This window comes from Pituophis catenifer, unplaced genomic scaffold (assembly GCF_029215685.1).
Source record: "Pituophis catenifer annectens isolate HBS135680 unplaced genomic scaffold, rPitCat1.0.hap2 SCAF_1, whole genome shotgun sequence".
Lineage (NCBI taxonomy): Eukaryota > Metazoa > Chordata > Lepidosauria > Squamata > Colubridae > Pituophis > Pituophis catenifer.
The window spans coordinates 207,927,492-208,148,821 of record NW_027256881.1 but is presented as its reverse complement, the minus strand read 5'-3'; the positions used below and the strand labels follow the sequence as shown (position 1 = coordinate 208,148,821).

At 36.5% G+C, this 221,330-nt stretch overlaps 1 protein-coding gene across 21 annotated transcripts; it reads right to left on the bottom strand.

The window, feature by feature from the left end:
- Positions 1–2,249: 2,249 nt before the first annotated feature.
- On the bottom strand, positions 2,250–212,529 carry NEB (nebulin). Of its 21 annotated transcripts, none has more exons than XM_070944263.1 (194): positions 212,439–212,529; positions 211,581–211,682; positions 210,287–210,350; positions 205,710–205,748; positions 202,421–202,714; positions 199,632–199,739; positions 198,796–198,900; positions 196,684–196,788; positions 196,477–196,581; positions 195,192–195,296; positions 192,350–192,451; positions 192,099–192,206; positions 190,754–190,870; positions 188,834–188,935; positions 188,637–188,744; positions 188,457–188,561; positions 185,623–185,721; positions 183,609–183,713; positions 182,378–182,485; positions 182,165–182,278; positions 181,588–181,689; positions 181,392–181,499; positions 181,207–181,311; positions 180,773–180,871; positions 180,259–180,363; positions 179,187–179,294; positions 178,974–179,087; positions 177,809–177,910; positions 177,613–177,720; positions 177,428–177,532; positions 176,987–177,085; positions 175,020–175,124; positions 173,538–173,645; positions 173,331–173,444; positions 171,946–172,047; positions 171,750–171,857; positions 171,555–171,659; positions 170,802–170,900; positions 169,324–169,425; positions 168,178–168,285; positions 167,964–168,077; positions 167,103–167,300; positions 165,464–165,571; positions 163,192–163,290; positions 162,866–162,970; positions 162,665–162,772; positions 159,945–160,256; positions 159,575–159,781; positions 157,700–157,804; positions 157,179–157,286; positions 156,191–156,502; positions 154,008–154,214; positions 153,477–153,581; positions 153,065–153,172; positions 152,408–152,719; positions 151,354–151,560; positions 150,039–150,143; positions 149,779–149,886; positions 147,793–148,104; positions 146,712–146,918; positions 145,083–145,187; positions 143,637–143,744; positions 143,108–143,419; positions 140,241–140,447; positions 137,395–137,499; positions 136,343–136,450; positions 135,736–136,047; positions 134,682–134,885; positions 133,889–133,993; positions 133,691–133,798; positions 130,737–131,048; positions 130,303–130,506; positions 128,933–129,037; positions 128,735–128,842; positions 127,858–128,169; positions 126,171–126,374; positions 124,610–124,714; positions 123,566–123,673; positions 122,613–122,924; positions 121,871–122,074; positions 121,244–121,348; positions 120,900–121,007; positions 118,921–119,232; positions 118,207–118,410; positions 117,105–117,209; positions 116,745–116,852; positions 114,266–114,577; positions 112,906–113,109; positions 111,895–111,999; positions 111,633–111,740; positions 110,614–110,925; positions 108,962–109,165; positions 107,311–107,415; positions 106,823–106,930; positions 106,223–106,534; positions 105,289–105,492; positions 105,047–105,151; positions 103,539–103,646; positions 102,635–102,946; positions 101,579–101,782; positions 101,336–101,440; positions 101,014–101,121; positions 99,869–100,180; positions 98,813–99,016; positions 98,570–98,674; positions 98,248–98,355; positions 97,103–97,414; positions 96,146–96,349; positions 95,922–96,026; positions 93,855–93,962; positions 93,077–93,388; positions 92,078–92,281; positions 91,854–91,958; positions 91,144–91,251; positions 90,240–90,551; positions 89,283–89,486; positions 89,059–89,163; positions 88,561–88,665; positions 86,881–87,192; positions 86,050–86,154; positions 84,734–84,832; positions 83,038–83,139; positions 80,824–80,931; positions 80,236–80,547; positions 79,542–79,646; positions 79,354–79,458; positions 78,717–78,821; positions 76,913–77,020; positions 76,709–76,822; positions 75,213–75,410; positions 73,942–74,046; positions 72,511–72,615; positions 72,307–72,411; positions 70,758–70,865; positions 70,563–70,676; positions 69,979–70,176; positions 67,787–67,891; positions 67,357–67,461; positions 65,804–65,911; positions 64,306–64,413; positions 63,397–63,504; positions 61,638–61,742; positions 61,436–61,540; positions 60,238–60,336; positions 59,616–59,726; positions 58,026–58,130; positions 56,830–56,934; positions 56,540–56,644; positions 55,826–55,930; positions 54,639–54,743; positions 53,994–54,098; positions 52,698–52,802; positions 51,111–51,215; positions 50,465–50,569; positions 47,947–48,051; positions 46,847–46,954; positions 46,521–46,625; positions 45,599–45,703; positions 45,368–45,472; positions 44,477–44,581; positions 44,267–44,377; positions 43,510–43,620; positions 41,697–41,798; positions 41,462–41,566; positions 36,281–36,391; positions 34,763–34,867; positions 33,838–33,942; positions 31,913–32,017; positions 30,808–30,918; positions 30,271–30,381; positions 27,903–28,016; positions 27,688–27,792; positions 25,967–26,071; positions 24,589–24,693; positions 22,768–22,860; positions 21,894–21,986; positions 18,895–18,987; positions 18,366–18,458; positions 16,899–16,991; positions 14,241–14,333; positions 13,675–13,767; positions 13,157–13,249; positions 12,647–12,739; positions 12,132–12,224; positions 11,603–11,695; positions 11,105–11,197; positions 8,628–8,720; positions 8,227–8,319; positions 6,423–6,530; positions 5,835–6,024; positions 5,236–5,328; positions 4,875–5,024; positions 3,444–3,553; positions 2,250–2,947 (listed from the first exon to the last, which is right to left on the bottom strand). In XM_070944263.1, the coding sequence occupies exons 3-194, from the start codon at positions 210,320–210,322 to the stop codon at positions 2,774–2,776; spliced, it is 26,610 nt and encodes an 8,869-aa protein (XP_070800364.1). In that variant the 5' UTR covers positions 210,323–210,350; positions 211,581–211,682; positions 212,439–212,529; the 3' UTR covers positions 2,250–2,773. The 21 variants fall into 21 exon arrangements, with proteins under 21 accessions (XP_070800364.1, XP_070798920.1, XP_070799087.1 ...); XM_070942819.1 differs by lacking the exon at positions 50,465–50,569 and adding an exon at positions 39,703–39,801; XM_070942986.1 differs by lacking the exon at positions 51,111–51,215 and adding an exon at positions 39,703–39,801.
- Between the last annotated feature and the right edge of the window lie 8,801 nt (positions 212,530–221,330).

Sequence of the window (221,330 nt, the reverse complement as noted above, 5' to 3'; positions counted from 1 at the left end):
CTTCAGTTGTTATTGCTTCCCATTTGTTTGACATCACAGGATAAGTTGGATTGGATATCAAAAATTGTGTCAATCCAGCACTCTTGTTTATTTAAATTTTAATTTTCTTATTATCATATAATCTCACCTTGTTTTCTACCATTTGTAACATCTCTATCTATGCTCATCGTTCATAAATATTTATGGCAACCGTCATATGATGGTTATAAATTAGACCCAACAAGCCCTTAAAAATATAAGGGAAAATTTAGTTTCCATTTAATTTACTGACCTGAAATAATCGTTGCTTTTTGCTTGCCCCTTTTAATCCCTCTCTATTCAGTTATTTTGTTACCGCAAGTATATTTTCCTTCTTAAGGAAGATAAAGCTAAGAGAAATTGATACATGAGGATTGTGCCCATCAATCATGGTGAGGAGAAACTGCTACAAATGAAATACAGTCATTGTGAAGTATACTGTATTACCCTCAATGCTAATCAAGGATCAGAAGCTTGACAATGAGAAGTAATCACAGAACAAAAATAAGGTGTGTTGGTTGAAAAGAACTGAATATAACAGCAGCAGCTGGTGGTCTTCAGATGATAAAAGAGGTGGTCTACCAGGGAGACTGGGAAAATTGCTGAACCACTTACCTTGAAGGAATGAGGCCAAGATCTGGGGAGAAAGCTAAAATTACTGTTGTTCTCAGGAAAGCAGGAAAATCTTACTATAGTGAATTGGACTTTGATTCTGAAAAAGCAACCCAAGAATTTCCGATGAAGTAGATTGTAGATTAAGGAAGGACGCCCCCATTGTTTAAAATGTCAGTGTGAAAAGTATGAACATTCTGCCAGATTCCAATTTATAGTCTGTTTCTATCTTTTTGAGGCCTGAAATCTTAATATATGCGGGTTCAGCAATCTCTTGTTCAATTATGCAATTAAAGTGTCATTTTTTTCAAACTGATCTCTTGGAAGTCTGCATCAGAGTTCAACCTCCCAGGATTCCCTGTTGCAGATTTCAAAACGACCATTAGTTAACCAAGAGATTGCTGAATTCAACATATGTTAAAAAGTTAAACAATGGATTTTTAACATTACAATGATAAATGGAAAAGTTATTTCTGTCTCCTGTGTTGTCTGCATCTGGGTAATCAACCTGTCTTCATCACACTGCCCACAACCCAGTTTTAATCCAGCATCAGTTTAGTTTTGCATCTGATGAAGGGAGATGCAGCTCCTAAATCTTACAGCTTTTAATAAAATTATGTAAATGGGGAAACATTCTTCCAGTCTCCTAGAAGAATTGCAGCCACTGTTTCAAGGTGCAGTGTTGTTATTATACTGGTGATACCCAATTGCAATATGTCCTCCTGAACTAAACCCATGATACAAAGTCTTATCCTGTTATCTGGAGGCTGTTGGGGTGTGAGTGAAGTGAAACAGGTTTAACCCAAGCAAGATGCAACTTGCCTACTAAGCATCTCTCTCCAGCATTCTCTCTTCACAGGGAACCACTGCTAATGGGCAGGTCTATCACATGCAGGTCTTCCTGGACCCATAGCTACTGCTAGAAGGGCAGGTGGAAGGCTTGGTCAGTAGGGCTTTTACCCAGCTTTAGGGGATGCGCTAGCTGTGGCTATATCTAGAATGGAAGATTTCAGAAGAGCAAAGTATCTCATGTGCATGGATCATACATGTATTAATATCCTCTTGAAAGCTACAATAGGTGCAAATGAGTGGCCTCCAGATGCAGGCCCTGCATTGGTTACTCACAGCTTCTGGCTGCAATTTAAAGCCTTATGAAGCCATATATGATTTGGACAACGGTATTTATTGGGCAACCTCCAGCCAGAAATTTCCTGCTTCATATGTACATGTGGTTAATATTGTTGGTTCCCTAGTTTTATGAAGTAAGGGAGGCTGAGGTCAGGAGGAAGTGTTGAAATTTCTGTAATGTCTCATGTGCTATGGGATAACCCTTGGACTTGCTCCCGATTTGCTCCCGACTTGCTCCCGATTTTCAGAAGATGGTAAAGATGGGGATGCTTTGGCAAGCTTCTGGAGATCGATGGGTGAACACACTCAAGTTCATGGGCTACATGTTAGCATCAAATACTTTTAGAATTAATTTGCATTTTGAATTTTTTTTAGTATTAATATTATCGATGTTTTATCACTACTTTGGATAATTTTATTGTACTGTTGTAGTCACAACAGCAAGGACTCTGAGAAGCAAATAAGTAAATAAAATGAAATACAGCACATAATAGATTTGCGGAAACATGACATTTATTAGTCACTAATTTGAGAGGAAATTAACAGCACTGCGACCCAAGAACACGCAGATTAACAATGCATGCATCACATCAGCATTCTCTAAGTAGAGCAGAAGAGAGGCTTTCCACTTTTAACTAGTTTAAGGTGGTGTATACTAGAAACAGACATGGATACATCCGGCTGTGTTTAGACTATCGTGTGTGATCACTGCATCTCTTGGAAAAACCACATAAACCAATACAATTCAATGATTCGTGAAAATAAACTGAATCGTACAAATTCAGCTGAATTAAAAGAGGGATGACGTACTGAATTTCAAGTACCCAAAACTCTCTTTTAAACACCTAGTCAAACTAGGATGGATAATGTTTCCTGAAAGTTTTAGATGCCAGACAATTCTTCACATGTATCAAGAGAGAGAAAATAAGGCATTTTTGGCGACTTCTTATGAATTGTACTGAACTGATGTGGCATAAAGGGCTTTCTTATTGTCCATGTCAATGTGAGTCTCCGTTTAAACTCCTTCTACGTAGTTGGCTGGAAGCATGCCTGTTTTGCCTGTTCTTTGCACAGTTCCATACATCCATCCTTCATCGATGGCTTGGACGTTGACAATTGCATCACCATCTTTGAAAGAGACTTCATCAGCATCCGATGCTGTGTAGTCATACATAGCACGATAAGTCTTCTATTGTGATCATATTAGGGAGAAAAATAATATCCACATGTTACTAGCATAAACACAAGAGTACAGGGAACAATCAATTCAACACTTTTGTGAAGCTTTGAATATAAAGACCTCCCTCCCAAACACATTAATAATATACCTCAGTCCCTCAAGTGAATAAATATTCATTCCAAAGATGACCATTCATTCAGACATATGAAGGTTCTATTTTACTCCCAAGAAATGGCAACCCTTCCACACAGGGCAGGCAATGATGAGTTAATGTTAAAGTATAATCTAACATAATCCAAGTTTCCTTCCCATTACAATTTGCCACCATGACCTTATATGTAAGCATGTAAGGAGCAAACCTTGATGTCATGAATCAGGTTCAACCATTCTGATGAGGTCATTGGCTTGTGGAGGACTCACCTGTACATAGGCTCAATTCAGAAATACCCTCTGCCTGCAGAAAACACCATTTTTATAGATACTTTTGTTGGATAGTTTTACTTACCCCTGCAGTGGATGGATGAGAGGGGATGGAAGATATTGTAGTCTGTTGAGTCGCAACAGAAGATGATCTTTGTTGTGGCAGCTCTACAGTTTTGGCATGTTTGTAATCCACTAATGAAGGAAATGAAGTTGAAATATATCAGAAGAAGCAAAAAAAACCAAAAAACACTCCAGTGTGTTTTCAAAATACATGTTTAAATGGTGCTTGAATACTGGGTATGTTTTTCAAATTTTGTTAGTGGTTGAAGCTATACATTAATATAGCACTGATGTATGTATTGTTAGAACATCTCTCTGTAAAAAAAATTGTAAAAGAATATTGCCCACAGAGATGGTACTAACATTTTTTTTTCTTTTTGGCATAAAAGGGTGTTGCTACTTTTTAGTACTTTTTCCAGGTTGAAAAGAATCACTCTGGTATTGTACATTAAATAAATTGTGGCATTTATATGTTGCATTCCCAAGAAGGTGTTATCATGCTATAACCAACCCTTATGTAGGTATAAAAATAATGTGTGGCTGTTATAGTAGCTAGTGTTGATACTACAGCAGCCAAAATATTGCATTATTCTTAGTCTTCCCATTCTGCTTTATCCATGCTCAATTGTTTTGAACAATGAATTACAAGTTTTGTATGACATTCCACTTGATGATAATTTTTCAAGACTGGCAAAAAATATGTAGTTTTCCTTCCAGTTCCATCTTTTCTATCATTTTTTTAACACATAAAATAAATCTTGAGTTTTGGCACTAACAATGCTCTTCTGGCCTTTCTATCAAACTGCAGGGAAGCTGATTAAATTCTAAATAGATGGCTCATGAGGAGAGTAAGCAAATGGAAGCCAAAAGGGAAAAAAAGGAATTTATGATTTATGTTTTTGATGATTAGATAGGATAGGTTATAAAAAGAAGAGAGTCGTGAGGTAACTTTGACAGAGAAGTTAAAATATGACCATAGTGAAAAAGATTGGAAGCCACTTCTTTATATTTTTCTTTATACTATTTTCTTCTTTCTATATTTCTTCTTTTTTTTCCTTTCTACACTTTTAGCTTTTTTTTTCTCCCTCCTTTTTCGTTCTATTTTAGTTTCTATTAGTTTTTATTTGTTAAATTTTTCAGATACACACAAATTATGCCACCAATTTCCCGTATAAGGTGACTCTGGGCAGTTTACAAGTTATAAAATAAGTAGAAGAATAATTAAAATATTAAAATATTAATCAATCGGTCAGAATAGAGCTGGAAGGGACCTTGGAGGTCTTCTAGTCCAACCTTCACTACACTTCACCACACTTCACAGGTTAAGGTTTTAAAACTGTATTGAAACCAAAACTAAGAGTTGGGTAGAATAGGATTTTTTACTCCGTCAGCTACCTCCAGTAGTTAGTGGCTCCCTCATATATATTTGATGGGAAATTATTTATGTTTTTACCTGTTGCAGTTGTAGGAAAGAAGCCTCCATTGCTGTAATATGACAAATGCTGATCGGCGGCCTCTGAATGCTCAGATTTTTCATCCCCGCCACTGAGACTGACAGCACTGGCGGAACGTGAATGCTCTCGGCTACGTCGCTTGGCTTGAACTGGGAGCCAGAGGTGAAGAAATAATAGTGAGGGGGAACACTGTGGTTTCTTACTTAGCAGGAAAGTAAGATATGTTAAATTCCTAACATAAAGCTGCATTTTGAGAGAGCTAAAACAATAAGCTGCCACTTTGTGTTTCATCCATAATGAAGCTCAAATATTCTTTTCTATTGGTACGATGCTCACAATTTCACAAATAGCACAACATACCTGCCAGCAAGTGCAAGCTTCTCGACTGAATGTTATCTTCTGCTGGGTCATAGTCAAAGACTGATCCAGGATTGGTTCGCCAAACACGAAGGCCTGAAGAAACGTAGGATGAGAGTGGGATGTTGTTTTGTGTTATTGCAGTTTGACTTTGCAATCAAACAGTCAAGATATAAGTAAATGAATGCTTGTCGTTTTTACAAGCCACATTTAGAAAACTAGTTTAGTAGTTATGCTTGAAATGTGGTTTGACTGAGAAACAACAAAGCTGTTGTTATCCTCTGTAAACATAACAAACAATTATGGTTAGATGATCTAAGATACTTTCCTAACAATTGAATCTGGAATAGACCATTAACTCAATAGACCTCAATATAAACTCGCTGTTGTGCAGAATAAAGTCTGCATGCTATGAAGAATGGATTTTACAAGCAGATTTGGTTTAGACATAGCTTAGTACAGGTAAACTCTCAAGATAAATCAACTTTTTTTAAAAAAACATATTTAGTAAAATTAATTCTCTGCCACGTATCTTGACACAATGCATTATAGTTTTGTATGCTTCATTTAGGAAAATCCATACAATATAAGATAAGATATACCTGTTAGGTTATTCAGTTCTTGATCCTGACCTATTCGTTTCTGCTCCATTTCTACAACTCTTCTCTGAATGCCCCTATAGTTAATGTCACTGAAGTCTTGCATATTCTTCTTTACACGTTCTGTTATGGGATCTGTGACAACAGGTGTGAAACTACCTTTGGTCTTTTCAAAATCTTCATGGTATTTCACCTGGAATTTTTTTAAAAAAAATACAAATTCATTCCAGATAGTCATATTTGAGATAGCTTACCTGGTAAGAATTAGTAGTGGAGTACAAGACTCATAATTTTCAGCCTCTAATAACTAGGAATTATTTCCCCAATAATTGATTTTCCTGATTAAATAAGGCATCCATAGTATTTTTTGCTTGAAAGGCATCAGGTTGGGGAAAGTTATTTTAAATAAGTGCTTAATATCTGCTTACCCACTGAAATTATGAAAAGTTTATATAGTAAGTTGTCCAAACTCCACAAGCCAATTTTAGTTTCTGCTTTGGATGTTACATTTGAATTATTGTATCTTAAAATATGTTACTGTTGATAGTTTGCTTGGGCTGTTTCTTGGCTTTCATAGAAAGCAGTACTCACTGTGGAAATGTGCCGCTGTGTCTCCCGAACACGCCTCATTTCAGGGGTATCGAAGACAAAAGGTGCTTTACCTTGTACTTGCTTCCGGAAGCTATCTGAATAGAGGATCTGACAACATTAGAGAGTTTGAATTAATGTTACTAGCCATTAGTGAACAGATTTTTAAAAGATGCTTCATTTAGAAGTTGTAAGGAATCAAGAAATGCCAAATATGAAAACAAGCTTAGAGGCATATCAGAAACATTTATTCTTTACTAACTCTTGATCTTAAAAAGTTATTGGGCGTGTAATATTGTTTTTTTTTTTAAAAAAATCTATACAATCTCTTAACCCAGTGGTCCCCAACCCCCGGTCCGCGGACCGGTGCCGGGCCGTGGAGTACCTGGCACCGGGCCGCGCAGTGGCCGGGGGACATGAACGCTGCAGCGCAAAGGCTCCTGGGCCGTGCGCAAAAGCTCCTGGGCTGTGCGCAAAAGCTCCTGGGCCGTGCGCAAAGGCTCCAGGGAAGAGAGCCCCGCGCAGGTACACACGTGTGGCCCAAAGTCCCCACCCCTGTGCGCGCTCAGCGGGCCACGGTAAAATTATCAAAGGCTGATTGGTCCGCGGCGATAAAAAGGTTGGGGACCACTGTCTTAACCTACTCAACCTGAAGGGTTCTAAGGAGATAGCTTTCAAAACCACAGCAACAGAACACAGAACTGTTTTGCATTGTCTCTGATTCTTCGTTGTGGTTTTTCTGCATGGCTAATAGAAGGTTCTAAGACCTTCTGCTTATAAACGTGGCCTATTTCCAACATGGTGCAATAAAACAGCCCGTCTTAATCCCAGGCACTCAAATCAACCGTATGCCATTCCAAGAAAAAGTGCTAGCTTTAGATTTTGGTTGCTCCAAAGGCAATGGTGCTTCTATCATAATTTGGCAGCCCCCTAAAGCACTTGGTTCAAACTCTTTGCATGCAAACCTGAAGCACAAGTGATACACTTAAGGCAAGGGTGGTCTCACTTGCTCCTAGACTGGGAAAAAATGTAAGGAAGGGAGACCCTATAGCAGATAGAAACCAACTCTGTGATTAGTACTCATAAGGCTCAAAAGGGGAGAACAGATCATGAAGTCCAGGATTGGACTTCTGAGAATGATTAAAATCACAGAAAGCCAATGTTGGTGCCCGAAGTAGCTCCACCATCATCTCAATGGGGCTCAAATGCCTTTGTGTGTTTACACAAAAGACATGTGTACCTTGACGTCTACAATTGTGTTGACTTCCTTCCTTCCTTCCTTCCTTCCTTCCTTCCTTCCTTCCTTCCTTCCTTCCTTCCTTCCTTCCTTCCTTCCTTCCTTCCTTCTTTTTAGGTCTTACATTATTGGACATAAAATAGTTAAAAATATTTGTAAAGAACTGCTTCAAGGCACTCTGAGGAAATCTTAAAACTTATATTTAGATTAATGCAGGCTTGGGTTTTTTTTTAAAGCCTAAAATGCAAAGATCATTTTGATCCATGTAACATGAACAATATAAAGGCTATTTATCTTTTTTTTTTAAGTCTAGCTCTTTACTGAAGACAGTGGCAATTTAAAGTCCTTAAGCCATGCTTAAGCAGAAATATTGCACCATTAAAAACCAGATCATATGCTTAGATAATATATTAGTTTCTAAATACCAACATAAATCTATAACACTAATGCAGTTATTAGTCTGGATTCTGGAAATATTTTGAACATTATAGAATATATATATATATATATATGTAAACAGTAAGTATATATAAAGTATATAAAATATAAATTGGTTGTTCTTGAAAATACCGAGCTAATGTTTTCTTGATTGCGTTTGGCCCTCTCCATCTCTGGAGTGATCGAAGTTGGGGTTCCTTTTCCCAGGCTCTCTTTGTACAAAACCTACACAACATACAATAAAGTGTTGAAAAATCAAAGATTAGATGCTTGTTTGTGAGCAATTTTGTTAAGCTGGATTACTATGAAGTAAGAGTGCAATCACTACAGTACATGGGTAGACACATAACCCAGGAAACAAAATGGTTAAAAAGTTACAGGGTGAAATAAAAACAAGAAGAAGAACAAAAATGACAATAAAAGGAGTGTTGTGTTTAAAAAATATAAAATGAATAGGATTGAGCTATATTAGATGCAGGACAAGATTGATCAAATTTGTTATTTTAAGTTACTTCTTTTTTTTTTTCCAATACCAAGCTAATGTTTTCTTGATTGCGTTTGGCTCTTTCCATCTCAGGAGTAACTGGTGTTGGGGTTGCCTGCCCCAAATTTTCTTTGTAGAGAACCTGAAGATTGTAAAAGTATCCAAAAATCACACAATCACCAAAAAAGTCACCAAAAAAAATATCACAAAAATATAATTCAAATAAAATATCTAGCTGTTATTTCTTTTGCAAAAAAAAAAAAAAAAAGTGCTTGAAGGCTTTTTCTGAAAAGAATACAAATAAAAATATAAAAATAATGATAAAAAGTTCATGATGTCCAAGGTAAACTTGATAAAAATGAAATGTCATTTGAGATATGGTTATTTTTTTTCTCTATTTCACACAAGTTAGGAAAACATATACTTCATTGATCACAGTTACATGGTTTTAGGTTCTTATGAAACCAAAGACATTTAATAAAACTGAAATATGAACGCAAGACAAAGAGGTGCTTGAATCAAACCTCACTTATTTGTTAAAGAGATCTCTGCAATATATGAAAAAATATTCTATGAGAAATCACAAAGAGAAATTGTAGTATATTTTGGTGTAAATTAATAAAGGCAACATTCAAGTAGCAGCATTTAGAAGGAAAAATTAAGGTGAGATGATTAATACAGAAAATATTATTTTAAAGATAAGGATTCTATCCAGTTAGCAAGATCCATTACATTGTGCAATGGTTCTTTTCAGTGAAGTCTTTATGGTTAAAATAATGGTCCAATATTAGTTATCTTACTAACAAAATAATAATCAAATAACTTCTGTTGCCTATCAATTGCTTGCTCAGTGAAAACCATGCAACAGGAAGTTATCTTGAGATGTTTTTCTCATAGGAAATGGACTAAAGGCACAGTGTATAGTTCTCCATACCAACTCACATAGATCTTTTCATTCTAATTCCTGTACATACTTCTGATCACATCATACTCCTACCGATATTAAGGTTCTATGGAGTCCTTGGTGCTCTGTGAGCTTGGATGTCTTGTTTGCAGATGTCTCATTATTCAACTAGCTAACATCATCAGTGCTAGTTTGCTCTCTGTTTATATACCGTAGCTTGCCCTGCCAGTGTATTACCAAGCAAAAAACCATACCCCCACCAACACTGGCAGAGCAAGCTACAGTATATAAACAGAGAACAAACATCACACCCACTAGCACTGATGATGTTACCTAGTTGGGTAATGAAACATCAGCAAGCAAACAGCCAAGCTCAGAAACCACCAAGGACTCCACCAATAGTGGGTTTCACTTACTTTTGCTACTGGTTCGGAACTGTGAGCACCTGCTCATGTATGGTGCTTCTGCGCATGCGCAGAACCTTCTGTGCATGCACAGTGTCCATGATGACATCCAGGCGGGTGGGCAGAGCTTGCCGCCGCCACTACCGATTCGCCCGAACTGGGACGAACCGGGAGCAACCCACCACTGGACTCCACAGTATAATCTTGATCTACATAGATTCTCTTCTATTGGTACATTAAGGTTCTATTTATTTTTAGATTGGGTATGATATAATTTCTCTGCAAACCTCACTGCACCATGCTAAAAAAATTGAAGAGCATGAACAATAAGCCCGCTAAAGAAGAATACACTGAAATCCATCATTACTGCCAGGCCCCAAGAACCAAGAATAACATGTGGAGTTACTTCTGAATGGTTTCCTCTATTCTTCTATATATACAGAAACCTTCTGTCTTCCCCTATAGACAGAAATCTGCTAGACTAAAGCAAGTATTTGCATAACTACACTAGGGAGGAGACATTTAACTCTCTTCCTGCTGAGCAAACTTTCCAGCTATGCTGCCTCTTTGCCCTCAGGAAAGCAGCCCATCCATCCTGGAATTCAGACTTATAACCCATCACATTCAGACCCATCACAATTATAATTTATACAGAACAATGAACTGATAGTCTAAGTTATTTCAGAATTATTTTTTCCTAAATGTTGTTATCAACAAGATCTCATTCATTACATCAGTTCCAGAACAAAATTCTGATTATGCTGTGTTTTCTCTGCTGTGCAATTTTATATAACCAGCAGCTGAGGTGCATATAGAAATGTTAACCATGTGTTTTTTGACTTGGCCTTTCATTATCCCCAAAAGGGATAGCTTATATTTTAAGGTTAGGTCATTGTTCGTGAATTATTCTGCCTCTTACAAAACAGTTATTTGCATAAACCTCTTCTCAAGAACAAGTTATTTGGACCAGAAATCATAGCATGTAGTAATATCTGGATAGAGTCCTATTGCCATGGTTGCTAGTTTATGAAAATTCTTCAAAATCTGATGGTTGAATATTACTATTAATATCAGAGGTATCTTATGAGTAGAAGGTAAGTGATCAATACATCAGTATTTTACTTCAAGGATATTTTTAGATACAAAAGGCAACATTTCTGAAGTTTTGTTAGCATGTTATATTTTATTATATCAAAAATATTTTTGTTTTTAAAGTACCGAGCTAATGAACTCTTGATTGCGCTTCGCTCTCTCCATGTCAGGAGTGATAGGTATCGGAGTACCTTTCCCCAAACCCTCTTTGTACAAAACCTACAAGGTAAAAAACGGGTGTCCAGTAACCATAGAATAGCAACAACCAAAATTATCTTTCAAGAGTTTACAATGTTAATGCCAGGAGCACACCAGCTTTCAGTATAGAAACTGTTGAATTGTGTCAGAACAGAGACCTTCAGTCAACAACCAAATAGAAAACAATCTAGTAGGATAAGGAAGCTGATAGACAGCACACGTCAATCAAGCACTCTGCTGAAGAAAGTAGTAGCTCAGATCTTTTTGGGAATATGTTAAAGTTAAGTTGCAGAAAGAGTTCAAAAGGTAAATGGTTTAGGCCAAGAGGCAAAAATGGGAGCTATAGTTTAGTTAGAAAACACAAAGCTCTAACACATTTAATATTATTTTAAACCATTCATTCCTTTGCCTCTTTCTTTTAAATACCGAGCTAATATGTTCTTGATTGCGTTTGACTCTCTCCATCTCTGGAGTGACAGGGGTAGGAGTTCCTTTCCCTATGTCCTCTTTGTACATCACCTACAGGATATAAAAAAGGTAATCTAGTAATTACAAAACAGCAACGTTCATCAAAAGATGTTAATAACTTATGGTGTTAATACTTGGATCACACCAACTTCCAGGGAAGCTTGCTAGCTATTGATTTCAGGGTCATCTGGAACAGAGACCGTTAATCAACACCCACACAAGAAAATGTTCTAGTAGGATAAGAAAGATAGAAAAGCTGAAAGGAAGGTAAAAACACCGGGTATGCTGAAAAATAAACATAATTAATCAATTCTTAGTAGCAGTAACAGTAGTAGAGTAGTAGACGACTTAGGTTGAAGAAGGAATTCCAAAGGTCAGAACCTTGTTTTAAGGGTAAAATTGAGACTCCAACAGTTAGAAAGCACAGATCATTCACACAACAACTTATTTTCAAAATATTAGGTATAATTTCTCTTCTTTTGAATACCGAGCTAATGTGTTCTTGATTGCGTCTGATTCTCTCTATCTCAGGAGTGACAGGTATAGGGGTACCTTTTCCCAGTCCCTCTTTGTATAAGACCTGAAGGATACAAAAGAGTATCCAGCAATTATGAAACAGCAAGGATCAGAAAACATATTAATAGCCAGCGTGGTTAATATTTCTATTGCACCAGCTTCCAGTGAAGCCAGCTGGCTGTTGATTTCAGAGTCATCTGAAGCAGAGAACTTGAATCAACACCCATAAGAGGAGAAAAAAAACTGATAAGAAAGATGAAAACGCAAAAACAAAAGGGGAGGAAATTCTGTGTTTGTTAAAAAAAAAGAAGAAGAAGTGAGCAAATCTTAGTAGCATAAGTAGACCTGATCGGGAGAAGGAATTTCAAAGATAGGAGGCTTGTAATAGGCGAAAAGGCATTATTGATAGTTAGAAAGTAAGATCATTAACACATCAATCTACAGTATTTCAAAGAAATCCAGTTAATGTTTTCTTTTTCTGAATACCGAGCTAATGTGTTCTTGATTGCGTTTAACTCTCTCCATCTCTGGAGTGACAGGTGTAGGGGTTCCTTTCCCTACATCTTCTTTGTATGCAACCTATAGAATACAAAAAAGAAAGGTATCCAATAATTACAAAACAGCAATGTTCATGAAAAATATTAATCGTTTATGGTGTTAATACTTGGATCACGCCAGCTTCCAATGAAGCTAGCTGGCTGTTGATTTCATTGTCATCTGGAATGGAACAGAGACCTGTAATCAACACCCACAAGAAAAAATAATCTGGTAGCATAAGAAAGACGGAAAAGCTTTAAAAATGTGAAATTATCTATGTTTTGGAAAGTAGTGAGTCAAGTCTTAGTAGGAATAGCAAACGTAGCTTGAAGAAAAGATTCCAAGGGTGGGGGATTGTTGTAAAGGGTGTATTGGCAGTACTGATAGTTAGAAAGCAAGGTCATTAACACATCAACTTTTTTAAAGAATTCAGGTCAATTTTTTTCTTCTTTTGAATACCGAGCTAATGTATTCTTGATTGCATTTAACTCTTTCCATCTCAGGAGTGATGGGTACAGAAGTTCCTTTCCCTATGTCCTCTTTGTACAACACCTACAGGATATAAAAAAAGGTAATCTGGTAATTACAAAACAGTAACGTTCATCAAAAGATGTTAATAGCTTTTGGTGTTAATACTTGGATCACACCAACTTCCAGGGAAGATAGCTGGCTGTTGATTTCCCTCTGTTAGTTGGAGCAGAGATTTTTTAAATCAACAACCATGGAAGAAAATTATGTAGTTGGATAAGAAAGGCAGAAAGGGGTAGGTGGGTGGAGAGGATTCTAAGTGTGTTGAATATTAAAAATTATGAGTCAACTCTTAGTAGTACACCTAAGTTGAAGAAAGAATTCCAAGGAAAGGAGGTGTTTTCTGGGAGATGAATCGGCACTACTGATAGTTAGAAAGGGAAGTCATTAACACATCAACTCATTTCAAAGAATTCAAAGAATTCTTTTTTTCTTCTTCTTTCCAATACCGAGCTAATGTGTTCTTGATTGCGTTTGACTCTCTCCATCTCTGGAGTGACAGAAGTTGGGGTTGCTTTCCCTACATTCTCTTTGTACAACACCTGTGGGATAGAAGAGCAGCCAAGTAAGCCAGCAATAATTAAAATGGAAGGATTTTGTTACTGATGCTTTACAAAGAAGTTGATCGAGAAGTGGAAACATCTGGCTGGATGATGGTATCATAATAAGTTTTCTTTTCAAAAAGCAGGAACTAGTATTCTTTACATATAGTGTCATCCTTTGAAGGCGCATTTTGGATCTTTGTATAATATTCACAGAAGATCGAACATACCAGTGATAGGAAAATAGAGTATTATATTTTGGCAATAATTTGGAGGCAAGGTATTGAATAGCAGGAAAGGTTTAAAAGTCTTCAAAATGATGCTATCCTAAGTTGAACAACAAAGAGCAAAGTTTCATAGAAAGCACAATGAAAACATTAACAAGATGGAACTGGGATTGGGAAAAACTATCTTTTTTAAAAAAAAAAGAAAAAAAAGAAGAGAGAATTAAAATGCCAGTTTCCTAGAAGTACCGAGCTAATGATTTCTTGGTTGTGTTTGACTCTCTCCATCTCAGGAGTGACAGGAGTCGGGGTGCCTGTCCCTAGATTTTCTTTGTATAGGACCTGCATGGTAAAAGAAGGTGGGACAAAAGAAAAATAAGAATGAAAAACAAAGGTCACTTCAAATATGCCAAGAATGTTGGTCTTCAATCTCCTGGGAATGAGTCCTATTTCCAAGTCCTATTTCCACAATATTCTTTCTGTGGTTTCTTGCTTTTGTCTACCCTGCCAGCAAATCACAATGTTAAATACACTAGGAATGTTTAAGTCATCCAAGATTATGAGAAGATGTAAGAATTTGGCTTTTTAGCAATAGCAATAGCACTTAGATTTATGTACCGCTTCATAGTGCTTTGCAGCCCCCTCTAAGTGGTTTACAAAGTTAGCATACTGCCCCCAACAATCTGGTCCTCATTTTACCAACCTTGGAAGGATGGAAGGCTGAGTCAACCTTGAGCCTGTCAGGATTGAACTGCTGACAGTCGGCAGAATTGGCTTGCAGTACTGCATTCTAACTACTGCGCCAGCACGGCTCTTATGTTTTGATTAAGCTCAATAAGTATTTTAAGGTACCTACTGGGTGGATCCCGGCCATGCAACTAACAAAACCATTAAAGATTATGAATGAATGAATAGTAAATATTAACATATTTAAATGGATTTTATGTGTGGGATTCATACAGGTACTTCAAAATTTTATTGTCCCTTTAGGTTTTTCTCTATGCAGTAATTTTTATTTTTAACTATACATGGCACATTACAGCATAGTTTGTGGTTGGGAGTCACTCACTCATCATCCTATATTTTTTGGAGGCTCTGCACTGTGATGTGTTCAGAAAGGTCAAAACACACAAGATGGCAACCGTGATGGCATGATCCAAGCCCCGCCCTTTTTGTATATGGTTCCACCCATATATAAAGTGTAAAGAGGTGAGGCTTCAGTCATGATGCTGCAGCCATTATCTTGACTGTTTTGATATTTCCACCACAACCACCACCGTCACCCCTCCCTGGATGAACTTGCTCTAAGACAGAAAAGATTGGTCGAAGATGTTGGAAACTGTTAAGATTTTGAACATCAGAATGCAGTCTTGTAAAATGGCCCGATAATCCTCCCAAATGCCCAAACTATCATAAGATATCAGTAATATTACTCAAGAGTTTTTTCCATGAGATCTTTTATATTAGAATCGCTTTTCAGACTGTGCATATAAATTTAATAAATGAATAAATAAATAGTTTTAAAAATAATTTGGTTGGGGAAGGGCTTTGCTTTAGAGAGTAAGCAATGCTGCAACTGTAGAACTGTGGTGTAAAGATCACCCATTCAATATTTTGGAAACATCGAACTATATACCATGTTGGTTAAATCAAGGTTTCTTTTTGCTATGCTAAAATAATACAATAGTCTCCAACAGAACTGAGCAAAGAAACCACTGCAAAAGATATCATAAGGTTACTGGTTTGGCAGAAATAGGACATACAGCGATCTTAAAGTGATGGAAGAGAGATTCAGCTACGAATCATTATAAAAAATGATTCCAATATTTTATTCTGAGCATGCCCATATTGTTTGCATTCTTTTTTCATTTCTAAACTTCATCTGAAAAAGCACTGTACACCCTCATCCATCCAATTGGAGATTTAGACCATATTCTTTTTACAATTTAAGTTATGCTAAATAAATGATTTTTAAAAAGAATCACAGGAGTTAAAAAAGAAAAGCATAGTCAGGATTGTATTCCAGATGGTTAACATTATTCCAGGGACAGCAAAAAAGTTAACAATATTCCAGACTATTAGAATACAAAATAGTGAACAAAATAAATTCATTGGAAAATTAACTATATTGATAGATTCAATATTATTTTGATCAGTGAATTATATATAGCAGCTAATCAAGATTCAAATGACAATTTAAATGAGGTGAAAAGGGAACTTTGTGTTATTTGAAGTACAAAGCTGAACTTTTACTGAACATCTTTGAGTTGAACTACATTTTTGAAAAGATATAGCATAATTTGGCCCATGATTCTTTAAGACTATTCCTTAAAACCTGGCTGACACTGTCACAAAATCATAAATGTAAACTGCCTACACAAAGGTTCTTTTTCCAAAAGGCACCTGGACTTTCTTGATTTTTTCCCTCTTAAAAGCACTTAATCTCTCATCCAAGAAGCTCCTTCAGCATTAATTAAGTAATGCAATTTCATCCAATGAAATAAACTTTACATTGGATCCAAAGTTCCATTGTAAGCCCCATTTATTATAAGAAGATTTGGTAGACTTAAGTTTAAAATTTGCTTTTTCAATAAAAACCCACCAAATTAATTTTATTTAATTTTGGCTGGATTGTAGCCTAAATTTATGGATCCAAAATTTTGTTGTTATTTTGATCTCCTTCTCACACTTTTCACAGGAACTATCAATATGAGTTGGGAATACATATACCACCATTAAAGAAATAAAAATCAAATTTAAAAAAGGTCAGTAATTGAATGATTCAATTACTAAAACAAAGGGTTTTTTAATGAGTATTTTATGTTACTCAGAATGAGTAATATCAAGGTTTGTAATAATTAATTCCATTTTAATAAAGTTAAAGGGCATTTTTAAGTACAAAAATACCGAGCTACAGATTTCTTGATTGCGTCTGACTCTCTCCAACTCTGGAGTAACAGTTGTTGGAGTTCCAGAACCTAAATTCTCTTTGTATAATACCTGTGTAAGAAGAAATATATACGTAAAAAAAAAAAAATCAGCACAGAAAAACAATCCGGTGCAATTTTCTTTATGAAATAAGTTTTCTTCTTGAAGTCTACAGAAATTTGAAAATCCTCTTAAAAAATAAATCCTATCTTAAATCTAAAAAAGGATTCCTATTGCTAAATTGGATATGAAAGCCCACCCAAGATTTTAACTTAATTGCATTCAAATAATTTGCTGTGGCTATAATCTTAGGAATACTTTCAACCCTCTGTAGTTTCTTTTCATTCTTCCTTATGAAGGACAGAAGAAGAAGAGAACACCCAACCAGAACTCGTTTTGGGTTGATCAGACTATGTCTTCTCTGATGTAGTCTTGGAATATGAGGACCTCTTTTTGGAGGTGAGTTGTGATCTGTGGTCGTATGACTACTCATAGGCAATATAATCCCCATCGCCAAACACACAGACACTTTTATTTGCCTACATCCTTGACAGCTTAAATATATTTGGAACTGAATTATCTTGCTTGCCAAGTTCAAGGATTCACATGTTTTTATGAATAAGGGACAAAAAGGTAGCCTTCTTAGAATCCGTAGCTTGGTCTTGATTCTTCAGCCTCATGTTCTCCGGTATAAATGAATAAATAAATAAATGAAAGCTATAAACAACTACTCCATGGAGTACTACATGGAGATGGAGTTACTACAAAAGTGATAGCTATGCTATTCCTTCTCTGGAGTGAGACAGGATTGAAGGAGTGAGAAAGGATTTGGAAGTGACAGGATAGATAAAAAAAAATACTGGAATCCAGTGGAATAATTATCCCAATTTAATTGCAGTAAGGGGTCATTGGCACATGTTTGCATTTAAATATGTGCATGTACATATGGACTTTTGTACCGGAGTTTGGAACTTGGAAGACTATAATTGTGCTCTTGTTTTCATGTCCAGAATAACAAATTACCTCAAAGCTTCATTAACAAAAATAAAGATTAGCAATAAAAAGAACATTTTACAATAGTTGTTGAGACTCATTAGTTAGGATCAACGTGTTATTCTAACTTTGCATTGCACCAACACGTGGATGCCAAAAGCTATTAGAGGGATTTCCTGTTATAAGGGTTGAATATATTTGTGTAAGGCAAATCATATTGTTTTATTTGAGGAGGGGAAGGAAGCTAGGAAAGAAGTATGGTGAAAAGAAGAAGTTAAAAAAATCACTGCAAAACAAAACTAATTAGTGCTTTAATTGTCCACGTCTCATGATGGGATTAAAATGAAGAGGAAGAGATTGTCAAGATCTCATGGAGGGTTTAAAATTAAAAGGAAAGTTAGCACAAGATCATGGCAGTTAAAATTATGTATCAATAAATATTTTGAGCTATACCGAGCTAATGTTCTCCTGATTACGTCTGACCCGTTCCATTTCTGGCGTAACAGGAGTTGCCATTCCTGTGCCCACCTGTTCTTTGTAAGACACCTGTGAGGGTACAATAAAGTATCCACAAAAAACCCCAACAAAGAAGTGCAATAACCAGAACTGAATTTCAACTGGTAGTAGGTAGTAACAGTGCATGGTTAAATCCTACGGTTGGACTAGTGCCACAAAGAAAAAAGGCTAAAAGAAAGAAATAGAATATTATTCATTAAATATGTGAATGACATCGCAGGTTAAGGAAAGCATATGGAAGGGAAACACTATGTTAATTTTATGGGAGCAAATTGTTTATTATATTTTGTTTTATTTTTTTTTTAAACTTATTTTATGATGCATAAAGTTTTTCATTAGTTAAAAGTTAGGAAGGGAGATGAGTCACAAAAATCGTAGAAAATAGAGTAGGATAGTTAGAGATTATTTTTTTAAAAAAAGAAAAATTATGAGTTGTTAAAATAGATTTGATTTTATTGAGAAATACCGAGCTAATGTGATCTTGATTGCGTCTGACTCTCTCTATTTCTGGAGTACTTGATATTGCAGTTCCTTGCCCTGCATTCTCTTTGTACATTACCTGCAGAATACAAACACCCACCAACGTGAGAAATTGGATAACTGCTAAGAAAACATTAGGGCGCAATGCAAATGTTGATTAACACACTTATTTCATATATAAATGTAGACACACCCACATGCCCAGTTGCACTGTGAGAAATGTTTCCACTCTCTTTTGAAAACACTTCATGTTCAGAAAAGAATGATATAAATGGAAATACTGTAGTTTTTAATACAGGAAGTCCAGTTTGGTGTAGTGGTTAAGACATCCATTTAGAAACTGTAGTAGATGACCAGGTGGAGCCCAAAGGTGGAATCACAAGCATCATTGGTTTGGAATCGCTGCACTCCCAAATGAGACCTAAATCCAACCACCTGTGAATTCCATTGACTCTTATTTAGTGCCAATTTGCCTTCACCATTAGATCAGATTCTTGTGTATAGTTAATAACATTGAAGTGCTTTGAACTAAACTCCTGTTCCTAGAAACTTGCGCCTGACAGAAACTGGGAGACTGGGAATTCTAGTCATGCGTTAGGCACTAAGCCAGCAGGACTTTGGACCAATCACTTTGTCTCAGTCCTAGAAAGGAGGTAATGGCAAACCACATCCAAAACCTTGCCAAGAAAACTGCAAGGATTAGTCCAAGCAGTCTCCAAAATCTGAACATGACTAAATGGAAAAAAAGGTTCTTGGTTAGTAATTGTCTCGTTTAGTGGCTGGTCATAGTTACGACTGTGATGAAAATATAACCTTGTGACCAGTCCTCATATTTACAACCTTTGCAGGTCTGTAAAGTCAAGGAAAGCTGAAATAAAATAGTAAAATCATGTTTCACTTAGTGACAGCTTTACTTAACACACGGTCCCAGTTGTAGTTGCTAAATGAGAACGATCTGTATTCCATTGAACATTTTGTTTAAAACTCTTTCATGGGTCTCCTGCTGGAGAGAAGGCTTGGAACTATAAAATTCCCTTTAATTTTTTTTTTTATTTGAGAAACCCATATCTGGAAAGTTCCTTTTGAATCAGATTTGAATCACCTGAATTAATAAAAACTCTGTTTCAACTTTAAAAACATCCTTTAACATAATATCAGGCCAAGTTTTAAAAAAAGAACTATGTACGTTCAAGATTTAAACATAATATCAAACTGGTCTCACACATTTTTACTTTCTTAAAAAAATGAAAACAAAAAAGGAGAGAGAAAAGTCCTTCCGTTTTTTTTTTAAATTAAAAGTCCTGCATTTCACTCCTTTAAAAAGATGCTTACTTCCTCACATAGAAAAATTATAATTAGAATAAAGTATTCAGTCAGTTGAAAAAAAATCCAAAAACAAATAACGTAAACCTGAAGTTAGAACATGAAATATGTAATGCACAGGTCTGGCGGAACCAGATTTTGCAAAAACATATTTTAAAACTAATTCATTGGTGAAAAGCTTAGTCCAACGGATGGGGAAGGGGTGGGCGGGCAAAAAATTCAAGATGCTGGCTGTGATCATACAACTGGAATCCATTAGAGTTGAGTGATACAATAAATTTAAATTGATCCTTGGTAAGGACCTGATAGGTGAGAAAAATGCCAAATTCAGCCTAAACAACAGGCTGACTGTACGACCAACTGTAATAATAATAATAATAATTTAAAAAACTGAAGTGTGCGCCATGTATCTTGACTTTTCTGATCCCTCCACTGCAAAGCGGACAGTATAGAAAACGAGAAAGGAGAAGACAATACCTATGGGTGAAATTTTATGGTTTCTTCAGCAATGTTACATTGTTACTAACTAAACAGCCCTCAAATGAAGGAAGATTCATGGCTAGCCATAATTGCCTTATTTTCCAGGCAAATCTGTGGCACAATATTGTACTTATTATTACCCTACACTTCTAATAACCACCCTAATGGCTTATACCATCCCCTGGGCTGCAACCCCCTACTGGGCCATGGCCTATTCACAACTGGGTCATGTGAGTGGCAGGCATGTGTGCTGCCCCGCCACTTGTGTGAGTCGAGCTGCATGCACTCATGTGCTCCGGGCCACTGCTCATGCAGCCCGGTCCCCTCTCCTCCTCTCAGCCAGGTTACCAAGCCGCAAAGATTGGGGACCACTGATTTAGACTACCCAATGTATGTCCAATTAAGATTTGGTTGCATATGTACCGTCAAGTTGTTTCCAGCTCCTTGTGACCATATAAATAGATTTTTCTCCATGTAATTTGGTTTGATTACCTGACAGAATAAGCTAGAAAATTAAGTTCCGTTAAGGGTGGTGAAGTATTTAGAATTTCTAACTCTCAAATCTTTAATCCCTAACCTCAGATTTCAAGAGGTACATTGCAAAAGCTAATTTGAAGCCTGGAATCAGATCACCCCAACAAATAAATAAGCAAGCTAAATTGCATATTTCACAAACTAAGGAAACAGATATGAATAAACATTGATGTAATTGTATTAGGATTGTGCCCAGTTATCTCTGAGTATATCCAAAAACCTGTCAAACATACTGACTAAACATCCCTGTTTATAGGCAGTCAAAGCCACTGGTCTTAGGCAAATGGCAAGTTCTAGAGTAGCTTTATAGGAAGCACTTCATCAATTACTTTTGTCATTATATTTTTAATTCCATCCCATCCATCCCCATTTGTATTTTTCTACCTGAGAAACCAACTTATGGCTCATCCTCATCAGCTCAGCATTAATGCATTTAAATTCTCCTTTCAAGGTTTGTATACAAAAGTTAGCAAAGCAAATGGAACTTTAAGATGGGATACAATGAGAAGAGAACGTCCATTAAAAATACAGGAGATGATGTTAGTATATGTTAACAAGAGGAATAAACAGCAGCTTAGCAGGGTGAACAGCAGCATGTCATACTTGGCCAGCTCATTATCAAAAGAGAAAGAAAATTTTAGGCACTACCGAGCTGATGTGTTTCTGGGTCTCCTTGACCCGTTTTACTTCAGGAAGGTCAGAAATGGGAGTTCCTTTTCCAATGTGCTCCTTGTACTTAATCTACAAAGTTGCATTCAGAAGAAAGACCAAAAAAACTGATGTCATGTACAGGAGACTTACATATCCATCTCATCTCACTTTCAAGAACAGAGAAACAATTGTCACTGAAGGTTTTTATAGTTGTGGAACTTAAAGGCTTAATATGCACTCTACTGCAAAATCTCTTATCAGAAGAAAGTTAGGAGACAACACTCAAGTAAATATAGATAATTAAACAGAAGTCCTTTTCCTGGGTTGAAGAAATTCTCACACTAGAAGCAATTTGATTTATTCATAACTATGAAATTATTTTATTTTTAACATGTAAAACAACTTTTTTCTTACCTGAATGTAACCCAGATAGTTTCAAATAAGCTAGTTGCAAAATTCTATGAACTGTATAACCCCAGATTGGGAACGAGTGCCATAGTAAAAATGATTTACCTCATAGGTAGGGAACTCATAGTTGTCCAACCATGGTTGGATCCATGATTAATCCAATTAGTCCCTTCAAACATGAAACATTATACATGCAATGGAGTCACCGGAGCAAGTAAGAATTATGGATCGGATCCAGTTTCTCCAAATTTAACTTCATTGGTTTTGCTGAATATACTCTTCAGTACAGCAAAAATTATTCTTTCAACGTGTATTTTTCCCTTTCACTTCCAATCTAATTATATTTTAATTCCATTCAACACTAAGTCTAATATTAGCATAAATGACACTCAATTTTATAAGTTAAAACAGCAAGAATGTGTGTGGTTTTTTTTTTAAAAAAAATCATTTTGATGTTTTTTACCGTGCTAATGGCATCTGTGGTTTTTCTAATTCTCTGTGTCTCTGGTGTTTTTTCAATTGCTGTTCCTGTTCCAATGATATCTTTGTATAAAACCTAAAGCAAAACAAGATCAAGCATAGAAAGACATAGTCAGTTCTGCAGCAGCACCACAAATCACCAGAACATTTATTTCAATAAAAAATAGAAATAGCATCACAATATCTATTTCAATAAATAAATAATCATACCCAATCTCATTTGTGTGTCAAGTGTACTATTGATGCTTGTATGGAGAAACCACTTAGTGTTTATAATTTCAAGCAATATAAGAGGAAAGAAATCAGACCAGTAAAAACAAGGATATGAGGATATACCTCTTTAACCTTTAAGGTAAGAATCTTAGCTTTTATAGCCTGAAAACGAAGACATTCATTTGCAAACACATGAGCAAAATATAAATTCTATTCACAGTTATGCCAAATGAAGCTCTGCAGATTTTTTCTGATATTTAATAACAGCTCTTTTTAAAAAAAATATTTGTTCATTATCTAGTTTTCTAAGGCTGAGGTAGGCAAGGATTTCATAGGATCTTCAAGCTTCAGACTTCAGGTATTGAAAATAAATCATGAAGTTTTTAACAGAGAACTACCTCTCTTGGTCAAATACTTCAGTTAATAAAGACATAAAGTTACTTTGGTTAATAAAGACATCACAAAATGACGATAGTTACCCCTTGGAGCCCTTTGAGAGTTTTAGTTTCTAGAATAAACTAAAAATATTTATTCATGCCATTCCTGGATTAGCTGCTCAAAGAAAACACATGAAGCTTACAACTTTGGAACCCATAAAGGTTCATCAAGATATACGGAGATATGTCAAAATATTATTGCCGTGTATCAGTGGTGGGTTGCTACTGGTTTGCCCCGGATCGGGTGAACTTGTAGCGGTGGCGGTAGGAGGCTCTGCCCACCCACTCGGATGTCTCTGCGCACACGCAGAAGCTTCTGCACATGTGCAGAAGTGTCACAAGCGCATGTGAGCAATGCCCGCAAGAAAACCAGTAGGACCGAAACTGAAACCCACTACTGCCATGCATGTTGTACTGAAGTTATTGCATTATTTTTTAAAAATGTTAAAAGAAATAGAGTATAAGGCAGAAGTTGGCAACATGTGGCTCTTCTGACTTCATTATAAAACCCAGCATCCATTTCCATTGCCTAACCTAGCAGAGGCTGCTGGCAGTTGTAGTTCAGCAACAAGGTGATTGTTACTGGAAAGTGATTGGTTTCCCATTCCTGATGGGCAACTACAATTCCTTTTAAAACGAAAGTGGCATTAACCCTTTTTCCCCACCCTATCACTTTGTTACATAAAAGTTGAACATCCAACCATTCTAAAAATGGATGTAACAGCTACATCTTTTTACTCTGAAATTCCAGTGTGGGAAGATGGTGGTTTCAACTGTCCATCCCTGATATATTTTGCTAAAAACATATATGTTTGTGGATCAGATCTTTATGTCATATTACACTGTAAACAATGAGTGGGTTAAAATCCCTTATCACTAACTCAGGGCTAAGTTCTGGATCCAAATATGGCTCTTTTGAATTAGGAGGGAGGGAGGGAGGGAGGGAGGGAGGGAGGGAGGAAGGAAGGAAGGAAGGAAGGAAGGAAGGAAGGAAGGAAGGAAGGAAGGAAGGAAGGAAGGAAGGAAGGGTTTTCAGTTGTGCATACCTGGATTCTTAATTGTCTATTGTCAAGAGATTTTATTGGTATTAGTGAAAAGATTGAAATGTGTTAGCCAACTGGGGACCAATAACTTGCTAAATAATATAAACTTACCGAGCTGAAATTTTTCTGGTTTTCTTTAACTCGTAATATTTCTGGTGTTTCATTTACAACGGTGACCTTTCCTTTACTGTCCTGCAGATCATGTTGATACTGAAGCTGTTAAGAGAATACATGTTTTTCGATGCATTAATCTCAAAACAGATTTCCGCTTGGCCTGTTACCAGTACAGGCCACTCATTGCTCCCTGAGGGCAAGAACAGGTGACATCTTCCACTTCCCACTCTCAGCTCTCTGCCCCCTGCCCTGCACATAAGTTTCCCAGCTTTCATTCAAAGCTGCTGTTTTCCATCCTGAGCCTTCTGAAGTCCTTGAGAGCAGATGGCTTCCAGAGCTTTATTCCACTTCAGGAGCAGCCCAGCTCTGATTGGCTTCAGTGCCTAGCACATCCCTGCCCTCCAGTGTCTCGCATCTGTCTTGTGCAGCCATTTTGCTGGGAATAATCCCACAAAGGAAAGAGCAGGCACTGGTAGAGTGGTCCACTGAGAACCAGCCCGGGAGCCCTGCCTTCCTTGGCGCAGATAAGAAGGTCAAAAAGCAGAGGAAAGACCAGTCTGGCCATAATCTCCGGACTGAATACAAGCCCAACCCCATTGTCAACCCAATGTAATCTGGATTGGAATTTCTGAACTTTATTTAAGAAACAGACTGAGAGACAAAAATTTATCACTGCTGGGCAGAATTGGCCCAGGAAGAGCTCAGTCCTCTTGCTTCCAGACTGACTTTTTAAAATGTCAGTAAAAGCAATGGGACTTAGATTTATATACCGTTTCATAGTACTTTATAGTGTCATAGAACTGTCGAAGATATATAAGAAATATATTTACGGCAGCATGAACAAAGGTCACTCAAAATTTAGTATCAAATGTAGTCAAATATTGGTAAGCTATTAAGTATTCTGCATTCATGAATTCATGAGTTATTTGACAAATTCTATTAAGTTATTTGTAACTAAGCCCTCCAATCTCAGTTGGACTTGTTTTCAAAATAACCGAGAAAGGCTCAATTATTATGGGAAAATTTTAAATTTCTTGCTCAGCAAAGCAGTAATCAAGAATGTATCTTAGAGAGAATGGTAAATATGGTATCTCTGAAAAATACCTGGAATCTGTGTCCTTTTTCTTTACCTACATGATCAGCATCACTGACAATTGTGAGCATGGGACTTTGTCATCATGGTCAGAATAGCATCAGACATGCTTCTAGTAAGGTATGAGCAACCTATTTCAAACTCAAAGCAGGTGGCTAAGGCTCAAAACATTTCAGATCCCTAATGTTTTCCATCCTCTAGGCTTAATATCTAATATAAGAAAGGAAAATTGCATTTCAGGGGGAGCATGTCGGAATTCTATGAGTATGCTAAAATACATACCATGCTAAAATTCTTTTGATTTTCTCGGACCCGCTGATTTTCTGGAGTCTCTAGCACAGAGACATAGTATGGCATGGTTTTCTCTGCATCCTCTTTATACTTTTTCTGTTACATAGGTTAAAAAAGAAAGAAAATGTACTATTGCAGTAACAAAACAAATACCCATGCAGAGAGACATTTTTTGTTTGTTTGTTTGTTATTTTGGGACAATAGCAAAGTCACCACAGAAATAAAACAAACTCTATCCAGAGTTCTCACTTGAGGCTCAAATGGCCAGGGTCACATTGTCATACTTTGGACATACTATGAGAAGCTGAGAAAGTTGAAGGGAAAAAGAAGACAGGGACAATAAGAAGCAAGGTGGAGGAATAATCTACACTGGTGACAAAATGCACTATTGGAAGTCCTGAAGTTCAGGTTAGGAACAAATCATCGTGGAGAATATCTATTTACGTAGTCATTAAGAGTCACCACCAACCTGATGGCACATAATCAATCAATTAGTCAATTTGGTGTCTAAGGCAGAAATGCTTTAAAAATAAGAGCAGATACACGATAAGCATTGTATACAGGTATAATAAGGACATTCGTTAGAAGGTTTAATGGCTCGGGCTCGCACTTTCTAGATTGCATCTGTCAAACGTGATCTAGTCCATAGATCAAGCAAACTAAATAATGTTTTTTTTAAGAAAATACTTGGAAAGTATTACCTTCTAAAAGGAGAAGCCAAAACTACCTGTTAACTATAGAAGCAAGGACATTCCGGTCACAGATTTTATGACTTAAGTATTCATTTGAGAAGTGTAGACTGGGCCAAAAGGGTTGGTTGTCAGAAGTGGATTTTAAAAAATGGGGGAAGTTGAGAGCCACAGATAGTAAGATGTAATGTCATCAAATAGCCCATGTTTGGATTTGGGGATGGAAGGAAAATAATGGATTTTGGAAGATTGGGTTTTTATTTTACTTTTTTAGGGAGTTGTTAAGCACTAAAGAAGAATAAAACTCATTTACCAAATGCATTTCTGCTAAAAAAAAAAAAGTGAGAAATCGTACTTTTGATTCTTGGCAGTTGACTGAGAAATTCAGCTATACTCTAAAGCAGGGGTGTCAAACTCACGGCTTCACATTGTCATCATGTGATGTATTGCAACTTTTTCCCCCTTCGTTAAACTGGGGGTGGGCGTGGCCAGTGCATGAAGCATCCAGCCCGCGGGCTGCAAGTTTAACACCCCTGCTCTAAAGGCACAAAAAGAGATTTTAGGGGCATGTGATCTGTGGTTGCCATCCCCTGCTTTGAAATCTATATGAATTTTCCCTTTAATTACTATTAGTTTTGTTCTATATTGAAATGGTTGCAAAAATGAAAGCAGAGTCACTAGTGAAAGTGAAAATCAGAGCAAAATGTCCAACAGTGTAGAGTACCTCACAGTTATTGGAAGGATTTACAGTGCACTCTCAAGGTCACACAGATTTGGCTAGGTGGCTCAGTGGCTAGGACGCCGAGCTTGTCAATCAGAAAGGTCGGCAGTTCAGTGGTTCAAATCCCTAGTATAGGTCTCCTGCGTGAGCAGGGAGTTGGACTAGATGACCTCCAAGTCCCTTCCAACTCTGTTACTATTACAGACAGGGCCCTATTTCAGATGGTCTCTGTATCACATTATTTATCAGGCTGGTTAAGCCTGGAAGTTGGAGTTCACCTCCATCTGCACAGCCATCCTTACCTTACTGGAAAAGTTCTTCACATGATGTGCATGGATGATTTCTGGAGTGTCAACAACCGTGGTATAATTGGCTTTTTCCATTTCCGCAGAGTGCTTATATTTAAGCTGTTGAGAGAAACATTTCAGGGGAAATATTCAGAATAAGTAATTTATAGATGTAGCTTTTTGTTGATTTAATACAGCAGGAAATTAAATGATGTTCATTAATCACTAACTTCACTAGCAATATCTGTAGCATTCTTTGCCCTCATATAATCAGGTGTCTCCAATGAAAGGTCTGTTAGTCCCCTTCCTTTGATTTCCATCTCCAGAGCTTTCCTGTATTCTTTCTGTGGATAAAGACAGATATAAAAATATATCAAACAGCTTGTTCCCAAATGAAATTCACCCCAATCCTCCAAAGGTTACCTTGATATGTAACCTGCTCATGTAAATGTACAATGGAAGGAAGATCAATCTATTTTATAGAAGAAACATTTAATCTTGCAATGTGATATGAAATCTGACTAGTTATGCTTTTTATAGATCTCAAAATTAATCAGGCCATTAATCTGAAAAAGGTAAATATAATAACTAGCCAATCTTTTCCTTTCTGCTTAATGTTCCATCATTATAATTCCCAAGAAAATAATCCAAAGTATGCAGGATCAATTCAAAACCAATGGTTAAATGTACTATTGACCCCATTTTCTATTTTTTTATTATTTTAAAATAATTTTAAAATGCATAATGTAATTGCAGTGAAAATCATCTGGTTCCTATTTTAATATGACTGTGTAATTCATAGATCCATCCATGAATAGTCCTGTGATGTACCAATTAGAGAAAATGCCATGCCAAAAAAATGCATAAATTTGAGGAAATTGTACACAGATTTTTAAAAAAGATGGGCTTTAAAATGTGTGGAAGAATGTTATCTTCATCATCCTGCTAGAATTTATATCCAGATCATTGCTTATTTGCTACATGAACAGCTGTTATCGGAGCCAAAAGCAGGTGGTTGTTGTGTCTTTTGATTGTTTGGGAGAGCTTGTTTGTTATCTGCCTCATGGTGCCCTCAGGAAATTCTGACACATTTTTTGTCTCCTTAATGTGTCACTGTTGGCAGCTGCAAAGAATAAGGTGATGGCTGTTCTCCTTGAGGTTACAGAAGATGTTAACTGTTGTTAATGATATTGTTGGTACTAAACATTTCAAAATGGATTTGGCTGAAAACAGAGTATTTTAGTTGCAAGATCATGGAGGTTTAGTGGGACAAGGAGGACTATCCATAATCAATTAATTAAACCTCTTTGGAATGTCATTCTTGATGGGCTACAGAGAAAGGCCAGTTGGTTCACTATGTATGGTTAACTGGACTTTTAAAAAAGTACCCAGCTTTTCTGGATTTTACCAAGGAAATTCGACAATGGGGGGGGAGAGATTAAAAATGTGAGAACTATTGCTCATGAGAAGAATCTTCAATATCTTTTTGGGTTTCAGTCATCTTTGCTTTCAACTTATCAAATGTTACTCAGAAATAATTTATAAAGGAAGTTCAAAGAACAACTCTTGAAGTGGCTTTTTTTTCTTCAAGAAATCATCACTACAATTCTGGGAATTGACTATTGATTATGATGATTTTCCATTTGAGTGGTATAAAAATTAGATTGGATTTTTGTCTCCTATTTTATGAGGAGTCTGTAATAAAACTTTTTCATGCAAATCCCTGCCTTTAAATTTTTATGAAACAAATATCAAGTTTATTCCGAAACCAGGCAATCTGTTCCCATTCTAGAACTATTTCCTTAATAAATGTGGATGGTAGGTTTTATGAGCTTCTTTATGAGCAAATTACAGAATACAGCTCGGGCTGGGTATAAACAGGGCCATTAAACTTCTGACAATATTGGTTTTTCAATAGATGTTCTTCCTTTAACTCAAACGACTCAGCATCCACCAACTATAATCACTTTGGGGAGTAAGAAAGCCTTCATGTGGTCTCTTGGTAGTTTTTGGTGTGGGTTTTGATTTTTATGTCTCCACAAAGTTTTTATAGTTTGGATATAATTTATTAATGTTTAAATCACAGTTGATTATTAATAGAATGCTTCCCTTTCCCTTGGTTAAATCTCTATCAAAATGCTTTCTTTTCTTTTTAATTTTGCTTTAGAACTGCTGGCCTCATAATCAGAAATTCTAAAGTTATCAATAAATTACAAAAGGAGGAGCAAAATAATATTATTTGTCAATATTTGAATTTGTCTTTTTTGACAAGAGAAATTAAAGAAGACATTTAAAATATCTGTTTCTTGGAGTTTTTACAAGTTCTTTCTTGTAGTATAACTTACTTATTTCCTTTCCCTATCAGTTTTGTGTTGATCCTTAATATTGTTATATGCATTTTTATACTTTTATTAGTTTGTGTAATTTAAAATAATCCAAATACTTAGAAACTAAAATTGAAAAATGTCCTTCCTCTGTCTGAATATATGCTGGACACAAAACTTTGAAATGGACAGACCAGTACTAAACATTTTAATACTCCATAGAAATCTACCTTCCAGATTCCTAAACTTTATTCCACCTAGTGATATGCCTTACCTCATTCAAAATATAGGTTGCATTCTTTGCTCTAAGTAAATCTGGTGTCTCTTCTAGAATTGTTAGACCTTTGCCTTTTACACCTTCTTCTAAATCTCTCCTGTATTCTTTCTAGAGGGTAGAAAACAAGAAAATAAATCAAAAGAGATAAGTAAGAAGGAGTCAAAGAGAGGAAAAATATAAAGGAGAACAAAAAGAGTTAGGAAATAATTCCTAGACTAAATAGTTGTTCTTGCCTTCCAAACACGCAAATCTTGTTACGCTAACTCTACCTAAAATTCACACAAAATAAATAATGAATAATGAGACAATTCTCATTGGTTCCATCAATATAACAAATTTTAAAAAGGTAAAGAAAATAAACTAGGCATCACTATCAGTTAAATCATGCTTATAATTAAAGTTAAAATTAAGGGGGGAAATCAAAAATTAACTTGTAAACTTAAAATTAAAGTTTAAGCATGGCAAAGACAACAGTGAAGAGTCTACTTTGGGGAACATAATTTCCATTGCAGAAGTCAGAAGAGTAGTTGGTACCTCGCTTGCTATTTTAGTGGCATATCTGACATGCAGTAAAGATGGTGTAACCTCCAAACCGGTAAGATTCCGGCCCTTAATGGATTCTTCAAAATCTTTCTTATATTCTTTCTAATAGGAGTTGGAAAAAGAAGGGAGATGAAAGAAGGAAAGAAAGAAAGGGGAAAAATAGAATTAATTTTGGCATTGTAAAAATAATTTCCAGGCATTTTAAATAGATGTTAGTTATGGATCCAATTTTGTTTTTGTGCCATTTGGGAGAGGTTTAATGCTTTTCATTGTCCTAACCTATGATAAATTAATATTTTATGTACTTGAAAGCAATAATACCTACATCTGGCCTCTAGACAAGCAAACTTTCTACATTGTAGTATCTGGGGAGCAGGCTGTACAAAAAGGACAGAATGATAATTGGTCAGTAGTGGTTTTAGCAATCCAGTGCCAACAAAATGTGTGATATGACATGTCCAGACTCCAGTGGTTCTCAGTCAATATGCTTGGGATGATGGGAGTTCTGATCTAACACACTAGATAATATTAGAAAATACCAGGTAAAGAAATCTGTTCTAGTTAGAATGCTTGGTCCAAGGAAGTTTTTAAAAAAATGAGTACTGGTAACTCCATAGATCATGCATTTGGATATTATATTTCCTTTGAATGAAAACAATTGGCAGATTTAATAGATTCAAACATGACCCTCAAGTTTCACCTTGCATAAATTTGACATTGGAATGAACATATTCCAATAATTCAACTGTATCTTGAAATACCTATGAAAGGGTATGAAAGGGGTAAAATTGAATAGAGGCAACAATATACAGTCTAGAAGCCCAGCAAAGGAGCAACTGATTCTCAAAACAAAACAATGGGAATAAAATTGTATAGATGTAGTTTGAGGATGGGGAATGGGCAGAGGGGCTGGGCTTTTATTTGGCACCCATAAAATAAGCTGTGATGGTCATTTAATCAGTGAACAGAAAAATATAATCATTCTGTTACAAAAATACCTTCAGAATACATTTATGATTTAAACTGACTAGAAACAGTACAACCACAATTCAGTGTCTCGCTGATGTTTTCTAATATCTGATTAGTAACCTCCTACCTCACTCTGCATCTGTTGGGCTTCCTTAGCAGTGATATATGTAGGTGTTTCAAAGTCCAGCATGGGTTTTCCTCTTTCCTTTTCATATTTTTCCTTGTATTTCACCTGCCAAGAAGGTGGCATGTGTTATCCCACAGTAGCAGATTAAAAAGACACATACAGAATGTCACATCGTTCACTCAACCCTAATCCCGGATGAACAAAATACAATTGTTGTGCTCATATAACATGCTATGTCAAAATGAATTTATTATTTTATTGATAAATATATTAGCCACATCAGTCAAGGTGACTCTAACCGGTGAACAAAAGCAACAGCCACAACCAATAGAATTGCACATAAATATTTAGGCACCACTGATTAAACATTATTTCAATGAACCTGTTTCAATGAATCTGGTAGTGAATAAGACTGCATTGTTCAAAGTCAAGCACATCTTTCTGTGAAGTTGAATGGATCCGTGTCTTTTATGACCAGTTTACATATTCAAAAAATGGAAGTAATGACTTTGCCAGGTGAAACAGTTTGCATACTCTTACAGTCAGCAGTTTGTAAAGCCTTCTTTGGCAAATAAACAGCTTTTCAAATGTTTCTTGCCATTAACTGAAAACATCTATTGTTGCTTTACTCTACTTTTCTTTGCAAGAAGTATTATAGCTCAAAAATGTTCTTAGGTCTCGTCTCATGCACTGCATGTTTAAAATCTTTCCACAGACTTTCAGTTAAATTCAGCTTTGAGATCTGTGAAGAACACTCCAAAACCTTCATGTTTCTTCCTATAAACACTTTATTGTTGATTATGCTTTGTTGCTTTGTTAATTATTTGATCTCCTTTCTGAATATGGGACATTGGTTTTTATTATATGTGGTTCAATCCAATCTTCCTTCATCCGCACAATGTTTCCTTAGCTACTAGTGAAAGGGTGGGTTCTACTTACCTTTACTACTGGTTTGCAGCGGGGCCGCGTGCTTGCGAGCTTGCCTGCGTGCGCGCGTGCTTGCCCGCATGCTCTTCTGCACATGCGCAGAAGCTTCTGCACATGCGCAGAAGCGTTTTGATGACATCAGGGTCAGTGGGCGGAGCCTCCCACCAGTTTTACTACCGGTTCTATAGAACCGGTGCGAACTGGGAGCAACCCACCACTGTACTAGTGCCACCCAATCCCGAAGCATAATAGATATCTTCAACTTTAGTGACCTAGTGGATACATTTAAAATTTTGAGATCACTTCTTACAAAGTAGTCCTCATGGGAAACATTGACAGTTACAAAACATCTCCTGTAGCTGTCCTCATGATGTTGTCCACTACATAGCTTACTTTTAGCATTCTCTTAGGCAAGTAGTCACATTTTCAAACAAAGTACCATTCTACAGCCTTTCACTGTTTGTATTTTCCAAGCATATATTTTGGGTATGTAAGGGATCCAGAAGTATCTTGGAAATAAATCTGATGTTTACGACTATGGTTTGTTTTACATTATGGCACCTTTAAAATCTAATAAAATCAGGTGGACATGGAGCCTGCTGGAAGTGGTTTGTTTGTTTGTTTGTTTGTTTGTTAAATGTAGGCACTGTCCACCTCACTGCAGTATCTAAATGATTGTGGGCCTAGTGTTATGAGGCACTTTGGTATCTCATATTAGAAATCCAGAAATAACTGGCTGGCTGCACATATATTATTTAGGTTTCTGGCTTATTAAGAAATACAGAAGCATTGTATTGCCCAGAATAAAACTTGACAAGGTTTCCAGGGTAGTTCCCAATTCCCATCGATGAGCCAAACATATCAAATCTACACCTGCATACTTAATATACCAACGTCTATAGAACTCTGAAGAACATGTTTTGGATGAGAATACAGACACAGTGGCATGTGGCAGTTGTATTATAAACATAAGTGTGTGAAACACTTAACTGACTTACTATGCTCTGAAGTTCTGAGGCCTCCTTTAGATGGAGCTGTTCAAGGTTATCTGGAATTACGTGGTAGTGACCTTTATTCCTCTCGTACTGCTTCTTGTACTGGTACTAAAGGGAAGGCGTCAAAAACCACCTCAATAGTTAAAAAATATATCCTAACCAGAGCAGCTTTTCTAGATCACCTTACAAAAAACATATCAGTAGTCAAATGAGACATCAGAAATGAAATGTAAAAGAAATATATAAAAGAGAAGAAGAAAGAAAAATATGAGGCAAAAAGGGACAAAACAGGGGAAAAAAGAAGAAGAAAAGAATCAAAGAAATGTGATGCAGTGAATAAGTGATGCTGTTAAAATGGAACGATGCCCCTTGGTTTTTGCTTAAGAATATAAAACGGGATTAGCTGATATTACTCAAGGGTGATTTAGTTCAGCATTTTGTGTCACAAAATGGCTGACTATACGCATCGACCAAGTCCACAAGCAGAATTTATTATAGCAAGAAGATCAAAGTTCAGACAAAAGCAAACTATGTCTGAAAATGGTTTTAAAAGTTAAAGAATTATTGTTTCAAAATAGTAGCTGTGGGTTAAAAAATATATAAAAAGTTAATAAAATAATACCTGTTAGTAAAAACATGAATTATAAAAGTAAAAAAAAAAACACTATTAAAATTTAGTTAGATGTTTAACATTATTAGTGGTTCTGTTTTAAAAGTAACAGAAAAAGCTCTAAAGATTTGAGGTATTAATGTTGCTAGTCAACATGGGGGATAGTCATCAGGCAGGAGATAAGAGATCACTACCAGGTGATTTCCTAGGAACAGTCAAGGAGGAGGAAAGATGTTGCAGAGGTTGTTAGCTGATATTATCTTAGAAAGGCAAGGAAAGGTTAAACTGAATGTATCTCAGTTTAGCTAACAGGCTTACAGTGCTGGCAAGGTGGCTGGTGTTCAAAACATGATTCATCGCAAGAGATTCAGACATATCAGTCACCGGCTTGTGAAGTTTCTTCAGATCTGCCTTATATTTAACCTATTGATAAAACAAAGGAAAACGTCAACCACCTTGTCACGGGAGTACATAAAGCAGGCTTATAAATGGAATACATTTCAATTGTTGTATTACAGCTTGTGCAATGAGCTACTGTCTATGGAGATTTTCAGTCATTCAGATCATAGTGGTTCCAAAGGTGCTGGTGGCCTGCGGAACTGGCAGCAGAGTCGGACAGTGAGGAGGTTGGGGAGGAACATGGGTCAGTCCTGGAGTCTGGGGAAGGCTTGGATGAGGGCTCTGCATCGGAGGCAGAGAAAAGGCCATTTAGGAGGTACATGCTGCCTCCGGAGCCTCCAGAGTCAGACCTCAGCGAGGCAGACGAACAGGGAGAGCCTGTTCCCAATGCGCGCATGTGCAGAGCTGCCAGAAGGCTAGAACAGTTAAAACAAAAGGGACGACTCAGGAGTAGGGCTTGGAGATGATTGGCCCCTCGCATAAGACTTAAAAGAGGAGCAAAGGCACATGGGCCTTTGCAGGAAGCAACGTTGTTAATTCTGTTCAATTTAAAGTCTGAAGCTCTGTTTGATTCTGGACTCCATGTGGCTTTGCCAATTAGGTCTTTGGCAGTGTTTCAAGGGAGATAAAGGTGGGTGATTATCAGCCTTATCCCGAAGAACTCTTTACAACTATGTGGGACTCATCTGTGAATGAACAGAATTCACAACTGTTGCAATAAAAGAGGTTTTTGGGACTACTCGTGTGTTTTACTGACTCAGGAAACCAAGTCAGAACAGGTGCTTTTTCAAAAGTCAACTGGATTTTCTTGTGTTTTTTTTTCTATTCTCATCTAAGAAGCTTCTTCAGTTCAACTGTGGTCATAAGTCGAAGGCTATCGGCACACCTCAATGTACAACCACAATGCAACCGAAAACTTCAGTTGCTAAGCAAGACAGTTGTTAAGTGAGTTTTGCCCCATTTTACAACTTTCTTGCCACAATCATTAAGTGAATCACTGCAGTTGTTAAGTTAGTAACACGGTTCTAAAGTGAATTTGGCTTTCCCATTTACTTTGCTTGTCAGAAAGCCACAAAAGGTGATCACAGGACTCCGGGACATTGCGGGAATTATAAATACAGTTGTCAAGCATCCGAATTTTTGACATGTGATTGTGACCATAGGGATACAGCAGTGGTCATGTGAAAACAGTCATAAGTCACTTTTTTCAATGCCATTGTAACTTAGAACAGTCACCAAATGAATGGTTGTAAGTCAAGGATTACCTGTATTGTTGGAGTTTTTAAACTGTTTGTTTTCACCTGCGCTTGGTCTGTTTACCATTTTTATTTTCCCTGCAAATACTACAAGGTTCTAGCAAACCTCTCTCAAAGGAATCTAGATCTGGTGTCTGGGTTCTCCTCACCATTCAAAGAAAAGCTAATGAACCAGACTTACCTCACTTGCAATGTGGTGAGCATCTTTCAAGGACTTGTAGATCTTGCTCTCCTTCATATCGTATTGAGGCTTCTTTCCTTTTTCTTTATCGAACTTTTCTTTGTACTTGATCTGAGTCCGAGAAAACACACACACACACATATATTTTAAAAAGGGTCCTGAACTTTAACATTTCTGGCACCAAGAAGGGAGAAGAGAAAGCACCTATCCACAATCAGGTGTTCAAAAGAAATCTGATTGCAAGCAAGCAGATCAAAGGATGCATCACATAGGAACTACTTCGAAACAAAAGAGACCATTGGAAAGATCAAGATTTTTCAGTAGTAAGATTGTTACATGCTACATTTCACAGGGCGACATTTCTTCTTTCATTCAGTGGTTTATTTCAGCTCCACAAACCAAAAGGTATCAAATTTATCCATTGCAAATATATATATATATATATATATTTATATATGGACAAGATGCTTGAGAAAGTGAGATGAAGCACAACTTCCGTTGTGTTCTTATAGCAAGGGCTTTCCCCAACCTTCAGTTGAGTGGCACAGTATTTCATATATCCCTTCACTCCCAGACAGCATGGCTACTGGAATGAGGCAAACAACAATCTGGCATATATTCAGTCCTCAGAACAGGAAAGGTGGTATTATACAATTCTGTTACTCTACCACCACATACCACAAAAACATGATAAATGGCCATAAACTTATTTATGTAAAAGCCAAACCTGTAGAATCCATGGTACACTCTGTGCATCTTCAGTGCTAAAAGGGAGTGCGGTTTGCTCTCTGTTTATATACATTAGTCAGCATTTCCCTTCTAACGCCTAGCTGGGTAATGAAATGTCTGCAAGCTCAGAGAGCACCAAATATTCTCTTCTATTGGTAAAGCTAGACTTTTAAAGTGTTTATGTCTTGCTTTTACTTTGAAAATATCAAAGAGCATTTTACATCAGATTACGGTAAATAATTATCAATAAAATAAGATAATAGCTTTCCTAAGATTTCTCATATGGAAAGTCATTATTTAACATCTACCCTACTACCCCACCAAGAAAGTTTGCACCTCGTGTAGTTGATGCCCAAATTATTGTTCTTAAGAGAAGTGATAGCCTTTTAAAGTGTTTTTAAAAAGCAACTGAAAATAAAAGAGCCTTGATAGTACAGTGGTTACGCACCCTGTTATTAACACAGCTGCCTGCAATTTACTGCTGGTTTGAATCTCTCCAAGGCTCAAGGTTGAATCAGCCTTCCATCCTTTCTAAGGTAGGTGAAATGAGGACCCAGTTTGTGGGGGCAATAAGCTGACTTAACGCATTGTAAGCCGCCCTGAGTCTCCGGAGAAGGGCGGCATATAAATCAAATTAAAAAAAAAAAAGTTCTGCTGAGATGCTTTTCTTATTAAATTTAAAATAATCTATCTGAACCCACTGATGGATAGTCTGCTTCTAATCATGTAAATAATTCAGCAAGCTTGCTTTCATTCCAATATGATTATATTCAACTCAGCTTTTTTTTTAGTGGAACTTGCATATTGCATTTATATTACATAATATTGTACTTACATTCAATAATATAACTTTCTAGATAAACAAGGTTCCTAAATGTTTTAGTACTATTATTATTAAACAAAGTCATAAAAGAGAGGAAATATATTCGCTGTTTAGTAGACAAAAAGTCACAAATTATAAACATAAAGGCATTATCTGGCTACAACTAAGGATATTTTCACTTTATTTAGACTATAGAGTTTAAATAGGAAGTAAATGGACAATACTCTTAAAAGATGGGCATAACTGTGTGCAAGAGCTGATGGAGATAACTGATGAAAGGAATTGATCATGCTAGGAAGTAACACACATCACTGTAAAGAAATAAATGCAGTCTATCATCAGAAAAATCAAAGATGCTATAGTGCACTTTCAACTCACATTCCATGATTCTTTATTTATAAAATATGGATATGTTCTTATCCATGCAACTCTGTATCCATCATGCTGGATAGTTTCATTTTTAAACTAGACTGATAAAAATTCTGGGGACATTCAGTTGATATCCTTCTCGTTAGATTTCCTTGAGAAACATACACCGAATCATATATGAACTGATGCATTTGAGAGGAACAATGACGTTTTCACAATGACAGATCTGACACATGACTAAGGAAAACTTTTAACTACATCCAGTGTTATGTATGTGGATTTCCAATTCTATGTTTTCTATTGGCAAATGGACAACACAGGATAAAGACAAACAACAATAACAACAGCATAAGAAATGACATGCAGATTAACCATAACAGTGATGGAACTGGTGACATGATAGACAGTATAGATGACAAATAACCTCTTGAAAGATTTTATGTTGAACTTCTGCACAGTCAGAAGTATAGAAACATTCACACAAACAAATGATGTATCATTATGAACATCTATAAATCTGACAAGAGTATTGGATTTTTTTTTTCAAGAAAAGATTGTTAGTCCCATTAACTTTCCAAGAGTTTAAAGTTGCTTTTTCTTCAATAAAAGACTAAATAGAACAGCTTAATAAGTGGAAGAGTTTATTATTACAAAGATAAGATGGCTTATCACCTTTCTGTACAAAGAACTGATTTTTGTCACAAGCACAGAAGAATGTCTGTGACTGCATGCAACATAAAGAAAGAAAAGCAAGAAAGGAAATATCTCCCTTTTTTTCTTATGTCCAAAAGTCCTCTCCAATGTATGTCCTTCCTAAGATTTAGGCCTACAATTCCCATCATCCTTTACCACTGGCCATGCTGGCTGGGGCTGATAGTACTTGGAAGCCACCTCAATGGAAGGAGCCAATTTGAAGAAGGCAGATAGTAAGAGAGTCTTTCTTATGAGGGGGTGAGGAAAATAAACAGGAAACACTTGACATCAAGTAGCAGCAACTAGAAATTAGTCAAGATCCAGTTCTGGCTTCATTTTCCAGAAGTCTTTCTTCAAAATGTTCAATGTTCAATGTTTTGTATAGCCTGGCTGGTTGAAGACAATAAAGTGAGATCACTATTGGGAATGCTTGCTCATTGTCTCAGTTCAGCCTCTATAGTGAATGACCATTTTTTTATGTGTTTTACTGTGTGTGTTTTAGTTTAGTGTGCAACAACATTCATTAAACCAGGCTTGCATTTTAAATGCACTAACTGCACCTTCTAAAATTATTAGATTTGAACAAATATTCAATCTCCATTTCAACACTGAACTCTCAGGAGCAATTTTATATAAGAAAGAAAAGGGAGATTTTTTTTAAAAAAAAATTAAACTACATGAGATTTTCATTTAAAAAAAAAGAGCATCCCATTGGCAATCCAGGCTCAATTTTATGTGCCAAGAACATTTTGCAAAATTCATAAAATGGAAAAAGCTGAAAAGGACAGGCACTTTAAATCCTTCTTACATGACTACTTAGGGTATTAGCTTTTTTAAAATGCCTCATCCAGGGTGTATCATACGATGCTGCCCCATGTCCCCTCAAGTATCCTTTAATGTATTTGACCTACAAAGCATAGCAAGATAGTAAGATTAGGTTAGCCAACCTGCAATGACACAAAGCAAAGAGCTAAAACAGAAATGCAGGCATCATCCATTCCTTCTCTTGATGGAGATGTCTCATAGGATAGAAGCAGCATGATTTGAAAGCTCATCACTTGTTCAAAGTTTGATGGAGGACAAACAGGTTGATGTTAATTAGTAACAACACTAAAATATAAGGTACCCAAATTATTGAAAATAAAACATTTATATAAGCAGTAAATCACAGTTTCAGCAAAGTAGAAATATCCAAGTATTATGCTAGAGTTACGTTTTCAAGCAAATATCTTGTCAGAAATCCCAAATACACAGGGAATGGAAATAAGACAAACACATTAAAATATTTATTGCAAAAAAATGTGGAGCTGGTAATTATTGTTTTAAAATCCTGTACTGGTAATATATGGCATACCAAATTTACTTAACAGAAAATTGGGGGTGTAATAATTACCTCTAAATGGGTAGTACAGTATGTTTGTGGGTCATGTATTCATTGAGAATAGAAAATACAGTTGACAATGAATGAAGGAGCTGCTTCTTGGTGAATTTAACTCTTTTCTAATATCTAAATCAGTGTTCCTCAAGCTTGGTGACTTTAAGATGGCTGATTGAGAAATTCTGGGAGTTGAAATCCGGACATCTTTAAGCCTATTAAAATCTATTTTATAAATAAGTATGTACTTTGCTGGCTATTCATTTTAATTAGGTAGTATTCAATTTTTTGGTCTAGATTAAATTGTAACTTCCATCAGATGTGTAAATGTACACACAAACATATGTATGTGTATATCTTGTATATGTATTTGCATACACATATTTGATAATAAGGGAAATTGCCATTATGCTTTGTTTGTGTTTGTATTTTTATTTATTTTTTATTTCTAGAGAGTTATCTCAAATCCAGAAGCGTGGTATAACTATGGTACTTTCTGAAACAACAGTCATATGAAAACCATAGATGAGAGTTTTGTAAAAGGGAATAATATTTTATCAATAAAAATGGCTTCATACTCACTTCTGTAGGACTTCCTTCGCTTCCAATTAGTTTATGGACAAATTTTAAGTTGGAAACTCACCCTTTGTTCAATGTTTTGCTTTAGAAATTTTAATACAGCAAATCTAATTTTTAAACCGCTAATAAAATTTTCCTGCAATGTTTCTAAACATTTAAAATGCACTGCAAATTTAAAATTGGATGTCTGCCCAAAATGAATACTGAAGTAGCTTTACTCTTTACCATTCAGTACATATTCATCTGAACAGGAACAATTCATTTTAAATAATTCACTTTAAAGGTAAAATCGTCACTGTGCTAGTCAAGCCTTCTGAAATTAGGATCCAAATTTCTTCTGTACATTCAGTGTTACTCTTTGGAAGCTCATATTAAGCACAGGATTAATCAAAGATTAAGGACGGCCCATGCATGCCCAGGATGTCTACAACACAGAACTAACCTTTTTATGTATGAAAAGCTGAATTCACATGCTATACACAGTGACAGGATTCTTTAACCCAGAGTCAGCTCTACTGATTACTTTAGGTATCAACATTACTTCCAAGAGATTGTGGAAATCCTGTGTCACTTGCTCCTATTGTTGTAACTTATTTGCTTTGATTGTTCATACCTGGCTGGTTAGTTTGGACACTTCTTTGGCAAGTTCAATATCTGGACGTCCAAGCATGGTGACTCCTACTCCAGCATCTTTGCGACCTTTGCCTTTGTATTCAATCTAAGATCAAGCCAGACATTTGAAACACCAATAAATGTTGTATTCTACATACAAAAATGAAAGCAATTTTACTTATATGTGTATTATATAAGCAACAAGTTATGAAGCAGTTACATTGATTTGCACTCACATCGCTGACTAAATGGGAGACTTGTGTGGCCTTCATAATATCGGGTCGATCTGCCACAGTGGTATAGTGGAGCTGTGATTTGGCATCTTTTTTATATTCGACCTACAGTAGGTGAAAAGAAGAGGCAGATCAACGATAAACACAATATTTTTTAACTAGAGGAGAAAATTTTTTAAAAAACTATTTTTTAACTAGAAAAGAAAAGACAACAGAAGGATGAAAATCAGCTAATATTTTGCCATTGGTTTGCTCTGGGCGGGATGAAATCACCATTTATATATGGATGCTTAGCAAAAAAGAGAATGGGGAAATGGAGAGGGGGGATGCGAATGTAGTCATCTATGGAAACTGTCATGTGCATGGAGACCCTTACGCCCAACCCAGTTCAATAAGGGTGGAGATCTTGTGAGGCATGATTACATCTGCTCTGGGGTTTCTTTTTCCCCACAGCCATTTGCTTCTGCCAAAGAAGGAAGAGTGATGCCATAGGAAAAGTCATTGGAGAGAGGCAATTTTCTTGTCGCTTCCATACACACATTATCTCAGGAGCCTTCACAATTGCAGTCCCTTCTTCTCATGTCTAAAACTATGTATTTGCTTTTGATTGGATGAGCAGTTAATGCTTCCCCTCTGACTCTGCTCAGCAAAATCTCCCAGAATGTTTAGAAAGCAGAGCTACTAGTAGAATAGTGGGAAATTCAGCTCTGGTCCAGGATGATGTAATGGCTGGTGTTTAGGAAAGCTTCTGGGATAGGATAAAGGCTAGAGGTAGAACTAACTTTTGAGACATAAACTAGGCTTTTCATCTGCAGAATATAATTTCACACATTTATGCTTTAAAATGGAATTATAAAGAAACTCAAAGTAGATTGAAAGAAGTTTTTTTTTACATCTATCGTGCTTGAAATATACCTAAAATTATTAGGGCAGTATATATTTTAAAAGCCATGCCGTTCATGCCCAAATCTTTCTTTAAAATGTTAAAGTAAGTTAATCACTTACTTTCAAATTAATTATATGGGGCCTTAAGCACTCTGGAATTAAACAAATCTTTCCAGGAAGTGAGAATCCAAATTATCGTGATATCCATCAGAACCTTATCAAATACATGTAATAATGAAACCAAGGTAAGCTTTAACCTCCAAAGCTGAATGCACTTTGAGGAGGAGTGGTAATTATACTGCTCCCTCTTCAAGGGAGAGGGGCAGTTCAGAAATGTAAAAAATAAATAAATAACAAAGTCATTTTTCTAGCAATTAGCATAATGATTATTACTATCGCTACACATATTTCTATGTTTTTCCTTAGATCTCCTTTCATTTTACCACTGCAGTGGCAACCAGCTAAAGTAGGTTGGTTTGCAAAGGAGACTGATAGTGAGGGGTCCTTGGTGCTCTCTGGTTGGTTGTTTCCTTGCAAATGTTTCGTTACCCAAACTAGCACTGATGATATTACCTAGTTTGGGTAACAAAACGTGTGAAAACAAAGCAAAGCAAAGCAAAGCAAAGCAAAGCAAAGCAAAGCAAAGCAAAGCAAAGCAAAGAAAAGAAAAGAAAAGAAAAGAAAAGAAAAGAAAAGAAAAGAAAAGAAAAGAAAAGAAAAGAAAACCCAAGCTCAGAGACTACCAGGGATCCTTCGTTTCAACTCTGAGCTCCAAATACTTTCCTTTATTGGAGACTGTCACACTCATTTATATATCCTGGTTAAATCATGATATCTTAATTCCAAATATTAACAATACACTGAAATGGTCCTGCATCCAATAACAGATCGCATTTTATTTGTTAAGGAAGAAAGTGCAGAAATAACTTACAATACTCTGTTTCTTTGCCACATCCATGGCGTGCTTCACATCAGGAGGTTCCACCATGATGGAATAATCTGACTTGCCTTTTTGTTTTTGAAATTTCTTTTTATAATTTGTCTGTTTGGGATAGAAAGTTATGCTTATTATTAGTCTCCACTGAAAATCTGTTGATGTTTAAAATAGGAAAGGCAGATTAAAAACACTGCTATCTGGAAAAAAGGATGTGTGAATGTATGCTTGTACTATAATAAGTTTTATCTCTTTAGTTCTGCTGTAATTTTCCTTTATATTCTCAAACTCTTTGCATTATTGATTGGATTCAAAGGGCAGCCATATTACTCAATTGGCAGATAATAATAAAGTCAGTAGCATCAATTATACATGCAACACCACATCTGTTCTTAATTCCTAGTCATCCTGTGATTTAACTTTCTTCTCACCCTCATTTCTATCTTCTTTCTAAATTTTCAAGGTACTTAAAATTATTTTATTGTGTTCATAATCAAGTTTTTAAATCATGGAAGTTCAAATGAGAGGAACACTTTCCAGATTTTTCAACAATTGCAAGTACACATCCGACAACATGTTAAGCCTTTGTAGATTCTGAATATCTGAACAGTTGAAAGAACTGTTAAGTGATAAACAGTACCCTTCAGAAAACACTGTTATAATTTACAGCGGAGAAATTATAGTTTCACTTACAAACACAGAAACAGCAAATGGACATCTGCAATGTGGATAAAGTGATGCAGAAGTAGCTTACCTCACTAACATTACTGGTGACTTTTTTGACATGAACAGTATCCCGTGTTTCTGGCAATTTTGTGAAAGAACCATGTGGGAGGTGTTTCTTCACATGCTCTTTGTATTTGTTCTGTTTATCAAAAGACAAACAAAAGAAGTCACTTATCTTTAGGAAGAAGATATTCTGAAGCCAAATAATTGCAAAATAAAAAATGAAAAAGTCAGTTACCTCAGACACAAGAGAGCTAACCAACTTGGCAAGAAGGATCTGGGGAGTGTCTGGAATAGGAAGGATGCTTCCCCGTTCCTTGTTGTGCTTCTCTTTATATTTTAACTGAGAAGTTAAAAAAGGGGGAAACATGTTTTCAAGCAACAATCATCAACAGGATTCCACAAATGAGATTATCAACAGTGAGTATGTTGTTTTCTTCTCTTAGCTATTAAAAACCCAGGATCGAGAAATCTTATACGGAAGCTTAAGCAACTATAAGATGTTTCTGAAATCAAAACATAACCTTGAAGAATTCTTGACCTAATAGATCTTAAGAAAAGGATGTGATACAACATTAATCTTACAAAATCTTTGTTTAAACATGATGCAGGCATTCATCTAGACCAGGGTTCCCCAAATGGTCAATATTGACCCCCAAGGATTGATGGGACTATTTAAGGTATAAGTGGCTGGGGATCAAAAAGGGATCAGCAAATGTCTGGAGGTCAATAAAAGATGTAAAATCAATTGGGGTCAGTTAGTCTTTTGGGGACAGTATAAAACTTACGTCAATCCTGAAGATAAGGTGGCCAGCAGTGAGATAGTATTAACTAGGGTTGGATGTCAACCAGAGAGAGGACTTGAGCTGTTTCTATTATTATTGTGTGTATGGGTTATCTAGTTAGATTCAAGCCTAAAACTGGTGGAAACAATAATTCAGTTCCTAACCAAGGATCTAAGAATTATTAAAGTAGCATCTAGGAATATAGGCAGTTCCTTATTTGTAAACCTTATTTACAAATCATTATTTGTAAATACTGCAAACACATTTGATTACATTTATGTTTTGTTTCTGTTTGGCAAGAATGGTCAAAATCTTTTCCATAGAAAAGATTTTAAAATACTTACATCACTTGCCAAGATTGCATTCTGCAATGCCAACACTGTGTTTTTGTCATCTGTTACAGACAACTTGCATCCTTTGAGGTATTCTCGGTCAAGCTTGTATTCGTACTGCAAAGAAAGAAAGAATAATAGTAACAATAACAAAAAATGAAAAGTGTCTAGTTTACCCTAAATAGCAACAAACTGTCTTATTCCATCAGGGGAAAAAGTAAGTTTCCTTTCTCAATTGCTTACATCACTCTGTTGCAAGGATGTCTTAGCAGCTTGGATAAAGTCAGGTCTATCCATGGTCCAGTGCCAGTGAGCTTTGGTTGCTTCATATTTCTTCTTGTAATCCAGCTATTTAATAAGAAATATAAACATATAATCAAAGTGTTCTTACAAAACTGGCATTTTAAAAAGAATTTTAAAAGGTTATTATAGTTTGCTGAATAGTTAATCCATCAGCAAATCAACAGACATGATTAATAAGAATATTAGTCTGGGACAGATGTAAACTCCATAGAAGAGTGATGTGTCTATGTCATGGTGTAATTGGGCAAATCACCCATCTATGTCTAAAAGTCATCCAAGTTAGCATCATATAGATTTAATGAACCATTTTTATGATGTTACAAGGTTGATGGGAAAGGTGCTCAGTTCTCTCTTTAGGAGGACACAAAAGCTAGTTGCCAGGATTCTATTTATTAAATGATGGTATTTTCATTCCATACTCATATCTTCTGGGTTGCATAAGGTTCTCCAAGAAAGTTGGATCCTGAGAATCTGTACTGCCTCCCTTTCTCTATGAAGCATTTTATTCAACAAGATGGTGTGAGCCCATTCTCATACTTCTGAAAATACCATGAGGAACATGAATACTTTCATTCTGGATTTTTATTAAACTATGACAAGTGGGTTCTTCAAATGTTCAAGAGAGTGGGAATTGGAAATCCTGCTTTCCTAGTTTCCTTTGAAAGCCTTAGTCACCAATGATAACATTTAGATGGGAAAGAAAGAGAGAGAGAGAGAGAGAGAGGGAGGGAAGGAGGGAGGGAGGGAGGGAAGGAAGGAAGGAAGGAAGGAAGGAAGGAAGGAAAAGAAAGAAAGAAAGAAAGAAAGAAAGAAAGAAAGAAAGAAAGAAAGAAAGAAAGAAAGAAAGAAAGAAAGAACTTACATTGCTGTTCACTTTGTAAGCCTGCTTAGCAGCTTTAATGTGAACTGAATCTGGTATCACATTGCAGTGAGATTTGTTCTGCTCATAGAGTTCTTTGTATTTCAGCTGTTGGAAAAGCAGAAGATGAATGATTTATAAGGAAAGACAGAACCAAAGCTATCCCGAAAGCTTTATTCATGTACTTATGCTAGGCTGGATTGCAGACAACTATTTAAGGCTGGCTGTATATTTACAACAACATAACCTAAATCCAAAGCATATCAATAAATAATCTTACACATGAGGGGCACTTCATTAGAAGGATACAATTGTAAAAAATTACTTACTTCACTTATTCTGTCCATGACCTTCCGTACGTGGAGAATCATGGGAGTATCGTGAATGCTGGTATATCCCTTTGGTTTGGCTTTCTGGAATTCCAGTTTATAAAGTATCTAACATTAAAAAAAAGAAAGGAAGTTAGCACATGTAATCAATACATACATATACATATATATATATATATTAAAAAACACTTCCATTAGAAAGTCGCACCCAAAATGTCCAACCCCTCTTCATTCCCTAGTTATCTCCTATTGGATATCATGACTGGCTTGAAAAATGCAACTACCAAGTCCAGTCCAAGAAAAACAAGTGACATGTCCACTACCCTCATCTAGACCTGTCTGAATAAGACATACAAATGTTGCATCTACAATCACAACAATATTAAAATTGGCTTATTTGATCTCCTGTATTTGAACAATCAGTCAATGAAACAATCATTTGCATACACAGAACATACATAGGTCAAAATGAAGAAAGTGGGTGATAGCATGCTAACCGAACATCCTATGCTATATCTTAGCTATCAGACATGAATGATTGCAGTTGATGGCACTCTCTTAATTATCCAACTTAAAGTCTTCTTGAGGGCATATGTAGAGAAAATTGCCTATATTTTCAGCACACGCACACATATATAAAGGACAACAAAAACAAAAGCATGACACTTTAATTAGCTTTTGGCATCGGATTTTGTATCATTCAAGTGTGGGTCTGTTACCAGTCAGTGAACATAGTATACTTGATGATATAGTTTAACGTTTGGTGTGTTTGACAAGTGGGTTTGATCTCAAATCCATTTAATTAGGAAGGTTACTGACTAGTCACTATTTCTCAGTCCGAGAAGTTGGAAGTATGGAAACAAAACTGAGGGGAAGCCAAGAACTCAAGAAACACCGAGTTTCTTGAAGATATGTGACCCATATCTTCTCCAGAACACACCAAAAACCCAAAAACCCATCATTGATTTATCTTTAAACTTACCATTTAATTTGAGAATTTTCAGTCAGAGAGCCACTACTGATTCATTTCCTATCTCTCCCAAAATAACAATACTAAAAAAAGTTGCTTGACACCACTTCTTTCAAATCTCAGCACTTACATCACTGATTAGCTTGTTGACTTTGGTAGTCCTCAGATGTTCTGGAGTATCCACAATACTTGTAAATTTGTCCTTCTGCTTTTCATACAGCCTTTTGTACTTGTACTGTAAAAGGAAAAACAAATAACAGTGATATGGAATGGCAGCAACAAAAACACCGCCAATACACCTTTTCAAAAGGGAGCTAGAATTAGCCTGCTCGCTATCAACAGCTGCATAGAGGTCAACTGAAACTGTCTATGTGGGGAGCAAAGCCCACACAACGGAAATGTCAGTTAGGTGGCTTTTGGTTATGCTGAATTCAAAGGAAGCCAACGAGATGCAAAAAAAAACTGCAGAGCACACATTCAAGCCACCTCTCAGCCATGTAACTTTGGAGTGACTACTGTGAATCATCATCTCTAACCCTCCCACCACCTTGATATGGGAATGGATATGAGATAATCCCATATATCCTTCCTGGGACAGGATGTGAACATGATAAATAAAAGAAGTAAATTAGTAGGTTTTCACCCAAGCAGATGAAAACATGGACTGTGCTTGGACGGATCTCTTAAAATGAATAACCAGCGTAGGTAAGTTGCACCTTTTAGAAAGTAAATTTAAGAATTTGTTAAATACTGATTTATTCATTTTATAGTGTTTCCCTTCTGTTGTAATCTACACAGACTCTGGGCTGTACATAAGAGTGTGAATGAATTCAGGATCACTGAATCCACAAAAATTAGAAGTGGTTTTTAACCAATTAGGAATTACAACTATATATTAAGTAAAAACAATACTGGTATTGAACTTCCTAAATCAATTTATGTTTTTATTTTAAAACATCAAATTAATTGCAAATCCAATTTATAATTACCAACTTCGTAATTATAGCAGAAAGGAAAATACTGAAACTATTAATTGTACAGATACTTTAAATATATATAAATATATTATTTATTTCGAGCAGTAGACATAGATATTATTATAGATCCTTATAAATTATTTTATGCAGCTGAAAATCTTGGGGAACCTTCTATTTAGTTATACACAGAATACCAGGACCTTAAAAGTGGTATAAAGACAAGAGTGAAAACATAATCATTTTTGTTTATGCATTATGATGAAAAAAACAACAACAAACGCATGCACAAAGATACAAATTCATGCACAAAGAATCACACATATACAAAACAATGACAGTGTATACTAAGAGATTACTGACGTATCAATGCCATAAATAAAGCATGTATGTAGACTAGATGCAGGGAGACTATATTTAATTCTGAGATTAGTTAACATTCCAAATCTAAAACTATTTACATGTAAAAAAACCCAACCTATTAATTTTAGGGCAAGTTAATAATTTGGCATCATAATATCATAATATTACTTTTATTCAGAAGTAAGTCAATTTAGATTATTGTAGCGTAATCTAGATTTAGATAAAATGGATATTCTGTTCACCAATAGCAATGCTGCTTTACTTCCAAACATGTTTTGTTTGTGAGTTCAAGCTTTGGCGTTTAAATGTGAGCAGGCAGACTTAATCTTCAGGTAGCTGAACATGACAGTATAGATCATGAATGACTAATATCTCACTTTAGAATTGGACTTATGAAAAACTGGAGGACTGAATTATGAAATCCTAAACATGAATGTCATTCTTGGATTGTCAATCCCTTGGATGCAGCTATGCCAGTTTGAACTTGTTTAGAGAATGAAGGTGATGTTTGTATTAGAACAGGTGAACAATAACTGTCATGTGCACAATGGAGAATCTATGTTGGCCACATTTTTCTTTCCCAACATTTAACAAAAACTGAGAAGGGTTTCCAAATAAAGAACAATAATTTCTGGGACTAGTGTCTTCCCCCAAAAGAAGAATAAATATCCTAGTTGGTACAATGTAAGTTGTCCTGATGAAGGTAAAAAGCAGGAGAACAAACATAAATTGCATCTATTTGCAGGGAATGAATGATCTAAAATAGCAATAATATAGCTAACTTTACAGAAGGATATGTTTGCTAGCCACATGTCCATCATGATGATGGACATGGAAGAGGAGACCTAAAAAATATTGGATATTTCCTCCTACTCATACCTGTATCTGCTGCAGCCGGGTGCAGCTTTGAGCTGTGTGCAGAAAGAGAGAGACACATAGTAGTTTTCTGCCATTCATTGTCTTGCTGGTTGTAAAGAATTTGCTCTAATATGTAGCAAATAATGGCAACATTCAAAATCAACTCCACTCTTTTAATGAAGAGTTTTATGTTTATTGGACAAAGCCTTCTTCAGTCAATTCACCATATTCTGTGTGTTGTACAGAGGTTTAATGTCTACCATGGGGCTATTATATATATGGATTTTTAATTACTTCATATTTAATTAATAGGAAGGATTTTTAATCCTTCAATATTTACTATTGTCACATCAACACTATCAATCCACTATAACTGCTGCTACTACTACCACTACTACATCAACTACTACTACTACTACCACCACCATCACTACTATTACTGCAAAGCATTACCTGACTCCACTGATATGTGTTGTACAATGCTGTCAGCATATCTGGTCGCAGAATTTCATTACATCCCCGTTGAAGGAACAACTTGGCACTAGACTTATATTTATTCTGTTCATGCAGACAGCAACGAAGCACAAAAAAAGAAGACTTGTGAAGACAACAAAAAGAGCTCTAGATCCCAGATAGTGAAATTTAGGCCTTTGAAATACTCCTGGGTTCTCAAAAATTGCACCAATGAATGGCATTTGCCGTAGGCTGCATCAGAATAATGTCATAACTGAATAACTGGACACCGGACAACAAAAAAGTTATCCCCACACCCAGGGCTCCCCTTTTAATAATAAGAACATAGGAGTAAAACCAGACATTTCTTTTTTCAATTGAAATGTAGTAGAGAAATCATCCTCATTCATTGGGGCATAGTTTATGAGAACACAGAGTATGGACAGGCTCACTCAAAAAGCTATTGAGCAATTTTGGGTGGCAACGTACAGATAGTTTTCAATACAAGAAAGGCATAACATTTTGAATATCCCGGATCACACCTGTTACATCGCGGACTAGCGACACTTTAGACATGTAAAAATGGACATCCACAAATGACAGCAGCCACATTTTGGATGCCTTGATCAACTTTGGCCAACAGTACCTGACTGCTTAACTCTCCTCCCCATTTGGCCAGCAAGGTTTTAGGGTCATCCACCACAAAGGAATACTTATCCTTCTTCTTCTCGTACTCTGATTTGTACAATTTCTGCTCAAAGCAGCACCAGGAAGTAACACATGGAGAGGCATAAATGTTAACAGCAATGTGTCAACTATGCAAAACTTTTTAAAGTTACTCATTAAATCAATTCAATCATTCAGAAAATAGAGAAGGCCCCTACTCCCCTCCTTCCCAAAAATAGTTATACATACATTTAAAACACAACATAATCTTATAAATTTAAACAGAACAGTGCTAGGCTGCTCTAATCAGAAAGCAGCCTGAACAATGGCTTATTTCCAGCTTCAGAAAGAATAGGATGTCAGTGTTAAAGATACAGAATGAAAACTTCAGAGTTGGCAGCATGTCTTTTAACTCTTCAAGCTAATCAAAATATTAAATTCAACTGCATTATGACTATATATACTGTATATATGCATTTCAAAATATATAAATGCTTGTCATATAGGTCCAAATTAATAGCCTGGACTTAACCCATTAAGGACACATAGCAAAATATAGAACGTATTTAACTAAGAGCAGAATTTGGCATACTACAGCACCAATTAATTTTGCTGGTCTGAATGAGATTGACTTGAAATATACTTACTTCACAGCTGCAAATGTAGAAAAATTAACTTGATTTATATATGAAGTAGAAGAAGATTTATGTATTCAGCAGAAATAAAGTGTCCCTAAAACACAGATGTATCTCGGGAACAGGGGGAATTCTCATTTTTTTGTGTTAAACATGCATTATTACTGGAGTTTATAAAATCATTTTCTATTCCTTATATGCTTAATATTTTCCTGATTTATTCAAACATTATTTTATATCAGGCATGAGAACATTTAGCTTGTGGTTGGGTATTCACATCTTCAAAGCTGACTTCTTAGGGAGATCCTACTACTGTTCCCAAATTTCTTAACTCTCTTCTTTCCTTCCACACATCCAATTCTCTTTAAGTTGCATCTTAATATAAACTAGTTAGTTTTCTATGATTGGATTTACTTATACTTTTATAAAATGAAATAGGGCATTAGATCACAAAGAAAATTCAAGCTCTTTTCATACCAAATCTCGTACGTCCAGGATTTCTTTAAAGAAAATTCATTGTGAGTTTTTCACGCACCTTCTTAACCCTATTCTATACATGTGACACCTGCAGTTCCAAAGACATAATCAAGGAATCCTGAAGATATTATTCCACCTAAGCTCTCTAGATATTGATATTTACCCCTAAATCTTTTTAGAACACTAGTCCCTTTCATAAAACCTTTAGTCAACTTCTAACCCAGTCAGATCTCTTTACGGGTGGTTATAGCACCACCACTCTTAGTTAACTTACGAATTAGTTAATTCATTCAGGTTTGTTTGTTTTTTAAGTTTCTCAGCCAATTAATCTTCCTCCATGTTTCCTGACCTAGTTAAGCATGTTGAGAGTACAAAGCAATTTAATGTGCTGAGGAAGATTTAGTGGAATTGTTGCGGGCAATTCCTATATTACAAGAGTCTTTTAATCTACTTACCGCATCCATCAACCGAGTAGCATATTTAAAATGTCTGTTAATTGGAGTGTCAGCAACGTACTTGAACTTGGATTTTGTCTTTTCAAATGTTTCCTTGTACTTATACTATTGAAAACAAATATACAACAGTTATAAAGATACGATTAAAAGAATCAAAAGTCAGTATCAGACACTGATCAAATATAAATGCGTGAAATATTGCAGCCTTCTCACAATTACTAATGAAAATGAGACATCAGTAAATGATTCCTTGAATGTTTCCAGCCTGGGAAACCTGTTAGTCTGCTGCATCCCAAAACAGAACTGTGATATATTTTTATTTACTTATTTATCAGATTTATAGATTCCCTGATTCCACCATGATTTGGGTGGCTCACAGAAAACTGTTATTTCTTTATTAAATTGATATCCCATCCTTCCTCCAGAAATTCAAGATATTGACCTTGCTGTCTTTCCTCCAATTTTCTCCCACAACAAAAATCTTGTGAGATAAGTTGGGCTGATTGTGTCTACCCCAAAGTCAGCAAATGAGTCTCTGTGATTGAGGATGGATTTGAACATGGGTGTCCGAAGTCACAGTCCAACATTTTAACTGTTAAACTATGTAAAATGCAACACATTTATTTCAAGCAGTCCTTGACTTACAACCATTCATTAAGCGACCATTCAAAGTTACAACGGCACTGAAAAAAATTATTTGCAACCAGACCTTGCACCTATGACTGTTGCAGCATTTCCACCGTCTCGTGATTAGAATGAAAGTTCTTGGCAACCAATTTACAACAGTTGCAACATCCCAAGCTCACGTGATAGCCATTTGTGGCTTTCCCAGCTGGCTTCACACAAGCAAAGTCAATGGGGGAGGGTAGAGTCACTTAACAACTCCAATGATTTATCTAACAACCATGGCAAAAAGGGCTGTAGAATTGGGTGCAAGTCACTTAACAACTATCTTGCATAGCAACAGAAATTCTGATCCCTATTGTGGTTGTAACTCAAGGATTACCTGCATGACACGGATCTTGATTTATTTATCCAACTGATTCAATCGTATGATCAGCAGAACCTGAATATGACACAGTATTGTAGAAACTGGTAAAATTTTATGTTGCTAAAAAAAATCTGTTAGGCAAACCTATGCAGGTTGACTAGAAAGAAAATTATTAAATTGATGTCTAAATAATGTACCAAAGGTCTTTCCCTTTGTGTATGCAGAATCCTGCCCCTATCAAACTAAATCAGATCATAAAGAAACAACCTCTTGCAACTTCGAACAGGAACAAATAATGCACGTACTGGACTATACAGAGCTTTATTCTTTCCTGCGAGGACAAGATCAGGAGTATCCCATGCGTAGCATCCTATGCCTTTGAGCCATGTTAAATCTTCCTTATATTTAACCTGCAAAAACAAAGTAGTAAGAGAAAATTTAACTATATGAAATAATATCAGAAGTCACAAGAAGTCACCATAAACTCTTAATTTAACCAACTAATTAAATTGTTTAACTCTGTTTAGCAGATTTCAGGTAGAAGAGGTATATTTTTCATTTGGCACATAAGCTGAATCTATGCAAAAGTCCTCTTGGCAATTCTTTGAGTGATAGCTGTAAACCTAAAATAACCTCCTATGGAAAGTCCTTTAAATATCTACATCTGCTCAGTTCTGGCAGAGTAGAGCTACACTTTATCATGGAGCTTAGAAATTTTGACAGATTTTAAATTCTGAGATCATAAACAAAATGCAGTCAAAAGTCCACTGGTAACCCTATAAATCTTGAGTTCACTTTGCAGGTGGTATTATGACTGCTAAGCTCTCCAGCATATGAGCAAAAATAGAAAACCATGCACTTTTGAATTGCATCATAAATTAACCACCCTGGAGTTTCTCAAGGCTTATTTATGTGCAAGATGCAAGTAGTCAACATAAATTAATACTCACAGTACTAACTGCATCAGTGACTGCACGATGGTGGTAGTGTTCTGGCCGGTCTGGGATAGATCTCCAAAATCCTAATTCGCTCATGTACTTTTCTTTATATTTCACCTAAAAAAAAAAAAAAGAATTTGCAAACAATGAATAAATAATATTAAATTAACAAAAAAACACAGATTGTATATGTGTTTTCTCACAAGAAAGCCCCACTAAATGCAATGGGACCTGCAAAAATTGAACTGCTTTATGTAGGCAATCCAGACTAAGAAAAATATGCACTGAATGGAGATACCAGGATGTGGAACAACTCACTTCTGCTGCTTGAAATTCTTTTCTGCCAGCAAAACTGAACTAGAAGGTGGGGCTTCATACAAATGAAGCATTGTATAATACCAAATCCATACCCTAACCAGACTGGGGGGGATATCTGCAATGCCATCACAAAATTAAGACAAGGATACACAGTGCTAAATAACTTCCAATACAGTTGTTGTTATTCAGTCACTAAGTTGTACCTGACTCTTCGTGAACCCATGGACCATAGCATGCCAGGCTCCCCTGTCCTCGTTGTCTCCCAGAGTTTGACCAAATCCATGTTCATTACATTAATGACACTATCTAACCATCTCATCTGCTGCCGCCCCCTTCTCCTTTTGCCTTCAATCTTTCCAAGGAGTCCTCTCTTCACATTTGATGGCCAAAGTATTTTGAGCTTCAGTTTCAGTATCTGTCCTTCCAAAGGACAGGCAGGGTTGATTTTCTTTAGGATTGACTTATTTAATTGTCTCATTGATCCCAAGAGTCTTTCCCAACACCACAATTTTAGAACATCAATTCTTTGGCACTCAGCCTTCCTTACAGCGCAACTCTCACAGAAATACATTACTACTGGGAAAACCATGGCTTTGTCAATATGGACCTTTGTTGGCAAGGTGATGTCACTGCTTTTTAATGTCTTATCTAGGCTCTGATGCAGTATTCTAAATCTAATGGAAGCGCCCCAAACCCCAATTTGATGTAATGATCCCTAATGACAACTGAATTTGCCTGTAGCTGGGTGGGTAGGTGAGATAGGGAACAATTGGACCCCTTTAAAAACATGGTCGTGTAAAATGGATGTTTTTGAGTTAAATGGAGATTGAGAATGTTTTATAGTCAGGCGGAATTGCATGTTTAAGAAGCCATATACTTACTTTGCTGATATCATCAGTGACCTTGCGGTGATAGACAATATCTAAGGCATCCTTTACAGTGTGGTATTTACCCTTTGCTCGCTCAAATGTTTCTTTGTAACGCAGCTGATTTAAAAAAAAAACCAGAAGACATTTGTTTGAAATGTATTTCTATATCATTAATGAGATAGTCCTGAATTATATCTTCAAATGTGGGACAAATCAGACATTATCTTCACTTGTTTAGCTTTTGCACAGACAAAAATAATACTATTATTGTAATAATAATAACACAATATTATCCAATTATATTCTGACAGCTTAATTTTCTGTATATTTTCTGTAGTTTTCTATGCAAATGCAAATGCTCCTTCCCTTCCACTTTACACAATACTTTTGTTTACTTCATTCTTTTTTTTTTAGACAAAGGGATAGATAGATAGATAGATAGATAGATAGATAGATAGATAGATAGATAGATAGATGATAGACAGATATCCAATTATAAACCAAATGTACATTCTAAATAATCCTGGTTTTCTGCAAAAAATCAATTCATCTCTATTCAGGTAATTATTATTTCATCTGCTGAATAATTTTTGTATTAATTTAATATTTCATTATGAAAGCCATGTAATAAGAATTGATTATCTCCAATTATCCCCCTATAACAATATTTATAGCATGAAAACACATATTATCTAAAAAATTGTTTCTTTTTTCTCATACACTTACATCACTGGCATTCAGATAAGCCTTCTTAGCTCTGATGAGGATTGGTGTATCTGGGACTGTTACGTATTTATCCTTTAGTTTATCGTAGAGTGATCTGTATTTTTTCTAAAGAAACAGAAGTGGGAAAGGAGGAGAAGTATGATTAACATTGAGACTTGTGCTCTATAGGGGCTAAAGTATAAAAGTGGGACCTTGAGTATCGCAGTGAGCTCGGCCTGAAAGCTTGCTCTTTAGGAGAACCAGATGTTTATCCATCTCATCAAGACAACCCAAATGGTTGCAACTTTTACCTCACTGGCAAAGTCCTTCACATGCTTAGCAAGTTTTAAGGCAGGGGTCTGATCTCCAGCATGGTGATGTGGTCTTTCCTTGGTGGCGAGTTCAACATACAAGTACTGTAGAAAAATAAAAAGTTGTTACAGATCAGAGAGGTGCTGCAATTAGAACTATAGGTGTATATAGCATAGTTCAGAATGTGAGAAAAGTATACAAGATGATGGAGGAGGAGGAGGAGGAGGAGGGGGAGGGGAGGGGGAGGGGAGGAGGAGGAAATATTGGGCATAAGCTTTTGCAAGAGAAAGAATGTAACAATAGAAGACAAATCAGAGCTGGGTTAGAATTAAGACAAAGAGAATTCTTGGAGGTGGAAAAGACCTGAAGATTCCACTAAGCTGACTCAATAATTACAAGCACAGGAAACCATTTGTTACTGTAATTTGCACAATTACAAAGCACATAACAATGGCAGGAGAAGAGCTCTTAATATATCCTTTCCGATGAGCTGAGTATCACAGTTACTTGGCAGGAATTCCAACAACACAGATTTATAAAAGGAAAGTTGCCTGCAGGTTCCTGGCTAAGGGGGAGGAGGAGGGGGGAATGTCTTATTACTTGGAAAAACACCCCAGAGTTATATGTGTGCTTGACAGAGTTTCCATTAAATTACATGGGACGGTGGGAGGTTTATGAGACTACACTACTTTCTTTTATTGTCACGATTAAGTTAGCTGAGGAAAAACCCTTAAATCCATGCTATTAATATGGAGAGAGTCAATCATTGCATAATACTGTTTTCATGCTTTTAATTTTTTCTCTTTAATTTTTTTTTCTTTAGCTTCTTTTTTTAAAAAAGTTACAAATAGTGGTGTTATCAATATTATGCAGCGTTTAATTAAGTCTACTATGTATTTCTTAAGTTGCCATAATGAACAGCTCCGTACCTTTGATTAATTAATGAAACAATTAATTTCAAAATTGATCATTGTAAATATCTTGTTTATTTGCCCTATTTTGTTCTTTTTCTTCTATGAATCTTTCTATTTTTTTTCTTCTTTTATGCAGTTATTTATCCTGTTCCTTTAAATATTTTAATAAACAATCAAAAATATGAAGGAAGATGGCACAATGTTCCTCAACACTACAAAATTAAATGTAATTAGAAAATGTTACACAATTCTTTCATACCTGCAGCTGCACATGTACATACCTGGCTCTGCAGTTTTTGTCCCCTTTTGGCCCTCTTGAAATCTGGTGTATCAAGGATTGATGTGTACTTAGTCTTTTGCTCTTTACCTGCAGCTCTGTATACAATCTGGAAAGGATTATATGGATACGATACTGTGAGAACAACCCCAAACATTTAATCATGCCCATCATTAAAGAAACACAAAGTAACTCCTTAAAGCAGTTGATTTGGGCTAAAAGGTAGAACATTTAACTCATTATTGAAAACCCTTTTTTCCTGGAATGAAGCCTTGCTCAATATTTCTGTCTAAAGTTATCAAAATAATTTAACTATTTTTCACCTTCATTTTTGGGGCAGGATATTATTGGAAATGTCTTGCACTAACCTCGCTTGCGCCATTGACTACAATAGAAAGAAGATCCTTTAGCCCAAAGATATTGTGCAGCACTTACTTGAGAACAGTATGGAACAGTAGCTGTTTTCCTTCATCCTTGAACTTGGCTTATAAGAACTAACTTCAAAGCAAATGACCTAAGATTCCTTGACTTTTGGAAGCATGTGTCTGTTATAACCAATCTTTGGTTTTAATTTGGTCAAAATTGGGTTGATTGATTTATAAGTTCATAACTTCCCAATAATAACAATCAAAGCCTATTATGGAAAAGGAGGAGCGGTCTGAGGAAATGATGGTCTGATTGTCTATGCTATTTGTTTGTCATTGAGCATGAGTTTGCTCTTCTAGAAGACCCTTGATTATTGTCCCTTCAGTAAGCTGGTGGTTTTTTTTCCCCCTGCAGTTGCCCTACTCATAGATTCCTTGTAGAACCAACAGTTAATCTGATGGGTTTGTTTCTGCTCTTGTTCTTATTCCCCTAGTCTTCTATTCTCCCCTGCTATGAAAAGTATTCAGGTTTGTTGGCACTTCTTCCCAATCTAAACTACAATGTATGCGGTTTGTTATGCTAAAAGCCAGATTGCATCAGATCCCCCTTACATCAGGGATGTCAAACTGGTGGCCTGCAGGCCAGATGTGTCATGTGCAAGCCACACCCACCTCATCTCCACAATGGCAAAAAAAAAAAGTCGCAATACATCACGTGAGGTCACATGATGCGATCAAGTTTGACATCCGTGACATACAGTATATCTACCCAAAAAAGGTGTAGAATTTTCTTCACTTTGCAAAGTTACCAAGTAGTCCCACCATCAATTCTATTTCACATTTGTTACTGGTATCAATAGAATTATATCTCTTGACTGTATTTTTTATTGGCAGTTGTCTGCCACAGTGAATGTCCAACCTTCTTCTGTCGGTTCCTTAGAAAGCAACTACCCTGTTTCCCCCAAAATAAGACATCCTCCGATAATAAGCCCAATTGGGCTTTTGAGCACATGGCAATAAGGCCAAGCGCTTATTTCAGGGTTCCAAAAAAATATAAGACAGGGTCTTATTTTCAGAGAAACACGGTATGTGTTAGGCGTCAGCTTTCCTCTTGAATTTAAAGGGCTTTTCATTGTGGGAAAACTAAAACTAAATTGCCTACAGTTGTGTCTGGTGAGATGGGCAGCAAACAAATTTGATAGATAAATAAATAAATACATTGAACTCACCTCACTAAGGTGGGTCTTTAGCTCCTGGTCTTTTCTATAAACAGGGGTATCCAGAACCACAGAGTATTTGTCTTGCATTTTCTTTGCAGCATCAGTGTACACATAATGAGACTGGAAAGAAAAATAGATTTAAAACATTAGCCCCACAAAATTAAGTAAGAAAGTGAAGATTAAAAGAAAGCTAAGATAGGAAGACTCCCTAGCTTCAATGGAATGTCAGTCTCAGCATTAGTGTAATACAGATTCATGTTGTCTTTTAATAACAGTAACAGAGTTGGAAGGGACCTTGGAGTCATCTAGTCCAACCCCCTGCTTACGTAGGAGACCAATACTAGGGATTTGAACCGCCGAACTGCCGAACATTCTGATTGACAAGCTCAGTGTCTTAGCCACTGAGCTACCTAGTCAGGCTATGTTTTAAATATATTTATATTATGGGTTTATTCATAAGCCATTTATTATGGAGGTTAAAGTGGCATATATGCTTGATTAATTAATTGATTGATCTTATATGCCACTTTAAAAATATTAAATCTTGCTTTATAGTGAGTTTTATCTTTTAACTAAGGATCAGAAAATAAATACATCTAGCATTGATGGTTGTGGGGGGGAAATGACATACCCAGAGTTTGCGTAAATGCCGCGAACGGACCATATCTGGAGTATCATACAGGAAGCAGCCGATACCTTTGAGCCATTGTAGATCACTTTTGTATTTAATCTGTCAAATAGAGACATTGGTTGAATATATAGCTCTTCCACATCAGAATTTATGTATATTTTGCATAAATCAATAATCTGAACTGGTCTGGAATGCTGGGAAATCACAAAGCCATTCTATTGGAATATTTGTCTAATGCAGGGATGGGAAAACTATAATTTTCCACATGTTGCTTGATTCCATTCTGAACAACCCCAGCCAGCATAGCCAAGACTGATGAGCATTGTAATCCAAAATCTTGAAATCCACAGGTTTCCACAGGAGTATCCAAAACAGCTGCAGTTGATATAATAAACTAACCCTGCTCCATATTTATTTATTTATTTAAGAAAAATTTTATGGTCACCCACTCATTCTCAGTAACTCTGGGTGGCTTACAACCAGGGGTGAAATGCTACCGGTTCAGATGAACCAGTAGCGATGGCAGCACAAGGCTCCACCCACCCGCCTGGTCGTCGTTACTTCCTGGCGCATGCACTTCTGACCCGGTCAGTAGATTTCACCCCTGCTTACAACAATAAAAAAAACTCAATAAACAATAAAAACAATACCCTCCCCCAGGCCCGCTGGCAACAACAATCAAACAAACAAGCCACTTGATGGGCTTCATCCCACTCTGAGTTCCCCAGGCCCGTTGGCAAAATCAGGTCTTCAGGGCCTTTCAAACGAGTGTCAAAGTGGAGACCAATCTAATCTCTGCAGGGATGATGTTCCAAGAGGAGAGAGCCACCACAGAGATGGCCCTTCTTCTAGATTCCACTAGATGTACCTTCTTAGAAGAGGGAACCCACAATATTCCCCGCCTCCTCGCTCTGCTGGGTCAGGTAGATGTAACCGGGAAAAGATGGTTCTTTAGATAACCTGGTTCCATGCCATGTAGGGTTTTAAAAGTGACAACTAGTACCTTGAATTGCACCCAGAAGCATATATATGTTCCATTTATTGGGTGTAATGCGTTTTGATAAATTCTTTTTAGGGAAGAAAACCATTAATACAAAAAAAATATTTTGATATTACCATAGGCCTCAATATTTGTTGCAACCCATCTATATGTATTCACAGAAATTTATTCTAAAGATTGAAAACAAGTCCTGCTTACATCACTTGTAATTTCTCCGACATAGCGGTTGTGTACAGTTTGTGGAGTAAATGGTAAGGAAATCAAATGTCCTTGCATCTTGAAGAAATCAGTCTTGTAGATAAGCTAAAATAAAGAGAGGAGAAGAAGAAGTTTGTCCCCTCCCAGCAAAATCAAACACAACACAAATTGTGCATCTAATATAAAAATAAAATATGCCTACATCACTGAAAGCTTCTTGGTTTATTTTCACTTGGCGATTGTGTGGAGTATCAGGTGTAGTATGAATTTTATCTTTATTTTTGTGATACACCTCCCGATACATTCTCTGTAAGAAAAGAAAAAGGATTAAACAAAAAATTAAAATTAAACCTTAATCTATTTTGCCCAGTATTTCCTTAAAAAACACTTATTCCGGTCCTTTGAATAGATAGAACCAACCCATGAATGCTAAATAGTAAACACATGAGTTAGTTATGCCACTTAAATTAGCACAGGTAGTCCTTGACTTACAACAGTTCATTTAGTGACTGTCCAAAGTTACAACGGCACTGAAAAAAGTAACTTATGACCTTTTTTCACAGTTACAACTGTTGCAGCATTCCCATGGTCACGTGATTTACATTTGGATGCTTAACAACTGGCTCATATTTATCACAGTTGCAATGTCCTGGAGTCATATAATCAACTTCTGAGATCTTCCTACAAGCAAAATCAATGGGGAAGCAAGATTCACTTAACAACCATGTTATTAACTTAACAACTGCAGTGATTCACTTGACAACTGTGGCAAGAAAGGTCATATAATGGAGCAAAATTCACTTAACAAATGTTCCATACAGAAATTTGGGGCTCAGTTGTGGTTGTAAGTCGAGGAGTATCTGTATTAAAAATAATAGAATACACATGGAGCTCCATGCTCAAAACAGTTGCTTTACAGCAAGCAACAGTTTGAGAGAAAGCAGTTTATCATTCCTATTTTGTACTTTCTTACTTGGAGTACTCTGGCCTTTTCAGGTGTACCGGTAATTTATTATTTTCTTTCATTTTTTAAAAAATTACCGTCCTATTTTAACGCTCAGATTCCATTTCTGCTACATATGTAAATGATCAAAAAGTTGTCTTGACTGTTATTTTCGTCAGGTTACCTTTCTATGAGATGGAAATTTTGTGACTGGACATGATCTCCATACAGCCAGTTTGTGAATGGACACACTCTCCATCGTGCCCCTCCTCCCCCAAAAATCTATAATACATTCCCAACCGTGGTGGGTTTCAAAATTTTTTACTACCGGTTCTGTGGGTGTGGCTTGGTGGGTGTGGCATGGCTTCGTGGGCGTGACAGGGAAAGGATACTGTAAAATCTCCATTCCCACTCCACTCCAGGGGAAGGATACTGTAAAATCTCCATTCCGTCCCCAGTCCAGGGCAAGGTTACTGCAAAATCCCCATTTCTTCCCAATCAGCTGGGATAGGGAGGCAGAGAATAGATGGGGGCAGGGCCAGTCAGAATTTTCTACCGATTCTCCAAACTACTCAAAATTTCTACTACCGGTTCTCCAGAACTGGTCAGAACCTGCTGAAACCCACCTCTGATTCCCAACCATTCAGGTAAACCTAAAACATTTACTACCTCAGTCAATGTTTTAATGCTGATGGAGAAAAGAAGCAAAGCATTAACCTTCTTACTATTTTGTAGCCATGCAGGTTTTATGCACAAATACAGTTCTTCGTTGCAAAATATTATAACTGTGAGCTTTTCAAAATTATTGATTAGAATACACAATTTAAAACCATTAATATTTCTAGCAGTCACATTTATCCGCTTTATCTAAAATGAGTTCATAAACATTATAGAAAAGTGCACCATTTTTTAATGTAAGATTCCTACGTAAGATTCTAACAGTGATCACAAATAGTTTTATAAAACCAAGTACTGTAATATAGCAATGTTGGTTTTATGAAATGAATTAATTATTTACCTCATTAAGGATTTTATTGACTTTCCTTGTATGTACAAATGGAACAGCTTTGGGCCCAAAATTGTAACCAGTGCCCTTGATGTGTTCAAAAATTTCTTTATATTTTATCTGAAAAACAAATTCATACATAGACTTCAGATTCAGGTGCCTTTAATAAATAAAAACCATTGCAGCAGAACCCAAAAACCAAATGAATTAAGTATTATATATAATGAAACCAATATTTCATGTAAACATATAATTAAAAGACCCCATATTGCAGTTATGCAATGTTTGTCTATCTCAATACCTCCCTTAATCTATTTGAATATTTTAATGAAACCTCTGATTTTATTATTTTTGTTTTTATTTGTTTCTTTTACAATTATCTGACTCAATTGAAAGAAGAAATCAATAAAGAAAGATGCTTGGAATTACATTTTAGAAATATATGTACATTTAGAGCAGAAAGAAAATTATATGAGAGATTTTTAAAACAATTGTGATTTTTTTTTCATGTATTTTGCAGTAAGATAAAGTTTTTCATCTTATCCTAAATATAAAGTCATACAAATCTTATAGTGATACAGTAGCTTTGCTATAGAGAGGTTCTCACATGAGCAGAAAATCTCTTGCATAAATGAGAGGATTTTTCCAATATAACACAAATTTTCTATAGCTAACAAAAGGCTAGAGGTATGTGGCTGTTAGCAATAAGATATCTGTTGCATATTGTTTTGCATGCTATCTCATGCTAACTCATGTCTAAAAACTATTTCTGTACTCTTAAGCATGAATAAGCATAAGGATTGCATTATGGAATTTTTTGGGTGCTACTGGTATATGTCTTGTTTAATATTACTCTGACAGTATTTCTCTCTTTTTGTCTCTCTCTATCTGGAACTAAAAATTAATTAAACAGTTACTTACATCACTGCCAATATAGTAGGCATGTTTAGCATGCTTGAAACCAGGGGTATCTGGTGGGAGTTTGTATCCAGTGGGAAGGGCATGCAAGCCAGCATTCCGGTAGAGAGGCTGCCAAAAACAAATGAATAAATGAATAAAAATTGAAATGTATAATAATATGCAAAACCCTTTAAAGCAATAGTTGGTAAACTTCAAACTTGTAGAGTCAACTTTGGGTATGCTCTAGCACTGTACAAGCAGAAGTCATACCAGGCTCCACCCACACTCATTTTTTTTCCCAGAACTTCTTCACAGCCTCAATTTGGTAGATTGAAAATATACATCAAGAAATGCAATCCTAGCTACTTTTAATTGCAGTACTCAATGGTAATAACATTTCAACAAGGGAAGTGGTGATCTCCTCTTGATAGGATATGTTCAAGCAGAGGCACGCAAATCTGATAGGGATACAGTTGAATTTAGATTTTCCACTAAGAAAGGGCTGGATTAGATGGCCTAATTAGCCCCCTTTCTACTCTATGATTCCACAGTCTGCTAAATTTAGGATTATGGTCAGAAAAAGGTGAGTGTGCTGAACTCTGCACCCTGCTGGCCTTGGTTGAACTTCAGAAACCTAAGGATTAGGGATAAAGGTAAAGGTTCCCCTCACACATATATGGTAGTCGTTCCCGACTCTAGGGGGCAGTGCTCATCTCCGTTTCAAAGCGGAAGAGCCAGTGCTGTCCGAAGACATCTCTGTGGTCATGTGGCCGGCATGACTAAACGCCAAAGGCACACGGAACGCTGTTACCTTCCCACCAAAGATGGTCCCTATTTTTCTACTTGTATTTTTTATGTGTTTTCGAACTGCTACATTGGCATAAGCTGGGACAAGTAACAGGAGCTAACCCCGTTAACGCGGCACTAGGGATTCAAATCGCTAAACTGCCGACCTTTCCATCAACAAGCTCAGCGTCTTAGCCACTGAACCACCGCATCCTTCAAGGATTAGGGATAGATCTGGTTAATATTAGATAGACAGACATCCCCACCCCGAAAATCTCATGTCTGTAACTTAGAATAGGAACAGCATTCTGAGAGAGAAAGTAGCAAACCCCGTTCTGTTTTATTGCAAGAAAACAAAACATTTCCACAAATTATCATCATGAGTTTGGAGAGTGCACTTTTTATTAGCAATCTCACTTCCCAAAAAGGTAGCCAAAATTGCACCACTAATGAAGAGAGATATCAACACACTTTAAAGTTTTATACCATATATGAAAAGCTTTTGCAGGAATGAGAAGACACCCCCGACCAACCAGCTGGGTGCTTGTATGGCTCACTACAACCCTGCCTGTCTTGAACATCTCCTTCTTATTGTTTTATATTTGATACTGTATTATTTGTATATTATTATTGCTGCTATTCTTCTGCAGCTTCATGACCTCAAATTTCATCAAACCCCTTTCCTCCCTTTTTTTAAAAAATTGTCATCAAGAGCCAACATCCAAGAACTTACTTCGCTCTGTATCTTGTAAGCCCGATTTGCCCGCTCCAGATCCACTGTCTTATTTGTTGGTGTATATTTCCCTTTGATATGATGCACGTAGTTATGGCGGTAAACAGCCTAAAAATTGACAAAACAAAATAAGCTATGTTGAATATTAGTAAAAGCTTCCTCATTGTTTTAGTTTTTAAATGCTAGTTAGATATCAATCAGATCTAGAAAGAGCAAAAGTAGAGTTTCAAAGGAAAATCCTAACGCTGGAGAGGGGCTCTGAAAAAAAGAATCTACCCCTCCCTCCTTCCCTCCCTCCCTCCTTCCCTCCTTCCCTTCCTTCCTTCCTTCTTGCATCTGATCTACAGTGGTGTAGATGGTGCAGAAATATAGTAATTAGGAAGTAGTGTGAAAAAAAGATGATGGAAAGGAAGTATCTTTACTTTGCTATAGTTTTGTTAAGAATTATAACTAGAATCACTGCATGTCAGGGGTGGGATCCTATGGTTGAACAACCAATTCGCTGAGTGTGCACGTGCGCAGTTTCCATAAAATTGAACTTCCGCATTGAAAACAAGGAAAGGAGCAAGGAAAACAGCTAAGGAGGGCCAATTCAATCTGCCGCCCCTGATCAGCTGGGCTTCAGAAGCAGAAATAAAGGTCAGTATAACCCAGGGGTGGGGGTGGGGGGGCAGCTCACTTTCACAGCAACAGAGAACCGGTTCGCTCTCAGCAGGAAGTGGGAACCACTGGTTCAGGAGAACCAATTCGAACTGGTAGAATCCTACCCCTGCTGCATGCAGTTACGGTGATTGAATAAATATTGATGACACAACATTACTTTGCTGGAAAGTCATCAGATATGGACTATTCAAGCACTTGCTGAAGAATAAAGAGAAAAAATCCCAGTCCTATTGATTTATTTATAAAATTTCTAACTTGCGGCAATCTAAAAAGCTTTTGGTAGCTTACATAGAACATCGCAGAACAAATTAAAACATCCATGGTAACAAATAAAACCACACCAGAACTTCATATGTAACAGCAATAAATGTAGTAACCAACCTAAAACATAGAGTAAAAACAAGAACTCTTTTATTTTATGATATAGATATCTGTTCAATCAGGGCTAAATGAACTGAAAAATAAAATGTTCCTGTGCATCTAATGTGTGACTTAGATGTAAAAGCAGGAATAGGGGGAAAAAATTCTTCTGTGGCTGTAGTTTAAAAAAACTACAAAGCTGAAGCTGTGCAATGACTTGCATTGGGGGGAAATCAATCCCCATTCAATTTCTGCAGTATTTGTGAACATGCTCTATTTGGTTGATAAAATTGCAAAGAAATGGAACTAGATCAGTCTGAAAGCAATTTCTGGTTTTAAGACTGAAATGGAAAGATGACCCATTCCTGAACTATTTCCACCTGCAGATTTGAACTGTTTCTTCAATTGCTGCTGATTGGCTGGTGGACGTAGTACTAGTAAGCCATGCTAAGCGTGTTAGCAAAAATCCAAGCCATGATGATTAAAGGAAAGGGGGAGAAGCTGATGGGAACAGAAATGCAAATACTCACTTCACTCAGATTCTTGCCACTGAGGACATTTTGAACATAGAGAGGTGTGTGTGTGACTACAGAATATTTGCTCTTCATTTTCTCTGCCTCCGCCTTGTATTTGAGCTGTGAGAGGGGAAAAATACATAGATAACATCTTCCTTTTTTGTCACTCTATTTTTCAAATTTAATTTATCCATTTAATAGTTTTTGTGAAAGTAGCATTCTTAAAACACATCAAGTTTTATCTGGCTTGGAGCCTCTTTTCCATGAAGAAAGGAGGCAGTGGAAAATTGCAAGCAACGATAGCTTTGGCAAGACTAAAACCATCTTGGAAAGATGGCTCATGTGCTGGGCTCCTTCCTGTTAGTTAGAAAGATATTTTTTTGCATTTGAAAATGTTTGGGTTGGTAGAAGTTTCAAGCGATCAGAAATTGCCAACCATACTTACGAGATTGCGAAGGTCATAGGCATGTTTAGCATGAAGAATTTCAGGAGTGTCCCAAACAAAACAGCCAATGCCTTTGAGCCAGTTGAGATCGTCTTTGTATACAAACTGAGATATTAAAATTAAAAGAGAAACCGAGAGAAAGAGTGAGGATTCATTCCATGCAATCTCAAGAATGCTTTATCTGTCAACTAAAGTTAACTTCCCAACTTGGGTTCAGCTCTATTTCATGTAAAATGACCTATTAATTTAATTCCGGGCCTGGAAGGAATACCACTGACAAGACTAATTTGAATGTTAATTTCATGTCTTTCTAATATCCATGCTTATCAGATCTGGTCTAAAAAGTTTTGAAAGACAAGCAGAATATAATTCAATTGAGCCTTCTTTTTATCAGCCTCTGCCATCTGAAGAAAATTTAATTAGTAAAAGCAGGAAGCTCCAAAAAGTGGAGCTTTTAAACTCAACTCCTTCCAAGGAATCTCCGTGTCTGCTGCTCTTAGGCCTTTAGTTTTCTGATGGTAGTCAGTTTCATTGACATGAGAAGAAGATGGCTGATAAGGTTCTACATTTGTAATTTTATTCCCCTTTGGCTTTTTTTTTAATCTCATGAATTTCTTTCTCTCTCAAAGTAGACCTCAATTTTTTGATTGAATATTCTAGAAATGGGGTGTCAAACCCTCATCGTCACGTTGTCACGTGACATATCACAATTTCCCCCCCTTCGCTAAACCAGGGTGGGCATGGCCAGTGCATGACACATCTGGTCCATGGGCCGTGAGTTTGACACCCCTACCCACTCTAGAGGTTGTTTTGCCACATCTTTGTTTTTCTTTTTTCGTTGACCTCTTTGATTGCCTCTTAACCAGTTTTTTATTTTGTTCTGAGAGTAATATTTATAAGGTCCATTGACGTATCACCCCAAAATGACCAACAGCAGCTGATCTTTGGTTTTTCTGCTGATGTGTGACTCTGACAGAAGAAGGTAGGAAGGTCAGGAACCCACCAGTCCCTGCCCTCAAAACAAGATGTGTAATGGCAGCAATACAAATAGCTTCATTGCTGAGATGGAGCAAAAGGCAGGCATGGAGATGCAATGAGAAAGAGCCCACAATTGTATTTTAATAGCATGGATGTTATATTAAAAATTTAGGGTAAATTATTTTTATGGAAGTTTCGTATTGATAAGTATTTGCTATAAAATAAGATCCTAAAATGTTCCATTGCAAATCAGAAAATGATGTTGGTTGTAATTTTTTGTGATGTGCATAGTTTGTCCAGGTATACATAATTTATTGTTCTTATTGTTTTAAGTTTTGTAAAATGTAAGTGACCCAGAGTTGTTCTGGGATTAGGTGGTCTTTAAATCTAGCAAAATAATAAATGGTCCTTTATATAAAATCTTACATTGTCCTTGTAAAGGTATGTGCTATACAATTCCTATATCACTTCAAAACAAAAACTGATAATAAGGAGTCTATTTTTGATGCCTAGGTTTATAGATGTTTATTTATTTTATTTATTTTTATTTATTTTATTCATATTTATATGCCGCCCTTCTCCCGAAGGACTCAGGGCGGCTCACAACAATAAAAAGACAAAACAATAAATTAATGCTAAAATAATCCAATTAAAATTCCCAACAGTTAAAACTAAAAACTCCCAGCAGATCAGGAGATTTGCTGAAAAGCCATGTCTTCAGGTCACTGCGGAAAGAGCGGAGGTCGGGGGCCGTCTGGAGCTCAGTGGGTAATTCATTCCAGAGGGTCAGTGAGGCCAAAGAGAACGCCCTCATCCTGGGCACCACCAGCCGACACTGTCTGGCCAATGGCACCCGGAGTAGGGCAGCCCTATGTGAACGCACTGGGCGATGGGAGGCCGGTAGGAGGTGATCCTGCAAGTACCCCGGGCCCATGCCATGTAGGGCTTTATAGGTAAGTACCAGCACCTTGAAGTGGATCTGAAGGACCACCGAAGGATGTTTATGGATGTTTTATAATCTAAACCAACATATGATGGTTATATATCAGTATCATACTTTCATCTTGCTTGAATTAAGTTGCAAAATTTAATTTTAATTTCGTATAGCTTACAATGTATAAAATGAAATACATGCCACCACTCATACTTTTTCTGCCTTGTGTAACGTTCGTTTAGTAGATTTCTAAGAAGGAGTTATAATATAATTGACTTACATCACTAAGTTGATTATTGACTTTTCGGGCAAGAATATTGGCATGAGGATCTGGAATACTAGCCCACTGATGGAGATGGATACGATAATCAACTTCACTGATTTTCTTCTGTGTTTTCTTAGCTGTCACAATGCCCACCATGTCTGGGGCAATATGGATTTTAGCCTTGTTCTTTTCATAGACATCTCTGTATAAACGCTAGGAAATTCAGACAGAAAATTTAGTTAATAGTACATTAACAAGCTTCTCAGCTAAATATTAATCTGAGATAATTTTCTAAGGAGTTGAATACTATGATTAGAATAAATGTGAGCAAATGCTTATTGATTTATTTGGGAATGTAATGGTGCTCTAATTATGCTAAAATAGTTTTACAAAAATAAAGTGACTAGGAATCACTGAATATCTAATATAACTACAGCAATATAATATACATATAAGCCTTGGCTGGCCTAAAATATCTTGGCAATGTAAGTCTCTCTGTAAATCCAAAAGAATCAAGGCTTGTAATTTTTGTGCTTGACTCCTCGCCACTTGGAGAAGTAGGAAATGTTTAATAATATAGTTTTTTAAAAATATCTTACATCAATGTTCAGCTTGCCAACTCTTAAGCATCTTGCAGTGTTGGGATCATCCTGGACACCTCTAGGTATAGTGTAGAGTGCTTTAAATTTATCATACTCTTCCCGATATTTCACCTAGTGGCAAAGAAAAGAAAAATAAGGAACCATGCCTTATTTCTAAAGCAGATTTATAAATGCATTGTTACGCATACTTACAATACTGGCATTATATTTCAGCTGTTTAGCACGAACAAAAGGCACAGCATCAGGAGGCAATTTATAAGTGATGGACTTGATTTTCTCCCACAGTTTCTTGTATACATTCTGAAGAAAGGAGAAACAGTTATATATATATTTGAGACAAAATCTATGAAACTGCAGTGTAGAACAGGTAGTCCTCGACTTACAACCAGATTTATATTTTAAATTTTATGTCATATAGTATACCTTATTTTAATTGTAATGCTTCTGACACGAATAAACCAATTTACAACAACCATTCACTTAGTGACCATTTAAAGTTACAATGGCACTAAAAAAGGTGACACGACCATTTTTCACACTTACAACCGTTGCAGCATTTCCCGTGGTCACGTGATCAAAATTTAAACACTTGGCAACTGGCATGTATTTATGACAGTTGCCAAGTGTCCCAGGGTCATGTGATCACCTTTTGTGAACTTCCGACAAGCAATGTCAATGGGGAAGCTAGGTCCACTTAACAACCCTGTTACTAATTTAACAACTGCAGTGACTCACTTAACAACTGTGGCAAGAAAGGTCATAAAATGGAGCAAAACTCACTTAATGACAGTCTTGCTTAACAAGAGAAATTTTGGCTCAATTGTGGTAGTAAGTCAAGAAATACTTGTAAACAGTAGCACAGGTGGCACGCGAAGCCATATCTGTTGGCACCCGAGCGTTGCCCTAGCTCAGCTCCAGCTGATTTTTGGGCCATCTGGGCCCACCGGAAGTCGGATAACGGGCCAGAAGTCGGATAACGGCCTCCGGAGGGCCTCCAGGGGTGTGGGGAAGGCTGTTTTCACCTTCCCCAGGCTCCTAGAAAGCCTCTGTAGCCTGAGGAAGCAAAAAAAGAGCCTACCTGGCCCATAGTGCCATCATGTGCCAAAAGCAGGGGGCACCCGGGGGAGTCACAGGCGCATGCACGGGGGGGCAGGGCACATTGAATTATGGGTGTGGGCACGAACGCACGCAACCCCCCCCCATGCTCCCCACGCTTTTGGCACACGACCACAAAAAGGTTAGCCATCACTGGTATAGAAGTATAGAACAAAGATTTGGATCTTCTTTAGCATTCTTGCCAATGATGGCACAAAGCAAAATTTGTCAGCAATTAACATAAAATTCCATATCAATCTTATACAGGAGGTAACCCAGAACTACATATTCCTTCACATATAACTTTATCTCCTCTTAATCTTCTTGAGTTGGTTGGAAATGAAAGGAATACCATCTCCACTCCCATCTATGATCCATCCTAGATAAGCCAGACTAAGCAGGAAGAGAAGTCAATACTAAGTAATCCTCAAATTCTGATTTTGGCTGTTATATATTGGTATAAGAAGCTACCAGAGTAGCAGTGAACCAAAATCTGTTTTCCTGCGCACAAAAAGTAATTTCAAGAGGTTTCTGGACTTGGCAGAACTTGAACTATTTTATATTCATTAGCATGCATGCTGTTTGATATACCATCTATAGTATGCTGTCATAACTCCAGAATAGCATTAAAAAGAAAAATACTCACATTACTGAAGAGGTGCTTGAGATTCTGGATCCTATCATGATCTGCTGTTTTCAGTATTGTGGTATATTTGTCCTTTGTTTTATGGTATTGTTCTTTATATTTCACCTGCAATAAAAGGGAGTTACAGTCATCCAATCTCTTCATACAAATTACAGAAAAAAGAAAATAAGGAATAAATCTAAGCAAAGAAGGAGAATGACTCACCTCACTAGCATTGTGGCCACTCTGAACGGCAGTTACATAAACTGGAGTGTCCATAACCACACCATAGTTCGGTAAATTGTCCTTCCCTTGTTTTGTGTATATCAGCTGTAAAATCAAGGCAAAAAAAGCAGTAGAGTTTAGTAATCATGTGCACAACCTATGTTCTTGAAGTCCATGTATTATGGAGTCTCTATAATGTACAGCAGTTGATAGCTTTAAAAAAAATATTGCAGAGCTATATTTCTACTAAAGCCCTTTTTGGTTTAGAAAAATTAGAAAGGTTTGCTTTGTTCCCAGAAAGTGAGACACTATCCTTGCATTTATTTATGCCTGTATTTTTTTTTTCCACAAAGGAAAGTAATTCTATAATTAAAGACGCCTTACTTAACTCGGCTATGCTCAAGCATAGCAAGCCATGACTGTAAGCAAATCATGTTGTCCTGATTCTCACAAAACATTAAATGAAATTAATCAGGCAGTAAAAGATTGGTCATTCAAATCATCCCAAAGGTGCTTTTCCAAAAGGCAACTGGACTTTCTTGGGTTTTGTTTCCTTGAAAACATTTCACATCTCTTCCAAGAAGCTTCTTCAATTCTAACTGAACAGTGAGAAATGGAAGGATTTATATTCTTTGCACTCATCTGGGTGTTAGCACTCTGTGGGTCCTTGAGGCCACTTGGGAGTTTATCTATATCCTTAGAGACACCTGAATAGAGTGCAAAATGATTCATTCTGATTCACAGCAGCTTTCCTGCATTAAAAAAGAAAGTTTCCTAACTGTGCTACATAATATTCCTCAGTCAATCTATGGTTGAGCCTTACTGGTGTGTGACTGAACTGATTAACTAAATATGCCTCCCCAGAGATATTTTTATTAGGGATTTTACCAGAAATGTATAGTAGAGAACTGAGATACTTGATTGTGAATGTTTTGACAGCGGCTAGAATTGTATTTGCTAAAAATTGGAAAGGAGAGAAGATACCTACTGATGATGAAGTTATTAAGAAAATTATGGAATGTGCTGAAATTAGTAAATTGACATTTGAAATTAGAGAACAGGAAGATAAACAATATTATTTGATATGGGATTTGTTTTACCAGTGGCTAGACAATAAAACATGGAGATGAAGTATGAAATATGAAATTAAGGTAATGACAAAATATATGAAATGTTTTCTTATGGGAATTAAGCCTTTGTTAAATAATTGTTAAATGAGAATAATAATATAAAGGGATATATAAAGTTGTTAAATAAGAGAAATTAAATAATTTGTAATTTTGGATATGGGATTTTGCACAAAAGAATTTTAACCGATTGACACACTCTCTGTGATTGTATTGAATGATGGTGTTTTTATGTTTAAAAATTAAAAAAATCAAAATAAAAAACCTAAATATGCCTCCCAAATGTAGTTCATGTTCTTCTTACTTGACTCTGAAGGTCATAGGACTTCTTGGCATGCAGGATTTGAGGAGTGTCCCACACGTAGCATCCAATTCCCTTCAGCCATGTCAAATCATCTTTGTACAGCACCTATAGTTAGAGAGAAAATAATAAAGCATAAAACTTCTCTTATCATCCCTTGCATATCATAGTGATATCTTCAATCCTCTTACTGTTTAATTCCAGGGCAAATTTTACAAAAAAAGGAACATCAAAAACATTAGGTAATGCAAATCAGAATATAAGAGCATGTGAATGTCTTTCTTAGCTTCTTCTTGATATCATTCATACTTTTTTTAAAAAAAACATTTTTTTGGTCATTATATCTGGTTACGTTATGGAGGATTTAAAGCAGAGATATAGTAGTTCTCAAAACATTGCTGAATTACAATCTGCAGCATTTCCCTATTTGGCTATTTCAATTTAGGATTTTTATCACTTTCAGTTTCAGGTAGCCTTCCGTTCCTTAGTCATCCAGGTCATCATGGTTGTCCCAAAGATGTTTTTTCAAGAGCCAACTGGACTTTCTTTGTTTTTTCTTTGAAGTTGTCTCATCCAAGAAGCTTCTTCAGCTTAGACTGGATGATGGCGAATGGAAGGATTGATATTTCTTGCAGACAGCTGGTCATTTGCATTCTTTTATGGAGTCATTGAGGCCACTTGGAGGTTTGTCTGTATCCTCAGGACTACCTGAGGCGTGCAAATGGCCTTCTTGGAACTGCTGAAAGGGCTGTGTTGTGGAGCTGTGCTTTCTGCAGTGTGTTTTTCTGCACAGAATGAACACAGGGCAGAGGAAAAAAAAAAAACATCCTGCAGAAAGCACAGCTCCACCACACAGTCTTTTCAACAGTTCCAAGAAGGCTCCACACCCATTTGCACCACTCAGGTGACCCTGAGGACACATATAAACCTCCAGGTGGTTTCAAAGACTTTCTAAAAGGATGCAAATGACCAGCTGTCTGCAAGGAATATAAATCCTTCCATTCTCCATCATCCAGTCAGAGCTGAAGAAGATTCTTGGATGAGAAGCAAAACATCTTCCAAGAAAAACAAAAAAAGTCCAGTTGCCTCCTGAAAAAGCACCTTTGGGATATCCAGTGGAAGCCCATGAAGATACCCTGCAGTTCACTTCATGGTTCTACTGTTCTATGCTAGCAGATAAAGCAAAAGCTCTGTATTACTGACACAAAGCTTGACTATCAATTGGCAATAAATGAAGCATTTCTCAGGGACCGTGAGACCAAACCATTACTTACATCACTCAGAATCTCCTGAGCCTTCCTAGCCACCACCACATCATTCTCTTCGGGGGAACAGTTCCACTGGTGCAGGTAGGTTCGGTATTCAAGGTCACTGAGGATATACTGACATTTCTTAGCCAGCACATGGTTGATCATGTCACTTGGAATATGAATGTCCGCCTTGGTGTCTTCATAATTTTTCCTGTAGGCCAACTGGAAAGCAAGACAGAAGTGGAAATTATTAGGAAAATAAAGAGGCTCTGGGCTCCATCAAAAACAGACAGCATGTAACAATCTGTTACCAAAGTCAGATTCAGAACTGTTCTGAAGAAATGAGCAACAGGGTTAGCCCAACATCAGCACACATTCGTTGTCTTCCAAGGCCTCACCCTCATCCCCAATCATCAGACATGTTTTCCTCTCTTTATATTACAGGTAGTCCTTAACTTACAACAGTTCATTTAGTGACCATTCAAAGTTATTGAAAATTGTGGCTTATGACTGGTTTTCACAGTTACAACCTTGGCAGTATCCCCATGATCATGTCACATTAAAATTCAAATGTTTGGCAACTGTTCGTATTTATGACCATTGCTGTGTCCCAAAGTCATGTCAGCCTGGCCTGACTAGGTCATTCCTGGCCAATTGTCATGACCTGGCCAAAGTCATTCAGCCTGGCCTGAATAGGTTTTATGGGTTAGTTTTTTAATTGTATAGCTAGGGGTTTAAAATTGGGGCGGCCATTTAATTTAATTTATTTTTAATTATTTTAACTTTTATATTGTATGTTTTTTAATTCTCGGCTGTTCACCGCCCTGAGTCCCTTCGGGGAGAAGGGCGGGATATAAATTTAATAAATAAATAAATAAATAAATAAATAAATAAATAAATAAATAAATAAATAAATAAATGTGGTCACCTTTTGTGACCACCTGACAAGCAAAGTCAATGGGGAAGCCAGATTCGCTTAAGAACTGGATTGCTAATTTATCAACTTAATGTCAGCTAGCCTTCTGCTTGCTGCCATAGAAAAGGGGGGAGGGATCAGTGGAGAATTTTTCATTGCAGCTTTGCAACTACGGCCTAGTTTTTGCTTATTTCTGCTAGCTCTGGTATGCAGTAGCCTCTGGTTGCCTAGCTACAAGAGGGTTGGGCTGTACAGTTTGTTTCAAATTGCTATTTTCGCGCGCTTTGCCTCAGAGCTTCCCTGGAATTTTTTGCTTTCGATTCATTCCTAGTAAAAGTACTTTTCTCTAAATCTATGTAGCTGAGGATTCCACCCCCCCTAGGAAATGGACAGAGGCAGCCCTGATAACTGCAGTGATTCACTTAATAACTGTGTCAAGAAAGGTCGTAAAATGGGACAAAATTCACTTAACAAATGTCTCACTTAACAACAGAAATTTTGGAGTCCAATTGTGGTCGTAAGTCGAGGACTACCTGTATTCAGCTTCCTTGCTATAATTCCTGGGAGAATTACCATCCAAGAAAAGCCACAAATAACTCCTTACCGCACTCCGCATTTTTTGGAAAGCAAGACAATGGAGCACACTCGGGAAGTCTTTTTTATGTTTCCCCGCCAGATAATGGCCCTTTAGCTTCTCATATATTGCTTTATATTTGAGCTGAAAAGGACGAAAAAAGAAAGTGTTAGATGTGTATTTTTTTTCAAAAAATCCCACAAAAGTAATAACCAAAAGAAAACTCATACAGACCCCGCTGTTAATATAATCGGCATGTTTGGCACCAACAATTGGGATGTAATCTGGAGGCAAAGTGTAACCATAAGCCTTCTTTGATTCCCAAGCATCCTTGTACACATACTAGAAGGAACAAAAATGGCAGATTAGATTTAATGAACTAAGTTTCAAAGAGTCAAAATGCAAGTGCCTCTAAAGCAGGGGTGGGAAACAATGGCCCTTTTATGACTTGTGGACTTCAACTCCCAGAATTCCTGAGACAGCCATGCTATCCACAAGTCATAAAGGGTCCATCCTTCCCCACCTCTGCCTTAAAACAAGAGCAGGGTCCTTTTCCCAGTTTGAAACACCAGCCTGCAATAGGAGGGATGATAATGTATAATGGGTGGGTACCCCACATTTTTTAAAAAAATCCCTGTTTTTAGTGGGAATATTATTTCTTTCTGTCTCTTCCTACTTCTGCTTTTCTCACTCTCTGATATACTATAGTTTATCTTACCGTTATGCACAGGTAGTCCTTGACTTACAACAGTTTAGTGACTGTTCAAAGTTACAATGGCACTGAAAAAAGTGATTTATGGCCTTTTTTTCACACTTACGACCGTTGCAGCATGGTCACATGATCAAAATTCAGATGCTTGGCAACTGATTCGTATTTATGACACTTGCAGTGTCCTTGGGTTATGTGATCACCTTTTGCGACCACCTGACAAGCAACGTCAATGGGGAAGCCAAATTCACTTAACAACAGCATTACTAATTTAACAACTGCAGAGGTTCACTCAACAACTGTGGCAAGAAATGTCATATAATAGGGCAAAACTTAATAAATGTCTCACTTAGCAACAGAAATTTTGGGCTCAATTGTGCTCGTAAGTCAAGGATTACCTCTATATTCGTTTTCCTTTTCCTTAGAATGGCAGGAATTTTCTACCATTATTGAAGAGGAACCCAAAAGTTGTACATAAATGAGTTCAGGAGCCACAATGGATCCAGAGTCCCAGTGTACTCTCTCCTACTTAAAAAGCAGATCTTTGTATGCCTGTAGGCAAATTCATTCTTTCATATATTTTTTTGAAGTACCGTATAATACAAAGTTTTCTTCAAAAGAAATTCCTCTGCTGAAGACTTCATCCTTGACTAAATTGATTTCATTTATTGATCTGTCAGCAACTCTGTTGTACATCTTGTTTTCTCTATCTTTGGCCTGTAGATTCTTTAGATCTATCACGATTAATAAACTATTTGAAAGACCATAGCTAGATAATCATTTAAAGAACGATATATTAAATTATTTTATTTTATTCCAATTTCATTTTAAACTGTGTTTTATTCCAATTTCATTTCAAATCGTATTTTATTTCAATTTCATTTTAAATTGCATTTTATCCAATTCCATTTTAAACTGTTTGTATCAGATTTTAGTCATAATTTGTGTCTGGAACTCTGCACTTTGATATGGCCCAAGGGCTAATCAATAAAGTAAAGTAACTAATTTGAAGAAGGAAAAGGCAGACAGCAATATATTTGCATAGTTAGCATGAACAAAATTTATTCCAGCCCATACAAAATGTATTACTTGTTGATTTTATCTAAACTGTAAATTTAAATAGTATCAATGAATAATATTTAGTACTTTAAAGTATTGTGAAAGTAATTGCTGATTCAGAATTAAGACATAGTGTGGGATGCAGGTTTCAGGGAAAAGTGAAGTTCCAACAAGTATTTGCATAAAAAATATGCTTCCCCAGATTAAATTTCTTCCTAGTAATAGAAAGAGATCTTGAATTTATATGATATGAAATACAAGATAACTTACATCGCTGTAGAGTTTTATCATCTCTCTGGAATGATTTATGGCCGGTGTGTCATCAGAACCGATGTAGTGGCCTTTTTGAAGGTTAAAGGTTTCTTTGTATTTCACCTAAACAGAAAAATGAAAGGCAAGGCAAAAATTTCAGACATCAGGTTGAGTTTAAGGCTAACTTGATAAATTGGCTGTCTAGAATGATAACTATTTTAGAGCACTATAGAGAATTTGTTCTAATTTTTAGAAGTTTATAAAGTATTATCGCTTCTTTATATGTGCATTTCTTTTCTGTATGAAAGACACTAAAGCTATAGACCAAGTCATTGCTAGGAATTTTGTCATTAACACAGACTCCACAAAGTTATTCTGGCCTCAAACATGGATTATATTTTTAAAAGCGTTGTAGAGCATTTATGTTATATATAACTGCCCTAATATTGAAAGTTTTGTTAAAAATAATATTGCATTATACAATAGTATATTAATTTAACCTTCAATCTACTGAATATTTAACACTAGATACAATGGTCAAGCAGAACAATGACAAACATATTGTATGGCATCTGAAAATAATATTCTCTCACACAGGGACACACATACTGTACATTGACACTACTGCAGCCATCCTGTTTTAAAGAATGCTTACGTCACTCTGCATGATAGAGTTTGCCTTTGCCAAAACGACATCTGGAGTGTCTTCAACGGATGTGAAATGGTCAAAATTATCAATGGCTTCCTGTGTGTAGATTCTCTGTAGAAAAACATGACATAATCATAATTATCTTCTGGGGAAAGTCTAGAATGCTGCTATGAGTGTACAAAACAATAATTTACCTTGTTTATTAATTCCTGAGCATTCTTTACTCTCCGATGATCCACTGAATCTAGTGGAATCCAACCACAGCCACGGAGCCATTCAAGATCAGATTTATAAAGGTTCTGTAAATATTAATAAATTATGATAAGTACAGTATATCTATCTCTATCTATCTATCTATCTATCTATCTATCTATCTATCTATCTATCTCTGATTTATTTTCCTAGATCTTTCTCTTAGGTATGCTTTGTTAAGGTAATGATGATTTAATAGCTGATCAGTTGCTGTAAGGCTGTAAACCGAGATAATGCAATGAGAATGAGTCAGCAGGGTTATCACTTTAAGAGGCTGTCTATATAGGGGTGGCCATGTGAAGGCGTCTCTCTCTCCTCATGTTCTATCTCCATTGTAGCTCTCCATGTATTTCTCTCCATATATGCTTCCTGTTATAGTTGAAGATTGATTGATTGATTGCCTGGCTTTGCTTAGCACGTGTAAACCACTGTTTGAAAGATCTCTGTGTACTATATTTTGCTCCTGGGTTGTCTCAAACTAGCAGTCACACTGTGCACACTCTGACATGCTTTCATATCTAGCTTGTAAAAAAAATTAACTTCGGTAAAACTGGAGTTGGGAGGCTATAACTATAACAAATCTGAATAAATAATAAAAAGATAAAAATTAATAATATTAATAATATTATTACTTACATCACTTTGAAGATCATAGGCTTTCTTTGCCTGGATACAGTCATTTTGGTCAGGGTGACACGTCCATTCATGAAGGTAAAGACGATATGGAATGTCACTGACAAGGTGCTGGCAGTCTCTGGCTGCAATCACCGAGCGTATATCTGGGGGTATGTGAACGTGGGACTTTGTTTTGTGATAGGATTCTTTGTATAACCTATCATTCTGAATCTTGCCAGCATGCTCAAACCACACCAGTTTTGGATCCTCTCTCATATTATTGACCCCAACATAGTGGCCTCTTTGGATGACGTAATCCGCCTTATATTTTAGCTAAAAAGGAGAAAACACATAAGTGTCAATATCAGCCTTGAATCTTTTCTTCTTCTAACTTGTGAAGTATGGTACTTTTTACTGTCCTCAGTTTCTGGAAAGATTAAGAAAAATGCGGGTGCAATTGCATAATGTACAAAGAGAATGGGTCCCTGAAATGATAAACTTGACTGGGTCATTGCGATGAGAAATTGGATAGGTTTTGCAATATTACGAAGGATGAGCATGGCAAATATTTGAAATCTGTGAGATTTTTGAAAGGTAGAAAGATTTTACCTCACTTTGGACGTTATCAGAATGCTTGGCATGACGAAGTGGCACGCTGTCAGGAGGCAAACTGTAGCCAGTAGCTTTATGTTTCTCCCAGCTGTCCTTGTACAGATGCTGCAAAAAAAAGAGCAGTAAGAAGTTAATATTTTCTGAAACACTACAATTGTTTCTAGTTCTATCAAAAACGCACCCAGATTAAACTTCAGATTAAAAAAATAACTGTTTAAGCAATTTGTTCCATATCTTGGAAATGTTTCCCTTGGGCCCTTTTTTCATAAATTCACTGTTTATTGTCTTTTCAAAATATTTAAACTGTATTTCAATATTTCAAATATAACTAATTATTAAAAAAACTGCCATATTCAGAGATACACAAGTGATCAATCTCAGCACTATCATGATTAATTGATAGCCTATTAATTAATAGATAATCTATTAATTAATAGAGCCTGGTGGCACAGCAGACTTAATACCTGTTATTAACATTCAGCTGCTTGCAATTACTGCAGGTTCGAATCTCCCCAGGCTCAAGTTGACTCAGCCTTCCATCCTTTCTAAGGTAGGTAAATTGAGGACCCAGTTTGTGGGGGCAAAAAGCTGACTTTGTATAAATATACAAAAGTATGAAGGCTATTGTTTAACGCATTGTAAGCCGCTCTGAATCTCCGGAGAAGGGCGGCATATAAATCAATTTTTTTTAAAAAAATAGTGAATCTACAGGATTTCAGTTGGAGGTCTTTCTCTGGAGATTCCAGAGACTAGGTCCAGAACCTTACAAATACACACACACACACACACACACACACCTGTGTTGAGTCACTGAACTATAGCTCTTTCCCTTTGAAGTTCTCTGTCAGTGTAGCTTGGTTATATATGGCAACCTTCAAAACAATATCTAGAGTGCTCCCCTTACTGAGGTTATTTAGGAGAGACTGAGCATACTATAGATCTGGGTTTGGATCAAGGAGTTCATCTTGAAGGCTCACAAGGTCCTCTCTAACTCTGATTCTGTGTTTGTAGGTGCAGTATTATACTGATGTAGTCACAGAGAAATGTTCATGTTTTACTTGTTTACAGTGGCCATGAGTTTGTTTCTGTGTTCAATTAAAAGTGGAACATCCACTCCTATTGGAACACGCTTGCAGATAAGATCATCTCCAGAACTTAAGTTCCCTCACATAAATGAACAGCTATCCAGAATTTTTCTCAGTGGTAGTAAACAGAATTATGAAACAACTTCTCCAGAAGCATGGCATTGAATCATGATTAATTCCTTAAAGAAATGGAACACTAAAATGGGACTGGTTAAAGAGAAACTTGGGGAAAACAGTAGATGGTTTTGATTCTGTCGTTATATTTGAGGGTCCTTAACAATCACTTAAAAATGATTAATTGTCTTATTTGGCCTGGAGCTGACATCTGTGCATAGTTACTGTTACTGTAATCACAAAGTTTGCAAAAATACAGAAAACTTTCTCTACACACTGAAGAGCCCAGTGAAAATTGAGTTGATTTAAGGGGAAGAAATGCTGAATAAATAAATGGGGAAGAAGGTAAGAAACTTGCAGGGGGAGAAAAGGAATGGAATTCTGAACAGGGATCACTGCAACATTGTGTTGCAGCTTTTGAGTTAAAAGAACTGTGTGAACTACCGAGTAACCAGATAGTAGTATGAGCATATATGAGAATATACAAAAGGTTGCATAAATAAAGAGAAAAAAGTGTGGGGGTATACAAATGGAAGCAACTAAAACAGTCCAGTGAATGGGTCAATAGTGATAAGTAAATTTGTTTTGCAGTCAATGGAGTAGAAAACTGTGGGAAAGGAAGATAAAATAGAAATCTCTTGAAATCAGCTCTGACTGGGTAGAACCCCCAGCAAGAGGCCTGTACATTTATATCCTTATTTTCCTTGACTATAGTTTTTCACTAACTATCCCATCAGGACCAGGGGTGGGTTCCATTTACCTTTACTACCAGTTCGCAACGGGATCGCACATGGACACTCGCTTCGCTCATGCACACTCTTCTGCGCATGCGCAAATCACCAATGATGATGTCGTGCCAGGTGGGCGTACCCTCCTGCCAGTTTTACTACCGGTTCTATAGAACCAGACAGAACCGGGAGCACCCACCACTGATCAGGACTCATGATTTAAAGATATAAAATTATAAGCCAAATTTTCTATTTACTATTGTTCCTGGGAGGAAACAACATACCTCATTAAGAATCCTAGCTGCTTTTTTAACTGCTTGCAACCGAGGTGTATCTGTTAGTGTATAAATGTCCTTGATGCTGTTCCATTCCTGGTGGTATTTAACCTGGAAACAAATAAAGTTAACAATAGAGTTATTATAGATCTGTTACAGATGTACAAATTGCATCTTAAACAGACCATCTGATGCTCTCCAAATGTTTTGGCTTTCAGTTCACACCAGCCTCATCCAACATAGCACTGGAAGGTAGTCTCCAGATATCTGGAACAAATCCAACTGACTCCATTTCTGATTTTTATTCGTGTATTTATGGATACTGATCTGCCTTCATTTTTGTGAATAAGAAAAATAAGAATCGACATGCAGAGAACAAAAATATAACCCCTAACTCAAAAACACACACAGTGTGCACTTATTTGCATAATACATGCCTTTCTGTAAAAAGAAAAATGGAGAAACAGAAAAGCTTATTGGCTAGATCAGAGTTAGGGTGCATTAAATTCAGCCTCTTTAACCTGTTAGAAGCTGTCGTGGTTGGCTTGCCAACCCTACTCTGCAAATCCCTGATTATTCTTACCGGGATATGTAAATAAAGTTAGTGTCTGCTGAATTAATCCATTAATCTTATGCACTTCACAAGAGAAAAAGAAGCACATGGATTTAGTCTTGCCTTCCAGACATTATGTATTTCTTTTTTTACTTTATTCATTATTTAATGAAATCGTTTATGTAACTGGTGGATTGATTTATTATTTGATCTCATAATTTAATTATTTATTAGGCAAAATAACAGTTTGGTGTAGTAGATAGTTTGGTGCAAGTCTAGAAAGCAGGAACCTAAGACAGGGGCGGGTTTCAAAACCAGTCGCTACCGGTTCGCTCGTAGCACATGTGCGCTTGTGTGTGCACGTGACACTTCTGCAAATGTGCAGAAGCATCCGGGCAGGTGGGCGGAGCCTTCCACCATCGCCGCTGCTACCGGTTTGCCCAATCCGGCAACCTACCATTGGCCTGAGAGCTGTAGTCCCACCCTTAGGCATGAAAGGCAACAGAGTGACTTTGGGCCAAACACCATGAGATTGTGAGTTCTAGTTCCGCCTTAGTCATGCAACCTGGCTGGCTGACTTTGATCTCTCTCTCTCAGCCCAACTCACCTCACAGGGTTGCTGTTATTGTGGTGGAAAGAGTATTAAATATGTTCTCTGCCTTCAGTTATTTATAAAATAATACAGGCAAGATAAACAGTTAATAATGAATAAAATGAATAAAATCAAAGCAGTTGCTGTGGGGAGGGGAAGGTTTGGAAGCATCTTTTCAAAGCAATCCTGTCAGCCCAATCATGAGGTTTTTGGGCCTATTCTAATCCCCCACAGTGCAACATGGCTGAGAAGAATCAATATTTCGCACTAGAACACAAAGGAGGCATTCCTTAGTTTGCTTTATAAAGGATTTACTGATGGTAGAAGTCAGTAGGATTAAAGTTTAAAGAATGCTGTACAGGAAAATAATTGACGTAGTTGTGAAAATGTCATTTTCCTACTGCCACAGTTCACAAGGTTCATTAAGGTGGATGAGCTCTGCTGGAGTTATCAAGATCCATAGTGATTTGTTCACAATATATTGTTTCCTTTTCCAAGATTTATTCCCTTTATCCTAGGAGATAAATGTAACTGGACTGAAACAAAAACTCAATACTTACATCGCTTAGTATTTCTCCACCTTGTTTGGCTGTGATATAATCAACCCTGTCAGCCACCGGAGTAAATGGCAGTTTATCAGCTTTGGTACGATATAACCTCTATAAAAAGAGAAAGGAATACAGAGGTAAGGCAAATAACAAAAATAAATAGTCATGCAAGAAAGAAAGACAGGAGGAGAATACAGGTAGTCCTCAAGTTACGACCACAACTGGGCCCAAAGTTTATGTTGCTAAGTGAGAAATTTGTTAAGTGAGTTTTACCGCATTTTATGACTTTTCCTGCCACATTTGTTAAGTGAATCATTGCAGTTCTTGAATTAGTAACACGGTTGTTAAGTGAATCTGGTTTCCCCATTGACTTTACTTGTTTGAAGGTCGCAAAAAGGGATCACATGACTCTGGGATACTGCAACCGCCATAAATGTGAGTCAGTTGTCAAGCATCCAAATGTAAAACAGGTGACCATGTGGATAAGTGTGAAAAATGGTCATGTCCCTTTTTTCAGTGCCATTGTAACTTTGAATAGTCACTAAATGAGTTGCTGTAAGTAGAGGACTAAGTGTATATTCATCTGAATTGACAGGTATTATTTTTGCTTTTGCTTTTTTAATAACTCTTCTGGATTATGCTAAAAAACAGCAATGCTATTGCTGTTCAGTTTGGATCCTTAATCTGAAAAAGTATTATTATTAAATAATTTAAATAATCAAATTAATAATTAAATATCTAATTAATAGTAATATTTATTGTTTTAATATTTTATCTGGTTGCTTTTATTGGGTTGTAAAGCTACTTAGAGTCACCTCTAGGTAAAATGGGCAGTGTATAAATCTAATAAATCCAATAAATAAATATTAAAGTGGATTAAATTAACCTATCTATTCGTTTTGAGCAGTACAACATGGATATTGTATATCACATTAAATCAAAATCTGTTTTTTTAGCTTTGATTTAACACTGTGTATGAAATTAGCCAACGATAATGTATCTGATAAACCACAGTAAAATAAACCATAGCTTATTATTTAAAGGTTTTTAGATTATTATTTAGAGAGTTTTTCTTTTTTGTTTTTCTTTTTGTTTGTTTTGTTTTTATTGATGTTGTGCGCTACCAAGAATGCTGTTTCTTAAGATGGGCAGACACATACATCTAATAAATAAATAAAAATCACTCAGTGGATACTCAGTCCATAAGCAAGCACGAAGGAGAAACAGTTTTACATGAACTAAAGGCTGCACTGTGAAAAAGCCACATTTTTATAAATGGGTTTTTCTGTGTGAAACAAGGAAGATCTTTGTAGGAGGAAACCTCTTACCTCGTTAATAAGGGCCTGAGCATGTTTGACATGGTTGACAGAGACAGAATCACTTGGCATCCAGCCAATTCCTCGTAGCCATTCTAGGTCGGATTTATAGACAGCCTGCATAGACCAAAAAAAAAAAAGAAGTTGAGACTTATTTACACTTTGTCCAGGAGGCAATTTCTCATTCATTTTGACTGAAAGATAAAAATTGCCCTTCTTTTCTCACAGAGAAGAGCAAATGAATTAGGCACAGCATATAAGGAAAAGGTATTATATCGTTACAATTTTGATGCTGTTTTAACTTAATCACTTTCTAGTTTCTTACCATAGTTTAAGAATAGAATAGAATAGAATAGAATAGAATAGAATAGAATAGAATAGAATAGAATAGAATAGAATTCTTTATTGGCCAAGTGTGATTGGACACACAAGGAATTTGTCTTTGGTGCATAAGCTCTCAGTGTACATAAAAAAGACAAGATATGTTCAAGATATAAATATTTTTTTCACATTCACATTTATATCTGGTATCATATTTTACTGGAGACCTAAAATGCATATTTATTTGAAATTAATGATGTCCATTTACATAGTTGCATCTGTGGGATTCTGACTGGAAAATGTAATTTTCATTAAAATAGTTATCTGGATGTTATGATTCCTATAATAAATATCATGTTTATAGAAGCGGGTTGATTTATACAAAGATGGCTTATAATAATTGAAGCAACACAAGAACTTCAATTTTGAACAGCAAATAGTAATAATCAGCCAAAAGCCAAGGGAAAATGTAAAAAACAATAGTCAAAATATAATAGTACAAGCAATGAACTTTCTACTCACATCACTCTGTAACTCATAGGCTTTCTTGGCTTGGATGACATCATTCTGGTCAGGCAAACATATCCATTCATGGAGGTACCGGCGATAATCAATGTCACTAACCAGTTTCTGACATTTCTTGGCCAGCAAGATGGACAGCATGTCCACTGGACTATTGAACTTGGTTTTAAACTTCTCAAAATGTTTCTTGTATTCCCTCTGACTCTGCAATTTGGCTACGCGCATCGCCAGCACTAGTTTGGGATCATCATAAATATTCCGGAATCCAACGTAGTGTCCCACTTGCTTACGGTAACCTTCTTTGTACTTGTACTAATTTTAAAGAAAGATACAAATAAAATTTCCATCTGTAATATCATAAATTGTAAAGGAATTGCATGAGAGAGCCTTGTTGCAATATCTAGGATGTCAAACTCGTGGCCCGTGGGCCAGATGCGTCATGCGCTGGCCACTCCTACCAAAGGGGAAAAAATTCATGATACATCACATGATGACAACATGATGCTGCAAGTTTGATACTCCTGCTCTAGAACAATACCCCCCAGAAATTTGTGTGGCTCCCACATGGATGTTTCAGATACCAACCCTGCTACAACATATAATATTTCCCGGTTCTGTGCAGCAGCACTCAAAAGTCATTGGATAATGATCTGTGTTTGGGTCTTAACTTTATAAGCTACATTTAATGACTTATTAATGACATATTATATTGCTTTAGAACTTAATATAGTCTTCCAGTACTTTTATGCTCCCCTACACCCATGTAATATTTACCCCTCCTTTTAGATTCTTGCTTTATATATGTATGTATGTATGTATGTATGTATGTATGTATGTATGTATGTATTAATTTATCTTTTATATCTTCTAGCTTTTAATAATTTTGTTCTCTCAGGTGCTGGGGAACTGATAGCTGTGGAGCCTCCTTCTATTATAGTTGGTTTATAGTTGCTGTTTGTTTCTAACCAAGATGCATTTCTAACCAACTGCAATCTTTTATTCTAAATTGGGGAACCTTTGGTTAGAATAAATCCTATTTAGTATCAGCATGGTAAAACATCTGGCCAACCTTGTACCAAGGAAGTTCCAGGTAGTAGGCTAGACTGGAATGTCAAAAGGCATCTGGGAAGACAGAACTGGCAAATGGCTTCTGTAATATTGCCTAGAATTGATTGATTTGTCGATTGATTGTTTAAACATATATGCCGCCAAGCGATTTATAGTTGGTTTTCTTTCTATTTTGTGCAAATGCTGATAGCAATTTAGGTCACCCTGTAGTCACCCAGAATGAAGATGAACTTAGAAAGTTTTAAGTATCTTTCAGACATATTGACTGGTAGGACTTTTATCAGAATAAACATACTGTGGACTACAATGCTAATCTAAACATCCAGTAAATGTATATAACTTCATGTGCCAGAGCTGTTGCTTGCAGAGTTTATTCACAATAGTTGAATTATGCTTGCAATCTCTTATCTTGTAGTGAACTGAGATATATAAATATTTGTTTGCATATATATATATATATATATATATATATATATATATATATATATATATTTATATTTATATTTATATTTATATTTATATATATATCTCCACCATTTACCCTGATGAAGGTCTAGAGTTCACACATACACAAACACACTGAAGATAAGAACATACAGTGATTATACTTACATCACTGGCAATTTGTCTTGAGGCTTTGGCTGTTCTGATTGGAATTGCGTCTAACCTGTAATCAATGTATTTCTTTACATCGTCCCAAGCGTCCCTATAGAGTTTCTGAAAAAAACAAAACAAAACAAAAAACCAATTCATTAAAACCCAACAAAATTTTCAATATGTTTTTGCCATATCTGCTTGCTTTGGAAAGTTTCCCTGTTAAGAACAGCTTCTCCCCAAAGATACATTCATCACCAACCTTACTTGCCTTTCAGAAGGTCACAAAGACTTGGCTCTTTCCCCGTGCATGGAGGCCAGGAAGTTACTATGGGAGATCTGGCATGAATGCATGTTGTAGGTGTTTTACATTTTTGATAAGAGAGCCTCAACCTATATTCTGCCATTCTTGTTTTATTGTTAATATCTACATTGTATTTTGACTGCTCAGAATGTCATCTGAAAGATGACTAGCTGTTTAAATTGATTACAAAATAACAAATAAAATTATCTTACATGGCTAACATTCACAGCATTCATCCTGGAGAGCACAACTTGAGGGGTATCGAGAGGAATATTAATCTGTGCCTTCTCTTTATCCCACGCTTCACGATACAGGTTCTAAGAAAGGGAGAAAGGAAAGGAAATTTTCAATTGCTTTGTAAAAATCCTTCTAATTTTTTAATGGCCACTGTATTTCAGCCACATTACACAGAGGTAGTGACTACATTTCAGTTTACCTCACTGATCTGTTGTGCATTGACCTTAGCCAGGACAACCGGGGGAGGGTCAGGTATACTGGTAAATTTCAGTGCATCTGGGCGTAGTTTGTACAACCTCTCATTTATGAGATCTTGAGCCCTTTTCACTCTGACCACATCCACAGAGCCTTCCGGCATCCATCCAATCCCACGGAGCCATTCCAGATCAGATTTATACAAGTTCTATGAGACAATGGATCACAAAAGAAAAATAAAATGATTAAGCTCATATTTTTAGCAAATATTTCATGTGGTAAATAGAATTAATAGGATATTGGAAAGTCCTGATTAAAATGGTTCAATTATTTTTAAATGGATTAATTGTCTTTATGAAACAAAACAATCAAAATAGATAACGGAACAAAAATACCAAAAATTCAAACAGAATGTACACCAAACATTCTAGACAACTCTTTCTGAAGCAACTGAAGTACAATTATACAATACCCTAAATTCAAAAGAAGTTAATTTAGTGCAACTTATGCCAGCAAATTTAATAAGGTTATTAGAATGTGCCAATTGGTTGTTCAAAGGCTTTTTAGAGTTATCTACACTTTGGGAAGCCAAAGCTCATTGAAAATTCTTATTTCTGTGATCAATATTTAAAAATATTTCCACCATCACAGTATGGTGTTGTAATATGGCGTGCAAAGGCTACACTCAATGAAGACTTCAGTGGAGGAACAATGTCTCTAGTGTCCTTCTGACATATGTAATCAAGGAAATAAAAGTAGAATTAAGATAATTTTCATGAGCACCTTCTAAAACTTACATTCTTCAGATATGGGGATTAGTGTGGCAGGAAGAAACTTATGTGGGTCAGGATAATGGAAGCTGAAGTGCAAAGCATCTGTTCTACAGCTATGCACTTCAAGGTCTCTTTTGTTGTGTGCCTGACCATAACGCATCTATGTAATCTTGTACTGGTGTACTTACATCGCTCTGAAGTTCATACGCTTTCTTTGCTTGAATCACATCGTTCTGATCCGGCAGGCAAGACCACTGGTGCAGATAATGATGGTAATCAATGTCACTGGCTAAAGCCTGCCCTTGTTTGGCTGCCTGGATAGCCACCATTTCGTAAGGGATGGTTATATGGGCTTTTGAACTGTGGTATGCTTTCTTATAGAGACGGTCATTTTGCATCTTCATTACTCGAGCAGCCCATGAAAGTTTAGGATCCTCCTTGACTGATGCGGTTCCAATGTAATGACCTTTCTGTCTCTCATAAGTTTCTTTGTATTTATACTGAAGAGAAAAGCAAAGTAAAGAACAATTGAAATGGGTAGGATGATGCAGTTTGTGAAAATTAGTATTTTAACAACTGGAGGACCTTGAATGAAGGAACAGGTAGATTTCATTATGAAGAATTTTCCATTCAATAGATTTTGAATGCATGTGTCTTTGGAATGTTGTTTTGTAGGTTAGGCATCAACATGATATTATATTGTATAATAAACCATTATAAAACAATATTTAAAATAGTGATTTTCCCTTTGAAAATAATAGCTTAAAGTGACATATTTAGTAAATGGAGAATGCTTTTTGAATAAAATATTCCCTTTCAAACCAAACTTTATATACATTAAATGTTTCATAGTTATCTGACTGGCACTTCCAAGTAAAAATGATTTTCATTTATTTTAAACTCATGTCTACAGCAATTAATATGAAAAATAATTGTGTAAGAATATCAAAACTGCTGCGGTGTGCCTTGTATGATATGAAGTTTACATAGAAATTTAAGTTTAAATAAAGTTGCACACTTTGCTAGGTGGGTGATATGAAAATATTCAGTGGTATCAGCAACTACTATATATTTAAACAATAGGCCTCATACCTCACTGGCAATTTCTCTGGAAGATTTCGCATGCTTGAATGAAAGAGCATCCACTTTAAAGTCATAGCCTTTTGCTTTGGCATCATCCCAGGCTCCAGTATAATGTTTCTGCAATTTTACATGTATAATTTTCAATATAATCAGAAAATGAAGGATGAAAATAAACTATAGACAGTTCTCAATTAAACATACAGTTTTATGGGCCTATATTAGATATATGTACCACTATGATTAACTTACTTAGCTCCCAGGGACAACTGAGATGTGGCACTACTGAAGAGTAAAGTATGAAAAATATAAATTCAGAATGAGCAATGGACAAGTATTGCATAAATGCAATGGAAATGGTGAAATTCAGGCTAGGCAATCACATTTGGAGCTTGTTTGTCCAAAATGATTTGCTTATTTATGGCTGTTATAGTAGTATGTCCATTGTACAATGTTTTGTAGTTATATCAATTTAGCCACAAAATTTGGGATGCCTACTTAACAAAAGAAAATTAAAAACCAATATTGGTCAAGAAGGCATAAAGTTTTTAGGCAGAGCCTTGTACTTCCAAAAGGGATGGTTGGGAAAGTGTGTCCAAATCAACATGTAATACTTTTATATTTTTAACAGAAACTAACAGGAGAGTATAACTAAGACAATGTAATAAAGGAATAGTAATATGCTTAACAAAAGAATGCATCCAGTTAGTTAATTATCTTACATTGCTAACATTCACAGCATTCATCTTGGAGAGCAGCATTGATGGGGTATCGAGAGGAATATTAATCTGTGCCTTCTCTTTATCCCATGCTTCACGATACAGGTTCTAAGAAAGGAAGGAAGGAAAGACAATTTTCAATTGCTTTAGGAAAATCCTTCTAATTTTTTAAAGGCCGCTGTATTTCAGCCACATTACACAGAGGTAGTGACTACATTTCAGTTTACCTCACTGATCTGTTGTGCATTGACCTTAGCCAGGACAACCGGGGGAGGGTCAGGTATACTGGTAAATTTCAGTGCATCTGGGCGTAGTTTGTACAACCTCTCATTTATGAGATCTTGAGCCCTTTTCACTCTGACCACATCCACAGAGCCTTCCGGCATCCATCCAATCCCACGGAGCCATTCCAGATCAGATTTATACAAATTCTATAAGACAATGGGTAAATAATAATAATAATAAAATGATTAAGTTTACATTTTTAGCAAATATTTTTATCTGGTAAGTAGAATTAACAGGATATCAGAAAGTCCTGATTAATATGGTTGAATTATTTTAAATGGATTGAAACAACAAAAATGCAAGACAGTCAAATTAGATATTGGAACAAAGATACCAAAAAATTCAAATGTGCTAATAATCTTGATTAAGTAGGTAGCAAACGTATTCAGTCATAGCATAATACACCAGTGATTCTGAATAACTCTTCCTGAATAAATTAATATAAATTCATAAAACTCCCTAAATTCAAGAGTTCAGTGCAACATAAATAAGGAAATTTTAAAAAGATATTAGACTCTGCCCAATTGATTTGTCCTAAATTTCTTCTTTGATCACTTTAGAAAGTGAAGCCACATTTAAAATTCTTATCCCTGTGATAAACATTAAAAAAAAAATCATCAATCACAGTATGGTGTTGTAATATGGCGTGCAAAGGCTAGCTACACTCAATGAAGACTTCAGTGGAGGAACAATGTCTCTAGTGTCCTTCTGACATATGTAATCAAGGAAATAAAAGTAGAATTAAGATAATTTTCAAGAGCACCTTCTAAAACTTACATTCTTCAGATATGGGGATTAATCTGGCAGGGAGAAAGTTATGTGGGTCGGGATAATGGAAGCTGAAGTGCAAAGCATCTGTTCTACAGCTATGCACTTCAAGATCTCTTTTGTTGTGTGCCTGACCATAATGCATCTATGTAATCTTGTACTGGTGTACTTACATCGCTCTGAAGTTCATACGCTTTCTTTGCTTGAATCACATCGTTCTGATCCGGCAGGCAAGACCACTGGTGCAGATAATGATGGTAATCAATGTCACTGGCTAAAGCCTGCCCTTGTTTGGCTGCCTGGATAGCCACCATTTCGTAAGGGATGGTTATATGGGCTTTTGAACTGTGGTATGCTTTCTTATAGAGACGGTCATTTTGCATCTTCATTACTCGAGCAGCCCATGAAAGTTTAGGATCCTCCTTGACTGATGGGGTTCCAATGTAATGACCTTTCTGTCTCTCGTAAGTTTCTTTGTATTTATACTGAAGAGGAAAGTACAGAAAAGAGCGATGATTAGGGTTAGGCAACAACATATTATATAGTTTATTAAACCATTATAAAACAATATTTTAAAATTGTGATTTTTCCCTTTAAAAGGATGGCTTAAAATAACATATTTAATAAATGCAAAGTACTTTGTGAATAAAAGATTCCCTTTCAAATCAAACATGATATAAATTAAATATTTCATAGTTATCTGACTGTCAGTTCCAAGTAAAAAATTGTTTTCATTTGTTTTAAAATATTATTTCTACAGCAACCAATAAGAAAAATAATGGTGTAAAAACATCAAAACTCTACAGTAGGATACCTTGTATCTGGTTGAATCAATATAAAGTTTATATTGATAAATATAATAAATAAATTCCACATTTTTGCCAGATGGCTGATGTGAAAATATTCAGTGGTATCAGCAGCTACTGTATATTTAAACAATAGGCCTCATACCTCACTGGCAATTTCTCTGGAAGATTTTGCATGCTTGAATGAAAGAGCGTCAATTTTAAAGTCATAGCCTTTTGCTTTGGCTTCATCCCAGGCTCCGGTATAATGTTTCTGCAATTAAAACACATACACAATTTTCAAGGCTGGAAGAAAATAAACTACAGATATCCCTCAATTAAACATGAAGCCGTAGGCTCAGAAATAAATCTCATTATATTTATTGGACTGTCCTTCAGAAGACATCTGTAGACAAATGCAATGCAATATGTGAAAAATTTGATTTTTCAGAATAAATAATGGGATGGACACTGCATAAATTCAGTATATATTTGCATGCATATTTATGCATGCACACATGTTAAATAACTTATAACAATTTTATTTGTTTAATATCAATACTATGAATTTATATTAATAGACCAAGTGGAATTTATTATGAATTGGTAATAATGTAACTATGCAAGAAGGGGAAACCTAACACTTAAAGTAACAAAACTCTATTCCAAAATACTATGATTTTTTATACTCTAAGAATATCTTGTTCTTTTTAGTAGATCTCTCAGCCAAAGTTACAAAACAAAAACATCTCCCTTCTGCCATCTCAAAATCCTCTCAATGGCTTCAGAAACCATTGATCATGGTATCCTCCCAGGATGACAGACAAGTTTGGGAGAAGAAAGATGCTGTGGGTTTCATTTTTCCATGGCTGATTTCAGATGGGGAGATGTCCAGCCCTAGACCTCTGCTGTTCTGTTTTTTTCTACACTTCTAATTAACGTCTACATCAGACCACTGGATGATTTTACCCATTGGCACAAGTTGAGGTTTTATCAATGGGATGAAGACACTGAATTGTACATCTCTGTCCCGTGCCATGCAAGTGATGCTATTGAAGTACTTTCCCAGTGCCTGGTGATTTGCAGACTGGAAGGGGAGGAACTGGCTTGACTAAATCATAACACACCTGAATAGCTGTAGATGTTATGTCCACCCATATCTCGTAAATTTTCCATTGTTGTATCTAAATGGGAGAATATTTCCCAAGGCAGAGTAGATGCACAATGTTGGAATTCTTCAGGGTACACAGATTCTGCTCAAAGAGCAGGTGGCTGCTATGGCCCGAATCGCCTTTGCACAAGTACATCTTGTGTGCCAGTTGCACCCATCCCTAGATTTGTCATTCACGACTTACTCACCTCCCAATTAGATTATAGAAATGCGCTCTGCATAGGGCTGCCTTTGAAAAGAAATCTAATGCTCCTGAATATGGTGGTACATACAGCACTGGGAGACTCATATAAATATACTTATACAGAGGTGGGCGTCATACACTGTAACAACCAGTTCGCCCAGCACTGGAAATGTGAGTGCGTGCGAGTGCAGCGTCAAAAAACACGGCAATTCACTCATTCGCGCCATCCGCACATGTGTGCAATCTCAACAAACACAGCAATTTGCTTGCGTGCAGCATCAAAAACACTGTGATATAGAATGGGATTGCGCCCAGGCCCAAACCGTTCCGAACCAACCACTGCACTTATATAATACCACTGCTACATTAACTACACTGGTTGCCAGAAGGCTTCTGGGAGCAATGCCAGTTATTGTTGCCATTAACCCTTTATGTTGCTAAGGACCAAATTACTTGTGGGATAGTCTGTCTCTGGTGGTATCTACCTATCCCACCAAATCTGGCTCTGAGCATATTCTGGGCCCTTTTGTGAGGCAATATCTGATAGGACCTAGGAAGAACTCAGGAAGCATGACTTCCCTGTTAAGAACAGCTTCTCCCCAAAGATACATTCAACGCCAATCTTACTTGCCTTTCAGAAGGTCACAAAAACTTGGCTCTTTCCCCCGTGCATGGGGGCCAGGAGGTTACTATGGGAGATCTGGCATGAATGCATGTTGTAGGTGTTTTACATTTTTGATGAGAGAATCTCAACCTATATTCTGCCATTCTTGTTTTATTGTTAATATCTACATTGTATTTTGACTGCTCAGAATGTCATCTGAAAGATGACTAGCTGTTTAAATTTGATTATAAACTAACAAATAAAATTATCTTACATGGCTAACATTCACAGCATTCATCCTGGAGAGCACAACTTGAGGGGTATCGAGAGGAATATTAATCTGTGCCTTCTCTTTATCCCACGCTTCACGATACAGGTTCTAAGAAAGGGAGAAAGGAAAGGAAATTTTCAATTGCTTTGTAAAAATCCTTCTAATTTTTTAATGGCCACTGTATTTCAGCCACATTACACAGAGGTAGTGACTACATTTCAGTTTACCTCACTGATCTGTTGTGCATTGACCTTAGCCAGGACAACCGGGGGAGGGTCAGGTATACTGGTAAATTTCAGTGCATCTGGGCGTAGTTTGTACAACCTCTCATTTATGAGATCTTGAGCCCTTTTCACTCTGACCACATCCACAGAGCCTTCCGGCATCCATCCAATCCCACGGAGCCATTCCAGATCAGATTTATACAAGTTCTATGAGACAATGGATCACAAAAGAAAAATAAAATGATTAAGCTCATATTTTTAGCAAATATTTCATGTGGTAAATAGAATTAATAGGATATTGGAAAGTCCTGACTACTGTGGTTCAATTATTTTTAAATGGATTAATTGTCTTTATGAAACAAAACAATCAAAATAGATAACGGAACAAAAATACCAAAAATTCAAACAGAATGTACACCAAACATTCTAGACAACTCTTTCTGAAGCAACTGAAGTACAATTATACAATACCCTAAATTCAAAAGAAGTTAATTTAGTGCAACTTATGCCAGCAAATTTAAAAAGGTTATTAGAATGTGCCAATTGGTTGTTCAAAGGCTTTTTAGAGTTATCTACACTTTGGGAAGCTAAAGCTCATTGAAAATTCTTATTTCTGTGATCAATATTTAAAAATATTTCCACCATCACAATATGGTGTTGTGATATGGCGTGCAAAGGCTACACTCAATGAAGACTTCAGTGAAGGAACAATGTCTCTAGTGTCCTTCTGACATATGTAATCAAGGAAATAAAAGTAGAATTAAGATAATTTTCATGAGCACCTTCTAAAACTTACATTCTTCAGATATGGGGATTAGTGTGGCAGGGAGAAAGTTATGTGGATCAGGATAATGGAAGCTGAAGTGCAAAGCATCTGTTCTACAGCTATGCACTTCAAGGTCTCTTTTGTTGTGCGCCTGACCATAATGCATCTATGTAATCTTGTACTGGTGTACTTACATCGCTCTGAAGTTCATATGCTTTCTTTGCTTGAATCACATCGTTCTGATCCGGCAGGCAAGACCACTGGTGCAGATAATGATGGTAATCAATGTCACTGGCTAAAGCCTGCCCTTGTTTGGCTGCCTGGATAGCCACCATTTCGTAAGGGATGGTTATATTGGCTTTTGAACTGTGGTATGCTTTCTTATAGAGACGGTCATTTTGCATCTTCATTACTCGAGCAGCCCATGAAAGTTTAGGATCCTCCTTGACTGATGGGGTTCCAATGTAATGACCTTTCTGTCTCTCGTAAGTTTCTTTGTATTTATACTGAAGAGAAAAGCAAAGTAAAGAACAATTGAAATGGGTAGGATGATGCACTTTGTGAAAATTAGTATTTTAACAACTCCTATTCCAGCAGGCCAGCCTGGCCTAATTTTTCCCCTTCTTTTTAATTTTTAAACTCAAATTTTAATTTGTTTTAAATCATTGGGAGTTTTAAATTGTCTCGGGCAAAAATTATTTAATTAGGTTTTAATCATGTTTTAACTTTCGTATTTATGTGTTTTATTTCGTGCCTGTTCACCGCCCTGAGTCCTTCGGGAGTAGGGCGGTATACAAATTTAATAAAATGAAATGAAAATGAAAATGGAGGACCTTGAATGAAGGAACAGGTAGATTTCATTATGAAGACGTTTCCATTCAATAGATTTTGAATGCATGTTTCTTTGGAATGTTGTTTTGTAGGTTAGGCATCAACATGATATTATATTGTATAATAAACCATTTTAAAACAATTTTAAAATAGTGATTTTCCCTTTGAAAATGATAGCTTAAAGTGACATATTTAGTAAATGGAGAATGTTTTTTGAATAAAATATTCCCTTTCAAACCAAACTTTATATACATTAAATGTTTCATAGTTATCTGACTGGCACTTCCAAGTAAAAATGATTTTCATTTATTTTAAACTCATGTCTATAGCAATCAATATGAAAAATAATTCTGTAAGAATATCAAAACTGCTGCGGTGTGCCTTGTATGATATGAAGTTTACGTAGAAATTTAAGTTTAAATAAAGTTGCACACTTTGCTAGGTGGGTGATATGAAAATATTCAGTGGTATCAGCAACTACTATATATTTAAACAATAAGCCTCATACCTCACTGGCAATTTCTCTGGAAGATTTCGCATGCTTGAATGAAAGAGCATCAACTTTAAAGTCATAGCCTTTGGCTTTGGCATCATCCCAGGCTCCAGTATAATGTTTCTGCAATGAAAACACATAGACAATTTTCAAGGCTGGAAGAAAATAAACTACAGATATCCCTCAATTAAACATGAAACCCTATGCTCAGAAATAAATCTCATTATATTTATTGGACTGTCCTTCAGAAGACATCTGTAGACAAATGCAGAGTTTCATCTGATAGACAAACAGCCGTTTAAATTTGATTATAAACTAACAAATAAAATTATCTTACATGGCTAACATTCACAGCATTCATCTTGGAGAGCAGAATTTCAGGGGTATCAAGAGGAATATTAATCTGTGCCTTCTCATTATCCCACACTTCACGATATAGTTTCTAAGAAAGTGAAGAAAAGACAGACAACTTTAATTGCTATGTGAAAATCCCTTTAATTTTTCAAAGGTCACCGTATCTCAGTCACACACACTTATCATTTCACATATAACACAGAGGTAATGACTACATTCAGTTTACCTCACTGATCTGTTGTGCATTGACCTTAGCCAGGACAACTGGAGGTGGATCAGCTATACTGGTAAATTTCAGTGCATCTGGGCGTAGCTTGTACAATCTGTCATTCACAAGATCTTGAGCCCTTTTCACTCTGACCACATCCACAGAGCCTTCTGGCATCCAGCCAATCCCACGGAGCCATTCCAGATCAGCTTTATACAAATTCTATGAGACAATGGGTCACAAAAGATAAATAATATGATTAAGCTCATATTTTTAACAAATATTCTTACATAGTAAATAGATAGTTATATAGCATATGGTTTATAGGATGTCAGAAAGTCCTGACTAAAGTCGTTCAATTAATGAAACAACAAAATTGAAAGAAAATCAAACTAGATAATGGAACAAAGATATCAGAAAATTTAAATCTGTTAATCATCTTGATTAAATAGACAGAAAGGTTATTAAGGCATTGAATGTATTCCAATCTGTCTAGACAACTCTAATTCCATTGAAGTGCATTCCTACAATGCCTTAAATCAAAACAGATCAAAACTTAAGCAAGTTTAAAAAGGATATTAGACTTTGCCCAATTGTTTGTTCAAAAGTTTCTGGTATGTATGAATAGTTTGGGAAGCCAAAGCAGATCTGATATATATGTATACTTTGGGAATTCTCAACAACTTTTTTATATCGTGGTGACCAAAACTGGATGCAGTATTCCAAGTATGGCCTTACCAAGGCATTATAAAGTAGTACTAGCACTTTACGTTATCTTGATTCTATCCCTCTGTTAATGCGGCCTAGCGCTGCATTGGCTTTTTTGGTGGCTGCAGCACATTGCTGGCTCATATTTAAGTGGTTGTCCGCTAGGACTCCGAGATCCTTATCACAGTTACTGCTATTGAGTCAATTCTATACCTGTTCACTTTACCTAAGTGTAAAACCTTACTTTTCTCAGCATTGAACTTTATTTTTTTTAGTTAGGGCCCAGTGTTCAAGGCTGCTGAGATCATTCTGGATCTTGAGTCTATCATCTGGGGTGTTGGCTATTCCTGCCAGAAGTGTACTTACATCGCTCTGAAGTTCATACGCTTTCTTTGCTTGGATCACATCGTTCTGATCCGGCAGGCAAGACCACTGGTGCAGATAATGATGGTAATCAATGTCACTGGCTAAAGCCTGCCCTTGTTTGGCTGCCTGGATAGCCACCATTTCGTAAGGGATGGTTATATTGGCTTTTGAACTGTGGTATGCTTTCTTATAGAGACGGTCATTTTGCATCTTCATTACTCGAGCAGCCCATGAAAGTTTAGGATCCTCCTTGACTGATGGGGTTCCAATGTAATGACCTTTCTGTCTCTCGTAAGTTTCTTTGTATTTATACTGAAGAGAAAAGCAAAGTAAAGAACAATTGAAATGGGTAGGATGATGCACTTTGTGAAAATTAGTATTTTAACAACTCCTATTCCAGCAGGCCAGCCTGGCCTAATTTTTCCCCTTCTTTTTAATTTTTAAACTCAAATTTTAATTTGTTTTAAATCATTGGGAGTTTTAAATTGTCTCGGGCAAAAATTATTTAATTAGGTTTTAATCATGTTTTAACTTTCGTATTTATGTGTTTTATTTCGTGCCTGTTCACCGCCCTGAGTCCTTCGGGAGTAGGGCGGTATACAAATTTAATAAAATGAAATGAAAATGAAAATGGAGGACCTTGAATGAAGGAACAGGTAGATTTCATTATGAAGACGTTTCCATTCAATAGATTTTGAATGCATGTTTCTTTGGAATGTTGTTTTGTAGGTTAGGCATCAACATGATATTATATTGTATAATAAACCATTTTAAAACAATTTTAAAATAGTGATTTTCCCTTTGAAAATGATAGCTTAAAGTGACATATTTAGTAAATGGAGAATGTTTTTTGAATAAAATATTCCCTTTCAAACCAAACTTTATATACATTAAATGTTTCATAGTTATCTGACTGGCACTTCCAAGTAAAAATGATTTTCATTTATTTTAAACTCATGTCTATAGCAATCAATATGAAAAATAATTCTGTAAGAATATCAAAACTGCTGCGGTGTGCCTTGTATGATATGAAGTTTACGTAGAAATTTAAGTTTAAATAAAGTTGCACACTTTGCTAGGTGGGTGATATGAAAATATTCAGTGGTATCAGCAACTACTATATATTTAAACAATAAGCCTCATACCTCACTGGCAATTTCTCTGGAAGATTTCGCATGCTTGAATGAAAGAGCATCAACTTTAAAGTCATAGCCTTTGGCTTTGGCATCATCCCAGGCTCCAGTATAATGTTTCTGCAATGAAAACACATAGACAATTTTCAAGGCTGGAAGAAAATAAACTACAGATATCCCTCAATTAAACATGAAACCCTATGCTCAGAAATAAATCTCATTATATTTATTGGACTGTCCTTCAGAAGACATCTGTAGACAAATGCAGAGTTTCATCTGATAGACAAACAGCCGTTTAAATTTGATTATAAACTAACAAATAAAATTATCTTACATGGCTAACATTCACAGCATTCATCTTGGAGAGCAGAATTTCAGGGGTATCAAGAGGAATATTAATCTGTGCCTTCTCATTATCCCACACTTCACGATATAGTTTCTAAGAAAGTGAAGAAAAGACAGACAACTTTAATTGCTATGTGAAAATCCCTTTAATTTTTCAAAGGTCACCGTATCTCAGTCACACACACTTATCATTTCACATATAACACAGAGGTAATGACTACATTCAGTTTACCTCACTGATCTGTTGTGCATTGACCTTAGCCAGGACAACTGGAGGTGGATCAGCTATACTGGTAAATTTCAGTGCATCTGGGCGTAGCTTGTACAATCTGTCATTCACAAGATCTTGAGCCCTTTTCACTCTGACCACATCCACAGAGCCTTCTGGCATCCAGCCAATCCCACGGAGCCATTCCAGATCAGCTTTATACAAATTCTATGAGACAATGGGTCACAAAAGATAAATAATATGATTAAGCTCATATTTTTAACAAATATTCTTACATAGTAAATAGATAGTTATATAGCATATGGTTTATAGGATGTCAGAAAGTCCTGACTAAAGTCGTTCAATTAATGAAACAACAAAATTGAAAGAAAATCAAACTAGATAATGGAACAAAGATATCAGAAAATTTAAATCTGTTAATCATCTTGATTAAATAGACAGAAAGGTTATTAAGGCATTGAATGTATTCCAATCTGTCTAGACAACTCTAATTCCATTGAAGTGCATTCCTACAATGCCTTAAATCAAAACAGATCAAAACTTAAGCAAGTTTAAAAAGGATATTAGACTTTGCCCAATTGTTTGTTCAAAAGTTTCTGGTATGTATGAATAGTTTGGGAAGCCAAAGCAGATCTGATATATATGTATACTTTGGGAATTCTCAACAACTTTTTTATATCGCGGTGACCAAAACTGGATGCAGTATTCCAAGTATGGCCTTACCAAGGCATTATAAAGTAGTACTAGCACTTTACGTTATCTTGATTCTATCCCTCTGTTAATGCAGCCTAGCGCTGCATTGGCTTTTTTGGTGGCTGCAGCACATTGCTGGCTCATATTTAAGTGGTTGTCCGCTAGGACTCCGAGATCCTTATCACAGTTACTGCTATTGAGTCAATTCTATACCTGTTCACTTTACCTAAGTGTAAAACCTTACTTTTCTCAGCATTGAACTTCATTTTTTTTAGTTAGGGCCCAGTGTTCAAGGCTGCCGAGATCATTCTGGATCTTGAGTCTATCATCTGGGGTGTTGGCTATTCCTGCCAGAAGTGTACTTACATCGCTCTGAAGTTCATACGCTTTCTTTGCTTGGATCACATCGTTCTGATCCGGCAGGCAAGACCACTGGTGCAGATAATGATGGTAATCAATATCGCTGGCTAAAGCCTGCCCTTGTTTGGCTGCCTGGATAGCCACCATTTCGTAAGGGATGGTTATCTTGGCTTTTGAACTGTGGTATGCTTTCTTATAGAGACGGTCATTTTGCATCTTCATTACTCGAGCAGCCCATGAAAGTTTAGGATCCTCCTTGACTGATGGGGTTCCAATGTAATGACCTTTCTGTCTCTCATAAGTTTCTTTGTATTTATACTGAAGAGAAAAGCAAAGAACAATTGAAATGATTAGGATGATGCCTGCAGTGTGAAAATTGGTGTTTTAATGATTCAGGGACTTTGAATGAATGAACAGGTCGATTTCATCATTAATAAGTAACCATTCAATAATATTTGAACACATCAGAATTTAGGAATGTTGTTTTGTAAGTGAACATCAACCATATATAATATAGTTTAATAACCGAATGTAAAGTAAATATACTAAAACAGTGATTTCCCCTTTTTAAAATGGCAGGAGAAAGTAATATTGAATTCAAAACTTTAGGGCAAAAAATATTCCTTTTACTTAAATATCTCACCTGTTATCTGTTTGGCAGTTTAGGATGAAATAAAAAAATAAATAAAAAGCTTGAATTAAAGCTGATATTAAAATCTCAAATTTTGAAATAAGTAAATATAAAAAAAAATGGAGGATGCATGCAAAAATATAATATCCTTGAAGAACAGCAACTGGTTGAATCTATATGTGTTTCAGATGAAGATATCTAGTAGCATACCCTGCCATCTGTTTGATATGAAATGATACGGTAATTTTAGATGCAACATTTAAATAACAGAGTTCATACCTCACTGGCAATTTCTCTGGAAGACTTTGCATGCTTGAATGAAAGCGCATCCACTTTAAAGTCATAACCTTTTGCTTTGGCTTCATCCCAGGCTCCAGTATAATGTTTCTGCAATTAAAAAATAAGCACAAATTTCATTATAGTCAAAAAAATACTAAATGAATTACAGGAGACTACAGATATTCCTCAAATAGATATGCAATTCCTATGCACATCTAGTCAGAAATAAGCCAGTGGACAAAAGATGGTGGAAATCCGTGCCTTCTTAGAACACAATTAATTGGCACAATATATGATAATGTTATGTTATGTATAGAGGATTGTATGTTTGTTAGTATAATTTACTGGGTTAGGGATTTTCTGTCTTTCACTGTGAGTTAATGAGATGTATTGTGTTGGGGGGGATGCACTAAGGGAGGCTCAGCCAATCTCATTGTATACATGTTGTGCAATGAATTGAATTGAATTGAATTAATTTGATCTGAACCACATAAAGAACTTTTTCAGCATCCAGCAAAGTTAAAACAACTAATTCCAACATAGCATGCTGTGGTGTCCAAAAAAGCCATTACCAAATTTACTATAACGATGGTTGTGCCAATTTATTTTTTACCTTCCTAAGAGATTTCTCCCATTTTAATTATATTTCAAAAAAATAATAATTTACTGTTCAATTACAAATGTTCCCAAGTCATATAAACTCAGTGTAAAAATAATAAAACTAATAATTCATTGATTCTACTTCATTTTGTAATTGACCATCGCTGGCCTGAATTACAGATATAAAATGTCATTGTTTTGTTGTTTCAACAAATACGACAATATTTCCTAATGTTAAGTCCTTCTTTCTTTCTTGATTCCCAATAGATCCTTCTTTCTTTCTTGATTCCCAATAGATAAGATTAGTGTATTTCAAGGAATATTCAAAGAGATCCGAAAGTAGATTTAATTTAACCTTAGCTGCGATAAATACTTGTCATGAATCCTCTCTGTGATTTCTCTCTAATCCTCTCTATTAAAAACTTAGTATATGGATCTCCTTTTTCTTCAATCATTTGTTTCCTTTTTTGCTATCTTTATTTTATTCCTATGTTATTTTCTTCTATATAATTATGCACGTTTGAGCATGTGCATGTACGTGTATATACCTATATTATGTTGTTATTGCAGTGATTTGTATTTTATTTTAAAATATTTTTAAATCATCACACTACATGGCCTATTTGCATTTTATTTAAAACTATTGTTTCAAATCATACTACATGATCTGTCAAATTCATAATAGGACAATTTTATAATTCTATATATGCTTCTTTGGTTCCTGAGATTGAAGTATCAGTTTAATTGTTGTTCTAAAAATAAAAATATAGAATAGACATGCAACTTATAACTCGAACACCTTTATGTTTTTAAGAGCAATTAACAAGTAGGGCAATATATTTAGGACAATGTAAAAAAGGAATATTGATATTCTTAACAGGATTTATACAATTAGTTAATTATCTTACATGGCTAACATTCACAGCATTCATCTTGGAGAGCAGTATTTCAGGGGTATCGAGAGGAATATTAATCTGTGCCTTCTCATTATCCCACGCTTCACGATACAGGTGCTAAGAAAGGGAGGAAGGAAAGACAATTTTAATTGCTGGGTGAAATTCCTTTTAATTTTTCAAAGTTCACTGTATCTCAGCCACACACCGTTATCATTTCACATATAACACAGAGGTAGTGACTACATTCAGTTTACCTCACTGATCTGTTGAGCATTGACCTTAGCCAGGAGGACTGGAGGTGGATCAGGTATACTGGTAAATTTCAGTGCATCTGGGCGTTGTTTGTACAACCTGTCATTCACAAGATCTTGAGCCTTCTTCACTCTGACCACATCCACAGAGCCTTCTGGCATCCATCCAATCCCACGGAGCCATTCCAGATCTGACTTGTAAAGATTCTACAAAGAAACCCATCAGTCTATTAAGATACTACTACTACTTACTAAAAACACCACTGAGGCTTCTCTACTCAAAATTAATGTATAATTATTCTTATCTCTTCACAGAGCCATTCAGTTGACATAAATGTGATGTCATATACGTATTTATTTAGTTTTTATTTATTGAAGATTTATACTATTGTCTATTTTATCTATCGTAAGATAACATGGGTGGCTTACAAACAATAACAAAACATAAAAGGCATAAAAAGTTTCCTCATACTAGCTTGTGAGGATACTTGAAAAATGCATTCCTCTTGATCCTCTTTTTAAGCCGCATTGTTTTTATAAGAGTCAATTACAAGAAATTGTACTTTTTATAAAGTAACTCTGCTTATGATAACTGTATTCAGTGCAGAGCAGCACAGATATAACACAGATTTACCTATTTTTTATACCAAAATATGATTAAAATTTAAAACAAATTGTCAATAAACAGGAATAAAAAAAAATTATAATTCTATGCAAATAATTCTCTATATATGGATAGCCAGCTCTGTTCTATTTAACATGCAATCACAAATGGGATTTGATTTTTTTTTTTTTTAATGATGATGATGGCTGCAGAATGTATGCAGGGCTTGGGTTACTATAGATGCAACCATAATAATTCACCAAATGTAGTATGAGACAAAATAAGCTAAGAGGCAAAAAACTATAATGCAAGATGTAGTAACTTTCTACTCACATCGCTCTGTAGGTCATAGGCTTTCTTGGCTTGGATGACATCATTCTGGTCAGGCAAACATATCCACTCATGGAGATAGCGGCGATAATCAATGTCACTAACCAGCTTCTGACATTTTTTGGCCAACAAGATGGATAGCATGTCCACTGGACTATTGAACTTGGTTTTAAACTTCTCAAAATATTTCTTGTACTCCCTTTCACTCTGCAGTTTTGCTACATGCATTGCCAACACTAGTTTGGGATCATCATGGATATCCCGGCATCCAATATGATGTCCCACTTGCCTACGGTAACCTTCTTTGTACTTGTACTAATGAGGAAACATAAACAAAACATCAGTTTTATAAATTACGCATAATCTAATTACTAAAATTACATTCCAACACTTCAACACTATACACTGCATTGTGCCCTCTTTTTATATAGTTACAATCTGCCAACAGCCAATACCTAATGAATGAACTGTAAGCAATTAAACTGACAGGTATGATTTGATTGCCAGGATTCTATATGATCCTTATAAAAGGTATGGACAAAATATTAATTATTTATTTTACAGAAGATGAAATTGGAAATGCCAAAGAATAGCAGACGATACCTCACTAGCAATATCCCTAGAAGACTTGGCATGCTGGATTTCAATAGCATCCAATCTTAAATCATGACCTTTCTTCTTCATCTCCTCCAATCCAAGTTGATAATGTTTCTGTGAAGGAAAATAAATAATACATATTCCAGTTCAAGGCATGTCATATTTATAAAAATATGTAACTTTTCTTTATATATTATATCATATCATATCATACCGTAGTACATTATGATCTGCAAATCTGCAGATCTGCAGATATGATCTGCATTATGGCTGCAAACAATGGTAAATTTATGGGATTGTTATGATAGGGAAAAGCTTTTCAGGTTACTCTTAAAAATTGCTTACAAAGGTACTCTCACATTATCAAATTTGTATTTATATAATTGTAACTTTGGAGAGTATTATAAACTGTCAAAGAAGAGTCATCCTCAGAAGAGGAAGAAACATAAGGAGAGATCATGGAAACATTAATATTTAATTTTTTAATTTCTTACTTTACTGTAGTTCACAGAATTTGCTTTGGACAGAACAATCTCAGGAATGTCAAGTGGAAGCGTGTACTGTGTTTTTTCGTTATCCCAAACTTCACGATATAAAGCCTGAAGGGAGAAAAACATATTTATCATAGGTTAATGATAACATATTGTAGGATATATTTCACTGACAAAAATATTCTCATTTGAAGTTGGACACATGGACCTTCAAATCATTTTACAATTAGGGTTACACTCAACTATTTGGCTTCAAGACCAAAATAAGCTCTGCAAAAGAATTGATATTTCATAGGAAGGTAGAACGGAAAGCAATGGGTCCAAATTACCACAGGTGTAAGAGACCTTGACAATGCTACACTGGCAGTGAGCAACCAATTTGGCTTCATCTTACCTGCAATAAATTTCCCTATCTAGCTAAACAATATCTATGAAATATCTGCAGAGTTCTGGCCAAAAAAAACAATAAATATATCACAACTTAGCTGTGTGATATATTTATTGCCAAGTCCTGGTGAAGAAAGCCTGCTAAAACTATCAGTAATTGAATGGAATTTAGGTAGACTTACATCTGACTCCAAATCTGAAGCAAAAGATAAATCCTTGTAAGTCCATCATTTTAAACCATGGGAAAAGATCCCATACAGGTAGTGCTCAATTTACAATTAGTCACTTCGCAACCATACAAAGTTCTGACAGACCTACCTGGGGGTTAGTTATGACTTGGATTCGAGGTTTTGATGGTTGCCCATGGGCACTTGGCAGGCCACATTTATAGTCCTTTGCAGTATCCTATAGTCATGTGACTATACATCACATGACTACCATCATGTGATGGTAAACTGGCATTTACTTTCATTTTTTGCCAAAACCAACCCCATAGAGAACCATTGGTTCACTTAACGACTGTGTTGCTCATTCAACAACTGCCGCAAAAGGGATTGGCCACGTGATCTTTATGACTGTCACAATTTACAATTGTAATGGGCAGGTTCCATTATGGTCATAACTCAAACACTACTACTATATGCATCTTAGCTCCTATTCCCATTGTCTAAGAATTAAGCCTTCGCTTAGATTAAAATTGAGTCAGTTTCTTCAGTGTAAGTTCTAAAGAAATAGACAATATTTCTATGAGCAGTATGGAAGACGAGTTGTGGGTATATGGAAAATCAGAACAATGATTTTAATTTTAAAAAACCCTTAATGTTTGCTTTTTCTCACATATCTTTCTACCATACTGAAATGAGAATGCATGGAAAATATAAGTCTTATAGTTTTATAAAAAACAAAGCAAACCTCCAAAACCTAAAAGAAAAAAATTTCCCTTCCTTTGCAATCCCTAATCTTCCTAAAACATTTTCCATTTAATGTTTAAAAGGATGTACAATTACAACTAAAGCTGGAGCAAGTTGGGAGTTAAAGTGTTCAGATTTTTTTTTCCCCCAAATAAGGCTTGTTTTCAATGACAATATTTTTCACGGGGAACACTAATCCTTCTACATCCATCTAGCAAAGTATCAATCAACAAAATTGAAGCTTTTGTACTTTTTTCCAGTGTTCATTGACATCCTAGAAATGTATCTCACTTCAGTGAATGCTGATTTTAAATAGAAAGATGTGGCCCCCAGTAACAATGACAAATACTACTCACCCCACTCTGCATCAAAGCATTGGCCTTAGCCAGGACAACTTCCGGGGAATCAACAATAGCTGTGAATTTCAGAGAATCTGGTCGCTGCCGGTACAATCTTTCACACACCAGATCCTGGGCATTCTTCACTCGTTTGACTTCCACAGAGCCTTCTGGTAGCCAGCCAATTCCACGTAGCCATTCCAAGTCTGCCTTATACACATTCTGTAAAAAAAAACAACAAAATCAAGCATTTCCTAGGCGGAACAGAAGTTCTGGGCTAATCTAAGTAATGTAAATTCATCAGGGTAATGAATGCCTTGATCAACCTCTCCAACTTCTTTTCCAGTAAAGATATTCATATTTATTTCATCAGAGATCATTCCCACTGAAATAAAGGGCAACTCCCATAATAAAAATAAACATTGACAAAATTACTATCAGTCGATTACAAAAGGTGGGATTTCTTGAAACAGCCTATATCCTTAGCATCATCAAACAGCAGAATCTACCTATCCCAGGTCTTCGAGAAGGATTTGATAGATGTATAAAAATGCTAAATTCAGTCTAAACATCTGGCTGACGGTATGACCAACCACAATAAAACATTTGCCTATCCCAAGTCCCTGGAAAGGGCTTGACATGTGGACAAAAATACTAAATCCAATATAAACACCTGGTTGACTATGCAACCAGCATAATATATATGCTGTTGTCTGAATCCCACCAACTACGGACAGTTTCCTGTATGCCACTGAAACACCTGGAAGCAGATTCTACTACTAATGGCACAGGTGATATATTATTCCACTAACGTAAAAATAGCACATAATTTTCAAAGAGCCCCAGGGGGCTTAAAAGAGAACCAAGAGACACTTTGGTGTGATAGTTTAAGGCTCCAGGCTAGAAACCAGGAAACCATCAGTTCTAGTTCTTGTACTTGACCACAAAGCCAGCTGAGTGACTTTGGGCCAGTTCTTAGGAAGTGGGCAAGGACAAATCACTCCCAAAGAACCTTGCCTAGAAAACTGTATAACTGCCTAATCCAGGCAGTCGTCAGGAGTTAAAAATTGACTTGAAGGCACAGGTGCGCGCGCACCCACACATATATGGTTTACTTCCAAACAAATTCATAGATTTGCAAATAACAGTACAATGTAGCTTATTCTAGAGTTGGGAGATAAATTGCATTCAGGGATTTCCTATGAGAAATTTCTCAATCTTGTTGGAAGTTATACTATTATCCATTTTGTCAGCTGCTCTCCATTCTCAGGAAGAAATTAATTTTTGCATGCCTTTCACATGTTCTTTCACTAAACAATAGTCTTACTCAGACATATGTCACCTTGCTGTGCCCAGGGGTAGGGCGTTCTCTGTGGGTGCTCCCACCCTCTGGAATGAATTACCTACTGAGCTCCGGACGGCTCCTGATCTCCGCTCCTTCCGTCGGGACTTGAAAACTTGGCTTTTCAAACAAATAGGCTGAGACTGATTCCGGGCTTTATTATTTACTACTAATTAATTATTTGGATTAAATTATGATTTTATTGTACTTGTTTCTTAACTTGTGTTCGCCACCCTGAGTCCTTCGGGAAAATGGCAGCATATAAATACATGTAATAAATAAATAAATAAATAAATAAATATGCATTTTACATTTGAACTATACGTACATCACTCTGGAGTTCGTATGCTTTCTTTGCTTGAATAATATCATTCTGGTCTGGCAGGCAAGTCCATTCATGCAAATGTTTGCGATAGTCCACCTCACTAACCAACTTCTGACAATTCTTAGCATCTAAGATTGATAGCATGTCAACAGGACAATGGATATTTGCTTTACATTGTTCAAAGTTCTTCTTGTATTCCAGATCACTCCGAATCTTGCCTGCATGGGCAAACCATACCAACTTGGGATCATCTTCCATTTTTTGAACCCCAACATAATGCCCTTTTTGCTTTTCATGTGCTTCTTTGTATTTATACTGTAACAGAGAACAATACATTTTGGAATGAATATAAATGTTACTAGGAAAGCTAACAATGATTCAACTACTAAAGTGATAAAAATCAAGAGAAGGAGGGAAATTTGGATTCAATTTTCTTCAAAATCTCATATTGAATCAACTTTGACTAATATTTTGGGGACATTTGAATATCATTGTAAAATATAATAAAAATCCCTTTGTACCATGGTATCAGAAGAAGGGTTCTTAATACACATTTTTCTACAACAGTTTTTGAGTGAGGGTGAAAAAAAGCCAATATTTGCCTGATACACAAAATGATTCCAATGACAAAAATCAAATAGGGAAAGTAGATTTCTTCATTTTCCAGACTTCTTTTTATTTACCAGAAGGGAACCCTAAATGAGCATTTAAAGCATTGAGCTAAGAAACTGTGCTGTGTGTTAGCACAGTTCTTATTATGAAAAAATTATTCCATGTTATTTGAACTGGGACAAATAATACATCGTAATGTTAAAAATCAATAGATGTTTATTTTAAATTAATCTCCCTATGTTCTTGCCATCTATAGCCAATAAACATATAACCTTGTTATATATCATTCTGGGTCAGTCTAATTAACTTTTCTAAAGGTCACCTGTCTATTCTATTAATTTTTTTTTATTTCTGTGGTTTCTTTTTTTAAAAAAATAGGGAAGTTACTGGATAGGAAAGCATTTGCTCACATCACTAGCAATATCCCGTGAAGCTTTTGCCGCTTTAATTGGAATAGCATCGGTTCTCAGGTCATAACCTTTCATCTTAGTATCTTCCCATCCTTGGACATAAAGTTTCTGTAGAAGATGTGATAAAAAGATACCTGACTGTAAAATCAGTTGTAGCATCTAGAGTTTAAAATCAATTTGTTCAAACATTCATATTAGTTCTTGTAAAGTGAAAACAACCCTCCAAATTATTAAATATCCAACAATGTTAACATTGTCTTACATGGCTGATATTTGCAGAATTTGCCTTGGCCAGCAGAATTTCTGGGGTATCTGGCATAACATTGATTTTAATTTTATCAGTATCCCATGCTTCAGTGTATAATCGCTGTGAAGGAATAAGGGAAAAAAAAGATTTGATTTTTGCCTACAGAAAATATGAATCGAAATAGAACGTGAGACTATAACATTAGAAAAATTCATATTCATTAAAAATGTTATCTAAAATTTGTAATGAAACTCAATGAGGGAAATTTCCATATGTACCATATGATAAACTATATTTTACAGACATTATTACACTTTTTTTTCTAGTTCGGATTTTCTGGCTGAACATGTTTAAAAGAACACTTGCGTTCAAGATCCGAAAACTCAACTTTATCAAAAAAAGTCAACAAAGAGCATCTTAATTCTTAATTCTTTTGGACCTGAGACAAAGCACATGTGCTCAAAAACTTAGAAAAAATGCAGATAGATTTCCAATACATCAAAGCAGCATCCAAATCAAAACTTGGTAGAAACTCCTTAAGATACTTTGATTCATATGCCAAAAATTGCCACAGAGATTAGTGGATTTTGTGGTTCATTGCATGTACAATTCCATGATTTCAGCTCATTTTTCATGGGGCAGCAATCCCTTCTTTGTCTTTACATTCCTATGCCATGCTACTGTTTTTTTTTCTCTTAGCTACAATATTCTGTACTATTAGTTTTTCAATACAATCAATAGTCACACTGGCTGGAAATTATGAGACCTGTAATCTGACTGGTTTGAAAGTCCAATTTCTGAACTAACAAAGTAGTTCATTGATCCACCAATGATCAGTGATGGAGAGCTTTCCTTCCCTACGTATATTCAAGCAGAAACTAGAAGGACATCAGTGAAGGATGGTTTTATTTGGATTTTGGCTCCGAGCAGGCTAAATACATCCTAAATTTAGCATGTGATCATTCCATTTCCTAAGCAAATTATTGTCTGTTATGGAAGATTAGTTACTTTGTTCAGAAAACCTACCTTGCTCATTATCTCAGCATTATGCTTTGCTAATTCTACATCCCAGGCATCTGTGATACAGGTAAATTTCATTTGATTAGGTGGTTGCCGATATTTATTTTCACTTAGGATTTCTCCAGCTCTCTTGACATGTTCAACATTCAGTGAACCAAGAGGCACCCAGCCAATGCCTTTCAGCCATTCTAGATCTGACTTGTAAAGAGCCTGAAACATAAATAGCAATAAACTATTTAGATAAGTCAACAAACATGCATTACAACAACTTTGGAGAAAAAAAACATTTCTGGCTAATTGAATTATGAATTTGATTTTAAAAACTTCAGGTGAAAATGATCTATGATGCTGAAATTCACCTAAAAGTGACTCAATTGATTTTCAGCAGCTTTACATGTTATAAAATATAAACAGGCATCATGATATGCATATTTAAGGAATAATGATGACAGCCAAAACCATATTAAGTGTAATGTTGCAGTTAATTATCCATTTAGGGTAAATGTAATGAATAAATATTAAAAAATGAAATAATAATGTTGAGAGGAAGAATCTCAACTCCTCTTTAATATGTTTATTTGTTGTTGTTGTTTTCAATCCCAAGTAAAACCCAAAAGCTATTCATACTTTAAAATTCATGTGAACTGTATAAAACAGTTACCCCGGTACAAAGTTACATTATGAAAAATCTGCACAATGCATATAATGTGCAAAACATTTTTAAAAATCCTTGCAAAAACTATTAGGCATAAAATATTCTATTACATTGTGCATAGAACCACATATAAATTTTAGTCCAAAGTTATTTTTTAAAACACCGAAGTGAATATGATAACAGAGAAATGAAAATTAAGAAACCATGGGATTATGAAATTGACACATCTGTGAACTACCAGTGAGAAATAATAAGAAATTAAACATACCTAATAAGATGAGAAAGGGGAAAAAATTGCAAAGCCTATTTTACTTCTGATTTTCGGGAGGGGGGGAATATTGTCTAAACTGAAACAGTATGAATTGAAATTCAGACTGTGATACATGAGTCATTAGAGTGGGTAGTATAAAGAGGAAAACTTCCTCAGTATTTGAATATATCTGTTAGCTGACAGAATGATTTTCCTAAAAAGGACACACGGACAAGTCCTTCCCACACGTAGCATCCTGTATTCCATATCAGCCTATTTCAGATACTCAAGGAATTATTTGGAACTGCAAGGGCAGGGTAAGGCAGCGTTCTTGGGAGAGAAGGAAAGCTTCAAATATTTTCCCACTCTCTCCTGCACACATGACTTTTTAATGAATCACAGACCAATCTCAGTAGAAGAATACCAATGCATCCATTTTACATTTTCCACATCATACTTACATCACTCTGCAGATCATAAGCTTTCCTAGCTTGGATGACATCATTCTGATCTGGTAGACATGTCCACTGGTGCAAGTAATTGCGATAATCAATATCGCTGACCAGTTTCTGACAATTCTTGGCCCCCAAGATTGACAGCATATCCACAGGACTTGTATATTTGGTCTTCAGTTTCTCAAAGACTTTCTTATATTCTCTCTCACTCTGCATCTTGGCTACATTTATAGAATGCAATATTTTAGGATCATCTTCCACACTACGAGCTCCAATGTGATGGCCCAGTTGCTTGCGATAACCTTCTTTGTACTTGTACTGAAATGTACACAAATATTTGAGTTGCCAACACAGAAAAGTACTTGTTCTGAAATTGTTCAGTAATTCAAAAGGAAATCATCATTTTAAAAGTAAATCTTTAAATCTTTAAAAACATAAATCTTTTTTGTGAACTTATAACAAAATATTAGGAAAAATGGATTCACTCACCCAATTTTATGTCATAGTTAAAGACTGATATATTTTAAATGGGATTTTTAATCCCCATTATCTGTTTTTTTTTTTTAAATATCTCCTTCTGTTTTTGAAGTCAATATACTAGATTACATTTATAATCAAGGTTTCATATGTGGAGGGGTTTTTTTGTCATCTTATGCTAGCTACGCCTCTCCATATGTCATCCTTAGTGAAGCGTGCAAACCAGCATCTGCATTTCCTGCATCGGATAAGGAGAGCACACCTTTCTCCTTCTGTTCTGTCCACTTTTTACAGAGGCACGATTGAGAGCGTTTTAATAAACTGTTTGGTTTGGCATCACTGTTTGGTTTGGTGGCTGTAGAGAGAAAGTCCATTCAGAGAGTGGAAAGGACAGCCAAGAAGATTATAGGAAGCTCACTTCCCGTTATTCAGGATACTGCTTATAAGTGCCTTGTGCTTAGAGCTCAAAGCATTGTTAGAGACTCCCACACACCCACTTCACGAACTGTTTCTGTTGTTCCCTTCTGGGAGGAGGTTTCACAGTATTTCTAGCAGGACTACCAGATTCTGTAACACCTTTGTTCCCTATGCCATCCGTCTGGTAAACTTGCAGAATTCATTTTTCTCCCCATGTACATGTATACATCCGAACTAGACTGTGTTGTTTCTCTGTGTCATATAATATATGTGGGTATATGCATAATTTTGCATTTATTTATTTATTTATTTATTTATTTATTTATTTATTTATTTATTTGTTCATGTTTTGTAGTGTATATTGGAGATCCTTTGAGAGCTGTATGCAACGAAATTTCATGTTAATATATGCCAATTACATTCAAAGTGACCATAAAGTTATTCTAAGACTATCTATTAATGATTTTCCTTATCAAATTTGAAATTTGTATTTGGCATGTAAAATCCTTTTCTATCTATAGTTCACTGAATTCATAGGTTTAAAACAGGGATGTCAAACTGGATTTCTTCGAGGGCCAGATCAGCATTGTATTTCATTGCAGGGGGGGAGCGGGAGGGAGAAAGGATGGACGCCTCTTGTAGCACTTTGCCAGACAAAATGGGGCATGGGGGGGTTGCGTGTGGCCCCCTCGTGCCTCGTTTTCAGCCTCCCCAGCCTCCAGCAGCACTCTGCTGGCAAAAAATGGGTCGCACAGAGGCTCCGTGGTAGAGTGCTGCAGGAGGCTGTAGAGGCCCAAAATGGGCTGTGAAGGGGGGGGTCACATGTGCCCCCCCGCAGCCTATTTTGGCTGGCAGAGGCACTGTGGGCCGGTCCTTTGATATTTCCAGGCCAGCCCCGTAGGCCAGATTTAAGCACCCCAGGCCTTGAGTTTGACATCCCAGGTTTAAAATAACAACTTTAGATAATTTAAGATTTTAGTCCTACTATGTGGAGTATTTAAATTTTCCTCCTCCACACCAATTAAAATGTGCAGATAAATGTCCACAAAATTAAAAGGCTTTTTCATTCTGCGCCATTGAAGCAATGGTCACGTGAACCAGAAATCCAGATACACCCTGGATTTGGAAATCTATGCTACAGTAATTCTTCTAAATTTGTTGTCTAGATTTACAGCTGCCCACATATCAAATTATTACCTATCTCTCTTCTCAAGTTTATTCTCTGCTACCTGTACAACAGCTGAGATTTTTCTGGAATTATTTTGCAAAACTTGCTTACTCACAGTATGTATTTATTTATTACAAGCTATTTTATTCTGCTTTAGTCATTTTGACTCAAAGCAGCTTACAAGCAGGGACATAATTCCTCAGTGCCGCTAAAAAGAGCTACAACTGTTCATTCTGATTTTGCAATTCACAGTATGAATTCTTTCCCATAAACTCTCAGACAGATCTGCTTGGGGATATTTGAAGTATTTCCTGTAATAATTTCTATGTTCAGTAGGATATAAAGTCATTTGGGACTTGCTGATTTGCAAAACATTTCCTTTTAAAAAATCAGTACTATTTATGGAGACAAGTAGCCACTTACATCACTGGCAATAGCTCTGGAAGCCTTGGCCGCTTGAATTGGGATGGCATCAAGACGCAGGTCATAGCCATCTTTTTTTGCTTCCTCCATGGCCAGTCGGTACAATTTCTGTAAAAAAAGAAGAAAATGTTAGTTTCAGTGCTACAAACAGAAGTAAATAAAACATTCTATACCTTAGCAAAAATATGATTCTTGATTGTTCTATACTGTATAGATGGAAGTTCTTCAGTGCAACTCAGGAACTGAATCTTCACAAAACTCAACTAGGACCCCAGACCTTGTAGGAAATGTTGCCATTACCTGCAAATCCTTGAAGGAGACTCAGTTCTTCTAGTGGCTTTTACTAGTTCGTATACTCACCTGGCTATAGTTTAATTTATTGAACTTTGCTAGGACGATTTCTGGCGTATCAGGCATGACATGGATTGTGCATTTATCAGTATCCCAAGCTTCAGTATACAGCCTCTGCAGAACAGAATCAGAAAGAGAGTTAGCACAAAGTGGTGGCTGTTTATGAATAGTCCTCCATTCATCTGGCTCTTGTAGCATAGACACTGCCTTCTGAGATCAAATTAAAAATCTGGTGAGCAGGAAAGACACTACTCAGAGCAAAGTGTAAGATATTAATGTTTAGGACTCATATTCCAGAGGAAAATCCAGATTCAAAATGTAGTTCAGTCAGGGCTGTGTGTGAAGCTTGACATTTTACTTCAGCTTTATCCTTCTTTTAGATTTGTTAGATAAAACAGGTGTCAATCCCACTTTGTTCCAAATCCCCGGCTTCTTACAACTCATCAGATTTGTAAATATAACTCCTAAAAGTACCAGCTGGGAATTATGGAAATTTTCATTCAAGCAAATGTAGAAGGCATCAATTTATGGAAATAGAGTTTAAAGTTCTGTGCAGCAGAAATCTATGTGAAAGTCATAACAGTTTGTGGATGGTATATGATATAAACAGTATTTATCTAGCAAGAATTAGTATCTTAAGGGCCACATTATTTCATTTAAAAAGTTATAGGATATCTCAAATATGTATATGCATAAAGAGATGGATAGCATATAATACTAATACTAATACTAATACTAATACTAATACTAATACTAATACTAATACTAATAGACTGAGTTTTATATTTAATGAATAAAAGAGATAATAATAATAATTACATGGAAATCACTGGGACTTTAAAAAAGCTTTAAATTAATTCTAACCTTTTGAATTTTATTTGGAATCACCAAATATCTTGCAATAACTAATAAGATAAGGTTGTTTTATTAACTGAAAGAAAAATTCTCACATTCATATTTCAAAGATTCCAATATTTCAATTATGAAGTTTAAAATACAATTTTTAAATCTATGGAAAAGGGGAATCATTGGGTCTGAAATGAATCTTGAACAAATTGCATTATTTTTTCAAATATTATTCAGCAAGCCAATTTTATTAGCTAATATTCACCTTGTTCATGGTTTCAGCATTATGCCTGGCCAATTCCATTTCTAGAGAATCTGTCACACTAGTGAATTTGAAATTCTCTGGAGGTTGGCGGTATATCTTTTCACTCAGGATCTCTCCTGCTTTCTTGGCACGCTCAACATCCACTGAACCAATAGGGACCCAGCCGATGCCTTTTATCCATTCAAGGTCTGCTTTGTAGCAATTCTGTGAATTAAAAGTTCATTAGAAAGATAGTCTTGTATTTTTGGAAAAACAATTGGATCTAATGACATTTATGACACATTGTGTTCAGGTTGATGAAAGAAATGTAAAAAAAACATCCTTCAAAATCATGAAAATATCCAAGTCATGCTCAAGTGAGTCCTAATCTCAGTCTCTTGTTTGATATAAAACATGTAAGCATGTGAAAAAAAATTATTTGGATTAAAACAAAATCAAAGCTTCAGAAAATAGTAATAATATTTTTTTTACGGTTTTCCAGAGTTTTGTATAATTCTCTAATATAAACTTACAGAAAGAGATATGGCCATGAAGCAATAGAGCAACCTAGGAGAATAGTCTTATCTGCTTATTCATGCATTCGGCTTTGGTTAAACAATTACATTCCACTTCTATCAATACTTTGTATTGTATGTGCACATGGGAGAAATGTGCCTGAAATATTATAGTTTCCTCTCTTTCAACTGATATCATCGAAGATGAAATTATACTCACATCACTCTGCAGATCATAAGCTTTTCTAGCATGGATGACATCATTTTGATCTGGGAGGCATGTCCACTGGTGCAAATAATTACGGTAATCAATATCGCTGACCAATTTCTGGCAATTCTTGGCCCCCAAAATTGACAGCATATCCACAGGACTGCTATATTTGGTCTTCAGTTTCTCAAAGACTTTCTTATATTCTCTCTCACTCTGCATCTTGGCTACATTTATAGAATGCAATATTTTAGGATCATCTTCCACACTACGAGCTCCAATGTGGTGGCCAAGTTGCTTCCGATAACCTTCTTTGTACTTGTACTGAAATAAACACATATATTTTAATCACAGATTAAATACTATCTGGGTTGGATTATTGTTAAGCATGTTTAAAAAGAGAGATCCCATCATCATTTTAAATAATTTTGTGAATCTTTTTCATTGACTTGTATTAAAAACTCTATTAAAAAATGGAATTTCTCATCCATGTTTAGTTCATAGTTGAAGAACTAATTTAACATGGTTATTTTTTTGTATTTGTTTTTTTTTAATCTCCAGTTTTGATTTTAAGAAGAATTTATTTGATCATATCTATAATCAAGATTTTATATTTGGTTCTTTTGTCAGGTTTTCCTAGGTACATTTTTGTCTTTATTAATGCCTTTTGTACATATTTTCTAGAATTTGAACTCTGTATTCTGTATATAAAGTTCTGTTCCTTCCATAGTTCACCAAATTCATAGGATTAATACTGAAATTCAAGATTTTAGCCCTACAAATAGAATATATAATTTTCTTTCTTCATAAGCCTCAGTATATACCCACATTTCTACACTACCACAAGTATTTTATATTATGCACCTGGAAGCAATGTTCTCATGAATGAGAACTACCCAGTGCCCAAGATTTGGAGAATTATTGGCATAGAATATTGGATCCTACTCTACATTAATTATTCTGAGTTTATTGTCTAGCTTTACAGCTGCCCACATATCTAAATATTACAGTCTACATATCTCACTATTATAATTGTCCCCATTCAACTCTAGAAGCAGCTGACCATTGAATCAGAGATGTTATTCTGGCATTTTAATCATAAATTAATTAACACACATACACACACACACACACATATTCCTCAATGCAGTTAAGAGAGAACCACAACACTGCATTCTATTTTTGTAATTCACAGCATAAATTCCTTCACAGAAATTATTCCAGTGAAGTTGGAAGCACTTCCTGCAGTAATGTTATGTTTGATAAAGTACAGTTTGTGATAAAACAATAATATAAATAATATAAGCATAGTATAGTGTATTAAATGTATATGCCGCCTGACTCCGAGAAACTCTAGGTAAGGGATGTCAAACTCATGTCATCACGGCAGGGTCACATGATGTATCGGGACTTTTTTTCCCCTTCGCTAAACTGGGCGTGGGCATGGCCAGCGTGTGACGCATCTGGCCCATGGGCCAGGAGTTTGACAGCCCTGCTCTAGGTGGTTTTCAATTGTTAAAACATTTTAACGACTGGGAACAATACAAAGAAACAGAAGACCAGCACAAGACAAAGGAACAAAAATGGCAAAGAAAATAAGCCCAGAGGAGAACAAAAAGAAAGGGGCATCCATCATCCTCTCCAAAAGCCTGGGGGGAAGAACCAAGTCTTTAAGGCCCTCCAAAATCAGAGTAGGGTTGGAGCTGTTCAAATGTCAGGGGAATCATATTCTAGAGGGCAGGTACTACTTCCAGGATCCCAATAAGTGGCATTGCTAAATCAATGGAATCTGGAGTGCACCAACCCTATCAGATAAAACTGGTTGGACAGATACTATGGGAGACAGGTGGTTCCTCAAATAACCAGACCGTATGCCATGTATGGCTTTATAGATAGCAACCAGCAGCTTAAATTGCACCAAGTGATCTGCTGTTTTTCAAAAAGTTTACTTTAAAAATCATTGATATTTATGGCGCTAAGTGGTCACTTACATCACTGGCAATAGCTCTTGAAGCCTTGGCAGCTTGAATTGGGATGGCATCAAGACGTAGGTCATAACCATCCTTCTTTGCTTCCTCCATGGCCAATCGATACAATTTCTGTAAAAAAGAAGAAATGTTTGGTTTTAGTGCTATGCAGTGTTTTTTTTTTTTCCTGATACACTTGGAAATAAGAAAGCTTAGCAGATATGTTAGATGGAAGTTCTGGTGCAAGTCAGGAAACTGGATCCTGAAACAATCTAATTAGGACCCCAGACCCTGCAGTAAACGTTGCCATTGCTTGCAAGCCCTTGAAGGAGACTCGGTCTTCCATTGGCTCTTGTACTTATACTCACCTGGCTATAGTTTAATTTGTTGGACTTTGCTAGGACAATTTCCGGTGTATCAGGCATGACATGGATTGTGAGTTTATCAGTATCCCAAGCTTCAGTATACAGCTTCTGCAGAACAGAGTCAGAAAGAGAGTTAGCACAAAGTGATGGTTGTTTATTAGTCTTCTAGCTAACAATGTCTTCTGACAGAAATTTTCTTTTGCAATTAAATTAAATTTTTTGCTAAGAATGAAATTCATTATTCTGTCACTGTATATTGTATAATTTTGTAGGAAAATAAGACCAAAAGACACATTAGGGTTTACTTTCTGGTTAGGTCTTATTTTCAGGGAACTACAGCAAAATAGGAAGTTAAAATGCCAAGAAAGAGGCTCTAAAATTCTTTGCAGCAGAAGATTATATAAACGTCATAACCATTTTATGATTCATGTGCAATATAAACTGTCTACTTTGTCAAGCAAGAATTAATACATTTATAGTCATATTCTTTTATTTACCTAATTACCTAAATCTGTGGTACTGGAAAAAACGTGAGGACAATTCTGACTCTGAATTGAATTTAGAATCACCCCAAATACTCTTTGCAATGATTATAAAGGCTAATCTGTCAGTTATGTAGCCAGAATTCACCTTGCTCATGGTTTCAGCATTATGCCTGGCCAATTCCATTTCTAGAGAATCTGTCACACTGGTGAATTTGAAATTCTCTGGAGGTTGGCGGTATGTCTTTTCACTCAGGATCTCTCCTGCTTTCTTGGCACGCTCAACATCCAGTGAACCAATAGGAACCCAGCCGATGCCTTTTATCCATTCAAGGTCTGTTTTGTAGCAATTCTGTGAATTAAAAGTTCATTAGAAAGGTAGTCTTGTAACTTTTGGGGAAAACAATTGGATCTAATGACACTTATGGCACATTGTATTCCTGCTGATGAGAGAAATGTTTTTTAAAAAAAACTTGAAAACCATGAAAAAGATCCAATATAATTCATTTTCAGGAGATTCCTAACCTAATCCAGTAAAATAATGCCCTGTTTAGATAAAGCTCAAGCATATGTCCCATGAGTATGTGAAGAACATTGTCATTTGGGATAGAACAACATCAAAAGTTCAGAAGACACTAATAACACTTCTTTTATGGTTTGTATAGAGTCATGTTTAATGCTCTAATCTGCACCATCAGAAAGAGAAAAGGCCCTGGAGTAATGCAGCAGACTGGGTAAAGAGTCATCTCAGTTCATCCATATAACAATGTATTAACCAATTAAACATCACTACTATCCGTATTTTATACATGCATGTGGCAAAAATATGTCACAGACAGTGTGACTGCCCCTCTTTCAACTAGTATGGTCCAAAACAAAATTATACTTACATCGCTCTGCAAATCGTAAGCTTTCCTAGCTTGGATGACATCATTCTGATCTGGTAGACATGTCCACTGGTGCAAGTAATTGCGATAATCAATATCGCTGACCAATTTCTGACAATTCTTGGCCCCCAAGATTGACAGCATATCCACAGGAGTGGTGTATTTGGTCTTCAATTTCTCAAAGACTTTCTTGTATTCTCTCTCACTCTGCATCTTGGCTACATTTATAGAATGCAACATTTTAGGATCGTCTTCTATACTACGAGCTCCAATGTGGTGGCCAAGTTGCTTGCGATAACCTTCTTTGTATTGGTACTGAAATAAATGCACAACCATACAGTAAGACATATCTTTATGTTTCTTTTTGGTGCCTGAACTGTAATAGCAAAGTTAAAATTTGCAAAGTTAAACTATTCAACATTATTGCCAATATTAACTCCTTGACGAACTACAACTGACAGTTTATAATTAAATATTAAAAGATAATTCAAATTAAAGTATATAATCCTATGTCTACTAGCAAGAAATGCTGTTCTTTTTGCCTGAAGTGAAAATCTGTTCCATTTGCCTGAGAAGCTAATTCTACAGCTTTGTTAGGAGCTATAATTTGTTTCGCTAACCAAGAAAATTTGGCATCTAAAAGTTTCCAAAACAAGCATGAAGTGGCATAATTCCTGTTCCTTTGGATAAACTTTCCATCTTTTTAAAATATGTGACCAATCTGTTCATAAGCTCTATTAAGACATTCAGGTGGTTGACTTTAGCTGCTCCATTCAGCCAGACTGCTTTTTAAGAGTTCATATCAGAGACAGAATGTTCTCTTAATTGCAATACTCTCTGATTTTAACTCTTGAACTGCAGGTTTATTTTAAGTTCCTCAGGGTAGGAAATTCACTTTGTTTTAAAACAAAAACTACTGAAGAATTCATTTCCCTCCCACAAAAATAAAGACTTACATCACTAGCAATAATTCTGGATGCCTTGGCAGCCTGAATCGGAATTGCATCGATTCGCAAGTCGCACCCCTTCTTCTTTGCCTCTTCCAAGGAAAGTTTATATAAACTCTTTTTAAAAAGAGAAAAAGAAAATATTAATATTTACAGTTCATACCTATCAGTAAACAATCCCATAATAGAGGTAGACAGACTGAATCTAACAATCAATCTAACAGTCTAGCAATCTTTACTAAATAATCTCTTCAAAATTATTTTAGTAAGAAAGGGAAACAGCAATGTTTAGTTCGGATATAAAACATCCAAGTATGTCATCACTCTCCTTGCCTGTGCATTAGACATTACAACTTGACAGTAAGTTTTGGGACTGAGGTTCATGCCCATAGTTTTAGTAGATCATACACTGTGTGTCAGGGTTCCAAGTAACACCCCCAATGAAAAAAACCTCTGAGGCTTGAATGTCCTCAAAGTTCCATTTTACTAGAGATGTCATATTGGCACATCTGGGAAAACCCGAATCTGAAAGCTTCTAGGTTTTCCCCACCCAAAAGAAAGTTCAAGTCCCTGCCCAACACCCACATATCCATCACATGGTCCAATCAAAGCACAGTGCCAACTGGAGATGCTTCCCAGTTCCAGCTGTCCAGGTGCAGGGCAAGATGTCCTTGACTTTCTGAGAAAGGAATGTTATTATGACTATATATCACCCTGGCTCCATACAATCCCCCCTCCCAGTTTCTCCCAGTAGTAAATGTGGCAGTCTTGAAGATCCAATGAAAAAGATGGCTTCCAGACCTGACACCCTGCATGCTCTTTTAGATTACTAGTGGAAAAAATGCTGGAACTATAACATGGATCCCCACAGACTTTTCTCTCTTCCCCCACCACTAGCCTTTCTCCCTCTCCTCTCAGTCCTTTTACCCTACTTGCAGCTGATGATCAGCTCTTCCTCAGAGATCAGTTATCTTCTCCCAGAGAACCCCCTTCGTGTAGAGGGTGCACATCATAACAAGACTGTTTGATAGAACTTCAATCCAGTGACCTCACCTCACTGTAGTTGATCTTGTTCTGTCTTGCTAAAGTGATTTCAGGGGTATCAGGCATTATGTGAATTTCTCTCTTGTCTTTATCCCAAGCTTCAGTGTACAAACGCTGTGAAAAGAGGACAAGGAAGAAAATAAAACAGGCATTGGAATGAAATCAATTTGGGTTCTTCTCTAATCCCATTGTCTCTCTGTGAAAGCTCAAGTAGAAATACCATCACCAAGCAGGGCTTCTCAGAGGATATATATATAAAAAAAAAAGTCAAGATGGCAGCCCCAAGGTGCAATCAAAATCCTGCCTCTTTCTACGTACACTCCATGAGCAATGCAATGTCTGAACTTCTGAAGGCAACTTCAGCTTGTGGGTGCTTCATCACTGGAGGCTTTCAAGATGAGACTGGACAGGCACTTGTCAGAAATGGTATAGAGCAGTGATGGCTAACCTTTTTGCCATCGCGTGCCAAAAGTGGGGGGAGTGCGGGGGGTTGTGTGAACATATGCCCACACCCATAATTCTATGTGCCCAGCCCCCGTGCACAACCACCCCGTGGTCCCCCACTTTTGGCACGTGATGGCATGGTAGGCCCGGTAGGCCCGTTTTTCGCCCTCCCCAGGCTCCAGAGGCTTTCTAGGAGCCTGGGGAGGATGGAAACGGCCTTCCCCACCCCCTGGGGGCCCTCCGGAGGCCAGAAACAGCCTGTTTCCTGACTTTTGATGGGCCCAGAAGGCCTGAAAATTAGCTGGACAGCTGAGCTTGCATGCCCACCGATATGGCTCCACGTGCCATCTGTGGCATGCGTGCCATAGGTTCGCCATCACGGGTATAGAGTCTCCTGCTTGAGCAGGAGGTTGGGCTAGATGACCTACAAGGTCCCTTCCAACTCGGTTATTCTAAATTCTAAGTTCTAATGCATACAAAAAAGGCAAGTCTGCAGTCACACAGTTGCAGCTGTCATCTTTCACACATCTTTCATTCCATTCCAGAATTCTGTGTTGATAATTAGTGCAGATTACATAAGAAAGCACTCCTTAGTTCTAAAGTCTATGAAAGAAAAATGAGGCAGTAGATTATTGATTTTACAAAGACATTTAGCCATTAACGGCATTAAAGTTTTGTATTTAACAAATGCTGTGCCTGTTGGACTTCATATGTCTTGAAAAATGAAACTTCTTTAAGACTAGTTTGATGTATTTGCAATATTGCTTAAATAGAAGCATTGCAGGTTTTTAGTAATAAGGACTTAAATACATCATTCTTTTAATTCTAATTGCTAGTATCAAATAGAAAAATCCTAGGATCCAAAAGATGCAGTACTGTCCCTTTATGTTTGAAAACATTCTTTATAGAAAAAGAATGAGAAATAATATGTACATGGGAATTATAGGCATATTATTTAATGATATACAATTAAATAAAGTATTACAAATAATATTTATAGTAAACAAAATGCCAATACAAAGTTTAAAACTGCCGTATTAATTATTACATTCAATCTCTTAAGCTTCTTGCACAAATGTCATTTTAATACTCAGTTACATATTTAAAACACGCCATCAGTACTCACCTTATTCATATTTTCTGCATTATGCTTGGCCAAAAGTATTTCTAGAGAATCTGTCACACTTGTAAATTTGAATTTGTCTGGAGGCTGACGATACAACTTTTCGCTTAGGATCTCTCCAGCTTTCTTGACTTTTTCATTCTCCAAGGAACCAATAGGGACCCACCCAATGCCTTTCAACCATTCAAGATCAGACTTGTAGCAATTCTGTGAAGCAGAACATTAAAAAGGGCATTTAGTCAGAAATGCATTTAGATCTAACAGCCCAAAGTTTTGTCTTTGATCCTATGCACTACACCAAGTTCACGAGCCTTATAGTCTTTATAGTCCTCAATGAAGTGCTTTAATAATTGAATTTTATTTTTTCTCCTTTAAAACAGCTTATGAATTGAAACTCACTACTCTGCATATTAACACAACAGCTGTCTTGATACTTTCTTTAAAATATATCCCATCACCTCCCCACATCCTTATAATCACAAATGTCCTTAATATGAGCATCTTTTATTCTCTAATCACATCACCTAACATCATCATTTAAAATGAAATGCTAAATCAACAACTTTTGCTACGACAAATGCCAGAAATAATGGTCCTTATTAAGAAAACAAAAACCAATAATTTGTGGGTTTAGTTTTTTCAGCTAAACTAAAACATTTTCCCAATTTTTTTTTTTTACAAAACCAAGAAAAATGGCTAAATTAGATATTACAATATTGTCACAATTACAGTTTCTAATAGTACTTCTTTTATGTATTTATAAAACTAACCTTATTGTAGACTTGTGATTCCCAACTGTTTTAGGCTGATGTTCAGATTTGAAATATTGAGACAATGTTGTGATCACACGCGATTACTACTGTGAATGTCTTTTGACATCAAAACAATATAAAAATTGCCACAAAAGAAACATTCCTTCCCTTAAATTGCAAATTGATCCAATACTCTGAAGCATTTTTGGAAAGCATGATTTGCTCTCCATTAGCTTCTCATTATTTTTAAACTTAAATAACGTGTTTTTAGTACAAATATTAAAAGAATCAGGGAACCTTGCAGCATATGCCAGGTGTCATGTTGTGGGCCCTAATTAGACTTTTTCATATATTTCCATATGGAAGGTTAATATATATATATATATATAAATGTTTCCCCTGCCAGTCATATCCACCTTAGGGGTTGATGCTCATCTCCAATTTATAGCCGAAGAGCCAGCATTGTCTGAAGATGCTTCCATTGTCATATGACTGACATGAATATGCACTGAAGGCACATGGAACCCTGTTACCATCCCACCGAAGTGGTGCTTATTTGTCTACTTGCATTTACATGCTTTCAAACTGCTAGGTTGGTAAGATGGGGTAAGTAATAGAAGCTCACTCCCTCGTGAAGAACTTAATCTTGAACTTCCAACTTTCCAGTCAATAAACCCAGCATCTTAACCACTTGGATACTGCGCACCCTTATTCTAACGTTAAGGTTCTATTAGACTTCAACTTAAGTAATATCAAAAGTCAGTAAAGGGACTGAATTTTGGAAGTACAAATATTACTGAGAGCTTCTTCGAATCTTTTTAGAAATATTTTCCAAGCTACCCATATTTAATGAACCAGATCTTGCTGACTTTTCTAAAACTCAAGAAATTTGTTCTCACAAATCAGTTCCAGTGAAGTTAAAAGCCATCACGACTTACATCACTCTGTAGTTCATAGGCCTTCCTGGCATGGATGACATCATTTTGGTCTGGGAGGCATGTCCACTGGTGCAAATAATTACGGTAATCAATATCGCTGACCAGCTTCTGACAATTCTTGGCCCCCAAGACTGACAGCATATCCACAGGACTGCTGTATTTGGTCTTCAACATCTCAAAGACTTTCTTATATTCCCTCTCACTCTGCATCTTGGCCACATTTATAGAATGCAACATTTTAGGATCGTCTTCTATACTACGAGCTCCAATATGATGGCCGAGTTGCTTGCGATAACCTTCTTTGTACTTGTACTGTTGATAACAATAATAAACAGTTTAAAACATAATGTTTACTTACCTTGAGTTCCCTAAGATCTAGAAGAGTTTAAATCAAGTATTGTACATATCTATAACTTCATCCAGATTGTTTGTACAAAACTACTTATATTTTTGCATGTGGATTTGGGTTCATGTTTACTATTTCAATCTTTGGTAAATTTACAAGGAGAAAATGTAATTGATTCCAATGCTTCATTTCATTTCCTAGGTTGCTATTACTAATCTCTAACATATATCCACAGAGAGAGAATGAAAAACCGTGGAGTAATTGAATCAGGCCAATGAAGATATGCTCCATTTATCTTTGTAGTTATTTTGGCTGAAAAATTAAATGCCCATACTATCAATACTTCCAAGGAAAACTATTTAGGCCATTTAAATATATCCTGAACACTTGTAGCAGTTGCAAAAAAATTTGCACAATCAACCAAGCCTCAAAAGAATCCAATTCTTGCTGTATAGGAAAAGTCTAAAATTATAGGTAACATTGCAATCACATAAAAATTTGTGGTTTGTATCATATCATGTAACTACATACCTCACTTGCAATATCTCTGGATGCTTTAGCAGCCTTGATAGGAATTGCATCTATCCGAAGATCATACCCCTTCTTCTTGGCCTCTTCCAATGACAGTTTGTACAGTTTCTAAATGGATGGCAAGTATTGCTTTAGTGTTTCTGACAGCATTTTTTCCCCATCCCTTCTCATAGGTTCGACTAATAGAAATCCACTTACATCACTGTAGTTGATTTTGTTCTGTTGTGACAGTAGAATTTCAGGTGTATCAGGCATAATATGGATACTGGTTTTATCTTTATTCCAAGCATCAACATACATACGCTAAAAAAAAGCACAATAAAATAATCAATATAATGGCTATTAAAACTGAAATATATTCTAATTATGTGTTGTGGATGGAAATTACGAAACCCATTTTATATTGTTAATACCATAATTACAGAATACAGAAAGCAGTCGAGTGAATAAGATTGTGCTAGATCCAAAAATAGATGAGAAAGTATTACTTAATTTTTAACTTATTCGTTTTTAAAGCCAGGGTTGGAAATAAGGTGAATATAAACAGGTTCAATATTTGTGACCATCTTGTTGCATAAATAAAATCCTAATCTCTTTAGCAAGGAATTTCTTCATCAAGTATTAATCAATAATGGGATATTTAATAGGTTTCCAAGGCCATTTCTGATGAGTTCTACTAAGCTCTTATACTGTTCTAGAGAACACATTTTGACCTAAGACTGCTAGGAATGATTTACTGTGTCTTCTGAACTTTCCCCTCAATTCTAAAAAGCAAACAGAAATCAATAACGCATCTTTTAGGTGCATTAAGGTGCACCAAGACAAATTCCTTGTGTGTCCAATCACACTTGGCCAATAAAAAATGATATTCTAAATTCTATTCTTGTTGTGGCCCGCCAGCAGCCTGCATGGATCATGGCTGATCCCGACGACAACGAGGCTGGTGTGGGGTCGCGCCAGCAACCTGTGCAGCTGGCACTCGCGTCGGACAGCGAGGAGGCCGAAGAGGATGTGATGCCAGAGGCAGAGACTCAGCCAGGGCCTTCAGAACCTCCAGAGCTCCTTCAAGTGGAGAGAGCGAAGTGGAGGAGCCTCTCCTCAATGCTCGAGCATGCAGGGCTGCCAAAAGGCAGGAGTGGCTACTCAGGAGGAGGAAGTCTCCTCAAGAGTAAGGTTTGAGGATAATTGGCCACTCCCTTAGCCTATTTAAGTCACATGCAGTTAGTAATTTCTTGCTGGAAACAACGTGTAATTATTAAAGAGTAGTGTGGATAGTGAGTGTCTTATCGTATCTTGTTTTCTGGGCTGGTTGCTAACCTTTGCCAGACTTTGTTTATTCTTGGTACGTTATAACTTTGATAAGAACCGTTGGTGTGTGTCACAATCCTTGGGAATCCGGAGCTGGGGCAGAACAATTCTATTCTATTATATACTGATATGCATCTTTAAAACTTTAGTAGAGCAACTATATAGCTTACTTTGAAGTCTTGTTAAAGAAAACATTATTATTCCATCAAACTGTAGGGTGTGTGTGTGTGTTTAAAGAAAGGATCATCGACAAAACTTACCTGATTCATAATTTCAGAGTTATGTTTTGCCAAAGCCATAGGTAAGGAATCAATAGGGCTGGTAAAAGCGAAAGTGTCAGGGTGCTGCCTATATCCATGGTCACTCAAGATCTCAGAAGCTCTTTTATTCTTCTCTGCTTCCAAAGAACCACTAGGAGACCAGCCAACACCCCTGAGCCACTCAAGGTCTGATTTATAATTAATCTGAAGGAAAGAAAAGTTATTACTTTTTCTATTTTATTATTCAAAATTTTATTAACGTTATCGCTTCTTAAAACATCTCTAAATCATGAGAAACAGTGTAACAGTGAAACACATTCAAACAAACTGAGTGGTCCATAATGGTTGTTCTTAGTGCACAGCTAACACTGAGCAGAAGAAAGTGCTTAGCTTAGTATTAAGCATATATGCAAAGTTGCTAAAATGCCACTTACATCACTTTGAAGATCATACGTTTTCCTGGCATGGATGACATCATTTTGATCTGGGAGGCATGTCCACTGGTGCAAATAATTACGGTAATCGATATCGCTGACCAGCTTCTGGCAATTCTTGGCCCCCAAGACTGACAGCATATCCACAGGACTGCTATATTTGGTCTTCAATTTCTCAAAAACTTTCTTATATTCTCTCTCACTCTGCATTTTGCCTACATTTATAGAATGCAATATTTTAGGATCATCTTCCACACTACGAGCTCCAATGTGGTGACCAAGCTGCTTACGGTATGCCTCTTTGTATTTGTACTGTACAGAGAGAGAAAGAGAGAGAGAGAGAAAGAAACCTTTCATCTAGTTCCCCATATAACTAAAAGTGCTAAACTGACATATTTTTTCAGTCAATTTGATCACTATATATCAAGTGCTGAGTTCCAACATGATTGGGTAAAATCCAGAGATGTCTCTTAACTGAAAGAGACTGTCAAGGCTCCAAATAATGAACCCAAGCAGATCAGAACTCGGAGACTTGGCTCCTTCTCAAAGGTCTTCTTTAATGAGTACATCACATCGGCACAGCTCCAAGGGAAAACCAAATCTAAATCTTTCCCGCGGTTTCAGTATAATTAAACTAGGAAATAACCCCATCCCCAAGTGTCACAGGTCATGTTGGCCAATTGGGTTAATTGGCGGGCTCTTCAGGCACTCCTTCCCCAAACCTTATTGGTTGCCAGTAGAGATGACCTTGGTTTTCACGAGAACGCTCTCTGTTGTGTCTAGTAATGCATTCCAGCCTCCTTCCCTCCTTCCCCCTCTGTGTGGCAACTGAGGAACAGAAAGATGGCTGCTGCCAGGTTCAGTTCGAAGTTGGCACTGTATTTGCCGGTGTAATAAATTTTTCTTTCCCATTAATTCTCCTTTACTTCCTATCCTTCTTGGTGTAAATGAGGGGAGCATGCTGGGGATGGAAAGGAATGGAAGATGAAGACATCAATAGCAGTAAACACTTTTTATTGCAATGATGATAAAGGGTACGGTATTCAGTTTTTTTAAGAAGGGTTTACTAAAGGTATTATTATTATCCCTATTAACTATTATTATTAAGCTTATTAATAATTACCTATTTAAATCTATATTAATTCAAAGGGGAAACAAGTTATTTCTCCCATCCCCCACTGATGATCTGTTAATTGGATTGTTCATTTTCTGGTGAGTGAGCAATCCCCATTCTTTGAGAACAGAAAAATCTGGCTGAAAATAAGAGAGTGACTTGGGTGTACATATAGTTATATACAACACTGTTGAACTGTCTCCAGAATTGATTTCATCTGTGATTAACGACCTTAAGTTGACATGATGGGAAAGATGGGCAACATACAAGTATTTTGGTTTGTTGAGAGAAAGATGGAGGTAGAGATAGATATTATCAGTTTAAATCAATCCACTGCAGGATGCAGGCTACTTCAATGAAGGTTTTGTACAGTGGTGGGTTTCAAAATTTTTTACTACCGGCTCTGTGGGTGTGGCTTGGTGGGCGTGGTATGGCTCGGTGGGCGTGGCTTGGTGGGTGTGGCAGGAGAAAGATACTGTAAAATCTCCATTCCATCCCCAATCCAGGGGAAGGTTACTGCAAAATCCCCATTTCCTCCTGATCAGCTGGGACTTGGGAGGCAGAGAATAGATGGGGACGGGGCCAGTCAGAATTTTTACTACCAGTTCTCTGAACTACTCAAAATTTCCGCTACTGGTTCTCCAGAATTGGTCAGAACCTGCTGAAACCCACCTCTGGTTATGGATGATAATCCACCATGCTAACCCAATGCAGGTTAATAAGTAGATATTTTTGAACTTTCCAGTCTAGGGATGAAAGAGAGCAACTGGATCTCTCCAAAATCACCTGGATGGTTTTTATATCTACAGGAGGATATGTATGGAGTGTGTTTAATCATCCTTGAGAGGAGATCATCTCAAATTTAGGGTGTTCCTTTTAATTCCAGTAACATCAGCAACATATTAAAGAGTTATAGGGGGAAATTATAGGGTTTGTTTATACGAGAAATTCTAGTTTTATATATTTATCAAAATAGTATTTTCTTTTAGTACACAGTACATTTTTATTTATATTGTTTATTTATATTTCATATTTCTTAACTGCCCAGCTTCCTCGGAGTTTTCATTTACATATATGAAAACTAAAGTGGACTCTGTATTATTTGTTTTAATGATGTAATTATTAATCTAACTAGTAAAACAGGTTAATATTTTTTCTTAGCAATAAAAGAAATGTGAGGTTAGTATTTATTCATTTGTTTGTTCACTCATTTATTATTCAGTTTATAGAGTTGCCTATCACAAATATATGTCTTTTAAGTGAAGAATGATTTGAGGAATATTAAGTTATAAGAAAGGGATTTAGAATTCCCTGCTTATGATTTTCAAAAAGGATTAAAAATTACCTTTTTATTTTCATTAATCAGATGAGCATTCGGAATTGAAAATGGTTAGTCCAGAAGGACATTTAATACCTTTAAATTTAATACATTTAATTAAAATGCTATCTTAAATTATTTTATTTTTTTCTATTGAAAAATCTCACACAGATTAATTAGCAATTTAATTGATGAATGAGATTATATTAAAAATCGGGGGGGGGAGCTGTGTGTGGTGGTCATACATATAAACCAAGGATTGGGGCCATCATGCCAATGGGAAACAAAACTGAAACAAAGTCCCTGTGGAAATGAAAGACCAGTTATAATATGCAAGACACTCATTTACCTTTCCATCAAGAACCAGACTCTTAGTCCTTAGCAGTTAATGGATAGCTTTCAGGGACCTTTGGGAACTATGCTAGGGCCTCAGTTTACCCTTCCTCAGATACCAAATAAGAGGAAGATTTAACAAACACTACATGCCATTTTTCCTTAAAATGCATAAACAGAATTCCTTACTTCACTGGCAATTTCTCTAGATGCTTTTGCTGCCTTGATCGGTATGGCATCAGGTGGAAGATCATAGCCTTTCCGTTTCAATTCTTCCAATCCTAATTTGTAGAGTTTCTAAGAAGAGACCCAATGAAAGTTAGGAGTGCATCACTCTAGTGCAACACTAAAAGTTTGATTCTCTAATCAAACCAGTATCAAACTTACATCACTCAAGTTAACTAAGTTGATTCTGGACAACATAATCTCAGGAGTGTCAGGCATGATATGAATCTGAGTCTTATCTTTGTCCCAAGCTTCTCGATAAAGTCTCTAGAAAGCAAAAACAAAGACTGAATCAATATGTTTCAGTGATAAAAATAATTATATACAATATGACCTTTCACAGTACAGTAAAATTTCTACTCAGATAATGCAAAACATTATGAGTTGTTCTGTGCATGCAGAAGAAATAGTTATGAAAATGCTGCTAGAAGTTTTCTTCTTCATAACCTATCTACAAAGTGGAATAGTTTTGCAAAAGAGGTTATTTTGTTTCATCTTTAAATTAAGTAAAGTTTATTATATCCTCAAGGATGTTCATTTATATTAATTTTTAGAAAAACTGAAATCAAACTTACAAAAAAATACCATTTTGCTGAATAAATCCAATGAGCAACTTCATTCTTCCTACACTAAATTTTATTTTTAAAATATATTTACCATCATAAAATTTTATTCTTATTTACTTGGAAGCGAGTTCTGTTGATCAGGGGATCTTAACTGCAATTTATTAAAGAGAGCTACAGTCCTAAAGCAAATTTCTAAACAATCTTGATTGTTATATTCAATTATTGAATATAACTTACTTTTGAAGAAATATAGGTTCAGGGATGGAATCAAACAACTACATTATACTGCAGAATCTATTGTTTTCTTCCCCCTCCCACTTTCAAGCTGTTTTTAATGCTGTTGACTGTTTCCCCAAACAGCAAAAACCCTCAAATCGAGAAACACTCACATCACTTCTATGCTTTGAGTTTTCTTTTGCCAGAACAATTTCCATTGAATCAGGAATGCTTGTGAATTTAATTGTGTCTGGATGCTGACGATAAGTTCTTTCACTCAGAATCTCAGAAGCTTTCTTGTTCTTTTCCGACTCGAGAGATCCAAGCGTATTCCATCCAACGCCTTTAAGCCATTCGAGATCAGATTTATATGCAATCTGGCAGGGGAAAAAAAGAAGCCACCATTCTAAATTAAAAAAAAATATCTGAAGGTGTTTTGTTCCTTACTTATGCCCTATAATTCTGTACATATTTCTTTTTCGTCCAATGATGCCTCTTTGATTTAGGACTCTGCAATATCTTGGTGGGTTATGAATAAAAGTGCAAAGTAGGAGATAGGGTTAGAAACCTATTTTCATGTCAGGCCAAACCTCACAAGAAATACAATAACTGTCCTTTATAATATAAGAGTATAATAACAGAATACTGAAAACTAAATATTGTTTCCTCTTCTCTCCCTCTTAGTCCAACTTTGATTCTCTTTAGCATATTCTGGTATGTATGTTTTTACTCGTTCTTGCTTTCCTGTACTAGGCTCATATTTTACTAACAGTTGCAACATATTTTCTTCAAAATACCATCTCTGTATAATTTTCTTTCATATTTTTCCAGATTTAGACACTGAGAGAAATGGTTGAGAAGAGAAAGACAGAACTGGAATTTAAAAAAAAAATCCTTTGCAAGTTTTAGTTTAAGGAAGGAACTAGGAACAAGGAAAGGAGAAGTTCAGGAAATTTAAAAACAACAACATGACCTTACCAAGTTAATAAAGGAAGAGGGAAACGTAAGTTGGATATCAGTGTCTACAATTACTATAAGTCACAGAAACAGAGAGTGCAGAAGAGTAATAAGAAAATAAAACATGCATTTTCAGATCTCAGTAAGGAAGGCAAACGATGCAAGCAGGATCATTAATTGGTAATTGGATAAATAACAGACAGGGAAAGACTTCAGGCAACTGCTACAATATAGTTTTATCAACCAAAATGGTTGAACTATGTGGCTTACATCACTCTGTAGTTCATAGGTCTTCTTGGCATGGATGATATCATTTTGGTCTGGGAGGCATGTCCACTGGTGCAAATAATTACGGTAATCAATATCGCTGACCAGCTTCTGGCAATTCTTGGCCCCCAAGACTGACAGCATATCCACAGGACTGCTGTACTTGGTCTTCAGCATCTCAAAAACTTTCTTGTATTCCCTCTCACTCTGCATCTTGGCCACATTTATAGAATGCAACATTTTAGGATCATCTTCTATACTACGAGCTCCAATATGATGGCCGAGTTGCTTGCGGTAGCCGTCTTTGTACTTGTACTAAATTTTTTTAAAAAAATAAAGGTTAGAAAAAGTCAACATCAGGAATAATTTGCAGACTCAGGTTTGTTGAGTGTCAGATTTAGAAGTATATCTAATGTGTTCACGATGGTTGCATTTTTTATGTACACAAACCTAGTAAGTCTCTACAGATTTCTGTATGATTTACTTGTGAAGAAATTGTCTGGACATAGCTCAAAATTTTTTTAGTGCAAAGTTTTATCAAAGTTGAATCTTATAGGAAGGACAAAGTATATATATATCAATGTATATCAATATATTATAACTAACTTACATCACTAGCAATGTCTCTGGATGCTTTAGCTGCTTTCACTGATAAGGCTTCAGTAGTGAGATCATAACCCTTTTTCAACATTTCTTCCAATCCAAGTTTGTACGATTTCTAGCATGAAAAAGTAGCATAGATTAAAAAGAAGGAAAGCAATTTGAATAAATTAAACATTTACAATCCACTCCTACAATTGAAACACACCCCATATATGCTTCAGGTTTCCTCATGGAGAAATCTAATCTTGTTACAGGAATGTGCAAATCCCTAAGAAACTTGCCTAGTAATACCTTAGCTTCCCTCAAATATTGTCTGTTATTTGAGGAACATATTCGCTTCAAATGTGTTTTTTTAAAAAAATTGAACAAAGTAATATGATTTCTTTAGATTCTGCAAACATCTGTCTAGTCCAGCATACTGTTATCACAGTAGTTGTGAAAGACCTGCTACTGTTTAATAATATTAGCATACTTCTCAGCTTTTTTCTCTTTTGTGTGTGTGCCTCACAAGAAAACTTTTGATTTGCTTCAAATTTCACTTCAAACAAATGCCACAAATTGAAATCAACTTCCTAGTAATTAAAAGGGAGAGAGATTACTGAAGAGATTTCTGAGGAATAAGAGCAGTTTATGACAATGTCATGAAGGAGTCAATGCCTAAGATATGGCAAATGCGTTAAATATTCAGAACTGTTAAAATCAGGAAGTAGGAAGTATAAATTTGGCTCTAGAAAATTTCAGATTTATCTAGCTGTAGAACGATCAGTTTAGATTTATAATAATGAGATTATACATTCAGTATTTTTATTTGTTCTTTATGCTCCCTATTGGACTAGGCCCAGCTGAGACAGAATCAGAGGACTTTATAGACATTAATGTTCTTGTACTTTCTTGGAAGGAAATTGAATGAAGCAAAAGTTGAATTTCCACCAATAGTCTCAGAGTTTCAAGAAACAGCAATGACAAAAATTAACATACAAAGGAATCATTTCATTCGCGAGAATATTATCAACATGATGAAGACTAGTTACTAAAACGCATGCTTGAATATTTTCTTACCTGGCTGTAATTAAACTTATTTGCTTTAGCCAGCATAATATCTGGTGTATCTGGCATGACATGAATTGTTGTCTTATCTTGCTCCCATGCATTTATGTATGCACGCTATTAGAGAAGAAAACAATAAAGATCAATAAATTGCATACATAGGCAATAATGTTGGCATATGGACAACTGTACCAATATGCATATGCTGAGTTTGATTTTAATATAAAATTTTAATATAAAATTGAAAGTGTGTGCAGGTACTCTACAAAGGAAATATATTTATATGTTCTATATTATATATATTTAATAATGTGCTTGGGATGATCTTCTGGCCATAAATTAGCTTTTTTCTCTATACAACACCTCATGAATTTCATCTGCATAAGTCCTTTTAGGGACAAACAAAGCCCCTTGAGAGAATAAAAACATTAATTCAAAAATATTGTATACCGCTAACAGTAGCACTAAAGGTGCCAGTAAGCTGAGAAATCAGCTAACAAATAATTATGTTCTATAAAATAAAAATCTGCTAGGAATTGTTCAGTTGTTTTTACAAAATCTCTTTACCTCTACTGAAGTTAAACATATAATACAATCCTTAAAGGCCGGGAAGGCCCCCGGAGAGGACTTGCTGCCTCCTGAACTCTTTAGGTCCAACATTGATTTCTGGGTACCGGTGCTGGTAGCACTGTTTACTTATATCGATAAAGTAGGGATAATCCCTGAAGGGTGGAGGTTAGCTATAGTTTTTCCAATTTTCAAGAAAGGTGACAGAGCCGCCCCATCTAACTATCGACCCATCAGCCTTCTCAATATAATTTCAAAAATGTATATGAAGCATCTGCTAAATAAAATAGAGGACTGGTGCTTGGATAAGGAAATTCTGGCAAATGAGCAGGCAGGTTTTAGATCGGGTAGGTCTACCATTGACAATTGTTTTGTCCTTTCCCACTTAATTAATAAATACAAGACCCAGGGGAAAAAGCTGTATACTGCCTTTATTGACCTTACCGCTGCTTTTGATTCTATAGATAGGAACCATCTGTGGAGGAAACTACAAGCCATGGGGATGGACCTCAGACTTATTTTGTTGATCAGGACTCTCTATACTAATACGGCAATTAGAGTCAGATATGCAGCAAATGGGGCCTCAACAAACAGCATACAGACAACTAGAGGAGTGAGGCAGGGCTGCCTGCTGGGCCCTACTCTTTTTAACCTTTATATAAATGATATCTCAGCGCAGATGGAAGATCTTCTGACGCATAGCCCCCAAATAGACTCAAGATTTATTAATGTATTAATGTACGCCGATGACTTAGTGCTGTTTTCTAGAACCCAAATAGGCATGAGGAGACTTCTCGCCAAGCTCTCACATTATTGTACTACAAACCATTTGACTATAAATGTAGCTAAATCAAAAGTTTTAGTCTTTGGCAATAAGAATAAAAAGCATAATTGGGATATTAATGACACAAAGATTGAGCAAGTTACCCAATATACCTATCTTGGAATTGTTTTTTCCAGTGCAGGTGGTTGGACTCCGCACCATCAATACCTTTCTCAAAAGGTCAGAGCTGGGGCAAGCCTTGTATCCAAATTAAGTAAACATATTCAACCAACCTCGATTTTACCAATTCGTAAAGTCTTTCAGGCTAAACTTGTTCTGATTATGCTCTACGGTGCCGAAATCTGGGGTCTTACAGAGGCCCCCATATTGGAGAGAACTCAAAATAATTTGTTAAGGAGGATGCTGGGGGTAAACAATTCCACTTCGGTGGCAGCTGTCAAAGCTGAATTGGGACATTTTTCACTGCACACCTACACAATTACTAGGGTGGTAGCCTACTGGCTAAAAATGACTCAGATGGAAGCCAGGAGACTTCCCAAAATCTGCCTAGAGGAACAGCAGATTTCAAATCCTCAAAGGTATTCCTGGATAACTCGGCTGTCAGAAATATTGGATCGATATGGTGTAGGGTTCCTGTTGTGTGACACACTGAAGCAAGTTAAACAACAGATTAAAGATATACATGGGCAAATGGACATGGCAACTCTTTCAACTAATCACTCCCTTAAGCTTCTGACAGCAGTTAAAACAACTTTTACCCTGGAAAAATATTTACATCTAGAAATGCCATCAGTGGAGAGAAAGCTATTTGTCAAGTTTAGATTTGAACTTTTAGATACCAACATCAAATTCAGCCATTACCGGAAAATCCCGTATGACGAAAGAACATGTATATGTGGGGCAAATGTCGTGGAGGATATGGTGCATATAATATTTGAATGTAGGTTGTATGAGGAAGTAAGAAAACAATATCTGTCCCCAATTATAAATAAATTTCCCCATTGGAATGTAAGGCATGAATTATCATTTCTATTGAAGGCAGACTCTCCTCCCCTGGTAAGGGCTATCACTCGCTATCTTAAAAGGATGACAGCAATACGAGCCAGTTATATCGAAAAGAATTTCATTGATTGTAAGAAAGATGAGCTGAGTTAGAGAGGAGCTATCTTATTTGGGTTATCTAGTTTTGGAAACCTAGTTATTGAGCTTCGATATTGTTAAATTTTAAATGTCATATATGATATATTTTTAGACTGTTATTTCTGTAACTGTTTGTTTTATCTTTTTCTTTCTTTCTTTCTTTCTTTCTTTCTTTCTTTCTTTCTTTCTTTCTTTCTTTCTTTTTTTTTTTGAAAAGGCCTTCGGGCTATTCAATAAAAGAACTACAACTACAAAATCTCTACCACTCATAACATACATCTGCCTGAGACTCTTTTGCTTAAGTAATGCTAACCAGAAGGGTAGAGTGGCATATGCCATTATTTGCACTCAGAATGGAAACAGTCACCTTATTCATAACATCAGCATTATGCTTGGCAAGTTCCATATCCATTGAATCAGTCAGCTTCTTAAATGGGAAAATACTTGGGTGTTGGCGATATTTGGTGTCACTAGCAATTTCAGTGGCTTTCTTGGACTTCTCAATATCCAATGATCCAGCAGGGCTCCAGCCAAGACCTTTATACCACTCATTATAATCTTGCTTATATTCATGCTGTAGGCAGAGAATAAAACACATCTATAGTTGCACAGCTCTTAACTATAATAATATAACATCACCCTATGGACATATCAAAAAGAGACATCTTATGATGAAATGATGACACGGTGAATTACAGTTTCGGTCACTCTTGAGTAAGATATAATCCTCTTGTCTTTTGTTTGCTTTATTATTTAATTAATAAGCATTGCAAAATTGTAAAAATAATACTTGGTTTATTATTTAGTTAATAAACAAGTGTTTTCTTTCTAAAATACTGAACAGCAGCGGCTCTCATACGATTTTTTAAGAATACTCCAATAATAATTCTGACTCTAAAAATTAGCAGATTTTAATTTTTATTCTCAATTGTATCATGCCATTGAGAAAGCATTTAATACATATGTACATGGTATAGATCTTCCTAAAAGTGCACTTAATTAAGATGCAACTTAATCTTTCCAAAAACTTATAGTTATACTATATTTATGAAACCAGGAAGCACATATACTCCAGATAATTATTCCACTGAGTGGTATAAGACATGTATTGAATTCTTTGTCCCAATATCATTGCAGTTTATCCAGATCAGTGCACACTTGAGGATCTCACGGCAGCGCGACACAACACAATTAATGTTGCTAGTTTCTGGGCAAGATCTGTTTAACTTGTACATATTTTAATCTTGCGTTTTATATTTTAAAATTTGTGTCATGCAATATGCCTTATTTCAATTGGTACGCTTCTGACACAGATAAACAAACATTGTAGATCTATACAATAATGCCTTTTAAAATACTCCCCTCCCTCTCTGTGATTTATATAACTATAATTTTGAAGACTGGTGACTATCCTGCTGACTTTGCAGTTCTGCTGACTAATTTACTTGTTCTATTTTAATGCAAAACTACCGCCATGGACCCTGGCACATAGAAGGCAGATGGAATTCAATCATCCATCTTGCACAATATTATTTTATACACAGTTGACAAAGCATATTATTAGATTACTGACATTCAGAAAAACCTAAAATCTGCAGCAGTAGTCTCACTGGATGTTTTTGAGATGGTGCAATGGGAATGAGTTAAGAAAAGCTTTGGCTAACTATTCATTACTAACTATTAACTAATTTGGGCACTTTATGCAAAGACTCTCTAGAGCAGGGGTATCAAACTCAATTTCATTGAGGGCCGCATCATTTGACCTCAGGGAGCCGGGGGGGGCTGTGCCCAGGGTGGGCATGCCCAGCTTGATGGCACTCATGTCGGGGGCATCTGTGGTCTCCCGAACGCTTTGCCAATGAAAACAGACTCACAAACTCCATTTTCGGTCACGATGGCCTCCTGCCACCCTCTGCCAGCGAAAACGGAGCTCGGGGGGGCATGCACAGCCCTCCCAGCTTCATTTTTGACCATAACAGCCTCCTGCTGCCCTCTGCCAGCAAAACAGAACTCGGGTGTGCCCCCCCCCAAGCTCTGTTTTTGCTGGCAGAGGCACTGCAGGCCAGTCCTTCACTGTTTCCAGGGTGGCCACATGGCCAGATTTAAGCACCCCGTGAGGCTGATTTGGCCCATGGGCCTTGAGTTTGGCACCTCTGCTCTGGAGAAAGCTGTAATGCTGGGAAAGATATAAGGCAGGGGTGTCAAACTCACAGTCCATGGCCAGATGTGTCATGTGCTGGCCCCTCTCCCGCCCAGTTTAGCAAAGGGGAAAAAGTCCCGATACGTCACGTGACGCCGCCATGATGACGCGAGTTTGACACCCCTGGTGTAATGAAAGGAAGGAATAGAATGACCAGCAACAAGGTAGATGGGCCTAGTGACAATGACTGTAACATTGGAAAACTTGAAAGAACAGGTTAGGAGTAGATTGTCATGGAGAAAATCTATGTGGTTACTAGGGGCAAAAATGACTTGACGGCACATAAGCAATCAAATGAGAAAGTTTGGGAAAAGTTTTGGCTAACTATAGATTTCCTCCTTTTTTATACGATCACATAATGTGTATTATGTAGTCACAAACTGTGGATCAATATGTGGTACACTGTTCTTTTTTGCTAAGGATATTACAAATGGAATGATCTCTTCATCTAGCAAGAGAACTTGCCGAGCTTAACAAGAATGTCCTTTATCTCACTTTGTTTTTCATTTAATATTGGTACAGTACAGCTATTACAAATTAAATACATTTTACAGCAGGTGGAGTTGAATCCATACTGTTATATGTGTTGATGATAGCTTACGTCTTCTCTATAATTATGCATTTTTATACTAAAATGTATTTGGTAATTTATCAAGTTATTCATTTAGTTGAAATGTTTTAATGACAGCTGTAAAAATTGGGATTTCCCTTTTAACTACGTGGGAATTCCAAGGGAATTTTTTTCTGAGCTAAAAAATCAACATAAATTGTTAAAAATCCTGTTGAGTTTATGTTCGTATAATTCTGATCCTTATTCAGTCAAGAAATTTCTATCCTACGACAATTCTAGCTGAATATTGCAAGTAATCTGTTTATTTATAAATATTAAATCCATTTATTATAAAATATTGTTTATTAAAGCATTTTGATTTTTATTAATTTTTGAACTGCCCATCTCCCCCAAAGATAAACAAACATATAAAAAGCACCTTTCAACTAATAGCAAAAAAAAAAAAAAGATTGAAAGATCTTACATCACTTTGAACCCGATTCATGTTTCTGGCCAGTTCTATATTTATGGCATCCGGCAGAAGGATATATTTATGGATGAGCCTTTTGTAATTGATATTGGTAATATTGTCTTGTGCTTCTTTGGCAGCCACAATGCTGACAGTATCAGCAGGCGTGTTGTATCTCGTTTTGCTGCTTTCATAGGCTTTCTTGTACTCGCGATCTGACTGCATCTTGCCCACTTGCATGTAATGGACAAGCTTGGGGTCATCTTGGAGGCTGAGGAAGCCAACAAGTTTACCCTTGTCCTGTTCATAACCCAATTTATATTTGTACTGCAGAGAAAACAGAAAGTGAAATGTAAGCTCGAGAAGGTCAATACTGAATTATAACTTTATCATACAGTAATAAAATAAAGTGAATACAGGTACAGATTGAAAGATTGTTAAATATGGTAAAATTGGTTCCAAAGGTGTCTTTTTGTTCAAAGGGGCCTTCTGTAATATTTCTTCAGCAGGAGAAAAAAACCAACAACATCGACTGTAAACTTACATCACTGGCAATCTCCCGAGAAGCTTTAGCAGCTTTAATAGGGATTGCATCACTTCTGAGATCACAGCCTTTCTTCTTAGCTTCTTCCAGAGAATGTTTATATATTTTCTATGTGGGAAAAGAAAGGAAACTATTTTAAAAAATACTCAATACAGAGACAGAAAATTAATACTTTATAAGCTCTGGTTATTTCTTATCATCCTGGAAATATTAGGAAGATCCAGTAGAAAAAGTAAATTTGATTTAATAGAATTAAGACACAAGCACATTTAAATTAATGTAGTGCAAGGGTGTCAAACTGGCGGCCTGCGGGCTGGATGCATCACAGGCAGGCCACACCCACCTCAGCTCCGCAAATGGGAAAAACATCACAAAACGTCACGTGATGGCAACGTGACACGGTAAGTTTGACAGCCGCAATGTAGTGCAATGATTCTGCCAGTTAAAAGTTATGATTCTTTGTTCTGAGGGTCATCCCGAATCTTTCAAAAAGCACAAGGGGCCTTAAAGTCCACCCTGCTAATTTATATGTTGATCAATGCCACATTACAAACCTACATTAGGGCCCTTTTTACAAACAAGCCACACAATTCCACATGTCCCACATCCATATGATGCTGTGCACTTGGTTAATTAAGATGTATAACTATTCTTAGCATCCAAAAGAGCAATGACAGCTTTACAGCAATTCTACTGGAACTCTATAGAGAGGCAGTTTTACATTGAAACTTAATCTGCTTAAAGGATCCTGAGATTTTCTCTTCCTTCCTGTAGTTGAGATGCTAAAGTATCTGACCACAATTTCCCCTCCACTTCCCAGGCATTCCAGTGGGGCAGGTTTGCCATTTCCTTCAACAATCACACCACCAGGGGTGGGTTGCCCCTGGTTCGCACCGGTTCTATAGAATCAGAGTAAGATGAATCAGAGTAAGATGCAAGACTACTGCCAAAGTTCCCCAGGACACTATGGTGTCTGGATAGAAAAAGACCTATTTTAATTACACATATCCAGCAAAGCAACATTTCAGTAAATGAAAGCCGGCTTTGGGAAGCTTTCACAAGCATTTTTAATACACTGCCAGGATAATTCTCGAGTTTCTATTCAAGTTCTGGCAAATAGTAATTTTGATATTTTTTTTTTCTTCTTCAAGTTGTATTTTTTCCCTGTTTCTTTATTGACTTGGTGTGATGGGTTTCTTGATTTTGTGCTGATAGTTTGAGAATAATTATTTGGAAATGTTAGGTATGGAATAGTTACACATACAAATAATTCTGCTACTTAGAGTTTCCAATGAATAATACTGAAGGATTTGACTCAAAGGCTAGCTTTTCTACTAGGCGATGTGTCTACTTTATCTTGTTTGACAAATAATGTAATGTAGTTTTGCTGATTCACTAATACTAGCACTTAGCAAAATATAGCTCTTAATCAACCTGCATACTTACATCACTGATATTATACGCATTGACTTTTGCCAAAAGAATCTCAGGAGTATCTGATGTGATATGAATCTGTGTCTTTTCTGCTTCCCAGTCCTTTTTGTAAAGGTGCTAAAATAGAATGAAGGAAACATGTATCATTGAAAAATAACTTTGAACTAAACCTAAAAAAAACCACACCATAATGAAAGAAACCACACCATAATAAAACCAATATTGTAATTAAATTTAATTTCATAATCCTTTGATGATTGAAAAATATTTTATCAGTTCATTTTACCTAAACAATTGAATTAATTTGACTGAACCATGCTTAATCAGCCCAATACAGTATGAACCAAGTGTGAATTTTATCTTATGTAGAATGATCCAAGGAAGAATATTCACGTGCTGATGACAATTTTCTAGTACAAATTGGTACTAGCAGTTGAGGTAGCTCTCAACTTACGACCATAATTGAGCCCAAAATTTTTGTTGCTAATTTGTTAAGTGAGTTTTGCCCCATTTTACGAATTTTCTTGCCACAGTTGTTAAGTGAATCACTGCTGTTGGTAAATTCATACACAATTGTTAAGTGAAACTGTTTTCCCCACTGATTTTGCTTGTTAGAAGGTCACAAAAGGGGATCACGTGACCCAGGATACTGCAATTATCATAAATATGAGTCAGTTACCGAGCCTCTGAAGTTTGCTCAAATGACCATGGGGACACTGCAACAGTTGTAAGTGTGGAAAATGGTTATAAATCACTTTTTTCAGTGACATTGTAACCTTGAACAGTCACTAAATGAAGTGTTGCAAGTCAAGGACTACCTGTACTAGCAAATTAGCATAGTTAAATTTGTTTAGCTACACTAATTTTTAAGAAATAAAATCAAGCAGAAAGATCTTCCGGTTCCTCTGGTAATTAATGATTGTTGCTTTTGTTCTGTGAAATCTTGGAATATTTAGTCCAAATAATAAAGACTCTTAGGCCAGAAAGTAAATCTCTTTTGAAAAAGATTATTTTGAAAAGAGAATTGTGTCATGGGATTGTGAAAGACTTTATATGCATTTGCATGTTGATCATACAATAATATAAAAGAAAATTTACCCCTTTCATTGGGAGAAAAACAAACATGTAAATATCACCCTAAATTGCATCTTTTAAAAGCCAGTTACATCATAGCAGCTAGAAAATATTAGCAAATAGAAATCTATTCACCACTTCATCCCTAAGTAAATAATACTGATTATATCTCAAAGAAATGAATCTGATGATACTTGTTTACCTAGAAATATCATAAGATCCATAATCAAACCTATGAACTAGAAATATATAAATCACCAATATATACAACTATTGGCAAGTTGCCTCCTGAATTGTTCTCACAGTAACTTTCTTAATACTGTAGAAAAAATAATATACATTTCTTAAGAGCTAGAGTCTGTCCTGCACATGTATATCCACTGAAAACAAGTTAATTTAATGACTTTGGGCAAGGATGTTGCTGTGTTTCACATCACATTTTAGTTATTAATTTTGGTTTTGTGATGAATCATATTTACTGACTGCAGATATATGATTTATATGATTGTAAGCCCACCCAAATCTTAGTAAGTAAGCAAGTAGATAAATAAATATTCTTTGGCTTACATCATCCATTATTTTTGCATTACTTGTCGCCAGAACCATTGGCATAGAATCCATTAGAATAGAATATTTCAATTTATCTGGATGTTGTCTGTACTTCTTCTCACTGACAATCTCCATGGCTTTCCTATTCTTTTCAGCTTCTAGAGATCCTAGTGGTACCCATCCAATCCCTTTCATGAATTCATCATAGTCTGCTTTGTACTGATTCTGAAAAACAAAATGAAAGGAAGGTTTATATAAAATGTTTGGAAAAACAACTTTCCAAATATTAAAAAAAAAAAGATTGATCTTTTGAGCATAGTTTAGTGTGCAGCCTGGATTATAAATCACATTAGAAAAGACCAAAAAGCAAGCATTTTTTGAAACACAAATGAAAAATGTACATTTCATTGTTGTTATACTGCATTGTTTCATCATTGTTAAATGATGCACGTGACACATTAATTTGAGCATGTCTGTATATTATTTTATCCCGTGATTTTGCATTCTATCTCCATTACAGTTTTATTATTAGTTATTAATTTGATACACCAAATTTGTTGCATACGTAGGACTTCCTCTTCAAATTTTTCTCCATAGCAATGTTGTGAGAGAGAACTGGCATTTATTGTCAACTCACCAGCTGAATTTGGGACAGTCATATACTGTAAATTTGCCCAATGAGCTAGCGGTAGACCATGGCTTAGGCTATGCTGTTAACTATGACTACCACTCTAACATTTAATATAAAGAGCTGCTCCATAAGATGGCCTATACATTAAATTAATAAATTAATAATGTTTTCTATAGTGCCAATCTACTTCCCAGTAAATGCTCTTCAAATCTTCTCTAAATTTGCAGAGGGAAGAAGGGCTTTGGCTATTTCCATCATGTAAATGGAAGTTTGATAGCAGCACATTGCATATTTTCTATGTCCTGCTTCTTCAGGAGAAAAGCTAAATGCCATCTGCAGTTAAAAAAAAAAACAGTTCTAATATATCTTCCTCGCGTTCCCTCCCAATTGCAAAGTAAGTAAGAGTTTAAAGACTTCAGGTTATCTAACTTTGTCATTCGAGCAGTTATCAAAAAAATACTTCCTTACATTACTCTGGATCTGCATCATATTTTTGGCCAATTCAAGGCTCATAGAATCAGGCAAAGCACTGTAAGTGTGGATAATATTCCGGTAGTTGGTATCAGTTGCCACTTCCTGTGCCTTCTTGGCTGCCACAACACTGAACATGTCGACAGGAGTGTGGAACCTTGTCTTTGATTTTTCGTAGTCCTTTTTGTATTCACGTTCTGACTGCATCTTGGCAACTTCCATATAGTGCACAAGCTTAGGGTCATCTTTTACGTTACGGAAGCCGATCTGCCTTCCTTTTGATTGTTCGAAGGCCAATTTGTATTTGTACTATAAGCCATATAGAATAACAAAACAACACACATACACACACATGTACATATATGAAAGGATATTTAGTTACTTTATTCATTGACGGTGACTGATAAAGAATTTGATATGTTTAATTTAATTTAATTTAATATTTAAATTTATATACCGCCCTTCTCCCGAAGGACTCAGGGCGGTGAACAGCCAGAAGTAAAAAACATCAAATACAAAATATAAAAACAATTTTAAAATGAATTAAACAATTTGGCCCGACAGTTAAAATCCCCCATTAAAAATCCAAATTAAAATACACAATTGGAGAGATTAGGCCAGCCCGCCTTGATGAAATAAAAAGGTTTTGAGGGCCCAACGGAAAGTACATAAGTCCAGAATCGTCCGTATCTCCGGGGGGAGCTCGTTCCAGAGGGCAGGTGCTCCCACAGAGAAAGCTCTCCCCCTGGGGGCCGCCAGTCGGCATTGTTTGGCCGACGGCACCCGGAGGAACCCCTCTCTGTGGGAGCGTACTGGGAACACGTATATGTGTTACTATATAGAGTATATAAAATGTTAATATATGTAACATTTCCTATCACCCAAATCTTCTGATTTTACAATTACAATTCAGTAGGAATTGCTTGGGCTTTTCTAAATATTTCTGGATAAAAATACCAGAATGTTACAGGCACAGAAATATTTGCTTTTTTCAACTGGCAAAACAAAAAAACAACACCCAATCAGAATGTGCTCTTCTTGATAATAGATGAGCACAGATAGCCAAACAGTGCTTGCCTACATCCCACCCGCTCCAGTTTTGCACAATAAACCACTGCCCTGTGTAAATAGAGTAAAAGATAAGAGTTTTATAAACTTGTGATGGTGATTAATCATCACACAACTTATACAGCGACTCCTTTATCCACTCTCAACATCCAGCCACCATCCCTGGATGACTGCACGCCCGATGGACACCCAAATTAAATATAAGCAGATCTGCATTGCCATCTGGAAATCACCTAAGTCACCATAAGTTTGGTGTAATATAGCAATAATTAATCTTTTAATAGAATTAAATGGCATTAAGCCTTTTCAAATCAATAATATTGATTAGGCTACAATCTAACTCATGGTTTACATTAAAGCCTAATATTTGGGGGGAATGGAATAAATGCTATCTTTATCCACTAGCAAGATAGAAGTTTGTACCAATTATCTTTCAATATTTCCCTCTGGTAAATTCCCTGGAGATCATAAAAGGCTTGTTGACAAGGACAGAGTTAATGAAGCAATAAAAAAAGAACTATACTGGGATATAATTGTTTACTGGCAAGAATAGAAGGGCACTTATCTAGAGAGAGAGAGAGGAAGGGAAAGAGAGAGAGAGAGAGTGAGGGAGGGAGGGAGGGAGGGAGGGAGGAGGGGTGAGGGAGAGAGAGAGAGAGACTTGACAGATGATAGATAAAATATACTAAATATATTCCTGCAGGAGCATGTTTGAGAAAGTAACAAGATATCCACAAAACCTTAAAATTTTTAGGAAACAAATTCCATACATTTGCCAGAGCAAATTCATGCTTCAGGAAACATAAATAATTCAGACTAATATAATTGTATACATGTAGATACCAGGGAGCAAATGAAATGATCAGACTAAGAATATGTTTTCCAATAATAAGGCAATATAAAAATTAAACTTACATCACTTGCAATATCCCTGGAAGCTTTAGCTGCTTTTATGGACAGAGCATCTGACCGTAGATCACAGCCTTTTTTCTTCTCCTCTTCCCAGCCAGACCTATATATTTTCTGTTCCATAACAGAAGGAAACACAGGCAGATGTTTAGAATTTTTTTTTTTCAAGGAAAAAAATAGAATGATGGATATCATTCAGAATTAAGCCAAAAGTATGACCCATAATAATATAATGATATGCTGGTCCAGTCGAATAGTTAGCTTACATCACTCATGATGATTTGGTTGGCTCTGGAGAGGAGTATTTCTGGTGTATCAGGCATTATGTGAATGTCAGTCTTCTCTTTGTTCCATTTTTCTATATACAGCCTCTGAAATTAAAATAAAAAGTTTAAACAAATCACATTGTTGCATGTTGCCAAGTTATTTGCTTGCACGTTTTGTACCATTAAGACACCCTGTCTCACTAGGCAAAACTAAATCTCTAATGATAAACATTTTATCATTGTTTTTGCTTCCTAAACTAAAAATATGCAATATTTTCTTTTTTTAAAAAAAACCTACTAAATATTAATTCAATGCTTAATTTCTTGATTTCACAAAGGGGCTATACAAACTCAAAACAATGGAATATAAATATTAGATTTTTTAAAAAAATAATTCAATCCTAACCGTTCGTTGAATTTCTGAATAAATTGTAATATGGACACTATTGCTATTTCAGATTGTGTCTCCGTAGTATTACCACTTACTACAACAAATAGTCACGTCATTTTCTTCTATATGGTTATTTTAATATATCTATTTTAGTAATTTACCTACTGTATCTTAGAGGATCCAGTTTTTTTACAATTAATATGACAAGAATTAAGAAGACTTTTCCCCCCCTTTCAATTGACCTTTTATTCTATTTATTCATTGCCAAGCTGCCAGAGGCAGATCTGAGCTCAAAAGAAAACCCAGGACATATGGGTTTTACAACAAGTAATATTAGAAAGAAGCCATATTCAAAACAATACAGTAAATCAAGATATAGCCCTATTTATAGAGAAATTTCTCAGCGTAATTCATGAATTATGCAGGCTCTTCTTTCAAGCAGGTTGGCTTGTTTTCCATCTGGTTTTTTTAAAATGGTTCTTAAAAAGCCATATTGATTCTTGTTTTGTGCACATAGCTTATTGATCCCTGTTTGGCTCAAAACTCCTTTTAATCCAGTTTACCATCATCCAGAACCTTCAAGAAAATTAAAACGCAAGCCACAAAGACCATAATCACTCTCCATGCAGGTAACATCTAATTTAATTTGATATTTAGTCATCTTGAACAATTACCAGAGACAGATCTCATTACCACACCTTATGATAGCAAATTTATGAATATGCACTGTGTGAAGAACTACTTTCCTTTATTATTGGCTAATTATTCATTCAATAAGCCATGACTAAAATTAATGAGCCATTGAAGCAGTAGAACTTCCAATAAATGCTTTTTACTAAGAATGAAGTACATCTTTACTGGGTCATTTGACTATAGTCCCTGAATCCTAATTTGATGTTCCTAGGAGATTTTGTTTTTCCTTACCTTATCCATGGTTTGTGCATTTTGTTTAGCCAACACCTGTTCCATGGCATCCATGTCAATGGTATACTTCAGTTTGTCTGGATGCTGACGATATTTGTTTTCGCTGAGAATTTGAGTGGCATTCTTTGCATTTTCAGCCTCCAGAGATTGAATTGGCACCCAGCCTAGTCCCTTCAGCCAGGTATTAAAGTCAGTTTTGTAAAGATTCTGGGGAGGGGTTGGGGAGCAGGGAGAAGAAATAACTTGATATGAATTAAATTGTCTTATTTTAGTGTTCATAAGATCCCAAAATAATTGTAGTTGTAGCATGGCCTAAAGAGCAAGCTTCATTCTTCATTCCATCAAAATGCTCACTGAAACGGTAGCTTTTGACCAAAACCGCAGAGAAAATCTTCTCTCCAGTTCAAGGAGGACATTGCAAATTGATATGTTCATTATTCTGAAAGTGAAGTCTATTCCCACTGTTTATGACTTCTAAAACTTATTTCTAACATTTATTCACGAACGTATGAAAACATATATAAATATTGAAACATCCAGCAGTGGCAGTCTTTTGATCATTTTTTTAATTGATCTTTTGCTAGTTTTTCCAAATGTAGGATTACTTCCTCTCCGTGCATGAAAAGATCGAAGGGTGATATACTGAAAGGCCAGTGGAACAAGACTGGCCAAAGTTCTTTTCCCTTTTACTGGCAGGACAGTTTTCAGCAGAGTTCCATTCTAGTGGAAGCAGAATGAAGTGGGATCCAACTATCTAAGTCTACGTAAGGGAACTTCCAATAAGAATGTGATGCATTTCACATTCTTCCAGTATTAAATGCCTCTGTAATTTATTAAAATCCATTCGTCCCACAGTTAATTGTGGCCATATGAAAAACTTTACACTTCCAGTAAACAGACTGGAACCTGTCTGGAAATAAACACATTCTTATGTCATGTTAATCAACTGTATCTAAATTGTATTAATTATATTTTTAAAAAGCTGTCCTGGCCTTCTCCAAGCCATTAATTAGCCTCCGTAATCTTAGGCACAACAGTGTTAATAATTACGTACATCACTCTGAATCTGCATCCTGTTTCTTGACAATTCCATACTCATGGCATCAGGAAGAAGAGTGTAACTGTGCAGAGGTTGTCTGTAGTTTGTGTCAGTCACAACTTCTTGGGCTTTCTTAGCGGCCACTACACTGAATAGATCTAGAGGCAAGTTATATTTAGTTTTGCCGCTTTCATAGCCTTTTTTATATTCACGTTCTGATTGTAGTTTTGCCACATTCATATAATGAACCAATTTAGGATCATCTTGCAGGCTACGGAAGCCAATTTGCTTTCCTTTTTCTTTCTCATAGGATTCCTTGTATTTGTACTAGGGAAAATCAAAACAAAGAGGTTTAAGCCATTGCAAAATGAGTAGTATCAAGTTAACTTAAACTATCCTGTGATAGAGAGTATCTCAATGCTGGGTATTTATTCCTACCCTTGCTTTGATTATTTTCTGGCTATCACCTCTTTCCCACTGTTCTTCTTCTTGTTGTGGTTAAAAATGTCACAACTGCATTCAGTTATTGTACACCAAACTAGAAAACTACATTCTCCCTTGTTGTTATTGTTTTCATGTGCTACCTGTACTTCTCCAAGACCTTTTCTTCCAAACCCTGCTGTTTTTTGTTTTTTGAAAGCCCCTTAAAAGATTTTATTAGGATTAACTTACATCACTGGCAATGTTGCGTGAAGATTTCGCGGCCACAATAGGAATAGCATCTGCTTTCAGGTCATAGCCTTCAGCAAGCCGCCTCTTCCAGTCTGCTTTGTAGACATTCTTAAAGAGAAGAAATCACTTTTCTTAAAGCCTCTAATTAAGTTCTAGCAGTGAAGATCCATGAATATTCTTATGTTAACATGAAAGGGTTTTTTTTTTAACTTGAGAGTTCCAATTAGAATTAAGATAATTTACATCCATTCTAGTGAACAAAATCCTAGTCTTTTTCCTACAAGTGGCTTAAAAAAAATGAAATGGAAAACCCAAGAATAAAATGAATCACCAATTTTGGTTTTCTAAAGATGAAGGTCTTACATCAGTTTATGTATTCATTTAAATAACAAAGAAATTGCCAAGTACTTACATCACTTATATTGTAGGCATTGACTTTTGCTTGAATAAACGCAGGTACATCTGGATCCAAATGATACGTGTGCTTCACTTTCTCACCTTCTATCTTATAGTTTATCTGAAAGAAAAAACAATTTATGCAGCAAGTCCAAGTTTTAATTTAAAATTATGTTGCCCAAACTAGTATCTTCCAGGTATTTTTGGACCATAACTCCCAAAATTCATAACCACTATGGTCAAATGCAATACAGTCTGGAAATTCTGGAAACCATAATCCCAACATATTTTAAAGGATTGAAAAGCCTCCTTTAGAATGGAAACTTGTACCCAGAGCACATAGGATAATAAATCCAATTTAGGCCTGTATAGCTAGGGATTTGCAAAATTCTTGAAAGTTTCATGGAAGAGCCTCTGCAGGAATTTCTTAGATAAAGTACAAAACTTTGAACCAGCCCAAGACTGCTTATAAATATTTTAGAATTCCATAGCACTTTTAAGACAATAACTTAAAAGATGGAAATGACGTCCTTTGGGTTGAACTTACATCACTCAGCTGTTTGGTATTATGTTGAGCCAAAACCATCGGTATAGCATCCATCAAACTTGTAAATTTGAGTTTGTCTGGGTGCTGGCGATATTTGGATTCAGATATTGCCTCGCCAGCTTTTCTAACTTTTTCCATATCCAGGGAGCCCAAGGGGCTCCACCCCACACCTCTTAACCAGTTGTTGTAGTCATCTTTGTAAGCAACCTGAGGAAAACCAAAAGGAGACTCAAAGCTCTGGAAGCATGGGGAAAGCCCTTCAAAGGATCAAGGAGTACATACAGTAGTTCCCAAGACAAGCATTGGCACCCCAATGGGATGCATTTATATTGCCTAAGTTAAACATTTGAATGTCTTTATTGTAACATAAGGTCTGCATAGGTAGGCAAAGTGAGAGACAAAATCCTGCACTTTCTGGCTATCTGATAATAGTATTTCCATAACTTTCTTCCAAGATGGACTTCCTTTGTTTTTTGTCACTCTACATAAATACTAGCTATATACATAATCATAAAACAATATTTATTTCTTTTAGACTGAGGCAAAAGCTCTTGGGAAAATGAGTATTGTTTTTCAGCCAACATTAGCATCCAATTTAGCATTCCATTTATCTCTGAGTTTGGAAGGCAAATCTACTGAGCACGAAAATACTGTAATGGAAATGGGTATACACATTCAAGCAAAATCTATCACAATCAGACAGGGACAAAGCATCTCTTTCGAAAGGGAAAGGAGAGCACAAAGTGAAATTCATGCAAACATTTCTTTGGCAACGCTCAAGGCAACAATTTATTTTTATATATGAATTCCAACTCAAACCCCAAAATGGGGTTCAGGTGTGCTTTCCTGTGAAAATTGTTACATTGGCACAAAGGGTATTAATTAATTTGTGTATCACTTCCAACTTGGTGTTCACATACCAAAAGTTAAGGGGGAAAATGGCAAGTGAAGCAAAAAAAAGAGTATAAAGCTGACACTGGAAGAGAGATCTCAAATACAGAATGGTACTACCGTGTTTCCCCGAAAATAAGACCCTGTCTTATATTTTTTTGAACCACAAAATAAGTGCTTGGCCTTATTTTTGGGGATGTCTTATTACTTTGGGGTGCGTGGAGCAAGATGAGCTTCTCTTGCTGTCTTACCTGATTGCCAGCTCTGTCTCCCTAACCCTAACCAGGGGTGAGGACTGGCTACGCATGCATTTAAATATTTTCAGGGGGGCTTATTTTCAGTGGGGGGCTTATTTTAGCGCTCAAAAGCCCTATTGGACTTATTATCAGGGGATGTCTTATTTTAGGGGAAGCTTGGCCAAATGAGAAGTGTTGGAGATGTAAATCCAAATCTTCAGTCTCTCCATGACCTGATGACCATAAAGGTGCAGGAGAGTATAGATAGAGAGTTAAGAATTAACAGATTAAAGAATTCACAGAGTTAAGAAATGATGATCTATTTGCTAATCTGATGTCACTTTCATCTTCCCAGGAGCATGCATGCGCATGTACACACACAGAGAGAGACAGACACAGAGAGAGAGAGAGATACAGGGCACATGCAATGTGATTCTCCTCTTGAAGAGATATAGCTAGCTAGATACCAAGTATTTGCCTGTTTGTAAATTTCCTGCAATTAAATCAATTAAATTAAATTAAATTAAATCTTTCTGTTATAATTCCTAAAGTTGCTTCACTGATCATTTGCAGGTGTAGAATGCTTTAACTCCCAACAAAGAGCAGTTTACATGAATGACTCTAACATTCTCAACTGCTATCTCTACCTCTTTAAATGAGGGTCCCAATTGTTTTGTCAAATGTGGCTCTAAAAAAATAGCCATTTATCACACTGATGAAGTTATCTGAAAAAAATGGAGTGCATCATCAGTGCAGATAGATTTCCCTTGCAAAATTAAGCAGTAGTTCCTCTGGGAATTAGAGATAATTAAGAATTCAAGGAACTGTCATATTCCCACACCTCCCCTTCCTTCTTTGGTAGCTCAAAAAGCCATTTTAATGACTTCAGCATCTTTAAGAATGATTAATCTGACCCTGTGGTTAAAAAATAAATATTTTCAAAAATAATGTATTCTTAGAAATGATTCTAGAAAAAAAAAATACCATTGCTTGCTAGATAAACTATGCTGTGTTGTCTCTAGGCAATTGTGACCTTTTAAATATTGCCCTACTTACATCACTTTGGATTTGCATCCTGTTCTTGGCCAGCTCCACATTCATAGCATCTGGCAGGTAGGTATAGTGATGGATCGGATGTTTGTAATTGACATTGGAGGCTACATCCTGAGCCTGCTTGGCAGCTTGGATACTGACCATCTCCACTGGTGTGTGATAGCATGTCTTGCTTTTCTCATAATCCTTCTTGTACTCACGCTCAGACTGCATCTTGGCCACATTCATAGAATGGACAAGCATAGGAGCGTCTTGCAAGTTTCGGAAACCAACCTGTTTTCCTTTAGTCTTTTGATAAGCTTCTTTGTATTTGTACTAAAGGTCCAGTCAGAGAGACAAAGAGAGAGATTAGTTAGGCCTGGATAGTGAGACTTGGTATACAAGCAGCTAAGAAAAGTGTCTGGATTAATTGGCAATTCAGTACTCATTTTTATGTTAGTAATGGAGAAAAATAATTTTAGGTGAATCATTGACATGGACATGACAGGAGTCCTTCAAAAAAACATTCTCCTAGAGTAGAAAAAGTAAAATTAGGCCTGTGTACAGGCATAATTATGCCTGGATTATAATCATGAATTTCTGAAAGTTACTATTATAGTCTGTGCAAAAGAATACATACAGATTTCCAAACTGCTGGAAATGGGATAAAGTATATGGCATAATATTTAATTCTATCTATGTTGTGCAATAACCTGCTCCCATTTTTTTCCAGTAATTTTTATCTCTTGAATAAGCAGCCACATCATTTCCACTAGACAAAACAATGACAGGTTCGCACCTGTCTTCAGTAGTGAAGAAGGAGGCTAAAGCAACAGAATGAGAGTGGCAAGATATTTTGCCAACAAAACCTTTGAGCCTACAGTAAGGATAGAATGGTCTAAAATAGAGAAGATAATTTGTGAGAAAATACTTTAATCGTTTACATAGCAAGCTAATAGCAACTTTCATCATTCTGATAGTATATAAAGAGAATTTAGTAAGGATTACTTACGTCACTAGCAATGTTTCTTGAGGCCTTGGCATGAGTAATTGGAATGGCATCACCCAGTACATTGGGTCTTTTGGCGATGAGTTCCTGATAGCCATATTTATAATAATTCTGGAAAAAAGAGCATCTTACTGATTTAACAAGTCATTTTAAGTCATTACTGTTGATTAACTTAGAATCCAATAGTCCATACAATGCAATTATCTGGACTTTCTGACTTTCAGTTAGCTTTTCTGGATTATGCTTGATCTAACAGGTTTCAAACCATGGCTAGTCATGTCAGCACAGCCTCTATTGATATGACAGTCAATGTTTGACCCCTCCATTTCTTGTTTCCCTTCTCCCAAAAGGAAAAAAAGAAAATTACTTATATCATGCACAGCATCAAGTGATAAACAATGATATATCGCATGCCAAATTATGTTGACTATTTGATTTTCAGAATATCAGAATAATATTTATTATAAAACTCTCCATTATTTACCACAGTATAAATTATGCACAGCCTTTGAATAGTCACTTACATCACTGATATTAGTTGCGTTATATTTGGCCTGGATAAACTGAGGGGCATCTGCAGGCAAATTATATGTATGCTTCATTTCTTCCCCAGAGGATTTGTATAAAATCTGAAAATCAAGGAAACAAGACAATAATATATCCTGATGTTTCTTAACTCAACAGTTGAATTTACATATTACTTTAGTGCATAAGACTGCAGCCTATGCACACTTACTTAGGAGCCACTGAAAGCAGTTGTACTTCTTTCCATGGGAGAAAAGAATGGCCATTGGAACAGGTTATAACAATTGTCCTTAGAATCAGTTACTACATTTCCATGTGTACTTATTTGTCATTAAAAAAATGTTGCTGTAAGGTAGCTAAGTTGAATCAACTAACAATTATAATTATAACAATTATAATTAATCAGTCAACAACTTCCAGATCATTGGAAAACCCACCAGATCCTGGTAGGTTTATTAGCAGAACAAAGATATCTGAAAAAATTAGATGTAAGAAAACTAAACTTTTAAAGAGGAAACACCTAATGTCCTTCAGTCTCAAACAAATGACTCTGTCTATTACTATTAGAGCTACAATCTCAGCCTCAAGCACTTGAGTATATGCTTATACTTAATGCTTATTCAATAACTAAAAATAAATTATTTCAAAATACTATTAATAGAATACAAATCTATTATTTAGCTATTAAAATTAGTCACAGCAATACCGAATTTAGTGGAAAAATTATGAGATATTTACTCTTGCTTTCTAATTATGTTGTTAAAGCTGTTACACTGATTTTTTTTTTTTTAAGTGACAATACAAATGTAATCTGTAATTTTTTCTTCTACAAGAACATTTTCAGGTATTACATCCAGGCCTATTTTGTTTAAAAACAAAATACCTTAGGATTGTTATTCATTTATTCAATTTATGTGGCTGCCCATCTTACCATCGTGACTCTGAGCTAGCTAACTAAGAACATTTACAAACGTAATATAATAACACAGCATAAAGAACAAATGGCAACTGGAGTTAAAACAAAAACACCTATCTACCATAAATTGAATGAAACCTTCACAGGTCCAACTAATGATGAAACCTATATCTGGAACACAACCTTATCTTCAGGACTTTCTGAAAAATCATGAAAACCGGTGCCAATCAAATCTCCAGGGGACAATGTACCATCAATAATACCCTGAACTCTGTTTTAGTATATATTTTTCCAGTAGACTCATTTGATATTATAAGCCTTTGGTTATCCAAGTAACTTGGCTGGTACTTTATCATGCCAAGGGAAGAATGCACAGACTTTGGGATCTGACATAGTGATATGAAGGCGGTTTTTGAAAATGTGGAAGGAGCAGATAAGTTCTGAATCCCTTAGTATTGTGAGCAGATATTTTGCAGACATGGTGAACTCCATAGTGTATTGGGGGAGAAAGGCAAAGATAGAAAAAGTTTGCTGTAGTGATTAATAATCAAGGCTAGAAATTGAGGGGCTGGGAGTTCTAATTCCATTGGAGGCACAAAGTTGGATAACTATGGGCCAGTCATTGTCTTTGAGGTTAGAAAGAAAATAATGATAAACTCTTTCTGAAAAATTTAAAATCAATTTGCCAGGAGTCAACAATGATACAAAAGAAACCCACATGCACAACCCCATACCCTTCCTAAATAGGACATTCTTTTACACTCTTCATAAAGCAAATATTAACATGCAAGATGAAAATAAATAGAATAGAAAAGGGAAAAATTGCTAGCCACTTTTGCATAATTATTAAATACAAGGTTCAATTTCTTTAATTTCATTCATTCATTCATTGGATTTAGAAGACTCTCCAACTCCATAAGACTTGGCATTTCACCTATCTTTCCAAAGCTTTACTCACATCACTGAGCTGAAGTGCATTCTGCTTAGCCTGGACCATGACGGGAGAATCCACAATACTGGTAAATTTAATAGTGTCTGGATGCTGTCGGTACTTCTTTTCGTTTAGAGCGTCTCCTGCTTTTCTTGCTTTCTCCGCTTCAAGGGAACCAATTGGGATCCACCCAATTCCTTTCATCCAGCTATTAAAATCTGTCTTATAAAGATTCTGAAGAAAGAAAAAAAGAAAAAAAGGAAGGAAGGAAGGAAGGAGGGAGGGAGGGAGGGAGGGAGGGAGGGAGGGAGGGAGGGAGGGAGGGAAGAACTGATTAGTTTAAAAAACTTCTTTTCAAATTACATTTATCTGAACACAAATGTCTCGGTAGACTTACATCACTCTGAATCTGCATCATGTTTTTAGCTCGCTCCACACTAATATCATCTGGCAATAACGTATAATTGTGCAGGAGATTCTTGTAATTGGTATCGCTGACAATTTCTTGGGCTTTCTTAGCAGCTACAACATTCACCATATCAAGTGGAATGTTGTATTTAGTCTTGCTTTGCTCATAACCTTTCTTGTAGTCCCGCTCTGACTGCATCTTGGCCACGTTCCTATAATGGACTAATTTGGGGTCATCTTGAATGCTCTGGAAGCCAATCAGTTTGCCTTTGTCTTGTTCATAGCCTCTCTTATACTCAAACTGTCAAAACAAGATTGAGAAGGAGATTTATTTCCTGATGAGCATCATATAACCAATACTACAAAAACCAATGCTGAAAACAAAAAGACAATAAAGTCAAAATGAGCAGAAAAGTGTCTACTTTCCAGATTGAATGCATGCATTTAATAGTGCCAGAAGAACTGCAACAAGTGACAGCATATAAAGTATGCTTTTGGCGTACTGGTGAAAACTCCCATGCATTTGCAGAATTGTGTTAAATCCTGTGTAAGTAGAATTCTGTAGATGCCATTGGCATTTCATGATCAAGTCTGTTCACAGTACGCTCAATAATTGCAACAATTGCATAATATTATTAATACTGATGATAGTAGTGATAGTAGTAGAAGTAACAATAATGGATTGGATCAACTAATATTTAAGTCAATGTGAAAATTTGGTTGTGGTTAATTTATTTGATTATAATTCCCACTTGATTCACTGGGAATTAAATGGAATCAAAGTCCAGCATCACCCTATGCCCTTTCATTTGGCATTTATATCCCATTGTCTATGGTAGGATTTGATCCAAAGTTAAGATTATGAGATTATAGTGGCAATTCTCAGATTTTTTTTTAATCAAGTTTTATTGATTTCCCCCCCCCCATTCACCTGCATATTTTATGAACAGAGTATTGGCCATATCATAACTTATACAGTTTATCATATTCAAATACATTTTACTCAGTTACAATTTTTGCCAAAATTTCCTTTTTTCATTTTTTGATCGTGTCTTAAAATTTCTATGCTTATTTGTATAAACAACATCTTTATTCGACCTCAAATTCTAATTTTTCTGTTTTAACTCATATTTACTCTCTTTTACTTTTTAATAACTCATTCTTTATCCTAGTGCACTTATGCATGTTCGGGGTTGCCTTTCTTCCACTTCATCTTTTTTAATGTACAGCAATCTTTCTTCTCAATCTCTTTCATCTCATTCCCTTCTTTCCTTTCTACTTTCTTCTTCCCTCTTCTCCTACTCCTTCTCTACTTCCCCTCCTTTCTCCCTCTCTTCCTCTCTTTCTCCCTTTCTAACCCTCTCTCCTACTCTTATTTCCCTTCCTTCCTCCCCTCTTTCCTTTCTTCCCATTCCTCTCTCTCCTTCTTCCTCCCTTTTCAATTTTCTATTTTCCACTATAGTGTCCAGGCAACCCCGACTTTTCTTTCATTTATTTTCTCAAAATTCCCCTTATCTTTTAATTATTAACAATGTATTTCAACTTATTCCATTTTTATCTTAAATCGCAATTCTCAGATTTTAAGAACTGTAGCACTGTTACAGAATTTGCAACTGTGATCGAGGTACAGTAAGATAATACAAATGTTACAGCCTGAAAAAGGTAAAGCAAACCAAGAAACTAAACTATTGCACTGATATATTAGTAATCAAAAGTATTTGAACACCACTAGTTAAATATCTGAAGCAGCTTACTATGATTATAAAACAGAATAAAGTGGAGGGGAGAGAAGAGAAATAATTGAAGCTATTCATGAAAAATAATAAATATAAACTATTGGAGGAGTTACCAGCTCGGAAAGAGACTCATGAAAAGTTAAAGGTTGGAAAGGCTCCTGAAATGAATCAGTATTGGGGCCTGGCAAGTTATAGATAGGAAGGCATTCCCGTCTGCAAAGGCTATTTATTTATTTTATTTTATTTGTCAAGCATGTATAAGATAACAGATATAAGTATAAACACAATTATGAATACAGGAAATGGTTACGAATAAATGGGGACAGTAGGATAGGGATGGTAGGCACGTTGGTGCGCTTATACACGCCCCTTACAGACCTCTAAGGAATGGGGTGAGGTCAACAGTAGACAGTCTAAGGTTAAAGTTATGGGGGTTTGGGGATGAAACCACAGAGTCAGGTAGTGCATTCCAGGCATTGACCATAACAAAGATGCAAATGATGTAGTGAGCTAATTGAAAAAGACAAGGCACAGTGCTGTTCAAGTTCTGCACTATGAAGTCCCATGAAACCGAAAAGTTAAAAGATATTCTTAACGCAAGAGTTGTCAAAGTCTTGTTCCCAAATGGCTGCCTGATAGAGGCTCAGCCACTGTTAAACATGTTGAGGGTGTTGAAATGATGGCTGGTAAACTGTACAAATCAGTAAATGCATTACAAATAGATTTGTTAGTGTGTTTGTTTGTTTGTTTGTTTGTTTATTAAATGTATATGTCACACATCTCACTAGCCAGAGTGACTCCAGAAAAGTACCACTCTTTTCCGGGATTGGTTTAATTCAGAAACCGGTCCACTAGAATGCAGGTGATGTAGCATGGAAGGGCTTTTTCTTAGTTTGATGAGGGTAAAGTCCTAAAAGGACTTGGAATTGCCTTTGCCCCCAAGTAAACCACTCTTTATGATGGGCATACTCACATCACTGGCAGCCTTTGTGGCACTTTTAGCTGCTCTAATGGGGATGGCATCACTCCTCAGGTCATAGCCCCTCAATTTCAGGTCTTCCAACCCCAGTTTGTAATAAGTCTGAAAGAGAATGGATTTATTGAGTCATCAATTGTCCACCAACTACATGTGCAGTTAAAGTTCCATTTTAAAAATTGTCCAAAGCAAACTTACATCACTGATATTGTAGGAGTTAACCTTTGCCTGGATAAATTGAGGCGCATCTGACGGGAGGTTATAATTGTGAATTACTTCTTCATTTTTGGCTTTATAAAGTACCTGAAGAGGAATCAAGTGTGCAAATCAGTGTGATATCCAAAACCAAAAAACAAACATTATAATTTATTACAATTCCAAATTACAGGTTTGGTTTCAATTTAGAAGTATAGGTTACGTTTGATCAAGAAACCTTAATCTTTTAAGGGTTCTATGACCTGCAGCAAGTTTATAATACAGTTACTCCAAATGTTAACAAACATACAGACATCACCCATACTTACATCACTCCGCTGGGCTTGGTTGATTTTAGCCTGAACCACAGTGGGATGATCTTCAATTTGTGTAAATTTAATAGTGTCTGGAGGCTGACGGTATTTTTTCTGTTTATGAAAAAAACAAATCAATCTCATTTACTGAATTTTTCCATTGCTTCCTTCTAATCATTATCTACCACTTCACTGAAAATCCACGTTAAAGAATTTTTTTTAAGTCCAAGTCTTGAAAGATTTTTAAAAGTAATCAAGGCCGAAAGACTTCGATGAATCTAAAACGTTAACACTTTTTCTATGTAAAACACTTATTCTACCCCAAGAATTGGGTTTCGATGTTGTAATGGATTAATTAGAAGCAGGCAAATAAATAAAGTCCTCCTAAAAGAAGTGTAGTCAATTTTTATACCTACTGGGACACAATTAACCACTTTATACATCATATTGTACCACATTATGGCTTAAGAGTGATGGAGCAAAGCAGAACTAACTACAGATACTTGGTTTCATGGATAATTTAACCAACTACATGAACATATGACTTCAGTTTGTTTCTATTGCTATAGAAAAGGGAAGAGAAGGAGAAAGAGAAAGCAAATTTCACACAGCAATCTAAGTTGCTTGTCTTTTTCAGAAATTTCAGTCCAGACTGCAGTAAATTGATAACAGAATAGGACTGGTGCTCAATCCAGACTTCAAACTGATTGGTCTTTCCCCTACTTCTTGTCCTTCCCATCTGCTTAAGGAAGGCAGGGCTCAACGGCTTGCTGGACCATTCTGCTAGTGTCTTTCCTTTCCTTTGAGGGACTATTCCCATTTTACTAGTCCCCTGCTTTTCCCTTGGTTTCTCGATGCCTGCTCACATAGATGCCTTCATGTTCCACTCCTCTGCCCTCCCATTATCTCCTTTAACACAGAACCCTTTCATTTCTTTTTTCTTTTCCTTATGACACCACTGTGGCTCTGATGCCACGGTAAGGAAACCAATAGCCAACAGTTGTCCTTTCATTCCTACAGCCTTCTGTAGTTTCACAGAAAGTATTTAGCTAAGAAGAAGGTTAGTTCAGTTCCGAAACAAATAACAACATTCATATGTTGTAACATAAAGATTTTTTTAAAAAACTAAAGGGAAGATATTTTTCTCAGTACCAGTGGGCTAAGAATGGGAAAGCCTGGGCATAAAGCAAATGGGAGATATAAGAGGTGAATGATCTTCTAGGATTAATAATCTTTTATGGACTTTATGGGCCTTTTTTGGATTTTTATAATACTAGATGACTGTAAAAACCAACAACTGCCCACCAGCAGAGAACACAAAAGCCAAGGAACTAAAGGTGGACAGCCTGCAACTGTAGGAGGGAAGGTAGAATGACAGATCCTGCAGCCAATCAAACCTGGAGCTGCTGCTAGATCAGCATGAATTGCTGGAGAACATCTGCTCTACAGAGCGTAAGTCAATTCTGATTAGAAAACAGAAGTTTTTAATTGAAGCAGAGAAATACAGGGACATGTTGCATTTATGATGGGCCAGTTGTCAGAAGAGGACCATGTCATCCTTTGTTGCTCTCAGGAAGTCTTCTACAAAAATACTTGGTTGGAAGGTTCTCCCTTGGATTTATCAATCCAGTGTGAGATGCCACTGATGCTGAATTACTTGCTTATATTCTTGTTACTGAAATTATACAACAAACCCCCTTTTCTAACAGATATGACCTGAAGGTTATGGGTTACAATGTTCTAAATTTTAGTTGTACCAGAACATTGTCTTAAGTCTACAAATCTGCCTTCTGACTGACTGTAACTGCTGGAACTGCACTTACGTGACTCTTCTTTAAATATGTGCAACTACTGGTTTACCCCTTGGGTTGAAAAACAGTGTGCAAAACATGATAAGTGAGAGGGTTATTGATTAGACTGGGGATTCAGTGCATAGTCCCTTTTAGGGTATCTGATTTTTTTTTTCTCCATTTAGCTATAATTAAATATGGAGAACCCCACCGAGCGGAGCAGTGACCTAAAGGTGCAGACTCTCATCTCACATTCAGGAGGTTAAGAGTTCAATTCTAGGTACCGACAGAGGTTTTTCTGTTTGGGCACGAAAAGAAAATATCTGCTGCAAACTCTGCATAGGCATCAGGTAGAGCATCCAGCCAGTAAACACTCAGCTCCCTTGAGTCGTCCTGACTCCACACCGATACAAGGGATTACAGAGTTGTTCAAAGAGAAAAAAAAATATGAAGAACCCCATAACTAACCTGAAATAACTCTGGCTTTCTTTACTTACCTCGCTTACGTATCCTGAAGTTCTTTTTGCTGTTTCTGCATCCAGGGATCCATAAGGTATCCAACCAATTCCTTTCATCCAACTGTTGTAATCAGCTTTATATTCATTCTGGAAAAGGCCATAATGAGTTTAAAAATGGGAAATTCTTGCCTTCAGGTTCATGTGACAGTTTATTCAAGCTGTCCTATATGTGGATGGAACATTCTTTAAAAAGGTAGCCAACAGAAACTATAATTCATGAATTAAAACTAGGATGATAATGTAATTGCCAAAAACAAAATGTTGAAATTATTCCAAAACTGGTGAAATGTGCTTCATTAAATAATGGCACAACCTAAATAAAAGCAGGATCAGCTTTGAAAGGTGCTTGATCTATAAGGTCCATCTGGAAAAATCAGACCTGTAGTAAACTATACTAAGACATTTTTTAAAAAAACACATCCTGGGATAAGAAAGTATCTGTATAATCACTAGAAGCTGAACTCAGTTTGAAAGCAACACTTGGCTTTATGTAATAGTTAGAATTTCAGATATGGGCAGGAATAGTATAATATTTTTAGAAGTTCTCTGAATTCCAGATTATCCTTTACAAGCAATAAGATATTGTGAATATATATTATCTCTGTTATACAGACAAGCTACAAAACATTTTATAGTTTTAAGCCTTTCTTCAGTTCTATTTTATACCCCAAGGAACATTTATTGAAAATTATACTGAAAGCAAGTTTTTAAAATCAATTATCAGGTTCAGAACTCAAATCTGTTTATCAATTCAAATCAAACATGCAATCAAACTGATCTGAGTTTCTGAACTTTTTCAGAAAAATAGCTTCAGTGCATGCATGGAACATTCATAATTACTGAACTGATTCAAATACACTATTTGACTAAGTGATATAATTTGAATAATCAAACTGATTTTAAACGTCAATTTGATTTGGACATGTCACTAAACAGTTTTGAATCATATCCTTGAATTTAATCTTTGTACTGTAGAGTCCTAGATAGCAGTTACCTATTCTTTTCAAATTACAGAATTTCTTTTCAGTCTTTAAATCTATTCTCTTTTTCACAAATATTCATCAGTCTATATTTTAATATTTTAAAGCATCCTTCCCTAACTGATGCTTTATGGATAATTACGGGCCAGCATATTTTCAAGACAGCTGATGGCCACCTTAGGTTTTAAAGTCAGATATGCTGAACAAATGTCTGGGACTTATATTCCCAACAAACCTGGAGGACAGCAGTTAGGGAAGGCCAAAATAGACAATCCTCAATTGGGGTTCTTTCTGCCACAGTTGTCAAACTCTGGAAAAGGCTTATTCCAGAGGCGCAATGGCTCTGGCAGTGGCAGTGGCAGTGGCTAGAATGCAGTACTGCAGGCTACTTCTGCTGATGGTTGGCTGCCTGTAATTTGGCAGTTCGACTCTCACCAGGCTCAAGGTTGACTCAGCCTTCCATCCTTCCAAGGTCGATAAAATGAAGACTCAAATTGTTGGGGGCCATAGGCTGACTCTGTAAACCACTTAGAGAAATGTTATTGCTATTGCTATGGAAATACACTGCCAGCTCTCTTTTCTGTATGAAGTATTCTACAGTTCAACAATGCTAGGTTTGAACAGACATTGCTACTTACGTCACTTAGTATAGTATTAGCCTTCCTGGCCAGTTCCACATTAATACTATCAGGAGGATAGGAGTAATTATGGATGCGATGCCTGTAGTCTGTATCACTGATGATTGCCTGGGCTTTCTTTGCTTGTACAACGGGAATCATATCCAGTGGTGCTGTGTATCTGGCCTTTGATGCTTCATAACCTTTTTTATAGAGCAGCTATGATACAATTAATACAAGTCATTAACCACTTGAAGTTGGGGAAAAAAAGCCCAGTTCTTTGTAAAATGTGGGTGATAATCCCTCTACAATATCCAGTGGGTATGCTAAAAACAGGTATAGCTTATTTAAAGAATTCTTTTTTCTGCAATATGAGAAGGTCTTCTGAAATGATTACAGTCGTATGCAAGAAATAGATTAGGTTCAGATTATGATGACTGTCAAATAAGTCAATGTCAATAAGTATATGCACTTCTGAATATATGGCCAACTTATGCTAAAAATTTGGTGCATCTACTGATAACCTAATATTCACTTACTTTTTGTACTTCCTAAGCATTCAATAGCCCAACTATTATTTTTATTAACATTTACATTTCCTCATCATTTTGTTAGGCAATTATAAGAACCTACTTTCCTTCAAGGGTGTATTATTATTTCCCATCAGAGGATTTAACACTCTGAACTTGCTCATTATGTTTTCAAAATTAGAGAAATTTTGTGGTTCTTTATTAAGAATTCACTGAATGTAAACTTTACCGAAAGGGACACTGTAAAGAAATAATTTCTGAAAATGGTTTTATATCTAAATAAATCAACATTTTTCAGAAAATTCAGCATATCATCAACAAACCACATATTATTTGGTTTATCTGTACTTACATCACTCTGTTGCTTGCCCACTTTTTGGCAATGTATCATTTTGGGATCATCTTCAATACTCAGAGCTCCAATTAACTTGCCTTTGCTCTGTTCATAACCCTTTTTGTATTCAACCTGTATGGTCACAAGACAATAATGTACTTTGGTATTCTAAAAACCTGACTGCAAATGTAAATCAATCCAAGATCTACCTTAACTTCTGTGTAACACTTACATCACTTGCAATTTTCTGCTTGGCTTTTGCAGCTAGAATTGGAATGGCGTCCATCTTGATGTCAAATTTATTTGCTTTTGATTGATCCCAGTCATACTTATAACAATTCTAACCCAAGGAAGAAGAGAAAAATACATGAACAAGTCATAATATGAAATCCAAAATGTATTACATATAATCCATATATTTATCTTACGGAGTGCATAACCCTATAACTGCATAACTATTTCAATGTGCATGTTATTATGAGTAGACTAACAGAATAACAGACTAGAATAATGAGTAGAATAATGAATAGAATAATCTTTTTTGGCCAATCTTTTGACCCACAAGATTTCAAGCTCTTTAACATCCACTCAGCAAATGTAGAATTTGTAGAATAAAGGAGAATATGTAGAATAAAGTAAGCCCTTTATGAGATTAACATTACTTTATATTGCAAGGTTTGTCAAAGATATGATCCAAACAATCTAAGATCTAATTTCAGGACATCAGTCTAGAATGAAGCTCTTTGTTGTACTCCATGTACCCTAGAGAATCTTTCTTCAAAGCTGGAAAGCAGTGGTGTCTCTAGAATAATTGGGTTTTTCTATCCATAGTAAATAATTAAACATTTATTAAATAAGATCTTTTCCTTCATTGGTTTTCCAAGTGAATCTCTGTCCATGAACTCTCACATAAGAACACACACATACACACTTAACATTTGCTGTGATTTCTTGGTCTTCAAAGCCTCCTAGAACCTCAACAGTCTCTTTCCCAAGCATGTTTCTTCTTGCCAGCACCTATAGACTCTCCTAAATATCTATTTTGATAGTTTTCTTTTCTCTCTTCTTCATTGAAATCTGTTCATCATTCGTCCTCTTCAGTATCTCATTTTTTAATTCATCATTGGCCTTTCCCCAAAGCTGATGCCACTCACCAAACTAACTAGAGGTGACGACAATTGATTATGAAGATAATCTAAATGGTTATTGTAGTTCTACTCTTCTAAACTAAACTAATCCTCCTGGCAGGTGTTACCTGACAATGAAATATGTCCTGTTTTATGCCTTATTATCCTCACTATCACAAATAGCTTTATGATTCTCCTCAGTAGTTTGCTTTTTTTTTTAGCTGTGAAAGTATAATTCATAAGACTCTTACATCACTGATGTTGTAGGCATTGACTCTGGATTGGAGGAATAAGGGAGCATCTGGAGGGATAGAACATCTGTTCTCAGCTTCATGTTTGGCTTTGTAGTTCAACTGAAATGTAAAATGAAAATTACATTAAACATTTTCTGTTGGAGGACTGCAATTAAGCATGCTAGCATAGGCTGTTAATGCCTGAGCAAAATAAAAGGGAAATGCTAACCATTTAAAGTAAAATAATTTACAGTGGTACCTTGGTACTCATCTTTAATTAGTCCTGGAAGGCGTGATGAGTACTAGAAATGATGAGTATCACACAAATTTTTCCTATATGAAATAATATAGTGAGTCACAAGGCAGACAATACTGACAAGTTCCAGCTTGTGCATTGAGTACTAAACAAATGATGTGTACCGGGACAAAATTTTCATGTCAAAAGACATTGAGTACCAAATTTGATGGGTTTCAAAATAGTTGAGCACCAAGGTACCACTGTACTTTAATAACCATCACAAAAGAAAGGCATAGTATAAATCAAGTAAATAAATATGTTTACACTGTTCAGTTAATTCAGGAAAGGTTACATCGATGTCAGTCAACATAAAGATATGACTGGACTTTTGTTTTCATGAACACAACAATAACAGATCCCCATCTGCTTTCATAACATACATCTTTTGAGAATTAAAAATAGGGAGCATTACCACAAAGCAGTGCAAAAAATAGATTTTCTATGTTAAAGCAACATTAACAACCTATACATCCCTGCTGATTGATTACAAGCTCAGCTCTTGTTTTCCCAATTATATTACTATTTATTTCATTGACTCTGGCATTAAATATACAAGTTTGGAAACAAAACATTCCAAGGAATAGTGAACTATTCCATTATTCCTTTTGACTACTATGGATTTGGTTGTTCCAGAGATGATCCAAATAAAATTTCAGAAATAAATATTCTGGAAGAAGAAGTAATTTGTGATGTTCCCAGCATATCCTACCTCACATTTCCATAAAATTTACATTAAGCTTTTGGATTACCCTCGGGATGGCTGGATTGGTATGGTCCAGAACAGACCTAGGCATTTTATGGCCCCTGGGCCACATCCAGCCCTTTGGCTGTCCCTGTTCAGCCTATGAGGATTGTTTTTATTTTGAAGGTGACTATTTTTTTTCCCAATTTACATATGTGTGTGCGAACATGTCTACACATCTTCATGGCCTTATTGTTTCAGCACTCCACAAGAGTCCCCATTTCTTATGTGGGAAAATTAATTGCTCACCCCTGGTCTAGAGAATAATGAGACCTTCTGATATTCTTCAAAATGTTATGTTCCTTGCATGGGGTGTTTTGAAAATCATAAACAAGAACATTTTCAACAGCCAGGTAATAAAGCTACAACTTCATGAATAGAAAACCATCACTAGAAGAGAAAGCATCTACAAAATAAGGCCAGATGGGACTTCGTTAGAGTTGCTAGGTTACTCACATCACTCAGCTGCTTGGAATTAATTTGTGCTTGTACCATAACCAGCGAGTCTGTCACAGGGGTAAACTTGATCTGACCAGGATGTTTCTTGTATGCATGCTAGACAAATGAGGAAACAAAAGGTAATTTACTTTTTAGCATATATCAAATTACAGTTCTACTTTGCAGTATCTACAGAAAAATATTTTTTAAAAAAAATTCTAGCATATTAACATGGTCCATTCATTGTTCGTTACATACAGTAGTTTTGTGTTCCCTTTAGTTGTTTGAGCAGTGTATAAACTACTGTATGTAAAGAACAAAGTATTTAATAAGGCTATTTCATTCATTCAGATCTCGGATGTCTTCTACTTGTGTTCCCTTTATTTTTTTGAGCAATATATATAGAGAGAGAGGGGGTGGGGAATGGTCTCCAGGGGTAGGGTGCACTGTAATATTTGCTTTTTTTCCCTTTTTTTTTTTTTTTGCATTTAGATGTACTATGTTTGTATTATTTGTACTTAAAATATTTTTTTAAAAAAATAGTTAATTCCATTCTAATGCCAAGAAAACTATGTGGATGGATGTCTGTAGAGGGCAGGAATGTCTAACAAGAGCCCTCACGTTTGTATGAGTCAAGACCAATCCAAGGAAACATACATTAGCATTGTAATATTAAAGTTTATCTTTTAAAAAAAACCCTTCAGAAGTTTTTTTAAAGACTCTGGACTACTGTACATATAAATATAAAATCTAACAGTAACAATGACTTACATCTTTGCACACATCCAGCTTCTTTATGGCTTCATATTCTTGAGTTATGGTTTGAGGGAAATAACATTTAGCCTTTTCGTCTTCATAGTCTGCCTTATAGTTTTTCTAGAAGAACCACCAGAAAACATCATAAACACCATGAACCGAACAACAAAAGGAAAAAAATAGAGGAAAATAGGTACAATTCATACTCACATCACTCTTCATAGCTTCAATTTTCATGCAATGTGCTTGATAGGGGTCCTCAGAAGTGCCTATGTATCGGCCCAGGACATTGGCTACATAAGGCTCTTTGTATTTCACCTGTGGAGAAACACAATCACAAGTTGCAACAAACCAAGCAAGACTATGTCCGGAGCAGAAGCAAATGAGAAATATTCACCACACTTACCCCACTAAAGTTCTTAAGAACATTGTCCACTTGATACTGTGGAGTCTCACAATAGTTAATGCTTACTCCTTTTGCTTTTTCATATAGTTCCTTATATAGTCTCTGCAAGAGTGGGGAGGGGGGGAGAATGGACAAAGGGTTATAGGAGATGACGTTGCAAATATTGTTCCTTCTGTGTCTGCCTGGCTTCCCACTTACACATTTCTGTTTCCATTTCATCCTGAAATATACATCACAATGCATTCCAAAAGATTTCATCCAAATTTACATTCTGAATCCATGATTGGGATGGAAGCATAAGTACATATTTTATGTATTAATTTATTTTTGCATACATTTGTAAGCCCACCCAAGTGAAACAATTTGACTCTGGACAGCATACAACAAAAGTAAGATTAACAAAAAAATATAACTATAAGAAAGAAAGCTCAGTACATAAAATATAAAATAGCAACCAAATATTTTAAAAAACCAACCAAAAGGGAACTGGGCCATAATCACCTAGAAAATAAAATCATGTAATCTGGATTAAACCCATGATCTGTATGGTTAAATAGGTTAATTCCCACAATGCCCTGAAGTTTGTTTATGAGAAATCTATGATAAATTCTAATGGAAACAGTGACTGTACTTTAAGTTAGTTTAACAATGGTTGCTATGAACGGTCGATTTGGACGTCTTTCAAATATGGATGTCCCATTTAGGTCATTGATGTTTTAACATGTTGATGTTCATGAATTAATAGCAATAGCACTTAGACTTATATACCACTTCAGAGTGCTTTACAACCCCCTCTAAGCGGTTTACAGAGTCAGAATCAAACTGCCAAACTGCCGGCAGTCAGCAGAAGTAGCCTGCAGTACTGTGATCTAACCACTGCGCCTCCATGGCTCATAATGTTACTCTATTTCAAATACTTTTTCATCAGACAATTGTGGAATCCTTGCTGTTCTCTGAGCAAAGTTGTTTGCCTGCAGATGTTTTGTTACCAGTCTGAGCTACTGATATTCAGTTCTATTGGTGTCATCAGACAATTCACTACTTAATATAACTGTGAATAAATTATATTAATTATATAAATATACATTACAAAATTGGAAGTTCCCAAATTTGATATAGTCATAAAAGATTATAAGAGTCATAAAAATTTTAGCAAATGTTACTGAAGGTACATGTGGTATGTGTCTTCTTTACTGGCTACTAATAAAATACTATTAGATGCAAATTATAATTTTCAAAAATGATTTGAGAATTCTTATTTCACTACTAATTCTTCTTGCTTTATAGCTCTAGAATAGAGGGAGTCAAAAAAAGGTTGTGCTGCATCATCACAAAGGTTCCAACCTGCCACACACCCAATTTTACCATATTTTGGCCTTACTTACATCATTTTGCAGTTTCCCTACTTTCATAGAATGTAAAATCTTGGGATCATCCTGGACACTCAACGCTCCAATAAGCTTCCCTTTGCTCTTTTCGTAGCCTTTCTTGTACTCAACCTACAGGGGGATTTTGGAATAAAATATTTTCATAGGCTACAAACTTTGCATTCAAATTGAAAGCTAAATGTTACTACTCTGTGCCATACTTACATCGCTCACAATTTTTTGTTTTGCTTTAGCAGCCAGAATCGGGATAGCATCCATTTTGATATCAAACTTCTTTGCTTTCGATTGATCCCAATCATACTTGTACCAATTCTAACCAAGAAAGAAGAGGAAAATAAAGTGGATCAACCTGAACTAGGAATCAGGAGGATAGGTCTTTTTTTTTTAATCAAAAACCATACCTCAATTTGATTCCTTTTGAAAATATTCTTCAAGATACGGACAACAATTGTCATTTCTAACCAACTGAACAATAAATTCTAATGTTCTTTATGCTTCAATAAAATACCATCAAGAAATAGAATCGCCTTTAAATATTTGAAACTTTCACAAAATGAGTCCATTATAAGATGGATCTATGTGTACAGATTGTTTTGGCAATCTATTCCATACTAATAGGACAGATTTAGAATGTTTCTATCTATCGTCTATCTATCTATCTATCTATCTATCTATCTATCTATCTATCATCTGTTCATCTATCTATCTATCTATCTATCTATTTATTTATTTATCAACAAGGATATAGATATAAATATATACAGACACTTAGACATAGAGAAAATACGTATCTTCATTTAATGATTATTTTGTTATAGATACATCTGCTCAAATATACCTGTTACTTCCCTGTCCTTCACTTCCCATTCCTACTTATAACCCAGACTCTTTTCTAGTAATTCCTGTGATTACAGTCACTCATGTTCTAAGTCAGGGGTCAGCAACCTGGGGCTCTGGAGACATATCTGGCTCTTTCCCCCCTCTGCTGCGGCTCCCTGCCACTCAAAATATGTGTCACAGCCGCCAATGTGTGACACCTGCCGGCATATAATTTATTGAGCTTTTCAACCCCTGGTAGGCCAACCATGGATATATCCAAGAAAAGAAAAGTTTCAAAAGAAAACAGAACGTTTAATTCAACTACATATACTAGTTTTGTGGCCACTCAAGAAATAGTCAGGCACAGGAAGGGTTTTGTGGCTCCCGGTGTTTTCTTTTTTGTGTGAAACAGGTCCAAATGGCTCTTTGAATGTTTAAGATTGTAGACCCCTGTTCTAAGTATTTGTGAGATCCTTAGTACCCAACTTCCTTCTTCTACATCATTTCTATTTCTATTGTTTCTCCTGCCAAATATGCACAACACATTCCTATATGTGTTAAGAAATTCTGCTTTCCCTCTTCCTTCTTATGTCATCACATCATTCCCTTGTTTTATTTCATCCTCTACCAATAAATCCTGGTCTTTGTGTTGTATTAAATATAGCTAATTAGATTGGTTCTTTTCAAGCTTGATGTCTTTGTCCATACTGACTCTGGGTTACAACAGTCTGTCCAATGTATGCAAAGAACATTCACCTAGGCTTATTTGCTGTCTGCCTAGTAGAAATCTCACTGCAAATATCATAGTAGCTATAATATTATTTATTAAGAAATTGAGTCGGAAGAGCAGTTGTCCATTATACTCACATCACTGATATTATAAGCATTAACTCTGGACTGGAGAAACAAAGGAGCATCTGGAGGTATAGAACATTTGAATTTTTCAGCCTCGTGTTTAGCTTTGTAATTCATCTGAAATATAGAAGGAACAAAGAATGGTATATAAATGACTAACACACACTGCTCTTCGCTATGGGAAGAATTCCTTCTCCTAGAGACCAACTTTGGCTACTGAGTTTTTTGTAACCCCGTTAAATATTGATTAAACCATCAGTGCCTTGCTCCAGTACCCAAACTAAATGCTTTCCCAGAAGGACTACCTTATCCAAATGATGAACCTTCTAAAGGAGCAGATAGGACAGAATGATGGTGCCCATGCAGTACCAATTATTCCCTTATACCAATACCAATTTCAACTTTCTGAATACCAACCTCCTTTCCTGACCAATATCTTTGAAATCTAAGAAAATTTACTACTTTCCTAACTCACATGAGCCATATATCTGCCTGAGACCAAATGCTTTATTAGCAACATAATTGATATAGGATTTTCAATAAGCCTGCTGATGGAGGGAGCTATAAAATGGTAACCCTTTCCTCCCCAGTGCTTATTCAGAAAAGTTCAGACAACCGCAGTAATTTTGTGATGTGCCTGAGAGTTAACTTTAAAGATCTGATCAAGTGAATAACAGACATTTTGTATAACTAATATGAGCCAGAGAATGGCTCACTCGGCGATGAGGAGAAGGAATGGGAGGAATTCCTCACCAAGAAGAGGTAAAAAATATGTCCTCCTCTTGCTATCCAGTGCCTAGAAGTGGGAGGGTATAAAGAGGCCCCAAATGTAGTCCGGTTTCAGTTCTCATTTGGGTGGAAAAACCAACCTATCTTCCTTCCTTCCTTCCATCCTCCCTCCCTCCCTCCCTCCCTCCCTCCCAGGAGAATTAGAGGCTTTATCATGGCTTATTCCCTGGCATCTTTCTTGCTTTCTCTTGAAGTTTTGCCAGAGCTGTGGGAAAAATGGCTTTGGGGCACAATGGGAAAGTTTTGATTCTCCTGTTGTCAAATGTTGAATGATCAAGGAGCCAGAGGAAGCCATTAGCAGCAGGGCAGTTTGTCCTCCTCTATAACTTTACCTACAAATGAGGTACTGCAGACTAGCTGAACTACAAGACTCGTATTGCCTATGGTGGGAAAATGCCCTTTTAAAACAGAACAAAAATAGTGGACAACGGGCTGTTCTTCCAATGGGACAAGATTGAATTTAAAGATGACCACATCCATTTCTGTACTTCTGGAGTGGCTAGGAAGGCACCTTCCTGCCACAGTTAGCAGGACATATGAAAGGGTCTGATTATTTTTTTTAAAAAATAGCTAAGGGTGCAATTCCAAACTTTTTAGAATCATCTAAATCATCATCAATGACATGGTCAGCTTCTTCAGAGCCTGAAGAGGGGAGGAAGGACAAAATAGAAGAGGTGGTATAGGGGCTATATCTACTGAAGTAACAACCAACAGTTTCTAGAAGTTAAAGACGATCAATTTGTAAACCTTTCTAAGCTATTCTGAGCTGTTAACCTGTTAACTGAGAAGGGTGACAGAAAAAAATGCCCATATTTAAAATTCCAAAGCATAACCCTATGTAAAGGCATGCCTGCCTCCCAGGGCTTAATTCTTGTCTGCAACAGAGAACCTAATCTATCCGATTCATGTCTGAGAATCTTTTGCTAAATAAGCACATACATGAATAAGAGGATGAGCTTCTGGAAAACTGAGATGTACTGCCATGCTCATTCTGATACATTCTAAGCAACTGCTTCAATTTGTTTTCAAAAGTGTTGCCCCAAAATTCTCACTTTCCAAATAGAGAGTCGTGTTATTGCAATGTAAAGAATCTGCAAGTCCCAACTCAAAGCTAGGCTGTCTGTTAGGCAATTTAGCAGGAAAAGTAAGATCATGCAAAGCCAGCTTCCGTCCGTTTCCAGGTTACTTACATCACTCAGCTGCTTGGAATTAATCTGTGCTTGTAGTAACACTGGAGAATCCGACACTGAAGTAAACTTGAACTGGTCAGGATGCTTTTTGTAGGCAGACTAGGAAAAAGAATAAAACAAAACCCAGCAGCGATGACTTTTCAGTAAACATCAGACTTATGTTTTTCTACTTCATGATATGTTTTACAACATTCTGCTCTGCTACTATCATCCATGCATCCAAATATGGCTGGGGAAGGCAGCATTTATATTGACAGTATTTACTGTATGATGTTTAAATTCAGTTCTTGTACCGTCAGTAATACTTCAGATATTTTCACGTATTTTTTAATTTCATTTATTATTTTAAGAATATCGTGACATAATACACCACTGAGATTCTTTTCTTTTTCAGTTCTGAAGCACATAAAAAAATATGACCTCACTAAAAAAATGACTTACATCTTTGCATATGTCCAGCTTCTTCAGGGCTTCATATTCTTGAGTTATGGTTTGAGGGAAATAACATTTAGCCTTTTCATCTTCATAGTCCGCTTTATAGTTTTTCTAGAGAAACCACCAGAGTTCAGTAAGCACCATGAACTGAATGGGGGGGGGGGAGAGAAATAGGTACAATTCATACTTACATCGCTCTTCATAGCTTCAATTTTCATGCAATGTGCTTGATAGGGGTCCTCAGAAGTGCCTATGTATCGGCCCAGGACATTGGCTACATAAGGCTCTTTGTATCTCACCTGTGGAAAAACACAGTCACATGTTACAGCAAAGCAAGCAAGACTATGTCCGGAGCAGAAGCAAAGCAGAAATTTTCACCATGCTTACCCCACTGAAGTTCTTAAGAACGTTGTCCACTTGATACTGTGGAGTCTCACAATAGTTAATGCTTACTCCTTTTGTTTTTTCATATAGTTCCTTATATAATCTCTGCAAGAGTGAAAAAGAAAGGAGAAATTGTTATAGGAAATCATGCGGAAAATGTCATTTCTGAATTCATAATTAGAATGGGCACATAAGAACTATCTTCCTGGCTTAATTCCAGGGTATAGATTACCAACGGTTTTCTCTCCAAGAGTAGCTAGGCAGGTGTTTATGGGAAACCCAAATTAGGTTATAAATAAAATGGCAAGGATACTTCATATCAATTAACAATAGCTATTAATGTTCTGTGTAAATAGCTTTCTGATATGGATGTTCCATTTAGCTCATTCATGATTTAACATGTTGATGTTCATGATTATTTTAGTTGAAACATTTTTTCATCAGACAATTGACTACTTGACTCTGAATAAATTAGGATCATTAGGCATTTTATAAATATCTATTATAAAACTTTTATAAAAACCCAGATTTGATAGTGATAAAAATATTAACAAATTACTGAAGGTGCACGTGATATGTGTCCTCTTTACTGACTAATATTAAAATAGTACTAGATGCAGGTTTTAATTTTCAGAAAATAATATGAGAATTCTTATTTCACTACTAATTTTTCTTGCTTCATAGCTCTAAAATACAGAGAGCAAAAAAATGCTTTTTTTTCCCTGAGGAAAACAGAACATCAGGAAGGAGGGAGGGAGGGAGGGAGGGAGGGAGGAAGGAAGGAAGGAAGGAAGAGATACAGATTAACAGAGTAGGAAGGGACCTTGAAGGTTCTAGTTCAATGCCCCGCCCAAGCAGACCCTACACCATTTCTGACAGATAGTGGTCCAGTCTCTTCTTGAAAGCTTCCAGTGATGAAGCTCCCACCACTTCTGAAGGCAAGCTGTTCCATTGGTTGATTGTTCTCACTGTCAGAAAATTTCTCCTTATTTCCAGGTTGAAACATTCCTTGTTCAGTTTCCATCCATTATTCCTTGTCTGGCCTTCAGGTGCTTTGGAAAATAGCTTGACCCACTCCTCTCTGTGGCAACAGCTATGCTACATCATCACAAGATTCTAATATGCCACACACTCCATTTTCATTTTACTGTAATTTGTGATTACTTACATCATTTTGCAGTTTGCCTACTTTCAGAGAATGTAAGATCTTGGGATCATCGTGGACGCTCAAGGCTCCAATAAGCTTCCCTTTGCTCTTTTCATAGCCTTTTTTATACTCAACCTACAGGGGGATAATGGAATAAAATACTTGCATAGACTACAAACTTTGTCTGCGTTTTGAATGCTAAGGGCCACCTTCATTACTCTGTGCAACACTTACATCACTTGTGATTTTTTGCTTTGCTTTCGCAGCCAGAATTGGGATAGCATCCATTTTGATATCAAACTTCTTTGCTTTCGATTGATCCCAGTCGTACTTATACGAATTCTAACCAAGAGAGAAAAAGAAAATAAAGTGGGTCAACTTGAACTAGGAATCAGGAGGATAAGCCTCAAAATACATACATCGGTAGTAGAAGATGCTTTTATCTGTAACCATACCTCAGTTTGATTGACAAAATGAAAATGTTCTTCAAGTTAAGAACAAAAATTTCTAGCCAACTGTAATATAAATTCTAACATTTTTATGTGCCAACATGAAATAGTATTAAATGTATAATCACTTTTTAAAAATTGGAATTTGTAAAAAAGCCTCTTATGAGATGAACAGTACACAATATGCAAATACATGACGTAACCAATTTATTCTCTGCAGTATTTGAACATAAAAGCAGAATGCATTCACCTGATCAAGTTCTTTATCAGCGCCTGATCCTTGACTCAAAACCAAGCTGTGATTTATCACATAATTGGGGGTAAGTCTACTCAACCACACACACTTCCATAATATTCCCAACAACTGCATTTAGATCTATTTTTTCTAGGTTGTGCTACGTCTGCAGAACTTGATTAGACTCTTTCCTTATCGTCCCTGCTAACATTTTTCTTTTTCCTGACCCATATAGTCTTTCCTAAATATTTGTTGAGAAGTTTTGTTTTCTTTTTTACCTTTCTTCTTATGTCATAATTTTGACATGCTTCATTCTTCTTCCCTAAGAACCAATATGCTTTGGACTCCTTTCTCTTTGATTCTAAAATTAAGTTAGTTCTTTTTCCCAGTTTAATGCCCTTGCTCATACCGACTATGGATTATGAAAGATGCCCAATGGCTTCGGAAGGCATTCATTTATCTTACCCCTTGCTTACCTGATTGACATCACACTACAATGTTTGAGATCCATGCCCTATTATCCCAGTAGCAATAGTAAGATTTCACGTAATTGAGTCAAAACTTAAATTATATATTATATCATTCTAACTGCAAAACTATCATACAGAAGCATTATACTTACATCACTGATGTTATAAGCATTGACTCTGGACTGAAGGAAAAAAGGAGCATCAGGAGGTATGGAACATCTGGATTTTTCAGCCTCATGTTTGGCTTTGTAGTTCATCTGAAATGCAGAATGAGTTAATGAGGACTTAAAAAGCAACTTTGTGGGGACATATAAAAATGTCACACAAACACACTGTTCAGAAGACAGGTAGATAATTTCTCAACAGCGTGCCACATATGTATCTAATGTCAGAGGCATACCTCCGCTAGTATCTGCACAGCAGAGGAAAAGAGTTTCTTGGCACCATCAGGTTAAGAATGTCTTTGGCTTTCAGTAGGTCAGCAATCAAAAATGATCACTGTCGTTTTGTAAAAACTGAATCTAGTTAAGTATCGACTGGCAGTTCCTGACAATTCCTTCCAATCACTGAACATTATTGCAATGTTAAGGACCTGAAAGTCCCAAATAATGGTGGGCTCTTTGTCAGGCAACTTAGCAGAAAATATAAAACCATGTGAAGCCTTACGTCACTCAGTTGCTTGGTATTAATCTGCGCTTGTAGCAAAACTGGAGAATCCGACACTGAAGTAAACTTGATCTGGTCAGGATGCTTTTTGTAGGCAGACTAGGGAGAAAAAAGTTTTTAAAATTCAGCAGCAATTCATTTTTGGTAGACATCAAGTTTATTATTTTATAATTAATGATACATTTTATGAAGATCCATTTTATGAAGATCCATCATCCATTCAGCAAAATTACAGCTGGAGAAGGCAGCATTTAAATTGACAGTATTTGCTGTATGAAGTTTGAATTCAGTTCTTTTGCCACCAGCAATACTTCAGATATTTTTGGATCATGTAATATCTTTTATTTTATTTATTGTTTTAAGAATTTCATGAAATAATATACCACATTTCTGAAGCTCGTAAAAAATATGATCTCACTAGAACAATGACTTACATCCTTGCACATATCCAGCTTCTTCATAACTTCATATTCTTGAGTTATGGTTTGAGGGAAATAACATTTATCCTTTTCATCTTCGTAGTCCGCTTTATAGTTTTTCTAGAAAAACCACCAGAGTTCAATAAGCACCATGAACTGAATAAGGTGGGGGGAGAGAAATAGGTACAATTCATACTTACGTCACTCTTCATAGCTTCCATCTTCATGCAATGCGCTTGATAGGGGTCCTCAGAAGTGCCTATATACCGGCCCAGGACATCGGTTACGTAAGGCTCTTTGTATCTCACCTGTGGAGAAACACAGTCACACATTGCAGCAAACAAAGCAAGATTATGTCTGGAGCAGAAGTAAAAGAGAAATCTCCACCACACTTACCCCACTAAAGTTCTTAAGAACGTTGTCCACCTGATACTGTGGAGTCTCACAATAGTTAATGCTTACTCCTTTTGCTTTTTCATATGGTTCCTTATATAGTCTCTGCAAGAGTGAAAAAGTAGAAGTAATCATGCAACAGGGATTTAGAAAATATTTCTTATATGCATGATGTTGTCTCCCATTTAGAAAGTTTTGCTATTGAAGTGTTGGTTATCTTGAGAAATAATAACAAAAATGTATGGGAAATAAATAGCACAACCAATATATGAAAAAATAGTTAATAGGCCAATAGGAAGGAGGAGGCTAAGGAACTTGCAGCCTAGTTAGTTGAATTTGATGAGTGAAAAGTTTAAGGAACAAAAAACCATTGTTCAATATGTATACCATACAGCCAATATATCGGTATTCCTTTGAAATTAAATATAGAGCCAAGATTATAATATTTTTTTAAAATAATGTTTAGGACTTATTGTTCCATACTCAGTCTCTTAGTCTGTAAGGTCCTGGGATCCAAGGAAAATGTTGTATGCCTCCCACACTTCCTGTTTTCACAATACTATACCTTGGGGTTACTTACATCACTTTGCAGCTTGCCTACTTTCAGTGAGTGCCGGATCCTAGGATCATCTTCAACACTCAAAGCTCCAACAAGCTTTCCTTTGCTCTTTTCATAGCCCTTCTTGTACTCAACCTAATTGGGAAAAGAGAATGACATACTTTCATATGCTATAAATTTGTATAAAAATGGAAAGCCAAGAATTGCCCTTTTTAAATTCTGTGTAACACTTACATCACTTGCAATTTTTTGTTTCGCTTTGGCAGCCAGAATTGGGATGGCATCCATTTTGATATCAAACTTCTTTGCTTTGGATTGATCCCAGTCATACTTATACCAATTCTAGCCAAATGAGAATGATAAGAAAACATAAGGAAAGTATAGCATAAAGAATCAATGCAGCCATTTACTGTAGAAAATATATAAAATCACAGCAATTTGGCATATTCAAATCATGCATTGAAATCCATGCATGCTTCAAAAACCTGGTTTGGAACATGTATTACTAATATATATTACCCAAAGAAAAAGAAATACTACGTTCATCTGTGTGTTGATTTTATAAAATGACTAGGTCCCTCTTGGTTTTTAGAGATCATATATTAATTCAATGATATTTGTATCCAAAATTTGATTCCATTAACAGAGTTGAGTTTTCCACATAATGTTCCTCTTGTTTGTTATCCATTGGTACACATTTCTCTTTCCTTTATCTCTCTATTTCCTTTGCTTCATTCTATACTCTTTCTTCATCTCTACTGAATTTTTTTCCCCAATCATTCCATCTGTCAGTTACTTCCCCACTTGGCCTTTCCTTAACCAGGTTATCTCCATTTCTTTTACCTGCTTCTCCTTCCTTTAATTTTTCCCTTTTAGGGATTTCTTCTTTTCCTTACTATCTTATAATAATTCTCCCCAAGATGCCATCCAGATGCAGGGTCCCTAGTGCTAATAATTCAAAGTTAATGTCCAGGTATGCCACCTTCTTTCTTTAGTGGATTTTTCATGGTAAATAAAAAATGAAGCAAGCAGTGAGATTGGGAAGGGGGAACTACAACAATGATAAATAGAAAATAAAAACCTCTGCTCACCCATTGAATTCTGTAAATGTAGAAGAGTAACTGCACCATAGTAGCCACATCTGGAAGTACCCGCTGTTACTTCCTCTTGCTTTCAATTTTTAAAGTTATTTCTAAATAAGCACTAGACTTGTGTCGTTCCCTTTCTCCCAATCTTTTGGACTTTCTTCTTTTACATTTTTCTCCTTCAGAACATAGCTAGTCTAAACCAGCAATCTCTATCTCTATCTCTATCATCTATCTATCATGTCTGTCTGTCTGTCTGTCTGTCTGTCTGTCTATCAGCTTTTACATCACTAATATTATAGTCATTAACTCATTCATAGTAGTAAAAGTATTATTAATTATGAAATTGAATCACAAGAACAGTTGTCCATAATACATACATCACTGATATTATAAGCATTGACTCTGGACTGAAGAAGCAAAGGAGTATCTGGAGGTATGGAACATCTGGATTTTTCTGCCTCATGTTTGGCTTTGTAATTCATCTGAAATGCAGAATAAGCAATGCCATAAAATGAATTAACATGAAAAAAAAGTTTAATTACAACACTACCATTCATTGCTAACATGAGATCTGATCAAGGCAACAGATTCAAATGTTTCAACTCAAATATTTCAAAAGCAAGCCATAGTTAGCCATTTTATTCACCAACATAAGGATGTGTATCAGTATAAATCATCTGGAATGAAATATGGCTCACATGCAGAAAAAAACGTTTGCTTGCTTTCATATGATGCAGCTTCAAATGGTAAGAGATTGATAAAATTTTGGGGGTATAGGGAAATTTCAGGCTGGTATTTGAACATGCTGTCATTAAGACTTGGGGCAGTTTGGTGCAGTGGTTAAGGCATCAGGCTAGGAAGCAGGAGATTGTGAGTTCTAATCCTGCCTTAGACACAAAGCAAGCTATGATCATGAACCAATCATTCTCTTTCTCTCCACCTTAAGAAGGAGATAGGCACAAATTACTTCTGAAAATATTGGCAAGAAAACTGCAGGAATTAGTCCAAGCAGTCACCAGGATTCAAAAACCTGATTCAAGGACACAATAACAACCAAATCATTAAGACTGGTTGCTGGATTCTAAAACGCACGATACTCTCCTACTTTGATATCTCACTGTATCTCTGTGAGATCTAACTTCTTGTTCTTTTAATAGAAATCATGTATGCAGATATAATGGGAGGAAGCCAATTTTATTCCCCTAGTAGTCTCATCACTACCCCACAAAATCAGATGTTGTATGTGTACAGAGGAGAAGGAAGAAAAAGAAATCCCTGTCTTACTGCTAGAAGTCTCATTCCAGTTTATTATAATTGGTAAACATAGTAATACCATGTCTGAAAAAGTGGGTTTTGTGCTTTAAGTTTTTTTTACTATAGGACTTAAGTCATGAAAGTGAAGAGAGAGGTTTTTCCTACACCCATCTCCATCAATTTCTTTCCATATCCTTCTCCACAATATCAGATTCCTAAGATGACACAGTCCTGAAACCTCTATTGCACACAATCACATCATGTGACGTATCACAATGTATCGTGATGTTTTTTGCCTTTGTGGAGATGGGGTGGGCATGGCCTGCACATGATGCATCCAGCCCGCTGGCTGCCAGTTTGATACCCCTGCTCTATTGGAAACTAACAAAGCATTGTTTATTCAATATGCAATATTCTACTTGTTGTGGCCCACCAGCGGCCTGCGCAGATCATGGCTGATCCCGACGATGAGGAGGCTGGTGTGGTGTTGCGCCAGCAGCCTGTGCAGCCGGCGCTTGTGTCAGACAGCGAGGAGGCTGAAGAGGATGTGGTGCCAGAGGCAGAGACTCAGCCAGGGCCTTCAGAACCTTCAGAGGCTCCTTCAAGTGGAGAGAGCGAAGTGGAGGAGCCTCTTCTCAATGCTCCAGCATGCAGGGCTGCCAAAAGGCAGGAGTGGCCTTTTGGCACTCCTCTCGAGTGGTCTCCTCGAGAGTAAGGCTTGAGGATAATTGGCCATTCCCTTAGCCTATTTAAGTCACACGCCATTAGTAAGTTTCTTGCTGGAAACAACTTGTAATTATCATCAGAGCATTTTTGGAAAAGTCTTATCGTATCTTGTTTTCTGGGCTGGTTGCGAACCTTTGCCGGACTTTGGTTTATTCTTGCTACTTAATAAATTTGATAAGGACCGTTGGTGTGTGTCAATATCCTCAGGAATCCGGAGCTGGGGCAGAACACTACTGCATAATGCTTTAAAAAGCAGAATAGGTACGTTTCTTGGTCAACCATGAGTTATTCATTCACCCTTTCATTGTTAAATATGCAGCATTATGACCAGAAATATTTTATCATGCACAAATCTTCACGAAGTATAAAAATCAGAGAGGAACTCATTCTTTAAGTTGCAGGTTAACTTACATCGCTTAACTGCTTGGTATTAATCTGTGCTTGTACCAAAACAGGAGAATTCGCCACCTGAGTAAACTTAATCTGATCTGGAGGTTTCTTGTAGACAACCTGGTTGAAATGAAAGCAAAGCATAATATATATTCAGGCTGCAGTACTATGATCTTCCATTTTTGTATCAACATATATAAAATATTTTTTAAAAAACAAAAAAGCAGCATTCATAAAACAAATAGCACTGCAGTTAATGATGCTGATTGGGAAAAAAACATCTAATTGGGTAAACCATGATATAATATCATTGTCTGGAGTTCTCAGAGGTTTGTCTTAACATCAAAGCATACAATCATCAAGAGATCTCAGTATGTTTTGCATCTGGAATGATAGCAGATTTTAATATATCTGTTGCATCTAGAATACATTCTCTCAACACACATTAAGATTAATCAAGGGCAGAAGTAACAGGGGGAGGGAATGAGTGGTCACTCTCTTGTGACCACTTCTCAATCCATTTCATTATCCAGGCAGATAATGACTGGCAAACCAGAAGCTGGTCAAATATTTATAATTCTGGCATAACTACCGTGTTTCCCCGAAAATAAGACCCTATCTTATATTTTTTGAACCCCGATATAAGAGCTTGGCCTTATTTTTGGGGAGGTCTTATTATTTTGGGGCACGTGGAGCAAGATGGGGCTCCTCTTGCTGTCTTACTGATTTCCAGCTCTGCGTTTAAATATTTTCAGGGAGGGCTTATTTTCGGGAGGAGCCTTATTTTAGCTCATGCGCTCAAAAGCCCGATTGGCCTTATTATCCGTGGATGTCTTATTTTGGAGGAAACAGGGTAGGTATATCATGTGCAAAGCCCCACTTATAGCTATAGTTGAGGCATCTTACCTTTTTTGCAAACTCAGCCATGGTTTATTTCCCAGGGTACAATAAATTCTACTATGGCAAGGCTAAGGGTATTGTGCAAATACAAATAGGCTGTAAATACAATAGCATGAGCTAAATCAAAATGTATTACAAGACTTACAACAGTTCATTCAGTGACCATTCAAAGTTACAACAGCACTGAAGAAAGGACTGTTTTTCACACTTACGACCTATGTAGCATCCCCATGATCATGTGATCAAAATTCAAATGTTTGGCAATGGGTTCATAGTTATGACCATTGCTGCGTCCCAAGGTCATGTGATCACCTTTTGTGACCTTTAGACAAGAAAAATCAATGGGGAAGCCAGATTCACTTAACAACCATGTTACTAACTGCAGTGGTTCACTTAACAACCATGGCAAGAAAGGTTGCAAAATAGGACAAAACCCACTTAACAAATGTTGCACTTAACAACAGAAATTTTGAGCTCAATTGTAGTTGTAAGTCAAGGACTATCTGTATTTCCTGCAATTCTGAAAGCTTTCACCCTATGATAGTCATGAAAACATCAAAAGATATCAGATGCTCAATTAAGGAAATGTTGAATAACTGATTTATTTACTATTCAGTAATGTGAACTATCCTTGATGCAGCCCATACATATTGTCACTTACTGCGTTTGTGAGTAAGCGAGCGTACCCAGTATTATAGGTGATTATTTACACCACCGTGTCCAATTCTACAGAAAGTGAATTGAATTGATATATAAGATTTTGCTTGAGAAACTATGTATGTGACCCAAACACATGTTAACCACTAGATGTCATGAGCTGCCTATAAATTAATATGATGATGTAAGATGTTAGAAGGATACCACCTGAGGACAAGCTACACATTACATGCAAATGATACAAAGCAGCAACTGAAAACTGCAGCAACTTCAGGATGCAGTTTTCAGCTAAGACCAAGCAGATAGCATAGGCTACAAATAGTTTGATTCAATTGGGGTTTTTTTTCTTATTTCACTCCTTTATTCAAACTCCCAGTTCTTCAGTATATCTGTTGGAATAATTTATTTATTTATTTATTTATTTTATTTTTCAATTTATATACCGCCCTTCTCCCTGAGGACTCAGGGCGGTGCACAGCCAGAATTAAAAACATGAAATACAAATATTAAAAACAATTAAAATCTATATAAATTTGGCCCAAAATTTAAAAACCACAAACCAATTAAACATTTAAAAATTTTAAAAAATTTCTTCCTAAGCCAGCCCGGCTTGCTGGAAAAAGTGGGTTTTAAGGGCACGGCAGAAGGCACTGAGGTCTTGGATTCTCCTTATCTCTGGGGGCAGCTGATTCCAGAGGGTAGGTGCCCCCACAGAGAAGGCTCTCCCTCTGGGGGTCACCAGCCTACATTGTTTGGCTGATGGCACCCTGAGGAGGCCCTCTCTGTGGGAGCGCACGGGTTGTAATGAGACTCAGTGATGTGATCCTAATTCAACATAGACCACGATTCTTAAATAGAAAGCAGAATAAATATTCCAATTGATGATAGCTTTTTTCCACTTCTGTGAAATAGTAAAACACATGATTCAACCACCAGTGGTCAGATCTAAGGGGACCTTGGTGCTTTCTGAACTTGCTTGTTTTCTTGTGGGCGTTTCATTATCCAAACTAGGCAACATCATCAGTTCTAGCACTGATGATGATACTTTAGTTCGGAAAACGAAACATCTGGGAGAAAACAAGCAAGCTCAGAGAACACCATGGATCCTTTATGTCAACCCTGAGCTACAAATAGTCAGATTTAAGCCTGTGTTCACTAATGCGGGTGCAGTGTTTGTCTATCTTCAAAACACATTTTATAATTTAGGCATTCAAATTCCTTTAAATAAGTTTCGAAAGACATGCTTCCCGCCCGCATCTGAGATTCTGAGCCATACACGATTTCACAGCAGCTCTTACATCTTTGCACTTGTCCAGCTTCTTCTGGACTTCATATTCTTGCGTCAAAGTCTGGGGGAAGTAGCAGTTAGCCTTTTCCTCTTCATAGTCCGCTTTATAGTTTTTCTAGAGAAACAATAAGAGATCAGTAACCATAACAAATCAGCGAAGCCAGATGAGGTAGAGAGAACTCATACTCACGTCGCTCTTCATAGCTTCAATCCTCATGCAATGCGCTTGATAGGGGTCCTCAACCGTGCCTATGTATCGGCCCAAGACATTGGCTATGTAAGGCTCTTTGTATTTGACCTAAAAAAAAAAAGAATGCCATCAGTTTTTATAAGAAACCGCACGACTTTATCTGGAGCACATTAAAGAACTATTTCTATCACACTTACATCACTAAAGTCTTTCAGAACATTGTCGATTTTGTACTTTGGAGTCTCGCAGTAGTTAATACTTTTCGCTTTGGCTTTCTCGTATGCCTCCTTATATAATCTCTGCCAGAAAAAAAAAAAAAGAATATAAAGTATTATAGCAGTATTAACATAAGAGGAACGCAGAAAAAAAAATTAAATTCTTCTGCTGATGCCATCAAACCTGTGCTGCCTTCAAATGAAGCAAGCGTATCTAGAATGCAATTCTTTATTTTCCATTATTTATCCTATCTAAGTTATGAATGATGGGAAAGAAAAGCCTTTCTGGAGGAAATATGAGAACCAGCATCTTCTTTTCTGCAATGGTAGACAAGATTTCTGCACAATTGCTTCTTCTAATAAAAGGAAAACCCTTTTTATAAACCTTAAAACCCTTTTTTCTATGTTAATACAAATGTAACACAAAAACAATTTGTTGCAAAAGCGACTACCTGCGAAGGTTCCTGGATTGGGGCTGAAAGACGAAAGCGAAAGCAGTATGATCCATCCCATATTTGGATAGACCAGGTTGCCCTGAGAAGAAACGATCTCTCCCCTGGTATATCCAACAAAGCAAGGAGAGCCTGTGGCTTAGAGGTTAATATATCTACCTAATATGTAAATAGCCCGGGTTCGAATGCCATAACCTATGGCACGTGTGCCAGCGGTGGCATGCAGCGCCCTCTCTGATGGTACACGAGCCATAGCCCCAGTTCAGCTCTGCTGCGCATGTGTGCATGCTTCCTGCTGGCCATCTGATCTTCTAGTATTTGCCACACGTGCGCGGGAGATGGGGGACATGCTCATGCACAGGGATGGGGTGCATGCAGGGGGCCATGCATCCAACCCCCTGCTTAGGCAGGAAACCCTACACCACTTCAGACAAATGGTTATCCAATATCTTCTTCAAAACTTCTAGCATTGGAGCATTCACAACTTCTAGAGGCAAGTTGTTCCACTGGTTAATTGTTCTAACTGTCAGGAAATTTCTCCTTGGTTCTAGGTTGCTTCTCTCCTTGATTAGTTTCCACCCACTGCTTCTTGTCCTGCCCTCAGGTGCTTTGGAGAATAGCTTGACTCCCTCTTCTTTGTGGCAACCCCTGAGATATCGGAACACTGCTATCATGTCTCTCCTAGTCCTTCTTTTCATTAAATTAGACATACCCAGTTCCTGCAACTGTTCTTCATATGTTTTAGCCTCCAGTCCCCTAATCATCTTTGTTGCTCTTCTCTGCACTCTTTCTAGAGTCTCCACATCTTTTTTACATCGTGAAATTAAATGTTAAACTAAATTTCCCAAACGCCTCTTCATAAAATCAAAAGTTAAAAAGAAAAACAGAGCAGCCTGAGTCATGTTTATTTTATGTCATTCTCAATTCACACATGCTGCGAACCAAAATGTGATCCCAGAGCATTCTTCACTCACTGACCAAGTTCATGATATACCTGGGGAAGTGAGACACTCTGACAGAAGGCTTACAATATGGATGCAACAAGGGAAAAACCTTTATCTGAAGTCCCCCTGTTCAGCCATTGTCAAAATTAGAAGATGCACAGAGTTGGCAACTCTTACAACACAAATGGAATAGAGAGCAAAATACTTTTCATAGATATTTTACTTTGGGATTCTGTGGTAAGCACTGTGTGTTCGAAGTAAGGAAACTATAAGCTTACTATCCTCAAACAAGATCATATATCTTGTCCTCCAGTGATAGCAATTGAAGTGATATGAAAAAAGGAACAAAGGAAGTTTTATCATCTACGCTGATCTAACCAATTTGCTGATTAAATTTTGGATTTTCATAACAAGACAAGACAACCTACTTTTAAATGACATATAATGATGAATTGTTGAAACTCTGTTTTGTCAACCATCCTGGGGGGGTGGAATAGCATACTTACATCATTTACATTATTTGCAACAGCTTTTAGATGCCTGAGCATCGGATTCTCCGTTGCTGGAAGTACATTATAATCTGCTGAACCTTTGGCTTTTTCATAATCTTCCTTGTATTTTATCTAGAAAAATTAAGCGGGGAAAATAAATCATTTTCCAATTTTACAACATGCTGTTTTGGTGTAACTCGATGACCTTTTTATTTGGGCTTTTAGCTCAAAGACTTTTTTAAAAAAATGGAAACATTCATGTACCATTCTAAATCAAACACATTTGAGGCTTTTAAGAGATGCCATTTCTTCAATTAAGAAAATGGTTTCAACTGGAAAATGCTATTTGTACTCACATTTGCCAATTGTTCCATAATAAAAAAGAAAACCATTGCTGATGAAATATAACTAGAATGCGTTGTGCTTTCAAGGGTTAAAGGAAGTACCTTTTTCATTAGCAAAAATCTTTTTCGAGTTCTATTATTTCTTCTGCTGAACTAAATCTGAGAAGGATAGTAATAGTAGATAGATGAAGTAAAGGACATTGCGTTCTCAACAGCTAGGATCCAAAACTATGTTTTAGCACAGTTATACTGTTGGGAATGCCCATACACACACCCTCCAACAGAAATGAGGGAGGCAATTTTCATCATTTTCCATGTGGTCTCATTTGCCTCCCAGAAAAATAGGATTGTGACTAAGGGGAAAACAGGAATCAATGAAAGTTCTCTCTTCCACCAACAAAAGTTTCCACTGGATCACCAACATAAGCGACAAAGGAATTCAGTTTTTCGAACTCCCTTGTTAAGCTCAAACATATTTTCTTGAACAATGCCAAGACCTAACAGAGGCATCCAAGTCTTAATGGCGCTCCACATTAAACTTTCCTTGACCACCAAGACGAGATGAGGCCACACAATTTATATGGAATACCAGCTGTATAAATGGGCAGAATATTCCATGATCAGTAGATTCCATTAGAGTGGAAAAGAGTGGGTCAAAAAGAGCATGATGCCAGCTGTGACTATATGAACAAAGCCCCATGTGTTTTGTACATGTGTCAATGTCACAAGCACACACAGGGGCTTTGTTCATCTGGTTGCAACAGCCATCTTCACTTCTTGACCCCTCCAGCAAACATCCCTGTCTCTGACACATTTTCAATTTACACAGAAATGCCTTCATTCCAACTCAACCCATGTGAGATGACCAAAAGCTTTGAACTACTCCTGTTTTGGATGGGATTTTCTTTGTATGTAAATTGAAACTATCAGAAGATTCCAAGTACATTAGGGTCAGGCCATCGCCTGGTCTCCCCAATGGACCCAATTTAAACACATAGCTAGATTTATTGCCATACCTTACTGGCAGCAATTCCAGCACGCTTATTAACCGTATACTCTGGTGTTGCTGTCTGCATGAAATAGATATGGTCTTTCTTCGATTCCCAGTCTTCCTGGTATTTTCTCTGCAAACAACAGAAAGTGCAAGAATGTACAGCTCAGAATTGGGATTTTATTACAAAGGCAAGCAATCAATATAAAATAGGGGGAGGGAGAAAGTGGGGGGAGGAAAGCAAATACAAAATGGCATTTTGATATTCCTTCTTACTGGGCTCAAGTTGTCAGAGTTCATTTTGGCAACTGCGACATCATAGCATGGTGTTTGGCTCCATTTGCCATTCTTCTTTTTATGGTCTTCGTGATATTTGTGCTACAACAAAAAAAGAGATAAACATTGGACTGTAAGTAAACTACTTTAGAAAAAGAAATATATTCTTAAAATAGGTTTGCTTTCCCACTATAGGTGAACTATTGCACTATAGTTTTTAGACTCTTCTGTCTTAGGAATGTTTGAATAAAACGTAATTGTTCTATAATTTTCAAAAACTTTCTCAGAAGAATGGAATGGAATGGAACAGAACGGAACGGAACGGAACGGAACGGAACGGAACGGAACGGAACAGAACAGAACAGAACAGAACACTTTATTTAACCAAGTGTGATTTGACACACAAGGAATTGTCTCCAGTGCAGATTCTCCATTATGGAAAATCTTCCCAGAGGAATCAATCTGTACCTACCCTACTTACTTTCTGATGCCAAATATAACTAATGGGGTGGGGGGAAGGGTCACATTGCATTCCATTAAAAATATAGCACTGAATTTAGTAAGTTTAAATTTATGATTGGGTAATAAATTATGAACACATTAATAATGAATAAAATCTAATTATATATAAATATCAAGTTTATGAGTCATGCTCCATGGATCTCATCCGTTGTGCTAAATGTCTATTTCTCTCCCGTCATTTTTTAAAAATCTTATCAGGCATTATTTTACATGAAAGTAATCTAAAATTAGAAAGGGAGATTTCTTTCAGCTTCACCAAAACAATGTGTCTTTAAAAGCTCTTTCTATACATGAATTACTCTAGTTCGAACACAAACAAAAATTAGTTACTCAAAATGTGCCAGGGGAATTTTCAACAATTAAAAGAACAAGAAATACCTTCACCATACCTAGTCCAACATATGAAGGCCACTCCAAAAAAACAAAAACAAAAAACCAAGAATATTGCCCTATTAAACAAATCTAAGATAAGATACTCACAAATGATAAATTGCTAAACTGATTCTATGTGTGTACATTTCCACATGAAGAAAAATAAGCTTTTTGAAGAAATAATGCTTAAACCATTGGAACAGCTACCATCTTACAATCGATGGGAAGCAAGAATTAAGAATGTTAAACCTCATATTTGGTACTAGCTGGACGCCCATACTTCGCTATGAAACTATGTGCTCGGGCTTGATAAATTGACACTTGCAGCCCGAAACTTAATGTAGAATGTGTAACTCCGTAGCATCAGAGTGTGTTAATATAATGCTACTGGGAATTGGAACAGAGGGGGAGAGGGAGTAGAATGTCCCAGCCCGCAGCATCCATCGGTATTCATTTGGCTAGCATCCTGTCAGTGTGTGTGAGTTGAGGTGTGTTTGGAAACTCAAACAGTATTTGCTGTGTGAGCAAGGAGATAGGAAGGAGGCTGGGCGTGGCTTAGCTCAACTGTTCTGTAGTAAAGCTGCTTGCTGCTGTGAAAGTAAACTGCTTGTGTTTTGCATTTAGAACAGATTTCTTTTGAGGGGGGGAGGGGGAGTAGAACTCCTTAGCATCAGAGCATGTTAATCATAATCTAATCTAATCTAATCTAATCTAATCTAATCTAATCTAATCTAATCTAATATAATATAATATAATATAATATAATATAATATAATATAATATAATATAATATAATATAATATAATATAATATAATATAAGAAATACTAATGTTCTCATGGTCATTTCAAAAAATCCTTTCTTAGTGAGCACCTAGAAGCCAAGAAGAACATACATGGCAAATTTCAAGTTTGTAGGCTTTACAGTTCTGGAGATTTCATGATTAATGCTTGAGTGGTTTTCGCTTTTATATATATAGATTATCTGGACTACGTAGATATTCTCATAAATGGTAGACCAGACCAGCAAATCAACTCCACAAGAAGGAATTGATATCTCAATACTCTAATTGCGATTGACTATAATAACAGGATCTTGTGATGTTCTGATTGTGATGTTCCTCCTCCTCCTCCTCCTCCTCCTCCTCCTCCTCCTCCTCCTCCTCCCTGAATTAGGGTGTTATCTCCTTGAGCTGCATCCAAATGTTATCTTGCTTTTCTGGACTTAAAATAAATATTTCAGCTCCTCTTGCTTCTGTAACAGTTTTTGCATTTTCTATTAAGATCAACTTCCTTACTTTCTACAGTGCAGGAAGTCTCTGCTTTGGCCATCCAACCAATTCTAACCTCCAACCAATTTGTAAATGACTACAAGATTGTGAGGTTGCTTGCAGGATTGCCTATTTCTGTAAAGATTGTACACACCCTTACTATCTTCCTTGGGGCACTTCTGACAGGCCCTGGCACACTTACATTTCAGTGATGGGCCTCAAATCATTAAACAGCTTTCTGCTGGAACTTAGGTTGTGTCAATTTATGTATTTGTTTATTACATTTATATGCCTCCCATCTCCTTGATAAGGCAACTCAATCCTTACTAGGGTTTAAGAGGAGGCTTAAAACAACTCTACACCGGATTCTATTCTATTCTATTCAGAACTTTGAAAGCTTCCTAGATACACAAAAAGGGAATGAGTAAAATATAAAGTTATCAATCTATTAATAATATGCAATGTATTGGTTGATTTTCTTTATGCTAATACAGGTAGAAAGATAGAATGGGAAGGAGAAGCATTGTTGCAGAATGGTTGGGACGGCAAGGGTCAAGAGTCATCTGTAAAGGGCACTGATATTTTCCCCTCCTTATAAGATACTTTAGAGATCCTTGATGACGTCCTGTTCCCAACTCAGGTGAATATATTACAATAAATTCTGTCACATAATACTCACGTCACTGAGCTGTCGAGTAACTTTCTTGGCAAGCTCCATATCAGGTCGGTCAGGCACAGAGGTGTACTTTGATTTCTGCTCAATGTGTCCTTTTTTGTAAACAATCTGAAACAATCAAGAAAAAGAAGGCTGATTATTTAATAATAATAATAACAGTAATAGAGTTGGAAGGGACCTTGGAGGTCATCTAGTCCAACCCCCTGCTCACGCAGGAGACCTGTCCTAGGGATTCAAACTGGCAAACTGCCAACCTTTCTGATCGACAAGCTCAGTGTCTTAGCCACTGAGCCACCTAGTCAGGCTTTTTAAACAAGCATATTTATTCTTGCACCCTGTCTCAATAGGAGTTCATTTTCATGGAAGCAAAATATGCCTCTGTTAATTTAGCATAGTTATTTTAGGATTTTATACCAGGAATAGAACAAGATAATCAGAGGAGGCAATTGTTTAATTCGTTTGGCTCTAGGCATGGTAGGTGATGAAATTTGCTCTTTACCACAACAAATTAGCCATCTTTATAGACGTTAATAAATTAAGAGCCGATGTGGAAAATTTGTACTGCACCATTTGTTTTAATGCGCCATTTATTTTAATGGCCCTGGTGTTGGTTGGATTAGGGAATAATACTTTCCAAAATGGGAACATTCTTGCCTCCATTCCCTTGAATAAGATTCAGTTCTTAGTAACTATATTATTTTAGTTTTCTTGGCAGCACAGAGAAATGACTTGCTATTGTCTTCATTCCAGTTTTTTTTTTTTTACTTTTGTTTAACCTACAGTTCTAGAATGTCCTTGTAGACTCCCATTCAAGTCCTAACCCAACTCTGCTAGACTTTTGAGATCAACCAATGTCAACTAAGTGCTGCCACAGATTTCTTCTCCATCACCTTAAATTCAGTATCCATCCCATTCCAGTACCTCCTCTATTGCTCAGACTTTGCCCGTGCCAAAGGGCAAGACAATGTGCTACATACAGCCTTCTATTTCATTCTTGCAAAATCCCTTTCAAGATTGTTCAGCTTCGCCACGTCATACCTGGGTGGCCCTTTCCCAAATGTCTATGGAAATTCTCAGTCATCCAGGTCATGGTTGTCCCAAACGTGCTTTTCCAAAAAGCAACTGGAGTTTCTTGGTTTTCGCTCAAAACGTTTTGTTTCTTCTTGGATGAGAAATGAAACATTTTCAAGAAAGAAAGTCCAATTGCCTTTTGAAAAAGCACTTTTGGGTGCTCTTTCCCAGTTACAAAGGTCCAGAACTGATGATCGATCAGGATCTTGGTACTTACATCACTGAGGGCTTTTTGTGCCTTTGCAACTCTCCTAAATTCAGGACTGTCATCGTAGGGATAGAAGAGGGACTTGTCTGCTTCCCACTCTTCAACATAAGGTTTCTGAGGGAAAAGTATTCACAAAACTCATTGGGCACAGGCTGGAAAGAAGCACGAGATACATAGAAAAGGATCACAGATTCTTCTAACCAGAAGTACACCTACCTTACTGAATAAGGCTGTATTTTTTATGGCATGAACAAACTCAGGAGCATCAGGAGGAAGCAAATACTTTTCCTTATTTTCTTCCCAGTTCTGTTTGTATAAAACCTATAATGACAAAAACAAAAAATGCCACATTGGCTAAAGGAACTGTAAAGAAGCTCCTCTTTTAAGTCCGATTCTCCATAAATTCTAACACAGGGGTCGGCAACCTGTGGCTCTGGACCGCATGTGGCTCTTTCATCCCTCTGCTGCGGCTCCCTGTCGCCAGTCAGCTCCACAATTGATAAGGCTTTTGGTTAGGACAGGTAGGAGGAAACTCTATGGTGGAAGAACCGGACTTTCGGGTGGCAGAGGAAAAAAGATGCCACGCTAGGAGGAGACTTTATGGTGGGGAACCAGACTTCTGGTGGGCTCCAGAACTGAATGGGGGGCTTCTGGTTAGGACCTTTGTGGCTCTTTGAGTGTTTAAGGTTGCCAATCCCTGGTCTAACAATATACTACTTTTGAACACCTCTATGTTTCTTGACGTCTTTTATACATGATTGCCTAACCTTGATTTTTCAAAGTTATTGTTTAAACACACATAATAAACTCAAATTTCTACTAACTTTTTATTTTATTTTATTTTATTTCCAATTTCTATACCGCCCTTCTCCCTGAGGACTCAGGGCGGTGTACAGCCAGAATTAAAAACATGCAATACAAATATTAAAAAACAATTAAAATATCTATAAATTTGGCCCAAAAATTAAAAATCACTACCAATTAAAACATTTAAAAATTTCTTCTTAAAACAGATTAACAACTTAAGCTGTTCTGTGAAAGTATGCAGCCTCAAAAAGCAATTTACTGTATTCATTCACCTAACTGAATAAATGAGAATTTGCTAAAAAGACATTTTGTCGTTTTTAAACCATCTCCCCATAGTCTCCAGTAATAAACGGATGAGTCATATCTTCAGTGTCAAATCTAATGACCAAGGTTGTTGATTGTGTCCTTGCTTCATTTTGTAGGACAATGGAAGAATGTTTTGGTCACAATAGTTGATACTAATAGTTTAGCGCCAATCCAGAAGGACAGGAAGCGATCATACTGAGACAAACATTTTAAGACAATCCCTTCTGTGAAATGTATGGTTTATGCTATTTAGAATAGAGAGGATCAGCACAGTTGTTATCATAGTCTATCCACAGCTTGGAACTGTCAGGCATATCAATTCCTTCAAAATTAAGCTGCATTGTGGTAAAAATTAAAGCTTCAGAGAGAAATAGAAGCCCCGGCAACCTCTTTGAGACTGCTTGGAACTGATTAAGGTAGAGTTTACACATATTTCACTGTCTGGGTAAATATTTTTTGGGGATTGAGGAGAATAAGATATTCTTTTGCATTGTATCACCTGAAAAATTGAACATCTGAATGTGATGCAATCAGTGGCTCCAAACAAACCATTTTGCTAATATTTTCTTGGCACATCGGCTTTCAATTTCTACCCTTCCTGATTCAAAAGCCCTAATGACTGCAAATCATGGAACTGTAATCCAAAGTCCCTGGAGAGCTCCAGTTTGGGAAAATCTGATACATGTTGCCTATATTTTTTATATATATTACCATTCATTCATGCAATACTATTATGCCTTTCTATAGGCATATGGAAAGAAAAGATGTGAAAAGGTACTCCACCCACCGCAGGGGTAGTCATTGTTTAGTGACCACAGTTGGGACTGGCACCTCAGTCATTAAGCAAAGCAGTTGCTACATGAATCCACAACTATGCTTATCATCTTATTTCAGATTTCTTTTCCTTTACAGATCTGCAAAGGTCATAAAGTGAGGATTGGTCATAAAGTTATTTCTTCATCACTATGATAACTGCAATGGTTGCTAAAAGAGGCAGTCAGTGAATGAGGACTATCTTTATGACTCACTAGACATGCATAAACTTTTCATTGAAAAGTTGGATGAAAAGTGATAACACATATATTATTGATGTGTAATAATAGGTTCCTCTCATAATTTATTCAGAATTAAACCATTTGAGCTGCATAAGCACCATCTAAGTTTTGGGTTTTTTTTTACAAATCTCAATAATTTCTACATCACAGGATGTCTTACCTTGCTGACTTGCTGAGAAACTTTCTTTGCATGCTCAATGTCTCTTGCTTTTCCGTCAAGGTGGCAATCGGTTCTAGCTGCCTCCCCAGCCATGCGATACTTAACCTACAGAAAATACATATAGGCTTACAGTATAGAAAACTGTAATAAATCATTGCTTTGCAAACAGGAAATGGAGCCAAAGCAAACTGAAATTAAGTTATCATGTAATTAATGTAATTTCTTCAAGTTTATTTAATATACATTTAAAATGAAAACAGTACTAGCTTTTAGGAAAGCTCTTGGGGGCCATTTCAGAGGGTTTGGAGATGACTGGCAGTGTTCTTATGCTGAGACAACACATAAAGCCAGCTGTCAGGTGTGAAGAAGCAAGACCACATGTTACATTCCAGTCAAGCTAATTTATTGCTCATGCTATACACAGGAATTTAGTCAACTAACAGCCAGCACTAAATTGGTGCTAGATAAGAGCCAACAGAATTCAAGAGAAGCTGGACTTGGATTGCTTGTGGCAACCTAATGCAATCTCCAAACTGATTCCTCTCTTAACTCCCCCACCCAGACTCTGCCTCTTCTTCTCCTACTCCAGCAGCTTTCATGCCTGCAGTATTTTTCAGATAGTCAAGAACTGTAATTTTAACCCACATGTATGTAGTAAGAAGTCTCAAATTTCTAGCTTCAAGCAGAGTCTCAGTTTCCTTGGCCAAGGATCTAGCAGTATTCATATCCTAAAGTTCCAGACTGGCTTACTGTAATATTATGCATGAGCTTCTCGTTGTCCTGACTAGAATTAAAACAGTATTACCTAGTCATGGTTTCTTCTTCCTCATCCTTACCTCACTGAGCTGGTCCTGGACTTTCTTGATTCTCCGAAGTTCGGGAGTATCTGTTGTTATTCCACATTGTTTTCCTTTTTCTTTTTCAAATTTTTCCTTGTACTTTTTCTGGGAGCAGAGAAGACAGCAAAATGTAGATCTATTTTTAGCATGTCGAAGTGTTATGGTTAAGAAGCCCTGTGGAAATGCCTTGCGCGTAAAGCTTTAACGTATTTCTATAGGTGGGCGCATCTGAATTACACAAATTGTTTTGATTTCAAATCCCACAATTCCCTACAATTTGCCAAAAAGGCTGAACTATATGTAGTCCTCGACTTACAACAGTTCATTTAGTGACATTTGAAGTTACAATGGAACTGAAAAAAAGTGATTTATGACCGTTTTTGACTGTTGCAGCATCCCCACGGTCATGTGATCAAATCTTAGAGGCTTGGTAACTGACATATATTTATGACCATTGCAGTGTCCTGGGATCATGTGATCACCTTTTGCGACTTTCTGACAAGCAAAGTCAATGAGGAAGCCAGATTCACTTAACAACCGTGTTATTAATTTAACAACTGCAGTGATTCACTGTGACAAGAAAGGTCATAAAATGGGGCAAAATTTATTTATTTATTTATTTATTTATTTATTTATTTATTAATCAAATTTCTATACCGCCCTACTCCCGAAGGACTCAGGGCGGTGAACAGCCAAGATAAAATACAGATAACACAAATATTAAAAATCCCTTAAAATTATTAAATATTTTGGCCGAAACACAGATTAAAACACCCAATTTATAAGATCACGAATTAAAAAATTTAAAAGAGGGGAGTTAGGCCAGGCCAGCTTGCTGAAATAAAAAAGTTTTGAGAGCACGGTGAAACGTGCGCAGGTCCGGGATCCTCCGTATCTCCGGGGGGAGCTCGTTCCAGATCGTAGGTGCCCCCACAGAGAAGGCTCTCCCCCTGGGGGCCGCCAGTGGACACTGTTTGGCCGACGGCACCCTGAGGAGCCCCTCTCTATGAGAGCGTACTGGTCGGTGAGAGGCTATTGGTAGCAGAAGGCGGTCTCGTAAATACCCCGGTCTGATGCCATGGAGCGCTCTAAAGGTGGTAACCAAAACCTTGAAGCGCACCCGGAAGACCACCGGGAGCCAATGCAGCTCGCGCAGGAGGGGGGTCACATGGGAGCGCCACGTCGCTCCCATAACCACCCGCACGGCCGCATTCTGGACCAGCTGGAGCCTCCGGGTGCTCCTCAAGGGGAGCCCCATGTAGAGAGCATTGCAGTAGTCCAAGCGGGAAGTTACGAAAGCATGAGTGACCGTATTTAACGAGTCCCGATCCAGAAAGGGACGCAACTGGCGAATCAGGCAGACCTGATAAAAAGTCCCCCTGGCCACGGCCGTCATGTGCTCTTCTAAAGACAGCCGTGAGTCCAGGAGGACACCCAAGTTGCGAACCCTCTCCGTGGGGGCCAATGACTCGCCCCCAAAAGTCAGTGATGGCACCAACTGACTATATCGGGATGTCAGAAACCACAGCCACTCGGTCTTGGATGGGTTGAGCCTGAGTTTTTTCTCCCCATCCAGATCCGCACGGCCTCCAGGCACCGGGACATCACTTCAAGGGCATCATTGGGGTGGTCCGGGGTGGAGATGTACAGCTGAGTATCATCAGCATACTGATGGTACTTCACCCCGAAACCACGGATGATCTCACTTAACAAATGTCTCACTTAGCAATAAAAATGTAGGACTCAATTGTGGACATAAGTCGAGGACTACCTGTAATAGGAAATAGACTCCATAAGATCTGGGGACATCAAGTTGGTATGTGAGTAGAGGGGGTGTATCTACACGCATATATACAAGCACAGATATATCCCCATGCATAATTGGATGAAAGTTTAATTTATATATAAATTGCACAATGTTCTGATTAAGAGACATTTTTCCCCTCCAAATTTATGGCCCTACAGATCAGCTTTGGCTCCCTCTGGATATATTGAATTTATGCTCTGAGTACAAAACATATACACCCCATACACCCACCCACAGGGAGGGAGGGAGGGTGAGAATTTAAAGAGATATAGACAAGGTGAATTAGGTTATTTCATTTAGCCAAAGAAATTATGGTCTGAATAAGGAAAGACTATAAACTTGAACTTTTTTCATATTATTCTAAATATTAAACTGGGTTGACCCTAAGCTTTGATACTTTCTGACAAGCTTACTCTGGAGACCAGGATTTCCAGCTGCCTCATATGCTACAGTATTTGATAGCTGTTATCAATTTCTTTTTTTGACTCAAATTTTCTTTATTATTGTATAACATACAAAAAAAGAAAAGAAAATTAAGAGGAGGAAAGGACATGGGGAAAGGGGGTGTGAAATACAAGGGGAAAGAGAAAAAGAAAGAAAAGGGGGCATTGACTTCCAACTCTTCCTAGCACTATACAAGATAAATACACTCCAACCTCAACGTTTGCTTTTACATACTGTTACATACCGTTATCAATTTCTGATACACAGAAAAAGTACACATATATAAAATCAATATTTTTTTTCACAAGGATCTTTTTTAAAATTGGTTGAAACCAGTGGTGGGATTCAAATAATTTAACAACCGGTTCTCTGCCCTAATGATTTCTTCCAACAACCAGTTCACCAAACTGCTCAGATAGTTAACAACCGGTTCTCCCGAAGTGGTGCGAACTGGCTGAATCCCACAACTGGCTGAAACTCATTAAAGTAGCATTAAGCTGCTTTGAATGTGAGAAGATGCAAATTTCTGACTTACATCGCTGAAGAGCTTTTGCATTTTTGAACTGTGATCCAAGTAAGGTGTCCGAAACTTAGATGTGTCCACTTTTTTCCGTACAACTTTTTTTCTGACAGGTTGGGAGGCCTTGTGAGAAGGGTCTGTGACTTCCGGAGGTTGTGTTGTACTATCGAAAGTACGCGTTGTTGTTGTTTCATAAGTATGCGTTCTCGCTTCTGAAGGATGCCTGCTTGTTTCTGAAGTATGTCTTGTTGTTACTGTGTACGGTGCGGAGCCAGTGCTGTATGTGGTCTCAGTGAACTCAGTAATCACCTAAGAACGTGGAAAGGTGTTTTAAATTTATCTCCCGACTCAGCACTAGTTTTAGAGCCTTTTTAGCTGATATTTTTGGAGTTACAATTGTCTATATTCCTGATAATCTTTTGAAAATCAGCGCAACTGAGATACAGATACACTTCGTTGAGAACCAGTCTTTGACAATTTCTAAAGGATTTTCAAAGTTACCGTGTTTCTCCAAAAACATGACCCACCCCAATAATAAGCCTAACCCTAATTTTATGGGGGTGGGCCTAATATTACCCTTACCCTGAAAATAAGCCCGGGGGGAATGGGCACAAATGGCGGCACGGATGTGGAGGGGGCAACTGTCCAGCTGCAGCTGTACCTGCTGGTCCCTTGGGGCAGTGCAAATACCGCTTTTGCCCTTCTCTTTCTGGGTGCAGCGCTTCTGCTTGTTGGACTGCTTCCCCGAGGCTGGCAGCTCCACGGCCAGCTGCTTTGCTTTTTCCCTCTTTTTGGGATGCTCACAGGAGGCTTTTTGGTGAACAGGAGGAAAATGGGGAGGGGGATTTTCCTGCCTGTCATCCATTCCTCAAGCTCAGCACAGACTGAGGTAAGGATGACAGGCAGGGAAATCCCCCTCCCCATTTTCCTCCTGTTCGCCAAAAGCCTCCATTCCAAACGCTGAAGCTTCGGAATGGAGGCAACAGTGTGTCCATGGCACATCCAGCTCACTGAGTCTGGCCTACTGCACCTCAAAAAAAGTAAGACCACCTCGAAAATAAGCCCAAGTGCTTATTTTCAAGTCTAAAAGAAAATAAGACTCGGTCTTATTTTCTGAGAAACACGGTAACAATCTACACAATAGATTATATGAATGATTTATTTGGATGGTTTTTTCACCATACATCATTTCATATGGCTGTGCAATGTATAAAATTACACATTTGAGTTGAGTCTTCACCTACTCTCAAGATAAATAGTGAAGGCAGAAAATTCCAAAAATTAGACCTCTAGACAGGGAACAATGGAATAGTGTAGTGACTGGTGACTATGTTTGTTTGATCTGTATGACTAGTACCCGGGAGCAGTTATACAATTACCATATTGTATTCAAGAGTAGCATATCCTGATATTCTTGAATTCAGGAAGGTCCTTATGACATGTTACATCTATTTTTCTGAATTGAATCAGCCATGAGTTATGTTTCAAAAAAAAAGCAACAGACATGGGTGGGGGGGTTTCATACAACTTTTCCCCTAGTCCCAAATCAACTTTTCCTTCAATTTGAAAAGTGCTTTACAATGTGCACATATCATTCAATCTATTTCTATAAAATGAAATATTTGTTTTCTACATAAAGGAATTGGTTTATTCAACCAAGTGTTTTGCTTTTTACAAGGATTTTCCTCACCATCATTCTCGCTCACATAAATTCGAATTTTGACAGTATATATGGAAACAGACAAATTCTTCCTTTGCTTTAACCTCATTGATACTAGTGAGATTATTCCAAAATATATAAGAGAATTAGTCCTTGCAAATAATAAGCCTCTCTCTTTTTATATTTTCTGAATTTATGCTCAAAGGTTATCTTATGAACTATTCTCCTAAAGGGAGGTACACACAAATAAACCACATAAATTCAGAATCATACAACTATATTTCTCCATCAACACAAAAACTAATGTTCTTAATGAAGGAATAACTTTGTCTCTATAGTAATCTATAGTCATTTGTAGTCTAATCTGCAGAATTCTAGGATCCTCCTAAGTAATTCTGAAGCCTGGAAAAGGATCGTGCTTCTAATATTTATAGCCATGCTGATATCATAAACAATGCAAGACTTCCAATTAAAAAAGTATATTAAAAGAATTGCCAGGAGGAATAAACAACAAATGTTTAGAGTAAAATAATGTTACAGTATTTATCTTCAGGTTGGTAGTGACATTTATGAAAACATAACCCTGAGAAGAAAAATCTTGTTTCAAAGATGAACAAGATGAACAACATGTGAATACGTTATGCAAGTTGAACAAGAAACAAAAACAAGAAAATGACATTGGACATTCCAAAGTGAATTTACATCAGACGAATGAATGGAAACACACTAACAGAAGCTTGCAGGAAGAAATATTCTGTACATACATATTTACTTTCTTCTTCACTGAGTTTTCAAGTTTTCACTCTCATTTAGCAACCTCTAAGGAATACTGTTTTTTCCTTTATTTTCTGATAGATGGCCAAGATTTCAAAAGCAGAAGTATATATGTATACGTTTTTAGGCCAATTATACCGTTCAAGCCAATCAAAAATTACTCATCCATTTCACTAGGATGCAGGCATCACTATACATCTGCATCTCCCAAAAGAAAATAAAGTGTTTTTAAAACCTCTTAATTAGTATTTTACAAACCATTGAGCATATGGACAAGGAAAAAAGTTCAGTGCAATTAAAACCTGCTGCAGATTAAGGCAAATAAAAGTAAGGCTGATACATTAACTTAAACAAGGCTCCAGCTTCCCTCTTGCTGGAGGGGGAAAAAACTGGGATTTTCATTTATTTGTCCTTTCTCCTATATCTTCCAAAAAAAAAAAAAAAAAAGAATGTAGGAAATATGCAGGCAGAAAGGTACTTAACCTTGTTATCCTAAGCTACATTTTTTTCTACTGGGGAACCAGAGTCTTTCCCGTCATTGAAAGAGATTATTCCATTCGTGTAGAGTAGGCCTAGGTGCAGGTGTTATCATCTACTGCACCTCCTAACCACAAAACTCGTATGTCCGTCCCTTAGCATCAAAAAGTTGCCCACCATTGCATTAGCAAAAGACACTCAAGGGAAGATCATTATTCTGTTATATAAGTTGTTGGTTGACTTTGTTCTTCCCAGAGGTTATTATTAGATTACTCAAGTATATAAAAAAAAAATCTATTGAATTGTTTTAGATTATATACACACACACAAAATGCTTAAAAAGCATTAAATTCCACAAAATCAGACATTTATGCATAAATCAGAGGCTTTTACCTCGCCTGGTTCACCCTCGACCTCCTCTTCTGTGTAGTACTATAAACAAAGAAGAAACCTCATTATTTTTCACAAGGTCATACATAAAAACACATGTGTTTCTCTTGAGGCAAAGAACAAAATCTCAGTCTGAAGAATGAAGTGATTGATAAGGATGTTCCATGGAAAGCGCTCCAAGATTTAGCTGCTGGTAAGATCCACAGGTATTTTGTTCCATAAATATCAGCGGATTTGTGGCTGCCAATTGCTCATAATACTTAATACTGTTTAAAAAGTTATTTTTCTTTGTCTCGTAAAAACATAGCTTTTTAAATGTTGTATTAGATCCAATTCAAGAATTCCAAGACTTCACAACTCCTGCTTTCACTTAATGAATTTTGGACACCCATTGGTGTAAAAGATCATACAATAAGTCATGACTCAGTGGCGAGTGAACAGATACCTGAGTTCACCAGATCATTAGCCATAACCTGAAATCATGATCAGACACCACCCTTTCATTATATGTACCCTTTCGGTTATTAAGGAAGGGGAGATAATCCAAAAGATAATTCAAATACCAATGCAGAGCAGTTAAACCCACAATATTTCCAAAGTGATACATCTACAACACTTGTGAAAACGGCATTGTAAGAGAACTAAGCAATTCTTTAACAGGAAAAAGATTTTATTCATCTGTGAATTCTTTTTAAAGGAAATATTGACTGTCCTAGGAACATTTGTCATGGACGATTCATTTAAGTTTGCTACCTGACAGCTCTTGTAAAAGAAAGGCTTTCATAAAAGGGCAAATGATGTGTCAAAACATGATCATATTTTATTAGAATGACAGTTGAACATTAATTTTTTTAAAATATATTTCTTAATTAGGCTGTGCAAAGCTGCAGTGAGATGATTCAAATGGATGACTCAAATTTTGTTTGAAATGATTCAAGCCAGGACTGAAACATAGCCAATAATCTTACAGAATTTCTCTTGGATCTCTCAGGACTGTTTATGCTTCAGGGTGAATTATCATATTTAACTTCAAGGAAGAAAGCATTAAATTTAAGGAGAAACCATGCCTGAACAAGAATTACTGGACAAAAAAAATCTTATTGGCTTCCACTGCTCAGCAATCTAAAACAATCCTCTATCTGGAAGGAAGAACCTCTATCAGAGGTTTCTGTCAGAAACCTCTGATACTGCTGCACAATATTTGTGATCGACCAAATGGAATACAAGCTATCAGTCACTTATATCCAATCTCCTACAAACCATAAGGGATTGAATATCTTGATTTTTCTGTCCGCCTGCTATATTTGATAAGCTGATTTAACTTTGTGTGTTAGCACAACTGACATAATTATACTGTGCATATCTATAGGTCTCACACGTGGATACTAACTCACGTTTAATATACTATATTAGATTATATTATATTTTACAACTGTTGGGTTTTTTCCTCCTAGGCTATTTTCATGTTTTGAATTGGGTCTTGTTACTACTGAGAGAGACAGAGGAAGAAGTTGCTATTGTATCAGGGTTGAACTACTGCTTCTCAGCGTCTTAACTAAAATAAAGTTCAATATCATGGCTGAACTCAAATTCCATAAAAAAAAAAACACCTTTGATGCCTATGGAACAATCCACCTAAAAAAAATGGGACAAATCATTTTGCTAATAATACTCCATTGATTGTACATTGCCCCAGTACTCTTGTGAAAAGCTCTGTTATCAGTAATCTTGGAATCTTTATAGTACCAGTGAAATATATTAGACTAATTTCATAGGGGGACCTTCTTAAAAATGAGTCAGGGTAAATAAAGGAGAAGCAGAACTGGCACAGAATTATCTTTGATGATAAGATTGAACTTGCATCATTACTAGAAGTTTTATGTTTAATGTTAAAGATAGTTCCAAATTATTTCTTCAAACTCTTTTTCGCTAATACTATAGCAACCACTAATTTTAGCCTAACTTTACAGTGCATCAAATCAAGCCTTAAATTAGCAATATCTTCAAAGTGCATTTTACTTTGAAACAGCATTCTTCATCATAAGAGCAAGCTTAATTCACCAAAAATTATTTAATGCATTTGGTTAGAATTATTTCTCCTGTTCACTAAAAAGTCTTGGAAAGTGGAGATGTAGAAGATGCTAATGCTGTCCATGTAGGACCCAATATGATTTATTTCCATGTCTTCCTTTTACTGTTTGACCTTATCAGACTCATTTTATTGAACGGCCTAGATTTTTAAGCACGTATTCCACCAATAAATTCTACTGGATTTCATGTATTTTGGGTATTAAAAGATTTATTGTGCTCAATTTAATAGGATCTACAACATTGACTAAATTCTCAGACTTGGTGAAATAAGGTTCCTCTCCTTTCCATGAATCACATTAACAAGAAACCTCCAAAGATACTGGCACCCTTCAACAGAGCCTGATTCATTGCCACTCTTTGCAGATGATTTATGCTTCTATAGATAACTTTGTCAAGATACTGTTTATTTCAAGCTTTGTATATAATTGGCTCTTTTTATGAGAAGAATATAGTACGAGCCTTGGTACTACAGTGGTTTAAAGCACCCTGTTATTAACACAGCTGCCTGCAATTTACTGCTGGTTCGAATCTCTCCAAGGCTCAAGGTTGACTCAGCCTTCCATCCTTTCTAAGGTAGGTTAAATGAGGACCCAGTTTGTGGGGGCAATAAGCTGACTTTGTATAAATATACAAAAGGATGAAGGCTATTGCTTAACGCACTGTAAGCCGCCCTAAGTCTCCGGAGAAGGGCGGCATATAAATCAAATTAAAAAAAAATATATATATCAGGAGATAATGGTCCTCCTATTATTTTCACTATGCATCACTTAGACTGGTGCTTGTACAACTAACAGCATGCATATACCTGCTAAAGCACTACCACAAGCATAAAGGAAAATCCCAAAAGTGTTTTTTTCAAAAGGCAACTGGATTTTGTTTTTCCTTGAAGATATTTCTCTTCTCATCCAAGAAGCTTCTTCAGTTCTGACATCAATTCCAGTTCTGACTTCTTGGATAAGAAGCGAAATATCCAAGGAAAAACAAAGTCCAGTCACCTTTTGAAAAAGCAGCTTTGGGACAACCATGACCTGAGAATCTCCATAGAGATAAAGGAAAATTTAAGAAGATTTGAGGGAGGAGATGGAAGAGAATGTGTGCATTCATTTGCCTATATAAATGCATTGTTATTTCTGTTTTATTAATAATATATGAGATTACATACATACAAAGGTGTGTACATCTGTGTGTGTCTCTGTGTTTATGCGTGTGTGTGTGAGAGAGAGAGAGAAAGAACATTCATCCCAGCTTGGAAGAAACATGAAAGCACAATTTTTTTCTCATGCGGCCTACTGACCAACTTCAAATTGGCAATGTGGCCCTCATACCAAGCAAAAACAGAGCCTACTTCTCACTTAAGTATTCTGTACTAAACAATCCAAATCAATGTCCAAAATGAAAAGCATAAACTATTTTTAAGAGGACTCTACTGCACGCTCTTTAAAATACAAATTTGTCTCTTTATAAATAAAAACTTATTTTGCTCTTTAATGCTTTGCACGTTTAATTCTGGTTCACACAAAATTAAAGCATGAGGGAAAAGGATCAGTGGACAAAAACCAGGAAGATGATGTGCTATGTTTCTGGAAAAAGTTATCTTGCTTGAAACTAAGAGGAAAAAGACAGACATCTGAAGAAACAATGCAACAATATAAAACTGAAATGATAATATGAAAGATAAAACCACTATTAGTCTACTAAGAGACAGACAATGATAAGACAATGGGCATGGCTATCAGACATACATGAGATGGGAAGAAGATGGAAGAAAGAGAAGATGGGAGAAGAGGAAGAAGAGGAGGAGGAGGAGGAGGAGGAGGAGAAGAAGACGAAGAAGAAGATTTTTGCAATAAAAGAAAAGTTAAAAACATTTCCTTGATTGTGGTGCTGGTCATCAGAAATATTGAAGAGCTTTACTCTAGCAGGATGTAATGTGATCCAAAAGTGGCAAAAACTTGTGCCACACATTCAATTTGATAATCAGTGTGCATCTGGAAGTACAACCCAAGAGTTGCAGAAGCTGCACACACTGGTAAAATGGAGTCTGGCAAGGAAACGTACCCATGACTTTTCACACAAGTCCTATGTAAGCCAGTAAGTTGTTGCTAGATAGAATTACGGGCATTTAAAATGCCCAAATGAATGTTAACATTATTAGCATCATTTATGCTGTATTTTTCTATTATTATTTTTTTAAAAAACTAAATCTGCAGGAAGATGAGGAAAGAAAGGGCATCACAGGCATTTACTGTCATCGTGCACTCTTACAACCTCATGTCCTAGGCCTTCTCTGGGGGAACCCAACAGCTGCTGGAGGCCATTTAGAATATATCAGTTTTTATAACTGTCCAGTCACCAGCTCTGAATTTGGAGACACACTCACTTCTGAAGCAGCCATCTCAAGTTCCTGACCTGCCATTCTTTGCTGTTTCTTTGAAATAATAAACTCATTTGCATAGCTCAAGGCAGTAAATCAAACATTTAAGTCTTACCTCCACAACCTCATCGTAATCGTCTTCATCTGCCATCTTTGTGGAAAGCCCGTCCACCTACTCACTGGTCATAAAGCAAGTCAGATAAATAAATATCAGCATGATGAAGTCAATGTTGCTCACTTATCAAGGCTAGTATCTCTGTGCATTATAAAAATATTGTAAGAATGCCTTTTTTACACACACAAACACACACAGAGAGAAAAACATACAGAGAGAGACAGACAGACAGACAGACAGACATGAAGCTGTAGTTTAATCAACAACATAGGCCAAATATTAAATATTAAAATATTTAATATTTATAAAGATTAATATTTATAAAATATTGTTCATAAAACATCAAAATATTAACAAACCAAAAATACTATCAAACATTTCAGCTTTCTAAAAATATATATAAAGGGATACCATTTAACTTGAGATGTTTAACATCAGATTGCCATTATCCTTTCATAATTTGTATTTCTCCCAAATATCTCATATACAGAGGAAAAAGCCAGGTTTTTTTATTATTATTATGGAGATGTTGGCCTCCTTCCATATTTTAGCCAGTAACATTTAGGGGGGGAGGAACCACCCCAAAACAAATTGCACTGTTATTTTCCTTTATGAGCATAAATATAGCAATTCTGCTTACTAGAATTGTTTAGGATGCAGGCAAGGAACAAACAAACATAGATTATCGTATCTATCAACTCTCTTGAGTGATGTACTTGTAGTGAAAAATTAGATAATATCATAAAGTCTCTTCCTAGCTCAACAGAGTAAGTTAAATGGAATATATAACAATCACAAGGCTGTGCATTGTGCACTGAGAATTTATGTAAAAACATCTACAGGGAGATAAATAATTGACAATCAACCAAAACCAACCCACCAAAATTAATACTGCCCCATTAATATTTCTTGAATGGAAATTCACTTACAGTTTTGATTGTGAACTGCAACTAGAAGATCCTAAATATGTTTACCAGCAGCTAGAAATTAATGCTTAGGATAAGGAATGCCAAGCATTGAGCCAACATGGTAGCATGGAATGATAGCATTACAATGAGGTGTGCTGGCTATGGCAGGGGAAAAACTGGAGAAATGTCCACTTTAATTGTGTTGCACAAAAAAGCAGCTTGCTAGGTCACCTCCATGAAAGCTTTCCTAACCTAGAAATTTAGCTGGGCAGATCCTGCCACAATACCTGTGGGCCAATGTAATGTTACTCTATATAAACTAATAACCTTGGGGTCTTATATAAACAACCACAAACATTAAGTCATACAAATGTTGTTCAAATGACCTTAACTTAATGAAGTTAATTTCTCTCGTCCCACCATTGATCTCCTGGGATGCTCTCTTGCTTTGCTTCTGGGGTGCTTGATGTATTTCTCCAACTTCGGTCCTAGAAAAGATCAAGACTCTGGTTATTTAGATGGCAGAGAAGCGATGAATGAATGAATGCCTTGGAATGAATTAATGCACTGGAATGATGAGCCTGCTGTGAGAGGTTGCAGGTCCCTCTTTTCTGGTGCAGGGAAGGAGATGAAGGCTTAGAACAGCTGCTTCCTAGTACAAAAATATTTGCCCTGTAAGCCAATACCCCAGAGCGATAGGCTGGTTTTGTCTAGTTAGCTGAACTGCCATTCCTTCTGAGGCAAGCGGCACTCCGGTGCTGTAGGTTAAATATAGGCCCTTTGAATGCTGCCTTTTCCTAGTGCCAATTCTGTTCAATCAAGGTGATACATAAAAATCAAAAGGATAAAAATGTTTGTTTCACCAAGGAAATAGGACAAGTCCTAAAGTTGAGAGAGAGAGGGAGGGAAGGAGGGAGGGAGGGAGGGAGGGAGACCTCAAGAGCGGCTTAGCCAACGGAGCCATTGATCTCCATGTGCAAAATGTTTCCAAATGACAGAGGCTCACTCTGCCTTTAAAGCCTCATCAAACTCAGGACTGATCTCTTCCCAAGCGGGATTACTTCGATGCTGGAAAAAAAGTGTGTTAAAATTTGTAAAATAGTAAAATAAAAAACCAAATCCCTCAGGCCATAAAGTCTGCAAACAAACAAACCCACAAACAAACAATCATTTGGTAGAAAACAAACCCCAATCTGTCTTTCTTTTTTAAAAAAAAAAAAAGAAAGCAAAAGGCACAAGCTTACCAGTTATATTTAAATAAATTTCCTTCGGAGCAAAGCCTCTCTGACTGTCCTCCCTCCTGAGACAAGCTGGGCAAAAGCAATGTTAGGCTGATGCATCAGCTCCTAAACCATCATGTGGTCGGGGGGAGCCAATCAGATCAGGCGTGCTCAAGTTTCAGATACTAAATATACATGGTGACCCTTTGGAGTTTGGAGGACCACCTGTTCGGTAAACCCTCCAAGCAAAGCAAAGTAGCTCATACAAATCATTGGCTTTGTTTTTTTAACCTCAATCAAAACATAGCAAGAGCATCAGCCCCTTATAAACGATTCAACCATTATTCACAAAGACTTGTGGAATACAAACCACTATTAAGGATTGTTAATTACAATGAAGCTAAGACAATAGGCCAATGGAAGCGGGTTTTTTCCTCATCCCATTCTCCCAGAAGATCTATGGTTTCTGAACTTGAGATGATTTACCATAGCCTTTCATCAAAGACAGGGAAGATAAATCAGGGATGTCCAGACTTGGCAACGTTAAGACCTGTGGACTTCAACTCCTAGAATTCCCCATGCTGGCTGGGGAATTCTGGGAGTTGAAGTCCACTTGTCTTAAAATTGCCAAGGTTGGACACCCATGCTTTAGATAATCAGAAGTGAGGACTTTTCTCCATCCAACCCTTCCAATTTTGCCGGGTCTCAAGTCTTTTAGAATTGGAACATAGATTGTAGATGCAAAGTGGAAGACCGGGATCCTATGTTCTATGTTATAGCATTCAGAAAAAAATTGACAAAATGGGTATTCTCAAGAACAGTTGATGGGGCATAGAAGACATGCTTTTTCCACTGGTTGACCCATTTTATAGAACATTCTTCCTCTGGAGATCCAGATGGCACCGACCTTGCCGGCTTTTCATAAGGCCTTAAATATTGAGTTCTGTGCCCAAGCTTGGGGCCCAAGGTATCTGCAGGGGCCTGGTTGTGTTAATGATTGGGTTATTGTTTCTTGGCTACTTATATTTTAATTTTTGTAATGTTTGCTATTGTTTTTATTCTATTTTAGTTCTATTTGCTGCCCAGAATAATTCTTTGAGATGTATGGCCATATAAATTGGTTAAATAAATAAATGAAAACATTTAGTAATTCCATGCATTGACTTTGTGGCTCTCTGTTTCTTTGCTCTTTTAATATAAATCATTCCAAAAGACCGGGGGGCGGGTTAAAATAATTGCTGGATCTCAAAGTCTTCTGGGACTGGGATGTAGATTGTAGATGCAAAGTGGAAGACAGTGATTCCATGTTCTATGTTATATAATTGTCATCATCGTCATCATTTCATCATCATCTTCATGCCTCCTGCAACCGTGGGCTTGTCCATAAAAATGCTACTTATTCTAGTTCTAAGACATTCCTGCTTTACATTTGTTGATTTGGCTAATCGTCTTCTCAGTTGAACAAAAGGTTATCTAGGTTTTCATGTCAGGCCTGAATTTCCCCCCCTAGAATACTGCCAAATATAGTGGTTACCAGGGGTGGTATTCACTTACCTTCTCTACTGGTTCGCAAATGTGAGCAAGCGCGCGTGTTTGCTTCACTCACATGCACCACCTCCGCACATGCACAGAGCATCAAAAATGGGACATGATGACATCCAGGTGGGTGGGCGGAGCCTCCCACAGCCGCTGCTACCAGTTTGCCTGAACCAGATAGAATCGGCTGAATACCACCACTGGTGGTTACAGGTTGAAGCACAAGGCCATACATATGGACTGGGTTTATGTATGTTACTAAGGTATGGATTGCCAAAATCGAAGTGACATTATTATGGTTTAGTGTGAAGGATGAATCCCCATGAAATTCCAAGGTGATCTTTATCTAGCCTCTATTCCTTCACTTCACTTTTTTTTTAAAGATAATTTTTATTGTAGTTTTTCTTTTCCAAAACTCTAATACATATTCAAACAGTGTCCTCTTTATATACTTTGGATTAACAAACATTAACATTCAGCTTCCTTATAAATATTACCTATTTTTGTTTCTGTTGTCTATCCACCTATACCAATTTTCCCAAACCGCATAGTATTCCGAATCCTCTTTTTCTTTTAATTCTAAAGTTAATTTATTCATTTTGGCACATTCAAATATTCTTTGGATAATCAATCCCTCTGGTGGTAAGTTATGTTCTTTCCAATATTGTGCGAACACAATTCTTGCTGCTGTTAGTATATGTAGGATCAGATATCTCATTTTTTTTATCAAATTTAGTTTTTAATATTCCCAGGAGGAATGTTTAACTCATTTTGGCAATTTATTAAATCTTGTAGACAATCTCTATTTTGGTCCAATACTTTTTCGCTTTGGGACATAACCACCAAGCATGAAAGAAGGTACCTTGATGTTGGTTGCATTTCCAGCACTTGGGGCTTAGATTTGGGTACATTTTGGCCAGTCTTCCTTCACTTCACTTTTAATCAAGCCAAAGGCAGTAGCCTATCATTGCACATTGATTCTATCTTGATAGCTGAATGCCATCATATGTGTCTACTGTAAGCTAGTGTTTAAATTTTTATTTTCTTTGTTTATTTTAAACTATGCCTGCTAGTTAATGACTACATGACCTCTTCCTTGACATCAGTTTTAAAAACAGAGTCTTGTGTATAATCTTGAGATGGGATTGATTACAAAGATGAGACTCCCAGTACTTTTATGACACTTCAAGACAGATGCTGAAAGATCCCCCCATAGTTCATCATGAAGCGTAAGCATGTGGGAATGATGACTTCATCATTGATTTTGAAATGATGAATCAAGTTTCCAAATTTAAATTGTGGATGGGAACATTGTTCATTGCTCAAAATGTTTGGTACCATCAGTCCATCAGAAGACCTATCAATAATTTGAAAGACATGAATAATTGTACTATATTTATTTATGTACAAGATTTATAATACACTGACTTCAGATGCTTCTATGCTAAATTCAGTTCTCGCCTTTATGGATCTGTTATCCTGTTCATATATTTTCAATGGTTGGACTCACATGAGCTTCATTCAGTACAGTGTACTAATTGGTGCTTAGTACTCCACAGATCCCTGCCCACTACCTCCATTAAGGGTCCCAAATTTGTGGGACTGTTGCATTATCAGGTCTCTAGATCAATAGAGCCATGGTGGCACAATGATTACAATGCAGTATTGCAGGCAAACTCTGCCCACACCAGGAGTTTGATCCTGACCAGTTCAAGGTTGACTCAGCCTTCCATCCTTCTGAGGTTGGTAAAATGAGGACCCAGATTGTTGGGAGCAATATGCTGATTCTGTAAACTTCTAAAAGAGGGCTGTGAAGCACTATGAAGCAGTATATAAGTCTAAATGCTATTGCTATTGCTACTAGGCACTGATTTTTTAAGTACTTGTTTAGCAAAATCTAAGAGGTAGACAGAAGGAACATCAACCAGATTAGTAGTTCTTATTTCTGCTATGCACAGTATGTACAGTACAGTACATATACAGTACATATGTACAGTATAGAAGGAGCTGATAATCAGCTTTGAATAATAAATCCTATAAGACATATATCAGATTTATAAATAGTGTAAAAAGTTGTAGGAAGAAAGCTAACTTCCTGCAAAATTTGACAGTGTTGTCCAAACAATAAGAAATAAAATGTACTGAAGACACGTAAGAAAATAATAAAAGATGCAAAAAGAGACTTTGAAAGTCATATAACTCATAATTTTAAGAACAACTGTAAAAGAAACCTTAAAGTAGATGAGAAATAGAAAACCAGTTTAAGGAAGTGTTGATCACTTAGATGACAAGAAATCAAAGATATTATTGCTAAAGGTACATACTATTCCTTTCCTGTTCTCCCTGTAAGTTTTCTTTGGACATTGCATGGAAATAAAATGTGCACTTAGACCATTCTCATTCAGCCATTTCTTTTTCAAACACTTTATTGATACCAAAAAAGTGCATGGGTGATGATGGGTTTATACCCTTTTACTTGGTGTTTCTTTAATATATTCAGATGATCTCATTTAACTGCAAAACAGCCTCATTAAGGAGATGCCAAAGCATAACTAGGGAGTCCTTGTCCTAGTTTAACTAAATCACCCCATTCAGTTGTATGCAATACATGTAGATTCAGAAGGTGTCACATACGTAAATGAACCCTATTAGTCTTTCCCTCCTCTGCTCCTTCAAGCACGGGCTCTTAATACAATTTTTAGAATTCATTTTCCTAGCTGCTTGTGTGAGGTGAAAGATACATTACTCAGATGCATCATACATTTCACCTCCTGGGACTCCCTTGGCTGAGTAAAGCCCTTGCAGCTTTGCTTAGTCATCTATTAAAGTTGACTACCAAAGGGAGGGCTTAATGTGTAGTAGAATATTGCATATTATGCAGCATTCAGTTTAGGCACAAAAAGTTAACCCTTCAGGGTATCTTTTAAAAGATTCCACCTTTCAACCTGCCTTCGCTTGGATTAGAAGCAAACCATTTGCTGGGTGTGTTCAGGAGTCCTCTCAGCAATGTGAACATACAGATAGTGTAATAAATTAATAGGGAGCTTGCTCCTGATTATTGGATCTCTTTTTTTCTGCTGGCCTACCCAATCTTTTTTTATATTGTATATATAAATATGTTTTAGCGCTTTATTGATAAAAGAGAGTCAATGTGGTGTAGCAGTTGAGAAGCCGGACTAGGCCCAGGGAGCCTCAGGTTCAAGTCACAACAGTTCATAAGGTGACTCTGAGGTGTTTGAAAGATTTTGAGCCCTTCTTGTTCGATTTGGAGAACAGGGTTGGTAAGGAACTGAGGCAAGACAGGTTTCCAAATAAGCCTTTATTTGGCTTACTAGTTAACAGCTACCAGTAAACAGAGCAACTCTGGAACTGGCAACGACAACTTCTGTCTGACAGCTCTTTATATAGCAGCTGTCAGATGATTTGTCCAATCATGGGGCTGTATTCTCCCGCCGAAAGGCTGACACAGTTCAGCCAATGGGGGAGGAGCTTCTTCGCTGGCATACGCGTGGATCAGCGGCATAGCCACAAGGGCGCAACACTTCTTGTTCAGCCCAACCTACAAAAGAGAGTGGTTGTTGTAGGGAAAACCAGAAGGGAGTGCTGCATGGCTAAAGAAAGGCAAGATATAAATTGAAGAACATCATACCCCCCCAGTGGTGGGTTTCAAATTTTTTTACTACCGGTTCTGTAGGCACGGCTTGGTGGGTGTGGTGTGGCTTGGTGGGCATGACTTGGTGGGCATGGCAGGGGAAGGATACTGTAAAATCTCCATTCCCTTCCCAATCCAGGGGAAGGTTACTGCAAAATCCCCATTTCCTCCCAATCAGCTGGGATTCAGGAGGCAGAGAATAGATGGGGGCGGAGCCAGTCAGAATTTTTAAAATTTCTGCTACCGGTTCTCCAGAACTGGCCAGAACCTGCTGAAACCCACCTCTGATACCCCCCCAACAAATAAATACTATTCTATGATTGTATTTCTTAGTCACCATCCCATAGGGCTACCATATCTGAGTTTCAGCTATCTAAATAGCTACTAAATGGCAAACAAAGAGAGACAGAATGCCTAAGTCTTCGTTGCTACCCATTTCCCATCTTAATTCTTGAGCTTAAGTATCATAGCCATGCTATCCCATCTTTTTTGATGGAGCCATGTTTCCCAGCTTTCTGCTTCATAAAATACTGCTTTCAGATTCATTAAAGTCCAAATTGGGAGTCCTAGTAAAATCAGAGATGTACACCAAGTGTTATGATGTTATGCTAACCAATATTTTTCTTAGAAGGAAGACTTCTCTTTCCTTCAGGAAATTCAGCAATGAACGCATGTCTCCAAACATTTAGTATGGATTTTAGGGATTGGTGCATCAATGCATGTGCTGGACTTTGTTTATTATTTTTCCAAGAAAGACAAGTTACACGATGCGAACCGGTAGTAAAGGTAAGTAGAACTCACCCCTGGTCTATACATACATGCCTGTGTGTTCACAGAAGATACATTTGAGGGCCCCAGAACAATTTAATAGGTCCCAAGGCTGGGCCTCATTTTCTTGCATACAAAGGCCCTCTTGAACATCAGACCTTGGTTGGCTCCTTTGCCACGGTTATTATGACTGCATCTAGTAACTTTGGGAGCCTGATAGTGAGAAGCCAATAAATCCTAAACTAAATAAAATATTTATGCACAGCACAACAGATCTCCTGATTTATATCCAGCTTATCCGAGACTCCGCAGGATGTGAATTCATATTATGCCTGCACAGTAAGACTCTCCTTGAATGTAGCCTCAAATATTTGAGGGTAGCAAATATCTCACATATTCCTGAGGCAATTTGCTTATGGGAGGGAGATAATAAACTACAGCTGAAGCTCTATTCCTAAGGGATGTATTCTATACCCCTTGCTCAGCTGTAATTCCTCTTCCTCATATAATATTGATGCAAGTAGGAGTAAACGGCTGAGTAAGACAATGTGGTTTATTGTACATTTCCAACAAAGAAACGTGATAGATCAAGCTGCTCTCTAAGCCACTCTAGTCTAAAATGTGTTTGCTTTGTTCTTTTGAAGCGTGAAAAAAATGCCACTTCAATTTTCTTGTTACATTTGGGTTTTTTCTTTATCATCTATTTATTACCTGAGTTACTTTCATATAAAAATATTCTCTTTTTTTCTTGCTTCCAGGCCCTCTGTCCAACATGCATGCTTCTACCTTCAGAATGGCACTGAAAGTTGAATAGATTACAATGATATTAATTCCAGTGATTTCCTTCCTTCCTTCCTTCCTTCCTTCCTTCCTTCCTTCCTTCCTTCCTTCCTTCCTTCCTTCCTTCGTCATCCTACACAGAACTTGTGTGTAGCCCTGCAGAATCTGCTCCTCTTGTGTGCTTCTTTGCAATTGCTGCCTAGGTAGTAGAACAGACTGCCTATTACTCCCTGGTCTTTTTTTATAATAGCAAAAGGACAGAGCCAGGTGCAGCATTTCCCTGTCCTCAGTAAAGATAGCATCAGCGTTATGCTCACGAATCAGGCAGCCAGCTTAGTTTTGGGCAATTTGCCACCTCACATGTAGCAGTGGGGAGAATTCTTGCTTTCTTAGTAGCTTGTAGGGTTGCCAGGTGTCCACTATTTGAGCGGACAGTCCACTTTTTTCACATTATGTTCACTATTTTTTTTCACAAAATAGTGGACATTTTTTTTATTCAAAAGCTTTATGATGAAATGGTACGTAATCTAAAGCTGTACAGTCTAAGAGAATAAGGATAGGAGAATCGCGTTTTGTCTTTTTTTTCATAAGTTAGAATGAGACAAAGATCGAATGCTCATTGCAATAATCACATTTTACACAACAGCGCAAAAAATGCATTAAAGCAGTTATCTTTTGATATCGAAAATGTAGTGCTGAAGGTTTTTGCCGAATTTTCGAATTCTGTGAAGAAACGAGAAGAGTTGAAATCATTTTTTGAGTTTTGCGAGTCAAAATTCCATGAAGTCTTGCGCCATGTTCCAACACGTTGGTTAAGTTTGTTTAAAGCGGTCGAAAGACTTCTTTTAAACTGGATACCTCTAAAATCGTATTTTATTTCTCTTGGATCTGATGAGTACCATAAGGTTATCTGGAACCTTATTTCGGATCAGGAAAATGAACTCGCAAAGGACGATGAACCAACAATTTCAGAATTGTATTTATATTTCACGCACTTCCTCATGTCAATAATGCAAGACACCCTACTGAAGCTGGAAAGCAAGAAAATTCTTGCATGTGATCTTCACATTATTATGTGTAAGCTGCATGATTCTTTGCAAAAAAAAATACGATGAGCAGTTTTTTGGAATGAAAGTTTTATTTGCCTTACGTAAAAAACATTTGCCGTGCAAAAGTTCAAGAAAGAAGCCATCAACATGTATCAAAGAGCCATTGCATACCTAGAAAAGTGGTATAATTTCACCGATTCAGTATATGAGATGCTAAGTTGTTTCAATCTAATCGATCGCAATAATCCTCCAACTTTAGAAGAAATGACGAACATCTGGTTATTATCACCATGGCGAGAAGAACTTCCACCCAACACTCTCTTCAATGAAATTTCTGCCTTAGAAGAAGCTTATGTTCATCTGCAGGGCGATTCATCACTTGATAAGTGGACGTACTTTTTCAAGAAAGAGCCAGCTCCGAGTTTACTGAAACTGTTCCAGTATTGTGCATCAATTCCGGCATCAAATGCAAATGCTGAACGAATTTTCAGTGTCATGGGAAACTTGTGGACTGACGAACTTAACCAACTGCTTGTATCAGTTCGAAGTGAACTTTGTATATTTTTTAATATTTCTCAACGTTGTACTGAAATTAAAGAATTATTCCTTAAACACAAAGAATTGATCAAAGCTGCGCAGTCAAATAAAAATACACACGACAGCAAAGTAAAATGTAATTTAATATTTTACATATTATTATAATATATTTGATGTTTTGAATTTTAAGTAAAGTTTTGAAGTGATTATTTTAATACGTGTTAAAATGTTTGTAAGAAAATATATAATTTAATTGTAAATTTTTTTTTATTTTTTTACTACTTAACACCACCACCACCCCTGCTTTTCTGCTATTTTTTGGAAGCAGACCTGGCAACCCTAGTAGCTTGGCATTCAGAAAGTGACTCTGACAACAAATAGTGATACTTTCATGTAATTTTTTTTAAAAAACTCACTTACCTTGAAATGCTTAGTGGTTAATTTTCTGGCTGTTTCTAATGGAAGAAAATTGTTTTGAACTGCTCTGCATATTAATGATCAACGTTTTTAGTATCATCGCTTATTTGGAGAGCTAATAGGGGAGAAAAATATTATTTCTGTTTCAATGGCTAATTTCTCTTTAAAAATAAAAAT

What these genes read in the sequence shown, in the direction of transcription:
- NEB (XM_070944263.1), bottom strand. Translation starts at nt 210,322, where the DNA reads ATGGCAGATGAAGACGATTACGATGAGGTTGTGGAG. An exon ending in ACCAAGAAGCTTTCAGTGAT is followed by an intron (nt 61,541 to 61,637) that starts GTAGGCATATTT and finishes TCTTTATTTTAG; the next exon opens with CTTATCTACAAGACTGATTT. An exon ending in TCAACAAGCTAATCAGTGAT is followed by an intron (nt 46,955 to 47,946) that starts GTAAGTGCTGAG and finishes TTTTAATGTTAG; the next exon opens with ATACTTTATAAACTGGAATT.